General features: G+C 35.4%; 9 protein-coding genes, 1 non-coding gene and 3 pseudogenes across 10 annotated transcripts; 8 read left to right on the top strand and 5 right to left on the bottom strand.

Annotated features, from left to right (window-relative positions):
• Positions 1–4,369: 4,369 nt before the first annotated feature.
• On the top strand, positions 4,370–12,045 carry LOC116115268 (LAG1 longevity assurance homolog 3-like). Its single transcript, XM_031401421.1, has 8 exons — positions 4,370–4,394; positions 4,520–4,640; positions 9,948–10,205; positions 10,355–10,510; positions 10,737–10,922; positions 11,158–11,342; positions 11,498–11,572; positions 11,685–12,045. Exons 1-7 carry the CDS (start codon positions 4,370–4,372, stop codon positions 11,527–11,529), a joined length of 963 nt encoding a protein of 320 aa, XP_031257281.1. The 3' UTR covers positions 11,530–11,572; positions 11,685–12,045.
• Positions 12,046–15,304: 3,259 nt separating this feature from the next.
• LOC116115267 lies at positions 15,305–17,396 on the top strand. The gene is made up of 4 exons (XM_031401420.1): positions 15,305–16,465; positions 16,579–16,667; positions 16,779–17,206; positions 17,299–17,396. The coding sequence occupies exons 1-4, from the start codon at positions 15,305–15,307 to the stop codon at positions 17,394–17,396; spliced, it is 1,776 nt and encodes a 591-aa protein (XP_031257280.1).
• A 3,895-nt stretch (positions 17,397–21,291) lies between these two features.
• On the bottom strand, positions 21,292–22,276 carry LOC116115266 (annotated as a pseudogene).
• A 1,683-nt stretch (positions 22,277–23,959) lies between these two features.
• On the bottom strand, positions 23,960–27,368 carry LOC116115281 (serine/threonine-protein kinase 16). The gene is made up of 6 exons (XM_031401436.1): positions 27,050–27,368; positions 26,681–26,823; positions 26,111–26,254; positions 25,451–25,636; positions 25,151–25,275; positions 23,960–24,534 (listed from the first exon to the last, which is right to left on the bottom strand). The coding sequence occupies exons 1-6, from the start codon at positions 27,261–27,263 to the stop codon at positions 24,309–24,311; spliced, it is 1,038 nt and encodes a 345-aa protein (XP_031257296.1). The 5' UTR covers positions 27,264–27,368; the 3' UTR covers positions 23,960–24,308.
• Positions 27,369–29,927: 2,559 nt separating this feature from the next.
• LOC116115277 (indole-3-glycerol phosphate synthase, chloroplastic-like) lies at positions 29,928–33,330 on the top strand. Its single transcript, XM_031401431.1, has 9 exons — positions 29,928–30,219; positions 30,820–31,257; positions 31,387–31,461; positions 31,569–31,613; positions 31,716–31,880; positions 32,124–32,202; positions 32,354–32,436; positions 32,604–32,672; positions 32,972–33,330. Exons 1-9 carry the CDS (start codon positions 30,073–30,075, stop codon positions 33,053–33,055), a joined length of 1,185 nt encoding a protein of 394 aa, XP_031257291.1. The 5' UTR covers positions 29,928–30,072; the 3' UTR covers positions 33,056–33,330.
• On the bottom strand, positions 33,282–37,408 carry LOC116115278 (agmatine deiminase). The gene is made up of 10 exons (XM_031401432.1): positions 37,158–37,408; positions 36,076–36,189; positions 35,904–35,993; positions 35,691–35,775; positions 35,093–35,148; positions 34,903–34,981; positions 34,476–34,610; positions 34,109–34,341; positions 33,657–33,815; positions 33,282–33,508 (listed from the first exon to the last, which is right to left on the bottom strand). The coding sequence occupies exons 1-10, from the start codon at positions 37,242–37,244 to the stop codon at positions 33,410–33,412; spliced, it is 1,137 nt and encodes a 378-aa protein (XP_031257292.1). The 5' UTR covers positions 37,245–37,408; the 3' UTR covers positions 33,282–33,409.
• Positions 37,409–38,648: 1,240 nt separating this feature from the next.
• Positions 38,649–46,335, top strand: LOC116115273 (inorganic pyrophosphatase TTM1). The gene is made up of 12 exons (XM_031401427.1): positions 38,649–38,995; positions 40,118–40,479; positions 41,199–41,313; positions 41,645–41,840; positions 41,960–42,073; positions 42,174–42,347; positions 43,127–43,321; positions 43,658–43,780; positions 43,850–43,962; positions 44,156–44,279; positions 44,762–45,034; positions 45,963–46,335. The coding sequence occupies exons 2-12, from the start codon at positions 40,140–40,142 to the stop codon at positions 46,179–46,181; spliced, it is 1,986 nt and encodes a 661-aa protein (XP_031257287.1). The 5' UTR covers positions 38,649–38,995; positions 40,118–40,139; the 3' UTR covers positions 46,182–46,335.
• Positions 46,336–46,500: 165 nt separating this feature from the next.
• Positions 46,501–48,860, bottom strand: LOC116115272 (H/ACA ribonucleoprotein complex subunit 2-like protein). The gene is made up of 4 exons (XM_031401426.1): positions 48,617–48,860; positions 47,741–47,810; positions 47,256–47,361; positions 46,501–46,779 (listed from the first exon to the last, which is right to left on the bottom strand). Exons 1-4 carry the CDS (start codon positions 48,747–48,749, stop codon positions 46,618–46,620), a joined length of 471 nt encoding a protein of 156 aa, XP_031257286.1. The 5' UTR covers positions 48,750–48,860; the 3' UTR covers positions 46,501–46,617.
• Positions 48,861–55,295: 6,435 nt separating this feature from the next.
• LOC116115265 (protein STRICTOSIDINE SYNTHASE-LIKE 11-like) lies at positions 55,296–56,625 on the top strand. Its single transcript, XM_031401419.1, has 3 exons — positions 55,296–55,537; positions 55,634–55,900; positions 56,130–56,625. The coding sequence occupies exons 1-3, from the start codon at positions 55,296–55,298 to the stop codon at positions 56,623–56,625; spliced, it is 1,005 nt and encodes a 334-aa protein (XP_031257279.1).
• A 42,779-nt stretch (positions 56,626–99,404) lies between these two features.
• On the top strand, positions 99,405–100,715 carry LOC116115264 (protein STRICTOSIDINE SYNTHASE-LIKE 12-like). Its single transcript, XM_031401418.1, has 3 exons — positions 99,405–99,640; positions 99,736–100,002; positions 100,231–100,715. The coding sequence occupies exons 1-3, from the start codon at positions 99,405–99,407 to the stop codon at positions 100,691–100,693; spliced, it is 966 nt and encodes a 321-aa protein (XP_031257278.1). The 3' UTR covers positions 100,694–100,715.
• An 18,629-nt stretch (positions 100,716–119,344) lies between these two features.
• On the top strand, positions 119,345–120,509 carry LOC116115263 (annotated as a pseudogene).
• Positions 120,510–131,012: 10,503 nt separating this feature from the next.
• On the top strand, positions 131,013–283,165 carry LOC116115262 (annotated as a pseudogene).
• Positions 283,166–285,603: 2,438 nt separating this feature from the next.
• On the bottom strand, positions 285,604–285,710 carry LOC116115299. Its single transcript, XR_004125653.1, has one exon. It is a non-coding gene; the product is annotated as a small nucleolar RNA R71 (small nucleolar RNA).
• Between the last annotated feature and the right edge of the window lie 2,648 nt (positions 285,711–288,358).

The raw sequence follows: 288,358 nt of genomic DNA, 5'->3' as shown, positions 1-288,358 counted from the left end.
TGTCATTAAGGCAAACCTTGGGTGGGAAAAAGTCGTTTACTCTTATTTAAAACAAAGTTAGGTAAATCTTCATTCACATTAATTACTTTTACAAAGACTCTTGATTAAACCAATCAGGGATGACAAAATTACCTATGTAGACAAGTGTCCAAAATCATCAGCGCTAATAATATCTACAAATAACCTCTCCCCTTATGGTCGGATGACAAACTCTTTAGTCAACAAGGTTAGATATACCCAGACCCAAAAGGTCTTCTGTTCAAGTCTTATAAGAGAGATATCTATTGTACAATTACCTTGGTTTATTAAGTTTGTAAGATATTCTGTGACTCTACGGATTAAATAGACTTTAATATGGGTATATATATATATATATCACTTTGACGAGGTATGTATGGGTATCCGAACGAATGGACCCAGAATTTTAACCCTTAAAGTGACCACACAGATGATGGTGTCATCGGTGATAGGATTGATGATAACAAATTGAGGTTAAGGGAAAGTTTAGATCCAGTGGGTTTGGGGTATAGTTGTCTCCATGCTTCTAGCTTCTAAGCATGAGTTTGTCTGTTCCCCACTTAATAATTTCTCTCCCATGACTTATTACACGGAATTATCAGACATGTTAGGCCCATTGCATTATTCTTGCTGTTTGTCTTTTAAGAAGATCACATTCACGTCTTCACCTGCCCTTCTACAGGGCTACACGTGACCATTTCAAGATATGGTTTACCTCTCCCATGGGACAACATTAACAAAGCTGGAATTTTCATTCTATTTTGGCTCCAAATTTCTGTGAAAATTACTGTAATTTTACCCAGTTGTGTTGACACCATAACTTATTGTATTTATTTACAAATGTTTTAAATATTTGACTTAAAATTCAGGTTGAGATCTCAAATAGATTTTATTAATTATATTAAATATTTTAACTATCCTTCTCCAGATTCACGTGACGATTCCAAATAAAAATGCTAGAGTACAAGAATATTAGTTTGATTTTATTTTTTTTTTTTTTTTGTTTTCTCATTTATTTACCCCTTATCTGAGCCGTGAGGTATACGTAATAACATTTACATATGTCAAATAGACTATCAATTAATATATTTACAATATCCTTAACCTTTGAATCTAGACTAGTGAAGAACTAGACTCAAAGAATGCTTCTAGTACAGTACATATATTGACATTTGAATGAGAAAAATGAAAAGATAAAAGGTTGTGATGTGAACAAGGATCCATGAATTGTATTAACTTGAGTCATTTTTTTTTTTTTATCCTAAGTAGGTTATGTTATATAAAAAATTTGTTCTATTTATTATATTGGGTTTGGTACAACAATCAATTCCCATAAGGTGAAGGGCAGGTACTTGTATTAACTGAGTCATTTTTATTTTTTTTATCCTAAGTAGGTTATGTTATAGTAAAAAAATTTGTTCTATTTATTTATTGGGTTTGGTACAACTAATCAATTCCCAATAATTGTGTAAGGTGCAGGTACTTTTTTAACTCGTCCTGTACTAAATGAAATATATTAAATTATTATTATGCAGAGCCATGTCTCCTCACCTTATAAATTCAGCAATAATAATGTTACGGATATCGAGATTTTGTACCGAAATATTATACGACTTACATGTAACACGTCTCTTATTTTTTTAACAATTTTTTTTAATAAATGACTGTCTATCAAATTTGGAGACCATTCACTCATATGGACGCCCGTCTATATATGGATGAGAGTCTATATACCAGGGACGATCGTCAACGATTTTGGACGGCACCTCCATACATCCTGGACGGTCGTTCATAGTGGAATGGACGACGTCCATAAAAAATGTTTTGTTAAAAAAAAAAAAAAAAAACAATGGACGCTCGTCCATATTTTATGGCGGCGTCGCAATTATTTTCACTTTATAAAAAAAACTGTTATTAGAAGTCTTCATTTTTCATTTTCTCTAACTTCATTTTCTTCAGGTGGCTGAAAGGGCCCTATTTTTGTGGAGCAACGATCAAATTGTCAACTTGATTGACATAACCGGCGGGTGGTTCTGCGTCAATATTCCAGTTTAGAGAAAACGCTCAAAACCATTGGAACCAGCAGTGCTGAACCTCACTCTGAATGTCAGAAAGATGTTCTCAGAGATGGATGACGTGCTGTTCATGTCTTGCCACTCTCAGTTTAGGGAAGAAGAAGCAGGCTAAACTTGGTAGCTGAGAAGCGAAAGAAGCATGGGAGCGACTAGAAAATGCAGCCAGTCACCAGCTTAGCCAGAAATACGGCTGTTCTGGTTACACCTTTGCCTGTTAACCTCCATTTTAGAACTTGTATTCTCTTGCCTGGTCGATATGATGGTGGGTTTGGAAACCAAGCGGAAAAGAAATGTATGGAAATGGCTGTTGTTTGGGTTGTTGGGATTTTTGTTTTTTGGTTGATCCTTTGACAGCCAGTTGTTGTAACTGGTTTATTAATCCTGTATTTTCCTTTTGATGCTACTGTGTGGGATGTTTATTATCTTCCTCAGCAATTTTTATGGGGTGAGAGAAGAAGGTAAAAGCAATATTAAAACCACCAAATGAAACCAATATTAAAAGCAAAACAGAAGGTAACCAACCGGGGTGAGAGAAGAGAAGCTCGGCAAAGAAGAAGGAGAAGAGCGAAAAGGTGTTTTTTAAAAAAAAAAGTATGGACGGGCGTCCATTCCGTCCAAACTTAAGGGACGGGCGTCCATTCCTAATTGACGCTCGTCCAAAATGAAGGGACGGCCGTCCATAACGGATGAACGACCGTCCCTAACTTTTATAAAAAAAATTTATTCCATTTTACTTATAGACGGGCGTCCATTAAATGGGGACGCCCGTCCATATAATATGGATGGGCGTCCATATGAGTGAACGATTGTCCAAATTTGATGGACGGCCGTTCACTAGAAAAAAATTGTTAAAAAATCAAAGGCATGTTACACGTAGGCCGGTACAATATTTCGGTGTAAAACTCTCGGTGTCCGTAGCATTATTGTAAATTCAATATATATATGTGTGTGAGCGTGCGCACACATGCGCGTGTGTGTGAGTGTGAGAGAGTGTATGAGATGTCCATGTCAACTTATACGTATCTCAACTAATTTTTAAGGTTTATTGAACGCTATATAAATCTAATATTACAGATAAACCATAAATATGATAAATAATCTTAAGGTGATTTAACCTAAAAAGTCAATGAAATGACCAAAATTTCTTACTCATTTGACCAACCTCTTAGGGTTAAATTCAACCTATATTATAATGTTTTAATGTAAATATCATAACAAAACATGAATATCTGAAGATAATCTAATGACTTGCTTTTAACAAAAAGGAATCACTAAGGAAGATAGGTAGCAGTGATGAGACATATTATAAAATAAATTATTAAGTTTATTCATAGTATTGCCACTTTAGGAGCAGCATTAGTGTGAAATGTTGAAAATATTGGGTTGTTTGCTTATAGAAGATGTGACAAAAGAGAATTAAATATCCCCTTCTAGATATATAATTTAAAAGGTGTTATTTCACTGGAGCCGCCTCTTTTTTAGTGTTGCTACTTTGTTAGGCCGACATACGGACGAGTTCACACCCAAGGTTTGGCCCAAAAACAAAGTTCTCTTTCGAAAAGTTTCAAAACAATTGACCATCGTTAATATCTGTTCATCAACTTTAAATACAGAAGGATAGAATGATAAATTTAAAAACAATCAAATGGTAATTCTATCATTTTACTATATAAAAAAAAAACAAAAAAAAAAAAACCCTAAATTACTCCTCCCATCTTCTTCTTCTTCTTCTTCATCTCCCCATCCAGCCAAACCGCACACGATCGGTGCGATTTTGGTTACGATTTGACAGGAATTGCACCTGACTTAACCAGCATCGTAACAATATTTGTTTGTTAATATGTGACAAAAGTTTAAATATATAAACTATTAATAGAAATCAAATAATAAAATACAAGTATGAGCTAGTGCTTAGAATTTGGTAATATATAGTAAATGATAAGATTAAACCTTGATTAGATTCATTTGTTATTGGGTCTTATATGGGATCCATACAAAGCCCATTAGATAGGCCCAAAAGTAGCCCAACTTGTGTTAATTGTCTAGAGACACTTTGTTTATTTATTACAGATATCTAATTAAAATATTAAAAAGATTAATAATAAAGTCTTTATCATAAGATATAACAACTCCACAATCTCCTTTCTTTTAAAATATATTTCCCATTACACAATTAATAAATCAATTCATCCTCATCTAATCCTAATCTCAGGAAACCTTAATAACCTCATCCCACTCATTCAATGTCAAGAACTTCATAATTCACAACATTCATCATGAGTGATCAAAAGCAAGCTCAAGGTAAGCTTCCATATATATATATATATATATATATATATGACCTTTTTGTTTTTTTAATTTTTTATTTTACTTTATAATGAAATTAATTTGTTTATAATAATTAAGCTACCCTGATGCTCATGCAGATCCACCACCACCACCTTTAGCAAATTATCCGATGAAGGGCGATAAACTTCCTCCTCCTCCTCCTCCTCCTCATCCTCAACCTAAAACCAAAAATAGAGGCGATGGATTTTGGAGAGGATGGTAAATAATTAAAATTAATAATGAATTAAAGTGATTTATTAATTATATGAATAACTAAATCGTCTCTTAATTTTTTGGCAGCTGTGCTGGGTGGTGTTGCTACTGCTGCTTAGATGCCTGCTTTTGATTAAATGCAAGAAGACAACTACTCTGTGTTTTACTTAACATTATATAGATGTGTTATGTATAGCTTATTCTGTATTATCATGTGATGATATAAATAATTACTCCAAGCTTAAAAAACATTTTTCTGTTGATTATTTCTCTGATATTATTCCTTTAATAAAAGCAATAAATATTGTTGATTCACTACATACGGCTTCTGCAAATTACTATATACGTAGGCTTTTACATAAAATGCTTTCACCTATATTCATATAAAGGAATGAAGGTAACCTAATTGATAAATCATAAGCTTATTATTACCTGTTAATTTCTATAAGTTCTCACGACATATGGATGCTCTCCATCTATAATTTGCAAACACTCTTCTTTTTCACTCGACTGATGAAAGATGTTAAATAGGTCAAAGAAAGATTCATTTAGAAGCTTTCATGAAACATACCGATTAAAGATGGGAATCAATGATGGAATAAAAGGAAAAGGTAGATGACACTAATTTCCCTGGTTTCCCACTGTGTTTTATTATGCCTTTTCCACTTTGATTCACTAAAACGTTAAAAGAGTAAGATGTCCTTGTTATGCTAAAGATTCTATATAATTCAATTCCAGCAGCCTTTCACTAGTTATAGGAAAGATTTAATATGCGGGACCGTCCTTTAACTATTTAAGAATATTGGCAACAACACCCCAAATCCAATACCTACTGTAGAATTAATTCTTTTTGTCAACCCTCAACCCAGTTTAAACAATCTATTCCCCTTTTTCTGCTTATAAAGCCGGTTCCATATTTACAATTTGTTGATGAAGAAATTTGCACCAACCAAAGGTATGTGATTGATAGCGTTAGGATCACGTAGAATGTGTGTATGATCTCGATGGATCAGTAATAGAATTATATGATAATAAATATATAAGAACTAATATAAAACATAAAGAACAAATATATTTTTTTAAGTTGTTCGGTTGCTTGTAACGCAAGACCTATGTCCACTGTTTATTAAATGTGTTAAAATAGTAATTTGATTTACAAAAGAGTTTGTAATCGAATTTCTGCAACCTGTTCTCTCCCTCCCATTACACCTTGGTGGGTTTATATATAATGTCAGTTACACGAGTAAGTTGGAGATGAACTCAAATTCAATAAAACGGAGAGTAGAGTGATCTTTGGCTTTGATCATAGGATTCATATCGCGAGATATCTACGTGCCAAAAGGGATTTTATCTTTTTCAGATTTCCCGCACAACACAATTCAAGTTGGGTTAATCCAAACTGTTTTTATTGATATTTACTTAAAGTGAAAACGAGGTTTATTTATGTAATAAATCATGTAGCCTCATTTATTGATGGTTTCAATGCCTTTGAAAATGATATTACAGAAATTTTTTTCGATATTTAATAAAATCAGCTCATTTTTAGATTTCTTCATTAATACCCAATCAAAACAGAGTTTAATTAAGCAAAGAAAATTGGAATTTCAGGTTTATATATTCCTCATCTTAAATTTACACACAAAAGGAGTTGAACAACTCTACAAGCTTCAAGTCCTGAAACTAGAAATTTGAAAAGAATTAATTTACAACTTTGTAAATATGATTTATGTCTTCTAGTTCTGATCTTTTAGGATCAAATATGGATGGATCAAAATTGTTGAATACAGCTAGGAACTTGGAGCAGAAGGCTTTGCTATATATGAGGGGTGGTCATCTCCAGCCATGATCACAACAATTTTCACATCCACAGAAGCCGGATTCTCTACAGTTTCCTTACAATTCTCTTCTTTTTCGCTCAGCGACTCCACGGAGGACTTGTTGTGACAGCAAGCAAGAAATATCAAAGCCACTGCAATGAGTCCAAACACAATTAGCAAGGCTCCAAATAGGTATGGCAATGGAGAGTTCCATTGAAATAGTCCGGCGTTTGCTGTGGAAATGCCTGCAGGCCTCATAATATCTCTCTTCTTCTTCTTCTTCTTAATTTCTTGAACTAGACGTGGAATTCAGCACTTAATTTATACATATATCAGAACCCCGATAGTGGATTGTACACGCAATAAGATATAAAGGTAACATTCTGCTCACATTATCAGAAACATGAGCTTAGTTTAATAGTGTGATTAGTGGGGTTGTTTATATATCATTTTCCAAAAGCATAGGAAGGTTAATTTCCTCACAAGTACAGTAGTGTAAAAAGAACGGGCACTGATTCCTGTCATTGCTTTATTAAATTTATCATTTTCTAATTAAGTTAAGGCTAATTAACGTAATCCATGAATATTGTGAATAGTACAAGTAGCAGAATAGGGATTATAATTTCGCTTAATGGATCTTTATCAAAATTAATATTCCTTTTAGCCGACTAATTATTCTCTTCCCACTAAAGTGTTTGGATTCCCTCCTGACTGGTTTCTGAGAATCCCTTTCTGTTGGAGGGATTCCAACTTCCCAGAGCCTTCAGGAATTTGCTCTTTTTCAGATATTTTTAAAAACCCTTTTTCACAAGAGTTTCAGGTGTAAAATCATAAAGATTTGGGCATCGGTTTCATAGAAATTTCCCAAAGGAATTTGGTTCACCGACTCTAGCATAATCAATAATGACTCAGCAGAGACGTGATAATTCATTGAATCAGATACTTAATATGAGGAATAGGAAAGAATCAGGATATGCATAGTCATTTTTTCAGAGTTTTTTGTATAATGTTTAGTCAATATAATTAATAAATAGTGTCCTGCTGTGATTTGGACTAAAAATTGCAAGATATGTACATTAATTGTTGGCAACAATCAAAAGAATAATCATCAAAGTCTCTAAGCTGTGACCATCATCATCAAGAGATGTCATACTTGTTCTGAATTTTGAGTCGAAGGCGCCGGTTTGGCTATGTAAGAAGGGTTCTGCTCTCCAGCCATGATGACAACAATTTCAGGCACATCATTATCTATCTGGAGGTTGAGTTGTTGAGGTTTTTCTCTGGGTTCACTTGGTGGGGTTGGTGCAACTGGTTTAGGCTGAGATAATAAAAGCTTCAACAAAAGAAGAGTGATAAAAACAAACAGAAGAATGAGGCCGCCAAAGACGCATTCGGTAGAGAAGTTCCATTTGAATCTTATACTGTCATCTGAGTGACTGCCTGTTGGCAACATATCTATGATTGGGCCAATATATATGAAGTTACAGCAAATGGGATATAAGATATGAACCTGTTTGAGAATTTTCTCTTCTATATTACTTATCATCCTCTACTTATAGGAGGATAAATTAGCGAACGAGACTTCTGCCAAAAAAAAAAAAAAAAAAAAACCAAATTCAACATAAAACAACAGTGACTCAGTAACCATTACATGCTGATTCATTCATCTTGATATATATTCTTTAATTAGTCTTATCTGATGTTTTATCATGTCAAAGCATCTTGTCCCTAAATTTGGTTTTAAGCAAATGCTTTACTATGAATTGTTATTCATATGTACAGACATAGAAAGCCGAAAACATGGCATATACTCTATGAATATTTTATGTATGATTTTTTTTTTTTTTTTTTTTTTTTTGATCATCTTACTTATATTCTAAGTTTTGGGATCTTGGATCTGGGATATCATGCAATCTTCCAAACACACAAGGACTACACAATTCCTTTAATAATAAGAAATTCATATGAAATTCAAGAAATTTTTGGTTGAAGGCCAAGCCCATGGGAAGACAGACTTCGCATATCCAAAGGAGGTGAACAATTAGATCATCATTTACCAATTACTATATAAAGTGTGTCCTTTGACTTTGATCCAATGGTGAAATTACTGAGCCGCTAAGGAAGCCCAAAAGATCATGGGTCATTAGAGTTTGGGCCTGAAAAGCAGCAGAGATAACGGTCAAATCTGCCGCCAAATTGCTTTTTCTGACTTGACTAAATTTCTGGGTGGGTTTTTCCCAAAAGGTCCATACATGAAAAGGTGAACAAATGTTTGTAACTTTCTTTTGTGTTTCACTTCCATTGCTATCTCCTCCCCTGAACTATCAACTGATCTAAAGGGTATTTTGAGTAGCTCTGGTTCGGTCAACTGGGAGTCCGAGTCAGACCCAGCTGCCCAAGACTTTCTGGTACTTCCCTTCTTTGCTCTCTTCTTCCTGCATTCGGCTCTTTCTTGACACCTAAGTTTTGAGGTACCATTACTGGCAACTTCTTTAATTGATTGTATTACTAAACAAGCTACTATTTCTTTATGTTTGTTTATTGCAATTCGCGGTGGTATTATGATTACTATTTGAGCTGCTATTTTTAATCTTTGTGTTCAATTGAATGTAATTCCGTGAGATATGGAATGTGTGTTTAAATTCTTTCATATGTAGAAACTCTTAGTACTTGAATTGGGCCTAGATTAAATTATAAAAGACAGTCTTAGTTGATGATAGCTGAAACTGTGAACTGTTTAACCTACAAAATGCATAATTCTGGAAAATGATTTGTGAGTATAAATCAGATTGAAGTGTTAACCTAATCCATAACACACATTTATATAATTAAAGATGCATATGTACTTGAGTTCGGCATGGATTTAAGGGAAATTCTATATTCCTGTAAACTATATGCCATGATTTCAATGATGGCTAGGTTATATTGTCAGAAGTTACACACCAAGCTACATGGAATTGTGGAATAAGAAATGCATGTCTGAACAACAATAGGTTGGCCGAGTGGTAAAAGTTGGGGCCAAGGAGTTTGTCCCCCCTGTGGTCTCAAGTTTGAATACAAGAACGGTTGTAATATTGTTGGCCACAGACCGTAAGACTTGCCCTGTTTCGGAAGCCTTGTCGGGTCGAAGGACTAGTCAAGATGCGCGTAAACTAGCTCGAACACATCTGGTGAAAAAAAAAAAAAAAAAATGCATGTCTGGCCGTCTAAGGAATAACATAAATGAGAAGGTTTTTTGTCACATCCTGGATTGGTAGTGAATAAGTCTAGGCTAGCTTACAAGTCCTGAGTCCCTCGATTATGTAGGCACACTTTAGGTGAAAGACATTTGCATGAAGCCTGACACTAAGATTTTACTCATTTTCAGTTTCTTTCTCTTAGTTAGCATCTATAGTCATCCAATATGAGTGTGTACTGTGAACTATATGTTTCATAATATTCTATACTTTTGAAGTTGATTACTCAATTTTATATTTGATTTCCTTTTGTTTGATAGGAATCAGCTGCTCTTGTTTTTTTTGCAGAATTTGGGAAAAAGACTGATTTTTGGGAAGGGGCACACCAAACTTGATTTTGGGACAAATATTAGGAGGAAGAAACTCAATAAATTTAAAGAGTCAGCATGGAAATGTGTTTATTTTTTGTCTGCAGAACTTTTGGTAATTTATGTTTCCTATGATGAGCCTTGGTTCACTGATACCAAGTACTTTTGGGTAGGTCCCAGAGATCAGGTTTGGCCTGACCAGAAAATTAAGTGAGCCCCATATGCAAATTATATATTTTTGTTAAGAGTAAAATTGATTTTGCTGATTCTTGATCTTTACATCCATTTGTTTTTTCTAAGATTCTTATGCATGTCATGTCTATCCAAGGTAGTTGACTGGCTCTTTTCTTGATGCTTAGATTGAAATTGAAGGGATTGTACATGTATGTTGCTGGATTCTACTCATACTCCATATTTGCTTTGCTCTTGTGGGAGACAAGGCGTTCAGACTTTGGGGTGTCGATGACTCATCATGTAGCAACTATCATTCTTGTTGTGTTGTCTTACGTATTTAGGTACTCCAAGAGGCTCCATCATGAAGATTTTCTTTCTTTCATTTATTTATCTTTTATCTTGTACTGCATTAATGACGAATTGAGCTAAATCTTGATTGGTACAACAAAAGTTTGATGGATAACTTTATGTAAAAGGCACTATGCAGAACTTCTCCTGAATGTTTAGTTTTGATGCATAATTTGTTTCTCTTATTTGAACCTTTATGTCGATTTCTTCCTATGCCAGGTTCACTCGTGTTGGTTCAGTTGCTTTAGCCCTCCATGATGCCACTGATGTTTTCCTGGAAGTTGGAAAGATGTCAAAATATGGTGGCTATGAACAGATTGCTAGCATATCTTTCATTCTTTTTGTTCTCTGTTGGACTATACTTCGCATAATTTGCTATCCATTCTTGGTACTTCGGAGTACAAGGTGAGTTCAGCCTTCAGCACAACAGAAACTCATTTAACTTTGTTGAATTTCTATTATCTGATCTTTGATTTTCAAGCACAGGGTAAGAAACAATGAATCACTAATTTAGCTTAATGTTTATAATGAAATGTACAACATTAACCAGTCAAGATGTTATTGTTTTACGCAATAGTTAATGTATCACAATTGCACTCATAATGTCCTGTCTTAATGTTACTCTGTCTTTTTATGACAGCTATGAAGTTCTTCTGACCTTGGACAAGGAGAAGCACATGGTGGATGGGTCCATTTTTTATTATCTGTTTAATACTCTTCTATTCTGCTTGCTTGTTGTCAACATTTATTGGTGGAAGTTAATGATTGGGATGGTTGTTGAGCAAATCCAGGCGAAAGGCCAGCTTGGTGATGATGTTCGTTCAGGTTAGGAGCATGATTTTTGTACATGAATCTTTAGATTCCAAATTTAAACTGGCATGAGCATATATATATTATGCAGGAAGTAGTTCTCGAAAGACATCATTGTTAATTTCTCTCTCCTTTGGTATTGTGATCCTGAATGGCTTTGTTTTGTTCAGATTCCGAAGGTGAGGATGAACATGATGACTGACCATCAAAAAGGAATAATGAAGTTTATGTATAGCCATACCAAGGTGCTTAGAAAATCACAAATTTAATCACTTTGATACAAATAATCTACTTTAAAATAATTTTTGTGTTTTACCTCCATTAATAAGATGAATAGCCTTTTGTTCCTTCATGCAGATGGAACTCAACAAAGGCATGCTCATCATCTCATTTCCACATGTAAGTTGTTGTAGTTTACATTACTTTCGACATTCCGAGTCACATATGAGACACACAAAGAGCTTTGGTTAACTCTCTGATAGACTTCAATCATGGCCCAAGATTTGGCTTATTTTTTACAGTTGTATTCTATACACCTGTTTTGTACGACTTTTCTGTTTCATGCAATATTGTTTTTTTTCTCGCCTTCCAGTCTTTCCGGGTGAATGTTTACTCTCAACATATCTGTAATTGTGACAACAATAGATTTTTTCTTGCCTTGTTTTTTTTCCTCTGAATGACTTAGTATATCAATGGAAGACATTAATATTTCTTGTCACTTGGCATCAGGGACACTATTGCAATATTCATAAATCTGTAAATAGTTTATTGCCTGGTTTTTTACCTTCATCTGGTTTACGAAATAATTAGGTAATATGTTTTGTTAAATGAACACAACATATATTGTAAGGAACTTGAATATTTACCAATTTGTAAATGTATCAACAAATTAATTGAGGCTTTTATTTGTGTCCCTAGACATGTAAATAGAAAAGATGTGAATTTTACAGCAGAGTGTGACAATTCAGTACAAGTAACCTGTGAAATAAACGAACTAAACATATGAAATTTCATTTAAGCCAATTAGTGACTGATCACAACTTCAGGCTCTAGCATACGTCACTATAGCAACTTTGATAAGCTTCTAAATATTTGAGTCTTTCTTAGAGAGGAATCCTTTGGCCCCGGGTTTTTGCATCTTGATAACTGGAAAATCTAAGATCAGTTTGACGTTTGGTAAAACAAGGATGTTTTATTAGGAAGTAGCGTTATTGTTTACCTTGGCTAATATTACATGTTGATTTATAGCTTTTATATGTTTTAGATCACAGATTGGATAGCAAATAAAGTTGAGTATTATCAAAGCGTCCCACAATGTGGTAATAGAAATCAAGGGCCTTTGGCAAAAGTTATGTTGTCTCTTGGAATTATTCTTGTACACTTGATGTTTTTCTGGGGACCCTTGGTTATCTGTGGGATGTTTTTCTGGGGATTTCAGTTTCCATGACCCTTGGTTATCTGTGGACTGTGGCAGGTATGCATAGGCCTTAACAGATAATAGACAGACACATTCATTATCTTAAAAATTCATGCCCCATAACTTTTTTTAAATATTGATATTCCATTTGGTAGGGGTACTTGAATAACATCCTGATAAAAGGAAATATTTTACCATGATTACCATATGAATGTCAAAATCTTCTGCCGGTCATAGTCTTATCATGTGCATGGTATAAACATGGTTTTCTCATTTCAGGTATCAATAAACATGATGGATACTTGGAGTAACCATTTTGAAGTTTGACACCGCTATAAGGAGAGCCCTTTTGTTGCAATATTACTCTGACTCTTGCCTGCCTCGTCAATTGATTAATTTTTTTTTTTTTTAGTTTTTTAATCTTTTTTTCCTTTCGCAATCTCTTTGGTTTATTACTTTGGAGAAGTTATCCCTCTCCCTATGTTGTTTCATCTTTCTTCAATGATTGAAATTTCTTCCCTAACTAACAAGAATGAAAACCATAAAGTGTTCCTAGCCAAAAGAACTGAGAGCGAGAAGCATGAGGTCAGAAATTATCCAGGAAGAATATGTCATTTTGTTTTTGGTGTCTCTTTTCTTGAGAATATAATGGCTAGTTTGGTGGCTTGAGTTGTAATACCACTCACAATCAAACAAGTATCTAAAGATTTGAGTACTGTTCTGCAGTGCTTTAAAACCCAGCCCGGCCCAGGCGGTTCAACCGGGACCCCGCCGATGAGTCGGGCCGGGTGAGGCATAAACCAGTTATTATGAGTTTGTCTAGTTGCACCTGCGGTTGGACCGGTGCACTGTAGCACCTGCCAGTCCAACTGTTATTTAAAAAAAAAAAAAAAAAAAAAAAAACCAGGTTAGCTAATTTAAAAAATTTAAAATTTAAATTAAACTCATATTATATAAATTAAACAGTTAAACCCCCCATCCCAAAGCAAATATCAATGATCTCCCCCCCCTTCTCTCACTTTTGGTCTGAAACTGAAATCTTCCACCAGAGTCTCTCCTTCACCGTCGAATCTCGTTGCTTCAGCCTTCACCGTCAACTGCTTAGTTCGTCCCCAGCTGGGGTACCGCAAATCTCCTCCCATTTCTCGATCTTCTCTGTCCTCTCTTCACTCTTCTTCACCGTTGATCTACTCTGTTCATCCGTCATCGTCGATCTCGGAGTTACACCATCGTTCTCGTCTTCTTCTTGCACAGGAATTGTCGCCTCTTCCTCACATTTGCTTGATCTCAACAATTAGTTCTTCAAACTTTCACAGCACAGTTGACACTGTTCATAGTCGAGCTTCACCTCTCCGACAGTCGACTATCAACTGTAGCTCATCTTCCCCAGCACCAAGTAACTGTCGCTTTGTTGATGTACATTCCAGCAACAAACCTTTAATTTTGTTTATTAATTGCTTTCCTTGGATATTTGGTCAAGTAGTTCGAAGAGAGTGCTTGAAGTTTCCTTTCAAAGTTTCGGTTGAGCTAAAATAATGAGTAGAATGTGCTTGAAAATCTTATTTAAGTTTGAGATTTCAATTTGCATGTAGCTTTAAGATTATGGCTTTTAAGTATTTAGAGCTTGTGTTGGATTTTAATATTTTGGGATGTTGGTTACACATAGAAATGAGTTGTGATGTTGTTGTTTTTGAAGAGCAGATGAAGAAAAGTTTATGAAATGGGCAAAATGAGAAGTGTTGAATGTTGAGACTTACATGTTAAAAATTTGGATGGGTAACCTCATTGAGTATGAGTTATAATTGCATATAGAATTTTAGCACTTTTGTTTATTTATATGTATGAAATTATAAAGGCGTTGTTGGTGGAATTGCTTTTAAATAGGCTGATAGATTTAAATTAAAGATGTTGATTTCATGGAAAGTGACGGGTTAAGGTTGTTGAAATTTCGTTTTTCTTTTTTTTAAGGTTAAATAAAAAGGAGTCAATGATGATGAATGAACACTTGATTTGAGTATTGAAGAATGAAGATATTAGTTATTACATATTAGTATATTACCTGAAGACTGAGCAGGGAGGTATCGTAAGACAAACCAGCAAACAAAGAAACAAGAAAATGTTTCTCTTTAGTTCAGCACACACATGAAAAATAATAAGGGTTAATTATTAACAAACACTATAGCTTTACTCTTTTAAGTTTTAACACAAAATTGAATGTCCAAATTGGAATCATGAACATTTTGAAAATAAATTTTTACAATGCATGATTATGTAGTAATAATGTATATATATATATATATATATATTTCGTGCAACATATTCCATTAGACATAGTTGGTTGATTGAGGTTAATTGCCACAATGATGCTGTGGCTTTATGTGGACATCTTGAAGTATTTGAATTTCTTATGTTTACAAAATACACACATATGCCATGCAAGAATTAATCAAACATATTGAATCTTTAATTTAATTTATGAAGATATTTTCGATTATGATCGATACTAACTTATTTGTTATCTATGTCGTCAGGGTAGAGATCAAAATTAAAGACAAAGAATATGTCATCATCTAGGTCTTGTCAACAATCTTCTTCCATGGATGTTTCACAATCTTTTCGAGAAAGAAATGATATAGCATGGGGACATGTTAATGAGGGCGTGGATGAAAATGGGAAGAAGATATTAACATGTCTTTACTGTGGCAAGATAATCAGAGGTGGAGAAATTTACCGAGTGAAATTGCATATAGCGAGTATAAAGAGAGAAGTTGGAAAGTGCTCTAAAGCTCCTTTCGATGTTAAATTCAAGATTGAAGAAGCACTAAATGAAATTGGGGCCAAGAATAAACAAAAAGTTGAACTTTGTAAGAATGTCAATTCTTATGGAGCTAGTGTACAACAATTTGAGGGTGATATGTTAGATGAAGAACAAAAGTGTGAAGAGGTTTCTCCATGTCCAACTCCAACTTCAACTTCAAGCACTAAGAGAAAAAGATCTATTGGGATAGGTGACTATTTTGCTCCGAGGACTAAGCCTGAGTCTCAGCCCTCAATTAAGAGTGTTTTAGCTGGAAAAGAAGCTAAGTGGAGAGTGGACATGGCTGTTGCAAGGTTATTTCATGATTCTTGCATCCCAATTAATGTTATTAATTCAATTTATTTTCAACCTGTGGTGGATACTATAACTGCAATTGGTCCTAGGTATAAAATCTTAACTTATCATAATTTACGTGTAAATTTATTGAGAGATGCTAGGAAAGAAGTGCAATTACTTATTGATGGTTACAAGAAAACTTGGGAGGATGTTGGATGTACTTTAATGGCTGATGGTTGGACAGATAATTCACATAGGTCGCTAATAAATTTTCTAGTATACTGTCCTAAAGGAGTGTGTTTTGTGAAATCAGTGAATGCTTCAGATGTTGTAAAGGATGTTGTAACATTGTTCAGCTTGTTTGAGGAAATAGCTTTATGGGTTGGACCAAATAATATTGTTCATCTTGTCACTGACAATGGAGATAATTATAAAGCTACTAGAAGAATGTTATCTGAAAAATATAGCGGTACTACTTGGTCTCCTTGTGCAGCACATTGTATTAATTTGATGTTGAAAGACATAGCTGAGATGAGTCACATAATTAACCTTTCGAAACGTGCATCTGAGGTTATAAAGTTTGTGTATAATCATTTCTTTGTGCTAGCTTTGCTAAGGAAAAAACAGGTTATATATCTTTACCTCATATGTTTATAATTTACATTGTCAAGTCATGTTATATATGTACATATTTTAATAATTTACTAAGTACTAACATCTATTGTCTATCACTTGAACAGGGTTGGACAGAAATTATATACCCAGGTGCAACCCGTTTTGCCACAACTTTTATTGCATTGAGCAACCTACATCAGCACAAACATGACTTGTAATCTACAGTGATAGATATAACTTTTGTGGAGTCTCGATATGCAAAAACTAATAAAGGCAAAGCCTTCATTTCCATAGTTCTAGATAACCGGTTTTGGGATGACATTAGTATAATTTTCAAAGCTGTAAGTCCATTGATGCGTATGCTCCGGATTGTAAACTCAGATGAGAGGCCTTCAATAGGACATGTGTATGATAGCATGTACAGAATGAGGATGGGGATCAAGATGTTGTTTAAGAACAATAAAAATTTGTACAAGCCTTATACAACAATTATTAAGATGTGCTGGGATAGGATGTTGTGTCGTGATATTCATGCAGCAGCATATTATTTGAATCATGGTTTTAAATATGACGAAGATACTTTTTCCAAAAAACCTAAGGTCATGTATGGTTTCCTTGACACTATTGACAGTAAAACAAGTGCATTCAAAATGAGCAAGACAACGTTACTGGAGGAGAGTAGATTATATCGAGACCGTCTAGAAAGCTTTTCTCATGAGCTTGCTCTTCAAACTTGCAAAACTACACGGTTGGGTACGTAATAGTTATTAACTTTTTAAGTCTAATTTATAAGTTATGAAATTGTGTTTATTTCTTATGTAATTTATACTTTTATTCTCAATTAGATGAATGGTGGAGCACATTTGGGTTTAGTGCTCCAAATTTGCAAAAGTTTGCAATCAAAATTCTAAGTCAAACTTCTGCCTCTTCCGGATGTGAGTGAAATTGGAGAGTTTTTTAACGCATACATACTAAAAAGAGGAACAGATTAGAGCATCCACGGTTAAATGATTTGGTTTTCACTCATCATAACTTGTGTTTGCAAAATAGGTATAAAGCCGCCTTCATTTTGTTATTTTCATTGATGTCTTGATTGGTTATGATTTGAATATTTAATTCTGCTATTTTAAGAGTTGTTACAAGAAAATTACTTATGATCTTATTGATTATGAGAGTATTGATAAAACTGAATGGTGGATAATTGATGAGAAAGAGGAGGTTGGTGAGCTTAATTATGATGAATTGGTACAATCATTATATGGAGAATGAGCTATTCCTATAGATGGTGGTGATCACCCTTCTTATTATGACTCAACAGATGCTTCAGAAGGTTATTTCCAATTTTTTAAGCAATTTCAATTTGGTAGTAGCTAGTTTATATTCAATTAGTTTAAATGGGAAGATTTAACTTATGGTTTTCCTTTTTTGCTAGAATTTTTTGTAGATGATGTTGCTGATGTTAATAATGATGACGATCATCTATCAGATGATGTGTGAACTGTGAATTTTAATTGAGGATGAAATGGTGGATTGAAGACCATTGGGTGAAGATCATTTTTTGTTAGAATGTTGAAGTGTTGAAACTATTATGTGATTTCTTTCTTCATTTTGTTATTTTGATTTGTAATTTGTTGTATTATTGATGTAATGATGTTTGATGATGCTTTGTTAAGGACTTTTTATTCAGGAGTTTATGATTTGGATCCAAATTCTGGAATTTGGCATTCTGTGAACAGTAATATTGCTGATGTCAGTATGATGATATCACCTAGTTAAACCGGTCGACCCGAGACTCGGCCAGCTTGTCGGGTTTTGTCCCAGGTCGGTTTTTAAAACATTGCTTTTCTGAGTGGAGAAAAAAAGAACCGATGCCAGCCAATGGCAATGCTGGTATATGCAAAAAGAGTGATCTCTAAGTTCAGCTATGAGGCGTACCAAATGAAGCTTGGAAAAAAATTAGTAGAATGGACTTGGATAAGAAGATATCATGGAATTTTCGATCCATCCAAGCATTGAAACTAGGAGAGCCACTAGTTCCTCTTCTTTCCATGTAGTAAAGCTTTGTTTCTACTATTGTCTTTGGCACATGAAAGGTGAAAAGTACAATTGTCTTTTCAAACCTCCTACTGAGACTTGGCTCTTCGCTTCTTGTTGATCACTATTGCTTTTCTTCTTTCTGATAGGAAAAAAGATTCTAAATGCATAATCTTCTGTTGAATGGAAATCAATGGTTACAATGATATAAATGATGGTTACCATTTCAGAGTTCTGCAGTTACTGGAGATGTCATATTAGCAGTTGGAGTTATCTATAATTCATTCATCTGTCAAATGCTGATAAGTTATTTCCCTTTATATGTTAGGAAAATGAGAAAAAAGGCATCAGCAAACGTGGCGTTTAGTTAGAGGTTTGATTCTGATCATTGATTCCTCCACCCAACAGATAACCCTTATATTCCCTTTTATTGTTATAGAGAATATCTGTCCGATCTGCTTTATCATGATCAATTGATTCCTTTGCAAGAGCATTTTATCTGAATCCGGTCTGCGCTTGCGCCTTCTTAAAATTTTTCCACTTGTTCTTTGAAACCTTATTTATTTGACATTAAAGTTTGAATTTAAGTTAATTAGGACGGAAGTTTGTGGCCAAAATAGTGATAATGTGATATAGGCTATGAGAATTCCACTTCAGCAATGAGTCAGTAACTTGCTGTTCTCAGAGGTTTAGGAGAGAATCAAGAATGTTGCATGAAAGTTCAAAAATAGAATGACTTTGAAGAAAGTTTCCTTTCACAAAAACACAAATGAATAAGTTGGTCAAGTCAATGAGTTTAAATGTTTACCAAGTTGTAGCTAGGGACACACATGAAGAATTGAGAACTGTCTTTAGCTTCAGCAATTTCAATCATGAAATTTTCATTCAAGTTCAGAAATTTTGTAGTATAAAGATAATTCTTGTCTCATGATGAGCAATATATTTTCCCTTTTCAGATTTTACACTTACAAATAAATTACTGTCAAGAGGGCTAAATCAGGAAGAAGACGCGCAAATCAATAAAAACATTGCAAGTTAGAAGAAAGCTTTCTCATACTTCCTAATGTCATCAAAAGTTATGCTAGAAAAAAGCAGTTTGGAGAAGTTGTAAAATGTTTAGGCTTACATTTCAACTCAAAGTTGGTTGATATAATCTGAATAAGAATGATAATTAAATGTAGATAAGTGAAACAAAACTTGATGTGGAAATTTGAAAATCATGGCAGTGCAATGAGTAAAAGGATTTCAATAATCAGTTCCAAACTTCCAGGACTGTCAGTAGATTTCTAAGCCAAGCCTTGGTTGAGTGTTCAGTGAGTACATATAACACCTGTGGAAGCTAACCAATAGTATTGCAGAAATGGATGCGTCAAGATAAAAAGAGAGCAAGGGATAAACAAGGTCACTTAACCAGAAGGGAGGATAGCTCAGCCAAGCTTTAATAATAAAAATGGTGGGTGCTAGATACTGCTGTGCTTTGTAGCCACCTATCATTTCTCCTTGTTAGGACCCCTTTTCTCATTTCTTTCTATGTGGGTGAACGTTATTATGCTTTATGCACATCTTCACATCAGAAAAGTATAAAGTGTAGCTGCCTTTTCTTAGAGAACACTGTACAGAAACTAGGTTCTTTACTTCTTGTTGGACTAAACCTTCGGAACATATTTACATCTTGTTTTTATCGGTTTGTAATGCGATACCAGCATAATTGCATATTTACTGGGATATAGAAAGGTTAAGACTTGAATATGCAGAGAAGCAATTATTATTCCTATATATTGAAGTAGATTGGGATACAGTAATGGCACTAATCTGAATTTATTAAGTCATAGAAGTGACCTTTTTTTCCCTCTTATTTTCAATAGGATGGAAAAATTCCATAGCCATCGTCTTCTGTTGAGAACATCTCACCCACTTCAAAATCCATGTCTGTTTTCCTCACAAACCTGCCTTTGACTTGGGGTCGAGCCTCTGTGTAGGCCTTCCCGGAGGCATATCTTATTTTCCTCTTAAATCTCCTTGCTTTTCTTTTCTCTGTATCTTAGGACCTTTGCCTCTCTATTCATTGGAGTAAATTGGAGAGGCATCAGAGGTGAATATTTTGGGAAGAAATCAGTTGTCCCATTTGGATATCTTGTGTATGAACTTGGGATGTCACTTATTGTTGCCGTCTGTATGATCCCAGCATTAAAAAAAAACACGGGGACCTGTTTATAGAATTAGAGCAGAAGCTGGAATGGGCCTGGATTATGTAATACAGGATGAAAAGAACTGCGAAATGTAAAAGAAAGAACATCCTATGGAAAAGTTTCTCATACGAGTGATTTTTGACTAAAAATGTTTCTGAAGTCTCAAGCTTTCTTGTATATAAACAATTCCAACATAACTTCTTTCTTTCTTTTTCTCTTCTTCTATTTAGGGGTAGCAGAAAGCATAGTAGTAATTCTTACTTACCATCTTACCTTTTCAAGGAAAGCATAGTAGTAATTCTTACCTACACTCTTACATCTTAGGACGCTTTGAAAAGGATTACTACTACACACATGCCACTGAATCTGACGAGTTTAATAAGGAACCATAAAGAAATTCCTGGAACCATGAGAGAAAGCTGAGCTCCTGAATATATTTAATCTAAAATCAATCTGAATGAGCAAGTTGAAGAGGGGAAAAAGAAAAGGCCCTTCTATGAAGAGAACATATAAAGGATAAGAGGACTCAATATGAGATTTTTCAAAGCTGTAAACAAAAAACAATAATCCGTCTAACGGCAACCAGCAAGGTTCATGAATTCAAGTTATTCAACTTCATAGGGTAGTGTAATGGTATGAAGAGATGTAATAATTAAGTGATCTCACGCTTTGACTACTTGAAGGAGTGTTAATGAAAGCAGCTTTTGAGGCTTCATACTCCTTATTGAAGTAAAAGTTATGTTGCTGCTGGTGTTGGTGTTGCCAGTGTCCTTCTTGCTCCTTAATTTCAGAAGAGTGAACAGGCACAATGCCGTCACTGCCACTGTCCCCTTGATAAGCGTTGTAAATTTTTTGCTGATTCTTCTGATCTTGATACAGAATCTCAGTACATGAGTTGTAATCTTTAATACCAACAGATTTATCTAGCTCCTCAAGGTATGTGAATCCACCATTAGTCTGGTTGTCGTTTTCTTCAGGCTCAAGTCACAACTGGGAATCTGTTTCATCTTCATCGATTTTCTCCTCTGCTGTGTCTACCATCACGACTGGCAGTTCCTTCTGATATGTACTTGAGTTTGCGCACGCTAGACTTGAGACAGGAGGTATCGAAACGTGACCAGGCAAAGGGTTGACACAGAGAGACGCTGCATCAGCCTTGTTGCCGAAAACTGCTGCTGGTGCATTCTGACATGTAGTGAAAATCCACACACGCTCATGTGGCAAGGCCATGGAATCGGCAGCATGAATACGTTCATCACAACTGCTGCATAAGTAAGCCGAATCATTGTGGCAGTAGATTGTGCAGGCTGCAGCTTTACAAGTGTCACAAACACACACCCAATTGCCAGAATAGCCATCTACACCAGAATTCATTTTGAACATAATTGTTTTACAAGGTACAAGCCATGACTGAATTCATTTGGTTGAGTAGGGGAAGGTGTGAAGTAGGAAAGGGTAGAGTGAGGCACTGTAAGTAAGCAAGGAAGGGAAAGAGAGAATCCAAAAAGTGAAAAGTGTTAAAAAGAGTTTTTAGCGGTTCAAAGAGCCTGGTGTATGATCTTTTGGCTAGCCGTGTTTCCAGGTGGGTGAGGGAATGGTACTAGAGGTTCTTGTGGGGGTTCACTCTTTGTTGCTTTCAGCTCACAGATAATTTTAGCTGTAACTGGAGTTAAAAATGATTCTCCTGTTACAGTTTAAGCAGTTTGGTTTACTGCTCAATTGGATATTAGAAGGAAAAAAGGAATGAGTAAGATGCATTATTATTGGTGGCCAAATTGCCCTGAGTTGGTGCCAAGAAGGTTGAAACTGACAAAGAGAAATGAACCCAAAATCTTCATCTATGAAGTGAAATTCAAGATTTGGTTAATGTAAATTATGTACCAACTTCTATGTTGTGTAGGATAGGCCAAGCAAAAGAACAAATAAAGTTCACTAAACTGGCGATAAGGATTGGTGTCAGCATTCATGCAGCTTCTTTCCCCCAAATCAATGGCTCTATTTGGTTGGATGCGATGCTGAATTTATTCACTGGGTGTAGATCAAGACCCTGAGCTACTCTTTATAATTTAGTACTGTTTTTCAGGATCAGCCACAAAGTGAACTTCCCATAATCAAGCTTGACAAGTTTTAGATATAGATGATGCCCAAATTCAAGCTAATTAATTGTTTTTTGAGTTTACCTGGCTACCAGTACCACCAAATTTAAATGAAATAAAACATTAATGGTATTTTCTGAACTGGAAAACACTTTATTTTCTCCTTTTTCAAAGAAACTATAATCTACCATAATCCACTATGTGTTATCATGAACAAAGCCTAAAAGATGCATTGATATGCTCATACCACCAACCAACCTCAAACGCTTGTAAGATACTCCTTTCTTTCCATGCTCAGACCTTTTTTATTTATAATGCATTACACAATAATTTAAATAATCCACTGTCTTTCTCATTCTCTTACTCCACCAGGATTTGGACAGCTTTGAATGAAATGACTGTAAATCTGATTTACCTTGTTGGACAAACCCTTGTCACCTTCTGTACCAAAGCATTCATCTCCCTTCAAAGAGCAAACGACATATCTCCACTCGAGGATTAGCAAAATCTCAAGTTGATATCCTAATTGCATTTATTCTAGATTTTCACCTTTGAAGTAACATCGTTTCCTTTATTTTCACATATTCCCAATTTTCTACTATAATGCAGCATACATTAGCACGCTTAAGTGCATCGACGCTTTCTTTGGCTGAGAAAAACTCATGTTAACACAAAAGTGGCTTACATTAATGGCATCCAAGCTGACAATTTTTTACTTTTTCTGACCAATTTTGAAGTCCAAAATCACTTTCGAGATTGTTGTTGGACTCTCCTCAACCTCAGCTACAAAACTCATACTTTCACTTGTCAACCTCATTCACTGTTTCTGATCACCTTTAATAGTCACTAATAGTATTAGTTTAAGAACGAAAATTTGAAATAAATACAACCAAAAATATCAACTTGGGATATCGTTAAACCTCTAGTGGGAATATGTTGTTTACTCCCCTTGAAATGCTGAAGAACTACGTAGCACCAATTACCAAATACCCAAAAACGGAATCCTTCAAGGAAGTACTTCCGTGGGAGATCAACTGGAAATGCATGTACACTGCAAAGATCCGACCCGGGTGATCAAATGCATATACATATTTAGTACATGAAAATAAACTCAACCTAAATTTAACAAAAAAGGCATTGTAGTAACGATCATGTTATGCTCAGTTAATTCTAACTTTAGAGAGCCCTTAACTATAAACAAAAATTAAGAGATCATATCACAAATTATTGTGGATTTACTACACAAATGAATCTTGGTGTGCAACAGGAGATCTGAACTTTAATAAATTACAGATGATAAAATTAAATGGTTGCCACAAAAACAATACACTAATAATATGGATTCAATGCACAACTGCCAAAATTACTTCAAAATGCAATTATCTGTGCAATATTTTAACTTCAAATTGGTATTGCTTTCACTTCTGTTTCCACTTCTAACTACAACATATGTGCTGGATGACCTGCGGTTATAGCCCAATCTGCCAAAGTTTACTCAGTCAACCCGTGTATTCCACTGTCTTTTACCACATCATCTCACTCAGAAAATTTTACAATCAACTTGTCAACATGAATTATGATATCGTCGATGCAGGGGCGAACTGCAGCCTGAGACTGAAGCATCCATGTAACAAACTTGTGGAGAGCGTCTGGATATGGGGGATTTGGTCCAGCTGGCCATTTTATTTGTGCATTTACAACAGCCAATTGCAGGCTTCCTCCAGACTCTCCTAGTGCATACTCAAATGGAGATACTCCATACCTGATAAATCAGCCATAAGCAACAGCAAAATGGAAAAATGAAGGACATGTTTATAGAAATCAAATAGATTTAAACTTCAATAAAAACAGTCCATTTTCTGAATATTGCCATTGCCAGCAGGATACACAGGGAAAAAAAAAACATTCACCTTAGTTTCTGCATACCTTAAACGCAGAATCTAGTCCTCAACTAGGTGTCAGCACAAGTAATTATTTTTTTTGTTAAAATTAATATTGAGTTGCATGCTAGCTAAAACCATTATGCATTAATATCTTCCAAATTTGCTTACATAAATTGATTACATATATAACACCAAAACATCATATAAAAACTCATTCTAATGTTTTGCCACTACCACATACAGAACTTCCTAACATACAAAAGTAAGAACACAAGTAATTACTCGACAGTATATTTGAAGTGATCTTTTTTCTATTTGCTATTAAAGCTTTAATCACGGATGTCTAAAAAAAAAAAAAATGGATGTAGTAAGTATCCTTAACCAAACAAAAAATGGCAAAACAATCAATTTCTTGGCAAACCAGTAAAGACGACAAGACCAACAAAACAGTTTTTCTCTATCAAAACACATGTAAAGAGAAGGATCAGTCCTCACATTATTGCATATAAAGTGCATCCTAGTGACCAAATATCAGTTCTCTCATCAATATCAGCATGGCTTGGGCAGTCCCACAGCTCAGGAGCCCTGTAAGGTGCGGAACAATGTGTAGCTGCCCATTCCTATACAATAACCGCCCAAAATCCAGCCATTAGCATCGTACAAGATGATAGAAAATTGTATTTTCAATAGTCAATAAAAACAGAAAAAAAATTTGAGAAAAGAATTGTTAGCACTGTAACAATGGTTCAGAGTAAGGTTATGGAATACCGGAAAGAAAACAAGAGTAATGAGCACCTGCAACTGCAAAGCTTCTGAACGAGACCGAATTTGCCTCCTTGCAGGTCGAGCACTCCCAAAATCCATCAATATTGCGAGAGGCGGTTGGCCTTTTCTATGAGTAATAAGAACATTACCAGGTTTGACATCATTATGAGCATATGGAGGTTCAAGACTGTGCATGTGTTTGAGTCCTGCACAAAGCTGTGACAATGATGTTGCTTTGTCAAAATAGATTATAGCAAATGTTAATCAATATTTGACACTATACACCTAAACTACTACCCGCCAAAATTCAGGGAGAGGAAAGAAGATTCAAAGCTCCTAAAGTTATTTGCACTGAACAACCAAATGCTAAACAACTCTACTCCAAACAACACATTCACTTTAGCAGACAACTGCTGAAGTTCTTAGTGAAAAAAACACAAAAAAAAAAAAAAACCGAAGCAATTCTCCAACATAAAGCACCCTATAAATTCCAAACATTGCAATGCAATATATATATGTATATACCCAAGACAAGAGGAGAAAAGACAATTCTGATAAAACATATCTAATTAAAGGGAGCATTATCTGATTCTCTTCTCCTGTGGGATTGCCACCACAAGAAACAACTTTACCCACAAGTTTGCATCACAGAAGGAAAACTACTAAGAAATAAATTAGATTGCTATTCACCTGGCGAAAAATTTGGAGAACATCTGATGTAGAAAAGAATTCCTTCTTTGCTTTCATAGCTTTGGCATTGTCCAGTAGGGTTCCATCCAAATGAACTGGAAATAACAAGTATGCTTCATGATTCCACGATCCTTCTTGGTTATTCTAACCAACAAAAATAAATCTTTCAGATAAACTCAATCGTATGAAGGTGTTAAAGGAGGCACATGGATAACATATAAGTAGTACACTGTTTCAAGCCCAGGATGACACAAAACACCATAAGTCCTTCAAAATGCAAACCATTAACAATACAACACTATCAAAATCAACGCCAATTCTACTCCAGGATCACAAAGGATGCAAGTCCACCATTTAAGCTGAACCTAAACATTCCAAGCTTATTTTTAAAAGCTCCTAAATTAGTTAACTAGACATTTCTCTCAATCCGATACACAACATAAGGCATAGATTCCATAATGATAGAAATATACCAATCGAACGAACATTTAATCACCTAATTTTGACTGCAATTGATTTGCAGTTTCAATTGCGACATTACAGCATCTATGTCTACTCATAAGAAGATACCTTAATAGCAATTATGGCGTGATCAAGAAGCGGAAGCAGATTTCGGTGACTAAATAAAGACGAAACACGAATCTCCTCTCTCACCAACTCCAGCTGCTCATTGTTCTGAATCAGAACTTTCTTCATTGCATAAGTTCCATCATCTGCATTGTAATCAAATTCAAATCAATACCATAACTACCAAGATTCACTTCAATTTCACTTTCATAATCCAAGATCTTCAATCAGTTCGATAGCTACATAACAAATCGATCGTCAATCAATTAAATTCACACAAATGTTTCCAAAATTTACCGAATAAAAAACAATCGTTTTAGATCCAAAATTCAATTACAGTAGCGGTGAATTAAAGAATTCGCATAAACGAACCGGAGAGGTGAGACGTGTCTTTGACTTTCTTGGCGAGACCACCGGAGGTAACAGAAGAGGTGTCGGTGATGACTTCTTTGACCAAAAAGACGTAGGCAAATCCACCCTCGCCGAGCTGCCGCAAGATCCTGAACCTGTTTTCGTTGATCCAGACGTCCCCTCCGCCATTAACGGCGTCGTACAGCGCGTTTAGACCGGAGAACGTACACCCCATCCCTCTCTCTCTCTCAAACGCTTTCCAAAGAAGACGAAATGGATCTTCAGATTCTCATTAACAGATCTTGAAGGAAGGTTTTTTTTTATATTTTCGTTATTATTAATTTATTTTATGTCAATGAGTTACGAGACAGTGTTTTTTAGTGTTCAGGTGGAGCGTGTGTATCAAAAGTTTTGTTGTGAGCATATCTCTGATTATAGCTGATTTTGTATGGCCCACTGGTGTCTAATTATCAACGGATCATAGGGGTGCAACGTGGCGTTTCTCTTTGATTTTAAGAAGACACACCGTGCATAATACTGTTGACTAGTCTTATCTGTTGATAACACACGGTGCAAGCCTGCAACTACTTTATAAATCTTAATAACCGTTTGGGTCGTCTTTTATTGGAGGTATATTATATTAGCACGAAGAAAAATCACGTCCAACATTATTGAAAATATGTTAATCCACTTGTATAAATTGGTGAATAATATGTTTAATTAAGATGATAAATAAGTGAATATATTAAATTAGAGATAGATAGGGACCGATCCCTTGTGGGCCTAAGCCTAGGCCTGGGATCGATCTCAGGCCTATGAGAAAAACCAGGACCCGAACCAGGCCTTAGGCCTGGTCGGGACTGGTCCCATAGGCCTAGGACCGATCCCATGGGGCTTGGATAATTTATTTTTTTCACTCAATTTTTTTTATATTTTGGGGGCAAAACAAAATTTTATAGGGGGTTTTTAGTATTTTTTAAGGGTAAATTTTATAAATTTTTTAGACCTGGAAGAATTTTTTTTTTTTTATAAATTTCGTAAAATTTCTTTTTGCCTTCGTAATTTATATTTATTTTAAAATTAATAGGGGGTTTTATGTAATTTGGCAAGGCACTATATTGAAAAAATACAAATTTTTTTGGGCCCAGGCCTGGGACCGGAGGAGGGCCTAGTGGAGGGCTCGGGCCCTCCTCCTTAATGGGACCAGGCCTCCTAGGTCCGGTCCTCTCAAGGACCGGTTCTAGGACCGGGTTTTGGAGCTGGGCTTTTGGGCCCGGTCCCAAATGCTCAGCTCTATGTTAAATAGAATTAAATTATCCTCATTTTTAAATTATTATTTTGAAATTATTTTTTAACCCCTAATATTTGAAATTTTACTAAAATACCCTAACCATATAAAACTTTAATTAATAGCAAAATCATCCCCATCCACCCCAAGCCACTATCCGCAGCCAACCGCCACTGCCAACAGTCAACGAAATGGTGAATGACTGGCCGGTCGTGCACTGACGAATCCGAAAATGGTCATCGATCACAAATCTATGGCAGGAAAACAACTAGATTTATGGCCATTTCACGGCCAAAACTGTTTTGGCCGTGAAATGGCCATGGAAACGTCAAATCTGGCCGTTTTCGGCCATGAATCTGTGATCCGTGGTCCGAAAAGGCCTTACCGACACACGATCGGCCAGATCTCACCGATTGTGCACTATTATGGCGACTGACGCTAGTGGTGGTGAGTCACAGCCAACGGTGGTCTTGGATGGCCGAGGGTATTTTGTTAACTTTTAAACTTTTTTGTGGTTGGAATGTTTTAGCTAATTTCTCAAATGTAGGGGGCTAGGTTTGTTATTTGGTAAACATTTGAGGGTAATTGTGTTCGAAATAGTTTTTAATTAATGGCAAAATGAGTAGAAAAATCAGATTACCTCGATAATATTTTAATAACACCCTTTAACAAGGTGATAAGATTATCTCCCACATTACTAATAATAAACACTATTTACAATAAAAAATTATTGTAATATTTTATTACTTGCAAACCAAACACAAGAATCTTGCAAAATAAACAAAGATTACCCCTATATCTCATATACCCATGATCCAAATGACCCCAATGTTTTAAAATTGATTTTGGAGAATGACTCTTTTACCCCTATTGTTTAGGGCGTTACTTAGTAATTTGGAGGAGGAGCCGAGGAATAATACGCTGCAAGCCTGCAACTGAACTGCTCAATGTTTCAAAAATTGACTTTCCAGAATGACTCTTTTACCCTATTGTTTTGTGCGTTACTTGGCAATTTTGGAGGAGCTGAGGATAGGTAGGTAGGGTTAGGTTTCTGGGTTTTTTTACTTTTTTTGTAATATAATGTAGAGTAAACACCCTTTCCCACCCAAGGTTTGCCTCAATTATACTTTACCACCTAAAAAGTTTCAAAACATCACTTTTCCACACAAAGTTTATGTTTCGTTAATACCCAAAATATATTTCACTTTCTCAACCAGCATTCAACGAGTTACTAGGAGCTAGGGTAAAGAGTGAAGGCTGGTGGATCGAATGCTGCTAACCAATTGAATATTTGACACTAGAATTAGTTGAAAATCAACTAAGAATAGGAAACTCTAGCTTTGCGGTAGCAACAATCGATGAGAAATCAGATACTAGAGTAAGAGGGGTTTTATATAGAGAAGATCAGAGGTTCAAATGGTAGTGATGAAAATAATTTTTACTGTCGGAATAGGCTTTGGGTTGTAACAGAATATTAACTTTGGGTGAAAAAGTAATATTTTAAAACTTTTGGGGTCGAAATAAGGCAAACCTTGGGTGTAATAAAATCGTTTACTCTACAATGTATTAATGTAATTGCCTAAAATTTTATATTAAATATTTGCAATTAGAGAATTATTTCAACGGAGCAAGGAACACGTTTAAATGATGGCCTTCGCATCTTCTTACTCTACCCCTGCGCCCTGACCGCTTCATATCTTCACCACCCAACTCTGAAACTCACCGGAGATACAAACGGCGAAGTTGAAGTTTAAGGATGGAGGGCTTAGTTTCTCCGAGAACCGCATCGCTGAATCTCAAACCCAAACCCAAGCCCGATCACTTCCCATCCTCAATCGTACGTTCCGTTCCAATGGACCAGCATAGACGCCACGCCGTCGCCGCCTCCATTCGAGCTCAACAGGTAAACCCACAAATGTTCCGTTTACTTTGTTATTTGATTGAACTACAGAGAAAAAAAATGTTCCTTTTACTTTGTTATTTGATTGAACTACAGAGGAAAAAATGTTCCTTTTACTTGTTATTTGATTGAACTACAGAGAAAAAAAAATGTTCCGTTTACTTTGTTATTTGATTGAACTACAGAGAAAAAAATGTTCCTTTTCCTTCTTATTTGATTGAACTACAGAGAAAAAAAATGTTCCTTTTACTTGTTATTTGATTGAACTGAAGAGAAAAAATGATACATTACTGCTAGTTTAGTACCACATAATATCCTAATTACGTTACCGGAGTGCTAAGGCGTGGTAATGTTACCCCGGTAGTAACATTGTTTTATGATCAGTGCAATTATTCTTTTAATTTGTTTAACTTTGATTTATGTGTTATCATTAGGATTGATGAATTTGTGAAGGAGAGATTTTGTAGGTAGTTTGTGAGTGTAATATTATTGTTTAGTGGGATTTATGCGTGATTGGTGAATGTTAATTATCGTTGCATTGTGTTGCATCTAGTCTGCTAATATTACCGGCCAGTACTAAAGAATGTTGTATTCTGTTTGTAGCCTGAGAGCAAGGATGGGTCAGCTGTAATTACTCCTGTGAAGGAGGATACTGAAATTGCTCTTAAAGTGAAAGAGTGGGAAGTCGGGATGTTCCAAAATGAAATAGCTGCTAGCCAAGGTATAAGAATAAGGAGAAGGGCTCCCACTGGGCCTCCTTTGGAATATGCAGGACCCTTTGAGTTACGGATTCAGAATGAGAGCAATACTCCTCAGAACATTTTAGAGGAAATTGTATGGCACAAGGATGTTGAGGTTTCACAATTAAAAGAGAGAAGGCCACTTGATATGCTGAAGAAAGCCCTTCAGAATGCTCCACCTGCTAGAGATTTCATTGGAGCTCTTAGAGCTGCCCATCTACGAACTGGACTGCCTGGTTTGATTGCCGAAGTAAAGAAGGCTTCTCCCAGCAGGGGAATCATCAGAGAGGATTTTGATCCGGTTACTATACGTGCATAAAACCGACACTCTTAACATATTCATTATTTTTCTTGATTCTAATTATTTTTGTATTCATTTACAATTTGTTTTTCTGTGATTTGTTATTTATCTTAAGCTTTCTTTTGATAGGTTGAAATTGCCCAAGCCTATGAGAAAGGTGGAGCAGCATGCCTCAGTGTTTTGACAGATGAAAAGTATTTTAAGGTATATTTGATTTATTGAGTTTATCTTTTTGAGCAGTCCTGTGCTTAAATGTAATACCAAAGCTAAAAGTTTGCTTTGTCTACCTCTTTCTGATCTTCTCACTTTAGGGTAGCTTTGACAATTTGGAGGCAATAAGGAGGGCTGGAGTAAAGGTCTGCTCTGCAATTTGTATTGCTCAGTCTGCAGTCTTGGCCTTGTTTTTCAGAGTATGAAGATTAGAATTAGTTGAGTTCTAATGCTTGTCAATTTTGCAGTGCCCTCTACTGTGCAAAGAATTCATAATAGATGTATGGCAGATTTACTATGCCCGAATGAAAGGTGCGGATGCAGTTCTTTTGATTGCTGCTGTTTTACCTGATCTTGACATCAGATACATGATTAAGGTCTGCAAGATGCTTGGTTTAGCAGCACTTGTCGAGGTATGAATGTTGCTTCTTTTGTTATTTATTGTATTCCGATGCTATTTCTGCAACTGGGATTGTTTGGGATGGGTTTTTTTATGCTAATATCTGGTGCAACAAACATATTTATCTGCACGAGTTAGATACTTGTGACCAAACTTAATTTTGTGGATAATGATGAACTATTCAAACCTCGCAGTCTGAAAAATGGTGAAAGTTATGGATGATTGAAAACTTTTATCTTCTATTGTTTAATCCTAGGTTCATGATGAGAAAGAAATGGATCGTGTTCTTGGAATGGAGGGGATTGAGCTTATTGGTATCAACAATCGTAACCTTGGTAAGTTTTCTAGATTATCATAATTTTGGTTATATTTGGAACTTACATTACTTTAAGTTTGACCCTTTAAGCAACCCTGACAAGTTGGCTTAGGGTACAGATATAACAATGGTAGTAAACATGTGCAATTTATATCTTTTCATGTCCACAGAAACATTTAAGGTTGATATTAATAACACAAAAATGCTTCTTCAAGGAGAGCATGGCCAAAGGATCCGTCAAAAAGACATTATTGTAAGTTGTCTTTTTACTAGTTTTATGACCATTCACTGAAAAGAGATATGACCATCTAGTGCAACTCATTTCCTCGTGGTTAAAAATAGTTTTCTTTCTCATTCGCCCCAGTGATATCATTGCTATTACTAACTTGTTTTGGGTTCCCTACTTTCGGACGCTTTCAGGTAGTTGGTGAATCTGGGCTATTTACTCCTGATCAAATTGCATTCGTACAAGAAGCTGGTGTCAAAGCTGTAAGTTTCAAGTCATACTCGCTTTACAAAATCTAAATTTCTGCAAATATTTTTGCCTCTAAAAACAGGATTTTTTTTTTCTTTTTTTAGACCAAAATGTGTATTATTGCTCGTTCTTACCGGTCTTGAACACCTGGCATATTACATGATTTTCCCTTAATAAGGTTTCATTTTCTTTAATCAAAGTGATTATCTCTTTGTCCTCCGAGAAGGGAGAAGAATGTTTTATTTGAATGACATAGAAATGGTTGATCATTTCAGACTGTAGGATTATATAATTTAATTGTGTGACCTTGCAGGTTTTGGTCGGGGAGTCAATTGTGAAACAAAATGACCCCACTGAAGGAATAGCTGGACTATTTGGTAAAGACATTTCTTCATGAGCTCATATTAGAATGCTTATACAGCAATATACTGCACTTTTTCCGGCTGCCCATGCTGGATTAGTTTTATCTGGCCGCCCATGCTGGATTCGTTTTATCTGGCTGCCCATTTCTTCTTTTAAGTTTTTGTACTTTCCAGTTTAACAGATATGTACTGTATTCGTGAATTATGAAGCAATAATTGGTCTCTCTCTCTGAGAGCCAGATGCAAAACAGAGTATTGCGAATAATCCAACTGTGGAACTATTTAATTTTAATATAACCGTCATTCATAATTGTAGTTTGAAATATCAATAAAAAATAAAAATGGAGTATAGTTCATCAACAACAGCTCAGGATTTTAATAGTGTTGGGCTATGCAATAGCAGTAGGAATGGCCGGTTGTTGCTGAGTAATGCAATGAATATTTCCCCCCGCCAAAACAATCTCCCTTGCACCTTCAATTCCTACCACCTGATCCGAAAAAACATTCTATAAGTTCATCCATAAAGGAAAAATAAGAACGGGAGATCAAGATTAGACAAATATAACATCAATCTGTTTCAATTTATGTTGTGCAAATATTGTAGAAGTGACATATTTAACGAAATCACTTGCTTACTTCATGATTTGGGAAAACTTTGGACAACACGCGAATAGCTTCATCATCCCATTTTTTGTCCCCAAACTGTGGTGTGATGATCCCTCCATTGGCGATGTAGAAATTTACATATGAAGCAGCAAGTCTGGTACCGGCAAGTCTTGGTTTAGCCTCACCAACCTGAAGCCAAAACGTTAAAGAGTTGGTTTCACTCTTGCACACAAATCAGATATGATAAAGGGGTAGAGGGTCATCACTCATTAGAGTTCCCGAGTCCTAAAGTGACATGATGCAAATAAAGATGTTACAGATTGTATTTGCAGTGACAAATTTGGAAATTTTCACCTGGGTAGAGTACTAGAGATGCATTTGTTAACTAAACCAGTTTTAGATATTAAGCTAGCTTTTGGTGTATATAAAAAAGGGATAGATGCAGAGGCATGAAACACAAATTTTAGACACTGGATGCTTGCCTGAATAACTCCAGCTGCTTCTTCGTCTGTCATATAAAGTGGCCCGGGTACATGGAGTTTAATTATTTCTAATTTCCGACCTTTTGCATCAGTAGTGTTAGAGACAACAGAAAAGGCTTCGACAGAATGTTCATACTGAGGATCTGTTTCATCATCAGTCCAAGACAACAAAACTACACCAGGCTTTGCAAAACAGCACATATTGTCAATATGACCATTGGTATCATCATCACCTGTTAAATCATCAAAGTAGATGTTTTCAGCTTAAATAAAGATAGAAAAGATAGAATTTTGGGGGAACGATCTATGTATCTCCATTACGTATTTCTATAATATATCAATGGCATTGCAACATTAAGAATTATACCATATAATCCACGAGGCAACCATATAACCTTCCTAATTCCAAGATATGCCTTCAGTTCATCCTCTATTTGTTCTTTGCTCAAATGTGGGTTCCTGTTCTTATTCAGAAGGCACTCTTCTGTGGTTAGGCATGTACCTAAAGAAGCAACACAAAATACTCAACAAACAAAAAGTATGCCGGTTGTATTAATTTCGTATAAAAGTATTCAACTTTCTTAGGGCAGTTGTAGTCTCTGCAGCAAAAGAACATTTGGTCTTGAAATCTGAATGTGAAGCATACTGAAAATGTAATTGTATGCCACAAACAAACACAGGCTTTTGCAACTTATTCAGAAATGTAAGTTTCTCCCTTCTATTGGTGACTCGAGATCTCTAGGTGATATATCTATCAAGATCAAACCAAACAGCATATAAATTGCAACCATTACCTTCTCCATCCACGTGGATACTTCCACCTTCAAGAATTAAAGACTGTGGGAACCTAGGAAGCCTCTCAATTGCCAAAATCTAACAACAAATGTTAAAAAGGGATCAAAAGCTAGCAAATTTGAAAAACCAATGTACTTGGGGAAAAAAAGAGACGCATCCAACAAACTGAAATCTGATTTACACCCAAACCTTCCATGCCACAAGAAGGTCAAGACTCCAATCTTGGTAACAACCATCATCAACCCCTGAAAATTCCAAGAGTAAAATGATTTTGAGAAGGCACCCTAGTGAGCAAAATTATTGACATATCAAACAAAGATCACAAAAACAACAACTATCACTTCCACAAAATTTCTTTATATATGCAATCACAGGGAGAGTTTGGGTGTCAATTCAACAAAGACAGAGATGCGGGGCACAAAGTTCTTGCATAAGAACAGTGATGCACCTATGTCCTACACTTTTATTATTAGGAATATAAGGCAACACAATGAACAAACCAAAACTGCACTAGAAATTTTCGGGTATATGATCACACTTGAATAAAATTATCATTCCCAGGCAAATGCCTCCAAACATTATCAAAAAAGGACATGAGACAAATTTTCTTCTAATTTTGGGATCCGGTCGCAAGGAAAAACTTTAGAATAAATTTAAAAGTATATATATATCAACCTTTGACATTGCATATGGTATGTCAATGTATGCTAACATATGGTATTTTATTTGTGAGGGTTTGAGATATGTTAAAATTAAGTTACGAAGTTTTGAATTATTTATAGCTTACCTCCCCAACTGTTGAAATTCCAGTCAATTCCAGCAAACTTTGGTACTGGGGCATCTGTAGTTACTGTACTATCACTCACAACAATCTATTTGAGGAAAACAAATAACAAAAGAAAATCATTTACTTGTTTAAAATAGAAATCAGGCCAGATTTATCAAAATTGCAATTGCAAACTCTTAAGTAATATTCTTATTTAAGAGAGAAAAAGCTCACAGTTGGTCCAGTATCTCGAAACCATGAATCATTCATGCTCATCTCAATAACCCTGATATTTTCTGGTAGCTGACTTCGTGCATTTTCCCACTGAGAATGCAACAAATTAAAATTATTGAACTCATTAAGAAAAGTATCAGAGACATTTCCATCATTTGCTACTTCCACCAACCTGAGCAGCACTTGCACAGACAGTCACAGGCTCAAACTTTGAGATTGCTGTTGCTACCTTAGCAAATACTTTTTGGGCATGAACGCCATTGTCTCGCCAATTATCTGGACGTTCCTGACAATGTGGATATTAATTGTCAAATAGACTATGACGATATTAATAACTTCATACTTTTTACTATCATATGGGCAAAATCATATGTTTAATCATATGATTGAACAAAGACAAACAAAATGGAAACTGAAGCTTGTTCAAGAGAGGAAGACAAAGATTGACAACTAGCAATATAGTTACATGTTGAACTAGTGAAAGTATGTATCTTCACTTGTGGAATTTCTCAGGAAGATGAAGACAAACCAATAATATAAATATATGACACTTAAGATAAGGACACGCCACGGTTACAACACGAAGCATGATATGAACGGACATAAGTCTTATCCCAAATCAGAGCTAAAACTTAAGTTTACTCGATTGTCCTAGACTAAATTGACATGTCTAGTAGCGTATCAAAAAAGTATAATCATAATTATTGATATGAGCCTTTTACACCTCAGCGGCGAATGTATTCCTACAATAGAAGAGGAAACAAGGTGGATTATTCAAGAACTGAAGTCCACTTGCTTAATAAAAAGAAGATAGCAATGAACTTTTGTGAAATGATTCAGCCAATTCTCATGATTGTGTGACATAATTAAAAATTGGAGTCAATCATCTACCTTGTATCTTATCAATCAAAATCTTTATTGTTTTGGGAGTTTTGGGAAGTATTATATGATATAAAAAACATAAAACAAGTACAATAACTACATAGTGTTCGTTCTTTAATTCTCTTATATCAATCGAGATATCTACAATACTTGCAAACAAAACCATCATCAAACACATGAGATGATTTGATAACTGTCACATGCAAATCGGATAAAATAAAGAATCAAAACCATTAACCATTCATCATTCCCAGAAAAAAAAAAAAAAAAACCGAAGTCTATTATCAACGAATAATAGATCATTCACATACAAAATTAATCAAAACCATTAATGGATGAGCAATAAATAAACAGAGAAAAAATAGAGCTTACAGGCCAACCCATCCAGCACTGTGAATGGGGTTCCCACTCTGCAGGCATGCGGTATCCATGAAGAGCCGGAGCCCCTTTCATTTCCATTCTCAAGTTTTCTTCTCTCTTTCTCTCACAGCAGACTCAACTCAAAGCTTTTTCTTATCTCTCTCTCACACTGTCACACATGACGGCAGAGACTTTAAGCCAACGAAGAGTGAACGAACTTTACGACAAAAGTAGTGGACAGTGGATATTAAAGTGGAGATGGTATATATATTATTTATATATCAAAATAAAACAAAACAAAAGGGTGCCTGTACGTATTAAACAGAAACGCATCACGTGTAATTTCCTTGTCCTCTACTGCGTTATTATCTACTTCTCTATCTCTACTGACACTTTTACCCTTAGCTACCATAAAGAAATACTGGGGAATACCGCCATCCGCCGCCACTGCCTCTGCCGCCAAGTCTCCCGGAGTGTTAGCGGAAACGAATTTGTATTATTATTTATTAAACCAATTTTAACAAAATTAGAAAAAAAAAATAGAAGTGTAGTTACAAAAATTATTATTTTGATTTCTTATTTTATAATTTATATTTTAATAGTAAAATATTAAGAGTTCAATTAGCGCTTTAATTGCCTATTTTTAAAACGAGAAGACCTTGTCTTAAAACCAACAAAGACAAGTGTCATTCATGAAACTATAAATACAGTTGATACATAGTCAATTAATGTGAAGCCACAAACAATTTTCAATGGTTTTAAGCATTGTAAAATTAGGACTTTAATAAATTACAAGTTACAAATGAAGTGGACGAGGAGAATAAAAAGTCATTGCAAATTGAGTGATCAGATTCTATAATTTTACTACACTAATCAAATGGATATTAATATCTTCCTCAATCATCCAAATGAGCAATAAATCGTGTATACTTTAATCGAAGAAGAAATCATTACTACAATTAGACAAGAAGATAAAAAAACTAATCTTGAGGATGATAGTACGGAAATATAAAAAATTTCATGTCATGAAGCTCTAAACATGCTTAAGAAGCTAAAATATTTCGGCTTCAACAAAAAGGTATCTATGCGAGCGAGTTATCATATACTCATAAGGTAAAATATGTGGTAGTAATTCTAAAGTATAAATCATTATCCCAAACAACTTTAGATAAATATTTTATTTCATCTTAAACTTTTAATGTAACATAATATATATTTTTTAGTAATATATAAATAATTATTATTATATAGAAGTAACTTGAATTGAAAAAATTATTATTTATTATGATACGAAGTTTACTCTTATTTATAGTTATTTTAAATTGCGATTAGAATTTTTTATAATTATATATGATTTATTATTATATATATATATATATATATATATTAAGTGGTCTAGTCAATATCTGTCTTTTGCATTTATATCCAAACTACTTGTTACGTTCCTTACAACCGTTTTGGTTTCATCCAGTAACACCTCAACACCTGTTTTTCTGCTACAGAACCATCAGAAGAAACCCAGAAACCTCTGGCTACGTTAATTCCTGGAAACTCCAAGAATATAATATTATTTATATGTAGCTGTAACAAAATTAGGAAAAACAAAAATAATATATTTATATATAGCTGTAAATTAACTTCTTTTTCAGTTATATCCAAACTACTTGTTCCATACTTCTATTCCTTACAATCCCTTTTGGTTCCATCCAGTTACATCGCAACACCTGTTGTTTCTGTCCACAGAACGATCACAAGGATCCCAGCACCTCCCTAAAATCCCAGAAACCTCTGGCTATTTTAATTCCTGTAAACTCCAAGAATTCTCACTGTTGATTAATCAAACAGAGGTTTGGTAAAACTCCTTTTGTACATGTTTCATGGTGATCTTAGCTCTTTCATGTGCCTTTTTTCACTTCTGGGTAGTTTATATTCTGAATTTTGCCTTCTGGGTATTGGTTGTTTTGTTTTGTTTTTGGTATTGGAAATTTGGTTGTTTGGGCGTGTAGTTTGATGCATGCAAGTCCAAACGATATGTTGGTCAACAATTTTCTTTACTGGTTTCATTAAATTCATATATCTTCACTGCTTATTATTATTATTATTATTATTTTAATAGTTATGTCTTCTAGCTGATTAAAACTGAGTCTTTTCAACATGACTATGAAAATGCGTCTGGCTATTTGAATTTTCTTGTTTACTGGTTGCTTTTTGTATGAATGTTGAATTTTCTGTATTGTGTAGAATGTAAAGTTCATGATCTTACTAATCGTTACTTGGGACAGGATTCTTCTTATTCATGGAAATGGGAGCTTTTGTTTTTTACTACTGTATGGGGCTTTTTGCTCTGTTATTTAGAAATGAATTAACTGTTTAGGAATATGATCTAAATTTTCTATTTGAAAATTACCTGAAGCGCGGTGCCTTAAACCATTATTTTGTTTATTTTTTCGCTGTTACTTGTTGACTTATAACTTATCAGTAGTTCTGCTCTGTGTATTCTGTGGGAGCTTTGGTGATTTTTCTGTATACGCTGTTAAAAGCTCTCTGATTCAGCTATATTTGTGGGGAAAATAGAAGTAAAATAAAAGTAATGACAAAATGTTGGCTCAATGCAAAATTATTAGGTGGGATTGTCTTTCCACATTTGTTGTATGACTGGCCAATACATGTGTATCACTATGTTCCCCTAGCATCATACTCTACGTGGCAATCGAATTTGGTAGTTATCCATTGTTAATTATTGTATTTTCTGATTGTGGTTGTTGATGTGGTGGGACGGTCCTATTTATTAATTTCTCTTTGCCAACTGTGTAATCTTTTCTTTAATAGCATGAGTGTGGGTTGGAAGAAAAATCATGGGTTGAATATGTTGTACCTGATGTAAATGAATTTTATTCATTGTTGCCTGATTTGTGCTTTGCCAAAATCATTTACTTTAACTTTACAGTGTTTTCTACCTGCATTGTAGCAGGTTATATATATTCTAGCTCTAAAATGGCTCAGGACACGTCTTCTGGTGCTGATTCACCTCGGAGACGTTCTGGTCTCTTGCGAGATCAGGTTCAATTGGTTAAGAAAAAGGACTCCAATCGCTATGAGATTGTTCCAATAGAAGAGCAACTGTCATTTGAGAAAGGTTTTTTCATAGTCATTCGTGCATGCCAATTGTTGTCTCAAAAGAACGATGGAATAATTTTAGTTGGAGTAGCTGGTCCTTCTGGAGCTGGAAAGACTGTATTTACTGAGAAGGTGCTCAACTTCATGCCCAGTATTGCTGTCATAACAATGGACAATTACAATGATGCTAGTCGTATCATTGATGGCAACTTTGATGGTAGCTTTCATATTCTTTCATGCTGGCTGGGATTCATTAAAGTTCTGAATACTCATGTTTAAAATGGTTACTTCAGAAGCCTTTTAAACATTGAAGATAATCAAGCATGTTTTACCCCATATTTAAGCTTCTAAATTCATTCAAGATATTATTTTTAATATTAAATTTCAGATGATAGAGCTACGACACTAAACTGAATGTCTTAAGCCTATATTTCTGACTCCTTCCTCCACTTTCTTTGAGCCAGTAATACCAAATAAACAAGGTATTATAGAAATGATAGAATCCCTGCCTCCTACACTTAAGGGGAGATTGTGAAATCTCAGCGTATATATTTTTTTATGGACAATTACTCCAACCTCTCTTGGATTTGAGATGATCGAGTATTTTTAAATGTCAATGGCTGTGTAAAATGAATTTTCTAGTCATAATTATTCTTCAGATGCCTCAAATCTGCTTGTTTATTTAAGGTATACCTGATTTTGCAATACCTTTTATGTACTCTATATATTTGAGATCATAGTAGGAGCAACGATTTATTTCACTTTCTTAATCATCTGTTGCTGATCTCACAAACATTTTTTATTGTTTTTCTATTGAAAATGTTATTTAAGTTTGTTTAGCTTCTCTGTATTTTCCAGATGGATATTTGAGTATGATGAGTGAGATGAGGGAAGTATGCTTGGTAGAGCTCTAATTGTTGTAGCGTTTTGAAACAGACCCACGCTTGACAGATTATGACACACTGCTTGAAAACATACATGGTTTAAAAGCTGGGAAAGCTGTTCAAGTTCCAATATATGATTTCAAGTCTAGTTCCCGCACAGGTTACAGGTTGTTTATCTCTCTATCTTCTATTTTGTAAGACTTGAAAACTCTTAAGGGTGTTTGTTCCAATCACCTTACAGCCTGATTATGATGGGACAAGGGAGTACAATATTGGAAAGAAGATAAAAATTATAATGTATTGGTTGATTAGGAATATCAGGAAAGCCACTATTCAGTTCATCTTCTAGTTTATGTGAACTTTACTTATATGGTAGCTTACAATCGTTGGTTTGCTTCATTTACTGTGCTTTTTTTCCTCTTTTCACTTGAACCGAAAATCAAGTAGTTATCTACTGTTAATTCTCGTAATCTGTGCTCATATTGATGCTTCTAACAGGACAGTTGAAGTCCCTAGCTCCCGCATTGTGATTATTGAAGGCATTTATGCTTTAAGCGAGAAATTGCGGCCTTTTTTAGATCTTCGAGTTTCTGTCACGGGTGGAGTTCATTTTGACCTTGTTAAACGGGTTTTTCGCGACATTCAACGTGTTGGCCAAGAGCCTGAAGAAATAATCCACCAGATCTCTGAAACAGTAATTTCAATCATGACATGTTAAAATAATTTTCTTTAAGCCATCTGACTGAGTTTCCTCATTCAATGTGTTTCCAATTGTAATTGCCGTGGTCGTTCTCATCAGCTTCCTTTTTACAGGTGTATCCGATGTACAAGGCTTTTATTGAGCCAGATCTACAAACAGCTCACATTAAAATTATCAACAAGTTTAATCCCTTCACAGGATTTCAGAATCCCACTTATATTTTAAAGGTTTATATTCATATTCTTTTTCAGATTAAGATTTTGTGGTTAAAAAGTGTCTTGCTTAGACATTTTCTTCTCTAGTACTGAGTGCTTTCTATCATTGTAGTCAACAAAGCAAGTGACTGTGGATGAAATCAAGGCTGTTATATCTGAAGAACACACAGAAACTACTGAGGAAACTTATGACATATATCTTCTGCCGCCTGGTGAAGATCCTGAAGCATGTCAATCATATCTGAGGATGAGGAACAGGGATGGGAAATACAATCTCATGTTTGAGGTTGGACGATTGTAAATTTAAGCCCCTTCTTCAACTAATTTATGTGGTAGAAAATAAGCCTAGTAAAATTTTGGTGAGAAATTTACAGCATTTAGCAAATCTATTCATATATCTTTTACCAGCAGTTCTGATGTCATGGTTTGCCATGATTAGCGCATGGAAGCTTTTTTCTTTGTCTAGGTTTAGTGATCGATTTGTCAGGATTTTTTTTATGGTAGGAGACGTTGCAGATTGATGCCTTTTTTTTTTTTCTTTTTAGTGCATACATTGGATGATGCACTTTCTCTCTGTCTGTATACATGTGTGAGGAAAAAATGTGCTCCAATGGCTTGATTATAAATGCCATTAAGTAAACATTTTTTCCCATCGGCCATAAAAGTGCCTTGCCATTTTCTTTTTGAAGGAATCTCTAAATCAATATTTGAACATTTGAAACAGCATTCTTCCCCAGTATTAGTATGGTGCTTTCTGTGAAAAGATATCTACTTATAATTGGGATAACAGAAATCTAGAAGCTAAGGTCAACATCGAAACTTAAGTGGATAGGTCACTTGATAAAATTTTAAGTCAGAATGGCATCATATGGTTAAATGAAACATATGACCGAGCAGAGGATACCAGTAGAACATTGTCAATAAATTGGATTTATTTTTGGATTTTGGTGTTGGATTGAGTTGGTTGATATGCACAATCTTCATCATTAAGAGTTTATCTCAGTAATCTTTATAGAGTTGTGGGAGTGAAATTTGAGGATTCTGACCAGTTTTTCTTTTTCTCAGGAATGGGTTGCAGATAGTCCATTCATAATATCACCTAGAATAACATTCGAAGTTAGTGTGCGTCTTCTTGGAGGACTGATGGCTTTGGGATATACAATTGCAACTATACTGAAAAGAAGCAGCCATATCTTCTCTGATGATAGGGTGTGTGTGAAAACTGATTGGTTAGAGCAACTGAATCGCAAATATGTTCAGGTACTATCTTATCTAATGCCTCTATGTGTTGGACTTTCTTCTTATGTTATGGTGTCAGGTTCTCATCTTTCATATTTCATGATCATGTGCTAGTCTGTCTTTATCTTGATTCTGAATTGTGTTCTGCTAATATTATTTGATGTCTTTACCGTTGTAACACTGAACTTTTCTTTTAAATATATTAAATAACGACTTTTCCGGCCAAAATTCTGTAATTGTTATGTAATACATTCAAAGCTTATGAAAATAATTATATTCTCTATCAACTCTGTGGCTTTGTAGAGGAATGTTTCAAAGGTTTGAACTGACTAAATCCTTGCTGATCTTGTTATAAAGGTGCAAGGAAAAGATCGTTTATATGTTAAATACATTGCAGAGCAGCTGGGGTTGGAAGGTTCATATGTTCCTCGCACTTACATAGAACAAATTCAGCTGGAAAAACTCGTGAATGATGTTATGGTATGATACTTGTAGCTGATTATGCATTTTCTGTGACATTTGCATGCTGCTAATTTGACTAATCTGCAGGCATTGCCAGATGATTTGAAAACGAAGCTCAGCATAGATGATGAAATGGTTTCAAGCCCTAAAGAAGCCCTTTCCCGGGCCTCTGCAGATCGGAGATCTAAGTACCTCAGCCGGTATTCTCAGTTCCTTGCAACAATCTGATATATCTGCTATATTGAATACATAATCTCCCATATTTTGGGGGAAAGCATTTTCAATTTATCTGTTACAAGCACTTCTGAAGGGCACTGATAAAACAATCTTCAAATATTTTGGAAATTTATGGAACGGATTTGTTCCTTCCAAAATATTTGTGTATAATGGCAGTGGTATATCACAGTCATTTTCAAGTCAACGAGACAAGAATATACCTAAGCTCGCTAGAGTTGCTGTCAATAATACAAGGTTTGATGGAAGGACACTAGAATCACCAGCCTCAGTTGCAAACCAGGTCAGTAAAATGTATAGTGTGAAGGATTTTGTGGCTATCTTCATTATCTATCTCCGCAGATTCAAATTTTGACCCCTTAATCCTGACCTCCTACCTTGGTGTGAGTAGAATTAGACCCCAGACCTCTTGTATGACTACTGGGGACCTTGCTGGCTGACCTAGCTCATATCTTCACCTCTGCAAATTCCTCTGCCTCTGGTTGCCTAGAAATGGAAATGTAGTGAAATGAAAGCAGGGATAAGTATTTGTTAAAAAGTTATATGCATGAGAGGTTCTGTATTTTTTCCCTTCCTTTGATCATTTTGTTTCGTGCACAAGCTTAATAACTGCATAATTTGTTGTTACTATTTTATCTTATTTTTTTGTGTGTGTTCTTTTTCCCTTCTGGAAAATGGTTGGGTTTTATTATGTTTTTGCTTTATACTCCTGCCTTCATAGCAGAACATTAGTTTTAGTTTTCATTTATTTCTGGATTGTTTCAGGGAGTCATTAATCAACTTTCTGAACAAATTTCCACACTGAATGAGAGGATGGATGAGTTCACATCTCGTATTGAAGAGCTGAATTCCAAGTTCTCAATCAGAAAAGTTTCAACTAGCCAACAAAACTTAGCTCTGCCAGCTGAAACCTGCAATGGCTCCGGACCGACTTCTCTTTTCATGACTGGCTTGGCAAATGGTTCATTAACTGGGTCTGTCCTTCCCATTTCATCATCTTCTTCCCAATTGGCTAGGGAGTCCCCACTTATGGAAGAGGTACCACGATAAATCTCATCTCTATTTTAATGTAAGAAAAATAAACAGAGAAATTATTGTAGGAGTTAATGGTGGATATTTATAGTTCTATTAATTAGGTTAAAAGGTTCTAAAAGGAAAAGGGGGAGAGAGAGAGAGAGAGATTATGAATAAGAATAATAAGAACCTCAAAGAAAAAGAAATTTCGACTAAAACAATTTTGTTGGATGTGGTTTTGTGCCTAAATGATTGTTTATGCTGAACTTCTACTTGTTTGCAGAATTTAAATATGTTATATTGCAGAAAGAATGCTATAGATTATTGGATAGGGTGCTGTTTAAGGTAACTAAAAGTGTAAACTGTCGGATGAATGGGATGGAATAAAAATTGTTCTGGAGTAATGAATTTGAACATATGAGACATGGAGTTTATTATTCCTGTAATAGACAATGCACTTTGGTCCAATGTTACTGATTTATTCTTTTCTTAGATATTTCTCTTTAGGAATCTGATAGCATCAGCATAATAAATTTTTAGCAGATTTAGGTTTTCGACCATCACATTAAGGTGGCTGTTTTCTTAGTACTCCATATCTCAAAGAATAATAAATGAAATACCTATTATTGCATCACATTATTTATATAACAAAGACGGGATTGTTTGTGCTACAAAATTTAGATAATGCTCTGATATATTGAGCAACATTTTTTATATACGGTTTGTTCCTCTTCTAATCAAAATTCTTGATCACAGCTCACCTCTTATAGCCAATTTGTATGATAACAATAATGTTCAACATATATGAACAATGCGTTTCATAGAGGTATTGTTCTGTTGAATGAATTTGATGAATCAGTGAAACTGAATCTAGATGATTTTAGAGCAGTGGGTTTTCAGCCATTGGTACCATGATATATGTTGCCTGATTACTTCTCTGTTTGCTGAACAGGTTCTACTTATTGCTAGAGGACAACGTCAAATTATGCTCCAATTAGACAGTATAAGCAATATTCTGCATGAATACTGGGGAGAAAGGTCTCGTCAAGAAAGAGCAGATGAGGCAGGCCGGAAGATCGATATTGACTCAATCAGTGTCCCTCTTATTCTAACTTTAGCAATTGGTGGTATCAGTATCTTTCTGTTCAAGGGTCTCACATTTCAGAAATGATTAGTCATATGCTCATGTTCAGCTTCAGCATAGATATTGTTTTTGTTACTGTTGTCATATTACCCATTTAGAGAGAGCACTCAGCTTTCTTGATCTTCAATGTATTTGAACTCGGTGATAATCTGTGATTTCAAATAAAAGCTTCCACTGATAATTGATAGTTGGGTACTATGCATCTTTTTTAACATAATTGTCCCACGAAGAGCAATTAGCATTGTAATTCCTTTGGTTACAGCACAATCAGTAGATTAAGGTATTGGCTCGCTCATTGTACCCATATATATAGCTTGAGGTCTGCTAACTATCCTGTTTCAACTAATGAATAAACACAACTGCATATTATATTTGCTGAAAGAAAGTACATTACTCAACAAGCAGGCATGAAATGTCCAAAATTAAGCATATTGGTGAAAGAAATACAACTCGGTCTTGTTAATCAGAAAAGAGTGGATGTGAGTTCTTTCACATCAACTACAACATGGTTATAATCAGCCTTCAATTTATCTTGTTCTTCTGATCCTAATTCTCCCTTTACAGGCTTGGTTAGCACCAACACACAGCACGTTGGCCTCTTGGTGGCGCCTGCATTTGCAAGATCCTGAAAAAGCAAATCAATCAGACACAGGATGAGCCATACAAGCACAGAGTGAGACAGATTTCATATATATATATATAACCCATATATCCCGCACAATCTCAATTTCAGAACTACAGTTCCATTTAACACTATAGTCTTTGTGCTACAGGAAGATCATGGCTTTTCACCACAAAGGTGATCCTGGGGAATCAAGCCCCAAACCTCATGAGAATGAACCACAAGCCTAATCACAAATATACTTCACACAAATGAAGTAAAAAGAAAAAAGGTAAATCAGGTGGAAAAACTTTTCAATTGAAGCAGCCACTAAATACCTCTATCCCCACAAAAATACAGACACAAAGCAGAAACAAGTCAACCAAATGAAAAGGAAACCTATACAAAATTATACAATCCTTACAAGAAAACGAGACGGCAGCATGTGTTGCCACTTCATTGTGAATACCCCAAAAAGGGGTGGAAAAAAAGTAAAGTACCTCTTTTGAAGGAACATAGATGTAGGGAATATCTGATTCTTCACATAAGATTGGAACATGTGTTATAACATCAATTGGAGATATGTTCCCAGCTATAACGCATAATCTGCACCCAGCAAAAAGGAGCTCTTACTTCTGAAGCTATTCTATTATAGGTTAGTTGAACAAGACAAGGATGCATGAGCATAGCACATGTGAAAGGAAATATGGTTTTCAGATGAATGTAAAAGAAATACAAGGAAGAATCACTTCTAGTAATTGATAAAATTGGCTGCAAAATAATAAAATCCTAATTGAAACAATTGGAAACCATATATTTGAGACTCAGTGGAAGCATGTCATTCCATGTACAAGCAGTACAACTGATATGCTAAAGCAGTAAAGTTAAAAACTTACCCTTTATGAAATCTTAAATTTCTACCAAACTTTACTTATACAAACATAGTCATAAGATTTTCAGAATCTCTGATGAACACAAAACTTACCCTTTATGACCTCGCCGAATGCTTTTAACCACTTCCTTCACTCCTCTCTTCAAGCATTTGTGTTCAGCAGCTACAACAATACACAAAGATAATTTAGTTACAGGGAAGAATATAGTACACAACCAAAAAGAAAGCTGAATGTTATAACTTGGAGCATCTACAATTCATCTCCCCTTCTCATTTAAAATTCACAAATACTTGAAAATATTCAAATTCATTAGCAGAAGAACACCCACTAGCTCTTCAACATGGCTGAAATACCCATTTTTATCTATTGACTAATTATTGAGACTCCGAAACATACCCAAATCTTAAACTTTTCTATTTTTCGGAGATTAAGTTTACTTGCTAACAATTAGTTGGGAGTGTATGTATATAAAATGCTTTTCGATAAAGGCAATTTTAACAAAACACTTAGAAGCGATTGTAAAAAAATACTTCTTCAATGCAATTTCATAAAGCAATTCAAGTATTGTCCGACTGAAAAACACACTTTTTTAATCTCAAGAAACACTTCAGACTACTATCCATTCTAGCTAAACACTTCAAAACATTAAAAAAAAAAAAAAAAAAAAAAAGGCTTTTAACTGTTCAAAAACGCTTTTAAGGTTTCAAAAGCAGAAACAAGCACACTGTTACTCACTGTTACTCTTGAGCGTTTTAACAAAGAAATGTCCATATACATACTTGAAACACATTCTTTAAAAATTTCTAAAAACATAAAATCTTCACTAAAATAAGCCCAATAGAACCATCCGCTGCAGTGATGGCAGCTGTCCTCATGCAATCAGCAATAAAACGACATGCAAGATAAAAAAATTGACATCCCCTGTAACAAAGAAAACAAAAACACAATCACATCTGCAAAAAATTTACCTCGACGCACAAGCTTGAGGGTTCTCTTGCAGAGCTTCTTGCCGGCAAGAGGTTTAGCGATGGGAGCAAGAGCGAGGATCTTCTTCTTCTCCTCCTTTTGTTGAGTTCTCTCTGCTTCGCTGTCGCTTCCCATCTCCTGTGTGTACACTGTTATGAGAAGAGAAGTCCTTGAGATGGCGATTAGGGTTTTTCAGTTTTGGCTGTTGGCTTAATAATATTTCTAGGGTTTAAGAGCAGAACCTTAATGGTTAGTTGGTGACCCGCCAATTATTTATATTTTGATCTGTTTGGCCCAAAACTTATCCATTTAGGATCGGCCCAATAAGATTCAATTGAGGCTCCAAATTATTAATAATAATAATTGAAAAAACTAAATAATTTTAATTAGGATTTTCTTAAGTAATGTGTCATGTGAAATTAAATTTATATTTAGAGCATATAATAACGAAATAAATGACATGAAAATGAAATATATTATTGAATAAAAAGGATATTTTTACTAATCTTGAGAAACTAATCTCATTAATTAAGATCAGATAATTAAAAATTCATCAAATTTACATTATAAAGATATAGGCTGGACTTTACTGCTTTAATCTTATATTTCTTAAGTTGGACAAGACACACACACACACAACAAAAAAAGAATCTTAAAAATAATTACATTTTATTTAAATAATTAATTGAATTGTTGATTAAATTATTACAGTATATAAAATTTATTAAAACATGACTTATATAACAACATAGCACATAAGATGCGTTTGGTTCAACGAATGTTATATTACTATGAATTTTATATTAATGGAAAGATATATTACTTTAAAGATTACTATGAATGTTTAGGGAAATGTATTTGATTAGATTGAAATAAATTTGTAGGTATGTTATATTGATATGTTCGATTGGGAAGAATAAATTGGTGGGTATGTTATCTAAATTACTAAATTGCCTTTATTTTTAAATATTAATATAATATTATTCTTATTTATTATTTTTTTAACCATTATTTTAACCCCCTACGTTTGAGATTTTGCTAAAACACCTAACTACATAAAAGTTTAATTTCTAACCAAACCATTGGCAATCACTAAAACGACGCACGACTGATTGGATCTGGCTATTTCCGACGACCAGAATCTAACCATTAACAGCTAGATTCTGGCCGTCATTGAAAAATAGATCTCTGGTCTTAGATCTAGCTGGAAACGGCTAGATCGACGCAAGACCTTCTAGATTTGGCCGGTTATGCGTCGTTCTCGCCACGTCGGCAAGCAATGGTTGCTGATGGGCAGTGGTAGTTTTGGGTGACCTGTAATTTTTTTTAAATATAAGGGTATTACTGTCCAAAAACTTAATTAATTAAGGGTAAAATTGTAATGATAGCTTCATGTAAATTAATTTCAAAATAAAGACATTATTGTTCAAAAATTTTATTAACAAGGGGTAAAATTATAATAAAATTAATATTACCAAGTAATCTTAAAATACCTAAGAAAATGGTAGTAATTTGATTACCACATATATTACCAACAGTAATTACTATTAGTTTTGGAAGATTATCAGAATCTTATATTATTTGACAACTAAACGTGTTAATGTAGTAATATAATATGATATTTCCTTAGTAATGAATAGACTTGGCAAAGTGTTGCTCATACGCACGGGTAAATGGGTACCCGGTCTAAATGGGTAGGTACGAGTAACACCATTAATTACCCGTCTGAAAATTACCCGTATCCAGCTTGCCCGTGAAAAAAACGGGTGAGCCAGGCAATACCCACGGCACGGGTACCCGTAGAGCTGGGCAAGGACCGGTCCCTTGCGGGCTCGTTTGGGACTGGTCCCAAATGGGATCAGTCACTCGCCCATGAGAAAAACCAGGACCCGGACTAGGCCCTAGGCCTGGTCGGGACTGGTCCTATGGGTTTGGATAATTTCCACTCCCCCTGATATTTTTTTATATTTTAGGGGCGAAATGAAGTTTTATAGGGGGTTTTTAGTATTTTTTGGGGGTTGATTAGTAAGTTTCTAAAAATTTAATTAATTTTAAAAAATAATAAATTAATAGTTAATTTTAATTTTTAACATAAATGTAATATTCACATTTCACACATTCACGCTTCAAAAATAAACAATTAAATAATTTTTTTTATTAAATTATTCATCTTCAATTTCATCGTCAACACTAGTTACATTATTCAAATCTGTATTCCTAAATAGTTCAAGTAGTTCGGGATCTTCAAGGTGCTGTTGTAGTCTTCTTTTTGCATGAGTCAAATCCCGTAAACACGTTATCACTTCAATCACCTCATCGGTTAAAGAACATCTTCTGTCTTCAACAATCCGACCACTCGTTGAAAATGTTGACTCGGATGCAATTGTAGAAACCGGCACAGATAAAATGTCACGTGCCATTTGGGATATAATGGGGAATCTCCTTTCATGTTGGTTCCACCATTGAAGAATATCCATGTCAAGTTGGTCCTTCATCGTCATAAAGGTCAAGTCCACCTGTAGGTAGCGAGTCAGCTCATTTGGTCCATGTATGTACGAGCTGGAGCTTCCGCCACTTTCCACATACGCCCACTTGCTCGATCCTTGAGGGAGGCTGCATCAAGGTTCTGATCGCCTCTCCTAACGTTCCACTTCCACTTCCACTTCCATTTTACCTGTTCTCATATAAAGAAAAAGTCTATCCAATTTGTGTTTAAAGTCAATCAAATAGACGTATAATCTATCCTAATGGCACCTAACTCGTAATTCAACCGTTAACTACGGATAATTTAAACCTAGATCTAGAAAAAGGCCTAATCCATATAAGAATGGAATATCTAACCAATTCTCTTATATTTTTCTTCCATACTTAAAACAATTTCATGTAAAATGTTATCATATCTATATTGAGCAAAAGTTTTAGCAATTTGAACTAAAATATCTAACACTAAATTAGTAGTTGGTAATAATCCCACTTATTATATAGTAGCATCATAAAATTTTAAGAAATGATAAAAAAGTTTACAAACCGCCCATCATCATAGCTGACAGCTTCCTCTGGATGGTTTTCCGGTTGACGAATCTGTAATTTGTTTCGCGTTGGCAAAGCTTTTTCCAACATTTAGGTAGAGTTCCAACGGATAGGCATGTCTGTACATAACTTCAAAGGTCGAACCGGTGGCTCCTCTTACTTACAATATTGACGTACTTCTGCCATCTTTTATTGCTACCACCGACATAAATCCGATAGCTCTACGCACCCTCTCCTTTTTGAATGTATAGCATCTAAACCTGCTTTAACTATCAATATTGATATGACAAGCACATCTCTGGTGATAAAATTTGCCTTCACCAAGCGGATCCAATATCTTTTCAAATAAAGAGATTGTCGCGGTGTTAGCAGCTGCATTATCAAGCTAGCGCTACAACTCTATCAGTTAATAAATATTCTTGCAAAACTTCAAGAATTGTAAAATAAATAGTTTCAGCACTATGTTTTTCATATAATGGTTTAAACCCTATCAATTTTTGTTGTAAACCCCATTAATGATCTAAGAAATGTACTGTGACAGTTAAAAAATCGGTTTTTGATCTACAAGCCCATATGTCTGATGTAAGTGCAATAGATATATTCCTAAAATTTTGAAATTCGTTTTTAAGTTTATTATTTATTTTGTTATAAAGTTTTAGTATATCTCTTCTACTTGTACTTCTACTAACAGGGGTATATGCTGGACAAAATGCAGTTTTAACCATATTAACAAACAAAGGATTTTCAGATAAACAAATGAGAGAGTTCGTAGCAACTATATATCTTGCTATTTCCTCTCGTGCAACATGTGTATTGTATTTCCATGTTGAGAGAGTTGAGGATTGTGGATTAAAATTAAGTTGAGTTTGAATTTGTCTACCTGATCCGCTTGAAGATGCATTTATTTGGGGATGCTTCTTCTCTACGTGTCGTTGCATCGTCGAAGTCCCATTCTCAGCGCCAATAATGGTTCCACATAAATTACATATCCCACACAATTCTTCTCCCTCCCCATTTGTCTTTGGCCGTTTTGATTTGTGAAGTATCGTCAGACATCGGACATGACCCTCTTTGACGGTCGGGAGGGTTGGGCTATGCCCGTGCCCGTTGACTCGCAGCTCGCATGTGTTTGGCTACACCTCGTCCCGACCGAATGTGGTTGTGGAATTGCAGCTGCTTCCTCTAGAGGAAATGGTGAAAATGGATTGAAGCCTTCAATTTTTTCGGTGGATGGAACGTAAAACTCATTTGGGGAAGACATTATAAATTTATGATAAAATAATAAATAATTAAAATGAAAAGAAATTAAATAATAATATGAAATTATGATGATATTGAAAAATGGAAAAAAAATTGAATAATATAAATAAATAATATGAATAAATTATAAATATAAATTGAATGAGAAATTGATTGGAGATTTAGAGTAGAGAGATTGAGAGAATGAAAGAATGAGAGATTGATTAGTGTGAAAAAAATGAAAGATTTTAGGGTTATTTATAGTGTAGTTGGTAGGGGTGTTCAAAAGAACCGGTTGGAACCAGAACCGGCGGGTACCCTGGGTTTGGTTTCGGTTTCTACCCAGAACCAGTCATCAATGGGTAGGTTCCGGTTCCAAATTTTTAGAACCGTTACTGTGCGGTTCCGGTTCCGGTTCCTATAGTTAGGAACCAGAACCGGAACCAGGAACCAGGAACCGAGACTAATATAAAATAAAATTAAAGATTAGGGAGGTTAATAAAAACTTTTGTAGAAAAAGCAATGTGAATACATTTATATTTATATTTCATAACATTTAAAGTAAGTTGGTTTGACTTTCAAGAATCTGCCTTTACAAAGTAATGGAGTTTGTAATTTTGAATTTATAATTTGTAATTTTATTTTTGTTAATAAGTGTCAGGTGGGGGGGTATTTGTAAGTTTTTAAGGTTTTTTTGCCATTTTAAAAACTTTTGGAGGGTCATGGAATTTTACAGGGTACCCAGAATCGGAACCGGAACCGTTGTTACAGGTTCTGGTTCTGGGTATCTAGGAACCGGAACCGGTTCTGGTTCCAAATTTCAAGGAACCGTCGGTTCCGGTTCTGGTTCCAAATTTCAAGGAACCGTCGGTTCCGGTTCCGGTTCCTTCAAAAAGTGTAGGGTACCCGGAACTGAACACCCCTAGTAGTTGGGGGAGGGGGGGGGGGAATGAAAAAAAAAACTTATAATTAATAATATAATTATAACCGTTGGCTGCTGTGACCATTGGCAGCCAACGGTTATAAAAAATTAAAATACTTTTTTTTTTTTAATAAATTTTATAAAATTTCATTTTAACCTTTGTAATTTATACTTATTTAAAATTAATAAGAGGTTTAATGAAATTTTACAGGAGACTAAAAGGATAAAATACAAAAAAATTTGAGCCTAGGCCCGAGCCTTGGAGGAGGGCTTAGTGGAGGGCTCGGGCCCTTCTCCTTAGACTTGGTCCCGTTTTGAGACCAGACTTCCTAGAACCGGTCCTAAGATCGGGTTTTGGGACTGGGCTTTTGAGCACCGTCCCAAATGCCCAACTCTAGGTACCCGCACTTATTTAAGAAAAAAAAAAAAAAAAGCTGAAAAATAGAAAATTTAAAAAGTAAAAACCTAACTCACTCAACTCTCACTCTCTCACCTCTGCCGAACTGCAGGCTGCAGTCTGCAGCAGCCTCACGCTGTCACGCAACATTTCTCCACCAACGTTTCTTCTTGGCCTTGTTGTGGAGGGTCTTCTTGACCTTGGACTCAACTTTTGAAATGGGTTTCTGAAGCTTGAAGTGCAATGAGTCTATGGATCTTGATGACTCTTTCTTCTGCTTCCTCGCTTCTTCTAACACTACGTTTTCAACAAATGAGTCAATAACATACACTACAAAACTTGTGCAACAAATAAGAAAAAGACAAAGACCAAGAAAACAAGTAAATGAGGCCTGAAAGTAATCGATTTGAGGGTCAAAGCCATAGCCATAGCCATTGAAGTGTTGAGGCTCAGGCATGGGAAAAATGGGAGACTTGTTTGACATTTTTTCTTCAAAATCCTTTATGCTTTTGCGTGTCTCTTGCTTTGGTGAAAGACAAAAAATGAATGAAAAAGAAGACTTTGGGGGCTCAAGATGCCATTGGAAATAGTAAACCCAGTAAACAAAATGAAAAACAATTATACTATACTTTTAAATAAATCTTATCAAAATTTCTATATAAAGTGAGGTGAAAAAAAATGAATGGAGAAAAAAACAAAAAGTCAAATTTATTATATTCTTTTTTCTATTCATTTTTTGTCACATCACTTTATATGAAGATCTTTGTAAAATTTATTTGTAAATATAGTATTACTCAATGAAAACCTGCAGGTCAACCCGTATGAGCGGGTATGAGTCATACATTTTTCTGACCATGAAAAATTTTTAGCCATAGACCCATGTCTGTTACCCATAATTACCCGGTTCATACCCGTCTGTTTGCCAGGTCTAGCAATGAGAGATATCCCCAAGCAAACACCCATATAGAGTGGTTTTCACATTAATTGATTTTAATAAACTTAATGCTAATATTTGAGTCTATATATATCTATCATCTTTTTAATTTGTTCTCATTCTTCAAATTACTCTCAAGAGTCAAGAGCGCACTTCTACATGGGTTCTTTCATGTTACTGTCCATGTTGTCCTCCATTTCTCTCTTTTTTCTCATTTCTTTGCCCTCTGTCATTCTTTCTGACGAATTGCTGCTTCTTCCTTCAAACACATCAGCCCCTGAGGCCCTGGCTTTTGATCCTGCCGGCGCAGGCCCTTACACTGGTATCACCGATGGCCGAATTCTCAAGTACATCAATCCCCATGTCGGTTTTGTAGATTTTGCCATTTCTAGTCCCAATAGGTAAACAACAAACCTTAATATTTCCAGAAGAAAACGACCAAATATATATTCATTGTAAAATAATTGATATTTCTCATATTTGTTTGTTTTGCCCAGGCCGAAGCTGCTCTGTGATGGATCAAATGGCACTTACGGGCCGGCTTGCGGCCGTCCATTGGGTTTGGAGTTTAACCTTAAAACGGGTATTCTTTACGTTACTGACGGTTATTTCGGCCTTGTATCGGTTGGTCCCAGCGGCGGTGTTGCCACACAAGTTGCCACATCTGCGGAAAATGTTCCATTCCTATATCTCAACGCTTTGAACATTGATCAAGATACCGGAATCGTTTATTTCGTTGAAACCAGCAACAAATATCCGCGAGAGTACTTCTTTTTTCCTTTCATTTCCTGATTTGCGCACTTTTCTTTATATTTTTTATAATCTAGAAATCCCCGGACTTGTAAAAACTGGAGCTCCCAATAAGTGCTGCCATGGCTGCGAAGCATATAAATATGATTTTATTAACCATTCATGTGCCCATGTGGGGGTTCCAACACAAAACTTTTTGCCCTTGTTTCAACGCTAACAAAAGTTTAATGTCAATTTTTACAGCAAATTTAATCAGGGTGTTCTCAACAAAGACACAACAGGAAGATTAATGAAATACGATCCTGAAACCAAAGAGGTGACAGTGTTGCAAAGGGAACTTGGAATGCCCAATGGAGTGGCTGTGAGCAAAGATGGAAGCTTTGTGCTTTATGCAGAAGCAAGTTTTGGAAGAGCACAAAAGTTTTGGCTCACCGGCCCAAAAGCTAACACTTCAGAAATTTTTGCGACGTTCCAAGGGCGAGGGGATAACATCAAGAGGAACACAAAAGGGGAGTTCTGGATACCCGATAATTCAAATACCACATCTTTGGGAAAGAGGTTTAGTGAAGATGGCAAGCTTTTGCAGACATTAACTTTGAGTGAAGATCCGGCTATACGTTATAGTGAAGTTCAAGAGTTTAAAGAGAAAATATATCTGGGATCGGTAGGGTTAAATGTTAACTATGTTAAAGTTCTTGCTGGACAAGCCCTTTTTTATTCCCAAATAAGTAATTTGTAGTTGAGCATCGATCCTTAGATTGTTGTTCACAAGAATAAAAAAAACAAAAAAAAAACTGAGTAGTTTGATTCTCAATTAAGTGATTTGTTTTAGCTTCTTGTTTTAATAAATAAATAAAATGAAAGTCCCTTCATTAAATTCAAGTGCTTTTCATTTTAGTTAACGTTTGAGTTTAGAATTTTATTATGTAATATGTGCTAATTGAAAAATTAGGCCGGCATTGATGAATTGCTTTAGACTTTTAGGAAAATGCTTCATCTCTTAATCCCATCTATTTACAGTTATAATTGATTTAATAAATACTTATAAACTTTAATGCACAATTGATTGGCATAAATAAATAAAATCTCAGCAGAAAGTATGAGGATTAGGGGATTCCATAATAATTTTGTAGAGTAAAGACATGTTCCCACCTAAAGATTAGCGAAATTTCAAGTTCTCACACCTGGTTTCATTTATTCTAGATTCTCACCCTTATATTAACATAAAATCATTTAATGTAACAGTTAAGAAGTAAAATGGTCATTTGAATTGTATTAAATCTGAATTGAAAATAAAAATTTCAAAATAACCCTTTACATCTCAAATTTCTCTCACAAGCACCCCTCATCACTCCCCTCCCTCACAATTGCCAGAAAAATCCAGATCTAACCATATTCCGACGCCATTGAACATCACGGCCGCCACCACTAGCTTCCCTCACTCATCCCCGACAAAATGCATCCATCCCCCATCCTCATCTACCTCCATTTTGGTTGGATTTGAGCTTTTTCTTTGCGATTTTACTCTCCCCTGCGGCTACCAGATCTAATTGGATTCCGGCAACGTTTGACATCACCGCCACCAACATTAGCTTCCTCCACTCATCCCCGGCAAAACCCATCCATCCCCTAGCCTCGTTCGCCTCCATTTTGGTCGAATCTGAGCCTTTTCTCTTGATTTTCCGTCCCTTATGCTGCCGAAAAAATTCAAATATATTTGGGGTTAAAAAATAATTTATTAATTTGTTTGTAAGGGCAGTTTGGTAATAATATTCTATGTATTATGTCAGAACCTAAAAATTATTATCGGTGTTAATTTAATGGTAAGAATTTAGAATAAATGAAACCAAAGGTGGGAACTTAGGATTTTCGCTAATCTTGGGGTGGGAACATGTCGTTTACTTTAATTTTGTATGGTTAATATATTTATGAAAGAAATTGAAATAATACTATTGAAGTTGATCGGTTTTGTAGAACTGTTCATGCCGAACCTGTATTGAATTTACTCCCAATCTAAGTGTAAGATGTTTCATGAATTTTATAAAAGAATATAAATATTGAGTAGTTAAACCGTATTAATATTTAATCAACCGTACACATGTTGGATTTTTTTTATTGATTTTTCGAAACACACATGTAGTTATTGTTTGACCTGTATATTCTACATTTAATATTGAATATTATATTAACATTTCACGTTTCATTTAACATTTTAGGAGTTTATTAATATTTATATTGCTTTTATGAAACTTTCTAACGATAGTAATTTTATATTATAAATAGTTAATAATGTTTTATTTATAATTGAGTCATAATAAAAATTATATAAAATTTATGTAAAATAACTATTTCATCTTTTATTTTTTATCTGTTTGTATGACTCAGTTTTAAGCATAATATTGCTTATAAATAGCATTGTCAAAATTATAGTAGATAATTTACCTTTAAATAATTGAATAGTTCGATAGAGATTTAAATATATTATTCAAGAGATCTTAAATTCGAGTTCTTTCTTCATTGCTAATATTAGTGAAATTTTTATCCGGGAGCTGTAAGAAATTAATTAAGGTAAATAAAAATGTAACATCTTTATAAAAATATTGTTTAAGTCAGTTTTGAACCGGTCAAACTCTATTTTCAATGCTTTTGACACCGCAAAACTCCTTCAGATTGCCATTATTCTTAATTTGTTTCTGTGTCAGCATTGGCTCTCTTATTAATTAATGACAGACTCATGAATTATGAGATCCAAAGCTTGAAGAAGCTTATTCTAAGTTGTAAACCACGTTATTTTAGGGTCACGTTTTGATATAAAAATAGGATAATGATCTCTAACAGCATATATCAAATTGATTCATCAATCCATGACTATCAAATGCTTCCATTTCTATACAACCACCGTCCTTATTCCTGTCAGTAGTGGATGCGCATCAGGTTAGTCAAGAGCTGTGATGCCCCACGTGTTCAATCCCTGCTCTAAATCGCGCAAATCATTCTAGAAGGTGGGCAATGTGACATAAAAAGGATTTGCACGATATCCCCCAACTTACAGATTTAGTGATCATTGCCTCATGCCTCTCACATAAATTGAAGCTCATCTCTCATTGAGGGGATTGGCACATTTTACGCTTGATTAATTATCCTCTCTTTCTAGAATTCCAGCATTCAATACCTTGTAATTTATTGTAAAGTCAGTCAGCTAAAAGGCCCTGACCTTTATCATCAATATAAGTATTAGTGGACGTAGGACTTGCTACCTTAGCATCCGACTACTTTAAAAACTGTCCCCTTGCATTTACTTCCCTTTATCCATTACATTCCCGTGTGTCTTCAAAGATTCAGCATGCATGAGAGTGGTGGAGATGGAGATGAAACATGGATTAAAAAAACGGTTTACATGCAAAGCTTGGATATGAGATTACCTACTCCTTTCTTTGGATTGATGAAGATTAGCTTCAAAAGATGAAACCTCCACACTTTAACATCACCTTAGAGGATTAGAGAGTGGCCTTGGCTAGGAGAGAGAGCTTTTAGTTTGTGTTTGAGTGAACAGTGAATATTAACAATGCAACCTTTTGCCTTATATACTTGGGCTATTTTGCAATTATTTTATTTCACTTCCGCCCATAAATCTTATTTTATAAAGGGACACCACGAATTTAATATGCTACCCTTTGAATAATCAATATTATTCAAGGGCCCTGTAAACTAAACTAGTTATCATTAACAACCCATAATTTACCCTTTTTACCCTTTAACTATTAAAATGTTATTTTGTCATCTCATTAATCTTAACACTTTAGATTAATAATTAAATATAATTATTATTGCTTGACCATTTTACCCTTAAAATGTCACAAATTGTTTTCTATGTACTATTACTATAGAAATCCCGTTATTAACCTCGGAGGTGCTAGCCCTCTTCGGATAATCATTTCTCTCTCTCATCATTCTCTAACTTCTCAAGGCTTGGTGTGACCAGTAGGTCCACCGTGGATTAGCCGTAAGCCGGTTGTGGATGAATCTGGAAACCCGTCCGGAGGCCCAACGACTATGGTAAATATCTAGCAATGTCCATAGTCCCAACCACGATAAGAACTTCATCGAACCATTTCAGATTATACGTACCATGCAGGTAAAGTCCCTCCATTGAGATATCCAATCGAGTAGTGTTCATGAATGTCAAAATCCTAAACTTGATCTTCTACCGAATCGCGATCAATATGTTCGACCTCGTCATCACAACTTGCTTTTGTTTGACTAATAATAACCTGGCCAGAGATTCAATTTTTCGACATTTATCGATGTCGCTAGGAACTCGAAGCCGGAATGGAGTCAGCGGTACTCCCGATCCTATATTTTCGAGTCAATGGATCCCCTCTTGACCATCGTTCGTTTCCGCATATGAACAACGCATGACCAAATAGGCTTTATTGTACGAAACATGATTAGTCTCGTACTTATACACCGTATGAACCATACGCATCCATATCGGATCCGACTACAATGTCTCAGGTCAAAGGACTACATCGTGCACTGATATAACCAAACGATAAATCATTGACTACATGCTTTTCCAAGTGATTTGTCGTTATTCGGTCACGTTCGAAAAACAGTTCACCAACCGTTAATCCATACCAATGCCCCAGTGACATGACTATCATCGTCATCCGTACTTATATCAACTCATGATATCTTTCGGAAGCATCCGGTATGCCTACTGTGCAATATAGTTGCCCAAATTTATATTGCTTCCGTAGGGAACTCTTTTCGATAATTCATTTACCTATTAAATGAATCATCTGGACAATTCATATACATACTTTATTTTAAATGCATGACTGAATAAAGGAAGCAATTTACATATATGAATTGAAGAATTCTTTCTTCTATTATTTATGATATATATAGATACAAGACAAAATGCTCTGAAACCGACAACACGAATGGTTTCTAGGGCATACACTAATATACACTAACATGTCTTCTGAGTCAGCACAACATTTCACACGTGCGTTTCGTTGGTGCAAAAATCACGCATCAACAGTTTGGCGCTAGAAGGAGGGCCCAGATTTAGTGTTCATCCTTCATCAGGAGAATCTCCAACTTACTGGTCCTACAGCAACAAATGGCCCGCCAACCAGAACATGAGCAAACCAACCAGGGCGCTGAGGGGTTCCCCCAAGTTCAGGGGGATACCTCTTCCAAAAAACCTTCAGCCTCGCAAAATATTGTGGGAGATATCCCATCAAGCTCACAGCTTGACCTTGCTATAAGAAGCTACCTGGAGAGGTTTGACAATACTCTCCAGATGGTCAACCAAAGGTTGGACCGTTTGGACCAAGGCACACCATCTAAGTCAGCTGCGGCGGTACAACCGCCAAAAACGCCTGCAGGTCGTGTGAAAGCGCGGCGAAGGGAGATAGCCTGTGCCGCGAGCACTGCAGCGCGTAGACGAAAGGGTAAGCAAGTAGCAAAAAGCAAGCCCATGGGCTCCAAAGGGCCAGCAAACACCGATCGCGTCCCAAACAGAATATTAGTCTCGTTGAGACTCGGTGAAAAGACACAGCCCGAGCTGTCCCAAGCCACGTCGTAGGTACACACCCATAAAAGTTCTAGGCAGGGCGATTCTTATCACCGTCAGCAAAGCAATCTTGGTCGTCACCATGCGAGAGGGTCCCACATTTCGCGGGGCGATTCTTACCACCGCGAAGGTCGTGAGAATACCCCGTACCTTTCATCGCCATCACACGCCTCTAGTCAGCGTGTGTTGAGAGTGGCTTAAACCGTTGGCCTAGACGAAGAGGAACCCGACCTCCGGACATTCATCAATTGTAACCGCGAGAATCGAACTCGCATGGGTGAGAGCAACCCCCAAGCGGCTCCATTACCGCAAATTGAGGAGCTGCAGTGAGCTCTAGACAGGCTAAGGGCTCAGCAAAATGAGCAGAGACAGGTCGCATCCGTGTCCCCTTTCTCTCCGGAAGTGTTAGCCGCTCCACTCCCATCGGGATTCAGGATGCCCGACATGCAGGCGTTTGATGGAAATTTCGATCTGCAGGATCATCTATACGAATTTAACAACCTGATGGAGCTTCACCAGGTCTTAGACTTGGCAAAATGCTGCTGTTTGGCAGTGACATTGACCTCCCATGCCAAGTGATGGTTCAGGTCGCTCCTAACGGGATCGATCAGTTTGTAGCCTTAGATGAGCACGACGTTCCTAAGGCATTTTCAAGCGAATCAGAAATTTTCGATGCCTTTGAGCTACCTCAACAATATAAGGCAAGAAAGGGATGAATCCCTCCAGTCTTACATTGACCGTTTCCACAGAGAACTCAACAAGGTGGCTCATACTCTCGAAGAGTCTGTTCAGACTCTCATCATAGCCGGGGTTCGCCCACAAACCGACCTGTGGAAAGAATTATAAGCTGAGGACGATATTTCCCTTATAGGATTCTACAACCTTGCGGAGAAATACCTCAGAATAGAAAATTCATTGGTGGCACTCCGCTGTCGCAACCCCGACGCTTCGAGCAGTATATCTGGTCGGGGGGAAAGCCGAAGAACTGATCGTAGAGGAGACGCTGACGATCAGCGAAAAGGGAAGAAACCCTGCTACGAGCACAAAAAGTCCTATGCTTCTGTTCCTCATCGCAATCGCGACAGAATTCAATATATTCCACTAAATGTGTCTGTATCTGCCATTCTTGATAAATCCGAGGAGGCCAGTCTGCTCGGTGAGCCGGAACCCATGAAAACTCCTGCGACGGCCAGAAACAACAAAAAATACTGTCGCTTCCATCAGGACAATAGGCATCATACCGATGAGTGCTAAGCTCTAAAACAAGCAATCGAAGAGCTCATCAAGAAAGGGCACTTCAAGGAGTATATTGATGACTCTGCTCCCGCGAAAGAGAAGAGCCAAGAGGAACAAGGGAAAAAGCGTCGTGATCGCGGAAGGTATAGTAGCGTCAACATAATCTTTAGAGGACCGCACCTCGCGGGAAACACGTGGGGTGCGTAGGAAAGGTACGCTCGCGAAGCTCATCACGACCCAATCAGGGTGATGAACGCATCGCAGCGACCACAAAAAGGCTCGAAAGGAGGAGCCGATCGCCTTCTACAAGAAGGAGGCAGCTCGTTTGCATCATCTTCACGATGACGCGCTTGTGATCACGCCCCTCATAGGGCACCATAACGTTCGCAGAATGCTCGTGGACAACGGAAGCGCTGTGAACATTCTGCTCCAGACCGCTTTCGAAAGAATGAACCTAAACGAGGCCGACCTGAAACCCGCCTTGATCCCTCTTTACGGCTTTATAGGGGACCACCTGATCCCCAAAGGAATGATCCAACTCCCGGTCACACTGGGCGACTATGACGAGGTGACTAAGGTAACTGAATTCTTGGTCGTGGATTGCCCATCTGCCTTCAATGGAATCCTGGGGTGACCTCTACTAAGAAGCTTCAAGGCAGTCACTTCCATATACCATCTCAAGATGAAGTTCCCCACCCCAACGGGGATAGGGGAAGTGAACGGATCGCAAAGCTCATCTCGCGACTGCTACATAAAAGCGGTGCAGATGGCATGTAAAGGAAATGGCGTTTCGCGAAGTACACCCCGACAGGCTATGGCGATTAGCCGGATCAAGCTGCAGCCTGGCCCAACAGAGGATAATGTGGATCCTCGAATTCAGGAAATCCCTTCCAGCGGCCCAGTTGGGGATTTATCCGAGGTATCAGTCGACTTGAAAGAGCCGAGCCGAGTGTTAAGAATCGGGAGCAGTCTCAACCCTCAGCTCGTGTCCGAACTAATAAGCTTCCTGAGAGAAAACATCATTGTGTTTGCCTGGTCGCACACGGATATGGTCGGGATCAGCCCGGATATCATTTGCCATGCGTTAAACATCGACAGCGAAGCAAAGCCAGTTCATCAGAAAAGAAGAGCAATGGATCCGGAGCGGTATGCCGCCCTGAAATTAGAAGTGGAAAACCTCCTCCGAAATGGGTCCATCCGAGAGGCACTCTACCCGACCTAGGTTGCCAACCCGGTTCTGGTAAAGAAGCCAAATGGCAAGTGGCGAACCTACGTCGACTTCGGCGACCTCAACAAGGCTTGCCCCAAAGACAGCTTCCCTCTACCAAGAATTGGCCAGCTCGTGGATGCCACCTCGGGGCACGAGCTGCTAAGTTTCATGGACGCATACTCGAGATACAATCAAATTCTGATGTATGAGCCAGACGAGGAGCATACGTCCTTCATTACAGACCAGGGGCTATATTGTTACAAAGTTATGTCTTTCGGCCTCAAGAATGCTGGTACGACCTACCAGCGGTTGGTTAACCAAATGTTCTCCAACCAGATCAGAAAGACAATGGAGGTCTATGTGGATGACATGCTAGTCAAATCCCAGGTCGCCTCAGAGCACATTACGCATCTCGCTAAGATGTTTGACATCCTCCGGCTGTATAGAATGAAACTGAATCCTTTCAAGTGTTCGTTCGGAGTATCGTCAGGAAAATTCCTAGGGTACATAGTTAACCAGCGAGGGATAGAAATAAACCCCGAGAAGATTCAAGCTCTACTCGATATGGAGAGCCCGACCAGCAAAAAACAGGTCATGTGTCTTAATAGGCAAATAGCGGCACTTAGTCGCTTCATATCGAGGTTAACAGATCGCTGCTTACTGTTCTTCAATGTCCTAAAGGCTAACAAGAAGTTCGAGTGGACACCCGAGTGTGAACAGGCGTTCCAAAGCATAAAAGAACACCTCGGGAAACCACCTCTCCTGTCCAAGCCTTTTCCACAAGAAATCCTGCTCCTGTACCTGTCCGTCTCTCAGTTCGCGGTCAGTGCAGCTCTAATCTGGGAAGAGGAAAAGGCGCAATGGCCAGTATACTATGAAAGCAAGTGTCTGACGGATGTCGAGATGCGGTATCCGTAAATGGAACGATTAGCCTATGCCCTGCTGATCGCTTCCAGAAAGCTGCGACCTTACTTCCATGCCCATACTATATATGTGATGACCAGTTACCCACTCAGGCAAGTCTTTCAGAAGCCAGAAGTATCGGGTTAATTACTTAAATGGGCCATGGAATTGAGTCAGTTTGATCTAAAGTATAAGCCAAGATCAACTATCAAAGGGTAGGCAGTTGCTGACCTCATCTCAGAATTTTCCTATCTTCCAAGTAAGCAATATCCTGGCGAAGCCATTCAGGAAAATATTCAGAACCTGTCGACCTGGAGCCTCTACGTCGACGGGTCATCGAACAGAAAAATGGCCGGTGCAGGTCTTCTCCTTGTGAGCCTCGAAGGGGCTCGCGTTCATGGCATTCTTCGGTTCGGATTTAAAGCAACCAACAATGAGGCTGAGTATGAAGCACTGCTCGTCGGGTTACAGTTGGCCAAAGAAATGGGTTCAACCACGATCAGTGTCTACAGCGACTCCATGCTGGTCGTCAACCAAATTTTGGGGGAATATCAAGCTAAGGAAGAAAACATGGTCCGTTATCTGAAAGAAGCTAAAGCCGCACTCGAGCCGTTCAAACACTTTGAAATCACTTAGATTTCCAGAGATAACAACTCTATGGCAGACGCCCTGACAAGGATAGCCTCGTCGTTAGATTCAGAAGCTCCAAGTAGCATTCCTGTTCAGTTCGTCGAGGCTCCAAGTATCAGCCCGACCGAACAGATCATGAATGTGACACAGTCAGATTCTTGGATGACTCTTATTTTCCAGTACCTCAAGGATAGGATCTTGCCAGACGACAAGGTCGAGGCAAGGGTCCTGCGAACAAGATCTGCTCGTTACACCCTCATCGGGGACCAACTGTATAGGAGAGGATTTAGTGCCCCTCTCCTCCGATGTGTAACCAGCGAAGAAGCAGACTACATCATGAGGGAAATTCATGAAGGGATCTGCGATAATCACACCGCTTCTCGACCTCTTGCAAACAAGATTGTTCGTCAAGGGTACTATTGGCCCCAAGTTCAAGATGACGCTTACAACTTTGTAAAGAGATACGATAAGTGTCAGCGGTTCGCCAACATATCGCGAGCTCTTTCCCACAAACTGATAACTATGACTAGCCCCTGGCCTTTTTCTATGTGGGGGATCGATCTATCGGCCCCATGCCAGTTGGAAAAGGAGGAGTCAAATATGCCGTGGTTGCGGTAGACTATTTCACCAAATGGGTAGAAGCCGAACCGCTAGCCGCAATCACGACCAGAAAACTCAAAGACTTCATTTTCAAGAGCATTGTGTGCTGCTTTGGAATTCCTCACACCCTCATATCAGATAATGGAAAACAATTCGACAACGAGAAATTCAAACAGTTTTGCGACGAGCTAGACATCCATAAGAAATTCGCCTCTGTTGTAAGACCACAAGCAAATGGCCAAGTTGAAGCTGTCAACAAAACCATCAAGCACACTCTGAAGGCCAAACTTGGCGCAGCCAAGGGAAATTGGGCCGACGACCTCCCCGAAGTCCTATGGGCGTACAGAACAACTCTAAGAACCTCCACCTCAGAAACCCCCTTTTCGCTGGCATACGACTGCGAAGCAATGATTCCCATTGAGGTAGGAACTGGTTCACTTCGGAGAGACTCGTACAATGAGACCGACAACGAAGCACTTATAAGGGCGAGCCTAGACCTTATTAAAGAATATCGCAGCAAGGCTTCGCTAAGGATAGCAGCCTATTAGCAACGCACGAAGAAGTTCTTCGATTCATCAGGCGAAGAGACTTCCAGGTCGACGACCTGGTGTTAAAAGAAGTTCTTCTCGGAACCAGGGAACCAAGTGCTGGAGTTTTAGGGCCGAACTGGGAAGGTTCGTACCGCATTGATAAAGTAATCAAACCAGGGACTTATCATCTCAAAAGGCTAAACGGTTCCAAGGTACCCCGAGCCTAGAATGCTGAGCACCTTCGGCCATACTATCAGTAATTCCGAACTCAGCTTTCCTTGTAAATTAATTTCTGATTTTTGTAAGTCATTTCTTTGTAAAATTTTATCTTGGGCGTTTGTAACAATCTTTGTATGTGATCCTTTTCGTGCATATGAGTTATGTTATCTTTGACTCAATGAATGTAAGCAATCAGAAAGTACTCATGTATAATGAAACGAACAGAAATTGTATAAGTCAAAAATGTGAATTTTATTAATAAGGAGTACAGTAGGCAAAAAGATATGGCTGAGAACCCTAAATTGACTCCTAAAGAGGCGACCTCGACGTCCTAAGGCTGGTCGGTTGAAGGTTTGTCTGAAGCATGTCCCGAACCACCCGCTTGGGAGGTCGCTGCTTCATCATCCTCCCGCGCCATTGTCATAAGTGTTTCGCGCTAGTCCTCGGGGAGGTCAGACATGTCGAGTCACGGATTCCTCGGTCGCAGGGAGTAGATAGGCTCGATCGCCCATTCGGCAGCCCTCTCCTCGACCTCCGCAACCTGCTTCTGCATCTCCTCTGTCAAGGAAGTAACTTTCCCTTGACTTTCCTGAAGTTCAACTTCAAGAGCTTGCCTTAACTTCTCAGAAGCCTCTCTCTCCTGCTCTGCTCGCGCGACCTGCAGGGAGGTCGCTTTCAGTTCCTGGTCCTTCTCCCCAGCCTGCTTGGAGAGTTTGGCTATGGTCCTTTGCAGCTCCTTTATCTCTTCTTCCTGTTTCTTGAGCTACGTCTTCTGGAAGTGAACTGTGCGAAGAGCTGCGTCCCTTTTGTTCTGGAACCTGTTCGCCGATTCGGAAAATAAGTTTCTCTCCGTTTCGGCGGCTTCCAGGCTTCGCCTGAGTGTTGTGTTCTCTTCTTTCAACGCAACCTCCCCCTTTGCGGCTCCCAGTTGAGCCTTCTCCAGAGACATTTGCATAGAGAGAAGGGCATGTGAACAATGAAAGAAAGAGTTAGTCAATCAAAAGAAGCTAAGGATAGTCCTCACCGAGGACAGCTCGCTTACCTTGCTTAAGTGCTGGACCGATGTGGACATCAGGTCGACATCGTTGAAATTTGTGAACTGCTCGAATGATTCGGAGAGTCCGCATTCCAGTAAGGTATAAACCACTAGTTGCAGGTACTCCGGCAGGTTCCCCAGTGAGTCCAACACTGGGGTATCCTTCTTCGCGCCTTCAGCAGCGGCTATGTCGACCATCGATTCCTTGCCTGACCTCCTTCCAACGTCTTTCTTCGACCTCTTTCGCTGCTCGCCCTCAGATTCGGTCTCTGACTCCTAGACTTGAATCTACCTCCTCTTCTTTCGCTAAGCCATTGTTTTCATCCTCGGGCGAGCAGGTGACGACTGGGAGACCTTCGTGGTTTGCGTTGGCGCGTCTGCTGTAGGTGGCTGCTGAGAAGTTCCGAAAGGTCGCGCTGGTTGGCCCGAGATCGCGCCCTCGACCGAGGGGACGGTTTGAGCAGCTTTGGCCGCCTTAGTTTTCTTCGACCGAGGAAAATTAAGAGGCCTTCGCCGAGGCTGCTCTGGCTCCTTCGGTGGCATGGTTGCTGCATATGAGACAACGTTAGTGAAGGCATTCTATTCCACGACCAAGAAGAGAATCGGTTAGCAGAGCTTACTCGGTGGAGGCTCTAACGACGCGCTTGCGTTAAAGAAACCGTATTTTCGCAAATTCGCGGTCGTCACAAGTTTCTTCGCGTCGCGCTTATCCTCGGGTAGGGAGCCGAAGTGCAGGATCCTTCTCTTATCGTGGAGCAGCCCTATTTCAGTCGTCTTGTTAACTATCAAAAAGAAAAAAAAAAAAATCAGGTCGTTAGAACGAACGCGCTTCGAACGCAATGAGTTCGCCAAAACAAAGCAAAAATGCAAACGAAGAGAAAGAGGCATACTCGGTTCCTGGAAGCGGCAATGGCCATCGTAACGAAAGAAGAAAAACTTTGTTTCGTAGGCCCCCGCGTTGCTGGGATAACTGTGTATCCCGTCGGCAATGGTTGGTCGCCTGGACAAGTAATACGAGTCCTTGTCCTTGCTCTTTTTCAGAAAATATGAGTAGTCGAGCTCCAAGGAGGTCAGCTCGCCCAGCGCATTTTCCCGGCACGCGATGTACATTGTGACAGCAATGACGTACGCGTTCGGGGTCAGCTGCATCGGTGCGACCTCGAAGTGGTTCAGAAACAACCTAATGAAAGGGTGTAGGGGGATAAGTCCTCCACCCTTGATAATCTCCTCGAAGATCGTGGCCAGGCCGCTTGACGGGTATCGCGACGAATGCGTTAAGTCGTGGAAAACGTCCACCTCGATACCGTATTGGTTTATTACCCTTTCGAGTTCTTCCTCGGTAAGTACCGAGAAAACCTCGAGAGGGATGCTAGGAGCACCTTGCGGGGACGAGCTGGTTCCCTACTTGGATCTGGCTGCTGAGGGGTCCATTTTGCCAGTCTGCAAAAGCGACAAGCAGAAGGGTTATTTGGCCTCCGTACGTTATTTCGTACGATGACGTGGGAGAAAATAGACTCCCCAATTCCCAAAGAAAACCCTAACAGCCCGAATTCGAGCCACCATTCATGGCTCAAACCCGACGCAAACGTTTCGTCTCCGATGGGTTATTGAAAGACTGACACCATTAACTCATGAAAATAATGAAACAATGGCAGAGAAGTTCTTACCTCTCGGAGTATGACGACTGTTTCTGCTTCAAATGCCAGAAAAATGCAGGTTTGGAAGACAAAGGTTCCTGGCTTATGAAAGTCTTTTGTTCTCTGTAAAAAAGGCTCTGGTGACATTGCCTGAGAACGATTTTAGGTTTTTATAGCGTGTGAATCGGCGTTTGGATTTCCCGGAATCGAAGCAACGTTTGGGCGGCAAAGGTTTCTTGCCGTTGATCTCGACACGTGTCATTCATCGGCAGAGAAGGGTGAACGAAATGACTGGATAAAGTCAAACTTTCATCCTTCCAGTTGAAAAGCTCAAACGACGGCCATACCTCTCTCAGAGCGTTAATTGCGTTTCAAATCCTCATTTAATGCTCTGATGAGGGGCGATGTTCCAATGTAAAATGCATTTAATGTTCTGATAAAGTGCATTGTTTCAGCACACAACGCATTTAATGCGATTGGTTGGCATTTATCATGCACAGGACACACCTGTCAGCGCAGGGATTGCTTCATTAAATGCATCCCTATCACCAGAACAACGTATGACATCAGACGAGATCAAGTCGCTCGCCCTCAGCAAACGATGAACATGTGAGGTCGCGCTCATGAAAATGTCACCCCAACCTACTTTCGAACAGACCAGAATTTCCAGAAATCATCCCGCTGCGGCATGACCTATAGTTTCTAAGGTTCAATCCTCAAACCTTAAAAACTAGAGGACTTCTGTTATGCCTAAAAAATACAAGGGCTGACGTCAGGTCCACTCAGCCCACATAAGTCAGATCATTGGGACAACCACCGCCTGTTCCCGTCAGGATAGTGGGTGAGCGTCAGGCTAGTCAAGAGTTGTGGTGCTCCCACGTGTTCAATCCCTGCTTTAAATCGCGCAAATCACTCTGGAAGGTGGGCAATGTGACATAAAGAAGGATTTGCACGGATAATCCCACCAACTTACAGATTTAGTGATCATTGCCTCATGGCATCTCACTATAAATTGGAAGCTCATCTCTCATTGAAGGGGATTGGCACATTTTACGCTTGATTAATTATCCTCTCTTTCCTAGAATTCTTAGCATTCAATACCTTGTAATATTATTGTAAAGTCAGTCAGCTAAAAGCGACCTGACGTTTATCATCAATATAAGCATCAGTGGACGTAGGACTTGCTACCTTAGCATCCGAACCACTTTAAAAACTATCCCCATTGCATTTATTTTCCCTTTATCCATTACATTCACGTGTATCTTCTGGGTCAGCACAGCATTTCACACGTGCGTTTCGTTGGTACAAAAATCACGCATCAACAAGGATAATGATCTCTAACAGCATATATCAAATTGATTCATCAATCCATGACTGTCAAATGCTTCCATTTCTATACAATAGTATTGAATTAATATCAAAATTATGTAAATAGGTATAATCTACCAGAGCAACATGGTAAAATTAATTATTCAATATAGGGCCGGGGCGGGGCTTGGTTATCCCCGTGTCCTAAAACCGTCCCGGGCCCCATTCCTATAAAAAAAGGGGGAATCTCCAGCCCGCCCTCGGGCCCCTTGCAGAAATACACATGTTGGATTTTTTTTTTATTTTCGAAACACACATGCAGTTACTGTTTGACCGCTATATTCTATATACACTATTGAATATTATATAAACATGTGTCATGTTTCATTTAATATTTTAGGAGTTTTATTAATAATTATATTGCTCTTATGAAACTTTCTAACAATCATAATTTTGTATTATAAATAGCATTGTCAAAATCATACTAGATAAACATGTGACATCAACTACTTTTGGGTGATCGAGTGGTTCGATAAGGACTCTTGAGGTATATTACTCAAGAGATCCTGAGTTTAAGTCCCTTCTTAGGTACTGATAGAGGTAGTCATTAGAGCTCTTATCCGGTTGATAGTTCCAGAGTTTCGAAGGATTAGTTGAGGTGCGTGTAAGCTGACCGAAACATCCTCGGTCATTAAAAATAAATAAATAAATAAAAAAAAACAAGTGACATCGCTATAAGATATTGTTTAAGTAAGTTTTGCACTAGTGAATCTCTAAGAAACGACATAATCTATCTTTTAAGGAGGCATTTGGTTTGGGGTTATCTCTTATTACTCAAGTAATGTCATCTTATATTACTTAGATTACCACGTTTCGTTGTCAAGTAATATAAGATTTCAGTAATCTTCCAAAACCAATAGTAATTATTGTTGGTTATATATATGGTAATTTGAATATATCAATTTTCTTAGCTATTTTAAAGTTACTTGGCAATCTTAATTTTGTTACAATTTTACCCTTAACTATTAAATTTTTTGGACAATAATGCTCTTATTTTAAAATTAATTTACATGAACCTGCCATTACAATTTTATCCTTAATTAATTAAGTTTTTGGATAGTAATACTCGTATATTTAAAACAGATTATAGCCACCTAGGACCACCGTCGCCTGCCAACCACCAATACCGGCTGATGTCGTCGAAATGGTGCACGACCGGCTAGATTTGGCTAGTCGTGCATCGATTTGGCCATTTTCGACCAAATCGATGACTAGAAACAACTATATTGATGGTTGTTAACGGCTAGATCCCTGACGCATGATGTTGGAATAGATTTGGTCGTTAATGGCCAGATCCATGCATGTTAATGGTCATTAATTGGTCGGAAATGACCAAAATAGATCTAGTCATTTTCGACTAAATCCAGGGCCATTTGGCCGTTTCCTACCATTAATTTGGTTGGAAACGACCAAATCGATGCACGATCAATCAGATCTGGCTTGTTGTGCATCGTTCCGAGGACTACTGACGACGACTAGCAGTGGCTTGGGGTGGATGGGGATGATTTTGTTAGAAATTAAACTTTTATGTGGCTGGGGTGTTTTAGAAAAATCTCAAATATAGGGGGTTAAAAGAAATGATTCAAAAAAAAAAATATTAATATTTAAAAAGGAGGGCAATTTAGTAATTTATATAACATACTCACCAATTTATTCTTTCCAATCAAATATATCAATATAACATACCTACCAATTTATTTCAACCTAACCAAACACGTTTCCCTAAATATTCTCCGTAATCTTCAAGATAATTTATTTTTCCATTAAGATAACATTCTCATTAATATAACATTCCTTGAACCAAATGCACCCTAAATACGTTACTTTCTAGCATGTCTTATTTTTTCTTACATGTTGAATTAACTCAGTCAAATTTTTTAAGTACTCAGTTACAAAAGCACCAGAAGAAATCCTATTTCCACTGAAGAGAGACTTCGTGACTTCATATATATAAGGTCATTTACACTGAGAATTAATTTCCTTGGAAGTTTCAGTCTTCTTGTTATAGTGAGGTTGTACGAAGAAAAGAATTAGGATATAAGGATCTCTTCCATTAATGTGTGTACTCGGACTGTTAAGACTGCCAATATAGTAAGAAAATACAACTGCACCAGATATAGCTAAACAACAATTAAATATTCACCGAAGCAACCCAAAAATTATGACTTGTATTCCATCCCCACCTTCACCTTGTGTCATATATAGAAAAGGATGGGCGGGCTCTTTTCTTGATTTTGGAATGTGGAATTCCGAAGGATAAAGCCAGTAGTAGATTGCCCTACTTTCAAAGATGGACCATTGAATTATTGGTGATCGTTCTACACTCAAATTCTAAAAAATAATTAAAGCATCATCTTCTAGGAGTAGTGGATGTGTTTTAGTTGAAAATGTGACGTATTTGGCTCATTTGCCACTTGATATATGGAAATAGGAGGTGTAGCTAGTTTGAAAGATGGATTTGGTGGAATTTGCTTCAAGTGCAAATTTGCTATAGTGAATTTATTTTCGTTATATCAAATCTCGTCACTGTTGTAAAGATTTTCGTTACCTGTTTTTAGAAGTTAAATTGTTATGATGACTTTTAGTTTGTTGTAATGAATCCAAGTTCGTCATAACGAGTTTAAATTTATTGTAATGAACATGTAACTTTGTTAAGTGCGTTATTACTCCTGTTTTTATGATTTTGGGCCAAACTGAATTCATATGATTAGAGATAAGGTGGGAATGCCCCAACTACAATATAAATGTAAAATTTTTTTAGCCCTAGACAGTCTCAATTGTGTCTGAAGAGAGGAGTGTGGCACAAGAAAACCCATTCTATAGAGTGAGACTAACATAAGATAAAACTCTAGGTTAGCTTCCATTGATTGAGAGTAAGAGAGCTTCTTGCCGGCAAGAGGTTTAGCAATGGGAGCAAGAGCGAGGATCTTCTTCTTCTCCTCCTTTTGTTGAGTTCTCTCTGCTTCGCTGTTGCTACCCATCTCTCTGTGTGTACACTGTTATGAGAAGAGATTAGGGTTTTTCAGGTTTGGCTATTGGCTTAATAATATTTCTAGGGTTTAAGAGCAGAACCTTAATGGTTAGTTGGTGACCCGCCAATTATCTATATTTTGATCTGTTTGGCCCAAAACTCATCCATTTATAATGGGCTGATCCCCGGCCCAATAAGATTTAATTGAGGCTCCAAATTGTTAATAACAATAATGGAAAAAACTAAATAATTTAGGATCGGCCCAATAAGATCCAATTGCATGAGTATGTTTATTGGATATTTTTGAAACAGTTTGTAAATAACTTTACGATAATGACGGAAATAAATTATATTCAGCCATAAAAATTGTTAAATATATTATTTTCATAGTTTTAATATTATGGGGTTATATTTCGATGAATATGAAGAGACTAACACCATTTTTTATATCTTTATATAACGAAATAAAAATGTGCTGTTTTGTGTAGGATTGAAACATGATTTTCGGCCTGCCCTTTTAGAAATCTTTTTACAACTTTGTGCTCTATTTCTTCGAGCCTTAAAATTGCCATGTGCTTCCTCTTCTTGGACAGTTTAGTTGTATTCTGAAACCCATTTAGCTCATCAGTAAACTGAGCTGCCGTTCGAGCCCGTAATTCTTCTAAACTCTCACCTTCTTTTGCTCTCTCCAGTACCTGAATTTCAGCAACCGTCAGCTGTTATCTGATCATGTGTGTGTCTATGGCAAAATACACTTCGAAATTGGTAAATAACATACCAGATGCCGCCCATAAAGATGGGTGCTTGAAAGTGCTTGGAGTGCATTTTGTGCCTCTTGCTTTGTGACGAACTCCACAAATGCAAAACCTCTATGATTTCCGAACTTCATCAGTATTCAGCAGTCTTAAGCTCTTAATCTGCAGAATAAGAAAACTTGGGAGTTAATCAACAAATGGAACATGCGATTCTAGTATATAACTACCAACGTCGTTCATATGAATTTAAGGCACAAAAACAATTCAACACCCAAACGGATCCCTCAGAGAAGAAATATGTTAAAAGTGGGGTTCTTTTGTTTGAAGGGTCAATGACCTGCGTAGGAATTAATTATCACAAATGAAGCTGTATATCTGCTAAAATTCATAAGCAAAAGAGGTTGTAGATTATACATGGCAAACATGATGTCCCTTGATATCTTCAAGGGACATCACAGCTTCATAATCAAATAAAAACTACTCCATTTTCATAAATTGTTGAACAAATCTTTATCCTAATACAGAATAAAAACAGAACTTATCTGAATTTCTGTCTAAGCAGACTCCACAAACCTTTTGAGAGTTTTCATTAATGATATTGATTCCGAAAGAGCCATTGCTCTTAAAATTCTTACTTATGATTCAGTTATGAACGAAGAAAGGGTGTTAGACTAATCAAATAACTTTCAATGAAAAACATGTTAAATCTCCTGAAACTCCTATCCACTACCTTAGCCCATTATTCTACATATACGATTCTTTTCCACTTATTATCTTGTCTTCTACCCAACAACTATCAATTTTTAAAAATAAAAAAAAATCTTGTTTTTATCTCACACACGCCTGACATATTTCTGGTAGCTAGCAAATGGCCCTTTTGTTCCCTAATTTTACCCTATTTTATTCTATTATCGTATCCAATCATATTCAAATACACATTTATTTAAATAATCAAAATTCTAATCAAAATATAATACGATATTATTCTATTCAACTCAAAATATTTATGTTATTTTTAACTCTTCAAATTTGTTAATTTAACTAAATACCTTTAACAATAAAAGTTTATAAATTAACAAAAACACTCATATCCATCTACATTTGTCAGATTCTAACCATCACTACCTGAAGGTGGTTAAAATCTATCGTAATGGTATACTATTAGTTAGATATGACTAATAGTGCGTCGATCTAACATTTTTCGATCAAATATGACTAGAGTTTTTGATCGTTGACAACGATCAAAAGATCTAGCCGTCAACAGCTAGATCTAGAGTCTGTAGATCTGACAAAAAATGATCATATCGGTGTATTACCAACTATAATATATTATTATGGTAGATTTTGACCATCTTCTGACATCGGTAACTAAAACCTGACAAATATGGGTGGATAAAATGTTTTTATCGATTTATAACTTTTATTGTTTATTGTTGGAGGGATTTAGTTAAATATTAAATTTAATCATAATAAATAAACGAACATTTAAATCATAAAATAACCGCAATAATTATCGATTTTGCCACTGCCTAGTCACGTCAATCGATTTACAATTTCCATCATTCACCACCTTCTACTCATCTTTCAGATAAACATCATATCATCACTACTTATCATACATGTCAGTATGTCAGCATACACCATAGAAGGAGAGTTTGAAAACGTGGAGGTTAAAAAAGTAATTGAAAAATAATAAAATAAATAAAAAAGGAGAAGAAATAGAAGAACACGCAAGGTCTGGTCAGGACTCAGGACTCACGACCATTGTTTTAAAACCCGGACCGGAGGGCAAACCGTTTTGCTGTCCGGGTCACGGTTCAATCGGTCCAACCGGTTGGACCGGTCGGTTGGACCGGTGACATCAGCAATATTTTATTTTAAAAAAATTACATATTAACCCCTTAAATCTTAATATATTACAAAAATTCCCCTAAAAAAGTTTAATTGGTCCCTAAAATTTTTATTTATTCCAAAAATACCCCAATAAAATTACCAATTAATCCCTAAACTTTTGATATATCTTCAAAATACCCCTATAAAATTACCAAGTAACCCTCATAATTTTAAAATATTTCAAAAACCCCCCTGAGACCTAAACCGGACCGGAGAAGCTACCGGTTCACGGTCCAACCGGTCCGACCGGCCGGTCCGGTCCGGTTTTTAAAACAGAGCTCACGACACGACTTCTTCATCCACCCGCGATCTAGGATTTTTGCTTAATTGATTGTTAAACAATTAGTTAAAATTTTTAAAAAATCATTAAACCTAAATCAAAGAAAATCCATCAAAAATATTTCACATAATTTTTTTATTTTTCATCTTTTTTTATTATGTTTTTCATTTTTAGCTTTAAAGATTATAATATAATTTTTTATGACTTTTGATAAATTTAATTTTAATTAAAGTTGATCAAAACTTAAATTAAGTCAAAATTGTTTTGATTTTTAATATGAATTAATAAAAAAAAAGAATTTTCTTAGTATAAACATAGATAATAACTTAAATTTCTTTAATAATTTTGAGTAGCTAAATAATAACATTTGAAATGTAGGAAAGTAGTGAGTGGAGAGTAAATAATAACGTCCAATAAAATATAGTTAAAGTTTAATTTCGGAAAACAAGAACATTTTTAAACGTAAAACACAAAACAAACTCACAGATCCATGCACTTTTCCATCAAATTAAAATAAAATAACCTTAAAAAAAAAAACATAATTCAACCATAAAATAAACTAAATTGAAATGAGTAATATATATATCTAAAACTGATAAAACAAAAAACGAAGCTAATCGTGATACTTTGAGTAGTAAAAACTTTAACAATTTTAGTCTTTAAAAGTTTTAAGAGCAAATAACATGAGAAAGAAAAAAAGAAAATGAGAAAGTAAATAATTTTGAGAATAAAATCATAAAAAATAGGTAAAATTGTAAATAAAGTTTTAAATTTTTGTTATGATATGGGTCTGAAATATACATATTAATAATAAATTTTTTGTAGACTTATATATAACCGTTCTTATTTAAAAAAAAAAAAAAAAGAGAATAGACCCAAATATGTATATTAATAGTAATTTTTTGGGGCTATATATTAACAATTTAAAAAAAAAAAAAAATACGAGGTAGGTACCTCGAAGGGGCTGGATCCGCCCCTAACTTTCACATAATTCAATCGTCATCAATCATCATTAATCATCACTCAGTGCAACTGCACCATCACCAGCATCAGCGGCTCTGTTCGATCTCCGGAACCTTCAAAACCTTCAAATTCAGCTCCCTCTTTCTGTAAATAATTTAATAAAAAATTAAATAAATAAAAGACGATTTGATTGAAGAAAATTTGATCGAATCATATAAATTGTACAAGGAGATAAGTAGCTCACATTTCAAGTAATCAATACAAATTATGAAACTTCGATGCTTCGCACAACCCATAAACTCACAGCCATCAGTAATCCAACTCCACTTTTATTGAAAGCGAGAGACTCTTCAAAAATGATGCCTGCATATCCTATTACAAATAACAATGCCATGGCAAGATCCTGTATCAAGAATTCAATTAAATCAACTAAAAATTGTCTACAGAAACTGACAACATCTGGTCAAAGGTAGAAAGCCATCACCGAGAACCTGAAATTAGATATTACCTGATTGGCAGCAACCCATGAGTGATTAATAGCCACTGCCCCTGTGGCAGCTGCTGCACTACCTGAAATGAGAGACAGAGAGGAAAGGCGGCTGTTTGTTGGTGAGTGGTGGTGGTTCTAGGTATTGTTAAATGAAATGAGAGAGATGGGTCGTGTAGGGGTGTTCACGAGCCGAGTTTTCGGCTTAACGAGCTCGACTAGCGAAATGGGGTAAAGTAATGAGCCGAGCCGAGTCGCAGATTTTATGGCTCGGCTCTGCTCGTAATGGATATAAGGGTTTTTCGAGTTGGCTTCGAAAAAATCAATTTAAAAAAAAAAAAAAAATTGCTCAGCATGGGCGGGCAGATTGCAATTTTTTTCTTCTCATTCCTCTTACATCACCTAACAACTAAACCTACTTAAAATAAACATTAAATGAAATGCCATTACTATTACAATTTATCATTCACATATTGTATGTACCACAAATTAAGTTAAGTGAACTAAAGGTTTTTTGTTTAGTTCACTTGACTTAATTTTCATCAAAATAAAATGGGGGTTATCATAACTAACATCAAATGGCATCCTCAACCATCAAGATATATATATATATATATATATATACTATATAATATATATATATATATATATATATATATATATATATATATATATATTATATATATATATATATATATATATATATATATATATATATAGATATATAACAGCAAAATAAAATATATAAATTGTCGAATGACTGGAATCCTCAAAAGATAATTGGCTGTATGTCCATTGTAGCCGTACTCCTCCTGCAAACAAATTAATGTGAAGCACATTAAGTACAATTGTCATTTTATATAAACCGTAAAGATGAAAATGCAAACCTAAACACAAAACTAATAAATATAGACATGTAGAATCCTACTGCCACAGCCGATGACTCACGGGTGAATCAACCAATCTGCTGACTGCCATCACCTGACAGGACAGGAAGTTGAATCTTCAAGTGATCCCCCTCTTTCTAAAATGAAAAAGAGATAAAAATAAACTGTAGGTTAGAATAAAGTAATTTTAAATATTGAATTAAAATATATATATATAATCAATGGAACTTACTTTGCACCATTTCTTCACTCCATTCAAAGTGCGACACCAGTCACATCCATATAACAACATCTCCACCGTAGCTGGAGATAAAGAAGCTCGGTAGCTATCAATAACCCTACTCACAACACTGAATGCAGACTCAAAAGCAACTGTAGTGATCGGGATGGCTAGTATCTCATAAGCCGTCGTAGACAATATAGGGTACTTGGTTGAATTTGCCTTCCACCACTGTAAGGCATCGAATGAGTCATGATCCCCCATACACTTATGGCATCCCTCTCTCAAATAACAGTCCAACTCAGACTTACTAGGCTTAATAGTTTCAACTACGTCTAGAATACTGCTAAAATCATCCCAGGCCTAGGCTCCTCAATCATAGCCACCTCACCAACGGCTCCATGTCCATCCCTTTCTGATGTAGAAGCACGGGCGATAGTCACACCTTGATTAGCTTGAACATGCTCCCTATATAACTCATACAATGCATCTCGGACCGTTATCATATTTGCCCACGCTTTTGCCTCATAATACGTCTTAGGGAATGCCTATTGAATAACCCTCGTTTTCAACCAAGGATCCAATACAATAGCCACAGACATCAACACATTACATTCCCCCTAATATTTATCGAACTTCTCTTTCATTTTCCTAACCATTACTTTAATAAAATCATGTTCAAATTCACTTTTACTATCCAACATACATTTCACTAGACACACATCCTTCAAGAATAAATTAGATGTCGGATAATCACTTCCTGAAATAAGTTTGGTTGAACCACTGAATACTTTTAAAATGTCGTAGACTTTCTCCACTTTCTTCCAATCCTTGTCACTCGGATTATTAAGATAACTGACATTCCTCTCTTTCAATCTTGGAAAAGCCTTTTTGAACTTAATTGCCATTGTCAACATTTCATAGGTAGAATTCCACCTTGTTTTAAAATGGAGAATAAGTTTCCGATACGGCAATTTAAGTTGTTGAACAATCTCTAAAAATACCTTAAGCCTACTTTCTGAACTGTTGATGTACAACACACTCTCATGGATGTGGTCAATGATGTGCCTAATTTGATAAAGTCCATCTTAAACAATCAAGTTCAAGATGTGTGCACAACATCTTACATGAAAGAGTTTACCTCCACAAAGGAGTTTCCCTGAAATTTCAAATTTTTCCTTCGAAACCTTAATCACAACATTATTACTTGAAGCATTATCCATAGAAATAGTATATACCTTATTTTCAATTCCCCATCCCCTTAGGCACTTGAAAATGCCGTTCGCAATCATAATACTAGTCTGGGAAGGAGGTAGACGAACAAAGTTGAGGATATGTCTATTCAGCCTCCAAACTATCTATCCAATGCCCAGTCAACACCATATATTCCATCTTCAGATTCCCTAAATTCCATAAGCCTGTAGTCAAATTGATTTTTGTCACACTCTTCAACAAAGTCTTTAATTTGGCCTTCTTACTTTCATATACCTTCATACAATCTTTTTTACAAGTATGGCAAGAAACCGAAGTCCATTCAAGAATCCCATACTTCATCATATTGTTCAAGCCCTCTTCCTTCACAACTATAAATGGATGCTCATGTATGAGCACCCAATGGGCGATAAGTTCCCTCATCTTCAACATGTCAAGCTTCCCACTTAAAGTTGGCAAAATAGGAGTTGCAACATCATTACCAGCACTCAGAAACTAATATGTTGTTGCCTCATGGAAGCTTTTCTCCTTAAACACCGGCTTAAATGTCTATTAAACTGGGTGGTGCTTTCGGTGGCATTAATACACAACTTTACTTTGCAATGGATACACTCTACCTTTTTGGTACCATTAGGGAGTACCACTTCCTTAAACTCTGTCCATAACACTGATGTCTTCACTCTTTTTTTTCTTCTGAATTGGATTCTCATTCTCATCACCATTATCCGGGTTTCTAATACTTTGCTCCGTATTTGTTGTGGTTGCATTCAAGTTACGCATACCGCCAGGTGTATTGGTAATTGTATCTTGTATTGTAGGGGTTGTTGGAGTAGGTGCCTTAGAGCCAGTCAATTATTGTGGAATTGACTCTTTGTAATAATGTTTATTAATCAATAAAAGGCATTATCCACTATATCATGTAAATCATATTATATGTATTGATATATGTCCTTAGGATGGTAAAATCGTGACGAGGGTATCAAGTGTTTCAAATCTTGATAGTGAGAACCCTATGATCACATTTGGTGGCCATTCTAGAAATGTCTGTAGCCCCAGTATCGTTCTGACCTAGGACACAGATAATACAGTAATACTATTATAGTGTTGAACAACCCTGTCGAAAGGCAGTGACTGATCTCACTTGTCAAGGTTGTTTGCTGACAATTTGGTGCAATGCATGGGTGCTTGCTAGAGGCAAGTTCACTGGACAGACCTACCAGAGGATTCCATATGGATGGTAACCCCAGTATCTATGGAATAAATCCTCTAACGAATGGTGGTGCATGTGATCCTTATACTTGAGATCACGAAAGCGCCTTGTGCATCGATTGGTGTAGTTTGACACTAACCCAAAGTAGTTCTATTCAGAGCTATCAATATGGTAGTGATTAGCTGCATCAAGGAGTGTATCAAGACTATGGTAGATCAACAAATTGGGTAATTCAGTAAATGGTAATGACACTAAATTTGTGGCTACAGTGGGATTGAGTTGTTGCTCAATCCAATTTAATATTTCTATCATTGGTCCAGTAACTGAATACAAACTCAAGGATATATGAGGTTGACACTATTTCTGTACCTCAGTCTCAATGAGATAACAGATGAGGAAAAGATTTGACTGCACATCAACCATACCGTTGACAGGTTGCGATTTTGCTGAATCCAAATATATCGGGTGGCCATGATGCCTTGCTAGGGGCTAATCTTGGTCTGTGTATAGTGAGACGATTAATTGGTGTTAATCGCGATACTACACACTACTGATAATTTAAGAATCAATTTGTGAGAAGGGTATTTTTGTCTTTTAGGATGAAAGGGTATTTTGGTAATTCGCACAGTGTAATTAAATTTGCTGAGGTTGTTGCCTATATTTAATTTGATATTAAAATTAAATTAGTGACATTATATTTAAATATATGTATGCATATATTTAAATGAATTATTATTATTAATTAAATGTTAATATATTTATTGATTTTAATTATAATAATAATTAATTAGTTTAAAATACCAATTACATGGTGTTTTGTTGCAAGGGTGAACTAGGGTTGGAGCTCATGGCTATTCCTAAGTGGAATAGGGTTTTAATTGTTGCACTATATAAGTGCAATTAAAATTAAAATAGTAGAGATATTCATTCAATTAAAAACCCTAGCCACCCAAAAAAAAGGTTCTCTCTCTCACATTTTCACTCCTTAGTGAAAGGAAATATTTTTCCTTGTGTTCTTTCTTGATTCTTAAAGCCCTTGATTGTTCTAGCAAAATAATTAAGGGTTTTGTGGATTATCTTCGTGTGGATTTCCGTGAGTGCGATCCTACATTGGATCGATTAGCAAAGAAATATGGTGAACAGTGGTGATGAACAGTTTTTGGTGAATATTATTGGTGAACAATAGCTGGTGAACAGTGTCGATGAACAATGCTTGATGAACAGTGTTGCAAACAATGTTCGTGAGTGATGAATAGTAAAGATGGAGCCTCCAACTGTGGGTATGAACTAAATCCTTGTATGGATTTGTTTTTACACAGATTTTATTTTACGTTTTAAGTTTATGCATGTGAACAATACAATCTGTGCCTGGATTTTGGGATGTGTAAGTGATCTTTTCGTTTTAAAATTTTGTTTTTCCGCTATGCGAACCTGATCACTTACTAATAGTGGTATCAGAGCCTCAGGTACTAGATTGTATTGTTTAATCATTGATGTTTGATAACATGATTTGTTTGATAACATGTTTTTGTATAAACTGTTTTCATGAATTTGGAAGATTTTTGTATATTGATTGGTTTAATTGATCAATTGACTAATGATGTGTTGATGAGTGACTTATTGGTTGGTTGGTGTCCTGGTTGAATGCTTAAGCATTCGATTCGATTTGGATCCGTGTCATTACGTGAGAAACTGCAAAAAGGTGTCACTGTTCGATTCATGGTTTTGTGGCATTCACCACGGCGAGATGCCAGAAGTAAATCTAGCCGTGGCGAAATATAACTTCAGTGCAGCATCGGGCTAAAAAGTAGATCATGCCGCAGTGAAATAAAAATTCGCCGCGGCACAAAACTCTTTGGAATGTTTTGTGTTTTTCGGAAGTTCACGGTTGCTGTGGCGAAATAAGACTTTGCCGTAGCAACCATGTGTGTATGGACTTCGCCGCGACAAGAAAGCTACTGTTTTATTTTTGCTTTTCGTTTTTCACACAGGGGGCCAAATTGTAGTTTTTGAACCTTTAAAGCCAATAATCATTCCTGCACATATAAGAAGGGTATTTTAATAATTTTCACCCACCCAATTCAAAATGTTTGTTTTGAATATATGCGATATTCTTGTTTGAAATTGCATGGTGCTCGGTACATGAACCTTAGACCTTTGGTATGCTTTTTGTAATTTTGGGTTTGCTTGTAATTTTATAAAGAAATAGGACCTGCGTGTCCTGCCTCTCTCTCTAATATCTCAATGTATTTCTTCTTCTTATCTCACTCCCCTCGTATGTAATGCGAGGTTTCTATTTTATTCATGTAAATTAGAATAGGGTTTTTATTATAAAATTCTTTGTAATAATCGTGAAGAAGAAACGAAAGAGCTATGAAGAGGAATAAATTAAAGACCCAAGATTAACTTTTAAACCCTAGGTTGACCTACCGATTCCTCTAGGCTTGAGGAAATCAGTTTTAGTGGGCCATGTATTGACACATTTTATTTTGTTTAGAATGCATGCTAAGGTTGAATGTTCAATAACATGCCAAACAATGTCATTCTAACAAAGATAGTAATCTGGTGAGACATTAAATAAAAACCCTCAACTTAAGTATATTAAGTCACGTATGCCTTCCATCACCATGGTTTAATCAAACCATTGTTTATCGGAACCTTGTTCACCAAAGTGAAAGGTACACTTCTACCAGTGGGAGGTTAAAATTCATTAAAGTTTTCCTTAATGGTGATAGGTAGACTTAAAATGACAGTTTTGCTTGTTTGCCAAAGCGAAGGTTGATAAATACGTCATAGGCATAGTAGAGAAGTGTATATGTTCTGTGTACGTGGCAACATTTAGTGTCCACTCTATTGATACCGGGAATCACACTTAAGGACGATGGTTGGGCCGTTGGATTGTGTGATTAGCTTGTTGGCTTACTTCACATTTGAGGTTGGTAGTAGGAGCTATCAACTGGTGTGGATTAAGTTAGTTGGCCAACCTAATCAACCCATTTTGGCTTGTTTGCCAATGTGAAGATTTGAAATGAGCTAGATGGGATCTCAGTCCACTAGGAAAGCCAACAGACTTTCCCGAGTTAATGGGGAGGGCTATTGACCTGAGAAAAATAGTGGGAGTGATTGTTTAATAAAAGACCTTATTAATATAAAAATAAACATGATAATAATTTTGCTTTATTTTGCACTTGTAGATTCACTTTAATTGAGCAAAATGATCCCAACATCATTGCGACAAATCATCAAACTGGGAGAGAAATGGAATGGTGAGAATTTCATTGACTGGTATAGAAGTATAAACAATATACTTCAGTCAAGCAATAAATTATGCACTGTTAAGAAGGCTTTGTCACCAGAGCCTGCTGATAGTTTTGTCCATGAGACTAGGTATGTATATGTGAAGCATACACATGATGCGAAAACATAAATGACTAGATACATTGTGCCTGCATCAATGACACCATTACTGTGATAGTAGTGCCAGAAAATGGACTTGGCTTCTATTCTTCATTTTCTTCAAAGAAATGAGAAGTATATGGTGTCCCAGTCATTATTTAGGTGTAGGTTGGAAGAGGGTACCAAAATTGGTGATCATACACTCAAGTTAACCGAGTATATGAACAGGCTTGAGATTTTGGGATGCAGACTTAATGAAAGTTTAACAATAGACCAATTATTACAGTCTTTGCCAGATTCTTACTCTCAATTTGGTTATGACTTCGTTGAGGATGATAAGAAGAATACCCTTTCTGAGCTTCTGGATATGTTGAATGATATTGAGTCAGGCATGAGAATGTTAGAAACATTGACGTTAGTTGAAGGCAACTCAAGTGAGAAGGTAAGGGCTTATAAGTCATTGGAATGAACTGTTATAGATAGAAAGGGCTTTTGTCCTCACTGTGGGAATCCCAGCGACTGGAGAAAACATTGCAAGGCCTATCTAGCAAAAAGGAAGAAGAATGTTATTTCTTCGTCATGTATGTTCTTAATTGAGTTTAACTTCTCCTGTCAACATCATGGTTCATTGACTCAAGATGTGGTACTCACATTTGTTCTAATGTGGAGGGACTACAACAGAGTAGATTGCTCGCTGAGGGAGATGTAGACTTACTAGTTGGAGATGGAGCACATGATGTTGCATTAATTGGAGGATCTTATTGTTTGATTTTGCCTACGGGTTTGTTACTTGGAACTTGTGGATTGTTATGATATTCGTTCAGTTTCTAGAAATAATTTTTCTGTGTCCACTTTGGACAAGTAAGAATATTGCTTTACTAATATATTGTTGTCTTTTAGTCTAATAATATTCTATGGAACTGTTTCATAATAATATGTTTTAAAAAATAGACAATAAGAATATTCTCAAAGTCACACCTACGCCAAATGTGGCAAGTTGAGTTAAACGTACCTGAAGGAATGTGGGAGTTAGGTCCATGATGAGGTTTTTGCGATCTACCCATATAATTCTGGGGTTATGCCTTAGAGACTGCGACTCACGCACTAGACTGTGTATCGCCAAGGTTCGTAGATAAGACTCTATATAAACAATGGAGTGGGCGAAAGCCCAACTTGTCTTATCTAAGGATTTGGGGTTGTGAAGCTTATGTCAAGAAATTGACTTCAAACAAGCTGGGCTCGAAATCTAAGAGATGCATTTTTTTGGGGTATCATAGGGAAACCAAAAGGTACTATTCCTACCATCCAGAAGAGTGCAAAATTTTTTGTTGCTCGTACTGGTGTCTTCCTAGAAAATGAATTTTTTTCTAAGAAGTACTAGTGGGAGAAAAGTATAACTCGATGAAGTTCTAGACCCACAAAATATACTAGACAAAGGATTGGATGATGTGCCACAGAAAATGGTTGAACATCAGGAGGGGGTTACTCCACAACTTGTGGATCAAAGTGAACCACCTTAGGTAGCACATGAGCTACGTAGATCTAGGAGAGTACGTCGTGAGCCCGAGAGATATGGTTTTCTTGTGACTCAACATGGTGACGTACTAGTCTATCAAGGCAATGAACCTATAACCTACGAAGGCGTTATATTAGATCCAGATTCTATTTAATGGCTTGAAGCCATGAAATCTGAGTTGGACTCCATGTACCAAAACCAAGTATGGTCTCTGGTGGAACCACCTGAAGAGGTAAAACCCATAGGGTGTAAATGGGTCTTCAAGAAAAAGACTGATATGGATGACAATGTGCATACTTATAAGACACGACTAGTTGCCAAAGGTTTCAAACAAATTTATGGTATTGACTATGAAGAAACCTTTTTGCCAGTTGCCATGACTAAATCCATTTGGATTATGCTTATGATAGTTGTATATCATGATTATGAGATTTGGCAAATGGATGTCAAAATGGCTTTCCTGAACGGAAACCTTGAAGAAGATGTGTATATGACACAACCCGATGGTTTCGTTCTTGATGGGCAAGCTGAAAAGGTATCCAAGTTGCAGAGATCCATTTATGGACTCAAGCAAGCTTCAAGGAGCTAGAACATTTATTTTGATGAAGCCGTAAAAGAATTTGGTTTTATCAAGAACGAAGATGAGTCTTGTGTTTACAAGAAAGTGAGTGGGAGAGCAGTGACATTCCTAGTGTTGTATGTCCATGACATACTTCTGATTGGGAATGATATACCGAACTTGCAGTCGGTAAAGACTTGGTTATCCAATTGCTTCTCCATGAAGGACTCAGGAGAAGCAGCCTACATTCTTGGAATAAAGATCTATCGTGGTAGATCGGGTAGGTTGTGTAGCCTAAGTCAGAGTACATGGACAAGGTACTGAATAGATTCAACATGGAAGAATCCAAGAAGGGATTCTTTCGGTGGCACATGATGTCTATCTCTCTAAGGATATGTGTCCTAAACCACACATTGAGAGAGATAGAATGAAGAGGATCCCAAATGCTTCAGCAATTGGATCCATCTTGTATACTCAGATTGATATCTCATGTGCATTAAGCACTTGTAAAGGATATCAATCGGATCCAAGTGAGCGATGCTCTGATTACATGATCGGAGTAATATCTCATGTGCATTGAGCACTTGTAGTAGATATTGATTGGATCCAAGTGAGCAATGTGATGTCATGTACTCGGATTGATGTCTTATGTGCATTCAGTACTTGTAGAAAATATCAATCAGATCCAAGTGAGTAACACTGGATGAGTGTTAATGGACATCCTTAAGTACTTGAAGAGGACTAAGGATATGTTCTTGGATTATGGAAGGGTAAATGAGCTCACTATAAGAAGATATAGTGATGCTAATCTCCAAAACAGATAAAGATGATTTTCGCTTACAATTCGGGTTTATATTTTGTCTCAATAGAGCTGCAGTAAGCTGGAAGAGCTGGAAGCTAAGTACTGTAGTGGATTCTACAATTGATGCTAAGTATATCGTATTGTTTAATGCAACCGTATAGGCGGTTTGGATCAAGAAGTTCATTACTGAACTTGATGTGGTTCCAAGCATTGGCGGTCCAGTAAAGTTCTATTGCGATAACAATAGAGCCACTATTGTGGTTGAGGAATCATGGTCTCACCAGTAATCTAAACACTTACTTAGTTGATTCAATCTGATCTGAGTAGTCAATTAGAAAGAGAATGTACAGATTTGCAGAATACCTACTAACCCACTGTTGAAATTTCTATTGGAGCAAAAGCATAATGGGCACTTGGGTCATTCGATGTTAAATTCATCAATGATTGGCTATAGTGCAAGTGGGAGATTGTTGGAGTAGGTGCCCTAAAGCCAATCAATTATTGTGGAATTGACTCTTTGTAATAATGTTTATTAATCAATAAAAGGCATTATCCATTATATCACGTAAATCATATTATATGTATTGATATATGTCCTTATGATGGTAGAACCGTGACAAGGGTATCAAGTGTTTCAAATATTGATAGTGAGAACCCTATGATCACATATGGTGGCCATTCTAGAAATGTCCGCAACCCTAGTATTATTCTAACTTAGGACACAGATAATACGGTAAGGTTATCATAGTGTTGAATGACCATGTCGAAAGGCAGTGACTGATCTCACTTGTCAAGGTTGTTTGCTGACAACCTGTTGCAATGCAAGGGTGCTTGCTAGAGGCAAGTTCACTAGACAGACCCACCAGAGGATTCCATATGGATGGTAACCCTAGTGTCTATGGAATAAATTCTCTAATTTATGTTTGTGCATGTGATCCTTAGACTTGAGATCACTGGAGCGCCTTGTGCACCGATTGGTGTAGTTTGACATTAGCCCAACGTAGTTCTATTTAGAGCTATCAATACGGTAGTGATTGGCTGCATTAGGGAGTGTATCAAGACTATGGTGGGTCGATAAAGGATTCATCACTCTTGGGTACGGGAGAAGTTATCTCACTGGGTAATTCAGTAAAAGGCAATGACACTAAATCTGTTGCCACAGTGGGATTGAGTTGTTGCTCAATCCAATTTAATATTCTTGTCATTGGTCCAACAATTGAATACAAACATGTCGATGATATTTGAGGTTGACACTATTTATATACCTCAGTCTCGATGAGATAACAGATAATGAAAGGATTTGATTACATGGTAACCATACCGTTGACAAGTTGCGGTTTCGCTGAATCCGAATCTATCAAGTGGCCATGATGCCTTGCTAGGGGCCAATCTTGGTCTGTGTATTAGTGAGATGATTAATTGGTGTTAATTGCGATACTATACAGTGCCGATATGATGAGGAGCCTACGAGTCACACACTTAGAAGATAATTTAAGAATCAATTTGTGAGAAGGGTATTTTCGTCTTTTAGGATGAAAGGGTATTTTGGTAATCTCACAGTGTAATTAAATTTGCTGAGGTTGTTGCCTGTATTTAATTTGATATTAAAATTAAATTAGTGAGATTATATTTAAATATATGTATGCATATATTTAAATGAATTATTATTGTTATATATTAATTGATCTTAATTATAATAATAATTAATTAATTTATAATACCAATTACATGGTGTTTGGTTGCAAGGGTGAACTAGGGTTGGAGCCCATGCCTATTCCTAAGTGGAATCGGGTTTTAATTGTTACACTATATAAGTGCAACTTAAAATTAAAATAGTAGAGATATTCATTCAATTAAAAACCCTAGCCACCCAAAAAAGGTTCTCTCTCTCTCTCATGTTTTCACTCCTTATGAAAGGAAATATTTTTCCTTGTGTTCTTTCTTGATTCTTGAAACCCTTGATTGTTCTAACAAAATAATCAAGGGTTTTGTAGATTATCTTCGTGTGGATTTTCGTGAGTACGATCCTACATTGGATCGATTAATAAAGAAATACAGTGAACAGTGTCAATGAACAGCAACCAATGAACAATGTCGATGAACAGTGCCTGATGAACAATACTGTGAATAGTATTTATGCTATGAACAGTAAAGATGGAGCCTCCAAACATGGGTATGAACTAAATTCTTGTATGGATTTGTTTTTACACATATTTTATTTTACGTTTTAAGTTTATGTATATGAACAATACAATCTGTGCCTGGATTTTGGGATGTGTAAGTGATCTTTTTCGTTTTAAAATTTTGTTTTTCCGCTGCTCGAACCTGATCACTTACTAATAGGGGTGCTTGAGAAAGTACCCTCTATTTACAAACCTATAAATGAAAGAAAAAAATCTGCAATTTAATACAAAACCAATATAAAATAATGTAAAACTATGGTGTTTGCACACACATTAAACCAATACATTATACAGTGCACATCAAAGGTTACATACTGGATATTGCATCTAATTTTGTCAATTTGAACCAATATTAATTATCACCAATACATCCTGACATTCATTTTTTCTTTAATTAGAGTTATTGGTTGAAGAATTAAATGCTCTATTTATTCATTCAAACCCATTTATTATTTCAACAGACTTTGTAGAAGCAAATCCCCTACTGGCAACAGGGGATTTCAACCGTGAAGACTCTTCATTGCCTTTTACCCTTTTGCAATTTAATATATAACAAAGTCCCCACCACCAAATGGCAATGCACAACCATAACCACTACCACAAACAAATTTATAAATTGCCCTTCTGCAATTTACTGTAAAACAAATCCCCACAAATACAAGTCCACAACCACAACCATAGTCCACAAACAAATTAACAAACTCCTTTTACAATTTCAATTTTCATGTAAACAATGTCAAATTAACAAATTCTTTAAAACAATTTAAACAAATAATGAAACAAACTGGCCTATAGGCAACAACAGACTACTCTTCATAGACAATACACAAACGTTAACCAGGATACTAGAACAAGTGCTCATTAGTTCTTGTATGGGTTTCACAACAACACCATGATGGTCAACGACGACAACATGGCCCTGTACAAGATTCTCTAAATTGTTTCATCGGAAAAAGCCCTCTGCTACATAGAAACAATTCACGAAAATCAAGAAAAAAAATCCATTCAAATAGTTCACAAAAACCAATCACAAACAAAGACACAAGCAACAACAACTCAAGAAGATCCAAAACAAACAAACTTACCGCGAGAAATCAAGGGTCCACGACATTGCAGATGGGCTTCACGGCGAATAGAGAAAAGGAAAGGAATCACGACCAAGTGTCGACGAGAGTTGAATAGGTTTGACGGTGGCAAGTTTGGGATGAAAATTCGACAAAGAAGATGGTGTTGACAGCGAAGACTTGATGCCGACTGGAAGTTGTGCTGACGGTTTTTGAGTTTGAGATGACTTTTACGGCAAAATTTCGATTGTCGACATTTTAGGGATTTTAAAATCTGGGGCATTTTGTCATTTTTAAAACCTTTTGTTATAAAATTTTCATTTTAATCCCCTATACTTCAGAAAACCCCAAAAAACCCCCCAGTTTTTTTTAGCCAGGCTCGGCTCGCGAGCCTAACGAGTCGAGCTTGACTCGAACTTGGCTTGTTCTATCTCACGAGTGGAGCTGAGTCATCTCGATATTAGACCAGTCGAGCCGTTAATGAGCTGGACTCAAGCAGAGCCGAGCTGAGTTGCGAGTGGCTCGGATCGTTAAGCACTCCTACGTGTAATGAAGAAGATGAAGAGAGAAGAAGATGAAGAAGAAACGTGATTAATTTGAAGGTGAACGCTTCACAGATTTAACTTTTAATTTGAAGGTGAACGGTTCCTAGAATGTGAATAGATTTAACTCTTAATTACATCCATTAACCATCAATCAATCACATCTTGACACATTAATTACAAACACTTACAATAATTATAGAATTCCTAAGATTTTATGTGACATTCGAGGTGGAGTCCACATGGCGGTCAATAGCAAATATGGGCTTTAAAATTATATAAATATATAGATAATAATGAAAAAACTAAATAATTTACATATTCTAATTAGGATTTTCTTAAGCAATGTGTCATGTGACATTAAATTTATATTTGAAATATAATAACGAAGTAAATGACATGAAAATGAAATATATTGTTGAATAAAAATTATATTTTTACTAATGTTGAGAAACTAATCTCATTAATTAAGATAAGATAATTAAAATTTCATCAAATCTACATTATAAAGATATAGCCAGGACTTTATACTATTTTAATCTTATACCATGATTGGTTGTGTTTCTTAAGTTGGACAAGACACACGTGAAAAAAAAAAAAAAAAATCTTAAAATAATTACATTTTATTTAAATAATTAATTGAATTGTTGATTAAATTATTATACAAAATTTATTAAAACATGACATACATAACAACATAGCACATACAATACTTTTCACATTAATTGATTTTAATAAACTTGATACTAATATTTGAGTGTATATATGTATCATATATATACTTACAAACTTAACATCTAAGGTATGTCTGGATCGGGGTAATATAAGATAACGAGTGTAATCTTCGTTTATTTTGCAAGATTCTATTGTTTGGTTTGCAAGTAATGAAATATTACTGGTATCTTTTAATGTAAATAGTGTTTACTTTTGGTAATATAGGGGGTAATTAGATATCCTCCTCAGGGGCTGTTATTAAAAGATTATCGAGTAATATGATTTTTATATCTATTTTGCCCTTAATTAAATACCACTTTGGACATAATTGCCCTCACATGTCTATCAAATAACAATTATCCAGCCCACCACATTTGAGAAATTAGCTAAAATACCTAAGTCACAAAAAGTTTAAAAGTTAACTAAATACCCCCAGCCACCCAAGACCACTGTCGTTCGCTAACTATCACCGCTAGCCACCAATGACAGTCGCCATAATGGTGCACGATCGGAAGCATCTAGTCGGTCGTGCGTTGCTAAGGGCATTTCTAGGCATTTTTATGGTCGTTTGATGGCCAAAGATCTGGCCGTGAAACGGCCATAGATCTGTGATCCATGGCAAAAAATGGCTTTATCGGTGCACGCCTGATCATATATAGCTAGTCGTGCACCATTCCGTCGACTGTCAGCAGTGGTGGCTGGCTGTTGACAGGGGCTTGGGGGTGGGGGGGGGTATTTTGTTATAAATTAAAGTTTTATATGGCTGGTGTGTTTTAACAAAATTTCAAATTTAGGGGATTAAACAAGTGATTCAAAAAATAATAATAAAAAGCAATATTATATTAATATTTAAAAAGGAGGGTAATTTAGTAATTTATATAACATACCAACCCATTTTTCCTCTTAACCAAACATATTACTCACCAATTTATTCGAACTAACCAAACACATTTCCTAAACATTCTCAACAATCTTCAAGGTGATCTATCATTCCATTAATATAACATCCCCTATAATAAAACATTATATGATCCAAACGGCGTCATAGTAGTGGCCTTGTAAAACTTATGTTATTCTAATTTTTAAAGTTTTGTCAAGAGTAAATGATTTTTCCCACCTAAGGTTTGCCTTAATGAAACTTTTCCACCTAAAAAGTGTCAAAATACCACTTTCCCACCCAACGTTTATATTCCTTCAATACCTAAAATACACCTCACTTTCTCAGCCGATGCTCAATGAGTTATTAGGAGTTAGGGTAAGAGAGTTTTTGTAGAATGGCGACCGGTAGATCGAATAAGGGTGATCGGTTGAACACTCGATGTCAGAATCAACTTAAAATCATCTAAGAATAGGAAACCCTAGCTTTGTGGTGGTTGACAATTGGAGAGAAATTAGGTGCCATAGTAAGAGGGTTTTTTTTTGTAAAAAGGAGACCGAAGGTTCAAATGGTGGTGACAGAGAGAATTGTTTCCATCGGAATCAACCAGAATCGACTTTGGGTAGTAACGGAATATTAACTATGGTGGAAAATTGATATTTTGAAACTTTCGGTGGGAAAGCGTCATTAATGCAAACCTTGGGTGAGAAAAAAGTTGTTTGCTTTTTTTTTTTTTTTTTCAATGTATATCTACACTGATTCTTTATCGAGGCACGATTCAATATTATTTAATAAATTTCACCTTATTAATTTGCTCTCATTATTCAAATTACTCTCAGAGAGTGCACTTTTAAATGGGTTCTTCCTACTAAGGAATAAAATCATTTTGATTTTATTTCCTTATTATCACGATTATTATAATATTATCCTTCTTTATATTTTTATTAATTTCATTATTAGAATGATTGTATTTCTTTGTATATAATATGTTGGACCTATATATTGCACACTTTTATCAATATTCAATATACAAGCATTTATACAATTCTTCTTGGTATCAGAGCAGTAATTGCTCTTGGGTCCTAAATCTTTGAAAGTTGACAATTTCCCCCTGCATATAGGATTTTATCTTTTTCTTCTTGCAATCGCCTCCCCAGCTTCCTCGACTCCGGCAATTGTTCAGCTTCCTCATCCCCGGTGACGATTCTTCTTTTGTCGACGACTCTCTCCTCTTCTTTGGTCATCTTCCGATTAGCGCCAGCCACTATTCTCTTCTTCTTCATTGTCTTTATAGTGACTTTTTTTGCAAATATGCTTGCTCTTGTCAGCCGCCACGAACTGTGTTTCTCTGGAAATCGTTTGTACTTTCTAGTCGTGCTCTAATAGCACTCCAACTGTTCTCCAGCAGTGCTCCAGCCAATTTCTTATTTTGTCTTATTAAAGCTTTTTTTTTTTTTTTTTCTCATGGCAAATTCGTCATAGTCCACCACTTCAACTGTGACCACCACCACTTTAGGCGTCCTTTTCTCGGTCAACTCTGCTTCCTCAGTTGTTCAGCCGACGATCTCCGTGCCATCCTCATCCTTCTCCATGGGCAATTTTCTTTACCTACCATCACACCAACAAGTTACTCTTACTCAGGTGCTCACTTCCACGGCTGGCTTATTTCACTCGTCAACACTTATTTCACCCCAACCATAACCTATGTTGTTGCCACCCTTACCTACCACAGTCAACATCAGAAGCTACTTTTCTTCTGCCATGGAGCGCGATACATATCGCTCCTGGAAGTCCTAGTTTCTTGATGTCCTTGCTATCCATGACCTACAACATGTCATTACCGGTGATGCTCGTCCCCTTGCACCCTTTTTGTCTGATGCCACTACAAACCCAACTTATTCCCATTGTTTACAGACTGACAGATTTGTTTTGACATGGATCAAGTCTACTATTTCGCCTTCTATTGTCCAGAATCTTTTACTGCCATGCACCACTACTTTTGAAGCTTGGGTCATACTTGACCGTTGCTTGAATCCTTTTTCTGGTGTTCATCTTCGTTCTACTTGTGATTGACTGCGCAATCTCCAAAAGGCCACTGACCAATCAATGACTAATTATATTATTGATGCTAAATCTATGTTTGATTCTTTTTCTGCAGTAGGTTTTCCAATTTCAGAATCTGACTTTGTGGAATATATTGTTGATGGCCTCGGTCCAGAATATCAAGGGTTCATCACCGATCTCCATCTTTGGCCTTCCACTACCTTTGATGAATTATTTGATCCTCTAGTTCAGGAAGAGGGGTTTCAACAGAAAAACTCTAGTTTGTCCACTCAAGCTGTGGCCATGGCTGCTAACCACACTTCCTCATAGTCATCTGCGTCCTTTGGCTCTTCTTCCAACTGACGCAACTATCGTTCTCACAATCAAGGCAATTGTGGGTGAGGCATTGGTGGTCAGAATAATCAGTCATGCCAACTGCCTTCGCCTTCTTTCCAACCTCATCTGCTACCTACTCCAGTTGGTGTTCTTTCGCAGGGTGCTTGTCAGATTTGCGACAAACATGGGCATTCTGCTCATGTTTGTCCCCAACATGGCAACTTTGCATATTCTGCAGACTCTGTTTTTACAACTTTTGCTGCTATGTTTGTGTGTGTCCCCTTTGACTCCAATTGCATTCTTGATTTTGGAGCCACACATCATATGACACCAATGCTACTACCCTATCCTCTACTCAACCTCATAATGGTACGTCTTCCATTCTAGTTGGGAATGGTCAGTCCTTATCTATTACTCATAAGGGTGATGTATGTCTTTCTGAGTCTCATAATTATAGAATTATTTTGTTTGATGTTTTGTGTGTTCCATCAATTCATAAGAATTTATTGTCTATTCATACACTTGCATTAGATTCTAATTCTGTTTGCATTCTTGATTTATCTGGCTTTGTTATCAAGGCAAAACAGACAAGTCAGATTCTTCTCTCTAATCACAACAGTAATGAGTTATACCAATTATCGTCTCCTATTGTCACCATTCTTTCATCTATTTATGTATCATCTGATGTCTGGCATCATCGTCTTGGACACCCTTCCCTTGCTATGCTCAAGACTATGCTTGCCTCTGTGTCTAGTCTAGTTCAGGATCTCTCTGTTGAGTGTCCAATATGTCCTCTTGGTAAAGGCTGTCATCTTCCCTTTGGCAAATGGACATACACAACTAAATCTCCTCTCGAGCTCCTTCATCTTGATGTGTGGGGTCCTACTCTAGTTGTGTCATTGTCTTCTTTTAAATATTACTTATCTATTGTTGACGATTACAGTCGATATACTTGATTTTTTCCTATGTTTAAAAAATCTGATGTCACTGAGATTTTTCATAAATTTAAATTAATGATTGAGAACCTACTTTCATGTTCTATTAAAATTGTGCATTTTGATGGTGGTGGTGAATTTGATAATAAATTGTTTCGTTCCCTTCTTAGGTCCTATGGTATTACCCATCAATTGTCATGTCTTTACACTCCTGCCCAAAATGGTGTCGTTGAGCGGAAACACTGTGACATAGTGGAAAAAAGGACGCTGCCTTTTATTACAATCTAACTTGCCACCATCCTTTTGGGTTGAGGCCTTTTCTACTGCTGTCTTTCTGATTAACAGGTTGCCTACACCAGTGCTCAAGCATTGTTGTTCTTTTGAGGTTCCTTTTTGGTGATCTCTTGACTATAGCTTCCTACAGACTTTTGGCTATGCCTGTTATCCATTGCTTACCCCAACTGCTACTCACAAACTAGCCCCACGCTCTGCTCTCTGTATTTTTCTGGGGTATGACTTGTCACATCTTAGGTAGCGGTGCCTTTATATTCCTACTGGCCGTGTATACATTTCTCGACATGTGATGTTTCATGAGAAAACATTTCCTGGTTATGTCATTGCTGCCACTTCAACGCCACCTCATTCGGACTTTCGACCTTTGTCTGTTCCATCCACAGTGCTTCAGCTTTCCAATGCTCTTAGATCTAGGCTTGCCTTTTCATTTGCACTGGCCATGCCACCATCATCTACCATTGTAGATCAATCTTCCAGTTCAGTTCCATCTGACTCCACTAGTTTTCCTCAGTCCCCATCAGCTAGTACTCATTCTTCTTCTATCAGGGATTTCCAATCATCTCCTTTGATGCTTACAGATTGTGTGCCTCCCTGTTCTACAACACCACCAGCACCAATCCGTTAGAGGTATCGTAGTCTCTATGATATTATGGCCTCCTCACCTTATGTGCTTCTGGATGCTCTTACTGTAGAGACACTAGATCTTATGCTGCATGAACTAACATCCTTCAAGCAAGCATAATCTGTCACTCATTGGCATCAGGCAATGTGTGAAGAAAATAATGCCCTTTTGTGGAATAATACTTGGGGTTCTTGTTCCACCTAGTCCTCACCAGAATCTTGTTGGTTGTTGTTGGGTGTACAAAGTTAAACGTCAAGCTGATGGGTCTGTTGAACAATATAAGGCTCGTCTAATTGCGAAGGGTTTTCATCAGCAGCTTGGTATGGATTTTGATGGTACTTTTAGTCCCGTTGTTAAGCCTATCACTATTCGCACTGTTCTTACTCTTGCCACAATGCGTGGTTGGCTACTTCGTCAACTTGACGTCAAGAATGCATTTCTCTAGGTTTATCTCACTGAAGAAGTATTCATGGAGCAACCTCCCCGGTTTCATTGACTCACGGTGACCCTCTTATATTTGTCAACTTATTAAAGCTATCTATGGTCTTAAGCAGGCTCCTCGTGCATGGTAACATCGTCCATACTCCTTTTTGATTGCTACTGGATTTACCAATAGCTGCTCTAACTCCTCTCTCTTCATCCATCGAACATCTGGATCTATTGTGATTCTTCTTATCTATGTGGATGATCTGGTTGTCGTTGGTTTAGACCCCTCTGCTGTAATAGATTGTGTCTCTTCGTTATGTTCTACATTTGCCTACCGAGACTTGGGCTCTCTTGGTTTCTTTCTTGGCATGGAAGTTGTTCGAGATAATACTATTCTGTATCTGTCTCAGCGACGTTATGTGGTGGACTTACTTGCAACTTGATTCTTGTGCACCATGTGTTACACCCTTTAGCTCCCCCAAAGCATCACAATCCTTAGATGATGACCTTTTCCCGATATGACCCTTTATCGTAGTATGGTGGGTGGTTTTCAATATCTCACACTCACTAGGCCGAACATTGCCTTTGTTGTAAATGAGGTTGCTCAAAGATTGTCTGCTCCCACTCAATGTGATATGCGTTCTATCAAGTGAATTTTTCGGTACCTTAACGGCACACTATTTCATGGTCTCACTTTTCATCGCGGCCCTAGCCTTCATCTTCTTTCCTATTCTGATGCTGATTGGGCTGCTGATGTAGCTACTTGTCATTCTATCTCTAGTGGTTGTGTTTTTCTTGGTTCCAATCTGATATCTTGGACTGCTAAGAGGCAATTTACTATGTCACGCTCCAGTGCTGAATCGGAGTATCGTGCTTTTGCCCATGTTACTGCTGATGTTCGATGGTTTTGTTATTTACTGTGTAAGCTTGGCATTCCCTTGTATTCTTCCCCATTGCTTCTATGTGACAACCAATTTGCTCTACATATGACAGCTAATTCTATCTTTCATGCTCGCACTTGGCATATCGATATCGACCTACACTTCATTTGTGAGTTAGTTGCTCGCGGGGCCCTTCATCTTCGACATGTCCCCATTGCCTCTCAACTTGCAGATATATTCACCAAAGGCCTATCTCGTGAGCGATTTCAGTCGCTTTGTCTTCAATTGCAGCTCCGAGATCTACCACTTCAATTGCGAGGGAGTATTAAGGAATAAAATCATTCTTATTTTATTTCCTTATTATCATGATTTTTATAATATTATCATTCCTTATATTTTTTATTAATATCATTATTAGGATGATTATATTTCTTTATATATAATATGTCGGACTTGTACACTTCAATATACCAGCAGTTGTGCAATTCTTCACTTCCATGTCAGTGTCCATGTTGTCCTCCCTTTCTTTCTTTTTTCTCTTATCTTTGCCCTCTGTCACTCTTTCTTACAAACCCGAATTGCTGCTTCTTCCTTCAACCACATCAGCCCCTGAGGCCCTGGCTTTTGATCCTGCCGGCGCAGGCCCTTACACTGGTATCTCCGATGGCCGAATTCTCAAGTACATCAATCCCAATGTCGGTTTTGTAGATTTTGCCGTTTCTAGTCCCACTGGGTAAACACCAAACCTTACTATTCCAGAAGAAAACGACAGAATATATATATGCATCAGAAAACAATTGATATTTCATATTTAATTGTTTTGCCCAGGTCGAAGCTGCTCTGTGATGGATCAAATAGCACTAAAGGGCCGGCTTGTGGCCGTCCGTTAGGTTTGGAGTTTAACCTTAAAACGGATATTCTTTACGTTACTGACGCTTATTTCGGCCTTGTATCGGTTAATCCCGGCGGAAGTGTTGCCACACAACTTGCCACATCTGCGGAAAATGTTCCATTCCTATTTCTCAACGCTTTGAACATTGATCAAGATACCGGAATCGTTTATTTCGTTGAAACCAGCACCAAATTTCCGCGAGAGTACTTCTTTTTCCCTTTCATTTCCTGATTTGCCTAATTTCTTTACATTTTTTATAATATAGAAATCCGCGGACTTGTAAAAACCGGAGCTCCCAATAAGTGCTGCCATGGCTGCGAAGCATATAATATGATTTTATTAACCATTCAGGTGGCCATGCGGGGGGTTCCAACACCAAACTTTTTGCCCTTGTTTCAACGCTAACAAAAGTTTAATGTTAAATTTTACAGCAAATTTAATGAGGGTGTTCTCAGCAAAGACACGACAGGAAGATTAATGAAATACGATCCTGAAACCAAAGAGGTGACAGTGTTGCAAAGGAAACTTGGAATGCCCAATGGAGTGGCTGTGAGCAAAGATGGAAGCTTTGTGCTTTATGCAGAAGCAAGTTTTGGAAGAGCACAAAAGTTTTGGCTAACCGGCCCAAAAGCTAACAGTTCAGAAATTTTTGCGACGTTCCAAGGGCGAGGGGATAACATCAAGAGGAACACAAAAGGGGAGTTCTGGATACCTGATAATTCAAATACAACATCTTTGGGAAAGAGGTTTAGTGAAGATGGCAAGCTTTTGCAGACATTAACTTTGAGTGAAGATCCGGCTATACGCTACAGTGAAGTTCAAGAGTTTGAAGGGAAAATATATCTGGGATCTGCAGGGTTAAATGTTAACTATGTTAAAGTTCTTAGTGGATAAACAGTTTGATGCTTAAATAAGTAATTTGTAATTCATCATCGATCCTTAGATTGTTGTTAAGAAATAAGTGATTTGTAGTTTAGCATGATTTGCTTGTTGTTTTCAAAAACAAATAAAATGAATGTCCTTTTATAAAATTCAAGTGCTTTTCATTTTAGTTAACGTTTGAGTTTAGAAGTTTATTATGTAATATGTGCTTGAAAAAATAGGCTGGCATTGATGAATTGCTTTAGACTTTTAGGAAAGTGCTTCATTTCTTAATCCCATCTATTTACAATTGAATTTGATTTAATTAATACTTATAAACTTTAAATTTTAATGCACAATTGATTGGCATAAATAAATAAAATCTGAGCAGAAAGTATGAGGACTGGGTGATTGCATAATAAACTGTATGGTTAATATATTTCTGAAAGAAATTGAAATAATACTATTGAAGATGATCGGTTTTGTAGAACTGATCATACCGAACCTGTATTGAATTATGAATTTACTCCCAATCTAAGTGCAACATGTATCATGAATTTTATAAGAGAATAAAATATTGAGTAGTTAAACTGTATTCATCAAGCGATGCACAAGTTGGATATTTTTTTATTGATTTTTCGAAATACACATACAGTTACGGTTTGACCAATATATTCTATATATAATATATTGAATATTATATTAACGTTTGGTGTCACTCTTCATTTAATATTTTAGGAGTTTTACTAATATTTATATTGCTTTTATGAAACTTTCTAACAATCATGATCTTATATTATAAATAGGGTTGTCAAAATCATAGTAGATAAAAATGTGACATCGCTATAAAATATTGATTAAGTCAGTTTTGCACTGGTCAATCTCTAAGAAAGGGCGGGATCTATCCTTTAAATACACTTTCTTTGTTTGTTTCACTCTTTTTAATCATTTTTCTATTATCTTATTTGGATTAAAAAATAAAATATGTGTTTGTTTACTTATTGAGATCACTATTATGAAAATTAATCTGGATCAAATAAGATTTTTTCTATTGAAAATGAATAGAGGGGGGCTTGGTTTATGTTATCCTATTCAAAACATTTTTCCAACTCTATTCAACTAAAAACAATTACCTATCACTCCTTCTAATCTGAAAATTAATCAAGCAAGACTACCATTGCTTGCCAGCAACCACAACTGACCACCGCCGTTACTGTCGGTGACCATTGCCGGCCGTTGGCATCAGAACAATGCACGACCGATTGAATCTAGCTGGTCGTGCACCGATCTGGCCATTGATGACTGCCAGATTTCGATCGTCATTGATTGCCAGATTTTGGCCGTTAACGATGGCCATAAACCTAGCCATTTCCTACTAGATCTACAGTGGATCTGGTCAGAAACGACCATATTGACGCATGACCGGTTAGATCCAGCTGGTTCTGCGCCATTCCGATGACTGTCGGCTGTCGTCTGACAGTGGACTATCCTATTGGGTGGTTGGAGTGTTTTTGTTAATTTTTAAAGTTTTATTGTTGGGAACGGGGGTGTTTAGCTAAATTAACAAATGTTGAGGGTTAAAAATTAATATAAATATTTTTAGAAAAATTTGTCTCTTTTCTAATTGATTTTGGAATATGGAATTCCGAAGGAGAAAGCCGGTAGTAGATTGCCCTACTTCCAAAGATGGACCATTGAATTATTGGTGATCATTCTACACTCAACTTCTAAAAAATAATTAAAGCATCATCTTCTAGTAGTAGTGGATGTTTAATATTTGAAAATGTGACGCACGTGGCTCATTTGCTACTTGATGGAAATTGGAGGTGTAGGTAGTTTGAAAGATGGATTTGGTGGAATTTGCTTCAAGTGCAAATTTGCTATAGCGAATCTATTTCATTATATCAAATCTCATCGCTGTTGCGAGGATTTTCACTGCCTATTTTAGAAGCTAAATTGTTATGGTGACTTTTAGTTTGTTGTAGTGAATCCAAGTTTGTCATAGCCAGTCCAAATTTACTGTAACGAATGTATAATTCTGTTAAGTGACGTTATTATCATTATTTTTATGATTTTGGGTCAAATTGAATTCATATGATTAGGGACAAGGTGGGAATGCCCCAACTACTATATAAATGTAATTTTTTTAGCGGCCGAACGACTTATGCATACCCAAGGTTTGTTGAAATGACAAATTAATACCCAAAAGGTTTTGAAACGACAAATGGATACCTTCCGTCATGTTCTGTTAATGATTTGGTTAGATAATAGTGAAAAGACAAAATACCCTTGAAGTTTAATTTTAGTATTTTATAAATTTAAAATTTCTAAAAAACCCCCTAGGTTTGCTAATTTGACTAAACACCCCAATATATAAAATTTTATAAATACCAAAAACACCCCCGCCACCCCCGCGTGCCAGATTCCGACCACCACCGCCGAATCTGGCCGGAAAATTGCGTTACACACAGACCCATCGGATCTGTGTCGTAACGCTTAGATCTTTCATTTCTGGCAAGATCCGTGGCTGATCTGGCCGAAAGACCAGATCTACGGCCAGACCTGGCCGTCGAGACCGAAACTTGTCAGAAAATTGTGTTACGACACAGACCCATCGGATCTTTGTCGTAACACGTCGATCTGGCGTTTTTCGGCCAGATCCGTGGATGATCTTGCCGAAAAGGCCAGATCTGGCCGTCGAGGCCGAAAAAGGCCACATAGATCTGGCCTTTTCCGGCCGAGTCCGAGGCGGATCTGGCCGGAAGGCCAGATCGGTGTGTTACGACACGACCGACGGTCTGTGTCGTAACACAATTTTCTGGCCAGATTCCGGCGGTGGGTGCCGGAACCTGGCATTGCGGGGGTGGCGGGGGTGTTTTTGTTATTTTATAAATTTTTATATATTGGGGTGTTTAGTCAAATTAGCAAACCTATGGGGTTTTTAAAAATTTTTAATTTTATAAAAAACTAAAAATTAACTTTCAAGGGTATTTTAGTCTTTTCACTATTATCTAACCAAAATCACTAAGAACATGACGGAAGGTATCCATTTGTCGTTTCAAAACCTTTTGGGTATCAACTTGTCGTTTCAAAACATTGGGTATGTATAAGTCGTTCTCCCTTTTTTTAGCCCTAGAGAGTCTCAATGGTGTATGAAGAGAGAAGTGTGGCACAAGAAAACCCATTCTAGAGAGTAAGACTAACATAAGAGAAAACTCTAGGTCTCTAGGTAGCTTCCATTGATTGAGAGTACGAGAGCTTTGAATCAAGAGTTGAGTGATTTGTAAGTTTGTACTCCTTTTGATTCATAGTGATGTATTCCCCACACCGTCTTTGTGGATGTAGCCCAATCGGGTGAACCACATATCTTGTCTTCATTAAATTTCTGGTAAGAATTTTTCTCTTGTTGTGGTCGATTGTTGTCAAGACACTTAATTCAATCATTGAGAGTTTTTCCGCTGCATTAATTTGAGTTTAAATTGATATTTATTGTATTGAATTTCCAACAGAAAAGTGGCGACAATATCTTTAGGTCTTTAGAGAGTTGTTTGGCAATGGTAAAGCAACATTTATGTTCTAGTACAATAAAATTATATACTAATAGTATATGATCCAATCTAATTTTTTAATAAAGATGTTCTTACATAAATTTATGAGGATCATACTTAATACCACTGAATTCATCTATGAAAATATCTCTTATCTAATGGTGATGAATTTGATATATTTAAACAGGGTTCTTACAAAATTTAAAGACATCCTTACTAGAGAATTACTCGTTTCTGATTATAAGAACGCCAATAATAACAATCTAGTGAAAGTTAATTTACTTCAAACTTCGGTTCTAAAATCAACTAATTAAATAAAAGATGGGTAGCCTTCTTCTCCTTCCTATCTTCTGATCTTCTTCCTTAACCAATTACTGAGAAGTATTTAGATCATAATCCAACAGTGGTGGAATTAGGCTATAATAAAGGTCCATCTTCTGTAATACTGTACTCTTCAAAACTCCACAGACATATTTTGCATTTGACGCCATGACAACGTCCATGTGGTTCATCTCTCTTTTTCTTCTTATCATTGCCTTCAGTTCTGCCTCTTTCTGACCTGGAAAAGCTGTATCTCCCCTTCAAACACAAAAGGTTCTGAGCCCTTGCTTTCACCCCGCTGGTGCAGGCCCTTACACTGGTGTCTCCGGTGGTAGAATTCTCAATATGTCAATCCCTGATGGTTTCCAAGATTTTGCTGTTACTTCTCCAACAAGGTACCCCAACCAATAAATATAAATGATTGAATATCTAACATTAATTAATATTGCTTTATTTTTTTTCCCAGGCCCAACCACGCTGTGGATGGGTCAAGTGACCCTGCTCGAGAAAGCATATGTGGCCGTCCTTTAGGCTTAGAATTCAACAACAAACAGGTCTCCTTTATATTTCTGACCTTATTTTGGCCTCGTAGCGTTTGGTCCCAATGGTGGCACTGCCGCACAACTGGTCACGTCTGCGAAGGTGTTCCTTTCGGTTTCTCAATGGTTTGGAAATCGATCAGGAAACTGGAATTGTTTATTTCACAGATGCCCTCAAGATTTCAGAGAAAGTACTCATTACTATCACTTCATGTGCTTAGTTTATTAATTAAGGGTTCTGTCTCAGAGCCATAATTTGTACAAATTTACGAACTTAATGTCACCTTTACAGTCATTCAGTCAACTATTCTTAGCGGGGACAGACTGGAAGATTACTCAATACGATCCTGTCACAAAGTGGTGACTGTGTTGCAAAGGAACCTTGGGCTACCAGTTGGGGTTGCTGTAACAAAAATGGACAATTTCTGGTCTACACGGAAGCACTTTTTGCAAGGCACAAGTTTTGGCTCATTGGCTTGAAAGCTAATACATCAGAGTTTTCGCAACATTTCCGGGCTCGCCAGATAACATAAAGAGGATGCAAAAGGGAGTTTTGGGTGCCGATTTACACAGGAGCAGCATCTTTGGAGTTAGCTCAGTGAAAATGGCAGACTTTTGCAGATATTGAAGTTGAGTGCACTGAATCCAGTTCAACACTACAGCGAAGTTCATGAGTATCAAGGAAAATCTATCTGGATCGGTCATGGCAATTAATTACGTTGGAGTTATCGATTGATGTTGGAACTTGGCTCATTTTGATTATGCATTTGGTATGGATCTGCTGTCGAGATTTGATCATGAATTGCTGTGAAATTCTGGAAAAGAGATATATAAATAATGAATAATATTACATTTAGACGTAGATTAAACTATTGATATGGTATATACATACAAATTTCAAATATGCAAATTGATGAACAAAAATAAATGAATAAACAATATTAATACATGACAATAGAATTATACATATTGTATCACATCAATTTTTGTAAGAAGAGTTTATATGCATATTACTCTTAAATGGTTTGATGGTGCATTTAATAATTTAATTCAGATTTATTTCTTCATTGTTTATAAATCTGATCAATTTTTTTTTTTTTTTGAAAAAAGGTAAATTTCATCACAAGAATAGAAACTATACAGAAAATTAGAACTACTCCCAGAAGAGGTTTAAAGAAGGTTAGAACATATAGCCCATATTAATTTTAGACAAAAGATGGAATCCAGCCCAAAGGGCCATGCAGGCTCCAAATAGAGGGCGGAAATGGGTATGGTGTCCTAACGGAGCCCTATGCTCAAACCAATTTTTTTTTTCTTATTCTTCTCTTCTTTGCTTTTCTACTATATATTATCTTCTTCGGTAGAATTTAATTCAAATCAATTGGCTAGTTTTTACATCACAAATATTCTTGCAATAAAATAGAATGGTTATTCGCCTCCATACCAAGTTAATATATTAACATTCTTTAAGACACTCCGTTTAATTGCAAGAAATTATACATGCTCAGCTTGTGTCTACAAGAATAATGAAATAGAAGTCATTTAATAAATTCAAGTTCTGCTTTACATTTTAATATTCTTGAATTGTATTTTTGTTTGTTAATTTCTGAAAGAAATTGAAATAATACCAATGAAGTTGATCGAGAGATCTGATATGGGACCTGTATTTAATTTACTCCCAATTCTAAGTCTATAATATATGAATTTTATTAGAATCAAAGTTGTCTAGATAATTAACTACTGTATTAATCAAGCGATTCAGCTGTTGGATTTTTTTTTTTTTTTTTTTTTTGATATTCAGATTAACATGTTGACCAATGTTAATATAATAGGGTTTAGGGTTTAACATTTGGCGGAGTTTTATTATATATATATTTTATGATGATTGGTTATTAGCAGTCCTCCCAATTTCAATTATGAATAGAGGTGTCAATTATAGTGACAAACATTTAGCATATCCTTCAAAAATGTTATTTTAAAAAAAAAAAAAAAAAAAAACTATGTTTTACAGAAATTTAAGTAATTGTCTAAGAAGGATTAGAATTATATCCTTTAAAGCCGTTAATCACTTTGAAGCAAAAGCTTAACCGATTCAGTACTTGGTGCAAAAAGGGTGCTGCTGGATGAAGTTTTCTCACATACTTTTGATGTATAGTGACACGGGAGACAAAAGAGAAGGAAATCCTATCAATAATCACCACTGAGTGGTTTGATAATAAAAGAGCAATGAGGTTTCATAAACTCATAAATTTGAGTCTCTCTAAGAACTAATGGGTTGACCACTGGGGTTTTTACTCGGTTGACATTTCCAGATTCTTAAGGGATTAATTAAAGTGTGTGCAAACTAATTCAGACACCTCCAATGATAAAAAAAATTCAAAAAAAAAAAATGTTTGATCATAACGCAAAAAATGCAAGTTTCTTAAAGATAAATAATTTCATAAGAGTTGATCATCAAATAACCTCAAATAATTTTTTAGAATTTGATTACGAGTAGAGACTCTTATTTAAGTAATACTATATAAGACATTAAAATAGAGTAATACTAACTTACAAAGAAATTTTACAAAGATCTCCATACAAAGTGATGTGGCAAAAAATGAATGGAAGAATGAATTTAATGAGTTTGACTTTTTGTTTCACTCTCCCATTTATTTTTTGCCACCTCACTTTGTATGGAAATCTTTGTAAGATTTCTTTAAATATAGTATTATTGTAATATCCTAGTTCTCACAGAAGTTAAATAACTAATAGATATTCAAACTAAGTTTCCCATTTGAAGTTTTAGTTGCAGATATGAAATAACACACCATGCATTCAATTCTAATCAGAGGTCCACGCTACAATATACAGAAGCACCAAAGGAAATCCTATTTCCATAGAAGAGTTGAGACCGCTCTTACCCAAGCCCATTTCGTTGTTAACTCTTGGTTGAGTCGATAGACTCCAAATGGCCAAATCCCAACTGTTTTCCCCGAAATTTCAGCACATTTTAAGGTGCACTTTTTTTTCAAAGTTCTAAATCTGCGACCCAAAAATAATGACTTGCTCCATCCCCGCGTAGTGTCAAGCCTGAAAGCTGGACGGATGGGCTCTTTCCTTGATTTTGATATGGAAAATCCCAAAGCCAGTACTAGACTGCCTTATCACCAAGAAGGACCTTCAATTATAGGTGATGATTTTGCAGTCAACTTTTCAAAAAAAAAAAAAAAAAAAAAAAAATTAAAGCATCATCTTCTAGTAATTATGTGTTTTAAGTCGAAAAGTGGTGACAATATCTTGCAGCTCTTTAGAGAGGTTTGCGAAAAGTGGAAGTAAAATTTCACTGTCATATACACTGATTTTTAAAAACTTCCAATAATAAATAATTTCGTGTAAAGTTTATTTTCCAAGTTCTGGTTCTTTTTAATCAATAGCAAAAAGAGAAGTGTCTTGTTAATTATCTATAAGATATCACTGAAAGATAAAAACTACTTATTTCGATATATATGTTATACCAAAAGATAAAAAAAAAATGTATATAATTTTTAATATATCGAAATCCTAAATTTTTTTTGTCTTCTTTAAAATATCTCTAAACAATGTGATTGATAAATAATATTGATGACTTATTCCATTCCATCCCGGCATCGTTATATATATTTGGGTTTCAACTTTTCCACTAGCCTGCCTTAAACGCAACTAGACTTCTATTGGTAATCCAAGAACTTATGAGTGGACTCATTTTGATTAAATACTACTCTTTACATTGATTTCCAATTATATAATATATTAATCCTTTTTTTTAGTATGTATTAATTATACATATCATAACTCGTGTGTATTCATATGATAGTTTATTAATCTTAACACGAATTGGAAAAAAATTAATGAATTAACTTACTTATGATTATATAGATAGGATAAGTTGTAACCAAACTTTGTCGAATTAGTATACAAAATGAAATGCCTTGGTATCATTTTTATTTATAAATTTATTGGTAAAGAGTAATTTTGTCTTTTTATTATATTTATGGCAAGGAAACAATACATATTGAGTGTTAGAAATGGTCTCTAATAAATTTTTATAGTTGTGAAAATAATATCACTCAATCCACTTGTCATTTTTCTAATCAGTAAAGATATTGGAGAAATTAATCTACAAAATATAAAAAATTAGTGTTTAAAATATGATGTATCGATGACATTAAAAATATATAACTTCTACCATTAGCGTAAGATAGATTATCAGTCTTAATTAAATTTTGTATCAAATATTTAAGTTAATATTCTAAATTGACCTTTGATTACGTTATTTTGTATTTATTTAGAGCTATTTTATCTTTTATAGAAGAATTAATGGAAATTCAATATCGATATATATTTTTTAAAATAGTGAACTTAAATTGTGACTTTTAAAATTAGAACTATGATTTTAAACAATTAAGAAAGGGTAAAACTTGTGGTAAATCATTATTACTTGGATTAAATATTTCATCCTTATATACATGAATATATAAGGATGAAATATTCTTGGTCCTACCTCCGTCCCCGACCTGTCCCCAGGGCCAGGGAATTTCTCGGTCCTGACCTTGGCCCGATCCTAAACTATTTCTAAACAAAACACTGCAATGTTTACAAATAACCTGAAGTATAAAGTCACAAACACAAACATAGAATCAACAAGAACATAAAACAAATAACGAATTTCTACATATTAACACCCACATAAACAAAAATTAAATTACACCACTAAATTATGCAGACCCATACCATAAAGACGATGCAAACTCATTATTCGAATCTAAAATAGCAAACCCAAAGTATTTTGTACCAACATCCAAACCAAGCAATCAACCTGGCTCCGAAACGTTTCTCTTCAAGATATCATGGAACAAGTTCAAGGGTCTCACATACTTCATCTAAGATTTAACTCATCAAGTCAGTATTCAATTAAGCATTTTAAGCAGATACACATAAACAATGTCATATATTTCAAAAAAAAAAAAAAAAAAAAACTATGTTTTATACAGAAATTTAAGTAATTGTCTAAGAAGGAGTAGAATTATATCCTTTAAAGACGTTAATCACTTTGAAGCAAAAGCTTAACCGATTCAGTACTTGGTGCAAAAAGGGTGCTGCTGGATGAAGTTTTCTCACATACTTTTGATGTATAAGTGACACGGGAGACAAAAGAGAAGGAAATCCTTATCAATAATCACCACTGAGTGGTTTGATAATAAAAGAGCAAATTGAGGTTTCATAAACTCATAAATTTGAGTCTCTCTAAGAACTAATAGGGGTGACCACTGGGGTTTTTACTCGGTTGACATTTCCAGAGTCTTAAGGGATTAATTAAAGTGTGTGCAAACTAATTCAGACACCTCCAATGATAAAAAAAAAATTCAAAAAAAAAAAAAATGTTTGATCAATAACGGACAAAAAATGCAAGTTTCTTAAAGATAAATAATTTCATAAGAGTTGATTATCAAATAACCTCAAATAATTTTTTAGAATTTGATTACGAGTAGAGACTCTTATTTAAAGTAGATACTATTATTAAGACATTAAAAATAGAGTAATACTACACTTACAAAGAAATTTTACAAAGATCTCCATACAAAGTGATGTGGCAAAAAATGAATGGAAGAATGAATTTAATGAGTTTGACTTTTTGTTTCACTCTCCCATTTATTTTTTGCCACCTCACTTTGTATGGAAATCTTTGTAAGATTTCTTTATAAATATAGTATTATTGTTAAATATATCCTGAGTTCTCACAGAAGTTAAATAAACTAATAGATAATTCAAACTAAGAGTTTCCCATTTGAAGTTTTAGTTGCAGATATGAAATAACACACCATGCATTCAATATCAGTAATCAGAGGTCCACGCTACAATATACAGAAGCACCAAAAGGAAATCCTATTTCCATAGAAGAGTTGAGACTCGTCTTTACCCAAGCCCATTTCGTTGTTAACTCTTGGTTGAGTTGATATACTCCAAAATGGCAAAATCCCAACTGTTTTCCCGAAATTTCAGCACATTTTAAGGTGCACTTTTTTTCAAAGTTCTAAAACTGCGACCCAAAAATAATGACTTGCTCCATCCCCGCGTAGTGTCAAGCCTGAAAGCTGGACGGATGGGCTCTTTCCTTGATTTTGGATATGGAAAATCCCAAAGCCAGTACTAGACTGCCTTATCACCAAGAAGGGACCATTCAATTATAGGTGATGATTTTGCAGTCAACTTTTCAAAAAAAAAAACAAAAAAAAACAAAAAAAACTTAAAGCGCATCTTCTATTAGATTTTTGTTTTAGGTTCGAAAATGTGTTGACAAGTTCCTTGCAGCTCTTTAGAGAGGTTTTGCGAAAGTGGAAGTAAAATTTCACTGTCATATCGGCTGATTTTTAAAAACTTCCAATAATAAATAATTTCCGTGTAAAAGTTTATTTTCCAAGTTCTGTTCTTTTTAATCAATAGCAAAAAGGAAGTGTTTGTTTAATTATCTATAGATATCACTGAAAGATAAAACTACTTATTTCGATATATAGGTTATACCCAAAAGATAAAAAAAATGTATATAATTTTAATTAATCGAAATACTAAATTTTTTTTGTCTTTCTGATATCCTTGAATATCTCTAAACAATGTGATTGATAACTAATATTGATGACTTATTCCATTCATCCCGCCATTGTTATATATATTTGGTTTTTCAACTTTTCCACTAGCCTGCCTTAAACGCAACTAGACTTCTATTGGTAATCCAAGAACTTATGATGGACTCATTTGATTAAATAGTACTCTTTACATTGATTCCATATATATATATTATCTTTTTTTTAGTAGGTTTGTATTATACTACATAACTCGTGTGTATTCATTGATAGTTTATTAATCTTAACACCGATTGGAAAAAATTAGTGAATAACTTACTTAGATTATATAGATAGATAAGTTGTAACCAACTTTGTTGAATTAGTATACAAATTAAATCCTTGTATCCATTTTATGTATAATTATTGGTAAAGAGTAATTTTGTCTTTTTATTATATTTATGGCAAGGAAAACAATACATTGAGTGTTAGAAATGGTCCTCTAAAAATTTTTATAGTTGTGAAAATAATATCACTCAATCCACTTGTCATTTTTCTCATCAGTAAAGATTTGGGAGAAATTAATCTACAAAATATAAAAAAATTAGTGTTTAAATATGATGTATCGATGACATTAAAAATATATAACTTCTACCATTAGCGTAAGATAGATGATCAGTCTTAATTAATTTTGTATCAAATATTTAAGTTAATATCTAAAATTGACCTTTGATTACGTTTTTTGTATTTATTTAGGGCTATTTTATCTTTTAATAAGAATTAATGGCAAATTCAATATCGATATATATTTTTTTAAAATAGTGAACTTAAATTGTGACTTTTAAAATTAAACTAGATTTTAAACAATTAAGAAAGGGTAAAACTTGTGGTAAAGCATTATTACTGGATTAAATATTTCATCCTTATATGAATATATAAGGATGAAATATTCTTGGTCCCTACCTCCGCCGACCCTGTCCCCAGGGCCGGGAATTTCCTCGGTCCTTGACCTTGGCCCGATCCTAAACTATTTCTAAACAAAACCTGCAATGTTATACAAATACCTGAAGTATAAAGTCACAAACACAACATAGAATCAACAAGAACATAAAACAAAACGAATTTCTACATATTAACACCCACATAAACAAAAATTAAATTACACCACTAAATTATGCAGCCCATACCATAAGACGATGACAAACTCATTATTCAATCTAAAATAGCAAACCCAAATGTATTTGTACCAACATCCAACACGCAATCAACCTGGCTCCGAAACGTTTCTCTTCAAGATATCATGGAACAAGTTCAAGGTCTCACTACTTCACTAAGATTTAACCATCAAGTCGTATTCAATTAAGCATTTTACAGATACACTAAACAATGTCATATATTTCAAAAAAAAAAAAAAAAAAAACTATTATCATAATTTTATAAAGAATGAAAGGAATACACCTAAAGGGAAAACCAACAACCCTCGACCCCTGAGACACACAAAGGATCAGGGAAAGCAAAAGACCCAAACAAATAAGTTGGCACAGACCCCCTGTCCCCCAAAAAAAAAAAAAAAAAAAAAAAAGGGCCAAGCAAAACAAGGATGTGCAATTTCTAATTCTACCCAAATTACCTTTAAACATTACAAAGTTAACCTAGTATTGTTGGATAAAAGCTAAACCATGTCTTTTTTGGTACTTAAGTCCTGCAGCTTAAAGTGCTGCCGTTTTGACTACAATTGTAAAAGCATAAAGCAAATCAAAATGTTGTCGTTTTTGTATTGTAAGAAATTAGTTACAAAACTGTTACTGAACTCACTTCAAGAACACTGTTCCCTATCCCCATCCCCATCCTGACCCGACCTTGCCTTGACCCTACCCTGACCCTGCCCCGACCCCACACCGACCCCACACCGACCCTACCCTACCCTAACCCAACCTTTATGAGAAAGAAGTCACATTCAATATCATAGCAACAGCAAGCATGTCTAGCAATGTCTTTCTCTCAAAGTAAGGCAAATTATAAGGCTTTAAAATCACTGTCGTCTCCTACGATTCAGTCATGTTAATTATTAAAGCCGAAGACAATATCATAGATTGGTACTTAGAAAATGCAAAATGAATGGCTGAGCTTAGACTTTAACAATTTCATGTAACTTACTTCAAAATTGTGTTTTTGGTAGCTGTTACATCTAAAAAAAAATTAATCTTATTTTATAATAATTGATTTCTACTTAGCATTAACATTTTCCAATTCGAATACCATCTAACAACTAATGTCATACCTTCCTGGGGAGCTATGCTGATATGAAAAAAGTTACATGATGGTGCACTCACATTTGTTGTAAAGCTCTCATCCCAATATGCATACGTTAAACCTTCAAGTTTTCCTATTTTATAGAGCTCCTGAATAAAATGCTTCACTTCTCTTTGCATAGCCTATCCAAATAGAAATAATTTAATGAGATCTGGACTAAATAACTAACCAAATAAAAATAATTTAGAGATTAGAGACTAAAAGAAAGATTATAGTAACAGCTCATGTGATGAAAACTCACATCAGAAGCATTCCCTGGTCTACAGAAAATATAGCCAACAACAAAACCTTTCAAATCAAATTTTGAGATCTGGATAAATAAAGATTATAAGATGGCTTGATAAGTTATCTATCATAATCCAATTTACAACCTAATCGATATAAACACCATAAACACAAGATTCACCTCAATGGAAGGCCAAACATAATAATTCAATACATAATCATAACCCCTACAAATTCAATTCTATGGGTATCATTCAAAAAATTTGAGACAAAACCCAATCAATGATCTTCACTAAATACCACACAAAACTAATTGGTTAAAGAAAAAGAAGTAATATAAAGTGATGGCGAAACTTTACTAGGGATTGAAATTCACAGTAATCAAATCAATTCATTTCTTCCTAAACAAAACACTACGACGTTGACAAATAATCCAAATCATAAAGTCACAAATACAAACATAGGCTCAATAAGAACATAAAACAAAAGTAACTAATTTCTACATATTAACACTGATGTAAAAAAAAATTAAATTACACCACTAAATTATGCAGACTCATACCGTGAAGGTGATACAAGCTCATGATTCAAATCTAAAATAGCCAACCCAGTGTATTTTGTACCTACACCATAGGCTCAAACCAATTTTTTTTTCTTATTCTCTCTTTCTTTGCTTTTTCTACTATATATCTCTCTTGGGTAGAATTTAATTCAAATCAATGGCTAGGGTTTTACAATCACAAATATTCTGCAATAAAAATAGAATGGTTTATTCGCCTCCATACCAAGTTAAATATATTACATTCTTTAAGACCACTCCGTTTAATTGCAAGAATTATACATGCTCAGCTTGTTGTCTACAAGAATAAATGAAATAGAAGTCATTTAATAAAATTCAAGTTCTGCTTTACATTTTAAAATTCTTGAATTGTATTTTTGTTTGGTTAATTTCTGAAAGAAATTGAAATAATACCAATGAAGTTGATCGGAGATCTGATATGGGACCTGTATTTAATTTACTCCCAATTCTAAGTCTATAATATAGAATTTTATTAAAGAATCAAAGTATGTCAGATAATTAACTACTGTATTAATCAAGCGTATCAGCTGTTGGATTTTTTTTTTTTTTTTTTTGATATTTCAGAGTAGACATGTTGACCAATGTTAATATAATAGGGTTTAGGGTTTAACATTTTGCGGGAGTTTAAATATTATATTATTATGATGATTGGTTTTATTAGCAGTCCTCCCATTTCAATTATGAATAGAGGTGTCAATTAATAGTGGACAAACATTTAGCATATATCCTTCAAAAATGTTATTTTAAAAAAAAAAAAAAAAAAAAAACTTGTTTTATACAGAAATTTAAGTAATTGTCTAAGAAGGAGTAGAATTATATCCTTTAAAGACGTTAATCACTTTGAAGCAAAAGTTAACCGATTCAGTACTTGGTGCAAAAAGGGTCTGCTGGATGAAGTTTTTCACATACTTTTGATGTTATAGTGACAGGGAGACAAAAGAGAAGGAATCCTTATCAATAATCACCACTGAGTGGTTTGATAATAAAAGAGCAAATTGAGGGTTTCATAAACTCATAAATTTGAGTCTCTACGAACTAATAGGGGTGACCACTGGGTTTTTACTCGGTTGACATTTCCAGAGTCTTAAGGGATTAATTAAAGTGTGTGCAAACTAATCAGACACCTCCAATGATAAAAAAAAATTCAAAAAAAAAAAAAAATGTTTGATCAATACGGACAAAAAATGCAAGTTTCTTAAAGATAAATAATTTCATAAGAGTTGATCATCAAATAACCTCAAATAATTTTTTAGAATTTGATTACGAGTAGAGACTCTTATTAAAGTAGATACGATTTAAGACATTAAAAATAGGTAATACTACACTACAAGAAAATTTACAAAGATCTCCATACAAAGTGATGTGGCAAAAAATGAATGGAAGAATGAATTTAATGAGTTTGACTTTTTGTTTCACTCTCCCATTTATTTTTTGCCACCTCACTTTGTATGGAAATCTTTGTAAGATTTCTTTATAATATAGTTTTATTGTTAATATATCCTGAGTTCTCACAGAAGTAAATAAACTAATAGATCTAACCTAGAGTTTCCCATTTGAAGTTTTAGTTGCAGATTGAAAAAAACACCATGCATTCAATATCAGAATCAGAGGTCCACGCTACAATATACAGAGCACCAAAAGGAAATCCTATTTCCATAGAAGAGTTGAGACTCGTCTTTACCCAGCCCCATCGTTGTTACATCTTGGTTGAGTCGATAGACTCCAAATGGCCAAATCCCAACTGTTTCCCGAAATTTCAGCACATTTTAAGGTGCACTTTTTTTCAAGTTCTAAATCTGCGACCCAAAATAATGACTTGCTCCATCCCCGCGTAGGGTCAAGCCTGAAAGCTGGACGGATGGGCTCTTTCCTTGATTTTGGATATGGAAAATCCCAAAGCCAGTACTAGAATGCCTTATCACCAAAAGGGACCATCAATATAGGTGATGATTTTGCAGTCAACTTTTCAAAAAAAAAAAAAAAAAAAAAAAAAAAAATTAAAGCATCATCTTCTAGTAGATTATGTGTTTTAGTCGAAAAGTGGTGACAAACTTGCAGCTCTTTGAGAGGTTGCGAAAAGTGGAAGTAAAATTTCACTGTCATATACGTGATTTTTAAAAACTTCCAATAATAAATAATTTCGTGTAAAGTTTATTTCCAAGTTCTGGTTCTTTTTAATCAATAGCAAAAAGAGAAGTGTTTTGTTTAATTCTCTATAAGATATCACTGAAAGATAAAAACTACTATTTCGATATATATGTTATACCAAAAGATAAAAAAATGTATATAATTTTAATATATCGAAATACAAATTTTTTTTTGTCTTTTGATATCCTTGAAATATCTCTAAACAATGTGATTGATAAATAATATTGATGACTTATTCCATTCCATCCGGCATTGTTATATATTGGGTTTCAACTTCACTAGCCTGCCTTAAACGCAACTAGACTCTATGGTAATCCAAGAACTTATGAGTGGACTCATTTTGATAAATAGTACTCTTTACATTGATTCCAATATATATATATAATCTTTTTTTTAGTATGTATTAATTATACATATCATAACTCGTGTGATTCTATGATAGTTTAAATCTTAACACGAATTGGAAAAAATTAATGAATTAACTTACTTATGATTATATAGATAGATAAGTTGTAACCAAACTTTGTGTTAATTAATACAAAATGAAATCCCTTGGTATCATTTTTATTTATAAATTATTGGTAAAGAGTAATTTTGTCTTTTTATATATTTATGACAAGGAAACAATACATATTGGTGTTAGAAATGGTCTCTAATAATTTTTTATAGTTGTGAAAAATAATATCAATCATCCACTGTCATTTTTCTATCAGTAAAGATATTGGAGAAATTACTCTACAAAATATAAAAAATAGTTGTTAAATTGATGTATCGATGACATTAAAAATATATAACTCTACCATTAGCGTAAGATAGTTACAGTCTTAATTAAATTTGTATCAAATATTTGTTAATATTCTAAATTGACCTTGATTACGTTAATTTGTTAGGATTTAGAGCTATTTTTCTTTTATAGAAGAATAATGGAATTCATATCGATATATATTTTTTAAAATAGTGAACTTAAATTGTGACTTTAAATTGAAACTAGATTTTAAACATTAAGAAAGGGTAAACTTGTGGAATCATTATTACTTGGATTAAATATTTCATCATATATACATGAATATATAAGGATGAAAATTCTGGTCTACCTCCGTCCCCGACCTGTCCCAGGGCAGGGAATTTCTCGGTCGACCTTGGCCGATCAAAATATTCTAAACAAAACACTGCAATGTTTACAAATACCTGAAGTTATAAGTCACAACACAAACATAAGAATCACAAGAACATAAAACACATAAGAATTTCTACATATTAACCCCACATAAACAAAATTAAATTACACCACTAAATTATGCAGACCCATACCATAAAGACGATGCAAACTCATTATTCGAATCTAAATAGCAAACCCAAAGTATTTTGTACCAACATCCAAACCAAGCAATCAACCGGGCTCGAAACGTGTTCTCTTCAAGATATCATGGAACAAGTCAAGGTCTCACATATTCATCTAAGATTTAACTCATCAAGTCGTATTCAATTAAGCATTTTAAGCAGATACACTAAACAATGTCATAATTCAAAAAAAAAAAAAAAAAAAACTAGTAATCATATTTATAAGAATGAAAGGAATACACCTAAAGGGAGAAACCTCTCCAACACCGACCCCTGAGACACAACAAAGGACGAGGGAAAGCAAAAAGAACCAAACAAATAGTTGGCACAGACACCCCTGTCACTCCTTTTGATTCATAGTGATGTATTCCCCACACCGTCTTTGTGGATGTAGCCCAATCGGGTGAACAACATATATCTTGTCTTCAATTAAATTTCTGGTAAGAATTTTCTCTTGTTTGTGGTTGATTGTTTGTCAAGACACTTAATTCAATCATTGAGAGTTTTTCTGCTGCATTAATTTGAGTTTAAAATTGATATTTATTGTATTGAATTTACAACAGAAAAGTGGCGACAATATCTTTTAGGTCTTTAGAGAGGTTGTTTGGCAATGGTAAAGCAACATTTATGTTCTAGTACAATAAAATTATATACTATATAGTATATTGATCCAATTCTAATTTTTTAATAAAGATGTTCTTACATAAATTTTATGAGGATCATACTTAAATACCACTGAATTCATCTATGAAAATATCATCTTATTCTAATGGTGATGAATTTGATAATATTTAAACATGGTTCTTACAAAATTTAAAGACATCCTTACTAGAGAATTACTCGTTCTCTGATTATAAGAACGGCCAATAATAAACAATCTAGTGAAAGTTAATTTACTTCAAACTTCGGTTCTTAAAATCAACTAATTAAATAAAAGATTGGGTAGCCTTCTTCTCCTTCCTATCTTACTGATCTTCTTCCTTAACCAATTAACTGAGAAGTAATTTAGATCATAATCCAACAAGTGGTGTGAATTAGGCTATAAATAAAGGTCCATCTTCTGTAATACTTGGTACTCTTCAAAACTCCACAGACATATATATTTGCATTTGACGCCATGACAACGTCCATGTTGTTCATTTCTCTCTTTTTCTTCTTATCATTGCCTTCAGTTCTGCCTCTTTCTGACCTGGAAAAGCTGTATCTCCCTTCAAACACAAAAGGTTCTGAGGCCCTTGCTTTCGACCCCGCTGGTGCAGGCCCTTACACTGGTGTCTCCGTTGGTAGAATTCTCAAATATGTCAATCCCACTGATGGTTTCCAAGATTTTGCTGTTACTTCTCCAACAAGGTAACCCAACCAAATAAATATAAAATGATTGAATATCTAACATTAATTAATATTGCTTTATTTTTTTTCCCAGGCCCAAGCAGCTCTGTGATGGGTCAAGTGACCCTGCTCGAGAAAACATATGAGGCCGTCCTTTAGGCTTAGAATTCAACGAACAAACAGGTATTCTTTATATTTCTGATGCTTATTTTGGCCTCGTAGCGGTTGGTCCCAATGGTGGCACTGCCGCCCAACTTGTCACATCTGCAGAAGGTGTTCCTTTTCGGTTTCTCAATGGTTTGGACATCGATCAGGAAACTGGAATTGTTTATTTCACAGATGCCAGCTCAAGATTTCAGAGAAAGTACTCATTACTATCACTTTCATGTGCTTAGTTTATTAATTTAAGGGTTCTGTCTCAGAGCCATAATTTGTACAAATTTACGAACTTAATGTCACCTTTTACAGTCAATTCAGTCAAGCTATTCTTAGCGGGGACAGACTGGAAGATTACTCAAATACGATCCTGTCAGCAAAGTGGTGACTGTGTTGCAAAGGAACCTTGGGCTACCAGTTGGGGTTGCTGTAAGCAAAAATGGACAATTTCTGGTCTACACGGAAGCACTTTTTGCAAGAGCACAAAGGTTTTGGCTCATTGGCTTGAAAGCTAATACATCAGAAGTTTTCGCAACATTTCCGGGCTCGCCAGATAACATAAAGAGGAGTGCAAAAGGGGAGTTTTGGGTGCCGATTTACACAGGAGCAGCATCTTTGGGAGTTAGGCTCAGTGAAAATGGCAGACTTTTGCAGATATTGAAGTTGAGTGCACTGAATCCAGTTCAACACTACAGCGAAGTTCATGAGTATCAAGGAAAAATCTATCTGGGATCGGTCATGGCAATTAATTACGTTGGAGTTATCGATTGATGTTGGAACTTGGCTCAAGTTTGATTATGCATTTGGTATGGATCTGCTGTCGAGATTTGATCATGAATTGCTGTGAAATTCTGGAAAAGAGATATAATAAATAATGAAATAATATTACATTTAGACGTAGATTTAAACTATTGATATGGTATATACATACAAATTTTCAAATATGCAAATTGATGAAACAAAATAAAATGAATAAACAAATATTAATTACATGACAATAGAATTATACAATATTGTATCACATCAATTTTTGTGAAGAAGAGTTTATATGCATATTACTCTTAAATGGTTTGATAGTGTGCATTTAATAATTTAATTCAGATTTATTTCTTCATTGTTTATAAATCTGATCAATTTTTTTTTTTTTTTGGAAAAGGTAAATTTCATTAAAGAATAGAAACTATACAAAAAACTAAGACATACTCTCAGAAGAGGTCTAAAGAAGGTCAGAACAGATATATCCATATTAATTTTTAGACAAAAAGATGGGAATAACCGCCCAAAAGGGAGCATGCAGGCTCTAAATAGAGGGGGGAAATGGGTATAGGTGTCCTAACGGAGCTCGTAGGCTCAAACCAATTTTTTTTTTTCTTATTCTTCTCTTTCTTTGCTTTTCTACTATATATTATCTTCTTTGGGTAGAATTTAATTCAAATCAATAGGCTAGGGTTTTACAATCACAAATATTCTTGCAGTAAAAATAGAATGGTTATTCGCCTCCATACCAAGTTAAATATGTTACATTCTTTAAGACACTCCGTTTAATTGCAAGAAATTATACATGCTCAGCTTGTTGTCTGCAAGAATAAATGAAATAGAAGTCTTTTAATAAAATTCAAGTTCTGCTTTACATTTTAATATTCTTGAATTGTATTTTTGTTTGGTTAATTTCTGAAAGAAATTGAAATAATACCAATGAAGTTGATCGGAGATCTGATATGGGAACTGTATTGAATTTACTCCCAATTCTAAGTCTATAATATATGAATTTTATTAAAGAATCAAAGTATGTCTAGATAATTAACTACTGTATTAATCAAGCGATTCAGCTGTTGGATTTTTTTTTTTTTTTTGATATTTCAGAGTAGACATGTTGACCAATGTTAATATAATAGGGTTTAGGGTTTAACATTTTGCGGAGTTTTATTAATATATATATTATTATGATGATTGGTTTTATTAGCAGTCCTCCCAATTTCAATTATGAATAGAGGTGTCAAATTAATAGTGGACAAACATTTAACATATATCCTTCAAAAATGTTTTTCTTAAAAAAAAAAAAAAAAAAAAAAAACTATGTTTTATACAGAAATTTAAGTAATTGTCTAAGAAGGAGTAGAATTATATCCTTTAAAGACGTTAATCACTTTGAAGCAAAAGCTTAACCGATTCAGTACTTGGTGCAAAAAGGGTGCTGCTGGATGAAGTTTTCTCACATACTCTTGATGTATAAGTGCACAGGAGACAAAAGAGAAGGAATCTCGATCAATAATCACCACTGAGATGGTCTGATAATAAAAGAGCAGATTGGTGTTTATGAGCTCATAAATTGAGTCTCTCTAGCACTAATAGGGGTGATCACTGGAGTTTTTACTCGGTTACATTTCTAGAGTCCAAGGGATTATTGAAGTGTGTGCAAACTAATCCAGACACCTCTAATTAAAAAAAAAAATAAAAAATAAAATAAATTTTGATCAATAACGGACAAAAAATGCAAGTTTCTTAAAGATAAATATTTTATAAGAGTTGATTATCAAATAACCTCAAATAATTTTTTAGAATTTGATTACGAGTAGAGACTCTTATTTAAAGTAGATACTATTTTAAGACATTAAAATATCCTGAGTCTCACATAAGTTAAATAACTAATAGATAATTCAAACTAAGTTTCCCATTTGAAGTTTTAGTTGCAGATATGAAATAACACACCATGCATTCAATATCAGTAATCAGAGGTCCACGCTACAATATACAGAAGCACCGAAAGGAAATCCTATTTCCATAGAAGAGTTAGACTAGTCTTTACCCAAGCCCATTTCGTTGTTAACTCTTGGTTGAGTTGATATACTCCAAAATGGCAAAATCCCAACTGTTTTCCCGAAATTTCAGCACATTTTAAGGTGCACTTTTTTCAAAGTTCTAAAACTGCGACCCAAAAATAATGACTTGCTCCATCCCCGCGTAGTGTCAAGCCTGAAGGCTGAAGGATGGCTCTTTCCTTGATATGGATATGGAAAATCCCAAAGCCAGTACTAGACTGCCTTATCACCAAGAAGGGACCATTCTTATAGGTGAAGATTTTGCAGTCAACTTTTTCAAAAAAAAAAAAAAAAAAAAAAAAAAAAAAAAAAATATATATATATATTATATAATATATATATCTATATATATATATAATTACGCATCATCTTCTAGTAGATTATGTGTTTTAGTCGAAAAGTGGTGACAATATCTTGCAGCTCTTTAGAGAGGTTTGCGAAAAGTGGAAGTAAAATTTCACTGTCATATACGCTGATTTTTAAAAACTTCCAATAATAAATAATTTCGTGTAAAGTTTATTTTCCAAGTTCTGGTTCTTTTTAATCAATAGCAAAAAGAGAAGTGTTTTGTTAATTATCTATAAGATATCACTGAAAGATAAAAACTACTTATTTCGATATATATGTTATACCAAAAGATAAAAAAAAAATGTATATAATTTTTAATATATCGAAATCCTAAATTTTTTTTGTCTTCTTTAAAATATCTCTAAACAATGTGATTGATAAATAATATTGATGACTTATTCCATTCCATCCCGGCATTGTTATATATATTTGGGTTTCAACTTTTCCACTAGCCTGCCTTAAACGCAACTAGACTTCTATTGGTAATCCAAGAACTTATGAGTGGACTCATTTTGATTAAATAGTACTCTTTACATTGATTTCCAATTATATAATATATTAATCTTTTTTTTTAGTATGTATTAATTATACATATCATAACTCGTGTGTATTCATATGATAGTTTATTAATCTTAACACGAATTGGAAAAAATTAATGAATTAACTTACTTATGATTATATAGATAGGATAAGTTGTAACCAAACTTTGTTGAATTAGTATACAAAATGAAATCCCTTGGTATCATTTTTATTTATAAATTTATTGGTAAAGAGTAATTTTGTCTTTTTATTATATTTATGGCAAGGAAACAATACATATTGAGTGTTAGAGATGGTCTCTAATAAATTTTTATAGTTGTGAAAAAAATGTCACTCAATCCAATTGTCATTTTCTAATCGGTAAAGATATTGGAGAAATTAATCTACAAAATATAAAAAATTAGTGTTTAAAATATGATGTATCAATGACATTAAAAATATATAACTTCTACCATTAGCTTAAGATAGATTATGAATACAAGATTCAGTCATGTTAATTATTAAAGCCGAAGACGATATTATAAATTGGTACTTAGAAAATGCAAAATAAATGGCTAAGCTTAGACTTTAACAATTTCATGTAACTTACTTCATAATTGTGTTTTAGTAGCTGTTACATCTAAAAAAAAATTAATCTTATTTTATAATAATTGACTTATACTTAGCATTAACATTTTCCAATTCGAATACCATCTAACAACTAATGTCATACCTTCCTGGGGAGCTATGCTGATATGAAAAAAGTTACACGATGGTGCACTCACATTTGTTGTAAAGCTCTCATCCCAATATGTATACTTTAAACCTCCAAGTTTTCCTATTTTATAGAGCACTTGAATAAAATGCTTCACTTCTCTTTGCATAGCCTAACCAAATAGAAATAATTTAATGAGATCTGGACTAAATAACTAACCAAATAAAAATAATTTAATGAGATTAGAGATTAAAAGAAAGATTATAGTAACAGCTCATGTGATGAAAACTCACATCAGAAGCATTCCTTGGTCTACAGAAAATATAGCCAACAACAAAACCTTTCAAATCAAATTTTGAGATCTGCATAAATAAAGATTATAAGCTGGCTTGATAAGTTATCTATCACAATCCAATTTACAACCTAATCGATATAAATACCATAAACACAAGATTCACCTAATTGGAAGGCCAAACATAATAATTCAATACATAATCATAACCCCTACAAATTCAATTCTATGGGTATCATTAAAAAAATTTGAGACAAAACCCAATCAATGATTTTCACTAAATACCACACAAAACTAATTGGTTAAAGAAAAAGAAGTAATATAAAGTGATGGCGAAACTTTACTAGGGATTGAAATTCACCAACAATCAAATCAATGCATTTCTTCCTAAACAAAACGCTACAACGTTGACAAATAATCCAAATCATAAAGTCACAAATACAAACATAGGCTCAATAAGAACATAAAACAAAAGTAACTAATTTCTACATATTAACACTGATGTAAACAAAAATTAAATTACACCACTAAATTATGCAGACTCATACCGTGAAGGTGATACAAGCTCATGATTCAAATCTAAAATAGCCAACCCAGTGTATTTTGTACCTACAGCCAAACCAAACAATTGACATAGGTCTGAATGTTTCTCTTCCAGATATCATGGAACAAGTTCAAGGGTCTCACATACTTCATCTAAGATTTAGCTCATCAAGTCTGTATTCAATTGAGCATTAATTTTAAGCAGATAAACACAAACGATGTCTTATATTTCAAAACAAAAATTTTGGCAAATCGTAATTTTATAAAGAATGAAAGGAATACACCTAAAGGGGGAAGCCTCCCTAGTACCCTGACCCTTGAGACACAATCAAAGATCAAGGGAAAGCAAAAGAACCAAGCAAGCAAGCAAGTTGGCCCAGACACCCCCGTCACCAAAAAAAAAACAAAAAAAAGATTCAAGCAAAACAAGGATGTACAATTTGTAGTTCTACCCATATTAATTTTAAACATTACAAAACTAACGCAATATTGTTGGATAAAAGCTAAACCATGTCATTTTTTTAGTACTTAAGTACTGCAGCTTAAAGTGCTGCCATTTTGACTACAATTGTAAAATCATAAAGTAAATCAAAATGTTGTCGTTTTTGTATTGTAAGAAATTAGTTACAAAATTGTTATTGAACTCACTACAAGAACAACGTTCCCCATCCCCATCTCGACCTGGCCCTGCCCTGCCCTGACCCTTATAAGAAAAAAGTCTCCTTGAATATCACAACAACAGCAAGCATGCCCAACAATGTCTGTCTCTCAAAGTAAGGCAAATTATAAGGCTTTAAGATCACTGCTGCCTTCTGTGAACAATATGAATACAAGATTCGGTCATGTTAATTATTAAAATTGAAGACGGTACCATAAATAGGCACTTAGAAAATGCAAAATGAATGGCTAAGCTTAGACTTTAACAGTTTCATGTAACTTAGTTCATAATTGTGTTTTTAGTAGCTATTACATCTAAAAAAAAAAAAAATTAATCTTATTTAATAATAAATGAATTCTACTTAGCATTAACATTTTCCAATTTAGATACCATTTAACAATTAATGTCATACCCTGCTGGGAAGCTATGTTGATATTAAAAAAGTTATACCATAGTGCACTCACATTTGTTGTAAAGCTCTTATCCCAATATGTGTACTTTAAACCTCCAAGTTTTCTTGTTTCAGAGAGCTCTTGAATAAAATTTGATAATCCGAGGATTATACTATTTTATTTAGGCTTTTTGGTCGGATTTTGGATACTTCTTATGTCGTTTTTGCCTGAATTGCAACTTAATTTCACATATTTTATGTTTCAGGCCAAAACGTGCACTTTGAGCAAATAATGAGTGGAATCGAGTTCCTGGACCCAGAAGCGAGCGAATCTCAGAATTCGGAGAAGTTCTAAAGCGGATTTGAAGCACTATGAAGCTTGTTCCCATTGAAAAGCATCGAAGATCGAAGATTCAAGCAAGGAAGCAAATGGAGGGCAATTCCGTAATTTTAGAATTGTTCAATAAGGTTCACCGTGACGATAAACTCTCAGGAATTCATTGCTGTAGCGAAGTTTATTCTTTGTCACAGCGAAGTCTGTGATTTTCAGTTTTTAATTAAAACATATAGTTTTATTTTAGGAAACTTTTTAGGTTTTGGGACCGACTATATATGAAAAACTTGGACATTTTGAGAAGGGTTCATCTGGGTTTAGAGCAGCTTTGACATCTTGCTGAGAAAGGAAGAGAAGAATTGAGATTTAACCTTGTGGATTCATCAATTAAGGGAGATCTTTACTCTTTTCTCTTTGTTTCAACATGTTGACTACCGTATTTACTGTTTTTCTTGCGATTTGTGTTAATTTCGTTATGAACTAACTCACTTTGGGTTAGGGTTTTGATGTAATTAGGATTTCTATGGTTAATAAATAGATTATTTTTGCTTTTACATTCTATTGCATGGATTGTGTGATTATTCTGATTTTTCTTTGATTTTATTTGTTGAACATGATGAGATTGAGAAATGAATCATGTTGAGCTTCTTGAGTAATCACCATTGTTGTATTGAACGCTAGAGATAGGTTTGAGAATCAATGAAATCAATCTAGGATTCCATTAGCTTAATGAACTTGGATCTATTAATCTTCAATTTGTTAGATGTGGAAGCTTAATAGGGAAAAGTAGGAATTTATAGCCTGAGAAGGTTTGTTTTACAACTTAGGGAATTCGATTTACAATTCGTACATGTGAGTGTAGAAGTAGCATAATTTGTAGAATTAATCCATAGAGTCCTAATGAAGTCAAAACCATAACCGTTTGTTTTACTTGAATTTACTCCTACTTTAATCTTGCTTTCATTAATTAGCTTTTTAATACTTAGTAGATTTTTCTTTCAGTTTAGCTTTAGATTCTCCCATAAATCCAAACACTTTCAGTTATTCCAACTTGAAAACAAATAGGAAAATCAGTGCTTAACAACCAATCATAGTGGGAACAATACTTTACTTATCACTTTATTACTTTGTGCAACTAGTGCACTTGCTATATTACATATTGTAGTAACAACGCATCAAGTTTTTGGCGCCGTTGTCAGGGATTGATTTTTGTGTTAACATTGAATTTTTCTTGAGTTATCTAGATTGGAGTTTTATTTTTGTTTAATTGTTTATTGGTTTAATTTTTGCTGTTCTTTTCTGTTAGCTGGTGATCTCACTTTTTTTCTCTTTCTGTGTAGTTTATGCGAAGAGCTAGACGTCAACCAGTGGTTCTTGTAGATCTAGAGATTGAAAGAACCGTAAGAAGACTTAATAGAGAGAGAAGAGAACGAGAGGCCATAGTTGTTGAGATGGCAAAAAATAGAACATTAAGGGAATTCTCAGTTCCCACGGTTGATGGTAGTAGGTCCAATATAACTAGACCAGCAGTTCAAGCCAACACTTTCAAAATAAAGTCGGCAATCATCCAGATGATCTAGCAGTCGGTATAGTTTAAGGGAGATTTGAAGGAAGATCCAAATCTGCACATTGCAAACTTTTTAGAGATTTGTGATACCTTCAAGTCAAATAGAGTGTCAGATGACGCCATCAGATTGAGATTGTTCCCTTTTTCATTGAGGGATAAAGCAAAGGGGTGGTTAATGGCACTACCACCAGGAACGATCACAACATGGAATGAATTAGCACAAAAGTTCCTAACCAAATTCTTTCCCCCAGCAAAATCTGCGAAGATGAGAAATGATATCACATCGTTTCTACAGGAAGAGTCTAAATCACTATATGAGACTTGGGAAAGATACAAGGAACTACTGAGGAGGTGTCCACACCATGGGTTGCCAATTTGGATGCAAGTCGAAACGTTTTATAATGGATTGATGGTTAATGTGCAAACAATGGTGGATGTAGCATCGGGAGGAGCATTGCAAAATAAGACACCCAAAGAAGCTCATGAGTTGCTTGAAGTTTTGGCAAGTAACAACTATCAAAGACCAAATGAGAGGACGCAGTCAAAGAAATCTATGGATCTTTATGAAGTTGATGCGTACATGGCTATTTCAGCCCAACTTACAGCACTTCAGAAACAGTTGGGAAGTATGCAGGTAAATTCTATTCAAGCACCTCAACTAACTTATGATTTATGTGTAGGTAGTCATTTGAGCAGTGAATCTCAAGTGGGGAACACGTTTGTCTCAGCTTCTTCATCATCAGAACAGGTTAACTACTTGGCAGGAAATCAGAGGCAACCGAACAATCCGTTCTCCAACACATATAATCCTAGTTGGAGGAATCATCCGAACCTGTCTTGGGGCAATCAGAATCAATAAAATCAGTAAAACAATCAATGGAACCAAAAAACGATGCCAAACAACCAAGCAGGGGTGAACAATCAACCAGGAGAGCAAAGATTGACAAAACTGGAGGATATGTTCGGAAAGTTTATGCAAGAGACCACAGGTTTCATGAATGAGATGAGGACGAATTTCAGAAACTAAAGGGTGTCCATTCGGAACTTGGAGCTACAGGTAGGTCAATTGGCTGATAAGCTCAATGAGAGACCATAGGGTTTCCTACCAAGTAACACAGTGACAAACCCATGTGAAGAAGCAAATGCAATAACACTACAGAGTGGGACAGTCTTGGAAGAGGTGGAACAATCAGGGAAAGAAGGAAGCCTACCAAAAGAAAAGAAAGATTCCGATGAGGAAGTTGATGAAGAGATAATTGCTAAAGAGAAATCAACCAGTCTTAGGGAAGATGAACAAAAGCGGGAAGAGAAGCAAAGGCAAAGGAAAGAGAAAATGCCATTTCTCGAGATACTGCTAGAGTTGGCACATCACACTCCTCCTGTGCTTTTTCCTCAGAGACTTAGAAAGAAAAATCAGGATAAGCAGTTTACCAAATTCATTGAAATATTTAAAAAACTGCATATTAACATTCCTTTTGCAGATGGATTACAACAGATGCTGAGCTACGCAAAATTTCTCAAGGAGATTTTATCAAACAAAAGGAAGTTAGATAATGAGGAAACACTGATGCTCACGGAGGAGCGCAGTGCCATTCTACAAAAGAATTTACCCCCGAAACTCAAAGATCCAAGGAGTTTTACTATTCCTTGTGTTATAGGAGACATTACTTTTGATACAGTTTTATGTGATTTAGGTGCAAACATAAACATAATGCCTTTTTCTGTTTTCAAGAGATTAGGGATTGGTGAAGTGAAACCCACGACCATATCTTTACAACTTGCAGATAGATCCATCAAGCATCCGAATGGCAAAGTTGAAGATGTTTTGGTGAAGGTGGATAAAGTCATCTTTCCGGCGGACTTTGTTGTGTTGGACATGGAAGAGGATAAGGAAATGCCACTCATCTTGGGGCGACCATTTTTTGTCACTGGAAGAGCCCTCATTGATGTGCAAGAAGGAAAGTTGCTGCTAAGGGTTCAAGATGAAACAATAACGTTCAATGTTTTTGAAGCAATGAAATTTCCATCAGAGTCAGATTTGTGTTTTAGTGGAGACATGCTGGATAAACTAGTAGCAGAGGCTATTGAAGAGAACACCCCTCAACTACCTCTAGAAGCTTGTATTGCCCAATAAAAAACAATAGAGGTAGATGAGCCGGCGAAGAATGAGTGTGCTAGATTTTTGGAAGCACTTCAGTTGATTAATGCGAGCCAAGATCCAGAATTTGAAGAGTTTGATATTGAGAAAGAGAAGGAAAAGGCAAGAACGGAAGAACCTCCAAAACTTGAACTGAAGCCTTTACCTTCTCAATCAAATATGTGTATCTTGGTGAAGTAGAAACCTTCCCAGTGATCATCAATTCAAGGTTGAGTAATTTGGAAGAAGAGCAATTGATTCGGGTGTTAAGGGAACATAAATCAGCAATTGGATGGACTATTTCGGACATTAGAGGCGTCTTTCCATTGTTTTGTATACATAAGATACTCATGGAAGATAATGTCAAGCCTAGGGTATAACCACAACGGAGATTGAATCCTTCGATGAAGGAAATGGCAAGAAAGGAGGTGGTGAAACTTTTAGATACGGACATAATTTATCCTATTTCAGATAGTCCATGGGTGAGCCCGGTGCAAGTGGTTCCAAAGAACGGAGGTAGCACAGTGATAAAGAAAGAAAGCAATGAATTGATACCAACTAGGATAGTCACGGGTTGGAAGGTGTGCATTGACTACCGAAAATTGAATAAAGTGACAAGGAAGGATCATTTCCAATTTCCTTTCATCGATCAAATGTTGGCAAGATTGGCAGGGCATGCTTACTATTGTTTCTTAGATGGTTTTTCAGGTTATAATCAGATTGCCATTGCTCCTGAAGATCAAGAGAAGACGACATTCACTTGTCCTTATGGCACCTTTGCTTACAAATGCCCTTTGGGTTGTGCAATGCACCGGCCACATTTCAGCGATGCATGATGTCAATCTTTGGTGACATGGTGGAGTAGTTTATAGAAGTCTTCATGGATGACTTCTTTGTTTTTTGTTCTTCTTTTGACTATTGTTTATCTAATCTCTCATTTCTTTTGCAGCGATGTTGGGAGACGAATTTGGTGCTCAACTGGGAGAAATGCTACTTCATGGTATAAGAAGGAATAGTACTTGGTCACAGAATTTCAAAGGACGACATCGAAGTGGATCGAGCAAAAACAGAAGTGATTGAGAAGCTGCCACCAATTGCAAATGTTAAGGCAGTTCAGAGTTTCTTGGGGCATGCGGGGTTCTATAGATGGTTTATCAAGGATTTCTCTAAAATCTCTAAACCCCTTTGCAATTTACTAATTAAAGATGTTCCTTTTGATTTTGATGATGAATGCATGCATGCTTTTCAAACTCTTAAGAAATTGTTAGTGTCTGCACCTATTATTGTAGTTCCTGATTGGGGACTACCATTTGAATTGATATGTGATGCTAGTGATTTTGCACTAGGAGTAGTTTTAGGACCAAAAAAGAACAAAGTTTTGCATGTAATTCAGTATGTTAGCAAGACACTCACTGATGCAAAGTTGAATTACACAACTATTGAAAAAAAGTTGTTAGCCATGGTTTTTGCATTTGACAAATTTCGTTCTTATTTGCTAGGTGCTAAGGTGATAGTCTACACAGATCATTTGGCACTTAAACACCTGTTGGCAAAGCAAGAAGCGAAACCTCGACTGATAAGATGGATCCTATTACTACAAGAGTTTGAGTTGGAGATTCGAGATAAAAAGGGGTCAGAACATGTAGTGGTGGATCAATTGTCAAGGATTGAACGACCAACCCTGGGAAGTGAAGAGGAAACCCAAATCAAGGAAGCCTTTCCGGATGAGAAATTGATGAGAGTTGAAGAAGCATCTTGGTATGCAGATATTGCAAACTATTTGTCATCGAGAGTGCTCCCAATTGGCATGACCTTCCAACAAAAGAGGAAGTTTTTTTCTGACTTGAAGTATTATTTCTAGGAAGAGCCATTTTTGTATAGACACTGTGCTGATCAGATGATACGTAGATGTGTCCTGAAAGAGGAGATGGAGAGTATTCTATGACATTGCCACGAGAGGGAAATAGGTGGTCATTTTGGAGGAACTAGGACAGCAACCAAGGTCCTTCAATATGATTTTATTGGCCAACCGTATTCAAGGATGCCCTTTGGGTGGTTCAAGAATGTGACCAATGTCAATGGAGTGGAAATATTTCAAGGAGAGATGAGATGTCGTTGAATAATATCCTAGTTGTTGAGCTGTTTGATGTGTGGGGAATTGATTTCATGGGTCATTTCCCAAATTCTTATAGGAACATGTACATTTTGGTAGTGGTGGATTATGTCTCGAAATGGGTGGAAGCTGTTGCATTGCCATCCAATGATGCTAGAGTGGTGGTTAAGTTTGTGAGAAAGAACATTTTCTCAAGATTTGGGGTACCACGGGCAATCATTCAGTGATGTGGGGTCTCATTTTTGCAATAGGCAATTAGATGTGTTGTTAGGAAAATATGGAGTGAAATATAAAGTGGCTACACTATACCATCCTCAGACTAGAGGGCAAGTAGAACTATCGAATAGATAACTTAAGGGAATTTTAGAGAAGTCAGTTAATACATCTAGGGAGGATTGGTCACGAAAGTTAGATGATGCATTATGGGCATACCGCACTACATTCAAGACTCTAATTGGCATGTCTCCATTTAGGTTAGTAGATTGGAAAACATGTCACTTGCCAGTGGAACTCAAGCATAAGGCATATTAGGTAGTCAAGCAGCTAAACATGGATTTACGAGCTGCTAGGGATGAAAGGATGTTGAATTTGAATGAACTTGATGAGTTCCATCATGATGCGTATGAGAATGCTCGGATTTACAAAGAAAAGACCAAGAAGTGGCATGACAAGCATATCAGGAAGAAGAACTTTGAAGTGGGTCAGAAAGTTTTGTTGTATAATTCTAGACTTAAGCTCTTCCCTGGAAAACTTAAGTCTAGATGGTCCGAACCCTTCATAGTTACAAGAGTTTACCCATACAAGGCGGTGGAGGTGCATGTGAAGAAAAGGGCACATTTAAGGTCAATGGACAGAGATTGAAGCCATACATTGATGGGGTGATGAGTTGCAAGTCATTCCCCATCCAACTTGACATCCCGACATGAGGACTTGAGAAAGTCGAGCTTCCGACTATAAACAAGTGCTTATTGGGAGGCAACCCAAGTGTTTTTAATTGTTTATTTGTTGTTTTGAATTTGTTTAGTTACTTTATGGTTTAGAATAATTTTAATTTTGAGTGTTTTTGGGTGTTTCAGGTGAATTATCGAATTAAGGCGAAAAAGGGAAATTCCCAGTTTTCGCCAATTTCCCATTTTCGCCGCGACGATGTGCATTTTGCAAGAAGAGGAATTCAAAAATCCTAGACTTCGCCACGGCGAAATTTGTTCTTCGCCGAGGCGATGTGCTCTCTAGAAGTTCTTTCTTCGCCGTGACAATAAACTCTTGGGAATTCGTTGCCGCGGCGAAGTTTATTCTTCGCTGTGGCAAAGTCTGTGATTTTTCAGTTTTTAATTAAAACGCATAGTTTTATTTTAGGAAAGTTTTTAGGTTTTGGGATCGACTATATAAGAAAAACTTGGACATTTTGAGAAGGGTTCATCTGGTTTTCATCCGGGTTTAGAGCAGCTTTGACATCTTGGGGAGAAAGGAAAAGAAGAATTGAGATTTAACCTTGTGGATTCATCAATTAGGGGAGATCTTTACTCTTTTCTCTGTTTCAACATGTTGACTGCTGTATTTACTGTTTTTCTTGCGATTTGTGTTAATTTCGTTATGAACTAACTCACTTTGGGTTAGGGTTTTGATGTAATTCGGATTTCCATGGCTAATAAATAGATTATTGTTGCTTTTACATTCTATTGCATGGATTGCGTGATTATTCTGATTTTTCTTTGATTTTATTTGTTGAACATGATAAGATTGAGAAATGAATCATGTTGAGCTTCTTGAGTAATCACCATTGTTGTATTGAACGCTAGAGATAGGTTTGAGAATCAATGAAATCAATCTAGGATTCCATTAGCTTAATGAACTTGGATCTATTAATCTTCAATTTGTTAGNAAAAAAAAAAAAAAAAAAAAAAAAAAGAACATAGCCAAGCAAAAACAAGAATGTACAATTTGTAATTCCACCCATATTACTTTTAAACATTACAAAGCTAACCCAATATTGTTGGATAAAAGCTGAATGATGTCGTTTTTTAGTACTTAAGTCCTGTCGCTTAAAGTGCTGCTGTTTTGACTAAAATTGTAAAAGCATAAAGTAAATCAAAATATTTTCATTTTTGTATTGTAAGAAATTGGTTACATTAAGAACCTCACTGCAAGAACATCAATAACCTCATTGCATCATCATTATTAACATCACCAGCAAGAACTCCACTACATTAGTAACATCACCAATAACAAGAACCCTCATCATCTTTATATAGTGATTAGGGATGAAAAGACCCTTATAATCAAAAGAAACACAAAAAGAGTGTACAAAGAAGTATCCAGCAACAAAAAAATAAAAAAAAAATAAAAAAAAAATAAAAAAATAAAAAAATTCTCAATCTTCTTGATAATCTTTGTTCTCAATTATGTGGACGGAAACCATAAAGAGTGAGCTTTGCTAGCTAACAAGAAACACCAACTCAGTGCCCAAAACACAAAAGGAGTGTACAAAGAAGTATCTAGTAACACACACACACACACAAATCTCAATCTTCTTGATAATCTTTGTTCTCAATTACAAGGATGGAAACCTTAAAGAGCCAGCTCTACTAGCTAACAAGAAACTCCAACCTAGTGCCCAAAACACAAAAAGTTAGAAGCTTTCTTCTCTAATTTCTTTGCAAAAAACTTTCTGTGAGTGTGTATAGTAATGTTGTCCATTTTTGTGCATGAGAATAAGATATACAATAACTAGCCAGCACACTCAAACAATGGAAACTCAAATGATTATGGATATAGCTATTGATCTTTATTATATTTTGTCAATGGTCATTTGATTTGATAGGTCCCCACAAATATTCAAACAATAAAGTGAACTGTTTTCTCTTCGGGTGAGAAAGTACCGCAAGGTTTGGATAACAAATGATTACTTGATACTTCATTGACAACTGTTGGCTGCTTAAATAAGCAAGGCCACGTATAAGCAAAGCGAATCAAAAGGAAAACTAGAAACTAACAATTGGATGCTAAACTCACTTAAAACAGCACATGCAAATACACGATGCAAACACACGTAAATAGAACATAGTTGCATGAAATCAAAGTAATGTAAAACTCGCAACTAATGAAGACCCATTCGCAACTGAAGACCCATTCGTATGTAAGACTCGCGACTGCTACGACCTAGTTCCTCATGCATTGTTATTCACATGCTTTAATGGCCCCCATCCACCTCCTACGTTGCATGCATGCTGCGTGCAACGTTCTTTCACGTACCAGCGTATCCCAAATATTTGGGATTTGGCTTATGGCCCCTCTCTGATCATCGTGTCCTATAAATACCTCCCCTATCAAGCAGATCCTTGTCCTCAAGGTCCATATTCGAAAACATCTCCGTAGCTTGGCTATTGGCTCCCATGTTGCCTCTTTGGCTGGAAGATGCTTCCATTACACTAAACTTTCTTTGACAAGTTGGGTTCCTTGCTTGATCCAGCGGTAGTCTAAAATAGTTTGAGGTTCCAATATGACTACTCCTTTATTGGTGAATGGTGGTAACTTGGCTTGTTTTGTCTCAGCAATTCCCCCCTTGTCCTAGTATCGTTTAAGCAATGACACGTGAAACACTGGGTGAATGTGCGCCCTTTCTTGTAGTTGTAATTTGTATGCGATAGGTCTGATCTTCTCTAGATTTGGGTAGGGTCCATAAAACATGCTAGCGAGCTTTTGATGGACCCGTTTGAAGACCGTTTGCTAGCGATATGGGTGCAGCTTCAAAAGCACCTAGTCACCAATGTTGAATGAAATGTCCCTTCTCTTTTGATCTGCCATCTGCTTCATTCGATTCATCGATCTTTCTATGTTGGCCTTCAATTGTCGTAGTTGTTCATCTCGGTTCATGAGTTGCTGGTCTACTTCGTGTACTGGTGAAAGTCCTTCATTATACATTGGAATGAAGGGTGGTAGCCTAGCATACAGCGCCTGAAAATGAGTCATCTCTGTCAAAACATGGTATGTTGTATTATACCAATATTCAGCCCAAGGCAAGTAGTAGCACCATTTCTGTGGTCATTGATGAATGAAACACTGTAAATATTGCTTGACGCAGCGATTTATGACTTCGGTCTAGCCATCCATCTGTGGATGGTATACAGAACTAAGCTGTAGTTTGGTGCTGGACATTCTAAAAAAATTCCTGCCAGAAGTGGTTGATGAAGATAGGGTCCCGATCACTAACAATGGACTTAGGCATCCCGAGAAGCTTGATGACGCCTTCCACAAATTTTTCTGCCACATGTTTTGCAATAAAAGGATGGCTTAAAGTAAGAAAATGTGCGGACTTACTAAACTTGTCGACCACTACCATGATGGTGTCCTTTCCTTGCAAAACCAGTAATCCCTCAATAAAATCTAAGGTGATGTCATCCCATACTTGGCACTGGTTGAAGAAGCCCAGTTGGAGCCAATGTCTCGGTCTTTACCTTCTGGCATACCTCACACCCCTTGACATAGTTTTGCACTGCTCTATGCATCCCAAGCTAGTAAAACTGCTGTCCCAGCTTTTTTAATGTACTTAAGACGCCCGAATGACCCATAACCTTTGTGTCATGCATTTTGTGGAGTAGCTTAGCCCTTAAGGGTGTATCGTTCGGAATGACGACCCTCCTCTTGTATAGTAGTAGCCCTTGCCACCATGTATAAGATCCCACAGGTTGTTCCGTGGCCACACGGCCCATGGACTAAATGTACTAGTCCTTATTTGAAGCTTTTTTAATTTCTTCCCATAAACTAATACGCGGAAAGAAAATATGGTGAAGAATGGGACTGCCTTGCTTGCGTGAGAGAGCATCAGCTGCAGAGTTTTCACGGCCCGATCGGTAAATAATTTCGTAGTTGTAGTCCAAGAGCTTAGCAACCTATTTTTGTTGCTTCGAGGTTGCTATTCTTTGTTCCAGAAAATACTTGAGACTACATTGATCGGCCTGAATATAGAATTTTTAGCCTAGAAGGTACGACCGCCACATGCGTATGGCTTCTATGATAGCCAACATCTCCTTAGCGTATGTCAATCAAGATTTCTTAGTCACTCCAAGAGCTTGACTCATGTACGCCACTGGTTTGCCTTGCTAGGCCAGGACCACCCCAATTCGTTCCTCGGATGCATCCTTTTTGATAGTGAAGGCCTCGTTGAAGTCAGGCATGGCCAATGTGGGAGTGGTCGTCATGGCCTATTTGAGAGCAAGGAAGGCAGCTTCAGCTTCCTCATGCCATCCGAATTGGCCTTTTTTGAGAAGGTTGGTGAGTGGCCGAGCTATAATGCCATAGTTCTGGACGAACTTTCAATAATATCTTGTCAAACCTAAAAATCCACATAGTTTCGAAATGTTAATAGGCCTAGGCCAAGGCCAAGCTACCATAGCAGCAATCTTACTTTCGTCCACCTTTACGCCTTGGCTAGTGATAATGTGCCCTAGGTACTCCAGTTCTTGTTGCCCAAATTCACACTTACTAGCTTCGACAAAGAATTGGTGCTACCACAATATTTCAAAGGTCTGTTTTACATGCACTAAATGCTTGTCCCAATCGGAACTATAGATCAAAATGTCATCAAACAAAACTAGTATGAATTTGCGAAGATGATGATGGAAGATAGAGTTCATGATAGCTTGGGATGTAGAGGATGCATTACATAGGCCAAATGGCATTACCAAGTACTCATGATGTCCATTATGTGTTCGAAAAGCAATTTTATGGACATCATGTGGATTTACTCATACCTAATGGTACCCTGCCCTCAAATCTAGCTTAGTAAAGTAGGAAGCATCATAGAGCTCGTCCAGCATATCATCGACTATGGGGATTAGAAATCGGTCCTTAATGGTTGCAGAGTTGAGCGCGCGATAATCTATGCAAAACACCAGTTCCTGTCTTTCTTTTTCACTAGCAAAACGGGTGATGAGAAAGGGCGAGTACTGGGTTGAACAAGCCTTGAACTCAACATATCTTGGACCTGTTTCTCTATCTCGTTCCTTTGATAATGCGCGTACTTGTAAGGCCAAACATTAATCGACTCAGTTCCTTCTTTAAGAGTGATGTCATGGTCAACCTCCCGTGTTGGTGGCAAACTCGAGGGTTCTGTGAACAGATCAGAAAATTCCTGTAATATCTCTTGCACACTCAGATGATTATTCCCTTGTGGTTCCGTTTGGGGTGACTTGGAAGCATAATGCAAATAGCGCCTGGCTAGGGCAAATTTCCTTGGATAGCTCCTTGGGTGATGTGATGCGGATGTCTTGCCCATCGATGCTGATAAATCTCCTGGTCTGGTTTTCCCACAAAAATTCCATGGTCAACTATTTCTAGTCGCAAACCACGGAGCCAAGTAACTTGAGCCATTGAATCCCTAACACTACGTCTAACCTTGTGAAAGGGAATGAGTAAAGAGTTAATGGAAAAAGGGTGTCCTGTAGATCTACTTGTACCTTCTCAAACCGCCCCTAGCATCGGAGATTTTCTCCATTGGCAACCTGAACTATGAAGGTTTCCGTTGGCACCACTGGCAACCGTAGTAGATTGGCAATATGCTCACAAATGAAATTGTGAGTCTAACTGCTATCGTTCAATACTATTATTTTGTGGGAATCGATTTTGGCAGCTATCCGCATGGTCTTTGGCTCTTCCCATCTTGTTAATGCATGCAGCGTAATTTTTGGTTCTGTAGTCTCTTCATAATTCTCTTTGTTTGGTTGTTCTTCAGCGTCCTTGTTAAATAAAAAGAGTGTCGCTGCCATCGTAACCCTCCAACATGAGTATCCGTGGCCCATGCCATTTTTGCCTTACAGTAAAACAGTCATTATATTAAAACATAAGTTCTGGGCTCTCCTCCACTGCATTTCCTCCCAAGTGAGTCGTCGAACAGGATTAGTAAGGGCTGGTGGAGCTATTCGATTGGTAGGGGGAAGAGCTAGGGGAGCTCTTATCTGTGGTGTAGGTCTGACAAACCTCATCTATCTAGTAAGTTGATCATCTTTCATCTGTGCTAAGCCGATGAATTTCTTCAAAGTTTGAGGCTTAAACATTCAGATACCATTCGAAATGTCTGTTTTTAAGCCACCCATAAATGTTCCCACAAGAGCTCTCTACGTCCAACCTTGTACACGATTGCCTAAGCGCTTGAATTCCCGCTGGTAATCATGCAATAAACCATCTTGCCATATCCTTGAAAGGGCTTCATAAAATCTTCACACTCTAAAGGCCCAAAGCGAGCCTAGAGTTCGTCTTTAAAATTTTCCCACAAGAGAGCACGACCTTCTTCTCGGAACGTCCTACGGATCCACTACCACCATTGGTTGGCCTCTCCTTCTAAGTGATAGGAGGTCAAAGAGACCTTTTGGGCTTTGGGAGTATTCTGGAACTCAAAAAATTGGTTCACACGATTGAACCACTCCATCGGATCATCTCCTAAGAATCGAGGAAATTCAACCTTCGCCGTTTTGGAGGATACAACAAGCTGTCCCCCAATATGGCCTTCACGATATTGGTTACCATGGTTTGGAGGCTTTTGGTTTGCAAGGAGTACATCAGAGAGACGGTTAAGAGTTTCTTCTAAATGCTGCAACCAGTCAGCCATGCCGAGCTCCATCCGGTGGACCCCACCTTGCACTCCACTGAGTCCTACCTCCAACTACTCAATACATTCCTTATTGGTTCCCATAAATAACTTGGCTCCGATACCAATGATAGTCCCAACAAATATTCAAACAATAAAGAAAACTATTTTCTTTTTGGGCGAGAAAGTATCGCAAGGTTTGGATAACAAATGATTACTTGATACTTCATTGACGATTGTTGGCTGCTTAAATAAGCAAGGCCACGTACAAGCAAACCGAATCAAAAGGAAAACTAGAAACTAACAACTGGATGCTAAACTCATGTAAAACATCACATGCAAATACACGACGCAAACACACGTAAACAGAACATAACTGCATGAAATCAAAGTAACGTAAAACTCGCAACTAATGAAGACCCATTCATAACTGAAGACCCATTCGTACGTAAGACTCGCGACAGCTACAACCCAGTCCCTCCTACATTGTTATTCACGTGCTTTAATGGTCCCCATCCACCAGCATGCATGCAACGTTCATTCATGTACCAGTGCATCCCAAATATTTGGGATTATGGCCCCTCTTTGATCGTCGTGGCCTATCATGATCAAACGACTATGATGTGATCATGTCATTTATATTTGATCACACTCAAAAGATTTTCACTTGATATCATCAATCAGCTTTGTACATGATATGTTTGTTGTATTTCAAATAGCACAGAAAAAATTAAAATGGCACATAACCCGCATTCCGTTAATAACGGTTAACGAAAATCTGTTAATGAATACAATGAATTTTTCACCTTTTAACCAAAATATAATAAATCACCCTGAACTATTTAAATTTATATATATGAAACAAAAGTTATAAAAAGAGTTTTTGTCACCCTAACACATTTTTCATATTCACCCCAAAATTTCATTAATTCATTTTCATTTTCTTCCCATTCAAACAAAATCTCTCACATGAAATAGTCAACAATTTCATCTCAATTTTTTTCCCACAACCAAATCAAAGACTAACCATCATTTGAACCCGTCATTACACAAAACTATAATTCTTAAAATCATTTGAATCCACAATTGAAAATAAATAATATGAAAAATATATTTAAAAAAAATTGGTGGTTGAATAGTTACAACACGATCTGAGCAACCAGCAAGCTGATCGTGACTATCATTTTTTTTTTTTTTAAACAATTCTAATTAGTTAATACAATTGGGAAATTAAGAGAAAAAAGGTCATTTTGTTTAAAACAAAACCTTTAATATTGGCTTTATTAAAACACTTTAAACATTTTACATTCTCTAACTAAATAAAATTGTCATTACTTGATTTTTTGTCCTCTTTTGATATTTTAAACAAGGATTAACGAAAAATTAATATCATGAAAAATACTATATAGTATAATTATTATTCTTCCACTTTAGAAATGACAAAAAGAGAGGAATGCGACTTTCGTGAGTGTAAGGAATAGAGCTAGGCATTTGGGACTGGGTCCAAAAACGCAGTCCTAGGACCGGTCCTAGCAGGCATGGTCTCAAAACCGGACTAGGCCTAAGGAGGAAGGCTCGGTCCCTCCACTGGGCCCTCTGCCAAGGCCCAGGCCCAAACTCTTTTGGTTTTTTTTTTAGCCCCCTATACAATTACTAAAACCCCCTGTAAATTTTGAAATAAACATAAATTGTAGGGGTTAAAATAAAATCTTACAAAATTTAAGAAAAAAAAAATTCATAACCGTTGGCTAGCAGTTTGGGGGGGGTAAGGGAGTTGCAATGCTACACTATAAATATTCCCTAAATTTCTCATTTTTTCCACACCCACTCAATCTCTCTACTCTCTACTCCAAATCTCCAATCAAATTCTCATTCAATTTATAATTATAATTATAATTTATTTATTTATTTATATTTTCAATTTTTTATATTTTTCAATATCATCTCTTATTCATATTATTTAATGCCCACATTTAGGTATGTAACTTATTTATGCTTTTATGCCCTTAGTTTTGCTTGTTTTAAGGTGGAAGATTGGAAAATTGGGAAGTGCAGACTTTGCCGCGGCAACAAAGTCTCTGCCCAAATCGTGTTTTAGAATTTGTAGGCTTCGCCGCGGCAAAAAAGAAATTTCGCCGCGACGACGTATGCTCTAGAATGCTTCGCCAAGGCGAAGAAAAAGTTTCGCTGGAGCAAAGAACTGGCTGGAATTTTTGAGAAAATTCTAGAAAACTTCCTTAAGGGCAAAATGACCTTTCTACCCCTAATTAGTTGTAAATGTGGGAAGTGAAAAGTAAGAAAATTTTATGGAGAATGCAATGAAGGTGAGGGTGTTTTTTTTAATTGACTAAAGGGTAAAAAAGGAATTTCCTAGAAAGTGTGACGGCAAAATGGGAAAGTATATTTATTAATATGAGATATTAAGGGTTCAAGAATACAAACCCTATCATTCTCTACACCTCACACNATTTACGCGATATAGTATAAAATGCCTTTTATTGATTAATGAACATTATTACAAAGAGTCAATTCTACAATAATTGATTGGCTCTAGGGCACCTACTCCAACAACTATATCATGTAAATCATAGTTGTATGTATTGATATATGTCTTTAGGATGGTAGAACCGTGACGAGGGTATCAAGTGTTTCAAATCTTGATAGTGAGAACCCTATGAGCACATATGGTGGCCATTCTAGAAACGTCTGTAGCCCCAGTATTATTTTGAAGTAAGGGCTCATATATTACAGTAAGGCTATCATTGTGTTGAACGACCCTGTCGAAAGGCAGTGGCAGATCTCACTTATCAAGGTTGTTTGGTGACAACTTGGTGCAACACATAGGTGCTTGCTGAAGGCAGGTTCACCGGACTTACCCACTAGGGGATTCCATATAGATATGGAACAAATCCTCTAATGAATGGTGGTGCATGTGATCCTTAGACTTGAGAGCACTGAAACGCCTTGTGCACCGATTGGTGTAGTTTGACACTAGCTTAATGTAGTTCTATTTAGAGCCATCAATAAGGTAATGATTGGCTGCATCGAGGAGTGTATCAAGACTATAGTGGATCGATAGAGGATTCATCACTCCCGAGTATAGGAAAAGTTATCTCATGACCCAATTCAGTTAATGAAAATGACAGTAAATCTGTGATCATAGTGGGATTGAGTTGTTGCTCAATCTAATTTATTCTAGTCATTGGTCTAGTAATTGAATACAAATATATCAAGGATAACCGAGGTTGACACTATTTCTATACCTCAGTCTCGATGAGATAACAGATGATGAAAGCATTTGATTGCATGGTAACCATATCATTGACAGGTAGCTTGTAATGTCCACATTGAGATACGTAACTTATTTATGCTTTTATGCCCTTAGTTTTGCTTGTTTTAAGGTGGAAGATTGGAAATTTGGAAGCGCAGACTTTGTCGCGGCAACAGACTCTTTGCCCAAATCATGTTTTAGAATTTGCAGGCTTCGCCGCAACATAGAAGAAATTTTGCCGTGGCGACGTATGCTCTGGAATGCTTCGCTGAGGTGAAGAAAAAGTTTCGCCAGGGCAAAGAGCTGGCTGAAATCTTTGAGAAAATTCTAGAGAAAACTTCCTTAAGGTCAAAATGGCCATTCTACCCCTAATTAGTTGTAAATGTGGGGAGTGAAAAGTAAGGAAATTTTATGGAAAAGGCAATGAAGGTGAGGGTATTTTTGTAATTGACTAAAGGGTAAAAATGGATTTTCCTAGAAAGTGTGAGGGCAAAATGGGAAAGTATACATATTAATATGAGATATTAAGGGTTCAAGAATACAAAACCTATCATTCTCTACACCTCACACGCCACTTCGCTCTCAAATCCTCTCAATTCCTTCATCAAATTTTCAAGGTAATTTACAGGACTTTTGGTTGGATTTTAATAGAGATTCATTCCAAAGCATCCAAAGGTAAGAATTCTTGCAAATAGATGTGAGAGTAATTTTTTAAAGTGTTGAGTTCTTATAGTTTATATGCTTAGGATTTTAGAGAAAGAGGAAGTTTACCAAAGAGGGAGGGATTCTAGTGGAATTACTCAAGTTCAAGGTAAGTAAATCCAACCCTAGCCCTTGATTTGATTGAGCAATAATTGTGTAGAGATTTCTTATATGAAATTATATGTTTGAGTGTTGAGATTTGTTGATGGAATTGATGGTTACTTATGATTAGAATTCCACCATGAGAAGTGATGGTTGTATTGATAGAAAATTTATGGAAGTTTGGATGAGTTAAGAAAGAATTTAAGAAGAGTTATGGAGTGTATTTTTCCTGGCCAGGTTTGATATTGAAGTTAGGGAGCTTTGCTCCAAAATCTTGGTGGTTAGAGATTGTTATGGTGGTGTAATCACCTTAGTGCTTTATTTGTGCATACAAAGTGTTTGATAAAGTTTCATAGAGAAGTGCATGTATGAGTATGTTGATTTATTATTTTGATATGAGCTTGTAGATGGTAGAGAAAGTAGAGAATGACATGTTACATGCCATATTGCATCATTGCATTTAAACATTTGAATTTAGAAAGAACCATAAGAAAAGCTCATCTACATGCATACATGCATGTAAGAACATTAAGAATATTAAGAACATTAAAGAAGAAAGAAAAGAAAGTTATTAAAGAAAAGAAAAGAAAATGATCATTAAGTTCTAAAAGAATATAAGAGAAGAGGAGGTTGTTGTGATGGGGTACCCGTGAGTGACAAGAAGAATTTCCCCGCATGCACGCCGCCTTCGGTGAGTGGCCTAAGAATAAGAAAGAAGAATCGGTACAGTCCGTAAGAGTGCATGTGGATGAGGACTGTACCCAAGAAAGAAGAATACACTCACACGACTAGGGTTCCGAATCCATGCCTTAACCGAGTTCGATAGGCAAAGAATAAGAAAGAATAAGAAAGAAAGAATAAGAGAAGAAAAGAAAGAAAGAATATTAAAGCAAAGAATAAGAAAGAACAAGAAAAGAAAAGAAAAGAAAGAAAAGGGAGAATAGAAAGAAAGAAAGAAGAGAAATAGAGAAAAGAAAGAAGTACAGAAAAAGAAAGAAAAATAGAATAAGAAGCAGAAAAACAGAAAAGAAAAGGCATCATCTATGTATTTGTGCATTGCATCATACTTATGCATGGCACTTTGCCTACTACCAAGAGTAGTGAGAAATTAGAAAGAAGGAAAGAACAGAGAGATTTGAATAAAGAAATAATAGAGAAAGAATAGAGAAAAACAGCGAAGTGTAATTAATGTAAGAAAAGAAGTTCAGAGTTTGAGCAATTGAGAGAGTGGGGTAGTATAGCGGATTTACTTACTGAGCAATTAGTGCTCACTCTGTTGATTTCTTGTTTTCATAGGGATAGGTGAGAAGCAGTCAGATGGACATCGAGAAGCAGAGGGAATGGCACCACTGTCCACTATTTTTGAGTTTATGTATATGATATTTTTGTATTGTAAAGAATTTAGTATATAAAGTAAAGAAATTTTTCGGGCCCATTATCTTTCATTTATATGCTTATGTGCTTTTATCATTTTGTATTTCCCAAGTATACTAGTTAGAAAGAGTTATTACATAGCCATTTCGCTGAATCTGAATCTATCGGGTGACCATGATGCCTTGCTAGGGGCTAATCTTGGTCTGTGTGTAGTGAGACGATTGATTGGTGTCAATTGCGATACTATTCACTGTCGGTATGATGAGGAGCCTACGGGTCACACACTAAGGAGACAGTTTAAGGATGGTTAACTATGGAACGGTATATTCATCTTTTGGACGAAAAGGCATATTGGTAATTTTGTTGTGTAATTAAATTTACTGAGATTGTAAACTGTGTCCAATTTTATTATTGGAATAATTTAGCAAATTATGAATTTAATTATTGAAATTAATATTAATATTAATATTAATATTAATATTTAACTAAATAATTAAACAGGGACCCATATGCGATTCCACCAAAGTTTTGTTATTGCAAACTTTGGGGTGGAATTGATATTTTGCTTTACTATATAAAGAAAGCAAAAGTTAGGTTTTATATGAATTCTTCATTTTTTGCTGTGAGTGATTTTGAGAGAAATATTTTCTCTCTTCATTTTCTTCACTCTTTCTTCCAAACCTTGAATCCTTAAAGCCAAGGATTGAATCTAGCAAAATAAATCTTTCGTCTCTGTTGTACTGTCTTCGTGTAGACAACGTGAGTTTGATCCTATTCTTGGATCGGTAGCAAAATCGCATTCAGAGACATTTGAGGGAGCCTCCAAATGTGCGTATGATTTCTGATCCTTGTCTGGATCCTTGTTATATTTGTTCTTTTCAATTTAAGCATGTAAAATATATACATATCATACCCTGATCTTGGGTTAATCAAAGTAATCGATGGGAAATTTTTTTTTTCTGCTGTGTTTACCCACCAGTTTACTTACAGGTGGAACCAAGTAAGAGTCCTTGTGCCCTTCTAATTCAAGCCATACTGAAGTTGAAGGCTACATAGGAGTGGAAGTAGTAGGTTGTGTAATAAAAGGAAATAATTTTTCATTAAATTTAACGTGACGAGCAAGATAAACACGGTGACTTTCTAGATTAAGACAGCGATATGCATGATGAGAGGGAGAGTTACCAAGGTAAACACACAATTTTGTTCTATAGGAAAATTTATAGTTGTTGTAAGGTCGTAAAAATGGAGAAATTGCATAGCCAAAAGGCTTCATGGCCAAGTAATTCAGGGTGGCGTTAAAAGAACTGAAAGTGGAGATTTATTTTATTTTTTCGGAGTAGGCAAAACATTAATGGACATTGCAGCAACGCCAAAGGCATGATGCCAATATTTAAATGGAGCATGACTATGAGCAAGTAATGTCAGGCCAGTATCCACTAAATGTGTTATTTTGCGTTCGGCGATGCCATTTTATTCGTGTGTATATGGACAAGCAATGTGATGAATTATCCCAACAGATTGAAAGTGTTTATTTAATTTTTGATACTCTTCTCCCCAATCAGAATAGAAGGCTTTAATCTATTCATTAAACTGTCTTTTGACACTAGACTCAAAATTATGAAAAATAGAAAATACCTCACTTTTATTTTTAAGAAAATAAACCCCAGTATATCAGCTAAAATCAACAATAAAAGAGCAGCATAACCATGTCCTAAACTAGAGAGCACTGTAGCAGGTCCCCAAACATTGGAGTGAATGATGTCAAGTGGTTCTTTGCTCGAATGGTCGAAAGAGGCTAAAGGAAGATGAACTAGTTTTCCTGAAAAACATGAGGAACAAATAGAATTTGATTTGCTTTGAGAAGAAGGTAAGCCAAATTCCTTTATTATTTTATTGATAGTGCGATAGTGAGGGTGACTAAGACGAACATGCCAATCTTGATTCGTGAGCTGTTCACTAGCGAAAGCTTGTTTTGGATTCAAGGGTTGACGAAGGGAAAAAATTCCGTGCTCACTTAGCTGTGAAGGAAAGCTTTTGAGTTTTCTGATCCTTTATAGAAAAATGAGAAGGCCAGAATTCAAAAAAAAAAACAATTATTGTTAGTTGTGTGTACTGGACAGTTGCATTATTTGGGGTGCGTCTTCTCCAAATGTCGTTGCATCGTCGAAGTCCCCTTCTCAGCGCCAATAATGGTTTCACAGAAATTACATACCCCACATGATTCTTCCCCCTCTATATTTGTCTTTGGCCGTTTTGATTTGGTGAAGTGTCGTCATACATCAGACACGACCCTCTTTGACAGTCGGGGGGGTTGGGCCATGCCTGTGCCAGTTGAGTCATAGCTCGCTTGTGTTTGGCTGCACCTCGTCCCGGCTGAATGTGGTTGTTGAATTGCGGTTGCTGCCTTTGGAGGAAAGGGTGAAAATGGATCGAACCCTTCCATTTCTTTGGTGGATGGAACGTAAACTCATTTGGGGATGATCATTCGAATGCATCATTTCGGGAATCCATTATGAATTTATGATAAAATAATAAATAATTAAAATGAAAAAAAATTAAATAATAATATGAATAAGAGATGATATTGAAAAATAGAAAAAATTGAATAATATAAATAAATAATATGAATAAATTATAAATATAAATATAAATATAAATTGAATGATAATTTGATTGGAGATTTGGATAGGGAGTAGAGAGATTGAGTGGTGTGGAAAAAATAAGCCAAAAGGGTTTGGGCTCAGGCCTAGGATCGGTCCTAGGCTCGGGCCTTGGAGGAGGGCCTAGTGGAGGGACCAAACCCTCCTTCTTAGGCCTGATTCGGTTTTGGGACCAAGCCTTATAAGACCGGTCCTCTCAAGGATCGGTCTTAACACTAGGTTTTTGGGCCGGGTTTTTGGATCCGGTCCCAAATGCCTAGCTCTAGTTAAGACTCTTTACTACCATATCATATGGTGAGTTCAATGTTGATTATCATAGGATAGGACCCTAATGGTTTCTCGGGCCGTCAAGAGGCCAAACACTTTTGCTAGTATATAATGAGGCCACAATATATTGTAGTCTTTATTGGATCAAACATTTAGTTATAATCATATTATATGTACCCTTCAAATGATGTCTTTATGTTATAATTCACACATCCTCAACTATGTTATAATTCAAGTTGGTAAAGCTTCGTACGACTACTACAACAATAATACATATTGATGAGGAAGCTAGAAACAAAACGACAGTTGAAATGTCAATTTTTTCAAATGGATATTTTTCGATTTCCAGAGGTTCATGGACTCTTTTTGAGGCATTTTTTTTTTTATCTTTCTCTATTAAGGAGAGGAAGACAATATGGATGACCGTTGACCAAATATATGGACAGATTTCTCGTTATCGAACTTTTTACACTTGTACCCCCATTATTTAAATCTTTTTACTCATAACAAAATTCTTGATTTCTGGAGATGTGTGGACTCTTTTTGTGTCATTTTTTTCGTGGTGTTTCCCCTATTGAGGAGAGGAAGACAATATGTTTGATTGTTGACCAAATTTGCGGATTACACTTTTACCCCATTCTTTGGCATTGCCAGTATGAGAAATGTGCAAACCTTGTCCATTACCAACATGAAGTTTATTGTAAACCCCACGTTATTATTCCGATGCCCTAAGGTATGAAATTCTACCCTTACAGGTAATTTTCTTTTTTGAATGGAAGGGTAAAATGGTCAATTTGCATGCATTTCGAGATGTGGCCATTATAAAGTGTAAGGGGTGATGTCATTGAAGAGAAATGAGGGTAGAATGGTCATAAAGTAGATTGATAGGTTTAAATGGCTTAAACGGTTACCAAGGGTATAATGGTCTTTTCACACAAATCCATATGAATTAAGTATCCATAAAAGTGCACTAAGGGTAAATTAGTCATTTACCTAATGGGATTGATTAATTACCAAGTGTTTAAAAGAAGTCAAATGGCATTAAATGAGTGCTAATCATTATGTTGTGGTAGAAATGACCAAAACGCCCTTATATGAAAAATTTATGCCAAATGACCCTTATATCTAACTTTTAATGACCAATCACAATAGAGTAGTAATAAAATAAATATCTATAAGGTTTTAAGAGAGAAGAGTCGGCCTTGTACACCCTAAATGCATCATGTTCTTCTTCCTCTCTCAAATCAACCATAAAAGCCACTAATCCAAGCAGTTTCTTGAAGAAGATCAAGATACACCTTAAGGAAATTCAATTTGAAGGGTTAAGGTAATCCCTAAAGCCCTAGCTTGATGAGTTTGAATGTAGTAAAGCAATTTCATGAGTGTTAATGCTTGTTATAGGTGAAGGTGTTTATTTGCAACCAACGAGGAGTGTTTATTTTGAGTTTTGATTGCCAAGGTAAGGGGAAAATCTCCCTTTAAACTATGTTATCAACACCTAGGGTTAGTAAACCTTAATTTTTGTTATGTTAATTTGATGTATGAAGTTAGGTTTGTTTATGTATTATGTGAATTGGTGTTGGTTGAGGTTTCTATTGGAAAAGGAGGAGGATATTGCCACTTGAGAGATTTGTAGTTGGACGATGGTTGGCACTTATTTGAATGTGAAAGGGAAGGTTTATGTGACTTTTATGACTTGGTTTGTGTTTGGAAAATGCTTGAATGATAATTGAATAATGGGCATGCAAAAGAATGCGGCATCCACCTTCCAAATAAAAAAAAAAAGTTCAAAATTTCTTTGGAAATTCAGTGAAGGCACTAAATAAATCCTATGGCCTTACATGAACAAGAATGGTAAAAGACACATAGTGAAATTCCTTATGTATGAAATTTGAATTGAATTAAGAAAATGAGAAATATTAAGAAAATATTCATGACAAGGAATTTCACTCAATTGACTAAAGATTTATGAAAGTGGTCATGGGTATATGCTAGATGAATGAACGTTATGAATGAGTGTGTCCATAAGTTAGCTGTAAATGACATGTATGATAAATGCATATGTAATGTTTATGTATGTTAAAGGGAGATTTTATCCCTTATGAATGCATTCTAAATGATAACAAATATAGCCTAGTTTAGTTGACTTATGGAGGATTTATGAAAGGTTAAAGAAAGGTTTCCATGAGTCTCTTGAGGCGTAAGGCCAAGATAAGAGTAATGGTATATGAGTTCCATGAGTCTCTTGAGGCGTAAGGCTAAGACCAGAGTAATGGTATATGAATTCCATGAGTCTCTTGAGGTGTGAAACCAAGATCAGAGTAATGGAAATTTTATGAAAACCATGAGTCCTTTGAGGTGGTAATCAAGAACAAGATAACGGTTCAAATGAATCTGATCGGTTCGTAAAGATAAACGAAATGTCAAATACCTAGATAAAAGAAATAGGCATGTCATGTTTGTGAATGTTGCATGAGTCATATATGTTTAGTGTTTTAGGATGTTTTAAATATACTATGACTTATGTGTATATGAAATTCAATGTGAATGTCATGACTATGATTTATGTCATTGACAATGAATAATATGTTGTGAATTTATGAACGTTATATATGTGTAAGAAATCCATGAAAGTTAGAATAGCCATATCCCCTTACTGAACGATTAGCGCTCAGCCCACGATGTTCATATGTTTTGTAGGTAAGGATTAAGGCATGAAGATGGGAGAGGATTCCAAGGGACGCTATGAGCATGAAAGGATGTTTTAATGATGACTATTGAATGGTTTTGCTAGTATTTAGTGAAGTAATTATGTTCATATTTCATAATGTAGTAAATATGTCCATGTTTTATAATGGAGTAAATATGTTTGTGTTAATAAAGGAAATCAAATTGCTAGTAAAGTTTGTAAAAGTGTTTATGTTCTTGAAATTTTTACTATGAATTTCATAATTTACTCCAAAAAAGGAAACTATATTATTTGACTTGTACAATGAACTTATTATAGTTTAGAAATTAAAAAAAAAAAAGTATTTAAATTACAGGTTTATTCTTTAAATAGGGTTTTAAAATAAACTTATTTCCTAGGCATGCATTTTCTAGGTCCTCAATACCCAAGGGATACTTAGGAAATACCCAGCTATGAAGGGGTTTTACATTTATCTTTATCCTTGCATTCATATGCCATGCTTAAATTTGCAAGATCTGGAGTACCACGATAATTGGCAATAGTATCTGGAAACTATGGGATAAAGTCAGTTGATGCACCAGAATAAACATGGTTGGCCTAAGAATTGAATGATTGGCTAGGAGTATAGAGTCTACGACAAATTTGACATGGACCATGTGGATGCCTGTTGTTCTAACTAGTGGAGTCGACGATGTAGGGAGGAGTGGAGCTGTTGTTGAAGATAAAGAAGGAGACTGTCGCATGATGGAGTTTGCTGAGGGAGGTTCTTATGCGCTTTTCAGAAGAATTTCATGAGCAACAAGTTGCCCGTGTAATTCATAAAATGGGATAGGTGTCGGTTGAAGATTGAGTGCAGTGATTATACTGTGGTAGTCACCCCAAATGTTATGATAAATGATGATGCTAAATTCTGCTAGGGTAATCTAACGACCAGTGATTGCTAATTCATCCGCAAGTGATTTGGCATGCTGAAGGTATGCATTGATAGATAAGTCATTCTTTTTCAATTCCTGAAGTCCTATATTTAATTGCAGTTGACGGTTTTGAGAAACAAAGCCAAAAGCGATGGAGAAGGCTTGCCATTCTTGGAAGGAGGTAGAGATATTGATGACATATAGGAAAACTTCTTCTGTTAAAGAAGACAATAACCAAGAAAGAAGCATCTAGTCCCGTTGGAACCATGTTTGATATTAAGGATTAGAAATTTCTTGTGGTTCTATGGTGGTAGAAAGAATTGTTTTTGGTGGGGCATGTGAGGAGCCATCAATAAAACTGTTGAGATTTTGATAGTTAAGGAGAGGAATAAATTGAGTTTTCCAAGCTAGAAAATTCTTTGTATTAAGCTTGAGAGATAAGGTGTGATGGGCATTTGGAGAAGAAGCAATGGGATTGGCCATAGTTATTTGAATGTTTAAAGGATCTTGAGATGCAATACTCACAACTCTGATACCATGTAAAAGAAAGAAATGGGCTGGAAAATATTTTGTATTTCTCACGTATAGCTTGAATTACAATATCAACATATAAAGAATTTGCATGAGAAGATAAGTAGCAGCTATACAAGATAATGACAAGAATAACAAGAATGAGATAACAAGATAAAAAACCCAAAGAAGATTGTGATAAGTAGTTGATGTGATTTGAAATTTGAATGAAGATAGATAAGGCTTAACAGTAGGTATTAGGTGTAAGTCAATCCAGTAGTGAGGTGCACTTTGTAATTAGTCAAAGGTACTGTAAGGATAGTTTTGTAAAAGTCTTAGGTCAAGTTACACAAGTTGCAACCCAAGTTGCAACACGCAATATGGTCAGTTTGCAATCAATATATTTTTAGCTCATTCATTCAAGAAATGAAATTCTCACTTTTGCAGTTACACTTCCTCTTCGTCTAATTCTCTGTTTATTGTATTTTATTTCAATTTTAGCTCCTTTTTGCTTTCTAGTAAAACCTTTCATGATATCAAAGCCTAAGACACATGTCCATGGCTAATTCAAGTCCTAAGTCTTCTGTTTTTGCTTCGAAATCTGATGTAGAGTAGTTCAGAACTGGAGGCGTTCAAAATGCAACAGTTCACTCATCACTTCCCACTCTTATGGTAAAATTGGGAGAGAAGAACTACAACTACTGGAAGTCACAGATCCTACCAGCTTTAGCTTCTCATGATCTAGATGGATTCATTACAGGTATGAATGCTTGTCCTCCTTTATTCGTGATGGAAAAATTGGAAGGAAGGGATCAATTGTGTTAATAACCAAAACCCTAAGTATTTTAGCTAGAAAAAGACTGATCAATTTCTTGTAAGTTGGTTGATCTTTTCAATATCAGAGTCAACGTTCCGACATGTGTCAAAATGCAATAGTGCCTATGAAATTTGGAACACACTTGAACTCCATTTTCAATCGTTTTCTAAAGCAAGAACATTATACTTAAGGAACATGTTACAAACTATGAAAATGAGACTCAAAGTGTGAATGAATATGTCTTGAGGATGAAAGAAGTAGGATATGAGCTTAATGCAACTGGTGTATATATTGAAGATGAAAAATTGTTTATGTATATCTTAGATGGTCTAGGTGCTGAGTATAACGTTGTTGTAGCTAATCTTACCTCTAATATCAGTCATATAACATTTCAAGAGGCACAGTTTTACTACACAAACATGAAATGAGATTAGAGAAGCAAAATAGTGCCTTAATGCATTTTACGAACAAATGTCTTCTGCTCTGTTAGCCTCTAAAAATAACCTTCTTGACAAGTCTACTTCACTGCCTGGATCTACTTAGATCACTTCAGGATTACCTTTAAATGAGTCATCAACTCTGTTAAATCCAGTTATGGATAATTATCCAGAATCAGGAGTATTATCGCAAGCAAGACAACAAGCTCAAAATTTCAATCTCGAAAATTCTGGATATCATCAATATTTTGATGAAACTTTAGAATTAGGTCATCTCGATGCTTTCAGATCTGATTTTAATGGAAGAATTTACAATGCTTAGCCTCAAGGTTTTATTGTTAGCGGTTTTGCTTCCTTTCCCAAAGGTCGAAGCTGAGGCAGTAGGTATGGTAAGCCATGGCTGATGTGTTAGGTTTGTGGGAAGCCTGGACACTCTGCTCTTAATTGCTACCATAGGTTCAACTATGATTACCAAGGCATTATGGTAGGTCCTTACAACAACTTGAGCCAATCTTTACCATATCCTATTGCTCAAACTCAACCTGGTTAATCTTGATTTTCAACTGTGACTCTTGACTCAGCTGAAGCCTTAGTTGCTAATGTCAATTCCTATGCTCGACCCGTAACCAACAATGTTGCTATTTTTCATGATTACTCGATGCATAGATATCTATTTTTCCTCAATTTGCATCTGGTGCTGGCTATACTCCTCAATGACCTTCTCAATTTCAGAAATTTGCTCCTCATGTTTCTTTTAACACTGTCTAGCCTAATATTACACAAGCATCTTCTACCACATATGCTACACCATCTTAAACAGTGAAAGACCAATCTTGGTACATGGAATTCGGGGCTTCTAATCACATGGTTGCTTACACTTCCAACATGGTGGCTCGAATGACATATCCTAGAGGTGCTAAAGTTCAAGTTGGTAATGGAGATTCCTTACCAATTACTCACACAGGTATGATGTTTCTCTGATTGTTTGATTCACATAACTAGTCAAAGTTAGAAATATATTGTGCATTCCTAAGATTGCTAAAAATTTGCTAAGCATCTCTCAAATAACAAGAGATAACAATGTAATCGTTGAATTCTACTCTGATCATTGCTTGGTGAAGAATAAAAGCACCAAGATTGTCTTACTCCACGATACTATCAAAAATGGACCTACTAGTTGGATTTTCCAACATCTGCCTACTTATCTGCTACAAACTCTAAGCCTACTGTTTCATCCATTTTAGTACCTGTAGAATCTGCTTCATTATCGCATACAACTGTAGTTAATTGCTTGGATAATTTTCTTTGTTTTGCTTCAACTATTTCGAATAAAGATACTGCATATAATGGTTCAATTTCACCATCGGATATGTCCTTTCTTTGGTATGCTAGACTTGGATATCCAAGTTCAAAGTCTCTACGTATTGTACTCAATAAGTTGAATGTTAAATCCTTTATGGATATCAATAAGAATTCCTTTTGTGAAGCCTATATATTTGGCAAATTAACTCAGTGCAATTTTCCTTTTTCTACCTCTCAAGCGCATGCTCCTTTAGAATTGGTGTATTTTGATTCATGAGGCCCTGCTCCTATTTTGTCTAAAGAAGGCTTTCGATATTATATTATCTTTATGGATGACTACAACTGTCACTTGTTGATTTACCCTCTAAAGCTTAAATCTGAAGCTTATGAAGTTTTTACTCAGTTTTATACATTTATAGAGAACCAATTGAATACTAAGATCAAATGCTTACAAACTGATTGGGGAGGTGAATTTCGCCTTTTTACCAAATATCTACAGCAGCATGGGATCATGTGTCATTACCCCTGTCCTCATTTACATTAGCAAAACGGCAGGATAGAGAGAAAACACCGGTCTATCACTGAGTTTGGTCTCTCTCTCTCTCCTAGCTCATGCCTCAATGCCTTTGAAGTTCTGGTGGATGGCTTTTTCAACAAGAGTTTATCTTATAAATAGACTATCCTCTACTATTCTTGATTTTAATTCTCCTTACCATGTGTTATTGCATCAAGAACCCTCATACCATGAACTCATAGTTTTTGGCTATAGTTGCTTTCCCTATCTCAGACCTTATCACAAATACAAACTTTCTTTTCATACAGAAAAATGTATTTCTGTGGGATATAGTTTGGCATATAAAGGATGTCAATGTATGACCAGATCTAGAAGATTATATATGGCTAAACAGGTCAGGTTTAACGAATATGAATTTCCATTCAAAACTGGTTTTGCTAAGAATCGATCTATTTCCAGTTCAGATTCGTGTATGGTTCCCTCTCCAGATTTGTCCTCCTAGGTTATTCCTTCTTCTACTCCTGGATTCAAGTGGGAATATGGATCTACTACCTCATCTACTCCTACTAGTAATATGCCTTAGCACCCAAAGTCACCTGAATTTAAATTTGTAGCAACATCTCATTTTTCTCAATCTCCTCTTGACAACTCTCATATGTAGCTCTCTTCTCCTAGTTTAGCTAAGGAAACTCAGTCTCCTGTCAGTTATCCACTAGACTGTTCTAATTCTCCCCAACCTAACTGTGATGTCTCTTCTCCTACTCGTCAACTTGAAGTTGTTCTTCCTCTGTCTCAGTCACAAAACTCAGCTCAGTCACCACATTTGGTCTCTTTTTCCTCTCTTGGTCTTCAACTTGAAGTTGTTCTCCCTCTTTCTCAACCATAAAACTTAGCACACCCACAATAGTCTACACCACCAAAACAATCTACTCAGTCACAATAGTCTGTTTTTCTTCCTAATGTTCATCCCATGCTCACCAAATCAAAGACACATCAGAATCAATCCATAGCTCAAGCTCTTTTATCTACATATGAAATTCTTAAAGAACCAAGAAATGCCAAGAAGCGCTAGCTAATCCTGAATGGAAAGCAGCTATAGACAATGAGTATCAAGCCTTACTAAATAATAAAACTTGGGAATTAGTCCCATATGAAGAAGGTATGCATGCTGTCGAAAGCAAATGGGTGTTCAAGACTAAGCTTAACACAGATGGATCTTTGCAAAAATATAAAGCCAGGTTAGTGGCCAAGGGGTTTTAGCAAACCCTGGCCTAAATTACTTTGATCCTTTTTCTCTGGTGGTAAAGGTAGCCACAATCTACATTATGTTATCTTTAGCAGTCCATAATGCTTGGGAAATCCAACAACTTGATATCAACAACGCATTTCTCAATGGAGACCTCACCGAACAAGTGTTTATGAAACCTCCAAAAGGGTTCTCATCTATAGATCAACCTCACCAAGTTTGCAGGCTTTGAAAAGCTCTGTATGGTCTCAAATAGGCCCCTAAGGCCTGGTTTGATAAGCTGCGCCATGCACTTCTAGCTTGGGGATTTCATAATAGCATCTCTGATGTAAGCCTCTTTTATTATTATAATGAATCTGCTGTGATGTTTTTATTGGTGTATGTAGATGACATCTTGGTTACGGGCAATGATCCAACTCTTATTACAAAATTAGTTCATGATCTCAACATTTAGTTTGCACTTAAAAGACTAGGACCAGTACATTACTTAGGCTTTGAAGTGAAGAGAAATTCTACTAATCTACTGCTTACTCGGACCAAGTACGCACATGAGCTGCTTGCCAAAGCTAATATGGAGGGCTGCAACCGTGTGTCACACCCATGGCAATTGGTACCAAGCTGAGGAAAGAAAATGGTGAGTTATTTGAACAACCTACTCTCTATAGGAGCATTATTGGTGGACTTCAATACCTTACATTATCAAGACCTCAAGACCTGACTTTGCTTTCATTGTTAACAAGCTAAATCAATTCTTATAAAATCCCATCATTCTTCATTGGACAGCATGTAAGCGAGTCCTATGGTATATTCAAGGCACCTTACATCATGGTATTGTTGAGAAGCGACTTGTTGTCCACTATGTTGCTTTTGAATATTAGAAAGCTGATATTTTAACAAAGTCTTTGTCTGATACTTGGTTTATTATGTTACAGGAGAAATTGGATGTTGGTTCTGAATTACCTGCAGATATGTCACCTGAAGTATCTAAGTAAGTGTTGTATCATATTCTTGCTTATCATCAGCCGAGTGCTACAAAATTACAGAAAGATGTTGCAAAGGAAAGTTGTTGCTCTTAAGGAAAATATTTGAGATAAAAGATGGTCTAGTTTATGGGTAGATATTGAAGATAAAAGTAGGAAACCTGAAGCTTACAAGCAAAACGGTGAAGACAGAAGGTTGAAGATAAAAGAGGACGGTATTGAAGATAAAGTTCAAAAACAGCAGGTTCAGCTTAAGAGGGGATATTTGGTGTAAGTCAATACAATAGTGAGGTGCACTTAGTAATTAGTTAAAGGTACTGTAAGGATAGTTTTGTAAAAGTCTTGGGTCAAGATGCACAAGTTGCAACCCAAGTTGCAACACGCAATATGGTCAGTTTGCAATTAGTATAAAAAGGCCGATAAGGTTGTTAGCTCATTTATTCAAGAAATGAAATTCTCACTTTTGCAGTTACACTTCCTCTTCATCTAGGTTCTTTGTTTTTTTTATTTCAGTTTTACCTCCTTTTTGCTTTCTAGTAAAATCTTTTAGTAGGTATCTTTTCTAGACTTGAACACAAGACCCCTTGGGTATAGTTAACTCCAGTGGCTAAAGGGTTTGCCATTAGGCCACAAGGGGAGAGGTTTGTTCTGTTGCATTTTGAAAGTGCTTATAAGATTTTAAATAAACTATTTTGTGGCTTATTGGAGAAGCTCCGTTCCATAAGTTCTTTTTGAGCTTATTTGGAGGTTTGAAATTTCAGAAATATCCCCACCCGATTTTATAATTTTGACTTGAGTTATTGTTGTATATTAAAGCCCTTTTTGGTAAAATAATATGAGAAAACTCTTTTAAATTTTCTTAACTAAACAACTATAGAGTTTTCACTGCAACTCTTTTTTAATAAGCTCAACTCAACAATGTTGTACCAAAGGGACCCGAAATATAGTTGAACTCTTTAATGATAGTAAGAAACATTTATATTTCTTTTAAATTTAGACTTTTATCTCGTAAATATTAAAAATACAACATTTTTGTTTTGATGTTACTTGACAATGGTAAACTATTTTTTTAAGGTACTTGAGGTATCCAGACCCACATTGGAGTCTATCTAATCCTTAGCGCCGCATAACACCCTACAAGTCCTATAGACCAAGGTAATTGCACAAATGTAGTAGGTAACTCTCCTGCAACTCGAAGACAAGATCCCTTGAGTATGGCTAACCCCAGTGACTAAAACGTTTGCCATCCGACCACAAGAGGAGAGGTGACAATAGTAAACTATTGATCATAACTAGAACCAATAAACATGATTGAATTTAAAACAAAAAAATGTTGATGTCCACATTATATGAGATTGGGATGATTGAAATTAACTTCTATAAATGAATGAGACATCGTATACTCAATTTGATTGATTGATAATAATAGTTTAAAATACCTAAAATTATGGAGACTGATTCAATTAAGTAATGAATAATATTAATATAATTAATTAATTAATTAATAGAGTTAACAACTTGTTCCCACCCAAAAAATGGTCCATTAACAAATTCATACCTACCCACTTGTTAAATCCCTTTTTACTACCTAGAGCAAAAATCTGTTAACAATTTTCATTGTGATAAAGAGTAGTATGGTCATAAGACATTTTTAAGTAAGGGTAAAATGGTTAGTTAACTATTAAGGTTCATTTAAGCCACTTCAAAATCTTCATATCACAGAATTAATCAAGGTCTAAAGTAGCACAATGATATCTCAGTAACACATGGACTGACATGTTGATTAACATTTAACCAAATAATAATGTTTAATTATCTCACTATAATATCATTACATGTTACCAATTATCATTACATGACATAATTAATATTACCATTATGATTGTATTGTATTGTATATATTGTGGAATTAGAATACGAACAATTTTTGGTATTTTTCCTACATAATTTACCTCTATCTGTGTTGTAGAAATACTCATATCCCAATCTGAGCAATATTGAAGTATGACAATGACTATACCGATGCATGCATAACATCAAACTAGTGTTAGGAGCCACACAATATGATTTAGCGTGCATGACGTCGATGCTTAGGCCAATTCCAATTATGAATATTTAATAGAGTAATGTTACACCCTCACAAACTTTCTCTCACAACCCTGATGTGAAAACTCGCAATTGGTCGGCCGCAATTTATCAGTTGGGACCCATTACGAGTTGACCAATTGCGAGCTACCACGTCGGGGTTGTGAGAGGAAGTTTGTGAGCGAAGGTTGTGGTTGTAGTATTTTCCTATTTAATATGTACATATATATCTCTTTCCTTAAAAAAAAAAAAAAAAAAAAAAAAAAAAAAAAAAAAAAAAATTGTACTAATCTTAACCAAGTTGTAATGAATAAACCACCACCGGATGACCTGATAGTAAAAGAGCAAAAGAAGATCTAATATGGTTTCCCAAGTTCAAGTCTCCTTAATAGTAAAAGAGTAAGAGGACGATCTAACATGGAGGGTTAGTTGAGATATGCATAAGCTAGTCCGAATACCCATTGTCATTACCAAAAACAAATAAATAAATAAAAAAAAATACGTTGTAATGAATATCTCTTGTCATGGACAGACCTACATTCTGATGAGTAAGGGCTGCTAACCCCAATTTGGTTTGATTTTTTTTTTTTTTTTTGAAATTTTTTGGTTTTACCCCACTGATTTTCTTTTCCTCTATTTTATATTATCTTATCCTCAATTTGTCCCCTTTAAAAATTATTTATGGTCCGTCCCTGCCATGTGCCATTATTATACGAAGAAAAGAGAGATCTTGGGTAAACTAGGAGCCGAAGGAAGGCCATGGATTCTGTAACCAACCGAAAAAAAAAAAAAAAACAGTGATTCAGCTAAGAAGTGATAGTTGAATATTAAAGAGGATGGTTAGTTTTAGCCCTATTCTGACTTGGCAGCAGTTAGGTATTTCACAAGGAACTAACTCCGGAAATTAAGGCGTGAATTTAGGTAAGTTTTTCGATTAACTGTCTTTCCCTCCAAAACATTATAAATATAATCCAACGAACTGTTTGACACACGCCCTCTCATTGGCTGATTGTAGCTCTAATTCAGAAAAACAAACTGAATTTTATTCTCCAGGAAGAATTCATGAATTATCAATAACGAATGGTAGAGCCTTCGTTTATGATAGATGATTCTAGAAATTTAAGTCTACATTATAACAAAATAGAAAATATCTTATCAATGAAACTGATTTAAAAAAATAATTGAAATTCATACGTACTTTCAGAATAATAGGACTTTAGTTGTAAACCAAATAGAATTCCTAAAATAAAAGGAAATGCAAGTCCTAACAATAATTAGAAGATAAAAGATATATAAACAGAACTTAACCATATTCTCCTCTCTATTGATTGAAAGTTGAAGCAACGTCTGGTGAAAGATGGCAATCTCATCAGGGATAGATTCAACCCAACTGACGAAGAACTGGTTGTCGACTACCTGAAGAAAAAATCTTGAAGAATGCTTTGCCCTACAACATCATTCAAGAAATTAATCCTTATGATTATCATCCTCAACAGCTATACAGTTCGTCTCTTTTATTAGTTTATCTTCCTTTTTCAAGTTTCGTTCATTAATTTTTGTTATCTTTCATGGGTTAATCCTTTTTTCCTTTCTTTCAGTTGATTTCTTCATTTTTGTGTTTATTTAGTCTTAAATTATCTTTTTTTCATTAGTTTTTCTACTTTGCGTGCCTTTCTTGTTCTTGATATTTTAATTTAACAAATTAAAACATCAAATTAATTTTAAAAAAAAATAAAATTCAAGACCGCTTCTTCTTTAATTTCATAAATTATTGTTTAAATTCATAATTATTGTATGTACATCTTGAGTTTTCTAATCTATACATTCATCGGAAAAACAAATTTGAAGAAATCCGGAACTTGAAATGAGCTTGAAGCCGCCCACTAATTGCCCTTTTTCTTTGATTTTCTTTACTACTTTAGCTCTCTAAGTAAACGTTTGTTTGTAAAAGATCGACTTTATTAATTAGCATGGCAAACCGAAGTTTCTTTGATCTTTCTTTTCTCTAGCAATCCAACAAGTTATTCATGGCTGAAATTAGTATATTTATGTTTTACTATATATAAATTTGTGAGTGCAGATTCGCACGAGAAGGAAGGAGGTAAGTTCATGTACTTCTTCACCCAAGGGATCGGAAGTACCCACACGGAAACCGGCCAAAACGACAGGCCGTCGACGGATTTTGGAAGGCTCGTGGGTTGATTATCCGGTTACAATAAACAATATCAAAGTAGCAAGCAAGAGGTCACTGGTCTATTATAATGGCAGCAAAAAAATTCAACAAAGACTAACTGGATCATGTATGAATATGTAATGGATCAACATAGCACTCCAGCTGCAAGTAAACCTACTACAGCAAAACAAGTCAGGCAGCCGCTTCGAGATCAAATGCCACTCCTGAGACGCAACATGAAGGTAAATATCGTTCTTTAATTTGGTCTAATTACTGAGATTTGTTCAAGTCAGTATCCAACCCGTATGTAATATATAAATATTGCTTTTTTTATTTTTTGGCAGTTGGACGATTGGGTTTGTGGCAAGGTCTACTTGAAGAATCCCAACAGAAAAAGAATCAAGCAGCTAGTAGCAGTGTGCTAGCTCTATAGCTCGGAGCCTCAAATGAAAGGAAATGATGGGGCCAATTTGCAGCATAATCTTGATTCCGCAATCCAATGGCCTCCATGATGCAAAGAACTCATCAGAATGTTGGTAATAATCGCAACGTTGCGCTCTGATGCAAAACGCGTTCAATACATCAAATTATGTTGGTTCCAGAAGCTCGGCGCTCAATGCAAGGAACAAACGGAGATGATGCCACGGATAGTGGCGGCTCTACCATTCAGTGCAGATTCATGTTGCCGGTCTGGTAGCTTTGGCTCCTAGTACAAAGAACAGAGATCAATGCGTCGTGGCCACCTCTGAGCCTGTTCTTGATAATTATGCATCCGTCTTTCCTCGTCTTGATGAGTGGCAAACATCCTGATCTTCCTTATTGAAGAAAGAAACCAGATAGTCCCAAATGACAGCATAGTAAACTTAGTATGGAATTACAGTAGTCATAGTCGTCTCTTTATTGATTGTTACTTAATTAGTCCATATATTTTTCACTTTCGGATTGCAAAGTTATTGTTTTCATTATTTTATTGTGGTTTTGTGGGGAAATATTAAATTGATATTGTGCACTGTGCTCACCAACAAAAAAAAAAAAAAAAAAAAAAAAAAAAAAAAAAACCTCCGTTTTATATATATATATAAACTGTTAAAACCTATATAAATAAAAAAATTAACCTTGCTTATTATGCTAATTAGGTTTTTTATTAAAGCATTTTTTCGCATTTCTTAATTGAAGATTTAGATTAAAGGAAAACTCTTAAAACCCTAGTAATACAAAAATAACCTTGCTTAATTATGTTCAATTGGGGTTTTTATTTACACCCATTTTTCTCAATTCTTAATTAAAGATTTAGAAGATTTAGAGTAAAGGAAAAACTCTTAAAACCCTATTTAATACAAAGAATAACCTTGCTTAGTTATGTTCAATTAGGGTTTTTATTACCCAATTTTTTCTCAATTTCTTAATTAAAGATTTAGAAGATTTAGATTAAATGTTAAAAATTAAAACAAAAAAATAAAAATAAAGTACAAATATATTTGAAAATTATTATGTTGTTTATAGAAATTTTCATTAAGGTTAAAATTATTTAAAAGAAAAATTAAAATTAAAGGATATTTATCAATATGATGGGAGCTAAAACTCACTTCCCCTTTTGAATTGAAGACGAGTTAACTATCTCTGAGTGACCAAGTGGTTTGATAGGGACTCTTGGATGTATTACTCAAGAGGTCATGAGCTCGAGTCCTTCATCGATTGCTAATAGGGATAGTCATGGGAGCTTTTATCCAACCGGTAGTTCTAAGGGTTCCAGGGTCTCGAGGGATTAATTGAAGTGTGTGTAAGCTGACCCGGAGACTCCGGATACACTGTTCATAAAAAGTAAAAAAATAAAATAAAACAAAAATTGAAGACGGGTTTGAATGATAAAATAAGTGAGAATAAATAATCATATCCTGTTTATTTCTTATTTGTCTACCAATGGGCCCATCCAAGCCCAATGTCGTTATTGGGAATTTCATGTTAAGGACGATGTATCTTTTTCTAAATTATTTTATTTTTATATTATTTAAATATAGAACGGGATAAGGATAAAGTATTGTTAATTCTATCGATAAAGATCGGTTCACAACTTAATCTTACAAATTATCTCTTATAACCCTGATGTGACAGCTTACAATTAGTCAGCTTGCATTTGGACATGCAAAACCCATAGCGAGCAGACGAGACCCACTTGCGAGCTGACCAATTACAAGGTGCTACGTCTGTGTGTGAGAGAAAGTTTGTGAGATTTGATTGTAAGCGTAGTATTACCCTTTAATTCTAATTTAACCATAACTCGATATTGACTGAGTCTTACACCTCAGAGGCTTCTAGGACCTACCTTTTACTCGTTACTTATAAGTCAAATTGATGGCCCAAAAGGAAACCCAAAATCATTTAAAATTTGAAATTTCCAATTAAATAATAATTAAAATAAACACCAACTATCACCATTATATTAAGATCATCATTTCCATTTAAAATGATTTCCATAATGCATAAACTTTAAAGATCTCACAATGTGTATAATTGTATATGCATGTGCATACACGCATACGCACAAATTTTTCTTAATATGATATTAATTAAGAGTTTGATTGAAACTTTTTAACTTTTAGTATTTAATGATAATAGTTTTAACTTTTAATGTCGGTAATAGACAATTAACTGGAATTAATAAGGGCTTGTTTGGTTAGGTTTATTTATTGGCTAAATAGGTTTATAGGTTGTTCGGTTGTATTTTTTTTTTTTTTCTAGGTATTTGAGGTATCTAGGCCCACATTGTAGCTTGTCTAATCTTCAGGGCTCTAAGGAAGACACTACAAGTCCAATGAACCAAGGTAACTAATTGTACAAATGTGGTAGGCATAAAAGAAAGAAATGGGCTGGAAAATATTATGTACTTCTCACGTATAGCTTGAATTACAATATCAACATATATAAAGAATTTACATGAGAAGATAAGTAGCAGCTATACAAGATAATAACAAGAATAACAAGAATGAGATAACAAGATAAGAAACCCGAAGAAGATAGAGATAAGTAGTTGTTGTGATTTGATATTTGAATGAAGATAGATAAGTTTTAATAGCCCCCCTCAAGCTGTCGATTCTGCAGGCAGAAGTTGTAGCTTGTCTTGGTGTCATTCAAAAAGTCTACGTCCTAATGGCTTGGTGAAGACGTCAGCAAGCCGGTCATCACTTGAAATAAATTTAACTTGAATCTTTCCCTAAGCAATCAGTTCGCAAATAAAATGATAGTCTAATTCAATGTGCTTTGTATGAGCATGAAATATAGGGTTAGAAGTTAAGTAAATTGCTCCTACATCATCACACCATAAATTTTCTGGAGAGGAACACAGGAAACCAAGCTTGCTTAGTAAGGAACGGAGCCAAACCAATTCGGCTGATGCATTTGCCAAAGCCCGATATTCACTTTTAGTAGATGATCTAGCAATAGTGGGCTGTTTCTTTGTAGTCTAAGAGATTAAATTATTACCCAAATACACAGCGTAGCCATTTGTAGAGCGTCTGTCATCTGGGCAACCCCATAATCACTATCAGCAAAACTTTGCAATTGAAAATTTGAATCCTTGGAGAAGAACAAGCCAAGTGAATCAGTATGGCGAACATACCGCAACAACCTTTTGAGAGCTTTCCAGTGATCTTTATTAGGACAATGCATAAACTGACATAAATTATTGAAAGAAAATGATATGTCCGGTCGTGTCAATGTAATCTACTGAAGAGCTCCAATAACTTTGCGGTAGGACTCTGCATCCAAGATTGAAGGAGTGAAATATTGATTGAGCAGACGACTGCTAGCCATAGGAATGGCACATGGTTTACTGGTAGACATCCCTGTCTGGTTCAACAGATCGAGCACATACTTCTGTTGGTACAACCATATACCTTTTGGCAAATAGTGGACTTATATTCCTAAAAAGTAATGAAGAGTTCCCAAATCACTAACGAGAATGACTACTTAACACTTCTGAACAAACCAAGAAATTTGTTGTGGATTGGAACCTATTACAAGGATATCATTGACATAGATGAAAACAAATAATTTTGATTTGTCAGTATGCAAAATAAATAATGAGGCATCTAGACGTGAAGCCACAACACCAATTTGAAGTAGGAATTCAGCCAATTGTTGGGTTTGCCAACCAAGAGAAGTAACTAAGGCCAAGACTATGCAGATTGTGGTTGTTTTCACCACTGGACTAAAAGTTTCAGTGTAGTTGAGCCCACTATGTTGTTTAAATCCTTTGGCAACCAAGCGTGCCTTGTAACGGTCAATTGTACCATCCAACTTTCTTTTAATTTGAAACACCCATTTATTGTCTATGATATTTTTGTTAAGGGGTCTGGATACTAAATCCCATGTTTTGTTGGCAAGGAGAGCATTGATTTCTACTTGCATAGCCTCATGCCATTCAGCATATGGTTGGGCTTGATTATAAGAAAAAGGATTGGTTTGAAGAAAATCAGGTTTGAGTAAAGGGGTTGTTGTTGTGAGAGTTGTACATCTTTGCATGGTTCTTGGTCTAAGAACCATAGTATGGGTATGTGATAAAATTGGTGAAGGTGACAATGTGGGGTTGGATGGTGGGGAAGGATTTGTTGTCAGTGAAATAGTATCAGATGGTGGGACATGTGGGGCAGAATTAGAAGAGGATAATGTGTGATTGAAATTAGAATTAGTAAGAGGAGGAGATAAAGGAGTTGGATTGATACCTAGAAGTCTCGGTGGTGTTGGAGTAGGTGCTATAGAGCCAATCAATTATTATGGATATGACTCTTTATAATGGTGTTTATTAATCAATAAAAGGCATTGTCTACTATATCATATAAATCATAGTTGTATGTATTTATATATGTCCTTAGGATGGTAGAACCATGACTACGGTATCAAGTGTTTCAAATATTGATAGTGAGAACCTTATGAGCACATATGGTGGCCATTCTAGAAATGTCCGTAGTCCTATAGTATAATTCTGACCAAAGACATAGATAATACGGTAAGACTATCATAATGTTGAACGACCCTGTCGAAAGGCAATGACTGATCTTACTTGTCAAGGTTGTTTGCTGCCAACCTAGTGCAACACATGGGTGCTTGTTGTAGGCAAGTTCACTAGACTATATATGGAACAAATCCTGTAATGAATGGTGGTGCATGTGATCCTTAGACTTGAGATCATTGGAGTGCCTTGTGCGCTGATAATCCGAGGATTATACTAGTTTATTTAAGCTTTTAGGCCGGATTGTAGATACTTCTTAGTCTATTTTTGCCTGAATTGATACTTAATTCCTTACATTTCGTGTTTCAGGTTAAAAATGGAAATTTTGAGCGAATAAAGGTAGATTTGGAGATTTTGGACTCAGAAGCACGCGGAGGGCAATTCTAGAATTTCAGAATTCTTCAGGAAGCTTCGCCGCGGTGAAGGTTATTCTTCGCCATGGCGAAATGGGCCAGTGACGCACTAGATTCAGATTCTTTCTTCGCCGCGGCGAGATTCCTTCTTCGCCGCGCCAGTGACGCACCAGATTCAGATTCTTTCTTCACCGCGGCAAGATTCCTTCTTTGCCGCGGCGAAGTCTGCGTACTCCACTTTTTGTAAAACGTACAATTTCGTGTTTAGGCTAAGTTGTATTATTTTGGGCGAGGTATAAAAGAGAGACTTAGTCTATTTGTCTAGGGCATTCGTGGAGTGTTGGAGAGAGTTTTTCACATTATTTTTGAGATTGACTTTTGAGTGATTTTGGATTAACAAGGTTGGAAGATTCGAGGAAACCAATGGATTCATCAAATTGGGGAGATTCTTTTCCTTTTCTTTTGTATCCATTATGTTGAACCTGGAGTTTTTCATTTCTTTTAATTGTTTTATTGATTTAGCCATGAACTAACCTATTTTGGGTTAGGGTTTTGATGTAGTTCGGATTCTAATGGGTTAGAAAGTTGATGATTATTAATTTCATATGATTTTGCTTTGATTGTGTGATTATTCTGTATTTATTGTTTGTATGTGATGAACATGATGAGATTGAGAGATAATTCATGTTAAGCTGCGTGGGTAATCACCGTTGTATTATTGGATGCTAGAGATAGATTCAAGAACCGATGAAATCAATATAGGATTCTTGTGCTTAATGAACTTAGATTTATTAACTTTCATTTTGTTGGGTGCGGAAGGTTAATAGGAAAGAGTAGGACAACATAGCCTGAGAAGGTATGTTGGACACTTTAGAGAGTTCGATTTACAATCAATGCATGAGAATATGAATTTAGTTTAATTCTCCAAGTTTAACCCATAGAGTCCGAATGAAGTCTCTTTCATGCAAGGCAACGATGAATCGCTTTATGAAGCTCGGGAGAGGTACACAGAGTTGTTAAGGAAATGTGCACATCATGGTCTACCGTTTTGGATACAAGTCCAAACATTTTACAATGAGTTGCTACCAAGTATTCAATCTATGATAGATGTGGCAACAGGTGGAGCCTTAAATAACAAGACCCTAGAAAATGCTTATGAATTGCTTGAGGTGATGGCCAACAATAACTACCAAAGACCTAATGAGAAAGCAATGCCAAAGAGAACAATGGGTCTACATGAAGTCGATGAGTTCGCCACATTATCTGCACAAATTGCATCACTTCAAAGCCAATTGGGAGGTGTGAATGTAAATTCTATTCACTCACCTTTTATAACTTGTGAATTTTGTGCAGGAAACCATGGGAGTGTGGAATGNGGACGTTTCTAGAATGGCCACCATATGTGCTCATAGGGTTCTCACTATCAAGATTTGAAACACTTGATACCCTCGTCACGGCTCTACCATTCTAAGGACATATATCAATACATATTGCAATAATAATGATTTACGCGATATAGAATAAAATGTCTTTTATTGATTAATGAACATTATTACAAAGAGTTAATTCTACAATAATTGATTGGCTCTAGGCATCTACTCTAACAATCAATGCATGAGAATATGAATTTAGTTTAATTCTTAAAGTTTAACCCATAGAGTCCGAATGAAGTCAAAACCCTACTCCTTTTTTTAAATTGATTTTATTCCGTTTTTAAATTCTGCTTTCATATTTTAAGTTTATTTTAGTAAAATTTTGTTTTAATTATAGTTTAAATTGCCCCCTTAAATCCAAAGAAATTGATTGCTTCAACTTGAAAACATTAGGAAACTTAGTGCTTAGCAACAATCCTCGTGGGAATGATACTCACTCATCATTGTATTACTTGTGCGACTAGTATACTTGCTACATATTGCATGTTGTAGGAAACACGCATCGCTGATTGGTATAGTTTGACACTAGCCTAACGTAGTTCTATTTAGAGCCATCAATAGGGTAGTGATTGGCTGCATCGAGGAGTGTATCAAGACTATGGTAGATTGACAGAGGATTCACCACTCCTAGGTATGGGAGAAGTTATCTCACAACGCAATTCAGTTAATGACAATTACAATAAATCTGTGATCATAGTGGGATTGAGTTGTTGCTCAATCTAATTTATTCTGGTCATTGGTCTAGTAACTGAATACAAATATATCGAGGATAACCGAGGTTGACACTATTTCTATACCTCAGTCTCGATGAGATAACAGATGATGAAAGGATTTGATTGCATGGTAACCACATCGTTGACAGGTAGCTATTTCGCTGAATCTGAATCTATCGGGTGGCCATGATGCCTTGTTAGGGGCTAATCTTGGTCTGTGTGTAGTGAGACGATTGATTAGTGTTAATCGCGATACCTGCCGGTATGATGAGAAGCCTACGGGTCACACACTAAGGAGACAATTTAAGGATGGTTAACTATGGAAAGGTATATTCGTCTTTTGGACGAAAGGGCATATTGGTAATTTTACTGTGTAATTAAATTTATTGAGGTTGTAACCTGTGTCCAATTTTATTACTGGAATAATTTAGCAAAATTACGGGTTTAATTATTGAAGTTAATATTAATATTAATATTTAACTAAATAATTAAATAGGGACCTATATGCGATTCTACCAAAGTTTGGGTTGTTGCTAAACTTTGGGGGTGGAATTCATAGTTTGCTTTATTATATAAAGAAAGCAAAAGTTAGGTTTTATATGAATTCTTCATTCTTTGCCGTGAGTGATTTTGAGAGAAATATTTTCTCTCTTCATTTTCTTCACTCTTTCTTCCAAACCTTGAATCTTTAAAGCCAAGGATCGAATCTAGCAAAATCAGTCTTTGGTCTTTGTTATATTGTCTTCGTGTAGACGACGTGAGTTTGATCCCATTCTTGAATCGGTAGCGAAATCGCGTTCAGAGACATTTGAAGGAGCCTCCAAATGTGCGTATGATTTCTGATCCTTGTCTGGATTATTATTTTTGTTCTTTTCAATTTAAGCATGTAAAATATATACATATCAGACTCTGATCTTGGGTTAATCAAAGTAATTGATGGGAAATATTTTTGTTTTTCGTTGTGTTTACCGACCGGTTTACTTACAGGTGGAACCAAGTGAGAGTCCTTATGCCCTTCTAATTCAAGCCATACTGAAGTTGAAGGCTACACAGGGGTGGAAGTAGTAGGTTGTGTAATAAAAGGGAAGAATTTTTCATTAAATTTAACGTGACGAGCAAGATAAACACGGTGATTTTCTAGATTAAGACAGCAATATGCATGATGAGAGGGAGAGTTACCAAGGTAAACACACAATTTGGTTCTATAGGAAAATTTATAGTTGTTGTAAGGTCGTAAAAATGGGAAAATTGCATAGCCAATAGGCTTCATGGCCAAGTAATTCGTGGTGGCGTTAAAAAGAACCGAATGTAGTGATTTATTTTATTTTATTGGAGTAGGCAAAACATTAATGGACATTGCAGCAACGCCAAAGGCATAATGCCAATATTTAAATGGAACATGACTATGAGCAAGTAATGTCAGGCCAGTATCCACTAAATGTCTTATTTTGCGTTCGGCAACGCCATTTTATTCGTGTGTATATGGACAAGCAATGTGATGAATTATGCCAACAGATTGAAAGTATTTGTTTAATTTTTAATACTCCCCTCCCCAATCAGAATTGAAGGCTTTAATCTATTCATTAAACTGTCTTTTGACAAGAGACTCAAAATTATGAAAAATAGAAAATACCTCACTTTTATTTTTAGGAAAATAAACCCAAGTATATCGGCTAAAATCAACAATAAAAAGAATAGCATAACCATGTCCTAAACTAGAGAGCACTACAGTAGGTCCTTAAACATTGGAGTGAATGATGTTAAGTGGTTCTTTGCTCGAATGGTCGAAAGAGGCTAAAGGAAGATGAACTAGTTTTCCTAAAAAACATGAGGAATAAATAGAATTTGATTTGCTTTGAGAAGAAGGTAAGCCAAATTCCTTTATTAGTTTATTGACAGTGCGATAGTGAGGGTGACTGAGACGAACATGCCAATCTTGATTCATGAGCTGTTCACCAGCGAAAGCTTGTTTTGGATTCAAGGGTTGACGAAGGGCATAAATTCCATGCTCACTTGGCCTGTGAAGGAGAAGCTTTTGAGTTTTCTGATACTTTATAGAAAAATGAGAAGGCCAAAATTCAAAAAAAAACAATTATTGTTACTTGTGAATTTTTGGACAGATAATAAATTTTTCACAATGTTAGGGACATGTAAAATATTATGTAAATGTAATTGACCATTAGCTGAAGAGAGAGAGGCATAGCTAGTATGAGAAATGTGCAAACCCTGTCCATTACCAACATGAAGTTTATTGTAAACCCCACGTTATTATTTCGATGCCCTAAGGTATGAAATTATACCCTTACAAGTAATTTTCTTTTTTGAATGGAAGGGTAAAATGGTCAATTCACATGCATTTCGAGATATGGCCATTATAAAATGTAAGGGGTGATTTCATTGAAGAGAAATGAGGGTAGAATGGTCATGAAGTAGATTGATAAGGTTAAATGGCTTAAACGGTTACCAAGGGTATAATGGTCTTTTCACTCAAATCCATATGAATTAAGTATCCATAAAAGTGCACTAAGGGTAAATTAGTCATTTACCTAATGGGATTGATTAATTACCAAGTGTTTAAAAGAAGTCAAATGGCATTAAATGAGTGCTAATCATTATGTTGTGGTTGAAATGACCAAAACGCCCTTATATGAAAAATCTATGCCAAATGACCCTTATATCTAACTTTTAATGACCAATCACAATAAAGTAGTAATAAAATAAATATCTATAAGGTTTTAAGAGAGAAGAGTCGGCCTTTTACACCCCAAATGCATCATCTTTTTCTTCCTCTCTCAAATCCACCATAAAAGCCACTAATCCAAACATTTTCTTCTCAGAATTTCTTAGGGTTCCAAGCAATTTCTTGAAGGAGATCAAGATACACCTTAAGGAAATTCAATTTGAAGGGTTAAGGTAATCCCTAAAGCCCTAGCCTGATGAGTTTGAATGTATTAAAGCAATTTTATGAGTGTTAATGCTTGTTATAGGTGAAGGTGTTTATTTGGAGCCAAGGAGGAGTGTTTATTTTGAGTTTTGATTGCCACGGTAAGGGGAAAACCTCCCTTTAAACTATGTTATCAACACCTAGGGTTAGTAAACCTTAATTTTTATTATGTTAATTTGATGTATAAAGTTATGGTTTGTTTATGTATTGTGTGAATTGGTATTGGTTGAGGTTTCCGTTGGAAAAGGAGGAGGATATTGCCACTTAAGAGATTTGTAGTTGGACGATGGCTGGCACTTGTTTGAATGTGAAAGGGAGGGTTTTATGTGACTTTTATGACTTGGTTTGTTTTTGGGAAACGCTTGAATGATAATTGAATAATAAGCATGCAAAAGAATGTGGCATCCCCCTTCCAAATAAAAAAAAAAAAATCTGAATTTCTTCGGAAATTCGGTTAAGGCACTAAATAAATTCTATGGCCTAACATGAACAAGAATGGTAAAAGACACATAGTGAAATTCCTTATGTATCATGAAATTTTATGCGAATTAAGAAAATGAGAAATATTAAGAAAATATTCATGACAAGGAATTTCTCTCAATTGACTAAAGATTTATGAAAGTGGTCATGGGTATATGCTAGATGAATGAACGTTATGAATGAGTGTGTCCATAAGTTAGCTATAAATGACATGTATGATAAATGCATATGTAATGTTTATGTATGTTAAAGGGAGATGTTATCCCTTATGAATGCATTCTAAATGATAACATATATAGCCTAGTTTAGTTGACTTATGGAGGATTTATGAAATGTTAAAGAAAGGTTTCCATGAGTCTCTTAAGGCGTAAGGCCAAGACCGGAGTAATGGTATATGAGTTCCATGAGTCTCTTGAGGTGTAAGACCAAGACCAGAGTAATGGTATATGAATTCCATGAGTTTCTTGAGGTGTGAAACCAAGATTAGAGTAATGGAAATTTTATCAAAACCATGAGTCCTTTGAGGTGGTAATCAAGAACAAGGTAATGGTTCAAATGAATCTAATCGGTTCGTAAAGATAAACGAAATGTCAAATACCTAGATAAAAGAAATAGGCATGTCATGTTTGTGAATGTTGCATAAGTCATATATGTTTAATGTTTTAGGATGTTTTAAATATACTATGACTTATGTGTATAAGAAATTTAATGTGAATGTCAAGACTATGATTTATGACATTGAAAATGAATAATATGTTGTGAATTTATGAACGTTATGTATGTGTAAGAAATCCATGAAAGTTAGAATAGCCATATCCCCTTACTGCGCGATTAACGCTCACCCCACGATGTTTATATGTTTTGCAAGTAAGGATTAAGGCATGAAGATGGGAGAGGATTCCAAGGGACATTATGAGCATGAAGGATGTTTTAATGATGACTATTGAATGGTTTTCCTAGTATTTAGCGAAGTAATTATGTTCATATTTCATAATGTAGTAAATATGTCCATGTTGCATAATGGAGTAAATATGTTTGTGTTAATAAAGGAAATCAAATTGCCGGTAAAGTTTGTAAAAGTGTGTATGTTCTAGAAATTTTTACTATGAATTTTATAATTTACTCCAAGAAAGGAAACTATATTATTTGACTTGTACAATGAACTTATTATAGTTTAGAAATTAAAAAAAAAAATGTATTTAAATTACAGGTTTATTCTTTAAATAGGGTTTTAAAATAAACTTCTTTCCTATGCGTACGTTTTCTAGGTTCCCAATGGCCAAGGGATACTTAGGAAATACCTGACTACGGAGGGGTTTTACATTTATCTTTACCCTTGCATTCATGGGCCATGCTTAAATTTGCAAGATCTGGAGTACCAAGATAATTGGCAGCAGTATCTGGAAACCATGGGATAAAGTTAGTTGATGCACCAGAATAAACATGGTTGGCCTAAGAATTGAATGATTGGCTAGGAGTATAAAGTCTACGACATCGATCAGCAGTACGATTTCACAATCCACAAATTTGACATGGACCATGTGGACGCCTATTGTTCTGACTAGTGAAGTCAATGATGTAGGGAGGAATGGAGTTGTTGTTGAAGATAAAGAAGGAGACTGCTGCATGATGGAGTTTGCTAAGGGAGGTTCTTATGCGCTTTTCAGAAGAATTTCATGAGCAACAAGTTGCCTATGTAATTCATGAAATGGGATAGGTGTTGGTTGAAGATTGAGTGCATTGATTATACTGTGGTAGTCACCCCCAATGTTACGATAGATGATGATGCTAAATTCTGCTAGGGTAATCTAACGACCAGTGACTGCTAATTCATCCACAAGTGATTTAGCGTACTGAAGGTATGCACTGATAGATAAGTCATTCTTTTTCAATTCTTGAAGTCCTATATTTAATTGCAATTGACGGTTTTGAGAAACAAAGCCAAAAGCGATGGAGAGGGCTTGCCATACTTGGAAGGAGGTAGAGATATTGATGACATCCAGGAAAACTTCTTCTGTTAAAGAAGACAATAACCGAGAGAGAAGTATTTAGTCCCGTTGGGACCATGTTTGTTATTTAGGATTAGAAATTTCTTGTGGTGCTGTGGTGGTAGAAAGAATTGTTTTTGGTGGGGCATGTGAGGAGCCATCAATAAAATTGTTGAGATTTTGATAGTTAAGGAGAGGAATAAATTGAGTTTTCCAAGCTAGAAAATTCTTTGTATTAAGCTTGAGAGATAAGGTGTGATGGGCATTTGGAGAAGAAGCAATGGGATTGGCCATAGTTATTTGAATGTTTGAAGGATCTTGAGATGCAATACTCACAACTCTGATACCATGTAAAAGAAAGAAATGGGCTAGAAAATATTCTGTATTTCTCACGTATAGCTTGAATTACAATATCAATATATAAAGAATTTGCATGAGAAGATAAGTAGCATTTGTACAAGATAATGACAAGAATAACAAGAATGAGATAACAAGATAAAAAACCTGAAAAAGATTGGGATAAGTAGTTGCTGTGATTTTAAATTTGAATGAAGATAGATAAGGCTTAACAGTAGGTATTCGGTGTAAGTATATTTTTAGCTCATTCATTCAAGAAATGAAATTCTCACTTTTGTAGTTACACTTCCTCTTCGTCTAAGTTCTCTATTTTTTTTTTTTTTTTTAATTTCAATTTTAGCTCCTTTTTGCTTTCTAGTAAAACCTTTCATGATATCAGAGCCTAAGACACACGTCCATGGCTAATTCAAGTCCTAAGTCTTCTGTTTTTGCTTCAAAATCTGATACAGAGTAGTTCAAAACTGGAGGCGTTCAAAATGCAATAGTTCACTCATCACTTCCCACTCTTATGGTAAAATTGGGAGAGAAGAACTACAACTACTCGAAGTCACAGATCCTACCAGCTTTAGCTTCTAATGATCTAGATGGATTCATTATAGGTATGAATGTTTGTCCTCCTTTATTCGTGATGGAAAAATTGGAAGGAAGTGGTCAATTGTGACCAAACCCTAAGTATTTTAGCTGGAAAAAGACTGATCAATTTCCTGTAAGTTGGTTGATCTCTTCAATATCAGAGTCAATGTTCCGGCATGTGTTAAAATGCAATAGTGCCTATGAAATTTGGAACACACTTGAACTCCATTTTCTATCGTTTTCTAAGGAAAGAACATTATACTTAAGGAACATGTTACAAATTATGAAAATGAGTCTCAAAGTGTGAATGAATATGTCTTGAGGATGAAAGAAGTAGGATATGAGCTTAATGCAACTGGTGTACATATTGAAGATGAAAAATTGCTGCTGTATATCTTAGATGGTCTAGGTATTGAGTATGACACTGTTATAGCTAATCTTACCTCTAATATCTATCAAATCACGTTTCAAGGGGCACAGTTTTACTACACAAACATGAAATGAGATTAGAGAAGGAGAATAGTGCCTTAATGCATTTTCACTATCAAATGTCCTCTGCTCTGTTAGCCTCTAAAAATAACCTTCTTGACAAGTCTACTTCACTGCCTGGATCTACTCAAAACACTTCAGGATTACCATTAAATCAGTCCTCAACTCTATTAAATCCAGTTGTGAATAATTATCCAGAATCAAGAGTGTTATTGCAGGCAAGACAACAAGCTCAAAATTTCAACCTCGAAAATTCTGGATATCATCAATATTTTGATGAAACTTCAGTATTAGGTCATCTCGATGCTGTCGGATCTGATTTTAATAGAGGAATTTACAATGCTTAGCCTCAAGGCTTTACTATTGGTGGTTTTACTTCCTTTCTCAAAGGCCGAGGTAGGGGGTATGGTAAGCCATGGCTGATGTGTTTGGTTTGTGGGAAGCTTGGACACTCTGCTCTTAATTGCTACCACAAGTTTGACTATGATTACCAAGGCATTATGGTAGGTCCTTACAACAACTTAGGCCAATCTTTACCATATCCTATTGCTCAAGCTCAACCTGGTCAATCTGGATTTTCAACTGTGACTCTTGACTCAGCTCAAGCCTTAGTTGCTAATGTCAATTCCTATGCTCAACCTGTTACCAACAATGTTGTTGTTTTTCATGATTACTCGGTGCATAGAGATCTGTTTTTCCTCAATTTGCATCTCGTGTTGGATATACTCATCAAGGACCTTGTCAATTTCAGAAATTTGCTCCTCATGTTTCTTTTAACAATTTCTAACCCAATATTGCACAAGGATCTTCTACGACAGATGTTGTATTGGTCTCAGACGTTTCTGGTTCTATTCTTACAACACCTTAGACAGTGAAAGACCAATCTTGGTACATGGACTCCAGGGCTTCTAATCACATGGTTGCTAACACTTCCAATATGGTGGCTCGAATGACATATCCTGGAGGTGCTAAAGTTCAAGTTGGTAATGGAGATTCCTTACCAATTACTCACACAGGTATGATGTTTCTCCCATCGTTTGATTCACATAACTAATCCAACTTAGGAATATATTGTGTGATCCTAAGATTGCTAAAAATTTGCTAAACATCTCTCAAATAACAAGAGATAACAATGTAATCGTTGAATTCTACTTTGACCATTGCTTGGTGAAGGATAAAAGCACCAAGGCTGTCTTACTCCACGATACTATCAAAAATGGACCTACTAGTTGGATTTTCCAACATCTGCCTACGTATTTGCTACAAACTCCAAGCCTACTATTTCATCCACTTTAGTACCTATAGAATCTTCTTCATTATTGCATACAACCGTAGTTAATTGCTTGGATAATTTTCTTTGTTTTGCTTCTACTATTTCAAATAAAGATACTGCATATAATGGTTCAGTTTCACCATCGGATATGGCCTTTCTTTGGTATGCTAGACTTGGATATCCAAGTTCAAAGTTTCTACATATTGTACTCAATAAATTGAATGTTAAATCCTCTATGGATATCAATAAGAATTCCTTTTGTGAAGCCTGTATATTTGGCAAATTACCTCAGTGCAATTTTCCTTCTTCTACCTCTTGGGCGCATGCTCCTTTAGAATTGGTGTATTTTGATTTATGAGGCTCTACTCCTATTTTTTCGAAAGAAGGCTTTCGATATTATATTATCTTTGTGGATGACTGCAACCGTCACGTGTCGATTTACCCTTTAAAGCTTAAATCTGAAGCTTATGAAGTTTTTACTTAGTTTCATACATTTATAGAGAACCAATTGAATACTAAGATCAAATGCTTACAAACTGACTGGGGAGGCGAATTTTGCCTTTTTACCAAATATCTACAATAGCATGGGATCATGTGTCATCACCCCTGTCCTCATTTACATTAGCAAAATGGCAGGATAGAGAGAAAACACCGGTCCATCACTGAGTTTGGTCTCTCTCTCCTAGCTCATGCCTCAATGCCTTTGAAGTTCTGGTGGATGGCTTTTTCAACAAGAGTTTATCTTATAAACAGACTGTCCTATACTATTCTTGATTTTAATTCTCCTTACCAAGTGTTATTGCATCAAGAACCCTCATATCATGAACTCAGAGTTTTTGGCTGTAGTTGTTTTCCCTATCTTAGACCTTATCACAAACACAAACTTTCTTTTCATACAGAAAAATGTGTTTTTGTGGGATATAGTTTGGCACATAAAGGATATCAATGTACGACCATATTTAGAAGATTATATATGGCTAAGCAGGTCATGTTTAATGAATATGAATTTCCATTCAAAACTGGTTTCGCTAAAAATCCATCTATTTCCAATTTAGATTCGTGTATGGTTCCCTTTTCTAGATTTGTCCTCCAACGTTATTCCTTCTTCTACTCCTGGATTCAAGTGGGAATATGGATCTACTACCTCATCTGCTCCTACTAGTAATATGCCTCAGCACCCAAAGTCATCTGAATTTAAATTTGCAACAACATCTCATTTTTCTTAATCTCCTTCTGACAACTCTCATATATAGCTCTCTTCTCCTAGTTTAGCTAAGGAAACTCAATCTCCTGTCAGTTATCCACTAGATTGTTCTAATTCTCCCCAGCCTAACTTTGATGTCTCTTCTCCTACTCTTCAACTTGAAGTTGTTCTTCCTTTGTCTAAGTCACGGACCTCAACACAGTCACAACAGTCTACACAATCACAAAAATTTGTCCAGTCACCACATTTGGTCTCTTTTTCCTCTCCTTGTCTTTAACTTGAAGTTGTTCTCCCTCTTTCTCAACTACAAAACTTAGCACACCCACAACAGTCTGCACCACTAACATAATCTACTCAGTCACAATAGTCTGTTTTTCTTCTTAATGTTCATCCCATGCTCACCAAATCAAAGACACATCAGACTCAGTCCATAGCTCAAGCTCTTTTGTCTACACATGAAATTCTTAAAGAACCAAGATATGCCAAAGAAGTGCTAGCTAATCCTGAATAGAAAGCAGCTATGGACAATGAGTATCAAGCGTTACTAAACAATAAAACTTGGGAATTAGTCCCATATGAAGAAGGTATGCATGTTGTTGAAAGCAAGTGGGTGTTCAAGACTAAGCTTAACACATATAGATATTTACAAAAATATAAAGCCAGGTTAGTGCCCAAGGGGTTTCAGCAAACCTCTGGCCTAAATTACTTTGAAACTTTTTCTTTGGTGGTAAAGGTAGCCACAATCTGCATTATGTTATCTTTAGCAGTCCACAATGCTTGGGAAATCTAGCAACTTGATATCAACAACGCATTTCTCAATGGATACCTCACCGAACAAATGTTTATGATGCCTCCAAAAGGGATCTCATCCATAGATCAACCTTACCAAGTTTGTAGGCTCTGAAAAGCTCTATATGGTTTCAAATAGGCCCCTAGGGCCTAGTTTGATAAGCTACACCATGCACTTCTAGCTTGGGGATTTCATAACAGCATCTCTGATGTAAGCCTCTTTTATTATTGTAATGAATCTACTGTGATGATTTTATTGGTGTATGTAAATAACATCTTGGTTACCGGTAATGATCCAACTCTTATTACAAAAGTAGTTCATGATCTCAACATTTAGTTTGCACTTAAAATACTGGGAACAATACATTACTTAGGCTTTGAAATGAAGAGAAATTCTACTAATCTGCTGCTTACTCAGACACTTACGCACAGGAGTTGCTTGCCAAAGCTAATATGAAGGGCTGCAAGCCGTGTGTCACCCCCATGGCAATTGGTACCAAGCTAAGCAAAGAAGATTTGAGTTAATTGAACAACCGACTCTCTACAGGAGCATTATTGGTGGACTTCAATACCTTACATTATCAAGACCTCAAGACCTGACTTAGCTTTCATTGTTAACAAGCTTAGTCAGTTCTTACAAAATCCCACCGTTCTTTATTGGACAGCATGTAACCGAGTCTTATGGTATATTCAAGGCATCTTACGTCATGGTATTGTCTTCAAGAAGCACTCTCATTTTCAGCTTGAGGCCTACGCTAAGCCGATTGGGCCAGCGACATTAATGATCGACGCTCTACAAGTGGCTATGCAATCTTTCCTGGTAATAATCTGGTTCAATAGAGCTCAAAGAAGCAGAAGGCAGTATCGTTGTCATCCACTGAGGCCGAGTATAGAGCTTTAAGTCAGGCAGCAGGCAGCCATTGAAGTGGTTTGGATTCAACACTTGTTCAAGGAATTGCGCATTGAAATCAAACATATTCCTGTACTGTGGTGTGATAATTTGAGCGCAGGCGCATTGTCGTCGAATCCTGTGTTTCATGCCTATACTAAACACATAGAGATTGATGTTCATTATGTGCGGGAACTTATTGTTGAAAAGTGACTTGATGTCCACTATGTTGCTTTTGAATATCAGAAAGCTAATATTTTAACTAAGTCTTTGTTTGATACTCGGTTTAGTATGTTACGGGAGAAATTGAATGTTGGTTATGAATTACCTGCAGATATGTCACCTGAAGTATCTAAGTAAGTGTTGTATCATATTCTTGCATATCATCAGTCGAGTGCTACAAATTTACGGAAAGATGTTGCAAAGGAAAGTTGTTTCTCTTAAGGAAAATATTTGAGATAAAAGATGGTCCAGTTTATGGGCAGATATTGAAGGTAAAAGCAGGAAACCTGAAGCTTACAAGCAAAACGATGAAGACAGAAGGTTGAAGATAAAAGATGGTCTAGTTTATAGGACGATATTGAAGATAAAGTTCAAAAACAGCAGGTTCAGCTAAAGAGGGGATATTAGGTGTAAGTCAATCCAATAGTAAGGTGCACTTTGTAATTAGTTAAAGGTACCATAAGGATAGTTTTGTAAAAGCCTTGGGTCAAGATGCACAAGTTGCAACTTGGGTTGCAACACACAATATGGTCAGTTTGCAATTAGCTAGTATAAAAAGGCCGATAAGGTTGTTAGCTCATTTATTCAAGAAATGAAATTCTCACTTTTGCAGTTACACTTCCTCTTCGTCTAAGTTCTCTGTTTTTTTTTTTTTTTTATTTCAGTTTTAGTTCCTTTCGGAAATATCCCCACCCGATTTTATAATTTTGACTTGAGTTATTGTTGTATATTAAAGTCCTTTTTGGTAAAATAATATGAGAAAACTCTTTTACATTTTCTTAACTAAACAACTATAGAGTTTTCACTACAGCTCTTCTTTAATAAGCTCTACTCAAAATTGTTGTACCAAAGGGACCCGAAATATAGTTGAACTTTTTAATGATAGTAAGAAACGTTTATATTTTCTTTTAAATTTAGACTTTTATCTAGTAAATATTAAAAATACAACATTTTTGTTTTGATGTTACTTGACAATAGTAAACTATTTTTTTAAGGCACCTAAGGTATCCAAACCCACATTGGAGTCTGTCTAATCCTCAGCACCGCATAACACCCTACAAGCCCTATAGACTAAGGTAATTACACAAATGTGGTAGGTAATTACACAAATGTGGTAGGTAACTCTCCTGCGACTCGAAGACAAGATCTCTTGAGTATGGCTTACCCCAGTGACTAAAAGGTTTGCCATCCGATCACAAGAGGAGAGGTGACAATAGTAAACTATTGATCATAACTAGAACCAATAAACATGATTGAGTTTAAAACAAAAAAATGTTGATGTCCACATTATATGAGATTAGGATGATTGAAATTAACTGCTATAAATGGATGAGACATCATATACTCAATTTGATTAATTGATAATAATAGTTTAAAATACCTAAAATTATGGAGACCGATTCAATTAAGTAATGAATAATATTAATATAATTAATTAATTAATTAATAGAGTTAACAACATGTTCCCACCCAAAATATGGTCCATTAACAAATTCATACCTACCTACTTGTTAAATCCGTTTTTATTACCTAGAGCAGAAACCTGTTAACAATTTTCATTGTGATAAGGAATAGTGATAAGAGTGTAATTTATATATTTTTATTCTTTCCATATTATGTTTTTTGTTATGTTTTATGCTTAGTTGAATTGATTAGAGTTTATTTTGTAAGTTTGGCATATTTGGATGGACTTTATGAAATAATTGAGAAAAGATTAGGAAATTCCAGATTTTCTGTTATTCTGACCAATGTTAGGTTTTTCAGGTTTTTCATGGAGTCAGATTTCTCGATTGCAAAAGTGTTCTTCAGAAACAGTAAAGTAGACAAATCAAGCCTTCAAGGAAGGTATTATGGGCGAGAATCCGAGTTCGTTTGGGCCCTCATTAATTGTTGCAAGACCGGACCTGGAATGCTATTCGCGGAAGGATTTCCTAGCTGAGTATTGAGTCTTCGAATGGGCCTAACTGGAGCTTCAGATATCGAAAGCAGGTGATTCAAAAGCCCAAATTCATCTACACATCTAGGACTACAACTTTTATGAAGTGATGAAGCCTAGAAAATTTCCTTTACATTGTGAGAATCCTGGTGCAAGCTGGATTACGAATTCTGTTTTCCATATCTAATAAGGATTTGATAGTTTTGGAAGTCTATCATTTAGGAAAGGTCTAGGAAAGTAATTTCCGTTTTTCATGGGGCAGAATTAAGGAAAAAACACATTATTTATTTATGAGTTGTTAGGTTAAATGAAAAGGAGAGGACAGAGTGGTTTGTTTTTAGTTTTTTACTTTCTACGTCAATATGTGCAGCTGATCTTTCTTCTTCAGTTCAAGGGGATTTTGAAGCCTGAATTCATGTCATTGGTGTAACTTAACTTCAGTAACATTGTTCTTAATCTCGTTCTTATTGGAATTTTTTATGTTATTCTGTTTTAATTGTTTATGATTTTTGTTTGGTTGATTTAGTAATGGCCTGCTAAATTGTTTAATCGGAATTTCATCTATTAGAATCAGGAATTGTGATACGTAATTGTCCTCTTTCTATTCAATGAGTAACACATGATGATAGATGATTACGGACAAGTTCTCAATCTGTCACCTTGAATAACATAACCTAAGTTAAATAATCTGATCTTGCGTGATTATTGCTTGGATTGATCTATTTTCCTAATTCTTAAGGCTGCCATTGAATTAAACTTAGAGAGCTTATTCAAGGTTGTTCAAGGGTTAGGATCTCATTGAAGAGTTTATTTTAGTAGTGACAATTAAGGGGAAATTCGGGTAACACAACTTGTTGTTTCCTAGGGTCAATAATTCCATAATAACGAGATAGAATAATGTTACGGTTAGTTCACGTCTAACGCATGTTTAGGTGGATCTTGAACCGAGAATTAGTTGTTTTTAATCTGATATTTTCTACCATTGGAGATTTATTCGTTTCACTTTAGATTGCATTGTCTACAACCCCTTTCATTATTTTGTTGTCATGTTTACTGTTTAGGATCTTATTTTATTTTATTTTTTTGTTGTTTTCGTTGTGGTTATTGGTTAGAACATAGGATTTAATCGAATCATTCCCTGTGGGATCAACCCTTACCCTATATGCAATTTAGTAGTTAGGTTAGTAAGGTTATTAATTTGGAGCATTCGGTACGCTACCAAATTTTGGTGCCGTTGCCAGGGAATGTTCTTTGTCGATTTTTTATGCTCTATGTTCTTTTATGATTTTATTTAATCAGTGTTTAGTTGTGTTTTTCATTTTGTTCAATTGTGAAATATTTTTAGGTTCTTGAAAAAAAAAAAAATGAACAGTAGTACTATTCAGTACCATTCTTGGGAGAAATTTTGGTTGAATTAGGAATGTTGTGAGTACTTGTTTTGAAGGAAACGAAATTCTGAGCAAGACTAGAATCTAGCCCCACCCTCTCGTCGTCAAGTTCGATCATTTAATAGTGTTTTTGGCCAATTTTTGTTTTTGTAAAAAAAAATTTATAATTTTTTTCTTGTTTTTATTAGTTTTTATTTATTTTGGCTTAATTTGGTGATTTTAGTTGGTTTATGACTCGATCTAATCCTACAGGAGAGTTGGAATTTGATCCAAAAATCGAACGCTTTTACAGAAGTTGTGAAAAGAGGCATGTTAAGCAAGTTCTTCATCTCCTAATCCCAATATAGCCCTTGGTTCAGCATCATACAGTTCATCTAGTGATCCAGATTTAGAAATAAAAGAAGAGATGGCCACTGGCAAAACATTAAAGGAGTTGGCTGCCCCTAATTTTAATCAACAGCCTTTGTGTATTCAATACCCTACTTTAGATGTTGCTTTTGAACTTAAGTCCAGTCTAATTCACTTGTTGCCTACATTTTGTTGTCGTGCAGGTGAAGATCCAAATAAACATCAAAAAGAGTTCCACGTAGTCTATTCAAGCATGAAACCGACAAGGGTGACAGAGGAGCAGATTAAGTTGCGAGCTTTCCCTTTTTCATTGGGGGATGATGCAAAGGATTGGCTCTATTATCTACCATCGGGGACAATCACAACATGGAACGAGATGAAAATGATGTTTTTAGACAGATATTTCCTAGGATCCAGAGCTGCCACCATCAGGAAAGAGATATGTGGTATAAGGCAATATAATGGAGAGACATTGTATGAATATTGGGAGTGATTCAAGAAGCTATGTGCAAGCTATCCTCACCACCAGATAAGTGATCAATTGTTAATTCAGTATCTCTATGAAGGATTGCTGCCTACGGAAAGAAATATGATAGATGCTGCAAGTGGAGGTGTGTTGGTAGATAAAACTCCTGAAGCTGCCAAACATTTAATCTCAAACATGGCTGCCAATTCCCAACAGTTTGGTACAAGACATGATGCATCACCCAAAAGGGTGAATGAGGTAAGTACATCTTCCACTGAACAACAACTATCTGATCTTACCTCTCTTGTTAGACAGTTGGCTGTAGGGAATGCATAACAGGTAAAAGCTTATAGGATATGTTTGACAATGGGACACCAAACGGACATATGCCCAACACTCTAAGAGGAAGGGACTGAGCAGGTTAATGCAGCAGGAAACTTTCCTAGACCACCAAGGCAGTATGATCCTTACTCCAACACGTAGAATCCAGGTTGGAGGGATCATCCAAATTTCAATTATGAAGGAAATAGACAAGTAAGAGTTGGACATAATTTCTTCCAGAATAGACAACAACAACAAGGTTTTCAACCAAAGCAACCTACCTCATAGAGTTCAAACTCATCCCTGGAAGATATAGTTAAGTCCCTTGCTTTGAATACCAAACAGTTTCAACAAGATATAAGATCTAGTATTCAAAGTCTAGAGAATCAGATGGGTCAAATGGCAACTGCTATAAGTCGTTTAAAGGCTCAAGTTGGAGGGAAGTTGCCTTCTCAAACAGTGGTGAATCCAAAGGAAAATGTGAATGCAGTGACGCTAAGAAGTGGCAAGAAAGTGGAAAAACCAAAGATGAACATTCCAAGTGTAGCAAAGGAAGCAGAAATTGAAGATGAAATTGAGAAAGAAGAGGCTACAACTGAATCAAAGGTAATTCCTAACCCTTCAATTCAACTTCAATCTAATACTTTACCTTTTCCTAGCAGATTTGCAAAATTCAAAGAAAGAAGAGAAGGATAAAGAAATTTTGGAGATGTTTCGCAAGGTGGAAGTAAATATACCTTTGTTGGATGCAATTAAGCAAGTACCAAGGTATGCAAAATTTCTTAAGGAGTTATGCACAAATAAGTGGAAGTTGAACGGTGATGAGAAGATAATAATGGGAGAAAATGTGTCAGCAGTTTTCCAAAGAAAACTTCCTCCCAAGTGCAAGGATCCAAGTATGTTTACAATTCCTTGTAAGATAGATAACACCAGAATTGAGAGAGCTATGTTAGATTTAGGAGTTTCGATTAATGTTATGCCACGATCTATTTATGCTTCGTTAAATCTAGGTCCTATGAAAGATACTGGTGTTATTATCCAATTGGCTGATCGCATTAATGCATACCCTAAAGGGGTAGTTGAAGATGTTCTTGTGCAGGTCAATGAGTTAGTGTTTCCTGTTGATTTTTACATTCTGGATATGGATGATTCTTCTTCTCCTGACCCTGCACCTATCTTACTGGGAAGACCATTCCTAAATACAGCTCGAACAAAAATAGATGTTCATGATGGTACCCTCATGATGGAATTTGATGGTGTAATTCATTTTAATATTTTTGATGCCATGAAATACCCAACTGATGTTTAGTCTATTTTTGCTATTGATGTTGTTGATTCTGTTGATTCCATAGCACAAGAGATCTTTGAGCTAAATAATGCAGATGAGTTAGAGGTTGCCCTTACCAAACATGTGGAATCAGAGGAGAAAAGAGAGATAGAGCTCAGTGAAGAATTGAAGGAGACAGTGGCAGCTTTACGTTATTTAAAACTGATTCCAGAAAGGTATGGAGTTTCTTTTATAAAGCTGCCTGATTCTTGCTAGAAATTATTGCCTTCTATTTTACAGGCCCTACATTGGAGTTGAAGCCATTATCGGCCCATTTGAAGTATGTGTACTTAGGAGAAAATGAGACACTGCCGGTAATTATGTCGAATAAGTTAACACCCAATCAAGAAGAGAAACTGGTACGAATGCTGTGGGAACATAAGGAAGTGGTTGGCTGGACCATAGCTGACATTAAGGGGATTAGTCCTTCCATATGCATGCATTGGATTTTGCTTGAAGAAGGTGCCAAACCGACACGGAAAGCACAATGCAGATTAAATACCCCAATGATGGATGTGGTGGAAAAAGAAATCCTAAAGCTTTTAGATGTTGGGATAATTTATCCGATTTCAAACAGTAAATGGGTAAGTCCAGTGCAAGTGGTCCCCAAGAAATCTGGTGTTACAGTTGTGAAAAATCAAGACAATGAGTTGGTCCCTACACGTGTTCAAACAGGCTGGCGTTGCGCATTGATTACATGAAGTTGAACTCAACAACTTAAAAAGATCATTTTCCACTTCCCTTTATTGATCAAATGCTTGAGAGGTTAGCTGGTCATATTTATTACTGTTTTCTTGATGGATTTTCAGGGTATAACCAGATTGTCATAACACCGGAGGATCAAGAGAAGACGGCATTCACATGTCCATTTGGTACTTTCGCCTATCATCGAATGCCATTTGGTCTCTGCAATGCTCCAGCCACATTTCAGCGATGTATGGTAAGTATCTTTTTAGAATATGTCGAGTCAATTATAGAGGTTTTTATGGATGATTTTAGTGTCTATGGTGATTCGTTTGATCAATGCTTACATAACCTTACACTAATTCTAGACAGATGCATGGAAACTAACATTGTACTTAACTGGGAAAAATGTCATTTTATGGTAGAGCAAGGTATAGTTTTGTGGCATATTGTTTCATCCAAGGGAATAGAGGTTGATAAATCTAAGATAGATTTGGTTACAGCTTTACCTTACCCTGCCAGTGTGCGGGAAGTTCGATCTTTTCTTGGCCATGCAAGTTTCTATCGGAGATTTATCAAGGACTTTTCAAAAATCGCATTGCCTCTATGCAGATTGTTACAAAAACATGTGGCTTTTCAGTTTGATGAGCAGTGCAAGGAGGCATTTGACAAGTTGAAAACATTGTTGACGACAACACCGATGACACAACTACCTAATTGGGATCTACCTTTCGAAATTATGTGTGATATGAGAAACTGCGCATTAGGTGCTGTCTTGGGTCAAAGAGTTGGCAGAGCATGTCACGCCATTTATTATGCATCCAAGACCTTGAATGGCGCCCAGCTCAATTCTTCTATGACTGAAAAATAACTATTATCTGTTGTTTTTGCTTTAGAAAAATTTTGGTCATATTTGTTGGGTGCTAAAGTCATTGTTTTTTTTCTGATCATGCAGCTCTTAGGTACTTGCTCACAAAGAAGAAGGCAAAACCAAGCCTAATTAGATGGATTCTTCTACTCCAGGAATTTGATTTGGAGATTAAAGATAAAAAGGGAGCAGAGAATGTTGTAGCAGACTACCTTAGCCGTTTGGTTCGTGACAAAGATGAGCTTCCTTTGCAAGAAACATTTCCGGATGAGCAATTGTTTTCCATTGAAATGACGTCACCATGGTATACAGATATTGTAAATTTTTTAGTTACTAACGTGTTGCCAAATGATTTGACTAGAGCTCAAAAGGACAAGATCAAGAGTGATGCTAAGTATTATGCCTGGGACGATCCATATTTGTGGAAGCATTGTGCTGACCAAGTGATAAAAAGGTGCATACCTAAACATGAATTTATTCCTATTTTAACCTTCTGTCATACCTATGCATGTGGAGGACATTTTGGATCACAGCGGACGGCTCGTAAGGTATTGGAATGTAGTTTTTATTGGCCATCATTGTTCAAGGATGCCTACATGTTCTGTAAGTCATGTGATAATTGCCAAAGAATAGGAAACATTTCTTGTAGAGATCAAATGCCACAATCTCCTATATTAATTGTTGAAATTTTTTATGTCTGGGGCATTGATTTTATGGGTCAATTTCCTATTTCCTTTGGTAATGTTTATATTATTTTAGCTATTGATTATGTTTCCAAATGGGTGGAGGCGAAAGCCACCAGAACTAACACTTCAAAGGTTGTTGCAGATTTTGTTAAAACTAACATTTTTGTCAAGTTTGGGATACCAAAGGCCATAATCAGTGATAAGGGCACTCATTTTTGCAACAGGACAATGGAGGCATTGCTTAAGAAATACCATGTCACACACAAGGTCTCCACATCGTACCACCCACAGACCAATGGCCAAGCTGAGGTGTCAAATAAAGAGATCAAGTCAATTTTGGAAAAGATAGTGAACTCAAACAAGAAGGATTGGTCTTTGAGATTAGATGATGCATTATAGGCATAAAAAACAGCATATAAGACACCTATTGGCATGTCCCCATACATATTAGTGTTCGGTAAGCCGTGTCATCTTCCAGTAGAATTAGAGCACAAGGCCTATTGGGCAATCAAGCATTGGAATATGGAAATGAAGGAAGCTGGCATTAACAGGAAGTTGCAATTGCAAGAACTTGAGGAGTTGAGGAATGATGCCTAAGAGAGTTCTCACATCTACAAAGCAAAGACTAAGGCCTTTCATGACAAGATGATCTGTAGGAAGAATTTTTCTGTTGGACAGAGAGTCGATCTTTTTCATTCAAGGCTGAAGTTATTTCCGGGTAAGTTACGTTCTCGTTGGGTGGGACCTTTTATTGTGACTAATGTTTTTCATCATGGTGCAATAGACACTATAAGAAAATTGACATTTTGCAACCAATTTTTTAGCAACTAACCAGAATTAGTTGTAAAAAGGCTACATTTACCAACTAAATTGACATTAGTCGAGCAAAGAGGATTAAAATTTTAGGGCCCACATGTTCCAACATTTGGCATCTAAAGTTAATTTTTTGCGACTATTTTGTTAGTCACAGAACCGGTTGCTTTAGTGACTAATAAATTTAGTTGCAATTTTTTCCGGGTGATTTTTCCCTCCAAAATTTNCAATAATTTTTTTAATCAAAACAATAATTCTTGTAGCTAAACCTTTATTAAATTATAACCTCCTCATAATAATAAATTTAGTTGGTCCCAACATTATTATAGAGAGGTTCTACTCTTTGTGTGTGTGTATACACACACACACACACACACACACACACAGAGTAGAACCTTTCTATAGTCATAATGTTGGGACCAACTAAATTTATTACTATGAAGAGGTTATAATTTAATAGATGTATAGTTACAAGAATTATTGTTTTAATTCAAAAATTATTGTTTTGATTTCTTATTTTATAATTCATATTTTAGTAGTATTAAGATTTTAATTCATTGTTTAAGTAGTATTAGGATAATACGGAAATGAATATTAAAGAGTCATTGCAAAATTAGTAATTAAATTCGACAAATTCACTACACTAATCAAATGGATATTAATATCTTCCTCAATCATCCAAATGAGCAACAAGTTGTGTATGCTTTAATTGAAGAAAAAATCATTACTGGAATTATACAAGAAGATGAAAGAGATAATCGTGAAGATGATAGTACATAAATACCAAAAGTTTCGCGTCGAGAAGTGATAAGAGTGTAATTTATATATTTTTTTTATTCCTTCCATATTATGTTTTTTGTTATGTTTTATGCCTAGTTGAGTTGATTAGAGTTTATTTTGTAAGTCTGACATATTTGGATAGACTTTATGAAATAATTGAGAAAAGATTAGGAAATTCCAGATTTTTTTGTTATTCTGACTAGTGCTACGTTTTTCAGGTTTTTCATGGAGTCAAATTTCTCGATTGCAAAAGTGTTCTTCAGAAAAAGTAAAGTTGACGAATCAAGCCTTCCAGGAAGGTATTATGGGCGAGAATCTGAGTTTGTTTGGGCCCTCATTCATTGTTGCAAAACTAGACCTGGAATCCTATTAGCGGAAGGATTTCCTGGCTAAGTATTGAGTCTTCGAATGGGCCTAACTGGAGCTTCAGATATCGAAAGTAGGTGATTCAAAATCCCAAATTCATCTACACATCCAGGACTACAACTTTTATGAACGGACCAAGCCTAGAAAAGTTCTTTTACACTGTAAGAATCCTGGTGCAAGCTGGATTATGAATTCTATTTTCCATATCTGATAAGGAATTGACAGTTTTTGAAGTCTATCGTTTAGGAAAGGTCTAGGAAAGTAATTTCTGTTTTTCCTAGGGCAGAATGGAGGAAAAACACATTATTTATTTATGAGTTGTTAGCTTAAACGGGAGGGAGAATGATAGTGGATTTTTTTTTTTTTTTTTTTAACTTTCTACGTCAATATGGGCGGCTGATCTTTCTTCTTCAGTTCAAGGGGATTTTGAAGCCTGAATTCATGTCATTGGTGTAACTTAACTTCAGTAACATTGTTCTTAAACTCATTCTTATTGGAATTGTTTATGTTATTCTGTTTTAATTGTTTATGATTTTTGTTTGGGTGATTTAGTAATGGCCTGCTAAATTGTTTAATCGGAATTTTATCTGTTAGAATTAGGAATTGTGATCCGTAATTGTCCTCTTTCTATTCAATGAGTAACACATGATGATAGATGATTACGGACAAGTTCTCAATCTGTCACCTTGAATAACATAACCTAAGTTTAATAATCCGATCTTGCATGATTGTTGCTTGGATTGATCTATTTTCTTAATACTTAAGGCTGCCATTGAATTAAACTTAGAAAGCTTATTCTAGGTTGTTCAAGGGTTAGGATCTAATTGAAGAGCTTATTTCAGTAGTGACTATTAAGGGAAAATTTGGGTAACAAAGCTTGTTGTTTCCTAGGGTCAATAATTCCATAATAACGAGATAGAATAATGTTACGGTTAGTTCATGTCCAATGCATGTTTAGGTGGATCTTGAACCGAGAACTGGTTGTTTTTAATCTGATATTTTCTACCATTGGAGATTTATTCGTTTCACTTTAGATTGCATTGACTACAACCCCTTTCATTATTTTGTTGTCATATTTACTGTTTAGGATTTTATTTTATTTTTTGTTTTCATTGTGGTTATTGGTCAGAATATAGGATTTAATCGAATCATTCCCTGTGGGATCGACCCTTGCTTACCCTATATGCAATTTAGTAGTTAGGTTAGTAAGGTTATTAATTTGGAACATTCGACATGCTACCAGCTAGCTCATATAGGTCTGTTCCTCTAGGTTTCCATGTAGAAAAGCAGTGGTGACATCCAACTGCTCAAGTTCCAAGTCTTGGTGAGCTACTACTGACAACATCATTTTGATTGTTTTGTATTTGACCACAGGGGAGAAGACTTCATTGAAGTCTATCCCCTCCCTTTGGGTATACCCCTTTGCCACAAGTTTGGCTTTGTACCTAGGGGGGATCAGCTATGGAAATCTCATCTTTTAGTTTGAAGAGCCACTTACATTGAGTTAGCTTCTAGTCTCTTGGTTTTGGAACCAGTGACCATGTTTCATTTACCTTCAAAGACTGCATTTCCTCCTCCATGGCTGCTCTCCATTTGTCCCTATCCCTAGATTCCATGGCCTCTTGGTAAGTCTCAGGCTCAGACCTCAGCACTTTAGTGCCTGCAAGAAGGGCAGTATAACTCAGTTTAACATATGAGTATCTTGAAGGTGGTCTTACCTCTCTCCTTGTTTTGTCTCTGGCCAGCTGGTAATTCATCAGTTTATTTTGTTGTGGTTCTAGGAACTCTTCAGCTTCCTCATCTGCACTTTGATCAGGTTCTTCAGGTTGCTGCTGTGCTTGTACTTGAGGTGGATTCGGTTGTTGGGCTATGGGCTCCACCTCAATCTGAGTAGCACTAGTTTGAATGGTAGTTGTTTCTGTACTTTTGGTTGTACCTACATCAAAGTTAGTTCCTTTGCATGGGAAAACTCCCTCATTAAACACAACATCCTTGCTTATTATGATTCTGACTCCTGGTGACTCTCTATCCCACAATATGTACCATTTTGTGCCCTCTTGATATCCAAGGAACACACACCTAATGGATCTACATTCCAGCTGCCCCCCTGTGTGTGTGCATAAGCTGCACAACCAAACACTCTCAGGTGACCTAGTTCTGGCCTTCTTCTAGACCACCTCTCTTCTAGGCAGGTTAACCCTATGGTTGTAAAGGGGCTTCTATTCACTAGGTAAGCTGCTGTGGTAAGGGCCTCTCCCCAGAAAGTTTTTGGGAGGTTTGAGGTAATTAATTAACACCTGACTTTATCTAAAAGTGTCATATTCATTCTCTCAGCAACCCCATTTTGCTAAGGGGTATTTCTTATAGTCCTATGCCTCAAGATCCCCTATTCACTACAGAACCTATCAAATTCCAGGTTATAGAACTCAAGCCCATTGTCTGTCCTTAAGGCTTTGACCTCTCTACTAACCTAATTTTCTACTAGCACTTTCCAGTCTCTAAACTTGGCTATGGCTTGATCTTTGGACCTAAGTAGGAAGACCCAGACTTTCCTACTATGATCATCTACAATTGAGAGAAAGTAATTGTTTCCACCATGTAATTTTACCTTTTTCGGCCCCCATAAGTTAGAATGTAAGTAATCAAGGCAGTTATTAGCTAAATGGATTCCCTTAGAGAAGCTGTTCCTATGCTATTTACCAAGGACACAGTTTTCACAAAACTCTAAGCTAGTGACAGTGTCTTTCCCAAACTGCCCTTGCCTATTTAGAACATCCATCCCCCTTTGACTCATATGACCCATCCTCAAATGCCACTTTTCGGTCACAAATAAATTTGAAGAAACAAGTGCAGTATTATTACATTCAGAATAGAAGCTTCCACAGAGAATATATAGGCCATTTTTCTTTTCTCCTGTTAAGATTAGCTTTTCATTTTTATAGACATTTAACCACCCATTGTCAGCCCTATAGCAGCATCCTGCTACCTAAGGATATGAGGTTTCTTTTAAGATTAGGGATGTACCTCACTTTGGTTAGCCTAATCAGTTTTCCCCCACTTAACCTAAGGGTTATGCTGCCTATTCCCTTAACCCTACAGGCTTGGTTGTTCCCCATGAACACTGTCTCATGTTCAGAAGTTTCAAAGTCTTAGAACCAACTCTTATTTGGGCTCATATGGAAAGTGCAGCCTGAATCTAACACCCATTCCTTAGTAGTGTTAGATATTGACACTGTAAGAACTTCTGGTTTATCTATTAGGTTACTAGTGGTAGCCAAATTGTTCTCTGTATTTCCTGATTTATGTTTCTTCTTCCAGTCAAAACAGTTTTTCTTTAAATGACCTGTTTTGTTGCAGTAAAAACACTTCCTAGTTTCAGTCTTAGCCTTACTGTTTCCTTTCCACCTTTTCTTATTCTTACCTCCCTGACTAAGCTGGTTTCCTTTACTAGATTGGCCAGTTTCTAATCTATCCTTTACAAACATAACTGTTGTTTCTTTTAAGGGTTTTAAGCTTTAACTCCCTAGCCTTAAGACCAGCAATAATCAAATCTACACTGGGTACAGTACCAGAGTACTGTAGGGCATTCTTGACTACTTGGTACCGTTAGTGAGTTTAACAGTATCATGGCGAGGCTGGTTTCTCCTAACTCTTGGTCTATGCCTTTCAAGATCAGATTCATTTTTAAGAACTCATCCAAATTTTCCTCAATTGATTTTGAATTATCCATTTTATATAAAAATAAGGCTCCCTTTAAAAAAGCCAGATTCGGTGCAGACTGTAAAGCATATAAAGATTCTAACTTACCCCATAGTCCAAGAGGAGTTTTGAATCCATCTACCTTTCGAAGCACACTGTCCGAGAGGTTCATCACGATCAGGTTGTAGGTCTCTTCGTCAATCTTTTCCTTCTTCTTTAATCTATCCTCTGACCACTTCTTATGGTCCTTTTCCAATGCGATTGCGACCTTGTTGTGTGAAAGGAGGGCTTTCATCTTCTTCTTCTAGCTTTCGAAATCAATCTTCCCATCGTATTGATTTATCTCTAACCGTGTGGTGGTGGTAGTGGTCATTTTAGGGTTAATTTTAGAAAGCCCCAAATTGTAAACCCTAGGTCCTTTTGCCCTAACCTTTATACGATTTCTGGAACCTTAGATTTTACCCAAGATTTGTCAAGATTAACTAATCTCACTCAAATCCCGACACCTTAGATCTATTTGAAGACTCAGAGAAGCCAATCTTAGAAAATCCCCAAATTTCTCGAAACCCTAATTTCACGAATCCCCTTCTATTGGGACACCAATTCTTTAATCATCCAATCTAGACTCCAAGAAATGGCTTTGATACCACTGTTATGCAACCTAAGGGATTCTACAAAATATCAATCTCACACACAATCAAATCAAGAACAGCAAGAACACGGAGATTTACCGTGGTTCACTTATCCTTATAGGATAAGCTACATCCACGTTGAGCTCAGGAAAGAGATGAGCTCGCTGCACTTACTATTATCACAAGAATCACGATTACAATACCTCAAAACAAACCAACACAGAATCACTCACCCTGATACATAATATCCCGTAATCAGCCCTTAGAGAAACTCACCTGGTAACTCTAACCTGAGAGAACAGCACCTTCACCAGAATGATTAAACCCCTAATCACTCTAATCTAACCGATTACACAAAGCAAGAGTAAAACCCTTTACAAACCCAACTCCTCAATCGCGCAAAGAAGACAACAGTGATTCTGCCCCTTTTGAATGAAAAAGTTGAGTTTATATATGGTTGACCTGGTGGCTAGATTTTGTCCATTGGATCTAAAGAGTAATCTGAGGTCAAGATTCATCTGATAGCATGTATGAAACGACGTCGTTCTACTTACTCAAAAACGACATTGTTTTCAGGCTTCTACTTCAACAAAGGTGTTTTAAGGCGTTGTCTAGTAAGGATATATATAGTGGCGGACCTACGTTATAGAGAAGAGGGGCCCGGGCCCCTCCTAAAATTTGAAAATCTCCTACAGATATTTTGGTCAATTCCCTATAATTTAAGGATTTTTAATGAATTAATAAGGACCCCAAAATATTACACTGTATCCTAAAATATATCTCCTCAATATCCTAACGCCATGGACCAGGAGATTTAATTTAACTTCTCATTTTCTGAAATTTAATCTTAGAGTGAATGACATTTTTCCACCCAAAGTTTGACGTAATTACATTCAGTAAACTTTTAATTTTTACACTTATAGACTTAATCAATAAATAAATTATCAATTGTTAACTTTTGCATTTGCATTTAATTTTGTTTTAGTAAAAAAAATTACATAATATTATGTTCAATTTTTCCCCCATGTCTAGTTGTAATTTTTTGATTGTTTTTATAATAATTTTTCTCGCATCGTCAAGGTTTGACAAAAATAATAGTTATTAAAATTTTGATTGTGCCCCCTTAAAAAAAATGGATCCACCACTGAATATATATATATATGGTTCAAATTTTGTTATTGGTTGATCTCACTGCTTACATGGGTTCTCACATAACCCATACGTCTGCCTTATTTGACTTAGTTACTATTGATGTTGATTTCTCCAAGTGAAAGTTCTTTTTAGGAATTTTAAGTAATCTGTTATAGGAATTTTTGTAGAGTAACACTACGATAACAATAAGTTTTTATAAACTTTTTCTCACAATCATTATGTGATAACTCATAATTGATTAGTTCGTAATTAATTAGTGGAACTCATGTGAAACCTGTTATGAACTGATCAATTACGAACTGTTATATTATAATTATGAGAGAAAGTTTGTAAGAGAGAATTGTTGGTATAATATTATTCTTTATTTTTTTTATTTTATTTTTTTAATGATACTCGGTTTCTCAAATTGGAGAGAGGTGGGAGATTCACCATCCTACCTTCACGCTAATAAGAAGGGTCTTCATCGCCATTGACCATGTAGTTAGAAAGAAGTTGGACTTGGTTATAGAAGACGGCTGGTCAGGTTGCCACGGGTCAGATGGCTTCATGTCCACGATAGAGATTACGATAAAAATGAAATGATTGATGTAACTTCAATTTTAATAGCTTCTCAATCAATGAAATTAATCAACTAAAAAAAATTAAAATGTGTTTGATAAATATAATTTTTATAATGGCTTGATTTTTAAAATCTTTGATTGTGTATTTAATAAAGTAGAATTTTAAATGGTTGTTATATGTATAATGACAAAAAAAAGAAAAAATGTATTTTTTATTAAATAATTTTAGAATTTTCAATTTTTATTTTGATAAGTTTTTAATAAAAATTAAATTAAACTATTTTTTAATTAATAATTTAAAAAAAAAATTTGAAATTCAGTCAAAATTTGATCATGTTGGCAACGGTCAATCTCTCACCAATGCTGGCCAATGGCGTTTTGCTGCTTTATTAGCGGGCAATGCTAGTCAATACTCAATAGTGGTGTATTGGAACCTGAAAAAGATGACATGTTTTTCCAGATTCTAATCCTCGTTTTGGTCGTAGGAGGTAGCGAAATTTTGTATATTCATTTTGTGCTAGATATTTCATATTTGCTGTTAATTTAACTAAATATATATTCATGACAACTAGAACCTATATTACTAAGGTGATTCACCTTAATCTATAGATGCGGTTGTCCAGCGGTAAATTCATCATACTACCACTTGAGCTTTCATCCTACTAGTTCCAACAAAGACTGCAAGCTTTATAAAAATTCACGACCTGTCAAGTGCTTTAATTGTGAATCCTGCAAGTAAATATCATCACTTACCCATACACTTTTTTTTTTTTTTTTCCCTCTTTAGTTAGATGTTCTCATTGATATTTGTTGCTTTGATCATTTTACAGGGCTGCAGTTGCACAATACATGAAAACTGAGTGGAGAATAGTTGCAAAGTTAATTTGGTTCTGTTTATTGTGTTGGTAAGCAATTTTTGGAGTCATCAATTTTTTTTATTTTTTTTTTTATCATTAAACTGTGATTATCACAAACAAAAAAGTGATCGTGTACAGATATTCAACTGTGATTATCATTAAAAAATTAAATTAAATTTAAAAAAAAATGATGTATTGAGTTGCTTCAGGTTCTTTATGGTACCTTGTAACAATTTTGATCATCCTGAATTGCTTTATTTCTGTTTTAGTAAATTTATAATTGTCAAAATTTGCTTTATCCTCATTAATCTGTTGTCTTTCTATGTGCTCAATAATGTCTCTTGAAGAAGCAAATCTATTGTTGTTCCTGAAGATTCACATGTTTTGTTTGAGTTGTTTCGCCTAACTATTATTTAACTTAAGCATAGATAACCAAGTGTTATTCTCTTATATAATGGATCAAAAAGCTTGTGGCTACTGCCTAATTGCCAAAGGTTTCTATTATTTGAATTGCAGAATATTGTCTTTATTAAAATTGTTTATTCTTCAGATAACCTTGGCAAAACTATACAGTATCTGTAATTATTTACTTGAATAAGATAAAAACCATGAAGAGACCATACCTTTTTCTTTTTGCTGTGGACCTGGTATTGGTTTCTTCCATATCTCATAGAAATATCCAGAGCTGTGAATCTCTTCTCTTGGAATTTTCTTAAGCCTTGACTTGAATAATATTTTTTTTTCTCTGATTAATCTAGGTGTCACATACGTACCTTGTAAATCAAGGTAAATGTTTAAAATAACGTGGTTCTCGTTTAAGGTTCTGCATAAAACAAGCTTGAAAATTTAGGCCCTGTCAATTATTATTATTATTTTTTTTAAATAGTTTAAAGAGGACGAACATGCAATTAATTAAAAGGTGAAATTGTCAATATACCAAAATTTGCGAAAGACAGTAAGCATGAGGGCTAAAAAAAGAATTTAGCATGAAAGTAATAGTTAGAAAATTGCCATTAATGTATAATTAGAAGTACTACATCATACACGAGTTGAACAATATTCTTCATATATAAAGTTTTTTATTTGCATTGAACAGTAACTACGAAAGACAGTTACTTGGAAGAAAGATTAATTACGAGGCCTTAATTAAAAAAAATTAAAAAATTAAAAAAAATTGTCTCAAATACAAATATCAGTGATCTTCTTGTCATTGGACATGAACCCCAATCTGAGTCGCAGTACGCAGTGATGTTGAGGTCTCCTTTCCTTGGCAAAAGAAGTCCCAGCCCTGGACATCCCTTCAAATATTTGAGTACCTTCACTGCTGCATCCATGTGGGATTGCTTTGGGGCATGCATGAATTGGCTGAGAATTTGTACTGCATAGCTGATATCTGGTCGAGTCATGGTAAGATAAATGAGCCTTCCGACAAGCCGTTGATAGTTGGAGCTATCTTCTAATAATGAATCAATCTTAGGGTTTTAGCTTTTCTCATCATATTCTTGTGTGGTGAGTTTAGCATTTTGCTCTACGGGAATGACGCTTGGTTTGCATGCGGCTAGTCCTGAGTCTGCAATGAGTTCAACTACATATTTCCGCTGGCTGAGGGATATTCCTTCTGAGGAACGAGCAATCTCAATACCCATAAAATATTTTAGTGTCCCTAAATCTTTAATTGGAATGTACTGTGAAGATACTCTTTAAACTCTGTGATTGTTTTTTCGTCATTTCCTGTAATGAGAATGTCATCCATATAAACTATGAGACTGATGAAAGACTCATCCTGTTGTCTGGAAAATAAGGCATAATCATGTTTGGATTGACTGAATCCAATGGCTGTGACAGCTTCTGTGAATTTTGCATTCCATTACCGTGATGCTTGTTTTAGCCCATATAAAGATTTCAATAATCGACATACAAGATGCTCCCCCTGATTGCGAAGACCGAGAGGAATATCCATATAAATCTCTTCATCAAGATCCCTAGAAGGAAGGCATTATGAACGTCCATCTGATGAAGTAGTCAATCATGGTGAGAAGCTACAGAAAGGAATGTACGGACAGTGACATGTTTGGCTACTAGGGAGAATGTTTCCTAATAGTCAAAGCCTTCTCATTGAGTGAAGCCTTTTGCAACAAGACGAGCTTTATACCTTTCGATGGAACCATCAGCACGATATTTTATCTTGTAGACCCACTTACAACCAATAGGTTTCCTATGTGAGGGTCGGGAAACCAGGTCCTATTTGTGGTTGCTAACTAGGGCATTTAATTATGTCTCCATGGCTTGACGCCAACAAGCATGCTGGATGGCATCAAAAAAGGTGGCTGGTTCTCGATCAGCAGAAATATTGCTCATACAAAATCTGTGGTTAGGAGATAAGCGATCAAAACTAACATAATTGGATATGGGATAAGTGGGACCATTCATAGTGGAGCAAATGTAGTTAGCTGTCCAGACAGGTGGCCGGGTCGTTCTGGAAGACCTGCATAAAGGAACAGTAGTTGGTAAAGGAGGAAGAAGGTCCATATCTGTAGGTGAGGGAGAATCTTGGACGGAATGATCCGTGGTATGGAGAGAGCTTGGAGCTGGATCAGGAACTGGGGAGTCAGGATCCAAAGCAGGGGTATGTTCAGACTGTGGCTGAGTAAATGGAATGGGAACCACAGTGATGGGAGTCTCTGGCTGATGATCCAATAATGCAGGAGCGGATGGAGCGGATACATTGTCAGTTGCCGAGAAGGGAAAAACACTCTCATGGAAGACAACCTCTCTGCCAACAAAGAATTTGTTAAGTTGAGGATCATAAAGGCGATATCCTTTTTAGAGCATAGGATAGCCCACGAAAACACATTTCCTGGCACGAGGAAAACATAAACAACCAAAAACACGCAAGTGAGAGTTATCAGGTATCTTTCCAAATAGTAATTCAAAAGGAGTTTTACCTCCAATAACTCGCGAAGGCATGCGATTAATGAGATAGGTAGCAGTAATTACACATTCGCCCCAAAATTTGGCGGGGATATTGGCTTGGTGTTTAAGGGCTCGTGCTACTTCTAAGAGGTGACGGAGTTTTCGTTCAACAATCCCATTTTGTTGAGGAGTATAAGTGCAGGAACTCTCATGGAGAATCCCGTGGGAGAGGAACAGGGAAGAGCATTGCTGGTTAAAAAATTCTAAAGCATTGTCAATCCTAACCCTTTGAACCCGTGTTTGGAATTGTGTTTGGACCATGGAGAGAAAGTTAAGAATATGGGAAAAGGCTTGAGCTTTGGATTGCATCAAGAATATCTAGGTTCCGCGAGAAAAATCATCTACGATGGTAAGAAAATACCTGGATCCATCATGATTAGACACGGAGTATGGGCCCTAGATATCAAGATGAATTAGGGCAAAAGGGTGGTCAGTGGAGGATGTGCTGATGGGAAAACTCGTCCGTGGTTGTTTAGCAATGGGACAAATTGGAAACTGAGAGTGAGGTATAGATGCACTGTGACCCAGTCTTTGATGAAAAACCAGAGATTTATTATTAAAATTGGCATTACAATAATTTTTATTACTAAGAAAAGAAAATGGCTCCCAATAGTAAAGTCCCTGGTGGGCCTTACCTAAGCCCATCTATTTGTCAGTCAAAGGGTCCTGAAAGGTACACATATCCGGAAGGAATTGCAATGTGCAATTATTGTCAGTGCAAAATTTGGATACAGATATGAGATTAAAATTGAAAGCAGGAACAAAAAGGACATTTTGGAGAGTTATGTTGTCAGTAAGTTTGACTATCCCTATGTGGGTTACATTGGCAATATTGCCATTTGGCATTCGAACAGATAATTGTGTAACAGTGTTTGTGTGTGATTGGAAATATTTAGGGTCACAAATGATGTGATCACTAGCACCTGAGTCAATCATTCATAAATCACGAGAAATTGAATTACTGAAACAAAAAGATGTACCTGCATAATTGGCAGAAGCGTTGTTTGTTGGGAGTTGATTAAACATCTGGATGAGTTGAGTGATTTGTTCAGGTTTGAGCAAGGATGATGAAGTCTCAGATCCTGAAGTGGTAGTGACAGTCACATTATTAGCGGTCGGAGGGCTTGTTTTATTCTTAGGGTAACCATGTAATTTCCAACATCTGTCCCGATTGTGATTCGGCCTTTTGCAGTAGTCACAATACATTTTTTTACTCTATCGAAATGATCCGGAACCATTTGAGCCATGGTGAGAGTGGAAAAAATATGGGCCATTAGATGAATTGCCAAGGGTTTGATTGGGTTAACTGTTGACTGCTTGTGGACTGTCAGATTGTTGGAGTGAATCGTGGCCGTTCACGGCTTTGTATAAAAAAGGGCTTTCTTTCTCATTTGAAAACCCTAGCTGCAGCATTTCTTCACCTTTTTTTTCTTTGTTTGCAGCAAAGGCCATGGAATCACCCAACTATGGTGATTCCATGGAGGCTCGGCGTTGGCTTTCGTCCTGGACAGCCAGTTGGTACGTCTGGCAAAGGGATGGCGGTGATGTTACGGCCAACATCTAGGTGCGAAAGGCCAAAAATTTTTCATTTAATCCAAGGAGAAAATGGATTAAACGATCCTATTCTTTGATCTTGTGGAATTGTTGCAGGGTTTTCGGTGGTCCACGGAGAGGATCAGTGACGGCATCGAGCTTGTTCCACAGGGCTGAGAGTCGATTGTAATATGCCGTTACAGGCTAGTTTTGTTGCTTGACATCGGTAAGATTTTGCCATAAAGTAAACAGTTTGGCCAAATCCAACTAGCTGTACATTTCTTTGATAAATCGCCAAAGTTCCTCGACGATTTCAGTTGGGGGTAAATCGGCGGCAATCTCCTGGGTCAGGGAGTTGCCAATCCACGAGCAAACCAACATGTTACATCGGGTCCAAAATTTGAGGAGATGGGGTTCTTCTGGTGGTGTGACGGCCCAGGTCGCGTAGTTTTCGGTGCCAGTGAGAACGTGTTTGACCAGAACAAGTTCTAGTCCATTGGATGGGGAGGAATATAGGGGGTCGCCAGGTCCGGCTGGCGAGATGGAGGCTGGAAAATCTGGAATTGGTAGGGAAATTGGTTCGGGCTAGTTTGACCCGGAAACCCGAAAGGAAAAGTGTTCGAGTCTGGAAGAAGGTTTAGGTTTGGGTTTGGGTCCATTTGTGTGTGTGGGTTGGCTTGGTTGTTTGCTAGATCAAGCCCAATTGGGTTTGTTTGGTTTGTGGCCATTTGGTTTGGAAGATTAACTCTTGAATTTGTTTTGCAGGAAGAAAAACGAACTATTGGTGCGTAACAAGGATAGTGGCTGGCAGGGGAACCTGCTTTGATACCATGTAAGAAGCTGGTGTGGTAGCAAGCATGACAAGGCAACTAAGTTACCAAAGATTGCAAGAGAGGCAAGAGAAGCAACCAAAGTTGCTGAGTATGCCGAGAAATTACCAGCAAGGAAGAAGAGAAAGAGAATAATTTTTGTATATTACTTTTCATGTACAAAAGTTACAATTTATACAATTGTAAATGTAATGTGTAAGGAAACCAAATAAAGAAAATAAATGTAGATCAACACATACAAGGCAATTACCTAAACTACATATTTGGAGATTACTACAAATCTCTTAAATATGGTTTGTACAGCCATTCACATGTCAACAACTTTCCACTAAATTTTCTTTGACATCTCCCAGAAACTCCTCCACTACCTTGTCCACATTTTCTTCAGTGAGACCATCAACATCTCCCAAAACTCTCTTTGCTCTTTCGTTTGAAATAAGCTGAAATTCGAGGACAAGAAATCAAATTTACAAACGGAATTCGCAATTTCCTTCCACAATCATTTAAGGCACGATGTTCAAGTGCATATTTTATGTTGTGATGGGTTATTTTGCCGCAATTGCTTCGAAGGTATGTAGTATATTATATACTAACAATANAGGATACAAGCTTGGATGATATACTAAATATTGTAATTTATTGAACTTAAATTTCAAAAATATCTAATTGAGAATTTATAAATTAATAAATCTACTGCAACTGGAATCTGCACAATGGGCAACTCCCATTCTTGTTCAACCAATTAAAAACGCAACTACCATGAAAAAGATGAGGACAAGGCGGACTACTGGTAGCTTAAGAACCAGCCAAAAGCTCTTCCAAACATATTGGACATGGTACCTTTAAATCATCTTCAATCTTGATTATCTTTAGCTTATCAATTGATGATCTACTGGCTGGAACAATCGTCATTTCTGTCAATTCAGAGTCATCATCGCTCGTGGATCTCAAAATACACACATCATCAATAGATTGGTCAATTTGCACAACCATACGTAGAACCTTATAATTCTCGTACTTTTTGTTTGCGGCCAAGTCACGAGCTTCCATCAAAATTTGCCTAATAATGAAAGGTCATAAGGAGCGTTCAAGGCAGTAAGTTTATCTTGCAAAGTAGATCGAGACAAGCATCATCTTGCATCAATAAATCACGTTCAACCTCAAAAATCTGCTCAGGCAGGCACATTAGCAGATACTCATCCTCGTCGGATTCAAGATTTTGCGGCCAAAATAAACGTGAATATACAAATGCTTGCTTTAAAAGAAAAGAGAAGGTAACGATAAGTCCGTGACTCATCTTCGGGTTTTTTACTGTCTTATGTCCGTACAGAACAAAAAAGATTTTGAAAATAATAGTCTTCGCCGCTTGCCATCTTGGAAAAAAAAAAAAAAAAAAAAAAAGTATAAAACAAAAAGAAATATAGAGAATACAACTAATTAAGAGGATGCATATATATGTATATTTATAGTCTTATTAAGTTGGTGTTCTGTTAAAGTAGAAATCATAGTTAAAAGGGCATTAGGATTTTGTAGTAGAATTATAAAGGAATGCGAATCTGAATAGGAATAAGGGAATTAGGCTAGTCTTTCAGTTTTCGTGTGCTTTGATCTGCGTATGCGTCGAGTACATCAACAAAGTCATCGGTACTTTGATTAATTTGTATGGAGAAAATAATTGGCAGTAAGAAACCTAGAATTTATTATTATGTTTCGGAAGCATAGTGTACAGCAACAGTAGATGTAAAAACGTTTATACAAAGATGTATTAAGCACGAGTAAAAACAAATTATTCAGCCCATCATACATATATACGACTTTTTATTGTATTACATGTTTTGTATTAAAAGGATGAGACTTCCATCCGATCAAAGTAGAGACCTGAAGACCCACCATGGCGCAAAGCTAGCATTACAGGACCTTTTGCACCTTCCTCAACAGATAAGACCCCAGTATTGTAATTGAGGTCAGTGCTGGTATAGCCAGGATTAACTGAGTTGATGACAATTGTGGTGTATTTCTTTGCCAAAATCCTTGTGAAAGCATTAAGAGTTGCCTTGGAGACAATATAGGCTGAATAATTAGTAGGCCACCCTTTGCTTTTGTAAGAAGCTGGTGTGGTAGCAAGCACGAGGAGGCAACTAAGTTACCAAAGAGTGCAAGAGAGGCAAGGGAAGCAACCAAAGTTGCTGAGTATGCCGAGAAATTACCAGCAAGGAAGAAGAGAAAGAGAAAAATTTTTGTATAGTGCTTTTCATGTACAGAAGTTACAATTTTTACAATTGTAAATGTAATGTGTAAGGAAACCAAATAAAGAAAATAAATGTAGATCAATACATACAAGGCAATTACCTAAACTACATATTTGGAGATTACTACAAATCTCCTAAATATGGTTTGTACAGTCATTCACATGTCAACAGCTTTCCACTAAATTTTCTTTGACATCTCCCAGAAACTCCTCCACTACCTTGTCCACATTTTCTTCAGTGAGACCATCAACATCTCCCAGAACTCTCTTTGCTCTTTCGTTTGAAATAAGCTGAAATTCGAGGACAAGAAATCAAATTTACAAACGGAATTCGCAATTTCCTTCCACAATCATTTAAGGCACGATGTTCAAGTGCATATTTTATGTTGTGATGGGTTATTTTGCCGCAATTGCTTCGAAGGTATGTAGTATATTATATACTAACAATAGATGCTTGATGCGTGCAAATGCAACACCTAATTTTACCTCACTAAATTCTAATGCAATGTCGTGTAGTAGCAAAGAGCAAGTAAGGGTCTTTCCCACAGAGGATTTGTGAACTCAATTAATTATCTACTTCAAACAGGGTTTGTCACGAATTATAAAAACTCAACAAAAACTATCAAACTAAAATCAAACAAAATAAAACAAGCAGACAATCACGAAAGAGATAAATAAGAGAAACTGGATTGAAGGTTTATTCGTCACCACTAGACATGAATTATATATAATAAAAGCACTCTTTAACTTTTTACCCTCTTAATCACATCAGCTCAGAAAATACCAAACGTTGATAAGTTCTATCTCTCCTTACTGAGTCGTTGGATTAGACACGGTCATAACCCAATTCCCTATTTATTAGATAACCTAGGATACGATCTCTAGATTCAAAGTAATAAAAGCATTAAGTTGCGAGAGACCTACTGAATCAAGGCTAAACTCATATGGTCGGTTTAGTTATCTTGAGTGATTACCCCCCATGTATGCAGGCATACACTTTACCACTAGTTATTTAGGTTAATAAAGCGATTCCGTACTAAACAACCTAAATTGGCATTAATAAATTAATCCTAACTATTTAATTGCGCACTTAAACAATTAAGACAATCTATCTAAACCCTATTCACAGAGAAATAATCACATAACCAAGAGGGATCAAAAGATAAATAGATGCAGATTTTATTAATCACAAGACATGTCTAGGGTTTTGAAATCACCCTCAATCACAAAAGAATTAGTTCTTCATGAATAAATATGAGAACATCATTGTATTATTCATAACAAATAATAATAACAAATAAGAAGAAAAACTTAGTGAAACTTGGTTGGATTAATGAAGTTGATGATGATGTCCTCCAATTCCTCTTCTCCAAGCCTTCTTTAATCTCCCTTTTCCTTCAGTTCTTCAATAATTTTTGTTCTCTTTTTTTTTATCTCTGAAAGAATTCCCCCAAAATAATGCTAAAAGACTTCTATTTATATCCCACAAGGGTTAGGGTTTTGTTTTCCTTAATTCTAGTTAGTTTAGGACTCTTAAAACCCCATTTTCCTAGTAAAAAACGGACGAAAAGTTCCCAGCTATCATGACTGTGCCGTGGCACTATGTTGCGGCACAGTAGCTACTAGAAAAAGTGTGCCGTGGCACTGTGCCGCAGCACAGTAGCTACAGGTCTTCTTCCCGCATCATTCCACTGTTCTTCAGAGATTATGATTTTTGAACTCGATAACGATGGAATTGGGAAAAGTGGTAAACATATGAAATGTAGCCCTTTGAATTAGATTTCCAATGGTCTAAAAATCGTCTTAATCCGAGTTCTACAGCTCAAGATATTCTCAAAATACTGAGGCATGCTCAAGCTGGAACGTAATCTAGAATCTTCTCTTTACTTCAACTTCCATAACTTCTTCAATTCAACTCCGATTCTCGATCCGTTTGTTTCCAGTCATCACAAATTCTCTCGCCAACATCATCTCTCATCCGAATATTATTTTTGAGCCTTATTCCCTGAAAACACAACAAAAATACCCGTGATCCCGAAAAGTGCGTTTATGAAACAATTAAGTTAATTCATGCGAATTAATCCTAATTTCCCACAAATGATACCTATAAACCACTAAGTATAAGTGTATTTTCAAGCACTTATCACAACCCCCAACCAGCTTCTTGCTAGTCCCTAGCAAGCTAAGCGATAAAAATATGTCTTCTAGCTTGAAAATTAAAATAAAATAAACATAAATCTAATCTACCCCAAATCACTTCCGTAGATTGTCACGGTTGCATTTAGCGTATGCAACAAGCCTTTAAACCCCTAGGTGGCCCTAGTTGGACGAGTTGTAGTCTCGTGAGGGTTTCCAGCGATGATACCCACAAACATCCATACTAAACCTAACCTAGACTCGAAAATTAAAAACAAACAAACAAAACATTAGTCTCCGGATATACATTCGTCTCAAAAATTGCATACAACACATAACATGAAGAATAGTTAAACATCACCCAAGCCCAACGGTAACTCAAAAATCAATTTCATTTTCATTATCAACTCTAACACATCAATCATTCCACAAACCCGTTAATCTCAAAACCCGGATGATCACATGCACAAACTTCACAAACAAAGAATTGATCTCAAAATTTTAAAAATATAATATAATGTATAGAATCAAATTCCATAGGCTCACTTTTCAAACTACTCTCCACTAATGTAGAATGATCACACTACCTCAAATCAATAGGTCTTTATTAAGCTTGTTACGTTAGGCTAGGTTATGAGGTTATGAAAGAACGGAAAAGATAAGCAAAAATAAGAGACTTAATCCTATTTCTTTCAAACACTTTCATTCAAGAACCACCATTCTTCTTTGCACCCCACTTTTCCACCCTTTATCAAAAATAATTTCATTGCATCATTTACACTTTGCGATGTTTCTCAATACTTTTCCTTTTTTTTTTTTTTCTTTCTTTCTTCTCTGTTTTTCTTTTCTTTTCTTTTTTTCTTTAATTTTTTTTTTCATTCAGAAGAAAGAAAAGAAAGCTAAAAATGCTACCCCAACTCTTGATTAAAAAGCACTCCACAACCCCCAACCTATTCTTTTGAGCACATTTGGAATAAATTGACAATTTTCACAAACCTTCACCCTCACTTCTTTAATTGCTCTCACCAATCTTGTACTTAGATTAAGTCTCTTAAAAATTAAAGGGTAGGAATGTGTTTTTGGCTCAAAATAATGGTGGGTTAATGTAGGTTACATGAAAGAAAATCAAGGCTAAATGTGTTTAATAATGGCTCAAAGGGGTAACTAGCGATAATTTAAATAAAGGGTTGGCTTGAAAGGCTCAAACGATCCAAAGATAGCCTAAATCATATCCTAAGTAATGTGCATTCTAGGATTTCGCCTCAAGTAGTTATCAAGTGAGTTCTAGAATTTGTTGAGATCGCAAAAATGTCTATGAAAATTCATACATAACAAACATCACTAAGCCTTAAGACTAACCAACCAAATCATACCACATAGCATGAGAGTCTCAAACTAGATGAAACTAATTATTCAAAATTACCCCTAAACCTAAGCAACATTTAACATCTTCTAAACATCACATGTTATCACAATTATAATCATATCATTGACATACAAGTTAATCCGAAAAACTAAACAAAACAATTTAATCCTAAAATCATGCAAAAACTAAAAAAAATAAAAAATTCACCCAAATTCATAATTTTAACAAAAATAAATAGGAACCTTCCCTCACCCCCAACCTAATATCTACATTGTCCCCAATGTAACAAAAGGAAAAGAGAAGGAAAAGAAAAGTTACCCCCCTTTTTAATATTGAAGTGTGAAGACGCGTGAAAGTACGATCACCACTCTTGTTTCGTTCCATCAACTGTATCAAATTCTATCAAAACAAAGAAACTTATGGTGTACATCATTGGCCACACACATCACTAGTCAAATATAGGAATTAGGGTAACAAAACACAAACTAAACGACATTTAAAAAAAAAAAATGAAAAGGGAAAAGAAAATGAAAATAAGAAAAAAAAATCAATGGGTTGCCTCCCATATAGCGCTTGGTTTAACGTCCTTAGCCCGACATCGTCACTTTCTCAACCATATTCTCCCTTGTATTTAAAGTGTTCCGGAGGAGGTCTAAGCTTCAAAGTAGGTTCCTGCACAATGAAAGGTAGAAGCTTCTCATTAGATAAGGAAGAGAAATATAAGAAAGAGCATACCTTGGATTTTTCTTTGGAAGAAAATTAAGCAATGTGACAATCGCTTCTATTTCCTTTCCTACGTCAATGTCTTCTTTAGACTTTCTAGGTTCCTCGGCCACCCAACCATCCCATATTGCAACATCCAACGGATCTTCACTCTTAAGATCGAACATCAACCTTTGCATAGTTGATTTCGATGAAACTTGCTAGAGAAGCAATACTGGCAGCATCAGCAACACCTAGTTGATGAAAAACTACATCAAAAAGCCCAAAAGACTTGAGCTTCTCAACAGCATCGTTCCCCCTCTTCGCATCCCTTGCAGTTAATATCACACTAATCGAATTGGAAGCTAATTGTCTGCGTATCTCAAATCCAATCCCTTTGTTCCCCCCTGTAACAACTGCAATCCTGCAACAATATTCTAACGAAAAATGACTTCCAATTGCATGACTAACTTCATTAATTGTTAGATAACATTAAGAAAACCTATATTACCTTTTTGTTGCAGAAGTCATGCCTACTGCGGTCGCTGTACTTATTTGTATATGATTTATATTGATTGATTTAGGTTTACAGATTATAGTTTTGCTTTGAGGCGTTGCCTACTATGGATATTTATAGTTCTAGATTTCTTATTTGTAGAGCTCATTGCTTACTGGGTTCTCACATAAGCCATTACGTCATCCTTAGAGGGTGTTTGTCTGAGCTTATGAAAATTAGCTTATAAGCATTTGAAATTTTAAGCAATTACGTATTTGGTTAAAGTACTTATAAGTGACTGATAAGTAATTGACGTGTTTGGTAAAATGTGGCTTATAAGTACATTTTATTATAAAATGACTAAAAAAGGTACTACATTAAATAAGGGTATACTATGGAATTTTAAAATTAAACAAGGATAATGTGGTAATATACTTGGTCAAACTAGCTTATAAGCAGAGTGCTTATAAGCAAAAAAAAAAAAGTACCTCCCCCCCAACTTATTTTTTTTGGCTTATAAGCTCAAAAAAGTTATAAACAAACTGGTCAGCTTAATTTTAGAGCTTATAAGCTAGTTTGACCAGCTTATAAGCTTAGACAAACACCCCCTTATTTGACTAGGTTTTAGTTACTAATGTTGTTGAATTTTTAAGTTGACAGTTTTTCTAGTTATTGTTACTGTCAGTTGATTTTTTCAAGTGAAGTGTAATATGTTATGAGACACATGTCTCATAATGGAGGGTTTCCGACCTTCACCCTACTAAGGGTCTTCATCGCCATTGGCCACACAATTGGAAAAAACCTGGTCGTAGAGGAAGGGTGTCAGAATTGACCATGTAATTAGATATTTTATTCTAAATAGGATAGGATAAGATTTAATAATTATGAAAGGATTCTGAGAATATGTTTGGTATATTTTTTGAAAATATTTTCTGAAAATATTTAGATTATTTTTTAACCTTTTACATTTGTTAATTTAGCTAAACACTCTTCTACAACAAAAGTTAATAAATTAACAAAAACATCCGTACTCACTCAACTGATTGCAGGTAGTTGGCCACTACCACCGGACGATGACCAAAAGTCATCAGAATGATGCACGATCGTATGGATCTAACCGGTTGTGTGCTGATCTAGCTGGAAATAGTCAAATCTACAGCCAAACGATCAAGGTATTATCTTGACCCAAATAGATCAAAAGCTTAGGGTAGATTAAGATATTTCTCTCCTAATTAGGAAGAAGTCATTTGATGAAGAAAACAATTTGTCAAAGTTTGCATACAAAGTATTATGTACAAAATGACATAGTATTTGTACATGATATGAACGAATTAAATATAAAAGCTAACTTTAATAATTGACAGTTAATGAGCAAGGGCGGAGCTACATACTGGCCTGGGGTGGCCAATGGCCATCACCACCTGGCCCCACCAAATTTTTTTATTTTATTTTATAAAAATTTTTATTAATTTAATTCCTATAAATTCGTTTTCAACACTTTGGCCATCCCAAGTTTTGAACTTCACACTTTAGACCTATAAATGTAGCTTCCTGAAAGATGGCCCTAGTATACATTGAAAATCACATTTTGGCGCCCCAGAAAAAATTTCTGGCTCTACCCCTGTTAATGAGGTTGGACAACATGTTAGTATTACAATTATATTACATCACTTTGTATGAAATTTATATGAAATACTTTTTGATATTCACTTTGTAAATGTAGTATAATATCTTTTTCAATTGGTTATATTTGCAACAAGTGCCTGTCTTATGGAATGGTGGAATGACAAATTAACTAGTGGGAGTGTTAACAAAATCTTTAAGTACTCATTAAAAAAAAAAAAAATTAAATACACACACTATAAATTAAATTTATTATACTACTAGACATGGGACCCGCGCGTTGCGCAAGTATGTTTATTCAATGCTTTTGAAATAGATTGTAAACAAATTTATTCTAACAAAATAAACTAATTAGATTAAAACATAATAATTGTTAAATTATACAAATTTTAGAGTAAATATTAATTGTATATATGTACAGAATTGTGTTAAGATAACAATTAATAATTGTATCTATATAATTATTAATATCAATTATAGGCAAATGTTATTAAATCATTTATCCAACTTGAGAAGACTACTTGAATATTATATGGTCTAATTATATTTTCAGGATCATCACTTTGTATAATTGATATTATTTTTACAGACATGTCTTTGATATTCGATGTCAGTATTTTATAGTGGATTGTATATGATATTTAATATCACTTGAATATTATCAAGATCAACTATTTAAACTTAAAATTTATATTGAGCTTTTGCAATCTCTGTAAGTTATATTCATTTTCAAGTTCGACATTGATTGCTAAAATTTTCTCATAGTATAGGATTCATATATTTCTTTAAAATTTGTAACTCTCAGCCAAGTTTTGAAAACAAACGTCTGTTCACACAATTCATTCAAAGGCTTTGTTTGTTTAATAGTTGAGAATATGATAACTCAATTAATTTCTGGGCTAGTAATTGTAGAGCTACAAAACAGAATATGAAGAGACTAACTTCCATCTTTATACGTTTTTGTTTTTGTTTAGATTTTTGACACACTTATATAATCTTTATTAATACACATCCAACGTGTCAAAATGGTTAGACTTTTGGAATGGCAATGTAATGTACCTATATAATTATTATTAATACTCATCCAACGTGTGAAGATGGAGCAATTAAATCAAAACCAACGTGTCAAGATGGAGAAATTTTAGTATATTCATTAAATAGTAAATCCAATACGTCAATTAATGGAACAATTGTACATCCACAAAATGAGTTCTAAATTTCAATCAATTAATGAGTAACATTGAAATCAAGATAAAGCTGAACATAGAGAATAATACTTTTATTATAAAAGAAATAAGTACATCAATTTTTCATATTGTGAAGTGGGTTTGGATGATGTAGATGGTGTTTATTTTCTATTTCTTTTATAGTTGTTCAGTTCCTCTACTGCAAATGCATACTCCCTTTTGTTTATGTTATAGATAATATCTATAGCAGATTGCATGATTTTAAACATCTGGTCAATGACTTCTCTAAATTTCTCTCTAGCAACATGAAGATCATCTAGATTGGTGTCAACTTTTTTGAGAATTTTAGTCAATTCTAGCATTCCTTGAACAATATCTAAATCAATTGCAAAAACAAAATACAATCAAATTTTATAAATATATGAAAACGATAACATGAATTTATAAATATAATTATGAAATGAACTCTCGACATATCAAAAAAGTTTTGTTTTATTCATGGTTTTTATATTTTTGCAAATATGTATTATCGTTTTGTTTGACATTTAGCAATTTAGGATACAAAAGAGTTAGAACATCCATACCTTTTGGTTGCTTTGATGGAGAATTATTGTTGTTGAGGTCGCTGCTGATATTCATTACAGATTCTTTTGGTTGTGATGTTTTGTCAGCCATTGTCAAATTAAATTGGGGAGAAGAAATGAACAATAAAGTTGTATAGTATTTGAAAAAAGTTAAATGGGTGATTGATGTCAGAGTAATATTTATAGGAGAATAGGATACAGAGAGGTGGAATCTGAATAGACAACTAGTAATAAATAACCATGTCGATCGAAAAAGTGTTGATCATTATTTGGATAAGGTAAAATGAATCGTTAGTAAACTATTTGTACAATATTAAAGAAAATCGTAATAAATATTTTGTTAAGTGTGCAAGTCAGAAATGTCGTGATGATATTATAATATATTAGTTAGGTATTTAATGATGGTTCAGCAAGATGTTGAGATATTATAATAAATAAACACGGTAATTTAATAATAATAAAATCTTATTGATACAGTTTTAAAGGAATGACAATAAATATTTTGTTAAATATCAAAGTCAAAGATGTCATGATTGAACGAAATAGAGACAACAACAGGAACAAAATATAATAGTAAAACAAATCAAACAGTAAACAAAGAAAAAAATACGCGCGATTTACCCTGGTTCACCCAATGTGGGCTACGTCCAGCTGAGTCAATATTATTGCAATATGCCTCACCTCTCTCGTTTACAATGAATGAATTGCTCTCCTACCCATAACAAGAGAAAAGTATGATTATATACTAGGTTTAAGAGACTAAACCTAGTTTTATAAGGATTCATATTCCTAAGCCCAACCCAATAAGGAATTAGTAACTTAAAAGAAATCGTACAACAATTATACATAGAAAAGCCCAAAACCGCCTACGGGCTCGGGGGCGTTGCCCTCGCGACCCCCGCCCGCTCACCCGGGACCCCCGAGTGCGTCTCCGTTACCCATTAATGCTGAAGTAGTCGACAACTCCAACAATGATGATGTCATAATCCAAGTACCAAACTAATCTATTTTATTACTATTTGATAAAACAAAATTTTAAGAATGATTTAATGAAAAATAAAACAAACTAAAACTAAACAGAAGTAGAACTTTATTAATACTTTGATAAAAAGATCAATATGACTAAACCTAGGGCACAGACTTCACACCAATTTAATCCTATGCATTGACAATTATTACTAACCTAATTAAGCTTATTCTAAAGGCCAAACTCTCTAATATTTCACTAACTTTCTCTAGAACAATTAGTGAATTAACCTTTAAGTAACAACCCAAAATATCTCTAAAGTGGATTTAGAAGCTAAGAGATCATTAAGTTTTATAGAATTTACCAGAGCCTCACAGATCGCGATAACCTGTCTTTAGCGTTCGCTCAATCTATGGTTTTATTACCTTAGACTAATCAGGTTTCATCTCTCGATCTCAATCCAACCCATGGTATCATTCAACTCTCGGATCCATAAGAATTGAAAGCATAACACACAATAATAAAACTTAGAATTAATGCTCAATTAAAATTAACAACAATAAAATCAATACATATTTATAAATTGGGCTACATCTTTAGCCCTAGAAAAGAAATTTAGTTCATAATTGCAATACTAAAAACAACCATTGTATTCAATAACATGAGTTCAAGAAAGAAAATAGAAAAACTTTTCTAATTGGTGAACGAAAACTACAAGAATTCTGATCTCCAAAATAGTAGCCGCTCTTTCTCCTTCTCTAATCTCCATAAAAACTAATCAAAGACCATTATTTAAAGTGTTAGGGTTTGGAGGTTAATCAGGAAAGAATTAAATGCCTTAAACCATTCAGATTCGGACTAGGAAAATAAAATAACCCAAACAGGCCCGTAATCCATCGTTGCAGCGACAAAAATAATCGTTATGGCGATAATTTTTTCTGTCCCACGAGTCTGGAATATTCAGAATTTGGCAAAGTCATCTACACAAACTTTATATCTCTCTGAATAAGCTTTTCAACGCCACAAGAATCATCAAATTCTGATTTCTACAGCTCAAGTTATGATCAAAATATCAAAGCATGCTTATCTTGAAGAATTTCCAAGTTTTAAGTCTTATCTTCAACGCATTATAACTTCCTCATTTCAATTATGATTCTTGTACCATTTGTTCCTACTCATCACAATATCCATCAACATCATTTTTCTTCATTCAAATATCGTTTATAACCTGAAAATACTCAAAATACACCTCGTGATCTCATAAAAGGTATTTATGAAGTAATTAACTCAAATTTTGCAGTTTAAACAAATTTTCCCATAAATAATCCAATTGAATCACTAACAAAACACATATTTTCAAGCTCTTATAAATTAATACCAGGAATTTTCTTCTTGCAATATGTGTAGGAATTGTAACACCAACCATATCTATCATCAACTTTGGTTATCTTGGCCTTAATTGTATACTCCGTCACCTATCCAAATGTAATTTTTGTTCACAAACTATGTTATAATCATCAGTTTAACGCTTTAGTGAATATTATACCTCATCAACATCATGCCACATGAGATTGGTAACATGTTTCAGTGATGTTCTATTCTCAAACATTTCCTTCTCAATCGGAACTTGATTCAGAATCTTCTTGTGCAATTGAATTACAGGCAGAATTCCTTTTTTGAATTAGCAAAGAGTATATAAAATGTTAAAATATGAATCTATCTATGAAATTATTTTAAAAAACTATTTGTCAAACACATACTCTTTCTATAGAGAATGCACCTCCACAATATCTAAATTTATATAAATTCTAGATGCTGAAGTTGTATTGAGATATAATCTTCCTGTATGGAAAAAAATTAAATTACTTATCGAAAATATATTAATTTCATATAATATATTTTTATTACCTTGGAAATCTTTAACATTTGTTGAAGTAACTATTATGACAATTGGGTTGGTATTTGTTGACTACAAATCTTCACAAATCTCTTCAAAAAAAATTCGCCATAACGTAATGCCAATTGTTTCTCTAAAATTAATATTGATGTGAGTTATTTAAAGTGGAAGAAGAACGAAAAAACATTAACAAAAGAACTTATTGTTCCATCTGCAATCTGATGTCTCTTTTTTTTAGTCTTTGTTGATTTGATCTCTTCAATTTCTCCTATTGCATTCAAAACTTCAATGATATCTACATATAATTTATCATATTTGATGTACCAAGATATTTCTCATGCATTTAAAATACAAATATTCAAATTAACGATACCTGATAATAACCTTGTATCCTTTATTCTAGCCTGAAGATCATGAATACTAGCAAATTCAAATTTATATCTCGGAATAACAATTCTCAGTTCTTTTATTTCTTGCACAGTCGTGATCATGAGAAATTGTATACGGTATATACCATCAACAGGTCTGTAAGAAGAAGCAGTCGATATGACTTTTATATATCTGATCAAATATATCGACTCTTCATGAAGTTGATTTTTAAACTTCGCAATCCTATTCTTTGGTATCGAGGCATGAATAACTTGATTCTAAAAAACCAATGAAAATCAAAAATTTGAACAAACCTGTATAAATTGAAAATAAAAGTCTTAACATTATTTTCAGACTATATTTTATACCTGTTGATTAATCAAAATCATGTCTAGGCACATAAGTTCATCACCCATTCTGAAATTCCTACATTCCCACAATCTAGATACTCTAACAGTGACTATCCAATCATCTCTTGATTCGTCAATATCTTTAAGCGAATTATTAGACATTGTTATGACTTGCCTGTAAAAAGAAATTCATCTTTAGTACAATTCAATAAAAGCAATAACGATTCCCAACCGAGATTTAATAACTAGAGCAAATGTTGGTGTATCACAATTATAAATGAATAAATAAAATAATGTTTCAATTTTATAATTTAATTCTTAGTATAAACATTTCTTATCACAATTTAATAGTATGTTGAATTTTTTGTTCGATACTGAAATTTTAAACTCCAAGAAGAACTTACTGATTTACAATTGTCACTACAATATTGTTTGTCGGTTTCTTTATTACAATTCTATAATATAATTATACGCAAATTAATAGCTTTTATAGACGAATTCATAGTCCAATATATACAATATTACAATAGAAAAGTAAAAACAATTGAAGGTATCACATTACCTGTAATAGGAACTACATCTCAACTATGCCAGCAATTTCTTTTTGTTAATGATCTAACCATGTACTTTTAAGTACTTTTACTTATTTCTCTTAATCATGTACGACAACATAAACAACTACATATATATAACAAACACATTAATTTCAAGAGTTATGTATAAAACCTTTCACATTCAGATAAATACTCCTCACAATTCACATTAATTCCACATTAACAATAATACATAGCAAATACAATGTATCGATCCCTTTCAGATAAACATCTATCCACAAAATTGCATCAACTTTAATAACACTTAATAAACAACATAGCAACAATAACAAAATTAATTAACAACATATCAAACACCACGAAAATATCCAAAAAAGTGAAGCGAAAATAGATATATAACAATCCCGTTATATTAACATAAATATCTCCTTTTATGAATTCCATTAATACCGTATAAATATTGACATAAATAGTACCATTTATTTCATTAACACTTTAACAAAAGCACTACATTAAGAACGACATTAAATATCATAATACCAAACATCATCAAAATACTAAACACATCAATCAAAAAGTAAACCAAAATCCTAATATCCTAACCATTAATAGTAATCTCACATTAAAAGTATCACATAACAGTACAATGCACCAATCAATTTTAGATAAATGTATATCTATAAACATTTGCTATGTCAACACAATGCACCTATATAATTATTAATAGTACAAATCCAACGCGTCAAAAATGAGCAATTGTAAAGCTACAAAACAGGATATGAAGAGACTAACACCATTAAGAATGATGTTAAATATCATACTACCAAACATCATCAAAATACCGAACACATCAATCAAAACGTAAGTATGTTAACCCATTATTAAACCAAAATTCTAATATCCTAACCATTAATAGTAATCTCACATTAAAAATACCACATAACAGTACAATGCACTGATCAATTTTAGATAAATATATATCTATAAGCATGTGCAATGTCAACACAATGCACCTATATAATTATTAATAGCAATCCTACGTAGATGTCATTAAACTACAAATCCAACGCGTTAAAATTAAAGGAGCAATTGTAAAGCTGCAAAACATGATATGAGGAAACTAACTCCAATCTTTATATCTGTTTATTTATACTTTTGCAATACCGTTGCAATGCACCTATATAATTGTCATTAATACACAACCAACGTGTTAAAATGGTTGGACCTTTGAAATGCCAATGCAATGCACCCATACTAACAAAAAAAAGTAACAAATCGTCATTCATAATCAGATAGCATGATTGGTTTGACTGTCTATTTATTACAATTCATTAGCATAAAATATTATGGTTAACCATTGAGTTTTTGAAATAAAACACACCTTTGATATATTGAATAACTTATGACTCCGCATATGGTTTATTACAGTCAAATTTATCGAATTATGAAGAAACTAGCTCCAATCTTTATATCTCTTTATTTAGACCTTTGAAATGCATTTGCAATGCATTTATAAAATTGTTATTAATACAAATCCGACATGTCAAAATGGTTAGACCTTCGGGATGCCAATGCAATGCAACCATACTGACAAAAGAAGTAAAAAATCATCATCCATAATCGGGCTGCATGATTAGTTTGGTAGTTTGTTTATTACAGTTTATTGGCATAAAATATCATGATTCAGAAACCACACCTTTGATATATTGAATGAATTACGACACAGCAAATGGTTTATTACAATGCAAATCATAAACTTTATCGTTTATAGACTGATACTGAAATTTTCAACTGAAAGAGACATTGAACCACTTTAATTTTTTTTATTAATATTATAGTTCGGCAGCCTGGCTAATATCAACTCAAAGTGACATTAAGTCACTTCATTTTTTATTAATATTATAGTTCGGCATCTTTAAAAAATTGTCTAACGAATTGTATGGAATCGATTGCCTAATCATTGTCCATAATTATGATTGTTCAAAGTCTGCTGAAGGTATCATTGAGGTCTACATTCCATTGTTGAACCATTATCAGAGTGTGATTAGTTGCATTTATAATTTGTTATAACTTTTCTAGGAACACTGCTCAACCATGAATTTGAATACTTATCCATCATTTAAGGATGGTCAGAATTTGGATAACCTGACCTATCAGAATTCCATAATACAATAATGATCGAACCTAACAATTCCATCCGTTCCTATATTGGTCACTCTCAGGTTATTTTTTATAGTCAGATTAAGTATTAGGTAGTGAGATTTGGAAATGAATAACACGTTGATTTAAGAAGAATAAAATCTTGTTGGCACAAGTTCAAAGGAAAGAATAGTAGAGATTTTGTTAAACTTGCAAGTTAGAAAACATTATAAGAATGTCAAAATAGTTAAACCTTCGGGATGCCAATGCAATGCAGCCATACCGACAAAAGAAGTAAAGAAATCGTCATCCATAATTGGGCAGCATGATTCGTTTGGTAGTTTGTTTAGTACAATTCATTGGCATAAAATATCATGATTCAGAAAGCACACCTTTGATATATTGCCTGAATATTAATAAATACATAGATGATTGGGATACATATAGTTGAATATCTCAAAATCACAATATATTGACTACAACCAACAAATCCTTAAAACACACAGATTTACATCATCAAACGTCAAACCTCAAATGTTCATATGTCTCAAATCACTTGTATGATAGTAATCATCACAACCCAGCAACACCGAACCTAGAATAATCAAATCTCTCAATCACCATCACTATCAATCTGGGATACTAACCACGACACTCTTACAGCATGAATCGTTGACATCCACAATGACCAAATCTGATATAGTAACATACCATAACACTCCATCTTTTAATCACAAAATCGAACCTTAACTACTATCGAATTTTGCTACTCTGTGATAGCAATTCACCGAGCAGCATGATTTGATAATAGTTGAGGGCCGATCTTGTCACCTGAAAACAAAATTAACAAAATCAATATTCATACGAACTTTGTTAACATGAAACAATCTATAAATGTTTCATGTAGCTCAGTCTCAAGACAAATACTTACATATCGACTGAAACAAATAGATAGTATGATAAAAAAAAAAACATTGCTTAATCTTCAAACAAAATACAATCCATTAACGTTTAATGTTACTCAGCGTCAGCAATACAGAGAAATACTAATTGCCCCTCATATGAACATGCCGATAACAAATACTCACTGTTCAATAGAAACTGTAACCTGAAAATGAAATCAACAAACATCAATGAATATATAATTCACACTGATTGATTGGCAGTAGAAACATACTGAATCAATGACACCAAAGACATAATAAACTCAAGTTGGTACGGAATATGTTTACCATTGTATGAGCATGTCAACTTTTTTTCCTGTAACCTGAAAATGACATCAACAAAATCAACGAATACATATTTTATGCCTACCGGTCAACAGGAGAGACATACCGACTCAATGACTTTACCAAAGACATAATAAACACAAAATGTTATGAAATATGCTTACCGTTGTATCAATACATACTCTTTTATCCTAAAAACATCAAAAACAGATATGAATTGATTTTCATATTACATCTTTGACCTATAGAAAACAACACCAAAAAATCGTCAATGAACAAATCCCATTCTTAGATAGCATGATTGTAATGAACTCAATAGTTAACCGTAATGTGTCAAGATGAGCAATTTGATTGGGCTCATGAAACCACAAATCCTAGTTGTCAATCCAACGTGTTAAGATGGAACAATTCTGCAGCCCATATGCGACACATACTCACAGTTTGGTAGACAATAGGATCATCCTCGATTTGATCTTAATAAAGTACATGAATATTTTCTTGGATCAAACATAACAAAATTTAATTGATCTTCATGTTAAGATTGTTAAGGAACAATTATTCATTCGTATAAAACCTGGTACCTAAAAACAAAATCAACAAAAGTTAATTAATCTTCATATTAAAATTGTTAAGGAATCTAAGGGCTATACAGCATAATTTAAATCATGTACCTCAATGTTGGGTGTTACACTGAGTCTTTGGCATTGCCTTTGATACCAATGACTATCATCTTTAATTTTTTTTTTTTGTTTGCATAGTGAATTGGGAAGTAACCCACTATATGTTGTTGTCTACAGGTGCCCCCAGCTAAGGCAACTTGTTATGCCAGCTTGGAACAGAATAAAGAAGGATGTAATTTGCAAGGCCATTCGTACATGGAGATGTCTTGAATCCCTAACAATGCCTAGTATAGCAAATCTCTCTTATCTTGTAGAGGAAATAGCCCTAAATTTCAAGAACTTTAGTGAACTCAAGGTCATGGATCCTTTTAACGTTCTCTTTGCTTCTACGATAGCCAAATTTCTTCCAATTTGAAGGTTTTGAGCTTGAGATGCTCAATAATAGTTAAGGATGCCCTAATGCTTATATTGGATGACCTACAAAACTTGGAAGTCCTCAACATATCACATTGCCTTCTTATAGAAGGTCCACTGCTTCCTCCACCAATGCCTGAAAAAATTATTAAGAAGCTAGATAAAATTATCTTGCAGAAGACTGCTCAATTACGTGAGTTCTTAACATGTACTGAGTACTCGTGCATCATGTGCCAGCGTACCCGAAGTGATGAAGGCTTTCTGAGGTGGTACAAGTATGAGGAAGGCCTATGGAAAATAGATGAGGCGAGGTCTCTTGCTCTTTGATTAGAACACTGCAGAGACTATAATTTAGTGGTCAGAAACTACAGCCTATGTACCTCTTCATTACATTTTGTTTTGCTTGTATGTAATATCTACATAATATGTTGTTGAATAAACACATATAAAATCGGTCCGTTGCGTTTTAGGTTGTCATCCTAACGCTTTCATTTTAGGTCGTCAACCTCGTAACACTTGCATGATGACCTTCTTCCATGGGAAAAGTATTATTTGTCTGCATGATTATGTACATATGGTAAAATTTCACTTTCTGTTGCTTCAAGCTGATCTTTTGTTGTCAAATAATGTTATTTCAAAATGAAATGGTTTCAAAGTAATACGCAATTGAGTATTTTATTCGTCATTTACGTCGTTACAATTAAATCATAAGGATTTCTCTAGTTTCAATATATTATATTTATGTATTTACATTTTTTCCACCTTGAATTGGAAATATTGTTTCCAATTCATGTTATTTTATATATGGAATTATTATTGCTTATATTATTGAATTTGAAATTCTATTGATTTTGTAATCGTTAGTCTCAAATTCATTTCTATTGTTAGATTAAGTGTTTGATAGTGAGATTTTGAAGGAATCTTTTATTTTCCTTGCTTTTATACTTTTATGTTAAGTTTGTATATGTTGAAACAACAATATTATTGTGACAATATTATTGTGACATTATTCGACTGAAACTGTCATATTAAAGTTTTACAGTGCGTTATCATTTTGGCTTTGTAAAATTCGTAAGTGATGAAAAACGTTGTCGTTTAAAATGTTGTTGATATTTAAAGTAAATATGTGGATTTAATGTTTAGTATTTTACTTGAAGTAAATTTTGGGATATAGGGTTTTCTCTGTCAGTTTCGGCATTAGGGGCGTTTGTCCTAGTCTGTTTGTCGCATTTTCCACATCTATCTTTTCTCGTTGACTGAAGTTGAGATAAGTAAAGTAAATTTTCATTAGTTACAGTGACAATGTCATTTTTTATTTTACATTGGTCTAATTAATTTGTCATTGATTTTAACTTTGATTAAAGTACACATTATTCTTACGAAGTTCTGAGATTCGTTATTATAGTTATAAGAAGTTGTTGTTAGACGGTTGTGCTGATAATTTGTTGTGCTTAGGTTGTTTATTCATTTTTCTGGTAGTCATGTTGCAGATTATTTTCTCGGTAAATTTAATCCTGAAATTGGTGTCTTTCTTATTACGATTTTGTTTGTTCTACTTAGGTTGTTTATTTGTTGTTCTGGTAGTCATGTTGCAGATTATTTTCTCGGTAAATCTATTGCTGAAATTGATGTTTTTCTCATTACGATTTTGTTTATTATCTTTTTGTATTTAGTATATATTGTAATACTGTTGTTTTATGAATTGATGTTATGAAATGCCACTAGTATAAATGCTTCAGAAGTTACCATCATTGTTATCATCTAATTATCTATTTATTTTTTGGAACACTTGCCAAGGTTTTGGTGTTCTTTGTAGTACTTCTGTGATATTGTTGTTCTAATGAGAATTGTAACAATTGGAGTCATATATGGTGAGTATATTAATAGCAGTTTGATATAGTGCTTGCAAGTTATTCTGTTTTAAAGTCACAATCACCAGTTGTAATTTTGTGTCTCTATCATGTTTTACGAACAATAAATGTCTCCTAAGTAATAACAAAGTCTTACAATTTCTATTAAGTTGACTGATTGTCTGTTTTCTCTATTTCTTTTTATTTGATGATATTTTCTTTATTATAGAATGGCTCCAAAAAACTTGATGAAATTTATTTGAAGACTTGATTCTGAAGTATTGTATAAAGGAGGATCAAGCAGTGATTCCAAGTCAGAATTATTAACACCTTTACAGACTCTTGTTTTACCTGCATTAGTCTCCAATTCTATGAAACCTAATTCTGGTTCCTGCCATGTTAGATTGATTGAAGAAGAAGATAATCAGTCAGAAGAAATTCCATTACATAAATTGGTGAAACGGAAGAAAACTTGTCAGCAAGAGGGTTCAAATACAAATTCTGAACGAAAATGGAAAAATCTTTCTAAAGAAGATATAGATAGCAAAACATTCAGCCTAGGGAAAGAGGTAATGTTTTTTCACTTTGTCATATGAATATATACTTTATTTGGCAAGACGACATTAACGTGGTCTCATTGTTTTTGAAATAAGCTTATGAAGGGGTTAGAGTAGATGCCCAAGAGCCAATCAATCATTGTAGAATTGACTCTTTGTAATAATGTTCATTGATCAATAAAATACGTTTTATACTATATCACGTAAATCATCATTGTATGTATTGATATATGTCCTTAGAATGGTAAAACCGTGACGAGGGTATCAAGTGTTTCAAATCTTGATAGTGAGAACCCTATGAGCACATATGGTGGCCATTTTAGAAACGTCCGTAGCCCTAGTATTATTCTAAAGTAAGGGCACAGATAATACGGTAAGGCTATCATAGTGTTGAACGACCCTGTCGAAGGGCAGTGACTGATCTCACTTATCAAGGTTGTTTGGCGACAACCTGGTGCAACACATGGGTGCTTGTTGTAGGCAAGTTCACTGGACTGACCCACCAGAGGATTCCATATGGATGGTAACTGGTAACGTGCCGAATGCACTAAATTAATTAACCTTACTAACCTAACTACTAAATTGTATATAGGGTGAGCAAGGGTCGATCCCATAGGGAATGATTCGATTAAATCCTATATTCTATGCCAATAACCACAACGAAGACAACAGGAAAATAAAATAAAATCCTAAACAGTAGACACGATAGCAGAATAATGAAAGGGGTTGTAATCAATGAAATCTAAAATGAAACAAATAAATCTCTAATGGTAGAAAATATCAAATTAAAAACACCCAGTTCTCAGTTCAAGATCCACCTAAACATGCATTGGACACAAACTAACCGTAACATCATTCTATCTCGTTATTATGGAATTATTGGCCCTAGGAAACAACAAGCTCTGTTACCCGAATTTTCCCTTAATTATCACTACTGAAATAAGCTCTTCAACTAGATCCTAACCCTTGGACAACCTAGAATAAGCTTTCTAAGTTTAATTCAATGGCAGCCTTAAGAATTAGGAAAATAGATCAATCCAAGCAACAATCACGCAAGATCGGATTATTTAACTTAGGTTATGTTATTCAAGGTGACAGACTGAAAACTTGTCCGTAATCATCTATCATCATGTGTTACTCATTGAATGGAAAGAGGACAATTACGTATCACAATTCCTAATTCTAACAGATAAAATTCCGATTAAACAATTTAGCAAGCCATTACTAAATCACCCAAACAAAATTCATAAACAATTAAAACAGAATAACATAAACAATTCCAATAAGAATGAGATTGAGAACAATGTTACTGAAGTTAAGTTACACCAATGACATGAATTCAGGCTTTAAAATCCCCTTGAACCGAAGAAGAAAGATCAGCCGCACTTCTTGACGTATAAAGTAAAAAAAACTAAAAACTAAACTCTACTGTTGTTCTCTCCCCCCGTTTAACCTAACAACTCCTAAATAAATAATGTGTTTTTTTTCCTCAATTCTCTCCCATGAAAAACGGAAATCACTTTCCTAGATCTTTGCTAAACGATAGACTTTCAAAACTGTCAAAATCTTATCAAATCTAGAAAACAGAATTCGTAATCTAGCTTGCACCAGGATTCTCGCAATGTAAAAGAACTCTTCTGGGCTTGGTCACTTCATAAACGTTGTAGTCCTGGATGTGTAGATGAATTTGGGCTTTTGAATCACCTGCTTTCGATATCTGAAGCTCTAGTTAGGCCCATTCGAAGACTCGATACTTAGCCAGGAAATCCTTCCGCGAATAGGATTCTAGGTCCGATTTTGCAACAATTAATGAGGGCCCAAACGAACTCGGATTCTCGTCCATAATACCTTCTTGGAATTCTTGATTTGTGTACTTTATTTTTCTGTATTTCATAATGTCTATCCAAATATGACTTTATGAAATAATTCAGAATAACCTGAAAAAAGCAGCACTGGTCAGAATAACAAAAATCTGGAATTTCCTAATCTTTTCTCAATTATTTCATAAAGTCTATCCAAATATGCCAAACATACAAAATAAACTCTAATCAACTCAACTAGGCATAAAACATAACAAAAAACGTAATATGGAAGGAATAAAAATATATAAATTACACTCTTATCAGTAACCCCAGTGTCTATGGAACAAATCCTCTAAATGAATGGTGGTGCATGTGATCCTTAGACTTGAGATCACCGGAGTGCCTTGTGCACCGATTGGTGTAGTTTGACACTAGCCTAACACAGTTTTTTTTTAGAGCTATCAATACGGTGGTGATTAGCTGCATCAAGGAGTGTATCAAGACTATGGTAGATAGACAGAGGATTCATCACTCTCGGGTACGGGAGAAGTTATCTCACAGCGCAATTCAGTAAATGGCAATGACACTAAAACTATGGCCACAGTGGGATTGAGTTGTTGCTCTGTCTAGTTTATAATATAGGTCATTGGTTCAGTAACTGAATACACAATATCGAGAGTAACCGAAGGTTGACACTATTTCTATGCCTCGGTCTCATCGAGATAATAGATGATGAAAGGATCGGATTGTACGGTAACCATATCATTGACAGGTAGCTACTTTGCTGAATCCGAATTTATCGGGTGGCCATGATGCCTTGCTAGGGGCCAATCTTGGTCTGTGTTTAGTGAGACGATTAATTGGTATCAATCGCAATCTACACACTGCTGGTAAGATGAGGAGCCTATGAGTCACACACATAGAAGATAATTTAAGAGCCAGAAAGAAAGAAGGGTGTTTTCGTCTTTTTAGGCGAAATGGTATTTTGATAATTTCACAGTGCAATTAAATTTGCTGAGGTCGTAGCCTTTATTTAATTTGTTAGAAAAATTAAATAAGTGAGATTACGTTTAAATATGTGTTCGCATATATTTAAATAAATTATCATTATTGTTAAATGTTAATATATTAAATATATATTAATTGATTTTAATTGAGATAATGATAAACAAAATTAAAATATCTAAATGGGAGTGTTTAGAAACAAGGGATGTTTGGGTTGGAGCCCAAGCCTATTCCATAAGGGAATAGGCCAATTAAACTTGCACTATAAAAGAAAAGGTTTAATTGAGAGAGAGTAAGATTTTTTTTCATTTCATTTCATTGATTGAAAGAAAACTTTCCAGCCCCAAAAACACTCTCCCACGCCAGATTGCTTTTTGCTTAGAATCAAAGTATTCTTTGATTTTTCTTTCTTGTTTCTAAAGGCTAAAGAGGATCTAGAAAATCCCTCTTTAGTTCCTTACTGTTATCTTCGTGTGGACTACATCGGTTCGATCCTATACTTGGGTCGGTAACAAAATACGTTCAGAGACAAAGTTGGAGGAGCCTCCAAACGTGCGTATGATTTCTTAAACTCTAAACTAATTTTTTGCAGATTCTTATTTTGATATAAACTGTAAATTTGTTCCCTGATCTTGGTTCTATGGAACGATCCGTGTCGTTATTAATTTTTGTTTTTCGCTGCGTCAACGGATTGTTTACTAACAGAAGGTTTGTTAGAAATCAGAGAACATTGGCTTGTTTCAGAAGATGTGATCTTAGATTTGAAAAAAGAAAATGAAGATGTGATTTCCAAGGTTCGCAAATTGGAAGAACAGTTGAAGATATCAAATGAGGCTTTTGAAAAGGTCAAAACCGAATTGAAACACCGTCAAGAATCATTTAGAAATGTTGAACAGTCTTTTGCAAATGAGTGGCAACAAAAGGAATTCTTTGAAAAGAAAAGTAATGAATTGTCTGAAGAAAATAATAACATCAAATCTTTAATTGCACAAGCTGAGAAAGATAAAGAAGAGGCTTATGATTCAGTGTTAGATATGTTTTTGGCCACCAGAAAAGCTTGTGTCAAAGAATTTAAGGACAGATTTCCAAATGAAGATTCTAGTTTTTTAGAGACAATTGTGTTGAAAAATGAGAAGATGTTGCCTAATAGAGATTGTATTGATTGCAGTGCTGTTGTACCTTACTCTGGTCCACTTAATGCCACTTATGTAAATATTTAAACCGTTTGTCTGTAGTACTAACGTTAAATATTTTGACAATATTTGCCATGCAAGTGTTTATAGTTGTGTTATTATTATGGACGTGGATGTATTTAGTTGATGCTAATTTTTGTGTATGTGAAAAAAAAAACTTCAGCCTATGTAATGTTACTTCTGTAAATATTTAAACTGTTTAATTGTAATATTAATGTTAAATATCTTGACGATGTTTGTCATGCAAGAGTTTGTGGTTGAGTTGCGTATGTAAAAAATATGTATTTATAACACATAATACATATAATGTTGCATTCATTGTATCTGACAATAATAATATAAAACGTATAAATATCTTTGTATTAAGGAATTTATGTTTCTATATATATTTAAACATTTAATGTGACATTTTCATATCCATATAAATATCTTTAATTTTTCACATTAATCTCTCACAAACAATGTCTTCTATTATATACAATGTATCAATCTTTTCTATTATAAACAATGATTTATATTGTATACAACATATCAATCCCTTCAATTAAACACTTCTTTGAAAACAATATTTGTCAATGTCTCTGCCAATTCATCTTGTTCCAGGGTAAGCAGAATCTTAATATCTTGTCTTGAAGTTACTCTTGATAGTGCGACGTATAATTGACCATGTGTAAAAACCTGATGTTTCTTATACAATCCTACTGTTTTGAGTGATTGACCCTGGTTTTTTTTTATTGTCATACAAAAGCTAATTGTCACAGGTAATTGTCTTCTCTTCAACTTGAAAGGCAACTTCATATATGCATTCGACATTATTATTCTGGGAATTGTAACAATATCACCAATATTTGACCCGGTAATAATCCCTACTTGTATGGACCACTTTTCTAAATGGGTTATAATCAATCTGGTTCCATTGCAAAGACCATCAAATTGATTCAAATTACACAACAACATAATTGGAATGCCAATTTTCAGATGCTATTCATGTTTGGGCATGCAGGAGCACATCAAAGAATTAAGAAATTTGGTCGGATAGAGAATGTCATCATCATTTGAGGTACTTGCTACTTTGCAAGTGCTATCTGAGCTTAAATACGTCTTTCCATCTGTTGGCAGACTCTGGGTGATATAGTCATTCAATCTATGTATTGCTCATTTTTGGGTGTCAATATTGCTCTCTCTCTTATATAGTCAATATTATTTATTTGAGCAGAAAAATTTGGAAAAATAGCATTCATAATTGTTTCTTCGTGACTGGTATGTTGATCAGTTTTCAAGTCTTTAGGTATTTGGATGTAACTCTTGTAATAACTTCTTTCTACTATCATATTCATACAATATTAATGAAAATACAAGAATACTTATCAAAATAGTTGGGTCCAAAAATTTTCTTTACTAATATATACATTCTTTACATAGTACAATATCATTTGTACAAAAAGACTCTCAAAACAGTGGATAGTGTAGCCAAGTCTCCCCGCTTGCCGACGTCCATCCGACCACGTCCTCACCTATGTCCTGCAAAAACATAGAAAACAACAGGGTGAGCACAAAGATGCTCAGTAAGTAAATCCTCTACTCCACTATCCCCGTGTTTTTTACTCTTTTCACTTTCTCTTATTCAATCTCTCTTGTTCTTTCTCTGTTTCTAGTTCTCACTATTCTTTTCTTTCTTTCTATTCTTTCTTCCTCTCTATTCTCATCACCCATGAGGGATATCATGATAACATGCATGGATGAGATGCATATGCACTAATGCAAAGCAATGCATTTTCTCTCTTTTCTTTTCTTTCTATTCTTTTCTTATTCTTTTCTCATGTTTTCTCATTCTTTCTCATTCTTATTCTTTCTCTTATTCTTTGCCGATCGGTCTTGGTTGATGCATGGATTCGGAACCCTTGGTCATGTGAGTGTACTCTCTCTCGTGTATAGCCCTCATCCGCATGTATTCTTACGGGCTATACGAATTCTTTTTCTCATTCTCATTCTGCTCTCTCATGGCGGAGACCGCTCTCTCACGGCGGTTTACATGCAGGTAATTCTACACTCATGAGTTCCCCATCGCACAACCTATTCTCTTTTCTTTCTTTTAGCACTTTTTTTCTATTCATTTTATTCTCTAGTGGTATTTCTTTGTTTCTCTTTATTCTAAGAGAGGTAGTTCTTTTCTTTATCTTTGTTCTTAGAGTGTTTCTTTCTCATTACTCATATTTCTTTCTTTCTTTGATAATTACACATATAAACATATGCATATGGATGGTTCATGCCTAGAATCTTTCTTATATGCACTCATGAAATGCAAATATGCTATGTTGCATAAAGTAAGGTTCTCTACTTCTACTCATGCTTCTCTTAGGCATTTCATCAAACAATATGTGTGCATACAAAACCCAACTCTAACTATAGTTCTACTTCTTTCTTAACCATCCAAAATTGGAGTTCAACTCCTTCAAATCATCACACATCCTGCAAAGAAAACACACTTCAAATATTCCTCTCAAATTCTTCTAATTCTATCCATACTTCTATCAAATTTTATCAACACAATCTACCCTTCTCATGGTGGAAATCTCTCCCTAAATCAACATTGAACTCATTCATAAATCCATCAACTCATTTCAAACATAAAAATTCAAGCATTAATCACTCTATACATCATTCAATCATGCAAATCACAACTTAGGTGGATTTACTTACCTTATACTCAAGTAGAATCCACTTAAGCTCTCTACTCTTGATGGCTTGATGCTTTCTCTTAAACCTTAAACACAAACTTAGTAAGGATCCTACTCTTACACTAATAAAAATTCACATCTAGAGTAAGGATTCTTACCTTTAAGTGCTTAGGATCAACTTCTAGTCAAAAGCCCTCCAAAAATCCTTGGAAAATTGAATGAAAGCTTGAGAGAATTGAAGGATGGAAGAGGCGGTGGAAAAGAAAGAATGAAAGGGTTTACTAAGCTTAACCCCTTTTTAGCTCAAAATATCTTCATTCATTCCCATATTGCCCTTGCTCTTCCTTGAAAATTCCATCCTTATCCTTTAAATCATTACAAACACACCCCCTTTCTAACATATTCTCCATAAAATTTCCTTGCAATTCACTCCCCACTTTTCCTGCTAATTAAGGGTAGAAAGGTCATTTTGCCCCTATGGAAAATCCTCTAAAAACTTCATTAAACTTTTCAACTGGCCCGTCACCGCGGCGAAGAACTTTCCATCACCGCGGCGAATAATTACAGTACCAACACCGCAATCACAAAGCCAACGTCGCCGCGGCGAAAACTGAATTTCAAAAATTCACCAAGTCTCAACCAACATCAGGGCAAACACTTAACCAAATCAACTCATCAATCCAACTAAGGGCCAACCAACTGAAAATAACAACATGCAAGCTCAAATGAGAACAAATCAATAAACATTCAAGCAATACAACACAATTTAACTACGTACCTCAAGTGGGGTGTTACAACTCTCATCTTCTACAACGTCCTTTCCTTCTCCAATACCAAGTAACCATTTGTCAAAAGTCTTCAAGTTATCCAATTATGTTGGGTTTACCAAGGTTTTCTTCAACCTCATGTTCTCTGTAAGTCTTAACACCATTACATGTTTCTAAAGGGAAGATGATGATAAACATGCTTATATTATGTCATGTTTTTTTCCCTTTTGGTATAACTGGTAGAATCTATCTGAAATCACCACCCAGGGCAACAGTGAGACCTCCAAATATTCTATCTTCATTTGATTGATCTTTTCAGACAAAATATCTTTCAGAGTTCTATCAAGAGCTTCAAAGCGATACCTATTTGCCATGGGTGCTTCATCCCAAATGATCAAAGTTGTTTGATCAAGTAGTTTTGCCAATTGTGTCCCCTTTTTTATATCACATGTACTTTCCTTAGTGATATCTAAAGGAAATGTGAATGTGTTGTTCTCCCACCGGATAGCAGCAATGTAGCAATTCCTTATATAGCTACAACCAGTACAATTTTAACCTCGGATCTTAATTTGGCCATGATTGTTGACCATAGGAAGGTTTTGCCTGTTCCACCATGTCAGTAAACAAAAAATGGTGTTCCACTTTGATTGTTGACCGAATCAAGGATTGAATTGTATATGCGTCTCTGCCCATTGTTGAGGCCCTTGTATAAATCATTGTGCACTGTTTTGATATTGTCGATATCATAATCTAATCCCTTGGCAATTAATCTATTATGTGAATTCTAAAAAACGAAACAGTTTGGAATTGGCATTCTAGGGAAATCAGCCAAGGATTTTCCTCCCTTTTTCATCAAGTCTTCAATCTCGAACAATGCATGATTCTGAGTCTATTCCTCAGTGCATTTCAATTTTGTCGTCCGCATTTTCTATTTAAGAATGTAGGGAATATCTTTAGATAGGCGTTCTGCATTTGCTCTCCACAAGTCTCTTGGACTCACCTCTTCACTATATACAAGAATAGTTACAAAGAGTTGTCTTAACTGTCTTCCGGTAGCCCACATTGATGCTTCATCCAAGCAATCATTCCACTCTTTATCATCATCCAGCAATCCTAATGCATAACATGCATTTTTGAATGTACTGAATATTTCTCCGTTGACAATTTGAATATCTTCAAATGATGTTGCTCCTCTTACTAAGTTCAGAAGCATTTGCAAATAATATTTCTCACCACTACCTGGAAATGCAAAATACACCCTGCAAATACACCTTGATTTTTGTCGTGGGGACCATTTTCTTTCTATATCCTTCCAAACCCATTTGCTTGGAAAATCAGAATAAGTCAATGATCTTGCAGAATGGTATTGTTGATTAGACTTCATCCATTCAGTCAATTTTGTTTGCATAACAACCTGGCTTTCCAAAAGTTTAACCAAACACTTTTTTGGATCAAAAATAAATGTTTGTTCGTTCTCTAAGTGGAATGACAATCTTTCAACAGTCGATTCTCTGTAATACATGTCAAACTAAAATATCCTTTAATAAGCTTACATAGAAGAGATATATCTATAATGTTTTTGATTGAATTAATTAATATTATATTTATAACAAACATCAACAAACAATATAAAAACATTATATTTGATGTATTTTGTACATACAGTCCAAATATGCCTTTATTTCATCTTTCTCCTGTAAAATCTCGCATTGATTGTTCTGTTGACCATTGTTTTCAATTTCCATAGAAACTATCGTTTTGTCCGGCCCTTTGTTGACATACTTGAATAGATACTTGATTGATCTATGTTGATTACATATTTCAATATATATGTGAGCATCAAACTTAACCAAAAGATTTCTATTATAAGGAACAACAAAACAGTTATCCAGTTTGATACCCTTTTTCTCAACAAATGCTCCAATATTTTGTCTTCTATACATTGGGTATCCGTCGTCATCCACAGATGTTTGATTGACAAATTTCTTTGGAAAATGTTTTTTACATTTTCCTCTCTCCATACATGGTGAATTCTTATTAACATCACCGCACAGACCGTGGATCATGTGACTCTCGACAACTGCAAAGGCAACATGATCAGTTTCCTTATTCGGTATTTTAGCAAAAACTATTTCATCTATTTTGGATGCCGAAGGATTCTTATATTCGTGATGTAGAAAAACCAATATATCAGCATGTGGGAGGCCTCTCTTTTAGAACTTGTTAGTGTAGATAACTGACAAAAAAATTATAACATGTTTAGCAATAATTGATATAATATAATTTCATATCATAAATTATCAATGAACCACAATTTTTAAAGAAAGTAGAAATATTATTCATTGGATTACTTACTTACCATTGTTTCACCAAATTATTCTTCTTTTTTTCATCTCTCGCATTAGCTCAAGCAAAATGATCCCAAAAACTTTGCAAATTTCAGTTACTCTACCTTTTGATCACATTGTCCAATAAAATTATGTGGATATTGTATCTCTGGCCATTGGGATTACAGGTGAACGTTAGAAAAGTATCTGGATATCCAAAACATCTGCAAATCGCCATTGCATCTTGACAATTCTGAACACGATATTGGGGACTACCAATGTGAGATGAAAGGAGCAATGTAGATTTCCCTAGATGTTGTGCATTAACATCATCTTTTGAAATGGCATCCATCAATCCGCTGTACAAATCACTCGTCAATTTTTTCCGATTGTTTCTAATCCAATGAAATCTTTCCTCTTCAACAGCCATATATGCATCCACAATATATTACTGCAATAATCTACCTGATCTCATCAGAGTATGCCCTTCATTTAATCTATATTACAATCGAAATGCATAATATTCTCTATGCTTAGCTTGTTTCTCTTTGAAGACATTTTGTTAGGCAACTCTTTATGGTTAATTTCTATAGCCATCTTCTCCATATGGGAATAATATTGGATAACTTAATGCCATAAAGCTTGGATGCAAGTAAGAAATTCTTTGAAGACCCATTTTTGAATGATGAACAATGACATCTTTTCCAGTTTTTGAAATTCCAATATCACCAACAATTAAACCCGCAATTTCAGATGCAGTTGGCAAATTGTATTGTCTTCCATCTTTTTCCTTTTTCATTTTTAACCGCAAATGCATATTTCTAATATCATTCCAATGCATATGGTTCTTGAAAAAACAAAAACTTTTAACCAATTCATTATTCGCATCAAAGATCAATTGCAATTCCTGCACTAACTCCCTGTCAACAATACCATTCGCTATATTACATCGTATAGAATTTAATCTATGACTGGTTTCATACTCTGTGTCATAAATATAAAGCTGTGCAAACTAAGGTTTCCTTCCTTCAAGTGGAAGTAACGATCCTATTCGGTGGTAATTCTGTCTACAAAGTTTGAAAACGTATGGACCACCCCCTTGGTTAATCTCATGGTCAACATGCTCTCCCATCGATGTAAATGAGAACAATGAATTGTATATTCTTATTTTGCTTTTGAAACTAATCCCCTTGTTACCGCTGCCCACATCCAATAAACCTTTTAATGGTTTTGGCGATTCATTTAATAACAATAACTAAACTTTGCCATCCATACAACATAATGAAAACAAAGGGATGGTTGGCTCTTGGTTCTTAACAGTTCTTCATACCACATGACTGATCCACAATGAATGCACTTGTAGGATGGTTCACTAAAGTTCCAGGACTCTTTTTCCATTATGCAAAGAAATAACGTGATATTTTTAGAAAGTAATAAAGTTAATACTTAGATGTGTTCTGTTAATTTGGAAACTCACAATGACATTTTTTTTTTTCTAAGTAACTTTAATATTTGAGTTAACATTTAAATATATCTAACTAACAATATGACATTTGTTACCTCTTTCTATTGAGCGAGATTTTGAACCTCTATTTGTCTTTGATAAAGATTTCTTTTGTTTTTTCAATGTTTGACCTGGGAATGAAAATAATAAAAAAAGATCATCACAATATTCAACAACACTTGGAATGTTAAAAATGGTTCGGTAAAGTTCCACACCTTTATTTTTACAATGCAATGAAATAACATTATGTTTTCAAAATATAACAAACTGAATGTTTAAATGTATGTTGTCAGATTCAAAACTCACGATTGTATTGTTTTGCATTAGTAATTGGAATATTAGAATCAGGCTCTGCACATGGAGAAGCACTTGAAAAACATAGATTTAGGTAGCCAATTCAACTTATGATAACCTAAAAAACATAGGTAACCACTAATATGATATTTTTTACCTCTCTTCCTTTTTAAATTAGACATTCTCTCTGTTCTATTTTCCTCGCATATCTTATTTACATTTACAGAAGCATTTGAAGAACTTGTTGAACCCTTCTCTATGTTTGATACACATTGTTTTTGTTTTTTAGATATCTCATCTAGATTTCAAAATAATAATAATAGAATTAATACTATACCATGCAACAAATTATATAATAGAAAAGCTTAACCAAAAGGCAAAAACAGTAATTAAATATCTCATTTATATTTATAGAAGTATTTAAAGAAATTATTGGATCTTTTTTTGTCTTCTATACACATTGTTTTTGTTTTTCATATGTTTTACCTGGAATTCAAAATAATAATAATATGATTGAGACTATATTACACAATAAATTATATCATTAATGAAAACAATAATTAATTCTCTCAACAATTATTTCATATCTATCAAAAAAGTATTAACAACTGTAATATACCAAATAATTGTATGACTATACTAAAATAAAGAAGCTAGTTACTTTTGTTTGGAACTTTATTATGGATCATTTTGGTCTGAAGTTCATATGTCAAAACACCAATTTATAGTTGACAAATAACTAAAACAACAAAGATATAGACTGAGCTTGTTTACTCTCTAGATAATAATTATATGAAGTTCTAATATTAAATACCTTTTTTCCTTTTGGAGATTGACTTTCTGATTGGCTTTGGAAATTTAGGTCTTTTTTTGTTCCATATAAACATTCTCAATTTTCTATTCTCCTTGCATACTTCTGTTCTCAAATCAACTATACTTATTTTCCCAAAATCATATTCCAATCTATAGTTTTCAATCACTTGCAAATATGATTCTTGAATATATGACTGTATAGTTGTTGCATCTTGATCCGTAAGAACCATCTTACAGTCTTGTACCTAACCAAAACAAAAAATATATTCTGTTAATTGCATTATATTTTTTACATTTGCCGAGTCCAAATTATTTTAATTGTATGCAAAAATTGATAACAAATTATTTACTACAATTTTTTATATAAATTTATGGATGCGAAAATGTTTTATTAAAACTTTATAGCATAGAATACTATGGTTTTGCAACAAAATTTGAAACGAAACAGAGTTTCATCTATTACAATCACGCATTAAAATGGTTCGGCAACAAAGAGATTTCCAAACAAAGGAGACATTTATTGTTATAACTATGAATAAATTGTTGGTTCGACAATGGTCTATCAAAAGTATATCATCCATTTGTTGGTTTGACAACTAAGAATAAGTTCGACTCTAACATTATAACCAAAAAGATACCTGCATCTATTACAATTATACTTATATTATGGTATTCTAATTAACTTGTCACGATTCTACAGGCCCATTATATATAAATAAATGGTTCATCAATTAAATTTTGATCTCATGGAAGTCTTAATTGATTACAATTCTAATGAAAAATTATGATGAACCATGAAGTTTTCAATTTGTCCTTTATTGGTTTTCCAAGAATTTATATAAATAATTTAAAAAATTAGGATCGTCAAATTCACTTGTATTAAAAAACTTGAGTAATTTGAATTTGATATCACAATCAATATTCAGTTTAACAATTGTACAAAAATAGTTCACAGAAAGAATATATTCATTACCTTTAATAGGAACTACACTGTAACTATAAGGAACAATTGTTTCATCCAAACTGTATATATCTACATTAACGAACAATAAAATAAAGATGTAAGAGAAATACACTAGTAAGAAGTATATAAATATTATTATGCAGAAATTATTTAAGAAACAAAAGCAGTATGATATAAAGAAAAAAGAAAATCTAAACCTTAAAGTAAATCAAACACACCATACATGAGATAACAACAGTCTAATGTTCAGATAAATCTCTCTCTCTCTCTCTCTCTCTCTCTCTCTCTATATATATATATAGAGAGAGAGAGAGAGAGAGAGAGCACTGTTATGAATTTCAAGAATAATACCCTCTCTCACAACCCTGACGTGACAGCTTGAAATTGGTCAGTTCACAACGGGTCTCGCATAGGTCTCGCATGGGTCCCACTAATTAATTGCGACCTGCCAGGTCAGGGTTGTGACAAAGGGTTGTTGGTGTAGTATTACTCTAATTTCAATAACCAGTCAAACACAATATTCTATAACATATACAATGTATGAGTCCGTTGAAATTCACATAACTATTTATATATGTATTTATAAATGCCATGAATTATACCTCAGCATTTATTTATAGGATCATATTCATCTCACTTGCAGTTTATTAAGAGCAATACACTAATAAGCAAATTAAATTTTACAAAATAAATCATTAGGAAATTAATAGTTTGATATATCTTTATATTTTGAAATTTTTATATATTTTTTTAAACAATAATGAAACCACGAAGTTCATAATTCATTATAGTTTTTAAATTATTAAATATTTTGTTTCTGTTTTAAATGACTACAATAAGTTTTTTTATATTCAGAGTTAGACATCTTTCGCTTGGTTAAAACGTTGCCGTTTAACATGTTCATTGTCTTTAGAAGCAAATTACGGATTAAGGGCATTTTTTCTATTGACTTCGTAAACAGAGTTGCACTTCAAAAGCTTTCGTATGTATCAACAAACTGAATTACATTACTTTATTGACTAAATTGATTGTTTTTATCGACTCACATCGCTGTTCAACTTTGTTTTTACTTGCATTAACCAACAATTTGTGGGTAAGTTCAGTTTTTCCTACTAGGTTTTATTTGTATCTCATTTTTCTGTCTGACCATGTATCTCATTTTTCTGTCTAACCATGTCGGTTATAGAAATTCCTAGCACAGTTACGTGTGCTGATCTTTTGCAATTCAAAGAACATTACAATATCACCGACAATTTTGATTTGTTGCCATGCAATGTTTTTGATTTTTTATAAATTCGTAGCCCCTGCCTGGGTTTTTTATGTTTTTTGAAAATTTTCTCCAGTGTGGTCTTGCTCCTCATTTCTCTTCAATTGTCAAAGAAATTACGATTTCTTATAATGTTACACCCAGTCAGCTCCATCCCAATGCCTGGAAAATAGTTTTGGGTTTTGAAGCTTTGTGTTTGATGCATGATATTCTAACCATGTTTTATATTTTTAACTACTTCTATGCATTGAAAAAGAGGTCGAATAGTCTGTTTTATTTTATCGAGGGTAGAAAGGGGCGAGGATTGTTAACTGGATTATCCAGTAAAGTGCGAGGATGGAATGATAGATATTTTCTATTGGGTTGCAAAAAACATTGGGGTGGATTACCCACTGAATGGACAAAAGCAACAATACCCCACCACAATCTCGATAAAATAAATGTGAACGAACCTGGCATCAAGACATTTGAGAATTTTATTCGTAATCAACAAACATTTGATGTTTTCGATATGTTGGAGAAATACTCGATTCTTCAATTCAAAAGAGGTATTGCAATTTTTTATATGATCAGTTTTCATTTATTTATTAACTATTTCTCCTATAGCTTTTTTTTTCCCCTGGTTATAATGGATATCGAAAAAGCTTCCCCAAATTCAACAGCTTCAATATCAACTTCTACGCCTAAATTGATGGGCCCTATTTCTTTTGTACCATCTACATTTAAAATCAAAAATAAAGATGAAGATATAGAAGAGCTACCACTGATTAGGTGAAGCAAGTGTAAAAAAGTATGTGATGAGGAAGCTCAAGTTTCAATTCCTCCCAACAGGTTAAAGACAATGTCTAAAAAATGTCTTGAAGAACTTACATTAGAAGAGGTGAATTTTGTGATTTAAAATTGATGAATTTGGTTTACTTTTAGTTTATTAAATTTTTTTATATTATTGTTGTTGTTGTTGACATGTTTGTGGGACAGAGATTTATGGCTTATTTGGAAATCAGGAGGCGATGGCTAGTCTCCGATAAGGTCATTGCAAATTTGGAAACAAACAAAAAAAGATTTGTTGTTCACAGGGCCAAAATCACAGAGGAAATTATGGATTTAGAGAAACAGATGGTAGAAGCTGCGAATGAATTGGAGTTTACTAGGAAGAAATTATCAGTTATTGAACAATCATGTTCAAATGCAAAGTTAGAAAATGATGTTCTTGAAAGAAAGTAGAAAGAATTGTTGGACTGCAATAGCAAGCTAAAATCTACCCTTGTTGCAGTTGAAAAGGAAAGAGCTAAGCTTCTGATGTTGTCTCACGCGTGTTCTTGAACACTCAAGAAGTCTGTTGTGATGCATTTAAGTCCAGATTTCCTGATGAAGATTTTAGTTTCTTAGATAATTTGATTTTGCAAGACGAAGAGACATACCTTGTTACTACTGATCTTTCATATGATATTCCTCATCTCTGATGCATCGCATCTAATAAAACTAGTACAGACTAATTTTGATTATTTTTTATTATGAATGTTTATATATTACATATGTTTGTATTTGTAAAAATATTCCCTGATATATTCTTACTAAACTGTGTGTGGAGCTATTGTAACTGCTATACCTGGTTAATGACTAGTACACTCTTAAGAACATTAATTTGGATTGTATTAGCAAATATTGAAATACTGGTATTGCCATATTGTGAACCTATTGTTTAACCATGTAATACCTTCTTACATAGAAAATATACAATGAAAAATATACATACTTAATAATTGAAAAGTAGTTGGGCCCAAAATTTTCTTTTACTTAACATATATTATTTTGTACATACCAAAACCACATATACAAAAGCTTTTACAACGATGGACAGTAATGCCATTTCTCTCCGCTTGTTGATGCCTATTCGACTGCTTCTCACCTATTTCCTGCAAAACATGGAAAAACGACGAGGTGAGCACAAAAATGCTTAGTAAATAAATCCTCTACTCCTTTATCCCTGCAACTTATACTTTGGTTCTTTCCTTACTCTATTCTTTTCTTCATGTAACGCCCCACTTGAGGTACGTAGTTATTGTTTCTTCTTTTGCTCTTATTTGATTTGGTTTCTTGGTAATATTGTTTGGTTGACCTTTGATTGAGTGTTATGTTGAATACTTGCCTTGAAATTGGTTGAAAATAGAAGAAGTTCAGTATTCCATGCTTCGCCGGGGCGAAGAATAATCTTCGCCGCGGCAAAGAGGTGTTGAAGCCACGGGGAAGCTGCTGGACAGTTTCACCGCGGCGACAGAAGTTTCCTCGCCGTGGCGACAGGCCGACCAAAATGTTTGTTAAGTTTTAGATATTTTCTTCCCTAAGGGCAATTTGACCATTCTACCCCTAATTAGCAGGAAAAGTGGGGAGTAAAATGTAAGGAATTTTCATGGAGAATATGTTGCTATGGGGGTGTGTTTGTAATGAATCAAAGGATATAGATAGAATTCCTAAAGAAGAGTAAGGGCAAAATGGGAATGCTTGTGTATAAATTTCATTAAAAGGAATTAAGTCATTGCAAACCCTTCATTCTTCTTCTCCATCGCCACTCTCCTCTCTTGCTTCCTCTCAATTTCTCTTTCTTTTGATCAAGGAGTTTTAAAGGGCTTTTGGAGTGATTTGGGGTAGAAAATCAACCTAAGGCATCCTAAGGTAAGGATTCTTGCTTTGGTTGTGAAGCTTTGTGAGTTTTTGTATATATTGAATATTGAGGGTTTTTGTTCTTTTGTTTAAGAGTAGAGAAAAAGTCAAGCAAACCAAGTGAAAGGAAGAGTTAGTGAAATCTCTCCATAACAAGGTAAGTAAATCCCAACCCAAGTTGAGATTTGAGAATTTTCTTGATTAGGGTTTTAATAGCAATTATGTATGTATGTTATATACATGTTATATGCTATGTTATTGAGTTTTAAATGGAGATTATTATTGCTTGTGGTTGTTCATACACTTCAATTGTGAGAAGTGAGATGTGGGTTGGAAATGTAGTTTGAGATGGAATTGAAGGATATTGAGAAATCCTTTTTGGAAGTGTTATTCTATGGCAGGATTTATGGCTATGTGAGGGAGTTTTCTCCCATTTTGGATGGTTAGAGAAAGACATAGAATTATTGTTATAGTAGAGTTTTATTATGCACTTGAGTTGTTTGATGAAATGCCTAATAGAGGTTTGAGTATGAGTAGTGAACCTTAATTCTTGCAACATTGCATGTTGGCATTTCATAAGTGCATTAATGGAGATGAACCATCCATATGCATTATTTGTGCATTGAGAAGTGACCTAAGAAAGAGTAGGAAACTTTGTGTATGCACTTGCTCTATGAGTAGAGAACTTTGTGGATGCAACTACTCTAAGGGTAGAGAGAATGAAAAGTGCTAGAATAGAGTGAATGAGAAGAGTATTAGAAAGGGGTGAATGCTTTGTGATCATCACCCGACAGTTATGAGAATCGGGTTGATGCTTTGTGATCACCACCCGAATAGCCATTAGAAGTGGGTTGATGCTTTGTGATCATCACCCGATAGTTAGTAGAAACGGGTGGATGCTTTGTGATCATCACCCGGTTAGTTATGAGAAAAGGGTAGATGCTTTGTGATCATCACCCGACATTTATTAGAAGTGGTTGATGCTTTGTGATCATCACCCGACAGTGATTAGGAACGGGTTAATGCTTGGTGATCGTTACCCGAAAGTAATGAGGAACGGGTAGGTGCTATGTGGTCTCCACCCGATAGCTACGAAAACCGGGTAGGTGCTTCGTGAACCCCACTCGGTAGTCACTAAGAATGGGTTGGTGCTATGTGAATCCCACCCGATAGTCATGAAGAGTGAGATGGTGCTGTGTGAATGCCATCCGACCGTACCTCCGGTAAGATGAGGCCATGACGTTTAGTAGGAAACAACGGAAAGTGTGAGGAAAGAATTAAGAGTAATACATACGGGGATAGACAGATAAAGGGTTTTACTTACTGAGCATCATTTTGTGCTCATCCCATTATTTTCCTTTGTGGATGCAGGATCTAGGTGATGATGCAGTCGGAGGGGCGTCAGCAAGCGAGGAGCAATAGCTACACTGTTTCCCCTGTTTTGTCTTTTAAAATGACTTTTTGTAAACAATACTCTTTGTGTATAAAAGACATATGACTTATAATGAAAAGAAAGTTTTTTGGGCCCAATTTTCTATTGTTATTATGCATGCATTGTACTAGTTTACAGCAGTTGTTACACTTCATCATTCTTTCTTTGTTATTTCTCTTTTCTTCACTATTTCTAGTTCTCACAATTCTTTTCTTTCTTTCTAACTCTCTCTTTCTCTGTTCTTTCTTTCTTTCTTTCTTATTCTCACTAATCATGATGAAAATCATGGTAACATGCATGAATGAAATGCACATGCAGTAATGCATAGAAATGCATTTTCTTGCTTCTTTTTTATTTCTTATTTGATTTCTTTTCTTTTCTTTCTTTCTTTTTCTTTTCTTTCTTGCTCAAGCTCTTCTTTTCTTTTCTTTCTTTCTCAAGCTTTCTCATTCTTTCTTATTCTTCTTCTTTCTTCTTCTTTCTTATTCTTTGCCGATCAAACTCGGTTGATGCATAGATTCGAAACCCTGGCTGTGTGAGTGAGTACAGTCCTCATCTACATGCACTCTTGCAGACTATACAAATTCTTTCTTCTTCTTAGGCCACTCAATTAAGGTGGCGTGCATGTAGGGAAATCTTCTTGGTACAACCCTCATCCATATACACTCTTACGGGTAGTACAAATTCTTCTTCTTCTTATGCCACTCAATTAAGGTGGCGTGTATGTGGGAATTTCTTTTTCTTAGCACTCACGTGTTCCCCATCGCAACAACCTATTCTTTCTCTTCTTTAGCACTTTTCTTTCTTTAATTCTTTAGTGCTTTTCTTTGTTTCTCTTTATTCTTAAAGTTCTTTATTCTTTCTTTAAGTTCTTATGCATATGCAAATATATGCATGTGGATGGCTCATGCTTACGCTTCTTTCTTAGGTGCACTTATGCAATGCAAATATGCAATGTTGTACAAAATTAAGTTTCTCTATTCATGCGTATGCTTCTCTTAGGCATTTCATCAAACAACATGCATGCATACTTAAATTCTACTTTAACTATACTTCTACTTCTTTCTTAAACCATCCATTATAGGAGTAAAACTCCTCAACTCATCACAAATTCTGGCCAAGAAACATATTCAAATATTCTACTCAAATTCTCTTTAAATGCAACCAACTTTCATTTGGTCACCACAACATCAACTCTACTTCTCATGGCTCAATTCTACTTATCAAAAGCCATCTACTCATCAACATCAGCATTTTCAACAATCAATTTCAAGCTCATAAGCATAAACATGCATATCAAATCATTTGGTTGCTTAAATCTTAACTTAGGTTGGATTTACTTACCTTTGGCTTGAGTAATTCCACAAGAAACTCTTTATCTTTGTTGGACTAGTTCTTGCTCTCAACCCCTAAGCATAAACTTCATAAGAATTCCATACTAACATAAATTAATCTCATATCTAGTAAGAATCCAACCAAAAGCCCTCAAATCAACATTGGAAAATTGATGGAAAGATGAGAGAATTAGGGGGTAGAGGTGGCGTGTGGGACAAAGCATAGAGAGGGTTTTTGTGCTTGAACCCTTAATATCTCATGTAACTAGCATTCTTTCCCATTTTGCCTCTACACTTTCTTAAAAATTCCATCCTTGTCATTTAATTCTTTACAAATTCACCCCCAATCCAAAATATTCTCCATGAAATTTTCATACATTTCACTCCCCACTTTTCCTGCTAATTAGGGGTAGAATGGTCACTTCACCCCTATGAAAAATTCTCTAGAAACTTCACTAGAAAAATCAGCCGACTCTTCGCCCTAGCGAAAAAAGACAAAGCCTACGTCGCCGCGGCGAGGTCTGTAATTCACACTTTTGTCAAGACTTCACCAACTTTAGGGCATCCAACCCACAATATCCACAAACCAAATTAACCAAGACTAAATAACAACTTTTAAAGGAAAATTTAACAAGAGTAAGCCATGTACCTCAAAGTGGGCGTTGCAAACCAGTACGAAATAATTTCAAAGAGTAAAAAAAAAAAAAAAAAAAAAAAAAACAATTTATATGAGAACAAAGATTTATTTAATATATTTTAAAATCAAAATACATGTGTGCATTGCTTTATATATTTATCAAGGTTCAACAAATGGTGTAGGTCCAAGTTCTGTAGTCATCTGATCAGAACCTTCCAATTCTTCTTTTTTGAGATTGATTGAATACTCCCGTGTATTAAGATCAACAACAATAAGCTTAACATCATCCACGATTTCAAATAAAGCATCAATCATATCATTGCATTTTTCTCTTGTACTATTTAGATTTTCTATGTTGCTGCGAACATTGGGTAATATCTATTTGAACTCCTTTTGTCTGTCACCCATTGCCGCACCAACAGGTTTAAAAAAAACAATGAATTTCAATAAATATTTAAACATGCTAGAAATACAAATTGCATTATAACTATATATATATAGGATAATATAAAGTTGAATTCCAAATAAATAAGTCAACAAATAACAGAGAATTTATAATATTTTTTGTTTAGTTTTATATTACACAAATTTGTATTACCTTTCTCTTGACTCCTTCCCATTCCAAGTCGCTTCTCATTTGTAGAAAGCAAAGTATCCTTTGCTTTCAGATCCGAAGCAACAGTAATTATAGAATTCATGACCTTGACCAGTAAATGCATGCCTTCTCTGTTTTTGTTTTCATAGTATTTAATTGGTAACATTGTGGTTGATGTCTCTCAAAATCCGTTTCAGTCTCCTTTTTCTCCAACCATTATCGAACCAATTAAAGGTAAAAGTGATAAAGAGAGTCCACAAACGTCTAAAAGTTATATGAATAGAAGTTGAGATTGATACTTATATATACATATAGTTTCGAGAAGAGCTTAAATAAGAAGAGAAAACACACATATGGAAAACAAATAGACATGTCCTATAAAATGAATGCAACCATTGAAGAACCCCAAAATATCAAAAACCCAACCGTGGTGATATGCACTGACTTGAAACGTTTCATTGATTTAATAATTGATTACATCTGGAAAACCAACAAAGAAATAGTAATAAATAAGTATATTGATAAAAAAAAATTGTTCTGAAAGTTTCAAAATAAACAATAATATACATTTAGTTAAAGTCCATTGTTTCATAAAACAGTTACAGCTTGATATTAGCATAACAATTTGTTCAGTAGACCAATGGTAAGAATATTATAGTTCAATGAATGATATAATGTTTATAAACATTATCAAACTTAATTAATATGAAACTGTATATTAAAGTAATTTGTTATTTTAATTTGGTTGATGGTTTTATATTAATAAGGTAAATAGTTTATTAAATTAGTAATGGTATTTTAGTTTTTCATTCTTTTTATGTTTCATCGGTTGACTTATTTGAATTCAATATATTTCACCTAATTTTTGCAATAACTAACAATAACATTGTTCAGGGTATTCCTAAAAAATTAAATATTATTTTATTAAAAAGTACACATGTTATTTCAAAAATATCGGTCCAAATGGTTTTCTACAGTCGACGGATTAACAGTGATTTATGTTTCATTAATATATTCATTCCTCTGCTGTTTCTTTATTTAACGCATTTTCTATTTCTTTAAGCTGTGCTCACGTCCATTGTCTGTCGAACATGTTGTCAGTGTAATTGTTTTGGCTTTCTCTTCTGTCAATGTTGATTTTCTTTTGAAGGGTTTGAAGCTTTCATGTTGACATCTTCTACATTGCCTATGAAGTTATTGTATATCTCATCCCTCTTTTTAATACTGTTCTTTGTTTTTGGTAGTAGTTTCATATGTTTGTTTGTGTAATTTATCATTAAAATTTGTTTAATGTTATAGTATACAGTTGTCTTTGATGGGCATTCCTACAAATTGAAGTTATTTCTATGCAATTATAACACCTATAAAAAAATTTGGATAAAGCGTTATTACAAAATGAAACCTAGGTTTACCGTTCATAAGAAATTAATACTTGAAGGGTCACAAAAAGGGAAGAAACAAAAAACAAAAAATAAAAAAATTGTTACAACTACTTTTAGAGAGAAATTTCTTGTTTCAGAATTTACATGTTTGAGATAACGATTTTTTTTTTTTTTTTTACTGTTTTTTTTTCTTGTTAATATATTTCAGTTACATATTTGATTTACTTTATTATGTAATCTTGGTAGAATGGAAAAGATGAATCAATCATCAAAGATGGTAGAATCACAAATTGAGGTGAAAGAAAATGGAAAGAATCTATCTTCGAAAACAAATAGAAGAAAGTTGGTAGAGGTCCTGGTAGGTGCTCTGCAAGACTTCAAGGAACAATTGTGAATACTCAAATGACGACATTCAGCGTCTGATAGAATCAGTGGTTTTCAATTACAGCAACCAAGATATCGAATTGCAATCACCTCAGTAGATGAAACAGGCTGAGCCAAGTAATATAATTGAAAATTTGAAAGGAAAGGTTGACCATTTAATACACCTAATAAAAAATCAGCAAATTAGATATAGAGATTTGTACTTCAAATCCCAAAAGAATGTAGAGAGATTGCAGTAGAATATCATTCGGTTTTTTGGATGATTTAAAATGCTATATCTATTTAAGTATTGTTAATGATTTTAATGATTTTATTTTTTCACTCAAATTCAGGTTGAAACCTTAATAGAAGAAAATCATTGGTTGGCTTTGAAACTACAAAATGCATCTGGAAAACTTGAAGTAGTATGACTTCTACACATTATTAATCAGATATGTTGTTGTATCACTTTTATAATCTCACAATATTTTTATAGCAAAATAATATGTCTTTCCACAAACTATATTTTATATATGAAATTGGTGAAATGAATTTGAACACTTGAGTAGATTAGAAAAATTGTGTTTATTTTGTTTACTTGTAGACAAAGAAGTATACTGGATTATGTCTAGAATTGATGAACCAACGTTAGAACATGATCTTGCCAGCAAATTCAATAGAAATTCAAGATACAGTCAATGTATCCTCTCAACTATCACATGAGCAACAACCTCATCACAGAGGTAGACCCTTATTGAGCAAGAGAAAGAATATTCACAAATGAAGACCCAATTCGCTTATGTATTTAATCTATTCAATATGAAATGAATACTTTATGAAAATTTCAATGTTGTTTCTTTTGGATTGCTTTTATAGTTTTTATCTGAACTTAAAAAATGCTCGTAGTAACTTTTTTGCTGTAAATTTCCTCTTTTCCTCTTTTGTGATGCCCCTAATATGTTTGTATAAAAATGGTCTAATTATATTTTCAGCATCATCCACTTGTATAATTGATATTATATTTGTAGACATGTCTTTGATAGTCAATGTCAATATTTCATAGTGAATTGTGCATTATATTTAATATTACCTGAATATTATCAAGATAAACTATTTAAACTTAAAATTTATACCGACCTTCCGTAATTTCTATAACTTATAATAATTTTCAAGTTCGACATTGTCTACTAAAACTTTTCTCACAATATATAATTCATATATTTCTTTAAAATCAATAACCCTCAGTCCAGTTCTCAAAACAAACACCTGTTCACATAGTTCATTCAAAAACTTTGTTTGTTTAGTAATTGAGAACATGATAATCCAATTAATTTCTAGATTACTGTACCAAACAACATAAAAGTTACTTCGGCAATTTCGTTAGACATACTCACATCTACATTTTTCCTGTTATAACATTAATGAAAAATTTACTAAAATTAAATGGAGAATGGTCCTATTGGCCGACCAACCATAAACATATGTTATACTTTTTTTATTCATTTTAAACAGTAACAAAAAATTTAATAATTTAAAAACTATAATTGATTAGAAATTTCATAGTTTCATTATTATTATTTTTTTAAAATAAATATTTTCAGATATAAAAGTATATTAAACTATTAATGTTGTGATAATTTATCTTAAAAAAATGTATTTCCTCAATAATGTATTGTTATCAATAAACTATAATTCGAACAAATTTGATCCCATAAATAAATATTGACATAAAATTCATCACATTTATAAATATGCAGATAAATACTCACATGAATTTCAGGGGACAACATGCATTTAATTCTTTCACAGTAACATCTATGAAGTAATTCACTGTCTACTTCGGCTCAAAATATCAAAACTAAACCATAACATTTTATACTAATTGTAGTAAACAATATGTCGAATCTAGAATTATACCTAATTATTAATGACAATTTTGTATTACTTTTGTTGTTATGAGTTATATAATTTGATCATATTTCATATTCAAACCATACAACTTGATTGTTCGTAGAGTCGAAGGTTCAATTTTGTTATTCCTGAGTGAAGGGTGCAATTTTTTTCTTTTTTTTTTTTTTTTTTTTTACGCAAAATAGTTTGGTCACTGTTTTATTGAAATTTATGAAAGTACATGGATTGTAGTTTAATGTTATATTTATTTATGTTGGCATCTATCAACCAAGACAAAACATTTTCACAAATGAAGTCCCAATTACATTATATACTTAATCTATCAAATGCGACATGATCACTTTATCAAGGCCTCAACTTTTGTTTTGGGTTGCTTTTGTAACCCTTACTGTTGTTTTTAACATTCTCATCGTCACTTTCTTTCTGCTCATTTCCTTGTTCCTTCTCTTTCGATGTGTCTAACATGTCTGTATAAGAATTGTCTATCCTGTTTTCAACATCATCAACTTCTACTCTTGCCACCATTTTTCCAGACACATCTTTGATTTTTGGTGTAAGTATTTCATATTCAATCACGTCTGACATCAAGGATTGTGATCCATATTCTCCATTATTTGCCTGTTGTTTTTTACAAAACATTTATATCACTTCAATATTATGAAAATTAACTATTTATGATTAAAAATTATACTGACCTTTTCCAATTCTTGCAATTTATATTCATCCTCAAGATTCTCATCAATTGGAAAAAGTTTTGTGACAATATAAGATTCATATCCTTCCTTCAGATCCATAACTCTTAACTTGATTTTGAAAACCAACATTTGTCCAGATAGCTTATTTAAAGCTTTTGGGATATTCTTCTGATCATTACCTTGTTTGTTAAACAGTTGAGAACATGATAACCCAACCAATCTCTGGGTCACTATATCAAACAATATAAAAGTTGCTTCGGTAGTTCCATCTGACACTCTCATTTCTACCTTGAACCTGTTATAACATTAACTAAACATTGTTACAAATAAATGTCTGAAATTAAATGTACTTGTTATTGCATTTACAATACATAATTATAAACAGTAAAAAATAAACAATGATATACCTCATCTGAGGAGATTTTGATTCCTTATTGCATTTGTCACAATATAAATAGGTATTAATACTAGGAATTTTCTTCTTGCAATAGGTGCAGAAATTGTAACACCAACCATATCTATCATCAACTTCGGTTATCTTAGCCTTAATTGTATACTCCATCACCTATACAACTGTAATTTTTGTTCACAAGCTATGTTATAATAATCAGTTTAACGTTTTAGTGAATACTGTACCTTATCAACATCATGCCACACGAGATTGGTAACATGTTTCAGTGATGTTCTACTCTCAAACATTTCCTTTTCAATTGAAACTTGATTCAGAATCTTTTTCTATAATTGAATTACTGGCAGAATTCCCATTCTGAAATAACAAAGAGAAGATAAAATGTTAAATATGATTCTATCTGTGAAATTACTTTAAAAAACTATTTGTCAAACACATGCTCTTTCTATAGAGAACGTTCCTCCCCAATATCTAAATTTATATAAATTCTAGATGCCGAAGTTGTATTGAGATATAATCTTCCTGTATGGTAAAAAGCATAAGTTAGTTATAGAAAATATATCAATTTCATATAATATATTTTTATTACCTTGGAAATCTTTAACATTCGTTGAAGTAACTATTATGACAATTTGGTTGGTACTTGCTGATTGCAAATCTTCACCTATTTCTTCAGAAAATTTTCCCCATAACGTAATGTCAACTGCTTCTCTGAAATTAATATTAGTGTAAATTATTTAAAGTGGAAGAAAAACGTAAAAATATTAACAAAAGAACTTACTCTGGCATCTACAATCTGATGTCTTTTTTTTTTTAGTCTTTGTTGATTTGATCTCTTCAATTTCTCCTATTGCATTCAAAACTCCAATGATATCTGCATATAATTTATTATATTTGATGTACAACGATATTTCTCATGCATTTAAAATACATATATTCAAATTAATTATATTGGATAATAACCTTGTATCATTTGTTCTATTCTAAAGATCATGAAGACCAGCAAATTCAAATTTATATCTCGAAATAACAATTCTCGGTTCTTTTATTTATTGTGCAGTCATGATCATGAGAAATTGTATATGACATATACCGTCAAAGGGTCTGTAAGAGGGAGCAGATGGTATGACTTTTATATGTCTGATCAAATATATCGACCCTTCATGAAGCTGAGTTTTAAACTTTGCAATCCTATTCTTTGGTATTGAGGCATGAATAACTTGATCCTAAAAAACCAATGAAAATCACAAATTTAAACAAACCTATATAAATCAGAAATAAAAGTCTTAACATTATTTTCAGACTATATTTTACACCTGTTGATCAATCAAGATCATGTCAAGGCTCATAAGTTTGTCACCCATTCTGAAATTCCTACATTCCCACAATCTAGATACTCTGACAGTGATTATCCAATCATCTATTGATTCATCAATACCTTTAAGCAAATTATTAGACATTGTTATGACTTTCCTGCAAAAAGAAGTCCATCCTTAATACAATTCAATAAAAGCAATAATGATTCCCAACAGAGATTTTACAACTAAAGCAAATGTTGGTGTACCACAATTATAAATAAATAAAATAATGTTTCAATTTTATAATCTAATTCATAAAATAAATATTTCTTATCACAATTTAATAGTATGCGGAATTTTTGTTCGGTACTGAAATTTTAAACTCCAAGAAGAACTTACTGATTTACAATTGTCACTACAATATTGTTCGTCTATTTCTTTGTTACAATTCTATAATATTATTATACACAAATTATTAGCTTTTATAGACAAATCCATAATCCAACATATACAACATTACAATAGAAAGATAAAAGCAATTGAAGGTATCACATTACCTGTAACAGGGACTATATCTCAACTATGCCAACAATTTGTTCTTTTGTTTTTTGTTTTGTTTTTTGTTTTTTGTTTTTTTTTTTTTTGGGACCAATGATCTAATCATGTACTTTCAAATACCTTTACTTATTTCTCTTAATCGTGTACGACAACATAAACAACTACATATATACAACAAACACATTAATTTCAAGAGTTATGTATAAAACCTTTCACATTCAGATAAATACTCCTCACACTCCAATTAATTTTGCATTAACAATAATACATAGCAAATACAATGTATCGATCTCTTTCAGATAAATATCTATCCACAAAATTGCATTGTAACAACTGTTGTATACTTGTATAATACACGTATAATAATAAAAGTAAATGGTCCCAAAAAAAAATTTCTTGTATTACATATATACATTCTTTGTACAAAAAGTGCATCATTTACAAATAACATTCAAAAACAGGGGAACAATGTAGCTATTGCTCCTCGCTTGCCGACGCCCCTCCGACTGCATCAACACCTAGATCCTGCACCCATAAAGGAAAAATAACGGGGTGAGCACAAAATAATGCTCAGTAAATAAATCTGCTACTTGTCTATCCCCGTAACTCTTTCTCTTAATTCTTTCCTCACACTTATTCTGTTTCTGTTTCTCTTTTACACAGCTTTCTTTTATTAACTTCTGTTATATGTCATGGCCTCATCTTACCGGAGGCACGGCCGGGTGGAGTTCACATAGCACCATCCCACTTTTCATGACTCTACTCATTCTCACTTGATGTCACGACCTCGTCTTACCGGAGGCACGGCCGGGTGGAGTTCACACAGCACCATCCCACTTTTCATGACTGTCGGGTGGAGTTCACAAAGCACCAACCCGTTTCTCATAACTATCGGGTGGAGATCACAAAGTACCAACCCGTTTCTCATAAATATCGGGTGGAGATCACAAAGCACCAACCCGTTTCTCATGTTCTTCTCACTTACTCTACTCTAGCACTTCTCATCCTCTCTACTCTTAGAGTAGTTCATTCACAAAGTTCTCTACTCTTAGAGTAAGTGCATTCACAAGGTTATCTACTCTTTCTTAAGTCACTTCTCAATGCACAATTAATGCATATGGATGGTTTATCTCCACTAATGCACTTATGAAATGCCAATATGCCATGTTGCAAGAATTAAGTTTTACTACTCATACTCAAACCTCTCTTAGGTATTTCATCAAACAACTAAAGTGCATAAAAAGACTCTACTATAACAATAACTCTATGGCTTTCTCTAACCATCCAAAATGGGAGAAACTCCCTCACATAGCTATACTCCCTGTCATAAGATAACACTTCCAAAAAGGATTTCTCAATATCCTTCAATTTCATCTCAAACTCATCACATATTACCACTTTTTATAAAGGAAGCATATCCAACAACACAACATGAATATTCATCTCAACTCAATTTCTCAACACATAAACATATATCTCTACTCAATTTCTCATCAAGTATCATGTATACATGTATAAAGAAATCTCTACTCAAGGATTTCTTAACCTTTAATTTGAATTGGATTTACTTACCTTGAAATTGAGGGATCTCACTAGCACTTCCTTTCCTTTGGATTGCTTGACTTTTCTCTACCCTTTAAACAATAAAACCATGAGACTTCAATATACAAATATATCCAAAACCTCACAAAATCTTACATCCAAAGCAAGAATCCTTACCTTAGGATGCCTTAGCTTGACTTTCTACCCCAATCACTCGAAAAAGCCCTCTACAAAATCCTTGAACTAATGAAAGAGGAATTGAGAGGAAGTAAGAAAGGAGAATGGCGGTGGAGAAGAAGAATGAAGGGTTTGCAATGACTTAATTCCTTTTAATGAAATTTATACACAAGCATTCCCATTTTGCCCTTACTCTTCTTTGGGAATTCTATCTATATCCTTTGATTCATTACAAACACACCCCCATAACAACATATTCTCCATGAAAATTCCTTACATTTTACTCCCCACTTTTCCTGCTAATTGGGGGTAGATTGGTCAAATTTCCCTCAGGGAGGAAAATATCTAAAACTTAACAAACATTTTGGTTGGCACGTCGCCGCGGAGAGGAATCCTCTGTCGCAGCGGCGAAACTGTCCAGCAGCTTCCCCGTGGCTACAACACCTCTTTGCCGCGGCGAAGACTGAAACACTAAACTTCTTCTATTTTCAACCAATATCAAGGCAAGTGTTCAACATATCACTCAAAGGCCAACCAAACAATAATGAATCAACTCAAAAAGAGCAAAAGAAGAAGCATTAACTACGTATCTCAAGTGGGGCGTTATATTATTTCATCAACACTTAACAAAAACACTACATTAAGAACGACATTAAATATCAGAATACCAAACATCATCATAATAATGAACACATCAATCAAAAACAAAGTAGTTAACCCATAATTAAACCAAAATTGTGATATCCTGACCATTAATAGTAATATAACATTGAAAGTATCACATAACAATACAATGCACCAATCAATTTTAGATAAACATATATCTATAAATATTTGCAGCATCAACACAATGCACCTATATAATTATTAATAGTACAAATCCAACACATAAAAAAGGAGCAATTGTAAAGCTACAAAATAGGATATCAAGAGACTAACACCATTAAGAATAACATTAAATATCAAACTACCAAACATCATCAAAATACTGAACATATCAATGAAAAAATAAGTCTATTAACCCATCAGGCTACATGATTAGTTTTGCAGTTTGTTTATTACAATTTATCCACATATAATACCTTGATTCGGAAACCACACCTTTGATATATTGAATAAATTACAGCACATCAAATGGTTTATTACAATGCAAATCATAAACTTTACCGTTTATAGACTAATATTGAAATTTTCAACTGAAAGAGACATTAAGCCGCTTCAATTTTTTCATTAATATTATAGTTCGGCAGCTTGGCTGATATAAACTCAAAGAGAAATCAAGCCACTTCATTTTTTATTAATATTATAGTTCGACATCTTTAAAAATTGTTTAACGAATTGTATGGAATTTGTTGCCTAACCATTCTCCATAATTATGATTGTTCAAAGCCTATTGTGGCTGATAACTTCACTGTCAAACCATCAATTTGGCTATAGAATGGTAATAGGGCAAATACCAATCCTTAATATATCCATCATTTAAGAATGCTTGGAATTTTGACAGATCAAGATATCATCGAGGTCTACATTCCATTACCGAACCATAATTAGGATGTAATTAGTTGCATTTAATTTGTTATAACTTTTCTAGGAACACTGCTAAACCATGAATTTGAATACTTATCCATGATTTAAGGATGGCTCAAATTGGGATACCTTGATATATCATAATTTCATAGTACAATAATGATCGAAACTAACAATTCCATATGTTCTTATATTAGTCAGTCCCGAGTTATTTTTTATAGTCAGACCAAGTATTAGGCAGCTTGCCTAATACCAACTTAGAGAGACATTAAGCGACTTAATTTTTTTTATTAATATTATAGCTCGGCATCTTTAAAAAATTGTCTAACAAATTGTTTGGAATCCGTTGACTAACCATTGTCCATAATTATGTGTAAACCCCGCGTTATTATTCCAATGCCTTAAGGTATGAAATTTACTTTTCAAGTAATTTTCTTTTTTTGAATGGAAGGGTAAAATGGTCAATTTACATGTATTTCGAGATGTGGCCATTATTAAGTGTAAGGGGTGATGTCATTGAAGAGAAATGAGGGTAGAATGGTCATAAAGTTGATTGATATGGTTAAATGGCGTAAACAGTAACCAAGGGTATAATGGTCTTTTTCTCAAATATTAAGCATATTATGGTCGTTAACACATCCTCACTTTTTTTGTTTATTCAACCCTCAGTCCAGTCTCAAACAAAACACCTGTTCCCGATAGTTCATCAAAATATTTGGTTTAGTAATGGAGAACTCATGATTATCCACATTAATTCTGTTTGCTAGAAACAGAAGAAAATACTGTACGGACACAATATACCTTGGCCGAGTCTTAGACAACTACCTCACATCTACATTTTCCAGGTGTAAACCCACATTATGACATAATTCTACTTACAAATTCAAATGACGAATTGTCCTATTGGCGACCAACTTTAAAAATGTATCTTTTTATTCATTGATACACGACAAAAAATAGCCTTTAATAATTTAAAAAAACTATAATTGATTAGAAAACTACATTAGTTGTTCATTATTATTATTTGTTTAAACTAATATTTCAGAATAAAAGCTATATTAAACTACTAATGGTTTGTGATAATTGATATCTTAAAAACAAAGTATTCGTCAATTAAGTATTGTTATGCGCACCAGTGTTAAACTATATAGCGCGTAACAACACGCATGTTGATCCCTAAACTAACTTGACTATTCCCATTATAAATTCACACAGGCAGATCTTCTCTCACAGAATTTGCAGATGGGAACCCATACATGCATTGGAACATGCATTAATTCTTTTCACAGTAAAATCTATGAGTAATTCACTGTCTACTTCGGCTCTCAAATATCAAAACTAAACATAACTTTATACTAATCGTGTAGTAAACAATATGTCGAATCTAGATTATACCTAATATTTAATGACAATTTGTTATTACTTTGTTGTTATGAGTATATAATTTGATCATATTTCATATTCAAACCCTACAACTTGATTGTGATGAGCGAGAGGTGCATTCAATTTTGTTATTCTGAGTGAAGGGTGCAATTTTTTTTTTTTTTTTTTTTTTTTACGCAAAATAGTTTGGTCACTGTTATTGAAATTTATGAAAGTACATGGATTGTAGTTTAATGTTATATTAGTAATGGGGCATATCCAACCAAGACAAACATTTTCACCAAATGAAGTCCCAATTACATTAATATTAACTCTTATCACATAATGCGACTCATGATCACTTTTCAGGCCTCACTTTTGTTTGGGTTGCTTTTTAACCTTACTGGTTTTTTAACATTCTCATGTCACTTTCTTTGCTCTTTCATCCTGTCTCTCTTCGATGTGTCTAACATGTCTGTATAAGAATTGTCTATCCTGTTTTCAAATCATCAATCTTCTACTCTTGCCACCATTTTTCCAGACAATCTTTGATTTTTGGTGTAAGTATTTCATATTCAATCACGTCTGACATCAAGGATTGTGATCCATATTCTCCATTATTTGCCTGTTGTTTTTTTTACAAAACATTTATATCACTTCAATATTATGAAATTAACTATTTATGATTAAAAATTATACTGACCTTTTCCAATTCTTGCATTTTATATTCATCCTCAAGATTCTCATCAATTGGAAAAAGTTTGTGACACTATAGATCTACCTTCCTTCAGTACTCCTATACATCTTAATTGATTTTGAAAAAACCATTTGTCCAGATAGCTTATTTAAAGCTTTTGGGATATTCTTCTGATCATTACCTGTTTTCAGTTTAAGAGAACATGATAACCAACCAATCTCTGGGTCACTATATCAAACAATATAAAAGTTGCTTCGTGTTCCATCTGACACTCTCATTTCTACCTTGACCTGTTATAACACTAACTAAACATTGTTACAATAAATGTCTGAAATTAGTATTGTTGTATGCATTTACAATACATAATATAAACAGTAAAAAAAACAATGATATACCTCATCTGAGGAGATTTTGATTCCTATGCATTTGTCACATATAAATAGGTATTAATACTAGGAATTTTCTCCTTGCAATAGGTGCAGAAATTGTAACACACAACCATATCTATCATCAACTTCGGTATTAGCTTAATTGTATACTCCATCACCTATACAACTGTAATTTTTGTCACAAGCTATGTTATAATAATCAGTTAACGTAGTGAAGTACCTTTCAACATCATGCCCACGAGATGGTAACATGTTTCAGTGATGTTCTACTCTCAAACATTTCCTTTTCATTGAAACTTGATTCAGAATCTTTTTCTATAATTGAATTACTGGCAGAATTCATTTGAAATAACAAAGAGAATAAAATGTTAAATATGATTCTATCTGTGAAATTACTTTAAAACTATTTGTCAAACACATGTCTTTCTATAGAGACGTTCCTCCCCAATATCTAAATTTATATAAATTCTAGATGCCGAAGTTGTATTGAGATTATAATCTTCCTGTATGGTAAAAGCATAAGTTAGTTATAGAAATTATCAAATTTCATATAATATATTTTTATTACCTTGGAAATCTTAACATTCGTTGAAGTAACTATTATGACAATTTGGTTGGTACTTGCTGATTGCAATCTTCACCTATTTCTCAGAAAATTTTCCCATAACGTAATGTCAACGCTTCTCGAAATAATATTAGTGTAAATTATTTAAAGTGGAAGAAAAACGTAAAAATATTAACAAAGAACTTACTCTGGCATCTACAATCTGATGTCTTTTTTTTTAGTCTTTGTTGATTTGATCCTCAATTTCTCCTATTGCATTCCAAACTCCAATGATATCTGCATAGAATTTATTCTATTTGATGAGACACGATATTTCTCATGCATTTAAAATACATATATTCAAATTAATTATATTGGTAATAACCTTGTATCATTTGTTCTATTCTAAAGATCATGAAGCCAGCAAATTCATTTATATCTCGAAATAACAATTCTCGGTTCTTTTATTATTGTGCGTCTGATCATGAGAAATTGTATAGACATATACCGTCAAAGGGTCTGTAGAGGTACGAGGGAGCAATGTATGACTTTTATAGTATGTCGACACAAATCACACCTTCATGAAGACTGGATTTTTAAACTTTGCAATCCTAGTCTTTGTATGAGGCTGATAACTAGTGACACCTACAAAAAACTCAACACACATATTAAAACTAAACCAAACTAAATCAAATCAGAAATAAAAGTTCTAACTTATTTTCAGACTATATTTTACACCTGTTGATCAATCAAGATCATGTCAGGCTCATAGAATTGTCACCATTCTGAAATTCCTACATTCCCACAATCTAGATACTGACATGTTATCATCCACTATTATTATCATCTACTTATTTATACCTTTAGCAAATTATTGCTTACTATTGTAGACTTTCCTGCAAAAAGAGATATGTACCCTACATACCAACTTCAATAAAAGCAAAATGTTCCAAGAGATTTTACAACTAAAGGAAAATGTGGTGCCACAATTATAAATAAATAAATAATATAATTCATTTTATATTAATCATAAAATAAAATATTCTATCACAATTTAATAGTATCGGAATTTTTGTTCGGTACTGAATTTTAAACTCCAAGAAGAACTTACTGATTTACATTGTCACTACAATATTGTTCGTCTATTTCTTTGTTACAATTATATTAATAGTATTATACACAAATTATTGCTTTATAAGACAAATCCATAATCAAATATACAACATTACAATAGAAAGATAAAAGCAATTGAAGTATCCAATTACCTGTAACAGGACTATATATCCAACTAGCCCATACACAATTTTCTTTGTTTTTTGTTTTTGTTTGTTGTTTTTGTTGTTTTTTTTTTTTTTGGGACCAATGATCTAATCTGTACTTTCAAATACCTTACTTTTTCTCTCAATCGGTACGAAACATAAACAACTACATATATACACAACACATTAATTTCAAGAGTTATGTATAAAACCTTTTCACATTCAGATAAATACTCCTCACACACCACATTATTTTGCATTAACAATATATAGCAAATACAATGTATCGATCTTTCAGATAAAATCTATCCCACAAAACATTGTTAACAACTGTTGTTATTTGAGTAAATACCGTAATAATAAAGTAAATGGTCCAAAAAAAAATTTCTTGTATTACATATATACATTCTTTGTACAAAAGTGCATCATTACAAATAACTTCAAAAACAGGGGAACAATGTAGCATTGCTCCCGCTTGCCGACGCCCCTCCGATGCATCAACACCTAGATCCTGCACCATAAAGGAAAATAACGGGGTGAGCACAAATAATGTCAGTAAATAAATCTGCTATACTGTCTATCCCCGTAACTCTTTCTCTTAATTCTTTCCTCACACTTTATTGTTTCTGTTTCTCTTTACACAGCTTTCTTTATTAACTTTTTATAGTCATGGCTCTCATCTTACCGGAGGCACGGCCGGGTGGAGTTCACATAGCACCATCCCACTTTTCATGACTCTACTCATACTCACTTGATGTCACGAACCTCGTCTTACCGGAGGCACGGCCGGGTGGAGTTCACACAGCACCATCCCACTTTTCATGACTGTCGGGTGGAGTTCACAAAGCACCACCCGTTTCTCATAACTATCGGGTGGAGATCACAAAGTCACAACCCGTTTTCTCATAAATATCGGGTGGGAGATCACAAGAACCAACCGTTTCTCCATGTTCTTCTCACTTACTCTACTCTAGCACTTCTATCCTCTCACTCTGAGTAGTTCATTCCAAAGTTCTCTACTCTTAGAGTAAGTGCATTCACAAGGTTATTACTACTTTCTTAAGTCACTTCTCAATGCACAATTAATGCATAGGATGGTTTCTCTCCATAATGCACTTATGAAATGCCAATATGCCATGTTGCAAGAATAAGTTTATACTACTCATTCTCAAACCTCTCTTAGCATTTCAAACACACTAAAGTGCATAAAAGACTCTATATACCAATAGCTCTATGGCTTCTCTAACCATCCAAAATGGGGAAACTCCCCCCTCAGCTATCACTCCTTGTCGTAAGATACACTTCCAAGATTTCTCATATCCTTCATTCATCTCAAATCATCCACATATTACCACTTTTTATACGGCAGTCTCACCACCCCACGCGAGTAGGAAGCTATAAATGTCTTCACGGCGTCAAATTTTCACACGATTCTACAGCAATGCCTTATTATCGACGTCCTATCTCCTTTACCTCTCCGCTGCACATGCGGCAATCATGGGACATAATGGATCAACGCCCAGAAGAGGTCTAGACGCTGCACCGACAGTATGGAGAGAGCTTTGGGTGATGGCTGACAGTCCATGTTTGACCGATGACATTGGGAACGTGTTGTTTAGATTTTTACCTGAAATGGCCTCGGGTTTGCACAGCCTGCCTTTGCTTGGATGCCAGCTGACCATGTTCCTACACCTTTAATATATTGTACCCCAATTATAATCTTCACTGCCTCGGAGACTCAATATCAACCCTAATCCCAACTTGATATCCATCCTCATTAAATTTAATCCAAAGCAAGACCTCTTAGGATGCTTAGCCTTGACTTTCCTACCCCAAATCACTCAAAAAGCCGCTAAAAAATCTATCTCCTGACCCTAATGAAAGAGGAAATGAGAGAAGTAGAAAGGCGCGTCCCCCCCCTCGTTCCCTCCCCCTCGAGAATCACCGCCTTGTCCGCCCGAGACAGAAGAATCAGGAATATGTGTCGTCGTGGTCCCCATGCCCTTCAATTCCTATTAAACTATTCATTTGATCACACAGCTATTCCCATTTGCCCTTACTCTCCTTCTGGATTTCCATCCTTTACTTTTGTATTCATTACAATCACCAACCCCCTCTAACCACTACTTACCTTTCTCCCCTGAAATTTAAGAGCCTTACATTTTACTGCATCTCACTTTCCTACTTAATTAGGGGTTATAATGGTCAACATTGTCCTTAGGAGACGAAATATCTAACAACTGCTTAACAATATTTCAACCGACCCTTGCCGTGCGCGAATATTTCCAGATAGCTACTCCAGGGCTGCAACACCTCTTTCGCGGCGAAGCCTGGAACACCAAAAATTCACTTTAACCCCAATTTCAAAGGGCAATTACGAACCAGACATACAACCACAGGCCACCATCCAATATTCATAATAAACCGACTAAAAACGATGTTACCCCCAATCAGAACTCTTCGCTTTTCTACCCGGTACCTAAGTGCGCCCGCGACGTTTATCCATAGTTACCTTATAGTTACTTCAATGTATCCTTTATTTACACCTTAGTGAACATATTTGTCTCATGTCACATTCTAACGCAAAACATTTCAAAACCCACAGCCGTGAATCGCGTTACCATCGCCTTACCCGCAATACCACCAAGGGAACGTAATATTAGAATCCAGCCCTATACCCCTTTGTTGCATTCTTTAGCCACTAATACGTTGCATTTCTCGTATTATATGTCCTAATCTCTAACCGAGCCCCCTGGCTTGGTGTTTTTTAGCTTTTTTTCTGTGGACAGTTATCACTCTAGTTAAGTTGCATTGGATACAACCGTCTCTTATGTGACCTACAATTTTTTTTTTTTTTTTTTTTCGTTCCCTTCTTGTAACCAACTGTGTAAACTTCCACAAAGGCATGCATTAATAAGCAATAGAAAACGGGCCCAAACTTTCTTTTTATTATATGAATATGTCTTTATAACAAAGAGATCATTCAATTACACCATTTAACAGCCCCACCAACCCATCCAGGGGACTAACAGTTGTCATTGTCCTCGATTGCTTCGTCCTGCTCCTTGTACCTGACTGTTCATATCATACATCGATTGTTGCCACACTCCCACAAATGGAATATTCACAAGCGACCCGCTGACTTGTCGTGATTATAATGCATGTGCTCTTTGTACGTTAACCACCTTATCTGTCCTCATATGCATGTCATTTTTTAAATTCTGTGCCGCACTCATTTTGGTTCGGATCTGTGCGTTCCTACACACCATTATGTAATGGTTAGTCTAGTTCCCTTATACCTAGTGTTGACGGTTGCTACCACTGGTTTCCCCCGTCGTCTTCTTCGGTGCGCTTCTGGAGGGAACTTGCACCCCCTCTTCTCCCTTTTTTTTCGAGAGAACTATTCTCCAATCACTCTTCCACGCATAGATCGCTACCCTTGGGTGGAGCCCCTCACAAAAGAAGCCCCGCATTAATGCACGTTTGGGGCCTAATAGAGGGGGGACTCTCATCCAGGTAGTCTCCGCTCGCCTAGCGCACTCCAACGCCGCCTTTTGTTACCTATCGGGTGGGACCACACGCAATTCTCTACCCTGGTTCCTTATTTCTGACTTCGCCTATCGCGATTCCGTAACGATCACAAGCATCTCTAAACCAAACGGATCGAGCCCTTGCGAAGCATTGTCGGGTGATGACCTCTTCACAACGCACTTTCTAACATCCCATCTTCATTAGCATAAGATGTCGGGTTGACTGATCACATCCTTTAACGCATAATACCGCTCCCATTCCTCACCGCTACCACTCTCCACGGTGATGGATCACAAAACATCCACCCTTTCTACTAACCTATCGGGTGATGATCACAAAAGCATCAACCCATTTCTAATGGCTAGTCGAGTGATGATCACAAAGCATCAACCCATTCTCATAACTGTGGGTGATGATCACAAAGCACAACCATTTACTACTCTTCTCATTACTCTACTCTAGCACTTCTATTCTCTCTGCCCTTAGTAGTTACATCCACAAGGTCTCTAACTCAAAGAGCAAGTGCTACACCAAAGTTTTCCACTCTTTCTTAGATCACTTTCAATGCAATTATGCCTATGGATGGTTCATCTCCACAAATGCACTTATGAATGCAAATGCAATGTTGCAAGAATTAAGGTTCACTACTCCATACCAAACCTCTCTTAGGCATTTCATCAAACAACTCAAGGCATCATAAAATGAACTACTCTAAACAATAATTCTAAGTCTTTCTCAACCATCCAACAGGGGAGAAAACCCCCTCACATAGCATAAATCCTGCCAAAGAATAGGGAGAGAGAGCCCCTAAACAGAACTGAGATCGCCCTCCTCCGAAACAGCTAATCCTTCTACAATTCATCCAAACTACTAACCATATCTCACTTCTTATATTTGAAATGTATAAACAAACGCAAAGCACTGCGAAATTCATTAAGAAAGATTCTATTTTTAATAACATGTTGTATACACACACATATACAGACTAAATTGCTATCAAACCCTATATCAAGAAAATTCTCAAATCTCAACTTGGGTTGGATTTACTGTACCTTGTATGGAGAGATTTCACTTTAGCTCTTCCTTTCAGTTGGTTGATTACTTTTTCTCTACTCTTAAACACAAATGAACAAAACCCTCTAAATCAAATTATTCAAAAAATCACAAGCTTCACAACCAAAGCACAATTACGAATCCTACTTAGGATGCTTAGATTGCTTTTTCTACCCCAAATCACTCCAAAAGCCCTTCAAAAACTCCTGATCAAAAGAAAGAGAAATGTGAGGGAAGCAACTTTTTCCCCTGCCCTAATGTAGAGTTTCGTTTGATTCTCTTCCGCTTTCCCCCTCCCCTCTTTTTCTCCGCCTTTTCTCCCCTTTTCGAGTGGCCCGGTATCGTAGTAACTTTTTTGCTGTAAATTTCCTCTCTTCCTCTTTTGTGATGCCCCTAATATGTTTGTATAAAAATGGTCTAATTATATTTTCAGCATCATCCACTTGTATAATTGATATTATATTTGTAGACATGTCTTTGATAGTCAATGTCAGTAATTCGTAGTGAATTGTGCATTATATTTAATATTACCTGAATATTATCAAGATAAACTATTTAAACTTGAAATTTATACCAACCTTCCGTAATTTCTATAACTTATAATAATTTTCAAGTTTGACATTGTCTACTAAAACTTTTCTCACAATATAGGATTCATATATTTCTTTAAAATCAATAACCCTCAGTGATTGAATAATAATGAATCAATTATTCATTCTCTCAACATGCATGCACTTATATAGTGTTAGAGTGGGTGCCCTAGAGCCAATCAATTATTGTAGAATTGATTCTTTGTAATAATGTTCATTGATCAATAAAAGGCATTTTATTCTATATCGCATAAATCATTATTGTATGTATTAATATATGTCCTTAGAGTGGTAGAACTGTGACGAGGGTATCAAATGTTTCAAATCTTGATAGTAAGAACCCTAGGAGTTTATATGGTGGCCATTCTAGAAACGTCCGTAGCCCTAGTACTATTCTAAAGAAAGGGCACAGATAATACGGTAAGGCGATCATAGTGTTGAACGACCCTGTGGAAAGGCAATAACTAGTCTCACTTGTCAAGGTTGTTTGGTGAACACATGGGTGCTTGCTGTAGGCAAGTTCACTGGACTGACCCACTAGAGGATTCCATATGGATGGTAACCCTAGTGTCTATGGAACAAATCCTCTAACGAATGGTGGTGCATGTGATCCTTAGACTTGAGATCACCGGAGCGCCTTGTGCACCGGTTGGTTTAGTTTGACACTAGCCCAACGCAGTTCTATTAAGAGTTGTTAATAGGTAGTGATTGGCTGCATCAAGGAGTGTATCAAGACTATGGTGGATCGACAGAGGATTCATCACTCCCGAGTACAGGAGAAGTTATCTCACGGCGCAATTCAGTAAAACTATGGCCATAGTAGGATTGAGTTGTTGCTCTATCCAGATTATTATTCCGGTCATTGGTCCAGTAACTGAATACATACATATCGAGAGTAACTGAGGTTGACAATATTTATGTGCCTTGGTCTTGTTGAGATAATAGATGATGAAAGGATTGGATTGTATGGTAACCATATCGTTGACAGGTAGCTGCTTCGCTGAATCCAAATCTATCGGGTGGCCATAATGCCTTACTAGGGGCCAAATCTTTGTCTGTGCATAGTGAGATGATTAATTAGTGTTAATCGCAATACTACACACTACTGGTATGATAAGGAGCCTATGGATCACACACATAGAAGATAATTTAAGAACTAGTTTATAAGAAGGGCGTTTTCATCTTTTTTGGAAAAATAGTATTTTGGTAATCTCACAGTGCAATTAAATTTGCTGAGGTCTTAGCCTTTATATAATTTGATATTAAAAATTAAACAAGTGAGATTATATTTAAATATGTGTTCTCATATATTTCAATGAATTATATATATATTAATTTAATTGAAATAATAATTAAAATATCTAAATGAGGCTGTTTGGACACAGGGGTTGTTTGGGTTGGTGCCCAAGCCTATTCCATGAGCGAATAGGGTATTGTGTGCACTATATAAGTGCAGAATTTTTGTGAAATATATAACATTTCATTCAATCATTAAGATTAAAAATTCCAGCCCCCTTTTCTCTCTTCCCACGCCAGATTGCTTTTGTGTTGAATCAAAATATTATTGATTTTGTTCTTGGTTCTTAAGGCTAAAGAGGATCTAGCAAATCCCTTTTTATTTCCTTGGGGTTATGTTCGTGTGGACTACCACTGGTTCGATCCTACCCTTGGGTCGGTAGCGAAACCTATTCAGAGACAAGTTGGAGGAACCTCCAAACGTGCGTATGATTTCTTAACTCTAAACTAATATAATGTATGAACTATAAATTTGTGCCCTAATCTTGGTTCTAAGGAACGATCCAGGTTGTAAATAATTTAGTTTTCCACTGCCATGACTTGATCATTCCCTAACAGTGGTATTAGAGCCTAGAGTACCAGATTTTACAGTTTTATGTATGGTTGATTACATGTGTTTGATTGATAACATGTTGCTTTGATGAATCTGCACAAAATCTGCCTTGAAAGCATGTTTCAAGAAATCAATTCAATTGATTAATTTAATTTGTTGATGATCTGCAAGTTTGGTACATTGGGTTATGGATTTTTATTGAAATCAAAAGTTTAGATTGATTGCAAAATCTGTTTGGCGTATTTTTGGTGGTTGGTTGAACTGATCTGATGCTACAGATCAGTGTACGCTCGCCACAACGATATAAGGCGTGCATTGTTTGGTGTACTAGCTGACTGCAAAATCAGCGCTCGCCATGGTGATATAACCCATCAACACGGCGATCGTCCTTAGCGCAATCGCTGATTGAATATTAGTGCTCGTCGCGGTGATCTAACTCATCGCCCCGACAATCGCAGTCTAAGGTGCGCGCTGACAAAAATCAGCGCTCACTGCAACGATCGCACGTGGTGCATGTACGCAAAGCAAATTAGCGCACGCTGCGATGATCTAATCCATCGCTACAGTGAGCACACTTTTGAGTGCATAGTGGCCAAAGTGAAAAGTTTCAAAACTTTTGGACCAAAGGTAGATCTGCAAATTGTTCAAGGGCAATTAATAATTCACCCACCCAATTCAAAAATTGGTTATTTTTGAAATGTATGCCATGTACTTGTTTGTATATTACATGGTGCCCGGTACATGAGCCTTAGACCTATGGTAAATGTTTTAAAATTTTTGGGTATGTATGGTTGTAATTTATTAGATAGGGTCTGCGTGTCCTGCCTTTCTCCCCTTCTCGATGTACATTCTTTTCTCATCTCATTCCCCGCGAATGTTAATCTGGGTTTCTAAATTTGTTGATGTAAAGAATTTTGTATAATAATTCTCACTGTAAATTTAGAATGATGTTTTTGTAATGTACTTGAAGACGGATCAAGGAAGAGACAATCATACTTGAAGACTGAAGATTTTATAGCAGGACCCCTAGGTGACCTACCTATTCCTCTAGGCTCGAGGAAATTGGTTTTAGTTGGGCCATGTACCGGCACTTTTTAATATTTTGTTTAGAATGCATGCTAAGGTTGAATGTTAAATAACATGCCACAACAATATCATTGTAACAATGATAATAATCTGGTGAAACATTAAATAATAACCCCTCAATTAAAGTATATTAAGTCACGTATGCCTTCCTTCACCATGGTTTTAATCAAACCACTATTCATCATAACCTTGTTTGCCAAAAGGAAGGGTACACTTCTATCAGTGGGAGGTTAAAATTCATTGGAGTTTTCCTTAATAGTGATCGATCGACTTAAAATGACGGTTTTGCTTGTTCGTCAAAGCAAATGTTGATAAATGCTTCATAGGCATAATAGAAAAGTGCACATGTTGTGTGTACGTGGTGACATGTGGTGTCCACTCTACTAATACTGAGAATCACACTTGAGGATGATGGTTGGGGCCATTGGGTTGTGTGCTTGGCTTGTTGGCTTCTTCACATTTGAGATTGATAGTAGGAGCAATCAACTGGTGTGGATTAAGTTTGTTGACCTACCTAATCAACCCATTTTGGCTTGTTTGCCAAAGCGAAGGTTTGAAATGGGCCAGATGGGATCTCAGTCCACCAAGAAAGTCAATGAGCTTTTCCGAGTTAATAGTGAGGGCTGTTGACTTGAGGAAAATAGTAGGAGCATCGTTTAATAAAAGACCATATTAAATAATAATGAACTTTATAATGACTTTATCTTTTATGCAATTGTAGATTCACCAAAATGAGCATTATGAACTTGCGACCGATAATCGAGAAAGAAAACAGGTTGGATGGATCCAATTTCTCATACTGGTATCGTAATCTAAGCTAAAAGCGTTGAAGGTTGAGCTTAAGAGACTAAATAGAAATGAGTTCTGGAACATTTCGGAAAGAGTGAAATTTGAAAGAGATGATCTAGTCCAAGTCCAAGAAAGGCTTGTTGTGGATCCAGTTGATAGTGCTTTTTTGCAAGAGGAGAAACTTAAGGTGGAAAAGATGGTCAGGCTTTCAAAAGCCAAAGAATCATTAGCCAAGCAAAATTCTAGGGTTAAATGGTTATGGGAAGGGGATGCTAACACTTCTTACTTCTTTAAATCGATTGCTGGATGGAGGAATAGAAATAAGATTGTGTCCTTGGAAACTGAGGAAGACTCAGTTGCTAGTGATCAACATAGAATCAAAGAGGAGTTTGTGTCTTTCTACTCAAATCTTTTTTAAGATAAGTGTGTAGGTGTTTCCTATGAGGGCATGGAGGAACTTATCACCCCTGTTATTTTGGAGGAGGAGGCCAACTCCATGATTAGTGAGGTTTCCAAAGAAGAGATTCAAGAGACCATGTTTGGAATGAGTAAAGACAAAGCACCGGGGCCAGATGGTTATGGAGCTTTTTTCTTTAAAAAAGCTCTGGATATTGTAGGCCATGATGTTGTTAAAGCGATCCAAAATTTCTTCAAGTCAGGGAAAATGCTTAGAGAGGTGAATTGTGCCATTATTGCATTAGTCCCAAAGAATGAAAACCCCTCATCTTGTAGTGAGTTTCGGCCGATCTCATGTTGTAACACCATCTACAAATGCGTCTCCAAGATTATGGCCAATAGACTTAAAAGAGTTTTGCCTCAGTTCGTCAACAAACCCCAAGGTGCCTTCGTGGGGGGGAGGGGGGGGGGGGGGGAAGGAAAATTGTGGATAATATCCTTTTGAGCCAAGAACTTCTCCACCACTATGATAGGAAGTCGGCCAAAGGGGCTACATGTGCAATGAAGGTAGACCTTATGAAAGCTTATGATTCTGTAAGATGGGATTTCGTTATTAAAGCTCTAGAGCTTCTCGGGTTTCCTTTGAAGTTTATTGGGTGGGAAGACGAGTGCATCAAAACTCCTAAATACTTTGTAGCAGTTAATGGGGAATTATCCGGATTCTTTAGCGGTTCTTGAGGGCTTAGGCAGGGAGACCCTATCTCTCCCTATCTCTTTGTGATTGCAATGGCGGTTCTATCAAGAATTCTAAATAGAGCAACGAGAGAACCTTTTTTTAAGCACCATTGGACGTGCAAAGAGTTAAACCTAACCCATCTTTGTTTTGCAGATGATTTAATGATTTTTTGCCACGTGGATGAAAACTCTCTTGGCATTGTCAAGAGAGCATTGGATCGTTTCACGTTTTGGGCGGGGTTAGAAGCAAACCCCTCAAAAAGCAACATTTTCTTCTCCGGGGTGAGTGAGGAGGGCAAACAAGCTCTTTTGCCGATTCTTGGGTATCAAGAAGGAAAGCTTCCAATGAATTATTTGGGTGTCCCTCTCATTACCAAAAAACTTTCCCCTTCTGATTGCAAACCTTTGGTGGGCAAAATCTTGGCTCGCATTCAATCTTGGCGAAGCAAATTCCTCTCCTATGCTGGTCAGGTAATTCTCATTAAAGCTATTCTTTTTAGCATTCAAGTCTATTGGTCATCTATTTTCGTGCTTCCTTCAAAGATCCTCAATGAAATTGATGCTAAGTTAAGTGCTTTCCTTTGGTCTGGGAGTGACATGAAAACCTTAAAGGCCAAAGTTGCATGGGAAGAGGTTTGTGTCCCTGTTGAAGAAGGTGGGTTGGGGATTGTGAGAGCTAATGATTGGAATAAGGCAGTCATGATGAGACATGTTTGGAATCTTAATCAGGTACATAGTGGCTTCAGATGGGTTGAGTGGATCAAAGCAACATACTTGGTGAGGAAATGCTTTTGGGAGATTCCTATACCTTCAGATGCTTCTTGGGCTTGGAGGAGCATTTTGAAGCTTAGAATGGAAGCTAGAGAGCACATCAAAACCATCATCAGAAATGGTCAAGCAACTTATGTTTGGCATGATAATTGGCACCCAAGAGGCCCTCTCAAGGATAGATATGGCAGCCGCATTGTGTATGATTCGGGGCTACATTATCTTGCTAAGGTGTGTGAGATTTGGGGTGGGACAAGGTGGAGATGGCCAACGGCTAATTCTTGGGCTTTGATGGACATGAAGGATTCTATCGACTTTGATCCAAAGGAGGGCGAGGACGTGGTAGTTTGGAAGCCGAATGCATCCGGTAATTTCTCTATTAAATCGGCTTGCGAGGTTACTCGTGTGCACCAACACCAAGTGGAGTGGCATCACCTTGTATGGTTCCCAAAAGCTATTCCACGACACTCCATGATCACGTGGATGGCATGTAAGGATCGGCTTCAAACCAGGGACAAACTGATGAGGTATGGAATAACTTCTAGCAATGCGTGTTGTTTTTGTAATCATGGGCAAGAAACAATTGATCATCTCCTTTTTCCTTGTCCTTTCACCCTAAGGATTTCGAACCCAATCCTTGAGCTCTCTTCCCTTGGGTATGTCACCCGGCCTTGGAACGATTATGTTGAGCACATAGCTAGTAGGTAGAGGAAGAAAAAGTTAAAGTACTTTTTAGGGAAGCTAAGTTTTGGAGCCACTGTTTACTCTATTTGGAGAGAGTGGAATAGCCGGATTTTTGGTGGGGAATGCAAGGATGCCCATACTCTCTACAACTCCATCAAGAATGTGGTGAGGGAGAGGGCTATGGACCTTAGCAAGATCATAAGGAATACCTACAATAGAAGACTTGCTGAGAAATGGGGTCTCCCCATGTCTATTTTTAAAACTACCCATATGAGGTAATTATATGGTTTGTATTTATGTGATGGGTTTTTTGTCGTGTACGGGGATTTGCTTTTATGATATCTCGGCGGGTATTTGTGCTAGAAGAGGCTACTTTGACAATTAGAAGACTTGGGGTGTTGATCTAGTGCTTTGTCTTTTTGTCATTAACGGGCCCTACGTTGTTAATGTCCATGGTTATGGAATTGCTCTTGATAATGCTTATGCATATGGGTTTTGTGCTCTGATACTTTTGAACCTAACCCAGGGCATGTCCTGTGGTAGGTGGGATTCATTGTATTCTTTAATCTCTGCTTAGTCCCATTCCCTTGACAAGCAGAATGGGAAAAAGAGAAGATTCTTTTTCCCATTCCTTACCCAGGGCATGTCCTGAGGTGGATTGGCCGACTCTTAGGCCTTTTGTACATTCTTTCCCCTGTGCTCAAGATGATAGAGCACATAGAGAGGCTTGAGACTTTGGGATTTGAGTTGGATGTAGAATTACAAATGGATTTAATTCTGCAATTCTTGCCTGACTCTTACGCACCGTTCATAATGAACTTCAATATGAACATGATGGTGAAAACACTGTCAGAGCTTTTGAACATGCTGAGGACTACAGAGCAGGACTTGAAGAAGTCCAAGCCTGTTTTACTAGTTGCTGCCAGTAAAGGAAAGGGTAATGGCAAGGGTAAGGCCAAGCCCAAGCCCAAGCCCAAGCCCAAGCCCAAGTCCAAAAGACAAGGTGCTCTTGGGCCATGGAGTGGCATAGGGACGGGCAAAGTAGTATGCTTCTATTGTGGCAAGCCTAGCCACTGAAGGAAACATTACAAGGCTTTCCTTGCAAGAAAGAAGAAGTCAAATACTACGACTTAAGTTTTATTTATGATTGAGATTAACTTCTCTCCCATAACATTTTAGGTCATTGACACAGGATGTGGTATTCACATTTGTACTGATGTACAAGGGCTAAGGAGAGTAGAGTGCTCACCAAGGGAGAGTGGACCTACGAGTTGGAAATGGAGCACATGTGGCTGCACTGGCTATAGGGACTTACGGTTTATCTTTGCCTACAAGCTTGTTGTTGGAACTACATAATTGTTATTACGTACTTTCTATTTCTAAAAATATTATTTCACTATCCGCTTTGGATAATATAGGGTATCATTTTGAGATATCTAATGGATTGTTGTCCTTTAGTTTGAATGGTATTCTATTTGGAATTGCAAGCTTATATAACAGGTTATATGTTCTTGATTTAAACAATAACGATATTCTCAATGTTGAAACCAAGAAAAATAAACATAGCGATCAAAACCAGACATACCTTTAGCACTGTAGATTGGGTCATGTTAATAAAACCCGCATTGCAAAACTTCAAAGGGATGGAGTTTTGGACCATTTTGATTTTCAGTCAGTTGAGGTATGCGAGTCATGCCTGTTAGGCAAGATGACCAAGTCTCCTTTCACAGGACAAGGTGAAAGGGCTACTAAGCTGTTAGGCATCATCCATAGTGATGTAGGTGGTCCACTAACAGTTAATTTGCTGGGTTACCTTCTGATGATCCCAACATGCATATCATAAATTTTCTAGAGTTATGCGACACATTTAGGCATAATGGAGTATCTGATGACGCAATTAGGCTAAGGTTTTTCCCATTCTCTCTTTGGGATAAAGCCAAGGCTTGGTTGATTTCTCCACCATCTGGGAGCATCACAACCTGGAATGAGTTAGCTCAAGCATTCCTCACTAAATATTTTCCACCTGCCAAGCTGAGGAGTGAGATTACGAACTTTTACCAACAAGATTCAGAGTCATTGTATGAAGCATGGGAAAGGTACAAGGATCTCTTATGGAGGTGTCTGGTCGCAAGTGCGAATGTTCTACCAAGGGTTGCTACCAATTATTCAAGCTATGATTGATACTACAAGTGGGGGAGCCTTGAACAATAAAACGCCAGAGGACGCATACAATCTGATTAAGGTGATGGCGAACAATAACTATATGAGGACTCCAAAGAGAAATTCATGAAGGAAAGTAGCGGGAGTGCATGAAGTTGATGGTTATACCGCATTGGCTGCTCAACTCTCCGCCATTCAAAAGCAATTGGGAGTTGCTCTAAAGGTAAATGCTATTGAATCTTCTTCTCTAATATGTGACCTTTGTGCAGGAAATCATTCATCAAAGGATTGCCAAGAAGGGAACCCGTTTGCTCAGCCTGAACAAGCCAATTGCGTCAATAATTTCCAAAGGGGGCAAGGGAATCCATATTCCAATACATATAATCCAGCATGGAGGAAACGTCCGAACTTTTCATGGAGCAACAACAATGAGCAAAAACAAGCTCCTGTTTTTCAACCTCAAGAGCCAAAATCTAATTTAGAGAATGTATTCACCAAGTTCATTGAAGAGACAAGCAAGAGGTTTGAGAAGACTAGCATCCTGGTTCAAAATCAATTAGCCTCTATTAGGAACCTTGAGACTCAAATTTGGCAAATCTACAATATTTTAGCGTGAAGAGTTCAAGGGACATTGCCAAGCGATACAGAGAAGAATTCGAAGGAGAGAGTTAATGTTGTCATATTGAGAAATGGTAAGGAGTTGAAGGAGGTAAGGAAGGAAGAAGAAACAAAGGAAAAACTCGAAGAAGAAAAAGAGGGCACAGGAGAAAAAAATGTCAAACATGCCCAAGCTTCGAAAAATAATGACTCGATACTCCCGTATCCTTAAAGAGTGCAAAAACAGAGATTGGATAAGCAATTCGGTAAGTTTATGGGCATATTTAGAACTTTATATATTAACATTCCTTTTGTAGACACGTTGGAGCAAATGCCGAAGTATGCAAAGTTTCTGAAGGAGATTATCACCAGAAAGAGGAGATTTGAAGAACATGAGATGGTGATGCTTACGGAAGAGTGTAGCGCATTGTTATTGAAGAAATTGCCACAAAAGCTTAGAGATCTAGGGAGTTTCACAATTCCTTGCACAATAGGTAATGTTGATTTTGATAAAGTTTTATGTGACTTAAGGGCTAGTGTTAACCTCATGGCATTTTCGATTTTTAAGAAACTAGGCCTAGGGGAAGTAAAACCAACCCTAGTCCATCTTCAACTAGCTGATAGGTCTATAAAATACCCTAGGGGAGTAGTAGAAGATGTATTGATCAAGGTAGATAAGTGTATTTTTTGGTGGATTTTATTGTTCTTGGCATGGAAGAAGATCGAGAAGTACCTCTAATTCTAGGAAGACCCTTTCTAGCTATGGGTAAAACTTTAGTAGATGTTCACCAGGGGAAGCTAATCTTAAGAGTGGAGGATGAACAAGTAGAGTTTAATGTGTTTGATGCCATGAAGTACCCATCCAAAGGTGATACTTGTTTTGAAATTAGTATCCTTGATAATGTCATTGCCAAAACTATGGAAGAAAATTACCCAAGCTCCCCATTAGAGAATTTTCTAGTCCACGCAAGAACAAATGAAGATGAAGTGGATGGAGAAGAGTTGAAAGGGTGTTTAAGTTTCTTAAACTCTCTACCATCAATGAAATCCTCGCCACTAAGAAGTTCTTTCAGATTAATGCGATAGAAAGTCACTCCAATTCATCAGCAAAGGAGCTTCCGAAACTCAAACTCAAACAACTTCCATCTCACTTGAGGTATGCATTTTTAGAAGATTCAAAGTTTCATCCTGTTATTATTAATGCTTCTTTGAGTGATGTAGAGGAGGAAAGGCTATTGAGGGTGCTACGGACATACAAGACAGCTATTGGATGGACAATTGTGGACATCAAAGGTATAAGCCCCTCAATTTGCATGCACAAGATTTTAATGGAAGAAAGTTACAAGTCGACAGTGCAACCACAAAGAAGACTCAATCCAGCAATGCAAGATGTGGTGAAGAAAGAGGTTTTAAAGTTGCTAGATGCATGAATTATTTACCCAATTTCGGATAGTGCATGGGTAAGTCCGGTCCAAGTTTTACCAAAAAAGGGATGAATGACTGTGGTGCAAAATGACAACAGTGAACTCATTCCAACAAGAACGGTTACAGGGTGGCGAGTTGATGAGAGTGCAAAAGATCATATTTACCCCCGTTAATGTCTAGTCTTTTATAATTATTTGCAGCCTAAATGTACTCATTATTATTCTATTTTGATTTAGGATGCAAATGGAAGCGTTAATTGCAAAACGGAACTAATTAGGTGAATTCGAATAGTTTCGACATCATTTCGTAATCTAGGCATAACTCTCTCATCCTTTATGCATAACGTTTCCTGTTTTAGATGCTGCTACTACTTTTGAATTAAAATCTGGATAATACTTCTTTTGCCCACTTTTCATGGCCTTGCAGGTGAAGATCCTCACAAGCATTTAAGGGAGCTTCATGTGGTTTGCCTGAGTATGAAACCTACGGGGGTGACCGAGGAGCAAATTAAATTAAGAGCTTTTCCGTTCTCTTTGAAGCATGCAGCTAAGGATTGGCTCTATTATCTAGCCTCCGGGACTATAACCACATGGAACGGGATGAAGAGATTGTTTCTGGAGAAATATTTCCCAGCTTCGAGGGCGGCCAACATTCGAAAAGAAATTTGTGGTGTGGACAGTCCCTACACGAATACTGGGAACGTTTTAAGAAATTATGTGCAAGCTGCCCCCATCATTGGATTAGTGAGTAGCTACTGATCCAGTACTTCTATGAGGGCCTTCTATACACTGATAGGAGCATGATTGATGCTGCTAGTGGAGGAGCTTTGGTGGATAAAACTCCGGCGGCCAACTTGATTTCAAATATGGTAGCCAATTCTCAACAATTTGGTACTAGGTTGACCGTCCTTCTAGGCGTGATAATGAGGCAAATATTTCTTCCCTTGAACAGCAAATCTCAAGTCTAACTTCTCTTGTTCGTCAAATGGCTGTAGGTAATATGCAAACGGTGAAGGCTTGTGGAATTTTTTCGGTAGTAGGGCATCCAACTGATATGTGCCCAACTCTTCGAGAGGAGCCTGTTGAGCAAGTAAATGCAGCAGGTGGTTTTCCTGGACAACCGCAAAGGAAGTATGATCTCTATTCGAGCACATATAACCTTGGATAGAGGGATCACTCCAATCTTGGCTATGGGAATCCACAAGTGAATTAGCCCGTGACTCAAAACCGCCCAAGTTACCCGTAGTATAAGTAGCCATACGCCCTTAGACAACAACCAGGCCAAACTTCTAATTCCGGTATGTCTTTAGAAGATATTGTTAAGTCTCTTGCCACTAATACTTTGCAATTTCAACAGGAGACAAAGGCCATTGTTCAAAGTTTGGACAATCAGATGGGACAGATGGCAATCGTAATCAATAAGCTAGAGGCGCAAAGTTCGGGGAAATCACCCTCTCAAACGGTGGTAAATCCAAGAGAAAATGTACGTGCGATTGTCTTTAGAAGTGGTAAAGAGGTTTGAGATTCCAGTAAAGGCAGTCCCTACATCGTCAAAGGAAGAAAAGGGGAAAAATGTCGTTGTAGACAGGAACATTCCCAACGACGATGGTGTTCCTAAGAGTAAGTTTCCGCCTCTGTCTAATTATAAACTGGTACCTCCTTTTCCTCAAGCTTTGGCAGAATCTAGAAAAGATGAACAAAACCAAGATTTATATGAGACTTTTCGTAGATGCGAGGTAAATATTACACTTTTAGATGCTATTAAACAAGTACCTCGTTATGCTAAATTCTTGAAAGAATTGTGCACAATTAAGAGGAAACAGAAACTTGAAGGGTGTGAAAAGGTGCGAGTAGGAGGGAATGTTTCTGCAGTGATTCAGAGAAAACTTCCAGCGAAGTGCAAGAATCTAGGTATGTTTACTATCCCTTGTACGATAGGTAACACTATGCTTGAGAAGGCCATGATAGATTTATGAGCTTCTATTAATGTCATGCCATATTCTATATATGCTTCTTTGAAACTTGGACTTTTGAATAAAACTGGTGTTGTGATTCAATTAGTTGATAAATCTAACGCCTATCCTAAGGGTATAGTTGAGGATATTCTTGTACAAGTTAATGACTTAGTTTTCCCTACTGATTTCTATGTGCTTGATATGGGAAATGGAGATGAATGATAATCCTGTGGTAGGTGGGATTCATTGTATTCTTTAATCTCTGCTTAGTTCCATTCCTTTGACAAGCGGAATGGGAAAAAGAGAAGATTAGGGGTACACTTAGATAGTATCATTCATTTGCTCCTTACCCAGGGCATGTCCTGAGGTAGATTGGCCGACTGTAAGGCCTTTTGTAAATTTTTTCCCTTTTCTATAAAAGCTTACTTACCCAAAAAAAAGAAATGGAGATGAATCTGCTTCTATTTTCTTAGGAAGACCCTTCTTAAAGACATCCAAGACTAAGATAGATGTTCATAGTGGCATACTTACCATGGAATTTGATGGTCATATTGTAAAGTTTAATATTTATGATGCCATGAAATATCCTGATGATGATAATGATAGTCCTGTTTATTCTATTGATGTGATTGATTCTTTAGCACAGGAAGTTTTTGAACTTGATGGAAAAGATGGAATGGGAGTTGCCATTAGTAAGCATCTGCAGGAAGAGAATGAGGATTTAGCTTTGAGTACTGATTTGCAGGAAATTGTTGCAGTGTTGAATGATTCTCCAAAGTTACAGCAGCAGTCAGGTAACGTTTCTTATATGGCATTACCAATTTCTAACGAGAGGCCTTTACCTTCTGTTTTGCAGGCTCCCATTTCGGATTTGAAGCCTCTCCCCAGCTACCTCAAGTACATGTTCCTTGGAGACGGAGGAACGTTACTCAGTGCATCGCAAGAAGAAAAGCCTTAAGTCGAGCCAATGACAATAAACAAAGGCGCTGCGTGGGAGGCAACCCAAGGGGAGTTTGTTTTCTTCTTCTCGCATTTTAAATTTTGTTTATTTTTGCCTTTTCTTTGCATTTCATCTTACATTGGGGACAATGTCAGTTTTAAGTGTGGGGGAGGGGATTTAGGTTGTGTTTTAAAATTGTGAAAAAAAAAAAAAAAAAAACAAATAGTTTTTGTTTTTAGGAAGGTTTATGCTTTAAGTCATGTCTTTGAACGTCTAGTGATGCATGAAATAGTAACTTGACTTTGTTATTGAGCATATTCCTTGACTTAGGATGTTAGCAATCTTTCATAAAATGGAGTTAATCATATTTGAATCTTTGTAGCTTGAAACAATATGTCTTGAGAAGTTGCGTGAACTTGGTGATGAAGCATGATTGAGGAGTGTATAACAACCCTTAAAAAAAAATTGTTTCTTTTAAGCTAATCCTAAATTTGGGTTTAAGCAAATAGGAAAAAGAAAAGAAAGGTATGTGGTGAGTCGAGATGGAGCGTAAAACGCACTCACTCATAAACACAACTATGAAATGAGATGGAGCATAAAATGCACTCTTTCTTTTTCAAAACAGAAAAAAAAAAAAAAACAGAAAATAAAAAAAAAATATCCCTAGTTTGCTACCCAGTTTGTAGTAGTAAAGAGAAACAATTAAGGAAAAAGTTGAGAGGTGAGTTGTACATGAATTGGTTGTGATTAGTTTCCTTGTTTGCATTGACTGATTGAGAGTATTTGTGGAAAATGATGAAGAGAGATGAATTTCATTAACTCTAGTTTATTTTATTTTGTTGCTTCCTAAGTTCGGTGTGAATATGCATGGATTAAATATTGTTGCTTATGCATCATGATGGTGTTCTTGATATGACTTGAGATGATGGTGTTCTGGATTGACTTGAGTGTAGTGTTTGTTTGAATTAGTTTGCCCAAGGACGTGCAAAAGCTAAGTGTGGGGGAATTTGATGAGAGTGAAAAATGTCATATTTACCCCCCTTAATGTCTAGTCTTTTATACTTATTTGCTGCCTAAATGTACTAATTATTATTCTATTTTGATTTAGGATACAAATAGAGGCGTTAATTGCAAAATGGAACTAATTAAGTGAATTCGAACAGTTTCAAAATCGTTTCGTAATCTAGGCATAACTCTCTCATCCGAGCTCAGATTGAGATGATTCAAAATTCTGTGCTAAGAAAGAGATCTACAACTTTCATGTTTTGAGTTTGGAGAGATACTTGCCGCATCAAGGTTTTAATTGGGCTTGAAGTTGATGCATCTGCACTGTCGACGTTCTGGAACATTCTGCCTTGTCATGAAATTCAAATAGGTAGTTTATTATTGGAAGATTTGCAAACCTATTGCAAGCAGATTACAGCTTGACACACCACTTTCCTATTTTGTATTAAGACTTTATTTTATTTTCAATTACTCAGATTAGGATAAAGGTTATTTTGGGATTTTAGAATATTTTTAGGAGATTTAGATTTAGATTTAGTAGAATTAAAATTCGAATTGGATATTGAGAGAGGGAGATCAGATTAGGGATAACACATATCACAAATGCCTCTGTCTCTCTCATCTTCTTGAACTTTTCCTTTGAATTTTCGTGAGGGCCATGAGTGGCTAATTTTTATAACTTGGTCGAAGGAAACAAGACCTCAGAATCAATAAACTGTGAGATCAATCTGGATTTTTTTCTTTAACTGTTCAATTTATGTTTGAGTATTGGATGTTTTTCTATACATAGTTTCATGATTGTTGCGTTTAATTACTTGGAGGCCTACTAGTTTATTAATTATTGCAATCTACTGCTAAGTTAGATATCAAATCTGTAATTATTTGATCCCTCTGACTTGTGAAGTAATTAGGGTTTAAGAATGTGCTGTGTCAGGAATTATTAAATCTTAAGAAGAACATTCAATTGAATTAAATGCAACCGCTTGTGTTTGTGTTGTTCAACTTCATCAATCTTTCTAGGTCTTAAGGTGATAAGTGCTTGCAAATACACTTATACTTAGTGGTTTATAGGTATCATTTGTGGGAAATTAGGATTAATTCGCATGAATTAACTTAATTGTTTCATAAACGCAATTTTCGGGATCACAGGTATTTTTGTTGTGTTTTCAAGAAATAAGGCTGACAAATAATATTCAGATGAGAGATGATGTTGGCGAGAGAATTTGTGACAACTGGAAGCAAACAGATCGAGAATCGGAGTTTAATTGAAGAAGTTATGGAAGTTGAAGTAAAGAGAAGATTCTAGATTACATTCCAGCTTGAGCATGCCTCGGTATTTTGAGAATATCTTGAGCTATAGAACTCTGATTAAGACAATTCTTACACTGTTAGAAAGCTGATTCATAGGGCTACATTTCATATGTTTACACTTTTCCAAATTTCATCGTTATCGAATTCAAAAATCACCATCTCTAAAGAACAGTGGAATAATACAGGAAGAAGACCAATAGCTACTATGCCGCGACACACTTTTTCGAGTAGCTACAGTGCCGCAGCATAGTGCCATGGCACAGTCACGACGGCTGGGAACTTTTCCTACATTTTTGACTAGGAAAGTTGGGTTTTAAGGGTCCTAAACTAACTAGAATTAAGGAAAACAAAACCGTAACCCTTGTGGGATAAATAGAAGTCTTTTAGCATTATTTTAAGAGAATTCTTTTAGAGATAAAAAAAGACAGAACAAAGATATTCAAGAACTGAAGAAAAAGGGAGATTAAAGAAGGCTTGGAGAAGAAGAATTGGAGGAGATCATCATCAACTTCATTAATCCAACCAAGTTTCACTAAGTTTTTCTTTTTCTTTGTTATTATTTTGTTATGAATAATACAATGATGTTCTCATATTTATTCATGAAGAACTAATTCTTTTGGGATTGAGGGTGATTTCAAAACCCTAGACATGTCTTGTGATTAATAAAATCTGCATCTACTTGTCTTTTGATCCCTCTTGGTTATGTGATTATTTTTCTGTGAATAGGGTTTAGATAGATTGTCTTAATTGTTTAAGTGCGCAATTAAATAGTTAGGATTAATTTATTAATGCCAATTTAGGTTGTTTAGTACGGAATCACTTTATTAACCTAAATAACTAGTGGTAAAGCGTATGCCTGCATACATGGGGGGTAATCACTCAAGATAACTAAACCGGCCATATGAGTTTAGCCTTGATTCAGTAGGTCTCTCGCAACTTAATGCTTTTATTACTTTGAATCTAGAGATCATATCATAGGTTATCTAATAAATAGGGAATTGGATTATGACCGTGTCTAATCCAACGACTCAGTAAGGAGAGATAGAACTTATCAACGTTTGGTATTTTCTGAGCTGATGTGATCAAGAGGGTAGGAAGTTAAAGAGTGCTTGTATTATATGTAATTCATCTCTAGTGGTGGCGAATAAACCTTCAATCTAGTTTGTCTTATTTATCTCTTTCATGATTGTTTCATTGTCTTACTTTGTTTAATTTTAGGTTGATAGTTTTTGTTGAGTTTTTATAATTCGTGATAAACCCTTGTTTGAAGTAGATAATTAATTGAGTTCACAAATCCTCTGCGGGAAAGACCCTTACTTGCTCTTTGCTACTACACGACATTGCAATAGAATTTAGTGAGGTAAAATTAGGTGTTGCATTTGCACGCATCATAAGGCTGCCACTAGATTAAATCTTTAGCACTTGTCTATGGTTGTTTAGTAGTAAGGTTTATTAGATCGCTTTTTTCTTAATTAATTACAACTAAGGAGAGATAGGAAAATAGTTCCAACGGTGAATATTCAGGGTATGAATTGATTTATTTTTGCATCAATGATCAGTTGTATGATTCCGATGGTGGATGTTGACTTAGACCAAGTTTTGTTATTTGGTTGATTTCGATAGTTTAATTTGAGTTGTTTTTTCTTTTTCCTGAAATTATTTCTATTTTACTCAAAACCCCCCAAACTTGTTTACGTAACATTAAACTTGGCTAGACACTCTCCGTGGGAACGATCCTTACTCACACTACTATGCGTATTTTTAGGTTTTAATCTTGTGTTCCTACGACAACCTGCCACGAGTGTGCATTGATTATCGAAAGCTTAACTCTGCAACATGTAAAGATCACTTTCCACTTCCGTTCATCGATCAAATGCTAGAGAGATAGCAGGCCATGCATTAATGCTAGAGAGATAGCGGGCCATGCATTCTATTATTTCCTACATGGATACTCAAGATACAATCAGATTGCAATAGCACCGGAAGACCAAGAAAAGACTACATTCACATGCCTATATGGAACATTTGCATGCCGAAGGATGCCGTTTGGACTTTGCAATGCACCAACCACTTTTCAATGTTGCATGATGTCCATCTTCTCGGATATGGTGGAAAACTCTATCGAGATTTTTATAGATGACTTCTCTGTGGTAGGTAATTCCTTCGACTCTTGTTTATCTAACCTTTCTTTAGTTTTGCAGAAATGTCACTTCATGGTACAAGAAGCAAAGGTACTAGGCCATAGAATCTCCATCAATGGGATCGAAATGGATCGAACAAAGGTGGAGGTCATCGAGAAGTTACCACCCCCAAATTCTGTGAAAGCCATTCGAAGCTTCCTTGGACACGCCGGTTTCTATAGGAGATTTATCCAAGACTTTTCTAAAATCTCTAAACCTCTTTGTGATTTATTAGCTAAGGATACACCTTTTAATTTTACTAAAGAGTGTTTAGAAGCATTTGAGTGCCTAAAAGCTAAATTGATATTTGCTCCTATAATTGTTGTGCCCAATTGGGAATTACCTTTTGAATTAATGTGTGATGCTAGTGACTATGCAATAGGAGCTGTATTAGGCAACGAAAAGGTAGAATTTTGCATGTTTTTTACTATGCTAGTAAGACATTGACGGTACCACAATTGAATTATGCTACGACAGAGAGAATTTTTAGCTGTTGTTTTTGCAATTGACAAGTTCCGTTCTTATTTGCTAGGTGCAAAGGTCATTGTACATACTGACCATTCAGCTTTGAAGTACCTTCTAGCAAAGAAGGATTCCAAGCCAAGATTGCTTAGATGGGTGTTACTTCTTCAAGAGTTCGACTTGGAAATCCCAGAAAAGAAAGGAACTGAGAATCAAGTAGCGGACCATCTATCTCGACTGTAAAGAAGGGAAGACAATCACAGTGACAAAAAGCCTATCAATGAACATTTCCCGAATGAGCAATTATTTATGGTATAAGATGGACCTTGGTTTGTTGACATCGCTAATTACTTAGCAAAGAAGGTGTATCTCCCGGAATGACATACCATAGAAAAAAGAAATTTTTCTCCGACTTGAAACATTACTTTTGGGAGGATCCATTCTTGTACAAGTAATGTGCGGATCAAAGGGTCAGGAGATGTGTGCCAGAGGAAGAGATGGAGAATGTACTTCGACATTGCCATTCTCTAGAGGTCAGAGGGCATTTTGGAGCAACACGAACGACAGCTAAAGTTCTTCAATCAGGATTTTTCTGGCCCTGTCTCTTTAAAGATGCATTTAATTATGTTCGAGCTTGTGATATGTGATAATCATATTTTACACTATGATTTTGCATTGAATTTTGATAGGATTTAGGATACTTTTCATACAATTTGGGTCATAATTGCTACCTAATTCTATTAATTTGCCTTTGCAAGCCTAAACGATGATTTTGAGCATAAATGACAGTTTTGAGCGTAAATTGTGTAACTTGAGCTTGGAACTCAGAATAACCTGAATTTAGAAGCTTTGGAAAGCTAAGAAGAAGAGATACAACTTTCATGTTTTGGGTTTTCCCTAATTCTGACAGGACAAGGGTGAAAACTTGGCTTGAAGTCGTGAAAGGTACGCTGGGATCTGAGAAAAACGTCTTTAGATGTGCTTCAGTATTTCTGCCATAACTTGAGCTATAGACCTTGGATTATGCTTATTCTTGCACTAACAGAAATATAATTGAAAGGGCTACAATTCATATGTTTAACACTTTTACAGATTCAGACTCTATCATGCTCAAATTTTGCCCGAAAGTCCTCACCGCGGCAAGCAAAACCCTTCGCCGCGGCGAAACTTGCATTAGATGTAAAAATAAAACGACGCGTTTTGGCTTGCTAGGGTTTCATCCTTAAGTGAGAGAGGTATAAATTAGAGTGAAAAGGAAGAGAAAAGGGTCTTGGTTCATCATTTGGAAGGAAGCTCTTGGAAGGAGAAGAGTATTGAAGATTTGGGCTTCAAATTAGATAAGATTTCTCCATCTTTTGCTTGTTTTTCAATGATGAATCTTGATTCAGTTGTTTTAGTTATTTTATTTTGTTTTAGAGTATGAACTGAGTTGTTTAGCTAGGGTTTGATGTAACCTTGATACAATGATTCAATTTTATATGAATTGATTTACTTTGAGTTTTAATTTCATGATTGAGTGTTTATCTCTTTGCTTAGTGACTTTTGGATTCTTGATCACCATTCAAATGTGTGTTGTTCACAATGAGACTGAGAAATGATTTGTGATTGTGCCTCTTGGGATAAATACTGTAGATTAAGCAAACGCTAGAGATAGGTTTAGTGATCTATGAAATCTAGATAGAATTCCATAAAGCTCAAAAGGCTTTGAACTATTAATCTTCATTTTGTTGGGTGCGGAAGCTTAATAGGGATAAGTAGGGAAATGTAGCCTAAGAACTTAGGGAATTTGATTTTCAATCAAGGAATTAGAACTTGGGTAATAGATTCTATGAATTGGGTTAGCGTATCTAGGTGAAATCAACACCCTAGCCTTTTTCAGCATTGTTTAATTAGTTAAGTTGTTGGGTTTTGCTTTAATTTCATTATCATTCATTTATATTTTGTTAATTTGTTTTTAGTTTGTTAATCTTTCATCAATCCAATTATTGTTGCTTCAATTAGGACTTAAACTAGAGAAATCGGTACTTAGTAACACTATCCTCATGGGAATGATACTCACTCTTCACTTTATTACTTTATGCGACTAGTACACTTGCTATATTTGCATGTTTATGAAATCACGCAACAAGTTTTTGGCGTCGTTGCCGGGGATAGTTGATTATTAATATTGATAGTATCTAGTGTAGTGCTAAATTGAAGCTTTTATTTCATTTTTGTGGTTAATCGTAAATATTGTATAGTCTTAAGCTTGAGTTCTTTTCTTTGTAGTTTTTTTTTTTTATTTTGTAGTGCATGTGGAGATCATGGCAGAAGTACATAGAACATTGATGAATTATGCCATACCAATGGTGCGAGAATGCAATTATGGTATTACAAGGCCACCTGTTGCAGTGAACTTTGAGATTAAGCCAACAATAATTCAGATTATCCAACAGTCAGTCCAATTTGGTGGAAATTCATATGAGGATCCAATTTTTCATATCGCTAGCTTTCTAGAGATATGTGACACATTCAAGGTTAACGGAATGACTGATAATGCAATTAGGCTGAGATTGTTCTCATTTTCACTGAGAGATGAGGCAAAAGGTTGGCTCATGTCACACCCAGTTGGGACAATCACCACATGGGACGGATTAGCTCAAAAATTTCTTGCAAAATACTTCCCACCAAAGAAGACAGCAAAAATGAGAAATGACATTATCTCTTTTAGGCAAGGCAACGATGAATCATTTTATGAAGCTTGGGAGAGGTACACAGAGTTGCTAAGGAAATTTCCACATCATTGTCTACCATTTTGGATACAAGTGCAAACATTTTACAATGGGTTGCTACCAAATATTCAAACTACAATAGATGTGGCAGCAGGCGGAGCCTTAAATAACAAGACCCCGGAAGATGCTTATGGATTGCTTGAGGTGATGGCCAACAATAACTACCAAAGACCTAATGAGAGAGCAATGCTGAAGAGAACAATGGGTCTTCATGAAGTCGATCCGTTTGCCACATTGTCTGGACAAATTGCATCATTTCAAAGCCAATTGGGAGGTATGAATGTAAATTCTACCCACTTACCTTTTATAACTTGTGAATTTTGTGTAGGAAACCATGGGAGTGTGGAATTCCAAGATGGAAACCAATTAGTCTTCTCAACAACCGAGCAAGTGAATTACATGGTTAGCTCACAAAGGCTGCAAAATGACCCCTTCTCCAACATCTACAATCCTAGTTGGGGGAATCACCCAAATTTGTCCTGGAGCAATCAAAGCAATCAATTAAATCCAATGACAGTGCCAAACCATCAACCAGTGGTGAATCATCAACCATGTGAGCAAAGAATGTCGAAATTGGAGGATATGTTCGGGAAATTCATGCAAGAAACCACAAGATTTATGAATAAGACACACTCACACTTCAAAAATCAAGGAGTGTCCATTCGAAATTTGGAGGTTCAAGTGGGGCAATTGGTTGAACAATTGACAGAGAGGTCTTAAGGTTCTTTGCTGAGCACAACGGTCACAAATCGTAAGGAACAATTAAATATCATAACATTGAGGAGAGGTATAGGTTGAAGCAACCCCACGATGAAGAAAAGTGGGAAGAACATGAAGACAAGACTAATGAAGAGGAAAATCTCAAAGCGAAAAGGTGTGCAAGATACTTAGGGGAATTTCAACCAAGCAACTCACCTCACAAGGAACAATTTGAGGAATTTGGTGTAAATCTGTACAAGTCAAAATTGGTGTTGGAAGAGACTCCAAACATTGGACTCAACCAATCACGATCTCATCTAAAGTACACATATATGAATTTGAAGTTTCAAAAAGATGCTTATGAGAATGTCTGAAATTCTAAAGGAAAGACCAAGACGTGGCGATGGGAAGTGAAGAACCCCACAAGGATCCATATTGATGAAAAAATGAGAAAGTCGAGCTTCCGACTATAAACATGCACTTCTTGGGAGGCAACCCAAGTGTTTTCATTTGTTTTTCATTTGCTTGTCATTTGTTTGTTATTTGTTGTTTTGAATTTGTTTAGTTGTTTTATGAATTAGAATGATTTTGATTTCGTGTGTTTTCGGGTGTTTCAGGTGAAATATCGAACTAAGGCGAAAAAAGGAAAACTTCCAGTTTTCGCAGTGGCAAAGCATTTTCATCACCGAGGCAACGTGCTTTCTGGAATTTTTCGCCATGGCGAACGTGAGAATCTTTATAAACCCACCTTCATTTTCTCTATTTTTGCGATTTCAAGCCCGAGCCTCCAAAGAATTTATTTTTCTCTTCTTCAATTTCTCACCATTTTCCCTCAAAATTCTTGCACCATTCCACTCCCTTACCTCTTTAAACAATCATGAACCTTTCAATTGCCTCGGTTTAACCCGTTTTGAAGATATTTTTAGCAACCCTTAGGTTTTGGAAATTTGGAGCTTTCTTTGTGATTTTTAATGAAATTGGAGCAATTGAAGGTTGGAAAGCTTGGGCATGGTAAGGTTAAGAGTTTTTGTGCAATTTATTTGTTCACTTTCAATTGTGGAATTGTTTTTGTTGAAAAATTGCTTGAATTTGTTGATTGTGGATGTTAAATTGAGAATTTGAGGATTGAGTTGATTGTGGAGTGCAGAAATTGTTGATTTTGATTTAATTTGGTGTTGAGGAAGTTGAGTTTGTTGTGTTAAGTGCTTTTAGCAAATTTGAGAGTTGTGTGAAGAGGAAGAAGTAGAAGAAGATTATTGCCTGAAGCACTTTTCTTTTTGGTTTTTGTTTTTATTTCTTTATGTTTTGTAAGTAGGAATTGATGTTGATTTCTTAGTTTTTAGCTCTTTATTTGTTTTTGTTTAGATTTTAGGTTTAGTTCAATAAGGTTGAGATCGGGATGTAACTATTTCATATTAATCGGTGAGGGTATCTAAAACATCTGGCACCATAGATTTTCAATTATTGGACAGATGATGATGATGAGGAAGCCAAGGAATGGATCCCAGGATTTTGCACAAAAATCGACCTTTATGGATTAATCAGGGGAGTATCTCGTAACCTTTAGTTTTGTTTTTCTATTCCTTGGATGTGCAAGATGTGACATTGGGGACAATGTCATTTTAAGTTTGGGAGTAGGTAAATGTTCAAAATTTTTGTGTTTAGTTTGTTTGTGTGTTTTAGCTCGAAATTGTGTTTCTTTTTGTTTTAAGTTCTTTGATTGTTATTTGTTTTGTGTGTTTTGTGTGTGTTGTGTTGTTATTGCCTAGTTGGATTGCATAAGTCTATGATGAAATTAGAATTGGTGGGATATTATTTTTGGAAAATGTTAAGCATTGCTTCAAGTTTAGGTTGGTTGACTTGATTTAGCTTGAGGTTCGTTGAGTGGTTCAACCACCATTTTCACTCTTTTGGCATGCTTAGAAACATTTTATGTGGTTAGGTGAAGTCTTGATAATGTTGGTGG

This window comes from Pistacia vera, unplaced genomic scaffold (genome assembly GCF_008641045.1).
Source record: "Pistacia vera cultivar Batoury unplaced genomic scaffold, PisVer_v2 Contig735, whole genome shotgun sequence".
NCBI classification, from domain to species: domain Eukaryota; kingdom Viridiplantae; phylum Streptophyta; class Magnoliopsida; order Sapindales; family Anacardiaceae; genus Pistacia; species Pistacia vera.
This window is presented reverse-complemented; position numbering and strand designations above follow the sequence as displayed.

Coding starts and splice junctions, on each gene's coding strand:
- LOC116115268 (XM_031401421.1), top strand. CDS start 4,370: ATGAGTGATCAAAAGCAAGCTCAAG. Junction 10,511..10,736: donor GTGTTGTCTTACGTATTTAG/GTACTCCAAGAG, acceptor TTCCTATGCCAG/GTTCACTCGTGTTGGTTCAG. Junction 10,923..11,157: donor TTGGTACTTCGGAGTACAAG/GTGAGTTCAGCC, acceptor TTTTTATGACAG/CTATGAAGTTCTTCTGACCT.
- LOC116115267 (XM_031401420.1), top strand. CDS start 15,305: ATGTCATCATCTAGGTCTTGTCAACAATCTTCTTCCATGGATGTTTCA. Junction 16,466..16,578: donor CTTTGCTAAGGAAAAAACAG/GTTATATATCTT, acceptor TCACTTGAACAG/GGTTGGACAGAAATTATATA. Junction 16,668..16,778: donor CATCAGCACAAACATGACTT/GTAATCTACAGT, acceptor GGATGACATTAG/TATAATTTTCAAAGCTGTAA.
- LOC116115281 (XM_031401436.1), bottom strand. CDS start 27,263: ATGGGGTGTACGTTCTCCGGTCTAAACGCGCTGTACGACGCCGTTAAT. Junction 26,255..26,680: donor ACGCCATAATTGCTATTAAG/GTATCTTCTTAT, acceptor TTTGTTGGTTAG/AATAACCAAGAAGGATCGTG. Junction 25,637..26,110: donor TTCTCCAAATTTTTCGCCAG/GTGAATAGCAAT, acceptor TCATTGTCACAG/CTTTGTGCAGGACTCAAACA.
- LOC116115277 (XM_031401431.1), top strand. CDS start 30,073: ATGGAGGGCTTAGTTTCTCCGAGAACCGCATCGCTGAATCTCAAACCC. Junction 32,437..32,603: donor TCCGTCAAAAAGACATTATT/GTAAGTTGTCTT, acceptor GGACGCTTTCAG/GTAGTTGGTGAATCTGGGCT. Junction 32,673..32,971: donor AAGAAGCTGGTGTCAAAGCT/GTAAGTTTCAAG, acceptor GTGACCTTGCAG/GTTTTGGTCGGGGAGTCAAT.
- LOC116115278 (XM_031401432.1), bottom strand. CDS start 37,244: ATGGAAATGAAAGGGGCTCCGGCTCTTCATGGATACCGCATGCCTGCA. Junction 35,994..36,075: donor TCTGTGCAAGTGCTGCTCAG/GTTGGTGGAAGT, acceptor TTGCATTCTCAG/TGGGAAAATGCACGAAGTCA. Junction 34,611..34,902: donor TATCCACGTGGATGGAGAAG/GTAATGGTTGCA, acceptor TTGCTTCTTTAG/GTACATGCCTAACCACAGAA.
- LOC116115273 (XM_031401427.1), top strand. CDS start 40,140: ATGGCTCAGGACACGTCTTCTGGTGCTGATTCACCTCGGAGACGTTCT. Junction 41,314..41,644: donor AGTTCCCGCACAGGTTACAG/GTTGTTTATCTC, acceptor TGCTTCTAACAG/GACAGTTGAAGTCCCTAGCT. Junction 42,074..42,173: donor ATCCCACTTATATTTTAAAG/GTTTATATTCAT, acceptor CTATCATTGTAG/TCAACAAAGCAAGTGACTGT.
- LOC116115272 (XM_031401426.1), bottom strand. CDS start 48,749: ATGGGAAGCGACAGCGAAGCAGAGAGAACTCAACAAAAGGAGGAGAAG. Junction 47,811..48,616: donor CCTCAAGCTTGTGCGTCGAG/GTAAATTTTTTG, acceptor GTATTGTTGTAG/CTGCTGAACACAAATGCTTG. Junction 47,362..47,740: donor ATTCGGCGAGGTCATAAAGG/GTAAGTTTTGTG, acceptor TGCTGGGTGCAG/ATTATGCGTTATAGCTGGGA.
- LOC116115265 (XM_031401419.1), top strand. CDS start 55,296: ATGGGTTCTTTCATGTTACTGTCCATGTTGTCCTCCATTTCTCTCTTT. Junction 55,538..55,633: donor GCCATTTCTAGTCCCAATAG/GTAAACAACAAA, acceptor TGTTTTGCCCAG/GCCGAAGCTGCTCTGTGATG. Junction 55,901..56,129: donor AGCAACAAATATCCGCGAGA/GTACTTCTTTTT, acceptor CAATTTTTACAG/CAAATTTAATCAGGGTGTTC.
- LOC116115264 (XM_031401418.1), top strand. CDS start 99,405: ATGTCAGTGTCCATGTTGTCCTCCCTTTCTTTCTTTTTTCTCTTATCT. Junction 99,641..99,735: donor GCCGTTTCTAGTCCCACTGG/GTAAACACCAAA, acceptor TGTTTTGCCCAG/GTCGAAGCTGCTCTGTGATG. Junction 100,003..100,230: donor AGCACCAAATTTCCGCGAGA/GTACTTCTTTTT, acceptor TAAATTTTACAG/CAAATTTAATGAGGGTGTTC.